This window comes from Chionomys nivalis, chromosome 4, assembly GCF_950005125.1.
Source record: "Chionomys nivalis chromosome 4, mChiNiv1.1, whole genome shotgun sequence".
Classification (NCBI taxonomy): Eukaryota; Metazoa; Chordata; class Mammalia; order Rodentia; family Cricetidae; genus Chionomys; species Chionomys nivalis.
This window is the reverse complement of record NC_080089.1, coordinates 86263969-86544194: the sequence shown is the minus strand read 5'-3', so window position 1 is coordinate 86544194 and position 280226 is coordinate 86263969. Positions and strand designations below refer to the sequence as shown.

The following is a 280226-nucleotide window of genomic DNA, read 5'->3' as shown; positions in this document are numbered from 1 at the left end:
ATCCGGCTGGCGACTACCCTGAGGGTTCAGAATCCCAGTGATACCCCGAGTCTTCCTCGGGGTGAGATTTAAGCACAAAAACCATGTCCTGAGTTACTTCAGTTAACAAGAATAGTTACCCAGAAGAACTACAGAAGCCAAAAACAAAGGTTAGTACATTTAAAGACTTTCCCATAACTATGGGCTTTGATAAATTAGGCCTTTGTTTTAGGTTTGTCAGGCGGTGTCGTCTACGTGCTGAGTTTAACAGCCTGAATGGCACCCCCATCATGGAGTCAGCTGTACTATGGTCTCAGGGCCTACTAACGTCTGGGGCCCTGTTACAAAAGCTTATGATGGCTGCCCAGAGCTCCGCAGGAAGCTAAATGCTTAGTGATCTCCAAAGCCTGTGAACTACTTCCAACATCATCAGTCAACTGTCAAATTCAGAATTCTGCTTATACCACACAGTAATTTTCCACCATTGTGGACCTTTTAATAGAAGGAAATAACAAGAAACTATGTAAACAGGAAAGAGACAAAAGTCAAGATATTTCCTGTATAGGAATAATTGAAATCTGAAATGAAAAAAGAAAACTCACTTCCTGCCAGGCAGTAGTGGTGCATGACTTTAATCCTAGCACTCAGAGGACAGAGGCAGGCAGATCTCTGAGTTCAAAGTCAGACTGGTCTACAGAGAGAGTTCCAAGACAGCCTGGGCTACACAAAGAAACCTTACTTCAAAAAAAAATCACTTCCTAAAATTTAAATCATTTTCAAAAATCTTCAAAAGTGAACTAATTGAAGCTGGGAGTGGTGGACACATCTTTAAACCCAACAAAGGGATTAAGGGAGGAGGGATGTAGGTGGATCTCTGAGTTCTAGTCTATCCTGGTCTACAGAGCAAGTTCCACAACAACCAGGACTAGCAGAGAAAACCTGTCTCAAAAAAGAAGAGGAGGAGGAAGAAGAAAAGAAAAAAGAACTCAGAAACCAGACAAACATGAAATGAGTCAAACACAATCTAAAGAAATGTAGACATTCCTTGCTCAGAGTTGAGATGATAGATTCCACATTGTTAAGATGAATTTTTCAACATAATTTAAACATTCACTATATAATCTTAATAAAGTTCTCATGAAAGTATTTCTGTCTGTAAAGTGAAAGACATATACCTCAAACTTATAGGGGTCCACCTGTCTCTGTCTCCCGAGAATTGGGATTAAAGGCCCTTAATAACTTATTCTTTTTTATTTTTTATTTTTTTTTTTTTTTTATTTTTTTTTTGGTTTTTCGAGACAGGGTTTCGCTGTGGTTTTGGAGCCTGTCCTGGAACTAGCTCTTGTAGACCAGGCTGGTCTCGAACTCACAGAGATCCGCCTGTCTCTGCCTCCCAAGTGCTGGGATTAAAGGCGTGCGCCACCACCGCCCGGCATAACTTATTCTTTTTTATATATTTATTTATTATGTATACAATATTCTGTCTGTGTGTATGCCTGCAGGCCAGAAGAGGGCACCAGACTTCATTACAGATGGTTGTAAGCCACCATGTGGTTGCCGGGAATTGAACTCAGGACCTTTGGAAGAGCAGGCAATGCTCTTAACCTCTGAGCCATCTCTCCAGCCCTCCTTAATAACTTATTCTTAACAAAGTAATCAAGTATCATCCTGAGGATTGTCTTATAAAGAAATTGTAGCCTCCATTTGCACATTCTTTCTTCCTCTTACACCGTTTGGTCTGAAGGAAGCCAAATGCCACTTGCCGGGCTGTGCTGTAGAGCGGTCCATGTGAGTGATCTTAGAAGCCAATTATACAAAGGGCGTTTGCGATGACTGAACCCTGGATAAGAACTTGACTTAGAGCCAAAAGCACCTTAAAAATTCATAGTTTCTGGATCCCAGAAATTAAAATAAATTACTGAGATTTTACACCACTAAACTTTAGAAATTTGTTAAGCAACAACAATAGATAATACACTGCCAACCATCATTCAAGCCTTTAACCCAGTAGTTGGAAGGCAGAGGCAGATGGATTTCTGTGAGTTCAAGGTCAGCATAATCTCGTGATCATGTTCCAGGCCAGCTAAGGCTACATAGTAAAATCCTGTCTCAAAAACAACAACGACAGGGCTGGAGAGATGGCTCAGCAGTTAAGAGCATTGCCTGCTCTTCCAAAGGTCCTGAGTTCAATTCCCAGCAACCACATGGTGGCTCACAACCATCTGTAATGAAGTCTGGTGCCCTCTTCCGGCCTGCAGACAGAATATTGTATACATAATAAATAAATATTTAAAAAAAAAAACAACGACAAAAGCTGTTGATATATAACATCAAGACTTATTAAAGTCACCATCTGGGCCTTGAGGAGAGAAAGGTTCATGGGTGAAGTCCTTACCATACAAGAGTGTAGCTCCCCAGAACCTACATAAAAACAGGCAGATGGCCACTGTTTTTTGTTTCATTTTGTTTTGTTTGGAGGGATTTGTTTGTTTTTAGAGACAGGGTTTCTCTGTATAGCCCTGGCTGCCCAGAAACTCTCTCTGTGTAGACCTGTTGGCCTCAAACTCAAAGATCCGCCTGCATCTGCCTCCTGGGTGCTGGGATTAAAGGTGTGTGCCACTACCAGTCGGCTCATGATAGCCACCCTTAATCCCAACACTCAAGAGATTGAGACTGGGGATCCACAATGGGCCAGGTTCAGCAAGAGACCCTGCCTCAAATAGAGAGTGTAAGCGAGGCGCAGGGAAACCACCGAACTGAACCACTCCACGGGTAGAAAAGAAAAAGTTGACTGGGGATCAAACTGCCACAGCTACTGAAGAGAAAAATGGAGGAAAAGCAAGTGGATCTAATATGACAGTCAGCAGAGTGAAATTTTTGAGCTAGTGCTGGCTGGTTGGACTAGCTGGGAATTAGTTATTGTTGCTAAAGGTAGTAGATCTTTGAGGACAGGATTAAGGGAAGTTCCTAGGTAAAGAGAAACTGGTTCTTTAGGCCTGTTTATCCAACAACAATCCTCTGTTTACCTGTCCAAAGTCTTTCTTTTTAGGATATTGTCACTAGCACTGCCATTTTTAGGGGCCGCTTCTGACCTAACAGAGAGCAATCAAGGAAGACACCTGACGTCAATGTCTGGCCTCCACACACATATGTATGAGCATGAGCACTACATGTGAACACATACACCCACAAATATACACACACACCACACACACATCAAAAAAAACATTATTTTAAGTGGATACACTATGTAAAACAGCTAAATTCTCTTGTCCAAAGAATTGTCCACCTCCCGGCAAGAATTTGTATTTTGTATCATTTTTAAAAATCCTTTTATAGCCGGGCAGTGGTGGTGCATGCCTTTAATCCCTGTACTCTGTCAGTTCGGGGCCAGCCTGGTCTACAAGAGCTAGTTCCAGGACAGGCTCCAAAGCTACAGAGAAACCCAGTCTCGAAAAACCAAAACAAAACAAAAATCCTTTCATAGCCAGGAAGTGGTGGCTCAAGCCTTTAATCCCAGCACTCAGGGAGGCAGAGGCAGGCGGATCTCTGTGAATTTGAGGCCAACCTGGTCTACAGAGTGAGTTTCAGGACAGCCAGAGATACACAAAGAAACCCTGTCTCGGAAAAACAAAAAACAAAAAATCTTTTTATAGCAGGCCGTGGCAGGCAGCCTGGTCTACAAAGTAAGTTCCAGGACTACACAGGGCTACACAGTGAAACCCTGTATCCAAGAGTTTAAATAAATAGATATTCTTTTTTTTCCACTGGGTCCTGAGATGGGGATAAATAGATATTCTTTTATGAAATTAATAAATTTGCATGAGCAGAACTCCCGGTGCTATCGGATAATAGCTGTCTGAACTCCAAATTCATTCTGTGGGTCCAAACTGCGTTTCTTTGATCATTTCTCTGGATTCATTATTCCTGTCAAGTTTCAAACCCTGGACAAACAAATGGTTGAGGTGCCTACTTAACATATCAAAGCAGACCTGGCCACCAGGTTCTCCCAGTATCCCTCATGTCCCCACCTCTCACAGGTTATTACTGGCATACTCCACCCCCTACTCTCCAGTCCAGGGACTGGGCTGCCCATCCCCCCAGAGGATCTTCCCTGTGTAATCCAGACATTTTGGTTACCCACCCTTTTTGTACCTTTGGCTTCCTGACTGCTGTGACCTGGTTTCTCTTTCCCTTCTCCTAACCTCACACACACACACACACACACACACACACACACCATGGCCCAGCTCAGTCTCGTCATGTCCACTCTGGATGTCTCTGTCCCTGCCTCTACCTGCGCTCTCCCTTTTATCTACAATAAACTTTCTCCTCCACCACACCTAGGAGAGTCCTTTCCTTTTCATTTTTTTTCCCTTTCACTACCCAGAGCAACATTCACTTTAAAGAATGGGGCAAGAGTGCCCTCTTGTGACAGGCTAAGGTGTATACATTTGTCTGTACATAGTTTTCAGTAGCATATGAAACAGTTTGAAATCAAATCATTTCACAAACATAAAACATCCTGCACTACTAAACCAATTTGTACCAGTACTTTAAGTAAATGAAGGTCACAGTCCCAGAAGACTTGATAATGTTAACAGCCTGTATAAATAATTCACACTAAAATGTTCTTCCTTAAATTATTCTCATAGGGGCTGGAGAGATGCCTCAGAGGTTAAGAGTACTGACTGCTCTTCCAGAGGTCCTGAGTTCAATTCCCACCAACAACATGGTTGCTCACAACCATCTATGAGACCTGGTGCCCTCTTCTGGTGGGCAGGCATACATGCAGACAGAACATTGTATATATAATAAATAAATAATTTTAAAAAAATTGGAGGCTGGAGAGATGGCTCAGAGGTTAAGAGCACTGCCTGCTCTTCCAGAGGTCCTGAGTTCAATTCCCAGCAACCACATGGTGTCTCATAACCATCTGTAATGAGATCTGGTGCCCTCTTCTGGCCTCCAAGTATACGTGCAAGCAGAACACTGTATATGTAATAAATAAATCTTTAAAGAAAAATTATTCTGATAGCTCAAACAAAATCTTAGTAGAATGGAGGTTGATCACGACTTAACTGGATAGCAAAGGTTCCCCCTTCTGATTTTGTTTTTTTTTAATTTTTTTAATTGATATTTATTGAGCTCTACATTTTTTTCTGCTCCCCTCCCTGTCTCTCCCCTTCCCCCTTCAATCTTCCCCCAAGGTCCCCATGCTCCCAATTTACTCAGGAGATCTTGTCCTTTTATACTTTCTACTTTCCATGTAGATTAGATCTATGTGAGTCTCTCTTGTCTAAGTTCTCTGGGATTGTGGTTTGTAGGCTGGCTTTCTTTGCTTTATGTTTAAAAACCACCTATGAGTGAGTACATATGATAATTGTCTTTCTGTGTCTGGGTTACCTCACTTAAAATAATGTTTTCTAGCTCCATCCATTTTCCTGCAAATTTCAAGCTGTCGTTATTTTTTCTGCTGTTTAGTACTCCATAGTGTAAATGTACCATATTTTCCTTATCCATTCTTCAGTCGAGGGGCATTTAGGTTGTTTCCAGGTTCTGGTTATGACAAACAAAGCTGCTATGAACATAGTTGAGCATATTTCCTTGTGGCACGATTGAGCATCCTTTGGATATATACCCAAAAGTGGTATTACTGGGCCTTGAGGAAGGTTGTTTCCTAATTTTCTGAGAAATCGCCACACTGACATCCAAAGGGGTTGTACCAGCTTGCATTCCCACCAACAATGCAGAAGTGTTCCCTTTTCCCCACAACCTGTCCAGCATAAGTTGTCATCAGTGTTTTTGATTTTGGCTATTCTTTTTTATTATTATTATTAAAATTTTCCACCTCATCCCATTTCCCTTCTCCTCCCCTTACTCCCCCTCCCGCTTCCTCTCCAGTCCTAAGAGAAGTCAGGATGCCCTATCCTGCGGGAAGTCCAAGGCCCTCCGCCTCCATCCAGATCTAGGAATGTGTGCATCCAAACAGACTAGGCTCCCAAAAAGCCAGTACATGCAGTAAAATCAAAACCCAATGCCATTATCATTGGCTTCTCAGTCCGCACTCATTGTCAGCCACATTCAGAGAGTCCGGTTTGATCACATGCTTGTTCAGTCCCAGTCCAGCTGGCCTTGGTGAGCTCCCATGAGATCAGTCCCACAGTCTCAGTGGATGGACACACTCCTCGCGGTCCTGACTTCCTTGCTCATCTTCTCCCTCCTTCTGCTCTTCATCTGGACCTTGGGAGCTCAGTCCAGTGCTCCAATGTGGGTCTCTGTCTCTATCTCCATCCATCCCTGAATGAAGGGTCTATGGTGATATGCAAGATATTCATCAGTGTGGCTATGGGAGAAGGCCAGTTCAGGCACCCTCTCCTCTGCTGCCCAAGTACCTAGCTGGGGACATCTCCTTGAACACCTGGGAACCCCTCTAGAGCCAAGTCTCTTAAAATGGCTCCCTTAATTAAGATATCTTCTTCCCTGCTCCCATATCCACCCTTCCTCCATCTCCATTATCCCACTCCCCCAAGCTCTCCCCAATCCTCCCCTTCTCCCTTCTATTCTTACAGGTGTAAGATGGAATCTCAGAGTTGTTTTGATTTGCATTTCTCTGATGACTAAGGATGTTGAACATTTCCTTAAGTGTCTTTCAGCCATTTTAGATTTCTCTGTTGAGAATTCTCTGTTTTTTATTGGATTGTGTGATCTTTTTGGTGTCCAATTCCTTGAGTTCTTTGTATATTTTAGAGATCAGACCTCTGTCTGATGTGGGGTTAGTGAAGACCTTTTCCCATTCTGTAGGCTGTCGTTTTGTCTTTTTGACCATGTCCTTTGCTTTACAGAAACTTTTCAGTTTCAGGAGGTCCCATTTATTAATTGTTTCTCTCAGTATCTGTGATGCTGGGGTTATATTGAGGAAGTGATTCCTTGTGCCAATGCGTTCAAGTGTACTTCCCACTTTCGGTTTAGTGTGGCTGGCTTTATGTTGAGGTCTTTGATCCATTTGGACTTGAGCTTTATGCATGGGTCTATTTTCATTCTTTTTTTTTTTTTTAATGTATACAATATTCTGTCTGTGTACGCCTGAAGGCCAGAAGAGGGCGCCAGACCTCTTTACAGATGGTTGTGATCCACCATGTGGTGGCTGGGAATTGAACTCAGGACCTTTGGAAGAGCAGGCAATGCTCTTAACCACTGAGCCATCTCTCCAGCCCCCTATTTTCATTCTTCTATGTGTTGATATCCAATTGTGCCAGTACCACTTGTTAAATATGCTTTCTTTTTTCCATTTGATATTTTTTGCACATAGTACACAAATATGCAGACAGGCAAAACACTTACACACCTAAAATTATATTAACTTAAATAAATAGAATAAACACATCTAAGCATTTTTAAATAAAGCCAGGCAGGTGGTGCTCACCTTTAAGCCCAGCACTTGGAAGGCAGACGCAGGCAAATCTCTGAGTTTGAGGTCACCCTGGTATAAAGAAGGAGTTCCAGGACAGCCAGAGCTACACAGAGAAGCCCTGTCATGAAAAACAAAACTAAAAAATTAAATAATTAATAATATGTAAAACAATTTTTACTAAAAGAGAAAAAATAATTAGTATTTAGGTAGAAGAGGACTAGGCTAGACACATTAAAATGCCTTCTGAAAATATACCTGGCAGGGAATAAACTTTTTTGAAACTGAACATGTACAAGATGTGGCAAAATAGAAAACTTTTCAGGTGTGTCGGTGTATACCTGTAATCTCAACATTTGAAAGCTAAGGCAAAAGAACTGTGTGCATGAAGTCATCCTGGGCTGAGTAACAAGATCTTGAGAAAGGAGAGAAGGAAGAGAAGAAGGGAGGGAGGGAAAGGGAGGAAAAAGCCGTAGAAGAGCTCTAAATTTAAAAGATAACTTCAGCTTACTTAGAATTTTAATAAAAGCATTCACCAAATTGAAATTCACAAAATATTCAGATATATGTTACATATTATATGTATTGTGTGTATATATATATATATTATGCTAAGATGAAATCATTTAAACATGTTATGTTTTGATTTTCTTCTCCAACCAACTTTTTGATTCACTAACACTGAAAGGTTTTTTTCTCAGCTGTTCCTAATATATATACATATATATATATGAAAGAGATTAAAATATGAATAGATTGTGGCTATGTCCAGATTCTAAAATTAGGTCCCTCAACAACCAGCTCACTGGCCCTGTGTGAACCTTTGATACCTAAAAGTGCAATATTCTTTTTTTCTGCCACTTCTGGGAACTTGACCTAGGGCCATGCATTCAAGTCAAGCACTCTACCCCAGACCTACACCCCCCAACTGTACTGCTCTGATGAGGTTGCTGATCTCAATACAACATTCTTGAAGATTACCTCTAGAGTCCTCACCAAAAGAGGGCACTCCACGACAATTTTAAATAAACCCAAATATCTGAGCTACAAGAGTGGAGTGAGCATTGATCTTCATGTCAACAAGGTAAGGGATCTCCTACCCCAGTTTTGGTATAGTTTTTTTTAGCTATTACTGGGGAATGAGGACTATAATGAGTCCAAATGAATGTAAATGGCCAATGTTTCTCTGAATTACAGCTTTTCAAATTTTGAGGCTCTTTTTTTTTTTTTTTTTTTTTTTTTTTTTTTTTTTTTTTGAGGGGGTGCATTTGGTTTTTTGGTTTTGGCTTTTTGGTTTTCTTGAGACAGGGTTTCTCTGGTAACAGCCCTTGCTCTCCTGGAATTTCTTTCTTTTTCTTTTGTCTATTTATTTTACAAACCAATCCCAGTTCCCCCTCCCTCCTCTCCGTTCCTCTCATCTTCCTTCCACCCATCCCCATCCTCTCCTTGGAGAAGGTAAGGCTTCCCCTGGGAAGTCAACTAAGTCTGTCCCATCATCTTGTTAAGGCAGAACCAGCTCTCCTGGAATTTGATTTGTAGACTGACCTCGAACTCACAGAGATCTGCCTGCCTCTGCCTCCTGAGTGCTGGGAATAAAGGCATGCGCCACCACGCCCAGCTACATTTCAAGTTTTGAACACTTACACTGTTCTTTTCTGGTTTCCCCTCAAAACTTATACAGGAGCCTCAGAAATCATCACACTAATCAGCAGATTTTTATATGTAACTATCCTTTGTGTTCCATGAGACATTGTAAATTACTAAATTACAAAATACATGTATCCAGACATCATTTGATAATTATTAGGCATCTCCTGCTAGCCAGACCATAAATAAAACAAGGATAGGTTCCTGGCCTCAGGGGACCTATGTTTCACTAAGGGAAATGAATTTAAAAAAAAAAAAAATCCACAAATAGAAAACGAGAGAGGTGAGTGGGAACTCTTGGATCAGAACTGTAGTTTTAAGTAAGCTGATCAAAGAAATCCACATTGAGAAGGTGATGGTTAGGTGAGAACATACAGGAGGTGAAGTAAGCCAGGAAGAAGAGGGAGGAAAAGGCCATCTTGACCAGGTATGGAAACTGGGTTTTTGATCCTACTGCACGTACTGGCTTTGTGGGAGCCTAGGCAGTTTGGATGCTCACCTTACTTGACCTGGATGGAGGTGGGAGGTCCTTGGACTTCCCAAAGGGCAGGGAACCCTGATTGCTCTTAGGACTGACGAGGGAGCGAGACTTGATTGGGGGAGGGGGAGGGAACTGGGAGGCGGTGGCGGGGAGGAGACAGAAATCTATAATAAATAAATAAATAAATAAAAGAAAAAAATAAATAAATGTCTAACAAAAAGTAAAAAAAAAAAAAACAAATTCTAATCAGAAAATGGCCTCTGGCCAGGCGGTGGTGGCGCACGCCTTTAATCCCAGCACTTGGGAGGCAGAGGCAGGTGAATCTCTGTGAGTTCGAGACCAGCCTGGTCTACAAGAGCTAGTTCCAGGACAGGCACCAAAGCTACAGAGAGACCTTGTCTCGAAAAACCGAAGAAAAAAAAAAAAAAGAAAATGGCCTCTGCCCCACCCCACCCCATCAGCTGAAACACTTGGGAGAGCAGGCCCTTTACCTTACCTGGGTAACACAGTAGAGCCAACCTTGTGGATGAGCAAGCCCAGAAGTTGTAAGCATGAGAGAGCTGTCCCCACTACATGCCTGTCATGTGTCGATGTGGGTGGGTGAGAAATGTCCCCCTTTATCCCTTGCCTCTTATTGCCTGCAACAGACAAGAGAGCTGCAGGCAATTAGCAACTGCTAAGAGAGAGAATTAGTCTTCTCCAGGAATGAGCCCCTTACTTGGTTATCTAACAGGTCTGTCATGAAAACATAGATACGGACTTTAAACAGACTCACTAGATTGTGTGTGTGTGTGTGTGTAACAATAATAAAAAGAGGCAATGAATTTGAGAGAGATCAAGAGGGGAGATAGAAGGAGTTGGAGGGAGAAGAGGAAGTAGGAAATGATATAATTGTATTATAATTTTTAAAATCCAAATAAAATAGTATTTTTTTAAATCCATGTGTAGGAGCCTGGAAGATGGCTAAGTGGATAAAGCCTTGGCTGTGCAAGCATGGGATTGGAGTTCAGATTCCCAGAACTCATATAGTGCTGAGTGGGTGTGGCAGTCTATAATTCTTCATTCATAAGCAGAGACAGCTGGTTCACTGGTAAAAGAATAGTCAAGGAGACTCCCAATGTCAGTCTTGAACCTGCATAGGCATACATGTATGCACACACACGGAAACATGCAATACGCATACATACACACGACACACATAGACATGCAAAAAGGTTTACATGAAATGGGTTATGAAATGTATCTCAGTTAGTAAAATGCTTGCCTACATTCAAAAAGTCCTGGGTTCAATTTTCAGCATGGGTATGGTGGTGTATACCTTTAATCCCAGCATTTCCAGTGGAATAAAGTGATCAAAAGTTCAAAGTCAGTCTCAGCTAGAATAGCCAGCCCAAGGCTAGCTTGGAACATATGAGACTGTCTCAAAATAATTGCGGGATTATCTGTGCTAAGTCAGATGATTGGGAGAGCTGAGAAAGAGCAGTGAGGGCCAGTGAAAATGACACAGAATCCTAAGTCAATAACATATACTCATGTTTCTTCTTCCAGTCTCGAGTGTGTGCAACAAGTCTTTCTCTGCCCCACCAGCCAGCTCCCAAATAATGACACAGAGACTTCTTACTAATTATGAAAGCTTAGCCTATAGCTTGGGCTTGTTCTTAACTAGCTCTTATATCTTAAATTAACCCATAGTTTTCATCTATATTCTACCATGTGCCATTTTATGATTCTTTCATTCTGTACCTCTGACTTGTTCTGTGCCTGCTGGCATCTCCTCTGTACACCTAGAGTCATCCCAGCTCCTCTACTGGCCCAGAAGTCCCACCTATTCTCCTTGCTTAGCTATTGGCTGTTTAGCCTTTTATTAAACCAGGCACAGTCACACATTTTTGCAATGTGCCATCAAATATCTTGCAACAAGTGTGAGTTCTTATTGTTAAGTCCATTAGTTAAGGGAGCAGGTAGGAAGACTGTACCAGCAGGTAGGCCAAGGTCAGCAAACAGTCATTTTCTGAATGGAAATGAGAAATGAAATTGCCACTGAAAAGAATTGTTTCCCATAGATGTGACTGAGATTCTTGAAATGTTGGCTCTCTGTTTTAAAGTGTCCAATCAAGATACAAAATTCTGAGAACACCTTAATAAACTTAATTCTTTCACTTTATTATTATTGTGAGAATGTGTGTGTGCACAATATGCATATGCATATTACTGACACATACATGTCATGGCTCATGTAGGGAAGTCAGAGGACAGCTTTGTGGAGTAGGCCTTCCTTTCCACCTTTATGGGGGCCCTGGTGATTGAACTCAGGTCGTCAAGCTTGCACAGCAAGTGCTTTTACCTACTGAGCCAACTTTGATGGGCCCCATCTTGGGAACTTTAATAGAAAGAAAAGCTGCTAGGTAGACCACTATTAACTACTTGTACTGTAAAAGATTAATTATAGCCACTTAATTTCTACACAAATATGGAATATGCTTCCTTCTGCATTTTGTTTTTATAAAAAGTATATATGTAAGCTAGGCATGGTGGCTGTCATATATAATTTCAGTATTCTAGAGGCTAAGGCAGGAGGATCATGAGTCACAGGCTAGCTTATGTTATATAGTAAGTTTCAAGCCAGCCTGGGCAACACAGTGAGACCCCATCTCACAAATCTAAAATATATAAGGTAACACACTTCTGCCCTAAAATCATTAATCAATGTAATTTTCTTACGTAAATTCCAACATCTTGTATTTTAAAAATTGGGGATTCCATATATGTAACACCAACTACAATTTCCACCTAGCTGTAAATATTATATTAATAAAATTATAAAGTATTTAACAAGCATGGAAAAGAGAAACAGAGGGTCCCAAATAAAATATTTCTCCACTTTTATCTGTCATATTTCTAAATAAATTAATAACTACCATTTATCAAGTTCAAATTCAGCTAGTTCAAGTTCAACTACATATCTTTAAATCTCATTTTGTGACATTTTTTTCCTGGAAACTATCTGTCCATTGTATTACCCCTCTGCATAGACATGTAATAGATTTACCAAGGCAAAGTTGTTGAATTCACAACTTTACATAAATGAATGATAAATCCTTTTAAAACAGTTTTGAGAATACTTCTGGAGGAACTTGAAAACTCTGTTCCACTGCTAACTTCTTAGGTAAATAAACCTCTTACTTCTGTGTTCCTTCTTGCATTTTTTAAAAATGGAAATATCATGTGCCTTACTGATTACACAGGATCAATGTTAGATAATTATATTAAAAGATTTTGACCTCTTCATGTAAGGTAGAACATATCATCATCAACATTCAATATTTATTTATTTATTACCTACCATGATTAAAGCAGTATGACATTTGTTTGTGAGGAGTTAAGAGCCAATATATCAAAATAAAACAGAACAAAGGAAATAAAACAAAACAACAGATGTGACGAAACACTCCACTAATCCTCAGCTAGGACATAGGACAATGAGGACTTTAAGATCAGCCTGTGCCACGTTGTAGGATCTTATCTCAGAAATGGGGGAAAAGGCTTCTCTGGTCAAATGGCAGAGTAGAAGCTGCCTCTGTGCGGCCTGGGGAAAAGTGTTAACATTAGAAAAACTAACTCGACTCCCAAAAGAGAGAGGAAGTGCTTCAGAAATTCACAAAAGGAGTGACAGAACAGCTGAAAAGTTTGGAGATAGAGGATCAAGGCAAAAAGAAGAAAGTCAAACCCTCAGCTCCAGCCATGTAGTTCCTAGGATGAGAAGGTAGACTAGATGGTCCCAGTAAAAGACTAGACGTATCACTTTCAGGAAAACCCTTCACAAGTTTAAATCCAGTTTTTAGGTTTTGGTGAATCAGTAATTCCTTCAACAAGATGGCTCATTAGTAAAGAGGATTCTCAGTCACTCTATATAACATAGAGAACAGTGACCAGGTGCCATCCTCTCAAGCAGTTTATTCTTTAAAACTGACTTACTTGAAGGCCTGAAAAGAGAATAATCAGCAGTCAGGACACCTAAATTAAACTGCCACAGCCCCCTGGATGAGAGACATCCTGGGAGACATGTACGGAGAGCAGGAAAGCTAGACATTGCCAAGAACAAACTGCATGCAGCAGGAGGCCCCGCTCTGGCAGCAAAGCCCATCAGGAAAGACAGACCTACCCTCAATGGCCAGGAACTGACCTCATCAACAGAATAACTCCAAAGAATGAAGTCAGTGGGTGTATTAATTGTTGGAGCCAGCATTCTGCCTGAGGTTCGCTGTTAAGGAGTCCAGGGATTCTGAAGCTCCACAATACCTAAGAGCCGAAGGAAGCTAGTCAATGCTTCAACAAGGTGACTGATGCTTAGTGGGTTCCAAAAGCATCAACAGAGGTGCACCTGGTCAGATCTCAGTGGTGGGGTTGCCTTCTTCCCTCCCAGTGCATTCAGGAGACACCTCTCAACTTCACAAGCACACTGTTAGCCACCCTGAGGGCAGGAACTGTGGCAACTCTAAAGGGTGGAAGAATCTGTTCGACTCATAGATGTAAACCTAAGAGCATTCAGCAGAGAACCCTGGTATTCAAAGAAGGAGAATTATGAAGGGAAGGCAGTTTAGGCAGCTATCACATGCTTGTCCTGTACAGGCTTAGACCCACAGAGACCAAAATAAACAGATTCAGCCCACTCTCCTCAGCTCCCACGTTTCACATTTCATTTTTTTCTGTTTTTGTTTTGTTTTGTTTTCTGTTTTTCTTTTTCCCCACCTTGTATATTCCCTTTGTTCATCTTTTTGTTTTGTTTTGTTTTTGTTTAATATTTATTTATTATGTATACAATATTCTGTCTGTGTGTATGCCTGCAGGCCAGAAGAGGGCACCAGACCCCATTACAGATGGTTGTGATCCACCATGTGGTTGCTGAGAATTGAACTCAGGACCTTTGGAAGAGCAGGCAATGCTCTTAACCTCTGAGCCATCTCTCCAGCCCTGTTCATCATTTTACTATAAATTTAGTGGTATTCTTACTTTATTATCTTTTTTAAACTTCCATAGTTTTTTCCCCTTCATACATTAATCTCAGGTAGCTTTTTCTTTTGCTTGTTATTTTATTTTCTTCTGATCTCCTGTTTTTCTTCCCAGTTTTTAAGGGGAAGGTGGTTTACTTTGACTGATAATTTTGAAGATACAGCCCACTTGTGATAGGGAAAACATGGAGACGAGAGAAATTTTGAACATACCAATAGGAGCAAACAGCTGCTTGCTAACATCTGGGCAGACCAGGAAGCATAAAAAAGAAAAGTCAATGCTCTTCTGGTTTTCTCTTTATCCCATCTTACTCAGTCTGGACCGTCAGACCATAAAGTGTTGCCACCCGCATTCAGGGTGTGTCATCAAACATCGGTGTGAAATCCTTACAGACATGTCTAGAAGACTAAAAACCCATTGACAATGACAGGACAGATTTACCATCACATGTCTACCCCTTGTCAATCTGGTGCCCAAATGTACCTCTTTTAAATCATGTATTGAATGAACATAAGCACCATATGGTATGAGTGCACAATGCTGCTGTCAGAAGACACATTGAAAATTTCTGGGGCCAGAGAGATGGATTAGCAATTAAGAATACTGACTCCTCTTTCAAAGAATTCACATTCAATTCCCATCACCTGTAGTATAGCTCATAGCTACCTGTAATCCCAGTTCAAGGAGATCCAACACCCTCTTCTGACCTCCACAGGCACCAGGCATATATGTGGTGCACAGATCATGCAGGCAAAACACTCATTCACATAAAACAAAAATGAAATACATCTTTAAAAGGGATTCTTTACAATTTTACATATATATGTAAAATCTGAAAATAGAAAGTCAACCCTGATAGGAGAAGTCTAAAGAAATGGGGGAGAGGGGAACAAGGGAGGCTGTAGTGGGGAGCTGCGGGCCTGCTTTTCGTCCTGCCCGGCTCCTGCACAGCTAGCTTTACACCAGAAATAATTACACGGAAACTGTATTCTTTTAAACATTGCTTGACCCATTTCTGTTCATGTGTGTAGCACCCCAAGGTGCGCTTACCGGGAAGATTCTAGCCTACGTCCATCCTGGGTCAGAGCTTCATTGCATCTGCTCTGGAGAGGAGAGCATGGCGTCTGTCTCTCAGAGGAGCTGCCCTGCATCTGAGCTCACTTCCTCTTCTTCCCAGCATTCTATTCTGTCTACTCCACCCACCTAAGGGGTGGCCTATCAAATGGGCCAAGGCAGTTTGTTTATTGACAAATGACCTTCCTCCATCATTTCCCCTTTTTCTGTTTAAACAAAAAAAAGGAAGGCTTTAACTTTAACATAGCAAAATTACATATAACAAAACAGTTATCAAGTAAAAATTACAATATTTACATCTATTTTATCTTTATCATAACTAAGGAAAACTATAACTATAACTATCTATCTATTATTCAACTCCATCAAAGACTCCAGAAGAATACAATATTACCTAAGCAAACAAAAAGTAAGCAATTTTAAAAACTCTAGAAATGACAGAGACATCTCGCTGCCTGTACAGTCACCCAAAGTTCCTCTGCACCATTGGGGTATCAATCTTCAGCCTTTAGGCCCATAGTATCCAGAGACGTTTCCATGAAGCAGGAAATTTCAAAGGCAGTTCAGTCACTATCTGCTGTGTCCTGCAGAATGTCTCGCAGACTCTTTCATAAATCAGGAACCCCGAAAGATCATCTCACTTTTAGGCAAGTTCAGCAGTCCTCTCTCTCTGCGGGTTCTTTGTGTCCAGTTTATGCAACAGTCCAGGCAAGAGCAGTTTCTTGCCCAAATGGCTATCAAACTCCATAAGGAGTCTCTTCGATGCCCATCTTCCTCTTGAAGTAGATTGGTCCTGCCAGGAGCAGACGTGTCTCATTGTCATGAAAAACCCTAAGTTATTAAAACATTTAAAATGCCATATTCTATAATCTTTGAAAGATATGAAGAATGTCTATCTAAAATATATCTATGTACATCTAGAAAATCTAACTAACATGACTACAAGCTTGACTATTATTTTTTTTTTTTAAAGTTTATTATATATACAACATTCCTTCCATGTATGCTCACATGCCAGAAGAGGGCACCAGATCTCATTGCAGATGGCTGTGAGCCACCATGTGGTTGCTGGGAATTGAACTCGGGACCTTTGGAAGAGCAGGCAGTGCTCTTAACCTCTGAGCCATCTCTCCAGCCCCGAGCTTGACTATTATTGATAATTATCCATTAACAACCTATATACATTACATTTTTAAGTGAACTACACAATCACAATACCTTAATCAATATCAGAAATACATATACATATAATAAAATTGACCTTAAATTAATATCAGTAAACCAAGATTCATATCAATGCAAATTATTCACATCTATATCATCTCCCCCTTTAAATGTAAAAGAACATTTATAAACAATATATGGGAACATGGGCGCAGTTTTTTCTCTCCAAACTGCTTTCTGCTGAATGGGGGCGCTGTTATTCGGGTCTTTTATGTGATAACCTGTCTGCTAGGTTCATCTCAGTTGGCAGCGAAGCAATTTTTTAAGGGTGTTCACAGCAACCCTTCAGGAGGGCGTGGTCTATCATACCATATTGTGATCGAAGAAGCAATCCATAGAGTCTCATTCTCTGTGAAAACAAAAGAAGAATCTCTTTTCCAAAGTATCATATCCTTAGATTCAAATTCTGAAGTCAAGGTATTTTGAAAATATCTATCTTGGGTTAGTTCAGCAACATTTATAAACAAATATCTTTTAGCAGCTGTTGCTCTTTTCTCAGCATTCAAACAATTCAAAGAGAGCATAATAGCATACAGTATCAAGATTTTCTGTGTATTTTCCATCTTTGTGCAGCTTTATTTTAACCTCTATTTCATTTATTTTTACTTTTATTTTATATTTTCTGTATATCTTCGTCCTGGAATAACTCTTTAGACCAGGCTGTCCTTGAACTCTCAGAGACCCATCTGTCTCTGCCTCCCAGGCATTGGGATTAAAGGTGTATGCTACCACACCTTGAAGTCACAGAGGTCAATCTCCCTCTGCCTCCAAAGTGTTGGGATTAAAGGTGTGTACTACCACACCCAACTACTCTCTTTCTTCCTTATTTTTTTAAGAACTTTAACATTTAGCCTGCATATATTTTTAAGTACACTGTAAATCATTTAAACGTTTTCTTCAACTTTGAAAATTTCTTTTACTGAATATCTCTCTTTTTTTGACCACATGAGTCTTTAATTTACCAAGCAATATCAGTAGGACGAAAGCCGTGACTTTGCCGGCTAGATCCAGCCCATTCCTTAGCTTTCTGCCATTCCAACCTTGTGGCTGAGGTACAGGCTGTAGCCATGTTTATCACCACAACTCTGTGGCGTTTCAAAGTCCTTGCCGGCAAACAAGCTACAACACTCAAATGCTCTCTCTGTAGCTGACCTCCTGCCTCAGAGTCAGAGTTTGCCCTGGGAGGACGGCCCAGAAAGCCGGCATTTTTAAATGGCGAAGCTTTTTTCCTGCTATGGCTGAAAACAAACAATCATGCAGTCAGTTTTTCATCAACACCGGTTAAGTGTTTTGTGGCAGGGCCTCTTAAAAGAGATGCAAGGTTTTGCAGCTAAAGCTGAGTCAGGAAGCCTCTCTTAGATGAGAGCGCTTACTTGCCTCTAGCAAGCAGAGCAGAACCAAGAAATTGCTGCTACCAAGAAAACATGCTTTACTCTATTCTTTTCCAAGCTTTCTCAGGCTTTCTGTAGATTCAGTGCCCCACGTTGGGCGCCATCTGTAGTGGGGAGCTGCGGGCCTGCTTTTCGTCCTGCCCGGCTCCTGCACGGCTAGCTTTTTTTTTGAGACAGGGTTTCTTTGTGGCTTTGGAGCCTGTCCTGGAACTAGCTCTGTAGACCAGGCTGGTCTTGAACTCACAGAGATCCACCTGCCTCTGCCTCCCGAGTGCTGGGATTAAAGGCGTGCGCCACCACCGCCCGGCTCACAGCTAGCTTTACACCAGAAATAATTACACGGAAACTGTATTCTTTTAAACATTGCTTGGCCCATTTCTGTTCATGTGTGTAGCACCCCAATGTGCGCTTACCGGGAAGATTCTAGCCTACGTCCATCCTGGGTCAGAGCTTCATTGCATCTGCTCTGGAGAGGAGAGCATGGCATCTGTCTCTCAGAGGAGCTGCCCTGCATCTGAGCTCACTTCCTCTTCCTCCCAGCATTCTATTCTATCTACTCCACCCACCTAAGGGGTGGCCTATCAAATGGGCCAAGGCAGTTTGTTTATTGACAAATGACCTTCCTCCATCAGGAGGCTATATGGAATATGTATAACATGAAAGTTGAATGGGGGACTTTATATTTTGTGTGTGTGCAAATGTACTTGCTCCATGGCACATGTGTGGAGACCAGAACGCAGCTTTCAGATTTGGTTCTTGCCTTCCACCTTGTTGAAGTAAGGTGTCTTGCTTCTGATGCAGTCTAGCTCTAGGCTAGCTAGCCTTTCTCCGTCTCCACTTACCAATCTCAGCAGAAGGGCAGGGGATTATTGGTGCATGGCACTGTTTAAAAGTGTTCCAGAGCTAGAAGTCAGGCTGTCAGCCTGATCAGCACTTTTCCCTGCTGAGCCATGTCCCTAACCCCAGAATGGTGGACTAGATGAGAAAGGGAAAGGCCGACAAGAGAAGAGAGGGAACAAGAAGAGGGACAACGGGGCTGCAAGTAAGAACAGAGCGTAACAACATGTAGGCGTGGGAATAATGGCAATGAAACACATTTTTGTATGTCAACCAAAAGCACAGTTTAAAATAATAGCAAAGAGGGATCCAAAACCAAAAATCATAAAACCTGGAGATGGTCTCCACTACCCATGCAACAAGATTAAGACTGAACAAATAAGGCTCGTTGTTGTGTGGGCTCCTGAGCCTGTGCCTTAGGCTGCCTAGTACCTCTGCCCTGCTCTGGTCATAAATTGAGTATTGTCACCCTGCTTACAAGTGAGAGCACTTTATCCTTCTTAGTATTAGAGCTTGTCAACACTGTTCTCAAGTAAAGCCAAGATCTTGCTAAGATAATACATGAAGTAAAATCACTAGATACTGCAGAGTTTTTGTCATTTGGGGCAGGTCTTTGGATTTTTCGTTTTTGTTTTGGTTCTTTTGTTGTTCGGATTTTTGTATTTGGTTGATTGGTTGGTTGGTTGGTTGGTTGGTTGGTTGGTTGGTTGGTTAGTTTTTGAGACAAGATCTTGCTAAACATTCCAAGTTGACCTGTAATTCACCTTGTAGCTGCCCTTGAACTAGTTCTCAGTGGGTCCTATTCCACTCTCTCAACCCTCACCTCAGTACTGAGTTTACAAGTGTGAGCCACCACGCATTGCTGATAGTGCAAATGTTTTGGAGATTGCCTAAAACATAAAAAGTTTGTCAGGAACATCCGTTGGAAAGTGTCATAATAAGAAAAGACAAGATGGATTTCTTCCTTTGGGACCCTTCCTACACTCGGGAGTCATTCCTCACTTTTACTTAATAAGCCTACATTCGCTCTGCTCAGAAAAAAAAAAGAGGCAGAAAGGAGAGAAGAAAAAGAGAAAATAAAAGATAACCTAGTAAGTAGGCAGGAGAAAACCAGGAGGGAAATTAGAAAACTAATGAGGGAAAGAATAAAGTTAGTTTAAAGGCCACGCTAGGGCAATAACTAAAACAGGATTTTGAAATAGTGGAAATTCCACCATTTTATGTTGAAAGAGAAAAATTGAGTCTTTGCAGCTTAGTTCAGCTTGACCGAGTAGCTTCAGGACTATAAATCACCCATTGCTACAGTTTGATTTCAGAAACCAAATCCTCGGAGTCACATTATTGCAAAAGCAAGATCCACAGAGCTACTCAGCAGAAAGCATCTATGTTGTAAAAGGACTAATCTTTTTTAAAATTTTTCTTCAGGTGCATTTGAATAAAAGTAAGATTAAGATTATTTGGGATTTTTTATTATTCAAATAACTTTTTTATTTATTTTACATACCAACCAGTTTCCCCTCCCCATTTTTTAAATTTAAATAACATATTTTTCCAAATTGTTTGTTTTTTGAGGCGAGCTTCACTGTGCATCCCAGGTGGCCTTGAAGGTAGTCCTCCTGCTTCAGCTTTCCTAGTGTGGGGTTTGCAGATGTGTACCGCCATATCCAGCTAAAATTGTCTTTCAGATTCTAAGAGTGGGTCAGAGTGTCAGAACGTCTGCTATAAGACAGACTGCCTCTCCTAGAAATGGCTGCATAAACAAGACCTGAACAATGACGATATCAATAGACATTGTAGTGGTTTGAATGAGGTTGATACCCATAGGCTCATATACTTGCAAGCCTAGTCCCCCAGTTGATGAGCTGTAAGGGAAGGACCTGGAGATGTGACTTTGCTGGAGGATGTGTGTTGCTAAGGGTGGGCTTTGACGTTTCAAAAGCCCATGCCAGGCCTTCCCTACTTGCTGCCTGTGAATCAGGGTGTAAAGCTCTCAACTATTGCCCTAATACTGCGCATGTTGCCACGACAGCGAATTACCTCTCTGTAACTGTATACAAAGCCCCCAATTAAATGCTTTTCTTTTTTCTTTTTTTTAACAAGAGTTGCCTCGGTCCTGGTGTGTCTTCACAGCAATAGAACAATGAATACGATAGACATATTCATACCAAAGAAAGGAAATCTACCTCCGAGGGTCCCACCCCTAGGCAAACAGACACTGACAAGTACTGAGAGAGGGAGATAAGTCTGTCCGAGGAGTGAAGCCCTGACAGTGTGGTCAGCCCTGAAACCATGCACACACAACAAAAGCGGTAGACCGCGTTTACATATTGCGCATCTATATAAATATGTGAGTGACAATAATAAACAAAGAAAAAGAGGCTATCGTTTTCAGAGTAAGATGCCTCTCGTGGGAGAGGTTGTAGAGCAGGAATGTGAGTGGGGCTGGAGGGAAGAAAGGGAAGGCAGAAAATGATTTAATTACATTTGAATTTAAAATGTACTAAAGAATAAAAAGAGCTGTTTGAAAAAATAAGACTTAAATAAATAAAATAATCTTCCAGTTACGACTCAAAAGAAGACTATTCAGAATTGTGCTCGCTTTCCAGGTCTCTACGCTTCTCCTGGGGCTGCAAAGGTTCAGTTGTATTTCACCGTGGTCCTTCCCACTCACTGTCCGTTCTTCCTTCTGGGCTCCATCCCACCAGGCCATAGTCTTCTTTTCCAGATGTCTGTTTTGGCTTTCAGTCATTATTTCTTTTGTTTTGACCCATTCCATCCCTCGATTTTTAAAATCAGCTGCCTTGGCAAAATAATTTTTTTCCAAGCCTGGTCCAGGATGGAATTACTGTCTTGAAAGAAAAAAAAAATGAGCCCCTGTTGGAATTGCTGTTTATAGGATGCCATGACCAGTTCAGGTTGCTAGAGTTCTGTGCCCTGACACAGAAGGTCAAAGGTCACTCACTGCAGGATGCTGGGGTCTCCTGGCCTGGGATGCAGATTACAGCCTTAGGTGCACCTGGGGCCCCTGTTAGGCACTCAGACCTGGTGGGAAAAAGACGCAGAGAGGCCTCTTGAGCCAAGTCAGCCAACTGAACAGGGGTCACTTTTGTTTGTGATTTCACTTTTGAAGTCTCAATTTGTGATCCATAAATGGTTTAATCAGAGCAACTACACAAGGCTGTTAAGAGGCTTGAATAACATCATGCTTGCAAAGTTTTTTACAGGAAGGAGCCATGGAGACAAGGCCTGGTAGCAAAGAACACCCACTGTCACCCACAGGCAGACCACTGGCAGCATGAAAACCCAGAGACACTAGCAGTCTTCAGCACCATTGCCCCAGCAGCTACAAGGCCAATGCGAGAGAGTCCTACCTGGTGAGACCCTATTTGGCAGCCTTGCAGGCACCAGGCTCACCCACCAGACTTTAACCCTCCCTGGGCCCTGGGTGAAGAATTCTGACAGCACTAGATGAGAGGGCACCAAAGCATCAATGATCTCTCTGACCACTGAAGACTGTGAGGCCTTCAGGAGTAGTACAGGCACCGTTAGGCTACAGAGGAAGAACAAGTACAGTTTGATCAGCCACACCTGGTCTTACAGTGAGGCGAGGCTGTTTGACAGAGTGTGACAAGCAGGAGAGTCGCTTGGCTAGTCACGGGATGCTGTTAAGCTCCACCGCCTTTCTGGACACCAGCTAGCTACCCTTAGGGGTGGTTACTTCCCCAGCCCCAGGGGAACCCTGCAGCCAAACCATTCACCCAGCCAAGCCTTCCAGACAGATCCCGGGGCTTGGCAGTTTCCCGGAAGTTGTTTATCCTGGTTAGTTGTTGTTTGTTTGTTTGTTTTGTTTTTTGTTTTTTTGTTTTTTGTTTTTTTTTTTTGGTTTTTCGAGACAGGGTTTCTCTGTAGCTTTGGAGCCTATCCTGGAACTCCCTCTGTAGACCAGGCTGGCCTCGAACTCACAGAGATCCGCCTGCCTCTGCCTCCCGAGTGTTTGTTTTGTTTTTATCAACTTGACGACACAACCTAAAGTCATCTGGGAAGAGAAGCCTTGATTGAGAAAATACTTCCCTCAGATAGGCCCGTAGGCAAGCCTGTTTGGTTTTCTTGATTGCTGATTAATGTAGAAGGGCCCAGCCCACTGTGGGCCTTAGGCATGTTGGCCTGGCAGCTATTTTTCCATGGTCTCTGTGTCAGCTCCTGCCTCCAGGTTCTGCCTTGAGCTCCTGTCCTAACTTCCCTTCACGGTGGACTAAAAATCTTTAAGTTCACAGCAATAGAAAGCAAACTAAGACATTGTCCAAGGATGTGTTAGAAACTCCCTGCCCTCAGAAAAGGTGGGGTATCAAAGTGCCCAACTAAAGACATTTTCTCCTTCCCTTGAATCTTAGCATGAGCATTTGCTTGGTTAAGTTACAGCAAGAGTTATTTAAGTACAGCTTTTGGAGCAGGATTTCAGGGAAAAACTCTTAAAAGAGAAGTATTGACCTTTATGTCCGCTTCAGCTTCACCATGCTCCTGCTGTCTGGAATACGGATGGACGCAATGATCAGGAACTCACAGACCCATAATGCAACACAGGTTGTGCAAGCCACACACCAGGATGGTCCAGCAGAAAGACAGACGTTTGCATTTCTAATGACAGACGGTCCCACCGCAGCAATCCTGGAAGACAAAACAATGGGTTTCTGTGGCGTGTGAGACAGGTTTTTGTAAGGGACTACCTTTCAGAAGTTTCCTTACTGAGCAACAAAGGCTGGGGCTAAAGGGAAACCATACTAATAAGATGCAAAGATTTCAAACATATAAACCATAAAGATAAGAGTTGGGAAATCTTCTTGAGCAAATGCAGACTCTGCACTGAAAAGGTCAAGAACAACCTTTTCTGTGTCTGTTGTGATTCTTTAGTGGTCCAGGGAAGTCGGATGGAAGCCAACCTGATGCCGATGTTCCTCAGAGCGTTTTACGTGTGGTGAGGGCTGCAGGGCTGGCTCAGTGGGTAAGAGCACTGACTGCTCTTCCAGAGAACACGGGTTCAATTCTCAGCACCTGCACAGTGGCTCGCAACACTCTGTTACTCCAGTTCCAGGGAATCTGACGCCCTCTGCTGGTCTCTGAAAGCATCAGGCATGCCATGGTGCATGCATACATGCAGTCAAAACACCCATACGCATTTTGATAGATAGGCAAGCCTGACCTGAACTTCAGAACTTTCTTCCTCCTGAGTATTGGGATTTCAGGGTTGCACCACCATGCCAGATTTTATGCGGTGCTGGGGATCAAACCCAGGGCTTCATGCATGCTGAATAAGCACTCGATCAACTATAGCCTATTTAGTTTCGCTTGAGATGCTTTTGTTGTTGTTGTTGTTTGTTGTTCGTTTGAAAAACATAGCTGAAGACTTCAACTCACTACATACCGAAGACTGGTCTTGAATTGCTGATGTTCTGCCTCTACCTTCAAGGTGCTGGGAATTACAGCGATATGCTCCCATGCTTAGCTGGCATAGTACTTTTTCAGTATGACAAAATTTTGCTGAGAACTCAGCTGAGATTGCTCTGCTAAGTGTGCAGAAGGGAATCTCAGTGGGCACCTCTGAAGTATCATTAGAGGCCGTCTTGGTGAAGTAAGCTGCTCCATTTCCTCTGGGTCAGTTTTTAGATAGTGTGACGGTTAGTTAGTTTTAATTGTCAGCTTGCCTAGAATGACCCGGGAAGAGAGTTTCAGTGAGGAATTGATCAGCTAGAGCAGGTGAGTCTATGGGTTGTAAATGAAAGCGGGGTTGGCAGTGGTGGGACACAGCTTTAATCCCAGCACTTGCAGGTCAGTGGCAGGCAGATCTCTGAGCTTAAAGCCAATCTGGTCTACAGACTAAGTTCCAGAACATCCAGAGGGCTGCACAGAGAAACGCTATCTCAAAAAAAAAAAAAAAAAAATAGAGAGAGAAACAGAGAGAGGCAGGAGTGTTGAGCACAAGCCAGGGAGCAAGCAAGCAGTATTCTTTCATAGTTCCTGCTTGAGATTCTGCCCTGACCTCCACCAGTGATGGATTTTTACTTGGAAGTGTGAGACAAAGTCTTTCTTTCCAAACTTCTTTAGGCTGTGGTGCTCATTTCAGCAACAGAAAGCAAAACGGAATATCATCTAATGCACCAAGAACATGCTATAGAGCTGGGCAGTGGTGGCACACGCCTTTAATCTCAGCACTTGGGAGACAGAGGCAGGCGGATCTCTGTGAGTTCAAAGCCAACCTGGTCTACAGAGTGATTTCCAGAACAGGTTCCAAAGCTACACAGAGAAACCCCCTGTCTCCTGGAGAGAGAGACAGAGAGAGAGAGAGAGAGAGAGAGAGAGAGAGAGAGAGATACCTATAGCTATGTAACCTGAGAAGAACATGCAAGTCTTGACTGGAATTCTTCTATGTATTTGAATGCGAGACAGAAGTAATTTTTGATGCAATCCTAGAGGCTCCATATCAACATGGTGCCCTGGAATGACAGTTCCATATCTGGAATGCATGTGCTTGTCTGAGAAGCACCACTGAAATCTTTGGCTGTAACTTATCAGTCAGGCTCTGGGTTCATTGCCACATTCACATAAAGCCTATGTCCCAGTTATTACTCCTGGAATTTTTTTTTTAATATATCACATGCCAGAGACTTACTGATAAGAATCTTATGACTGTTGTATCTCATTAAGTTCTCATGATTTTGTCCACTTTTGTGCATGGGGTGGATTTTTATGTCATATGCTTTGAAAAACTGGACCAAAAATTGTGACCATCCTCTGAGCACTGGCTAGCTCAGGTTGTGAGTTTCATTTTATGATTCCTATTGAATGGTCCTTTGTCCTGGGCTGCAACACGATGGACAAATGGATATATTTTTAGTTTTCAAGGTGCTACTACAGGTTTCGGTTCATGGTCTGTTTATTAATCTTATCATCAACCACATGATTAGCTCATATGTGAGCTACAAAATATCTACCAGTGAGTTGCTGTTAAAACTAGCCTACATACACATCATTGTTATATAGCGTTTGGCCCTTGAGGCAGAATGTACTAGACTGGTTTCAGTCAGAAGCTGGCCGTGCTTAGTGTCTTAGGGTTGGTGCTGCTGTGACAGAAGCAACTTGGAGAGGAGAGGGTGCATTTGGCCTACATCACTGGTTACCACTGATGGAAATCAGGGCAGGAACTCAAACAGGAAAGAATGTGGAGGGTGCTGCTGACTGACCTCCTCATGACCCGCTCAGCCTGCTTTCTTTTAGAACCCAGGAGCGGCTCCACCCACAATGAGCTGGACTCTCCTCATCAATCACTAATTAAGAAATGCATTATGGGGCTAGAGAGATGGCTCAGCAGTTAAGCGAATTGGCTGTTCTTCCAGAGGTCCTGGGATCAATTCCATTCAATCATTTCAAGTCAACCATCTGCAATGAGATCTGGTGCCCTCTTCTGGCCTGCAGGTGTATATGCAGACAGAACACTGCATACATAATTGTAAGAGGAGGGCCCACTTGTTCATCCTGGCCGCCCAGAACCAAAATAATCACACAGAATTTGTGTTCATTAAAACACTGCTTGGCCCATTAGCTCTAGCTTCTTATTGGCTAACTCTTATATTAATTTAACCCATTTCTATTAATTTGTATATCGCCACGTGGCAGAGACTTACCAGGAAAGATTCTAACCAGCATCTGTCTCAGGCGGAGGATCCATGGCTTCTCCCTCCACCTGTTCTTTCCAGCATTCCATTTAGTTTTCTCTGCCTAGCTCTGTTCCCCTATAGCTCTGCTATTGCCCAAAACAGTTTGTTTATTAACCAATGAAAGCAACACACAGACAGAAAAATCTTCTACACCACATAATAAATAAATGAACCTTTTTAAAAAAGAAAATGTCTTACACAATTGCCTACAAGCCAATATTGTGGATGCATTTTCTCAGTTAGGGTTCCCTCCTCCCAGATGACTATAGCTTGGGTCAAGTTGATATAAAACTAGCCAGCTCGCTTAGGGAAGATAGATCTTTAAACTCCACTACCCTTGAGATTTGAAGATCTATCTGTGAACCAAGCCATACCATCGGCTAAAACTTCTTTGAATAATGACTTCCATTTAGCTAAAGGAAAATTAGTCTCCCTTATAGGTTATTAGTCCCTTCAGCAAGACAACTATTTGTTAATGGAATTGTGAACTTCTTGGGGTCCCAGCTGGGCTTTGTCTTGAAAGTAGAATTTTATTTAGTGAGGGCTTTTTGCTAAGATTGCTTTAGTAATAGGATGAATGAGTGCCCATATGCTAATTGGCAGCTCTGGATTCCAGGTCATATAAATATTTAAAGTTGCAATGGTTGAGTGCTATATTTCCATAAATGCCCAATAACAAGCAAAGTTTCCATTTGAAGGTTATATATCTAGTAGCCATCTCAGGTCATTTATGTATTAATTTGGGGAGGGGTTGTTTTTGAGACAGGGTTGCTCTGTATGGCCCTGGCTGTCCTAGAGCTCACTTTGTGGACCAGGCCAACCTCGAACTCACAGAGATCTGCCTGCCTCTGCCTCCTGGGTGCTGGGATTAAAGGCGTGTGCCACCACCGCCCAGTTTATTCGTGTATTATGCACAGATGTATTGATATAGTAGTCTCTGGTTATCAGCTCAGATTTATTGGAGTAAAAGTTGCTGTGGTAACAATATAACCAAGAAAGCCAACTTAACAGGAGGAAAGATCTATTTGGGCTCATAGTTAAAGATGAGCTGGTCCAAGGTCACTTGGATTGATTGCCTTGGGCCTAAACTGAACAGTATCTAAACAGTGGAGCATGTGGTAGAAGAGGCTACTCACCTCTGGGCAGCCAGGAAGCAGAGAGAGACAGAAAATGTTTGCAGGGACAGGCTATATCTATCCTTCAAAGGTACACTGCCAGAGGCCTCCTTTCTATAACCAGTTTTCTCCTCCTTAAAGTCCATTCAGCTCTAAGTGGGATAACCCATTGGTGAGGTTAGTGCTTCCTTCTCTCAATAGCACCAACAGCTACTGAGAGGCCAGTGCTGAGGCCAGAACCACGACATATGAAACCGTAGACAGGCATTGCATATCTAAACCCTAACAGACCCTCATTATGTACAGTAAGCTAACATGCAATCCTCTTTCTTTCTTTCTTTCTTTCTTTCTTTCTTTCTTTCTTCCTTCCTTTCTTTCTTTCTTTTGTTTTTGTTTGTTTGTTTGTTTGTTTTTGAGACAGGTTTCTCTGTAGCTTTGGAGACTCTCTTGAAACTCACTCTATAGACCAGGTGGCCTCAGAGAGATCCACCAGTCTCTGCCTCCCAAGTGCTGAGATTAAAGGCATGCGCCACCACTACCCATCACAATCTTCCTTTTGTTGTTGTTGTTGTTTGTTCATTTATTTGTTTTGTTTTGTTTTTCAGGGTCTTGTTGAAGGGGGCTGCTTGTTCGTCCCAGCTGCCCAGAACTGAAATAATCACACAGAAACCATATTACTTAAATCACTGCTTGGCCCATTAGCTCTAGTTTTTTATTGGCTAACTCTTACATATTAATTTAACCCATTTCTATTAATCTGTATATTGCCACGTGACTGTGGCTTACCAGCTAAAGTTCTGGCATCCGTCTCCAGCAGGGCTACATGGCTTCTCTCTGACTCTGCCCGTCTTTCTCCCAGCATTCAGTTTAGTTTTCCCCACCTACCTAAATTCTGCCCTGCTATAGGTCCAAAGCAGTTTCTTTATTCATTAATGGTAATCACAGCACACAGAGGGGACTCCCACACCAGGGTCTCTCTATGCAGCCTGGCTGTCCTAGACCTTGATATGTAGACTGGGCTGAGCTGTAATTCTCGCAAAGATCCTCCTGTCTCTGCCTTCTGAGTGCTGGAATTAAAGCTGTGTGCCACCATGCCCTGCACTTGCAATTCTCTGGTCCTAGCATCCCAAGGGTATCCCACTTGGCCCTGATCTGCATTCTCCGTTAGCAGAGCCTGTTTAGTTCCATATTTTATGACTTTGGCACTTACAAAGGTGGTCATGTTTTGGGCAATATTGAATAATGGAGTCAAAAGAATACCCAGATAAAATACATGCTATCTGCTCTATGCAAACTGGCTCATTAACCAGGGATCTTCTTTTTTATTTATAGATATTTCCAAGGACAATGATTTTTGTTTCATTTTTATCAATATTCCTCTGACTACTGGCCTAGATTTCTTCCCAAAAAAATGCATTTGTTAAATGGATCCCTGGATCTTACCAGGGTTGAGAGCCCGGCTACATTTATCATAACTGTATTTGGAGTGTTTATTGTTTTGATTTTGAGACAGATTTTCCTCACTACGCAGACCTGGCTGGCCTGGAACTCTCTATATAGACCAGGCTGGCTTTAAACTCTCAGAAATCTACTTGCCTCTGCTTCCCAAGAGCTGAGATTAAAGACATGCACCAACAGACCCAGGCCACCTCTTGTATTTTCATTCTCATCCCTTGTGCTGGTCTATCCTTATTGACAGAGAGGTGGTCTATATCCCATTTCCCCAAAGCAACCAGATGGAAGCACCATGGCCAGCCTAACACCTCCTCAGGCAACTGGTACCAGCCTGAAATTGCTAGACTGATGAGACCTGTGGGTCCTCTGTGCTGTGGCAATTCTGTTTCTGTGCCCAACTGTTCATCAAGTAATACCAGGAGTAATAGACCAAGTATGTGATCCATTCTAAGAAGTATAGATGTCAAAGTCACCAAGAAAGTGATGGCTCACATGAAACATTGCTTTCCCCACATGAGGGAGATAAAGATTAGTTAACAGCAAGTATTGTCCCCTCATGGCCAGCAGGTGTTACCATATAGCAGCCTCAGAGTGATAAGTGATAGTCTATGCTCTTGTGTCAGGGCTAAATGAGCTCGTTTCTCCTGACCAGGGACAGATACCGCAGTGAGATTGACCAAGTGCTGGAGGATGCACATCCTTTTTTATTATTATCATTCTCTCATACATTGCAGCCCAACTGCAGTTATCCCTCCCTCTAGTCCTCCCAGTTCCACACACACACACATACACATCTGTCCTCTGCCCCAGATCCACTCCTCCTCTGTTCAGAAAAAAAAGCAAGCCTCCAAGGGATATCAACCAAACACAGCAGAAGTTACTGGAAGACTATACACAAACCCTCATATCAAAGCTGGATGGAACAATCCAATAGGAGAAAAAAGGTTCCAAAAGCAGACAAAAGAGTCAGAGACACTCCCACTCCAATGTTAGGAATTCCACAAGAACTCCTAACCCAAGCTACAGAATACATACCATATATGCAGAGGACCTAGCGCAGACCCACACGGGCTTTGTGATGGCTGCTTCAGTCTCTCTGAGCCCCTAGGAGCCCTACTTAGTTGATTCTGTGGGCTGTGTTCTCCTGGTGTCCTTGACCCCTCTGGTTCTTAATTCTTCCTCCCCCTCTTCCTTGGGGTTCCTGGAGCTCCACCTGATGTTTAACTGTGAGTCTCTGGAGGATATGCATTCTTGAAGCAGAATAGAGAAGCTCACATAAACCCTGGAGCAAGGAAAGTTATTGCCAAACAGTGATATTCTCAGCACAGGCTGTGAGGACTTCATGACTCCATGCAAAAAAGAAAATGTTCTATGCTAGGCCAAAGCACACTCTTACATAGCCATGGGATGGTGGACAGGCTGCACATGACTGCCTCTGCCAAACGCCTGATTTCTGTTCTGTTTTAACAGATGAAGTATTCTTGTTCCGATCAAAGACTTCACTTTTATTCTGGGAAGGAGTTCTTGCTGTTTCAAAAGATTAGTCTCCTGAAATCTTAACGCTTCCTTGCGTCATAAGGCCACATAATGTCCATGTCTAGTGTCACCCACTTATAAAAGCAGTCCTTTCGCCTTCCATTCCTCTCTGCCTGCTAATCCACATCTGCCTTCTCACCTTCATCTCACCTCAGCCTGCTGTGCCACTGAGACCATGGGATGTCACCAATCCCAATGACTGTCTCTATCCTCAAACTTAACGTTTTAGAAGCATTCGATCCAGTTGACCTAGATCTCACTGAAACTCTTCATTTCCGTTCTGGAAAATCACATTGTCCAGTCCCCCTCCCTCCAGGGGTCTGCTTGGCTAGCTCTTCATCCTCTGCTGGAACTCTCAAGTTTCCAATGTTCCAGGGCCCCCGAACTGGGCTTTCTCATGTTCTCTATTTATATTCTTTCCCTGATGATCTCACTCCTGTCATGCTTTAAATTACTTTCTTATGCCAGCAACACTCAAGCCCTAACCTTGCCTCTGAACTTCAGACTCATGTAGCAAATGTCTAATGTTTCCACATTATGAGATTCTTGCCTTGAGTTTCACTGACTTGACTGTTTTTTTAGTTTGTTTGTTTTTAATTTTCATAAGATTGCCAGGTGTCTGTCTTGCCATGAAACCTAGCGCTTGCTAGGTAGTTCAGACCAGAGGTGGAGAGGATCACTACACTGAAAAAAAAAAAAGGTTCTTGAAATTTTAAGATTTTTTTTTTCTTTTCTTTTCTTTTTGGTTTTTCGAGACTGGGTTTCTCTGTGGTTTTGGAGCCTGTCCTGGAACTAGCTCTTGTAGACCAGGCTGGTCTCGAACTCACAGAGATCCACCTGCCTCCCGAGTGCTGGGATTAAAGGCGTGCGCCACCACCGCCCGGCTAAGATTATTTTTCTGCTTTGAAATAAACGAATTGTGCTTATCATACATAGCTTGGTGTACATATTTTTTCCTGATTTAACTGAAAGCTGCAATAGTGCCATTTATCCGTTATTACATAACAGTCTTCTTTTAGGCGCTATGTTCCCCAGGCTGCTGTAAGATGTCTGCACGCACTGCGGTGCTCATCCCAGGCCACTGCTGTTGTATCAGCTCTTACCCAGAGACCCTAATTGGCATTTGTCCGCTAGCCTTTCTGTGATCCCAACTCTTCGAGTTCAGTTTTACAATTCTGATGGCCCATTGGACAAAGATAGTAAAATGTTACATCTAAAATTTAATTTTCAAAAAGACCTGGGAAGGTTGCTGGCTGCTCTTTCAGAGAATCTGGACTCAATTTCCAGCACCCAAGTGGTGGCTCGCAATCACCTGTAACTCCAATGCCAGAGGATCTGACACCTTCTTCTGGCCTCTGCAGGCACTGAGAACACATGGCACACAGGCATGAAAGTGATCAAACACCCATACACATCCAAATAAATGAGTTTTTAAAATTTAACAAAAGCAAAATTATGTCATCCTCTTGTTCTTGATCTCAAACTCCCATGAGTCACTGGGGCTGCCATTCTCTTCACCAGTAGGTTCACTCTGCCTCCTTTCTGCTCCCACAATTCATCATCTTCTCCTCCCATTTCCTCGGCGATAGCATGCTTGGCTGACATGAATTATGAGTCTGGAGTCACAATCATTTGGAAATATTGGTTAATTCAGATCTCCATGCATCTTTTTCCTCATTTTTAAAGCACAGTACAATAGTTTGGATCTTAAGTGTCTTCCAAAACCCGTATGTTAGAGGCTTGGTGCCCACATTGGCAATACAGGATAGTGGCTGTGCTTTTCCGTTACTATGACAAAGTACCTGAGAAAAGCAACTTCAGCAAACATTTACTTTGGCTCATGTATAATCCACTATTTAGGAGAAAGAATGATGGCAAAAATGGTTCAAGTTGTGGCAGCATGAATGTGAAGCAACTGGTCACATTGCCTCCACAGTCAGGAGTGAATGCTGGTACCCAGCTCACTTTCTCCTTTTTCAGGTTTTATTCTATCTGCCCTCCCCACCCCCACCCCACCACTCCAAAGGATGATGCCATCCATATTCAGAGTGATCTTCTTTCCTCAGCTCAATTTCAATTCCTTACAAAAGCATCCAAAGGTCATTCTAAATCCTATCAAGTTGATCACAACCCTTACCCAGCATTTAAGAAGCAACCCAGCAGGTCTTTGGGTCAGCAGAAGTGCACTCTTGGGGCTCTGGTATCTTTCTCTTCTCTTTCATCTCCTGGCCATGGGGGAGCGGTTTTGCTCTGTTATGTACTTTTCCAGCCTTGTCATAGGCCCTAAGCAATGGACCAAGCAGTCATGGGCAAGAACCTCCAAACCATGAAACAAAACCTCTCTCTTTACAAAAGTTCATTATCTAAAACACTGGTTCTCAGCCTTCCTAGTACAGCTCCTAATACAGCTCCTTGTGTTGTAGTAACCCCCAACCATAAGGTCATTTCATTGCTACTTAATCACTGTAATTTTGCTATTGTTATGAATCATAATGTAAAGATTTTTGGAGAAAGAGGATTGCCAAAGAATCGAGACCCACAAGTTGAGAACCACTGATCTAAAGTCTTTGTCACTGTGACGAAAGTTAGCATATAAAGTTAAAAATACACACTAGAGGTGGGTGATGGCAGTGCACACCTTTAATCTCAGCACTTGGATCTCTGTGAGTTCATGGATAGCTTGGTCTACAAATCGAGTTCCAGGACAGACAGGCCTGTTACACAGAAAAAAAAAAAAAAAAAAAAAAAAAACCCTGTCTTGAAAAACCAAACAAACAAAAATATACTAAAATCATTTTGAAGATTACATCGATCTGATGATCTTAAGAACCTAATAGCAAAGCTGCAGAGATAGTTCAATAGGTAGAACATTTGCTTTGTAAGCCTAAGACCTGAATTTGATCCCCAGAACCACATAAAAATGATGCTAGTTGTAGCACATGCTCATAATTTCAGCACTGAGAGGTGGAAACAGGAGGACCCCTAGGCTCATATATCAGTCAATCTAGACTTATTGTGAGCTCCAGACAAATAAGAGACCCCTATTTAAAAATATATATATTTATTTATTATATGTACAGTATTCTACCTGCATGTATGCCTGCGGGCCAGAAGAGGGCACCAAATCTCATTATGAGCCACAACGTGGTTGCTTGGAATTGAACTCAGGATCTTTAAAAGAACAGCCAGTGCTGTTAAGCATTGAGCCATCTCTCCAGTCAAGACCATACTCAAAAAGAAATGGATAGTGTTCACGAAGTTAACACCAAGGGCTTCCATCTGCACATGCATACCTGAGCACATATATTTAAAGACACAGGCTGGAAATGAAGCCCAGAGACAAGGCACTTAACTTGAAGCTAACAAGACACTATAACAAGTTCTTTCCTATGTGAATCTATTTCCTACCTTATTTCAATGGCTAACATTATTGTGATGTTCCACATAATCTTTTATCTAAATGATTACATTATTTATTCATATCATTACTATAGCATGTGTGCATATGTGGGTGGGCATACATACCACAATGCATGGTCAAAGGACAACTTTTTGGAGTTTGTTCTCGTCTTCCATGCCTCCATGCATTTCAGGGATCGAACTGAAATCACCAGGCTTTCCTGGCAAGGTTTTTATTCACTAAGCAATCTCAGCAGCCCTGGTTGCACTAATCCTTAAATTCTATTTGTTCAAAGTTGAATAGGAACTTCTAATTAAACCGTTCCTTTGGGGAGGTCAAAGACTCTGGTATTTTCTCTTTACATTTATTTTTAATTTTGATTGTTGTATGTGCTATGAGTGTGTCAGTGCCCTCAAAGGCCACAAGAGGATGTTTGATCCACTGGAGCTAGAATCCCGACAAGGGTGCTAGAACGGAATTTGGGTAGTAGCTGTTAATCAAAGTGCCATTTCTCCAGCCTGACTTTAGGGCTTTCACATCAGGTTTGAAGCACACTGAACACACCAGAACTTAATATTTATTGAAATGATTATCACAACAAAGATCTTATCTGAAAGTTTACTACAGGAAATGAGCTTTTCAGCATAATGAACTCTTCAACACTTCAGTTATTATGAAATCACTTCAAATACTTGGGAGCAAATTACTACCATTGCTATTTTAAGTACAAGGACAACGGTTTCCCTCGGTTTATTTTTCTAGATTTCCTTCTATTTTTAAATTGAATCAATATTTATTTATTTATTTATTTATTGGGACAGGGTTTCTCTGTGTAACCACCCTGGCTGTCCTGGAACTCACTCCATAAACCAAGCTGGCCTCCTACTCACAGAGATCTCTGTCTCTGCCTCCTGAGTACTGGGTTTAAAGGCAGGCATGCGCCACCATTGCCCAGATGAATTTTAATTTTATTATTATTGTGTGCTGTTGTCAATAGTGAAAAACTGGAAATTGCTTAAAATACACTGATACATCCTACTGAACACTGAATATCATGCTGGCTACATATGTAGATTGCACACCTACGTGAAATTTGTATAAGTATTCGTATATGCATTAATATTTCAAAAAATTGTTAATGGTGATTACTACTTGAGAGTGGTAGCAGGGAGAAAATGCCAGAGATGTGGAGACATTTACTTACCTATATCCTTACTTACTGAAATAAGTTTGTTGTTTTTAGAGTGATTTATTTATTCTGTATTCTGTATAGTGTTCTGTCTGCATGCATGCCTTGGAGAAGAGGGCGCCAGATCGCATTACAAATGGTTGTGAGCTACCATGTGGCTGCTGGGAACTGAACTCGGGACCCCTGGAACAGCAGCCAGTGTTCTTAACCGCTGAGCCATCTCTCCAGCCGCCTGAAGGTGTTTTAAAAGCAATGTGAAGAATGCATGAGTTTACATTGTACATTAGGCAACATTGTGAAGAAGAAAAAAAAACAAAGTTAGTAATTATTTGTCACCTAGGAGAAATTTCATCTTTGCTATTACCTTTTGCTGGAGTTCAATCATTCGAGTTTTCTGAGACGCCACGCTTACCCCTTCACTCACTTAACAATTGCTGACACAGCCGGGCGGTGGTGGCGCACGCCTTTAATCCCAGCACTCGGGAGGCAGAGGCAGGCGGATCTCTGTGAGTTCGAGACCAGCCTGGTCTACAAGAGCTAGTTCCAGGACAGGCTCCAAAACCACAGAGAAACCCTGTCTCGAAAAACCAAAAAAAAAAAAAAAAAAAAAACAAACCAATTGCTGACACTTACTTCGCCATAGGGTCTGCTCTTAGCCAAATAAAAGAGGAATGCCCAAAACCAGAGGAGCTCCTCACACACTGTAACGGAAGCTGAGGACAAATGCACACATAATTTTATCAGTGCAAAATGCTACCAAATAAAGACCCAAGTTTCCAAACGCTGAAAAGTCAAGTGCAGTTTGTGCATCCACACATTCACCCATATACCAACTACTGGAGCATTATTTTTCAGCTTCAAGTTTGATGTATGAATTAGTCCCTCTTATTTTTACATTTATAATTTAATAGCAAGAAACTTAAAAATCGCGAAGGACAGCTGTGTGACCTTAGGCCAACCGGCGGCTTTTGACCTGCTTCCTCCTTTGTGAAATGGAGTGTTAAACTTCTCAGGATTGTCACAGAATAACTGTCACTAGTGCCTTGTAACCGGGACGGGGAGGGGCTGAACCGGGCTGGGGGCCTAAGCTGGCTCTGGGCGGCACGCACGCGACGGCGTGGCCTTCTGCAGACCTGCGGGATCGCAGGGTGCACGAAGGATAAGCGCAAGGCTGTCGGGTTTTCACCCGCGTAGTTCTGTCCGCCACGGTCCATTGCGCTGCGCCGCTGGGGAACAAGCGCAGCACCGGGTCACCGGGCCAGCCACGCTGCTCCGCCAGCCGCGCGCAAAGGCCGCCTGCGCGGCGATCGCAAGGCCGCTCCCAGCCGCCGACCGTCCTAGCCGACTTGGCTCGAAGCAGGCGGCTGTTCGTTTGAATTCTGGCGCCACTCCCACGCCACGTAGAGCCGAGCGGCCCGGCAGACTCGGAAGAGACGGGTGGCAGGGTGCCGGCGGGAGCGCGCGCAGGGATGGACGCGCACGCGGGCCGGCGGCCGGCGCGCACCACGCCCCAGAACGGCCCGGAAGAAAAGAGCGGCGGCGCGCGCTCCCACGCGGTGCCTCAGGGAAAGACCACGCCCCTGCACTGCACCGAGTCCAATCGGTGCGAGAGGGAGGGGCAGCCTCGGGCTCACGCCACGGAGGCTATAAAGGGAGCTGCAGGCGCCGCGGCTGGTCCTTTCACGTCGGCGAGCTGAGAGTCTGGTGTCTTCTGTAGGTGAGTTCGCGGTGTGAACGGATGGGACCGCGAAATAACGTGGCGCGGGGTGAAGTTGGAGCTTTTGTTTTGGGGGGCAGCCTTGGAGCTTAGCATGTCGTTAAAAGCTTGCTCAGGGAAATGCGCATCTGCAGCGAGAGACTGAAGGATTGGAGTGTAGGCCCAAGGAGGTTGGGGCCGGGAGGCCTGGCTGGTCCCTGGGGTCTGGTTCCTCAGCCCCAGCACGGGTGGGTTCTGACACATGAGGACATGCGGAGGAAGGGTCCAGGACTTAGGAGCTGTTCGGAATGTATTGATGTTGCCCAAGAGTCGACTGATTAAAAAATCAATCCTTTCATAGGAGCGATGACGCCATCTTTTTCTGGGTCTTCAGAGCGGTTGCAGAGAGATGCCCAGGTAAGGGTTATGCAGCTTGGGATTCTAATTGAACGGATAGACCGATTGTGTCGTGCTTAAAATTTTGCTTTTTTTCTTTTTAAATAGATGGAGAGAGGCCCGAATCCAAGAGAATTAATAACAAGTAATTTGTTTAAGACCTGACTCTTTGAAAAGGTGTGTATGGAGCCTGGATCTTAATTTTTGTCAGTATAAAAAAAAGCTTCTTATTAAGAGATTCTCAATGATTTGGGGTGGCTATAGTATTGATGGACCACCGTAAGGCGATTGATTTTAAACAGTCGTGGGTTAGATTTCAAAGATGGTTACCCGGAGGAAGAAACAGATGTGCAAAAATAGTTTTAGCTGCATGGGCCTTTGTAGATAAGTGGGTCATGGTGCGTTTTTTTTTCTGCCAGCAGTGAAAGCACAGATGCCGGCTGCCTATAAAGTAACTGGAGCTCCTCGGAGAACCGAGTGTGAGTGGACGGTTTTTTGCTTTGTTTTCTGAACATGTTTCTGGTCTAATCTATGATGATCCTATCCCGAACCTGAAATTCCTGTTGAAAAAATCAAAATTACGGATCTGGCTTCTGAGATAGACCGTTATAAAGGCACCTTTAGTTTTTTTAGTGTTGGTAGTATTGTAATCACTGTGTTTCTTTTTCCAGGGCCAGAGACAACAAGCCTTTGCTGACGAATGAGAATTGGAGGTGGTGAAAAGGCAGACAAGAAGATACGCAGTGTTAACTAGCATGTTTAGAGTTGAGGTCTTTGCACGGCCCTCGCTGTCCTCATTCCTCCATCTTCCTAAACACTGGGGACTGTGCCTGCGGAGCCACCTGTGATACTAGTTTCTATTGAGTAGAACGTGGGATCATGTTTACAGAAAGTTGTGGGTTGTGTGCAATCAGTGGATGGGAGTGTTTAGTCATTGGTCCTGTTGGGTTTAAATATGGATGGAATTTAAGCTGGGTGAAAATTTTCAGTGGTTTCATGAGGATCTTTACTGGGATTATGGCACTTTAGTGAACAGAATTCAGTGTAAACAGGACAGCATATGATGTGGCCTGTAAGATTTGTTATGTCATATTTTCTTACGCAGTAGGACTTAACTGCAAATGCTGCAATAAATGTTAAGTTGCAACAACTATTTCTTCAGTTACTTGTGTCAGTGGTGAGTTAACATAGCCTTGCTGCATGGCAAATGAGATGGGCTGTCTTTGGGTGTCATCTCCAAAAAGCACTGTTGTGGAGGGGGGGTAGTCTTTGCCAGGAGGGTTTCTCTGTAGGCCAGGCTGGACTTAAAGCAGTTCTACCTGCCTCTAGTGCTTTGGTTAAAAGGAATGGCCTAGCTTGCCGTTCTATCTTGCTAACTTCGATTATCCATTTGTAGTTGCCAGGGAATTTTTGAGGCAGGGTCTCCCACTCTCCTGATAAAGTAGACAGTTGATGCAGATCTAGCTGCCTTTGCTAGATCTAGTGTTATTGTGTCCAGTTTTAGTTCAACATCCTGTGCTTTGTGGACTCTAATCCAAAGTGCCTCAGCAGCCCAGCTTACAGTTTAAGGTGGTTTAAGGTGAGAACAGAATCTAGTTTTCTCCACTATAAACATCCAATTCCTTCTGGTACCTTGCTGCCTTTGGAAAAGGAGATGGCTATTAATGCCCATTCTTTGGGTTCTCCTGAGGCCTATGCTTAAAGCCAGCATCATGCTGTTTGTGTGTAGTGGAAGCAACTTTTGGGGTCAGATCAGATATTCTCTAGCTTGTTATTTTTTAGCTGATTGTTTCTGTTGATTTTTATTTCTAACTTAACTGCTACTTTTTATAAACCTTTTGGTTTTTCAGGACTACTTTTATCAATGACTGGAGAGGGCATTCCTATTTAGAACCAGCTCCTTTTTTGTTTCTTGGTCTTTGAATTGTCTTTTCTGTGGATTGCATCCTCCACTAACTGGCTTATTTTTCTATTAATATTTAATATTTAGAACATTAAAGCTCTTGATACTCTGCTTATTATTGGATTTGGTGGGTTTTTTAGTTTTTCAAAACTGTTTCTCAGATCACTTGCCTCTTGCTGGAACTACAGCTACAGATGTATGCCACCACTACCTGGCATTTTGGATTTGAGATGGTCCTGGCAATTGGTGGAACTCTTAAAACCAGGCTGCCCACTACCTGCCTCCCAAATGCTGCGACTAAGGGACATAGTTCAAGGTTGCAGCCTGGTCTACAAGAGCTAGTTCAGGACTGGCTCCAAAACTACAGACAAAACCCTGTCTCGAAAAACCAAAAAAAGTGTCCCATGTGTCTTTTAATCCCGGTAGAGTCACGTGGGTCTTAGTCAGAAGGCCGTTCTGTCTACAGAGCTCCATGACAGCCAGGTCTATCCAGAGAAACCCTATCAGGGAGTGGGTGGGGACTCCTTGCCCTTTTATCCAAGCTGGCAAACAGTTAAAAACAAGGCAGGGTTGTGAAATGGTTTGTTTTGAAGCCCTCTGACCTCTTTTTGCATTTTATTCTGTTTGTTCCCTTGCCTTGTAATGAGTCTTTTACTATATCATATTCAGTTGATCAAAATTATTGTGCATGCTAGTAGTGGTCTGCCAAGGAGCCCAAAGATAAAATTTCTCTATTCCGTTTACCAATGGTGGTACAAAATGTAAAGAAAAATCAAAAGCAAGCCAGGAAGTGGTGATTCCACACAATTTTTAATCCCAACAGGCAGCGGATCCCTGAATTGTCCGCCTTTAATCCCAGCACCCAGAGGCAGAGGCAGGTGGATCTCTGTGAGTTCGAGGCCAGCCTGGTCTACAGAGCTAGTTCCAGGACAGGCTCCAAAGCCACAGAGAAACCCTGTCTCGAAAAACCAGCCTTGTCTACAGGACAACAAAGGCTACACAAAAAAAAAACCTGTCTTAAAAAGGAATGAAAAAGACAAAAGAAACCTTAATAGAAATCGAAAACTGTTCTTTTATTGATTAGTTTGGAAGAGGGTGTCAATATGTAGACCTGGCTGACTTGGAACTCACTCAGACCAATCTGGCCTTGAACTTAAGACAGTCTTCTTGCTCTCAAGGGTAGGAATATAACAAGCATGTGCCACCATTCACAGCAAGAGAGATTTTTTTTTCTACTAAAGGATAAAAATAGATTTGAGTCAAAACCAGTTCAAGTATAGGGAAAATACAGTTAGGCCTAAGGAACACTGCATGCATAAAGTATAGTATAGTTTAGAACCTACTTGTAAGAAATGAGTGTTGGCATAAAAATGGAATAAAAAAAATAAGGCCAAGTGCTCAGCACATTACCAGAACTTTTGAGCAATGGGGTTCAAATTATAAAAAGGTTGTATCTTGACATTTTCAGTAAGAAGACATGATAAGAAGTCGACATATTGATCCATCATTAACTTGAGGGATGTGTGTGTGTCTATGGCGTGGGGTAGTGTGTGCACATGGATGCAATTGCCCTTTTAGGCTAGAAGCGAGTGCAGATCTACAGCTGGGACTAGAGACGTGATTTTGCTATGTGGATGCTAGGAACCGAGCGTGGGTACTCTGAAACACAAGTACTTCAACCCTTGGGCCATCTCCATCCTCATCATTGACTGAGGGATTTATACCTGAACAAGAAAGTCCAAAAAGACATCATTTTAGTGGAACTCTATTTGAAAGTGCTAATTTTATAGTTAAAATTAGTTTTCATTAAGCTTGTTAATTTAAACCTTTTAATATACACTGGATGGCTTTTTCTCACAAGCATGAAAGACTAGCTTTCTAATTTACAGGTATTAACTGGGTAATTCTTTTTGTTAATAAAAAGCTAATACTAGTCATTATTAGGAACCTAGAGTTGTTAGTTTGTTAACGAACTACCTAAGAGTTCACTAAAGACTCAAGTCTTTAAAAACCTTAATGGAACTTCACTACAATAATATGAAATGTATTTGTTTCAGACTGATTTTTGCAGGTTGAGAGCAAAATTTACATATTTGGCTTCAGTAACTTTAGCCCAATTGGAATTCAGTTGCCCCTGCCTCGTGTCAGGCTTCCAGATAAAATATAGTAAGTACAAATCTACCATTTGTGCTTTCTAAAATTAGTTCTGTTGCCAGAAACCTAATCTGCACAGCACTTGGTCAAGTGTCCTCCAAACTAATACCTTAAGTTTGCTGCTTGTAGTATATATTTGAGCTTCTGGCTGTTTTTGTGGCTTTTTTCTCCAGTTGCCCAGTGGGGATTAGAGCCCTTTCCTGGTTTTTCTTTCAGTTTTTTTAAGATGGTCTCACTGTGTAGTTCAAGTTGGCTTCAAACCTAACTCAAGTTTCTAAAGTATTAGGATTTTATAAGCATGAGCCACCAATTTGGTTTTAAAGGAAATTTTAACTGAGAAAATGTCTCCATAGGATTGACTTATAGGTAAGTCTCAGTGGTTGACATAGGAGGGTCCAGCTCATTGGAACAGTACCACCAATGGTGAGAAGGGTTGGTTAGTATAAGAAAACAAGCAGGACTGGGTGATGGTGGTAGAGGAGCATGCTTTTAATACTCGGGAGTCAGAGGCAGGCTGATCTCAGAGTCCGAGGCCAGAAAGTCAAGCAAGTCAGTAGGCAGCATTCCTCCATGGATTCCGCTTCAGTTTCTGCCTTGATTTCTGCACTGACTTCCCTGTGATGGGGTATGGCTTTTAAGTTTTAAACTGAAAACTCCTCCCCAAATTGCTTTTTGTCATGATGTTTTATCACAGCCATAGAAACCTTAACCAAGACAGAAGCCGTTAGCTAAAATAAACTTCTCCCTTGAAAAAAATTTTTATTTATTTATTTTTTATTTTTTTTGGTTTTTTGAGACAGAGTTTCTCTGTGGTTTTGGAGCCTGTCCTGGAACTAGCTCTTGTAGACCAGGCTGGTCTCGAACTCACAGAGATCCGCCTGCCTCTGCCTCCTGAGTGCTGGGATTAAAGGCGTGCGCCACCACCGCCCGGCAAAAAATTTTTTTAAAAAAGTAAAAAATGCTTATTTGAAACTCTTAGCATTAAAACTATATGTTCAGGGTCTGGCAAGATGGCTCAATAGGAAAAGGCACTTGCCACCAAAGACCTGAATTTGGTCCTGAGAACCCATTTCCCCAACCCAAGTTGCTCTCTGAATTCAAACCATGACATTCATACATGTGCACACACAAATAAATATAAAAATACAAAAAGGGGGCTGGAGAGATGGCTGAGAGGTTAAGAGCATTCGCTATTCTTCCAAAGGTCATGAGTTCAATTCCCAGCAACCATATGGTGCCTCCCAGGTACCTATAATGAGATCTGGTGCCCTCTTGTGACATACAGGCATGCAGAACACTGTATACATAGTAAATAAATAAAATACAAAAAGAAAGACTTTGCGTGGGTACTATCTCTGTAATCACTGGAGGAATTTTCCTGATCCTGCAGAGTACATAATGATCGTAAGGAAATGGGGTATTGCCTCATGGTATAAGGATGGTTCAATATATAAGACGAAATTCAAAATAGATCGCATCAACAGAATGAAGAGTAAACACTTTGATTATATCAATAGGTATAGAAAAAATCCTGGATTAACTCAGCACCACTTCATGAAAAAATATAGAAATGAATATATTGCTGGGCGGTGGTGCATGCCTTTAATCCCAGCACTGGGGAGACAGGCAGGCAGATCTCTGTGAGTTCAAGGCCTGTGTGGTCTGCAGAAGGAGTTCCCAGAACAGGCTCCAAAGCTACACTGAAAAACCTTGTCTCAACTCAACGCCCACCTCCAAAAAGAAAAAAAAAGAAAAATCAACCTTGTTAAAATGTTCACACTTACCAAGCAGTGGTGACAGAGGCAGGAGAATCTCTTAGTTCTAGGACAGCCAGAGCTACACACAAACCCTTTCTTGAAAGACAAAATTAAATGTTTGAAATTCTTGCAAAAACACCAGAGACATTATTCACAGAACTAGAAAAACACTCCTCAAATTTGTGAGGAACCATAAGAGACCATGAATAATCAGACATCATTAGCAAAAAGAACAAGACTGGGCTGGGCAATGGTAGCATATGCCTTTAATCTCAGCACTCAGGAAGCAGAGGCAGGAGAATCTCTGAGTTCGAGGCCAGTTTTGTCTACAAGAGCTAGTTCCAGGACAGGCTCCAAAGCTACAGAGAAACCTGTCTCGAAAAAAATTAAAAATTAAAAAAAAAATCCCAAAAGACTGGATGCTTTAAAATACCTGACTTGAAAAGACACTTAAAAGCTATCCAACCAAATGTCATACATAGTACTGGCATGAAACAAACTCGTGACAAACAGGACAGGACAGAATAAAAAGCCCAAAACTAACTTGTGTATTTATAGCTACCTGATTTTCAACAAACACAGCAAGAAGGTACACTGAAGAAAGTAAGCACCTTTACTGAGCCCCCAATGCACACAGTAACTACTACTACGCCCCCATTTTCCATGAAGTAAGCTTTTTAAGTTCCCCATGTCAATGAGAGACAGGGACTTGACATTTAACTCAGTGATGGAGTGTGTGTACCTACCATGTACGAAGTGCTGACGGAAAAAAGATCCCTGTCTCTCAGGTTGAATAATGCAAAATTAATCAAAGGCTTAAGTGTAAGATTTGCAAATATGTGCCAGGCAGTGGTGGCACACATCGTTAATCCTAGCACTGGGGAGGCAGAGGCAGGCAGATCTCTGTGAGTTCGAGGCCAGCCTAGTCTACAGAGTAAGTCCCAGGACAGGCTCCAAAAACTACAGAGAAACCCTGTCTCAAAAAAACCAAAATAAATAAATAAATCAAACACGCTGAAGTGCAGACAGGGTAACTTAACAACTGTCTCAAAATAGGAAGGAGTTCAGCCGACAGAGGCACTGGCTGTCCAGTCAAGGAAACTGAGTCACACTGTGAAGGAGAAGAATAACTTCTTCTTTGACCCCCACATGCATGGCACACCTCAACATACACAAATAAACGTAACGATAGAGAACAGAGCTGGGCAGTTGTGGCGCACGCCTTTAATCCCAGAGACAAAGGCAGGCAGATCTCTGTGAGTTTGAGGTCAGCCTGGTCTACAGAGTGAGTTCCAGGATAGTCAGGACTGTTTCACAGAGAAACCCTGTCTCAAAAAACCAAAAAGAAAAGAAAAAAGAGAAAAAAAAAACAGACTTTCTTTTCAAATTAAGAAAAAAAGAGCAATAGAAGGGGAAAGAGAAAGAGTGAGGAGGGCTGAGGATAGAGCTGAGAGGTCGTGAGCCCATGTGTAAAGTCCTGGCTTGAATCCTCAATACCACGAAAAGGGAGGAGGAAACCCCTTATAATTGGGAAAATATATTTGCTAATTGTACATCTGACAATATACAGAGTACGTAAGCAACTCTAACAAGTCAGTAGCAAACCCCCACATGATCTAATTTCTTTCTTTCTTTTCTTTTTGTCTTTTGTTTTTTCAAGACAGAGTTTCTCTGTATAGCCCTGGCTGTCCTGGAACTCACCCTGTAGACCACGCTGCTCTTGAACTCACAAAAATCCTCCTGTCTCTGCCTCTCGAGTGCTGGGATTAAACACGTGTATCACCACCACCCAGCATGATCTAATTTCTTGAAATGGAAAATAATAAAGGCACTTACCACACAAATGTGACCACCTGAGTTTGAGCCTCAGATGCCACAGAAAGAACAACTCCTGAAAGTTGTCCTCAAGCCTTTATATTCACGCCCCACTCAGGTATTCATCATGCACACGTGAACAGTAAAAATAAATTTTGAAAATTTAGGGCCAGCCGGGCGATGGTGGCGCACGCCTTTAATCCCAACACTCGGGAGGCAGAGGTAGGCGGATCTCTGTGAGTTCGAGACCAGCCTGGTCTACAAGAGCTAGTTCCAGGACAGGCTCCAAAACCACAGAGAAACCCTGTCTCGAAAAACCAAAAAAAAAAAAAAAAAAAAAAAGAGGGGCTTAAGAGATGGCTCAGAGCATTCTTCCAGGACAGGCTCCAAAAAGCTACAGGGAAACTCTGTCTCAAAAAAAGTTGTCTGGAAGAGTCCAGAGCAGAGAGAAAGAAAAGTAAATGAGGACATGGCCAGGGGCTAGGGAAGAGAGAGAGAGAATGAATAATGGTGATAGCAAGAGATGGGGGTTGCCTTTATATACAACAAAAAAAATTGGTATCTGAGAGGAGGGAAGCCTGGGGAGGTGAAAAGGCCCAGGATGCTAGTGTAGGGTCTTTGGACGGTGTAACAGGTACTTGTGAAAAGGAGCCTAGGGCCAATATGGGGTTTGAAATGCTATAGCATAGGTACATGGCAATGCAAAGCCATAGTCCCTCTGCCAGAGGTAAGAGAAATGACTCCTTTTTCCTGTTTCGCAAGTTCCTGTGGAATGCAGACTTTTATCTAACTGCCAGAACTCCAGCTTCAGCTCATTTCCAGATGTATGGACTGCCCGAGACCTCATAGTTCCTAAAGCCCAAAGAGGACAGCAAAGGGAGAAAGAGCAAAAGGATACAGGTTAAGCAGTGTAGTGAGTGGGAGGAATAGCGTCTAATGTTCTGTGTACCACAGTGGGATAACCATACTTGACAGCAATTAACTGCTTCAGAAGAGAAATAGATTAAGCATGCTCCCAGCACAAAGAAATGATTTTCCAAGGTGACAGTTACACTAATCACTCTGATTGCTTTTGTTAGGGTTTCTATTGCTCTGATAAACACCACAGTCATGAGCAACTCCAGGTAGAAGGTTTCTGTCTTCTTACAGCTCCACAGCATAGTCTGTCATCTAAAGTAATAGGCTTTCTGCCCCCACCCTCATAGGTTTCTCTGCCTATGAAGTAAGCCAGATCAAGCTGAACTGAAAAACGATAACAACAGGTTTATTTGAGCAATCCAACTTCCAGACAAGTTCTCCAGTCCCAGAGATTAAGCCCAAAGAAGTCACACCCCGAACTAAAGCAGGGAGACTTCATAGGTTGTACACATGGGGTGATGACATTGTGTCTGCCAAAAGCTGGGTTTGTGCCCAAGTATTGTCAAAAGCTGAGTGGTTGGGTGGGGATTTGGTCTGCTGGCAGCAACAGGGGAGGACATAGTCACTAAGAAGGTGGAATTGGGCTTTTAGTACCTTTTCTTTGTTCAAAGATTCAGTTGAAGATAAAGAGATGGGACTGAGGCTTTCCAGATCATGCAGGGTGAGCTGGAGAGTCCAGCTGAACAGAAGGTAGTCAGGGCAAGAACTCAAGGCAGGGTAAGAACCTGGAGGCAGGAAGCAGGGGCCATGGAGAAGTCGTTACTGACTTGCTCCCCATATCTTGCTCAGTTTGCTTTTTTTATTGATATTTATTGAGCTCTACATTTTTTTCTGCTCCCCTCCCTGTCTCTCCCCTTCCCCCTTCAACCCTCCCACAAGGTCCCCATGCTCCCAATTTACTCAGGAGATCTTGTCTTTTTATACTTTCTACTTCCCATGTAGATTAGATCTATGTGAGTCACTCTTAGTGTCTGCATTGTTGTCTAAATTCTCTGCGATTGTGGTTTGTAGGCTGGCTTTCTTTGCTTTATGTTTAAAAACCAACTATGAGTGAGTACACGTGATAATTGTTTTTTTGTGTCTGGGTTACCTCACTCAAAATAATGTTTTCTAACTCCATCCATTTTCCTGCAAAATTCAAGCTGTTGTTATTTTTTTCTGCTGTGTAGTACTCCATTGTGTAAATGTACCACATTTTCCTTATCCATTCTTCGGACGAGGGGCATTTAAGTTGTTTCCAGGTTCTGGTTATGACAAACAAAGCTGCTATGAACATAGTTGAGCACATGCCCTTGTGGCACAATTGAGCATCCTGTGGATATATACCCAAAAGTGGTATTACTGGGTCATGAGGAAGGTTGTTTCCTAATTTTCTGAGAAATTGCCACTCTGACATCCAAAGGAGTTGTACCAGCTTGCACTCCCACCAGCTATGCAGAAATGTTCCCTTTTCCCCACAACCTGTCCAGCATAAGTTGTCATTAGTGTTTTTGATCGTGGCCATTCTTACAGGTATAAGATGGATTCTCAGAGTTGTTTTGATTTGCATTTCTCTGATGACTAAGGATGTTGAACATTTCCTTAAGTGTCTTTCAGTCATTTTAGATTCCTCTGTTAAGAGTTCTCTGTTTAGGTCTGTACTCTATTTTTTTTTATTGGATTATGTAATCTTTTGGTGAACAATTTCTTGAGTTCTTCGTATATTTTGGAGATCAGACCTCTGTCTGATGTGGGGTTAGTGAAAATCTTTTCTCATTCTGTAGGCTGTCGTTTTGTCTTGTTGACCATGTCCTTTGTTTACAGAAGCTTTTCAGTTTTAGGAGGTCCCATTTATTAATTGTTTCTCTCAGTGTCTGTGCTGCTGGCGTTATATTTAGGAAGTGGTCTCCTGTGCCAATGCATTCAAGTGTACTTCCCACTTTCTCTTCTATAAGGTTCAGTGTGGCTTTACGTTGAGGTCTTTGATCCATTTGGACTTGAGTTTTGTGCATGGTGATAGATATGGGTCTATATTCATTCTTCTACATGTTGATATCCAATTATGCCAGCACCACTTGTTAAATATGCTTTCTTTCTTCCATTTGATATTTTTTCTTTCTTGTCAAAAATCAGGTATTTGAAGATGTGTAGATTGATATCTGGGTCTTCTATTCACTTCCATTGGTCCTTCTGTCTGTTCTTATGCCAATACCAGGCTGTTTTAAGTACTGTAGCTCTGTAGTAGAGTTTGAAGTCAGGGGTTGTGATGCCTCCAGAAGTTCTTTTATTGTTCAGGAGTGTTTTGGCTATCCTGGGTTTTTTTGCTTTTCCATACGAAGTTAAGTACTGTTCTTTCAAGGTCTTTGAAGAATTTTGCTGGGATTTTGATGCGCATTGCATTTAATCTGTCAGTTTGCTTTTTTATAGAACTCAGAGCTATTTGCCCAAGGTGGCACCATCCACAGTGAGTTGAGCCCTCCTACATCAATCATCAGTCAAGAAAATGCACCATAGGCTTGCCCACAGGCCAAACTGGTGTGGGAATGTTCTCATTTTAACATTCCCTCTTCCAAAATGATTCTAGTTTGGGTCAAACTGACATAAAACTAGCTAGTATTCTGATCTAATTTTTACACATTGTATACATGCATCGAAATGTCACACTGTGCTTACATAATTATGTACTATGACTAGGTATCATCCCCAAATAAAAATAACACACACATATATTGTGGTTAAGTACATATTTCTTCATATATATATATAATTTTAAAAGGGTTTTTTAGATTTATTATGTATATGGTGTTCTGTCTGCATGTACACCAGGTCTCATTATAGATAGTTATGAACCACCATGTGGTTTCTGGGATTTGAATCAGGACCTTTGGAAGAGCAGGCAGTGTCTTAACTACTGAGCCATCTCTCCAGTCCCTATGCGTATATACAAATGTATGAGGTGAGGTCAGAAATCTTTGCCTTCTAACTTATCAAATATAAAATATAATCAATATACATTAAGTCATACATTTAAAAATATATAGCTTTCATTATTCCCACAGGTATATACCCATGATACTATTATTACATTCAGGATAATGAGTACATTCATCATGTCCAAAAGTGTAGGGGCATTATTTTGAGTAAAGGATGGCGTGTATATACAAATCAAGATTTTGAATAGGCAGTCTCTCTCTAGATTTCTGTGGAGATATCTAAGATGTAAAAATAAAATTTGGAGTCATTGGTATACAGAGGGAATATTTAGAGCTACAGGATTATGCTGGGTGGTGGTGGTGCACATCTTTAATCCAAGCACTTGGGAGGCAGAAGCAGAAGAATCTCTGTGAGTTTGAGTCCAGCCTGGTGGTCTACAGAGTGAGTTCCAGGATGGTCGGAGCTGTTGTACAGAGAAACCCTATCTTGAAAAACAAAACCAGAAAAAAGGTACAAGATTATGTTATTTTTGATACTATCAAGGATGAGCCCAGATACACGCTGGTCAAATGCTCTACTAACTGTTGAATGATGTTTTATTCTTTTGGCTTTTTGAAGGGCCCACCACCCAGCTCCCAAATAAATCACACACAGAGGCTTACTCTTGGTTATGAATTGTTGGACACCAGCCAACCTGTTCGAATGTGCCTGAAAGGGGGAGTGAGGATTGAGAAAAGAAATAGACAAGAGACAGAAGATAGAGTCGAGAGGGCACCCAGTGAATATTGGATCCGCTCAAATTTATTTCTCATAACCTCTGTATTCCCCAAGCAAAAGAGGAGGACAAAAGACTTCCCTTCTACGATGCAAGGAATGAAGGAGTGTAATTTCTTCCTTAATTCTCAAAGCATCCAGTAACCATGCCTTAGATCAAGCATCCTGTTATCTAGCCTTGGGGATCGTCTGACCATAAGTCAAGAAGGAACAGAGTCAAATCTGTGAGCTCCCACAATGAATGCTCAGCCTTTGCTTGGCTTGTTTCTTGTCAGCTTTTCTTAAATTATTCCAACTACCTTTTGCCTCTGGGCTTTTATCTTTCTCTGTTTCTGTATACCTTTCTTTCCTTCTTTTTCCCTGGCTTGCTGTGTAGCTGAGTGGCTGACCCCTGAGGTCCTCCTCTCCTTGTTCTCTTGCTCCTCCTACAAAAAAAAAACCCCTTCTTCATCTGGCTCCTACCTACAACTTCCTGTCAGTTAGTTGTTGACCTAACCTCCTGACTGCAGGTGAATTTTATTTACTCAGATACATCTTTTTTGTTGTTGTTGTTTTTCGAGACAGGGTTTCTCTGTGGTTTTGGAGCCTGTCCTGGAACTAGCTCTTGTAGACCAGGCTGGTCTCGAACTCACAGAGATCTGCCTGCCTCTGCCTCCCAAGTGCTGGGATTAAAGGTGTGCGCCACCACCGCCCAGCCTCAGATACATCTTTGCATCATTAAACAAATGTTCCAGAGCATAAACAAAAATGATACACCTTAAAATAATATTCAACAACAGCTAACTGAACCCACAGGGATTTTTGTTTTGTTTTATTTATTTATTTATTTATTTATTTATTTGGTTTTGTTTTTTTCGAGACAGGATTTCTCTGTGTAGCAGTCCTGACTGTCCTGGCATTTACTTTGTAGACCAAGTTGGCCTAGAACTCACAGAGATCCACCTGCCTCTGCCTCCCAACGCCTGGCTTGTTTTACTTATTTATTTATTTATTTTTTAGTTGGCCTAGAACTCACAGAGATCCACCTGCCTCTGCCTCCCAACGCCTGGCTTGTTTTACTTATTTATTTATTTATTTTTTAGGTGTTTCTCATAGGCCCACATGCTAATTCCAAATTCATGGGCTCAAGAGAATCTCCCACATCACTAAAGTAGTTAGGACTAGAAGAACTCACTACATCACGTACCAAGCCACAAAGCCAAATAGGAGAACCAGGGGAGTGATGGGAAAGAGAAGTCATCTATAAATTGAGCTCTGTAGCATTCCACAATTAGGACATTTCAGATTTGTTTAGTTCAAATTCCAGACGTTGCTTTGCTGTCAGGTTCAGGTCCGGCACAGGGAACAGGAACAATGAAAGAGACCGAGAATGAAAGAGACTGAGAGCAAAAGGAGCAGAAAAACAAGCAAACAACAAAAGCCAGGGACCAGAGCTACAGAAACAACCACACAGTGGTGGGGCTGAAAACTGCCTTGGAATTTTATACAGAGCGCTGCAGGGGAAGAAAGTGGAAGGAGTGACTATTTGATGAGAGATTTGCAATGTCACAAAGTAACCTTCAGGAAAGAACGAGATGAGGAATTTAACGAGCATAATAAGGGTTTTCATCAGACTTTGTGGAGCTTGGGAAACAGAGTTGACCTTGAACAAGTTATAGGTTGTCCTACAGCGTTAAGATGTCAGTGGAGGCTGGAAACTCCTGATTTGAATGAGGTTAACTGAATATTTCTTCATTATTCTCCTACTGTGCTTATCGGCTGGGGAGCGGGAAACAGATACCAGTTTAATCAAATTTAAGAATAAATCACCCCGGAGGATCAGAGCTAGGGCTGTCAAGGGTACTGAGGACACAGGAAAAGTGTTAAAATTATTGGCCTTAAGATCCAGGCTAGTAGATCTAGGACTGACAGTAAGGATTCTGCTGGAAAGCTAGCCCAAGTAAGAGTGAACATTAGGTGTCCATAGGAGCCGGGCGGTGGTGGCGCACGCCTTTAATCCCAGCACTTGGGAGGCAGAGGCAGGCAGATCTCTGTGAGTTCGAGACCAGCCTGGTCTACAGAGCTAGTTCCAGGACAGGCTCCAAAGCCACAGAGAAACCCTGTCTCAAAAAACCAAAAAAAAAAAAAAAAAAAAAAAAAAAAAACTGAGAAAACATTAAAGAAATAAAATTTGGAAGCTGTTGGGGACGATTGATGTATATTCCCTGCCAAATTCATATTATCATGCCCTAAAAGAAATGCATTATAAGCCAGGCGGTAGTGGTGCACACCTTTAATCCCAGCACTCGGGAGGCAAAGGCAGGCAGATCTCTGAGTTCGAAGCCAGCCTGGACTATAGAGGGAGTTCCAGGACAGGCTCCAAAACCACACAGAGAAACCCTGCCTCAAAAAAAAAAATTGTACAGAAAAGACTGCTCAAGAGGTTTCAAATGAGAAAGAGGACTCTATTGGGAAAAATGTGGACAAGGATTTTGTTTGTTTGTCTGTTTTTTTGCCACAATGTAACATTTTGTGTGTGTTCTTGACCTAAGATTTTGTGGTTGGTTGTGTGTGACAGATTTAGTGAAGAAAATGTGATAACTTCAAGCATTCTGACCTTCACTTGGCTATTATTGGCTGCCTTTAGCTCCTAATTGCACAGGGCCTCCTAGGAAAGTATTTCTCCATTTTTAGCCATCTAGTCACGCAAAGGCCACTGCAGCTGTTATCCAAGGGTGGCCGTCTACTGCTCTAACTATCAGCTGACCTTGGCATTGTAGGCATTGCAAGCACACAGAAGAGTTGAAGGGTCAGCCCGACATAGTGGCACACATGTGTAATACCATCACTTAGGGATGCGGAGGCAGAAGGATGGAGAACGGAAAGTCAGCTACACAGCAACTTTGAGACTAACACTGGCTACGTGAACCTTGGTCCTCCTCAAAATGAATGAATGAAACAAAGTTATAGGGTCATCGAGGCTTCCTCTTAGATTCCCTAGGAAGACCCAAGAAGCCAGATGATGAATTGCATAGTAAAGATGCCTGTAGGCTTCCCGTGGAAAGACGATACGTGAAGCTCTGAGGATAAAGCTAATACTGCAGTAGGTACCAAGTTACAGATGCCAAGAGCGTGAAATGTCTGCCTAGGACGCAGGCACCAAGCAGTACCAGCCCAAGAGCCGCCTGAAAATGGCAAGAACATACAGGGGCGGCACTTCCTAAACCCTTTAGGATGCGTATCATACCATGTGCCCTAGATGCTCTGCATGGAGCTATAGGGTTTACTGTTTGTCCTTCTGGGTTCCAGTCCTGATTTCTATGCCTCTGCTCCTCTCTTTTGGGCCAAGAATACTTACTCTGTGTCATTATATTTTAGGGGCATGTAACTTTTTTAATTTCGTGAGAGTTCACAGCAAGTATCTGCCTTGAGTCTCAGAGGACATGCTGGATTTAAACTTGGTTGAATTTTTTTGTTTTGTTTTATTTTGTTTTTTCCAAAACAGGGTTTCTTCATGTAACAGCCTGGCTGTCCTGGAACTCGCTTTGTAGACCAGGCTAGCCTTAAATTCAGGAAAGATGCATCTGTCTCTACTTTCCAGTGTTGGAATTAAAGACATGGGTGGGCCACCAAGCCTTGCTGGATTTGAACTTTCTTTTTTTTTTTTTTTTTTTTTTTTGGTTTCCAAGACAGGGTTTCTCTGTGGTTTTGGAGCCTATCCTGGAACTAGCTCTTGTAGACCAGGCTGGTTTCGAACTCACAGAGATCCACCTGCCTCTGCCTCCCAAGTGCTGGGATTAAAGGCATGCGCCACCATCGCCCGGCGGCTTTGAGACTCTTGAAGAGAGACTAAGTCACATGATGGGAAGTACATGAGCCTCTAGATTTGACTTGAGGCCCACTTAATGAGAAAAATTCCTTGAACTCTCTGGAGTCTTCCTCCCCTTCTTCTGCAGGGTTCCCTAAGCTCCACCTAATTTTTGGCTGTAGGTCTCTGTATTTGCTCCCATCAGCTGCCAGAGGAAACCTCTCTGATGATGATTGGGTTAGCCAATCTGTTTTTTGTTTTGTTTTGTTTTTTTGTTTGGTTTTTGAAAACAGGGTTTCTTTGTAGCTTTGAAGCCTGTCCTGGAACTTGCTCTGTAGACCAAGTTGGCCTCGAACTCACTGAGATCTGCTTGTCTCTGCCTTCTAAGTGCTGGAATTAAACATGTGCTCTACCACTGCCTGGCAAAATGTTTCTCTCTCTTTCTTTCTTTCTTTCTTTCTTTCTTTCTTTCTTTCTTTCTTTCTTTCTTTCTTAAGATTTATTCATTTATTATATATATGCAGTATTCTGGTCTGCATGTATGCCTGCAGGCCAGAGGAGGGCGCCAGATCTCACTATAGATGGTTGTAAGCCACTATGTAGTTGCTGGGAATTGAACTTGGTACCTCTGGAAGAGCAGCCTGTGCTCTTAACCTCTGAGTCATCTCTCCAGCCCCGTTTTTGCTTTCTGAGACCAGGTTTCTCTATGTAACAGCCATGCTGTCCTGGAACTCACTTTGTAGACCAGGCTGGCAGGCCTTGAACTCACAGAGACCTGTCAGCCTTTACTGGGATTAAAGACATGAGCCATGCCTGGCTGAAAAAAAATTATTTTCAATATATAAAAAAATAACTGCCTAGGAAATCAGCATGGAATACCTCTGGGTGTGTCTATGAGGGCCTTTTAGAGAGTCAGAGGGAAGAGCCATTAATGTGAGCATCCATCCAAAATTGGGTTTCTGAGAGGAGTAAAAGAAAGCCCACGAGTGAGCAAAGGTATTCTGCCTGTGCTTTGTGACTGCTAAAGCGAGGAATTTGGCTCTATCGTACCTCTTTGGTCATGATGGACAGAAACCTCAGGCTATGAGTAAGTGCCAATCATCCCTCCTCTAAATTTTTTCCTAGGTATTTTATCACAGTGACGAGAAAACTAAATATAATGCTCCAATTTGGTTTAAAATACAATCCTGATAAACCAGCTTATTCATAGCACAACTGTAAAGAAAAGGTCTTTGGGGACTGGAGAGATGGCTCAGTGGTTAAGAACATTGACTGCTCTACCAAAGGTCCTGAGTTCAATTCTCGGCAACCACATGGTGGCTCACAACCATCTGCAATTATGTCTGGTGCCCTCTTCTGGTGTGCAGACATACACACATACAGAATATTGTATACATAATAAATCAATAAATATTTTTTAAGAAAAAAAAAAGAAAAGGTCTTTGAAGCACTAAGTATGCCCATGAATAACCAGATAAAAGGTGAGAATAGGTTTCTTTTTATTGATTTATTGCAGTAAATAATTAAAATATACTGACATAATCATAATATCATCACTTTTCTCCTCCTCCTCTTTCCTGTATATGGGTGGGGTTTTTTGCTTGCATGTGCGCCCTATGAATGCCTGGCGCCCACAGAGACTAGAAGAGAATGGTACTAAAATTATAGAGAGTTGTGAACCACCATGTTGCTGTTGGTGAAACTGAGTCCTGGTCCTCTGGAAGAACAGTCAGTGCTTTTAGCCACTCCTTAAAAATATCTCCTTAGGCCGGGCTATGGTGGCGCACGCCTTTAATCCCAGCATTCGGGAGGCAGAAGCAGGCGGATCTCTGTGAGTTCGAGACCAGCTTGGTCTACAAGAACTAGTTCCAGGACAGGCTCCAAAACCACAGAGAAACCCTGTCTCAAAAAACCAAAAAAAAAAAAAAAAAAAAATCTCCTTAGCTGCCCTACCACCACTTTTTATTTTATTTTGTTTTGTTTTTGTTTTTTTGTTTTTTTTTTGTTTTTTTTTTTTTTTTTTTTGGATTTTTCAAGACAGGGTTTCTCTGTAGCTTTTGGGGCCTGTCCTGGAACTAGCTCTTGTAGACCAGGCTGGCCTCGAACTCACAGAGATCCGCCTGCCTCTGCCTCCCGAGTGCTGGGATTAAAGGCGTGCGCCACCACCACCCGGCTTGTTTTTGTTTTTGAGACAAGAGTTTCTTTGTGTAGCCTTGGCTGTCCCAGAAATAGCTCTGTAGATCAGACTGGCCTCAAACTCAGAGATCTGCCTGCATCTTCCTCCAAAATGCTGGAACTGAAGGTGTGACACCATCACCCAGCTTAATATCACCACTTTTCAAGGTCTATTAACCTGTGTAGGAACTGATCTGAAGACATCAAACAGGAGGAGCAAGCAGACAGAACATGTTCCTGACAACAAGGTAATATTGCCGATGAAGAACTCATGCCTGGAAGGAACAAAGATTGAATATGAATTTAATAAAGCGTCTGGATATAACTGCTAATTTAGAGAACACACAGGACTATAATAAAAATACAAACGACGGGAAAGTAAATGTTTTAGTTAACATATGTATCACAAGTTTAAAAAAATCAACAACTTAAAAAAAAAAAAAAAAAACCTACCCTCCCATACAGGCAGTGGTGCTGGCACACGCCTTTCACCCCACCACTCAGGATGCAGAGGCAGGTGGATCACTGTGTCACTGTGAGATCAAGGCCAACCTCATCTACAGAGTGATTTCCAGGACAGCCAGAGCTATACAGAAAAACCCCATCTTGAAAAACTAAAACCAAAACAAAACCACAAAAACCTACAAAGATTCTTTGTTTCCTCACCATTTCATTCTATTGCATTCAAAATACCAGGATGACAGCATTTCCTGCTCTCACCGGCCTTTGTTCTCGTTCGCATATTTGATGATTCATTTTAGAATATACAGCTCAGAGTAGAGGCACAAGATCCCCGCCCCCCTGCTCTGTGGACCAGAGCTGGCCTTAAACTCATAGAGATCCACCTGTCTCTGCCTCCCGAGTGCTGGGTTTAAAGGGTGTGTGGGGCCACCACTGCCCGGTTGAGGCACTAGACATTTATTTTTTTTTAAAGATTTTATTTATTTATTATGTATACAACATTCTGCCTCCGTGTATGCCCACATGCCAGAAGAGGGCGCCAGATCTCATTACAGATGGTTGTGAGCCACCATGTGGTTGCTGGGAACTGAACTAAGGACCTTTGGAAAAGTAGCCAGTGCCCTTAGCGGCTGAGCCATCTCTCCAGCCTAAGGCACTAGATTCTTACCCATGCTGTGTTAGTTACTTCTCTTGTGACCAAGTATCTGACAAAAGCAATGTAAGAAAAGGAAGGTTTCCTTTGACACACAGTTCCAGAGAACAGTCTCTCATGACGTGGAAGCCACTGTGGCTGGAGCTTGAGGAAACCTGTTAGTTTGTGTCTGCCCACAGTCAGGAAGAAGACTTTGAAGAATGCTAGTGCTCAACTAAATATTTCCATTATGTTGTCTGGATCCCAGCCCTTGGAATGGTAGATGCTACACAAATTTAGAGTAGGTTTCCCAATTTAATTAACCTAATGTAGATAATCCTCAACAGGCATGCCCAGAGACTTGCCTCTTTTGTGATTCCATAACTCAACTTGACAGTATTAACCATCCCACATGTATTAAGTGAAACAATACATATAAAATGTCTAATGTAGTGTTCTGTACATTAGTTATAACTGTTAACAAAATTGAATAATTCTATGCATATTAATAAATATATAGTATTTGAGACACTATAGTTGAATAAATTTATTAGATTCTTTCAATTGGAAACATATATGGCTAGCCTGGAAGTATCTTTTAGTGCACTTGACAGCATGTATGAAGACCCTGGGCAGAACCCCAGTACTAATGTGCGTGTGTATATGCATGTGTGTGTATGATCTCTCACACACCTTTACAAACAACTAAAGACAGCTCCTTACCTGTTTCTTTTTTTCTCCTTCCTCTTTCCCTCTTCAACAGCCTCCCACACATAAATGGAAAGGTGACCTTGAACTTCTGATCCTTCTACTTCCGCCTCCTGAATTACAGGCATAGTCCTATGATGTCTAGTTTCATGTTGTGCTAGGGATCAAAGTCATGGCTTTGTTTGTGCATGCTGAAAAAGCACCCTACCAACTCTGAGTGTAGCTCCATCCCCTCACCAGTGTCTTGCAGCTTAAAAACACACATCACCATATTAGAATAAATTTATTTTCCATGCTCTGCCTCAGCTTCTTTATTTACCTTCCACGATCCATTTGAAGGGGATTTACAAAGTGATGATACTACTCCTGGGAAGTGGTGAACAAGTGTATATTCACCATAGATCAGAAATTGAGGACAGATTAAAGTAAGGATACCGCCAAAGTTCAAACTTGATGAAGCAATGAATATATTGGAGTTATTTACAGGAGCAGAAATTCCTCAGGTAACTGAGTCACCAAACTCTCACCCCAGCATGGGTGACATCTCAGGCAAGCTGCAAACATGGAGTACCCTGCATAACTTACAGGAGGTCAGAATGTGTCTCTTCCAGGCAGCTTAGCTGGTCTCTCATTCCTCCAGGCAGCTCAGGTGGTCTGAGAACATCATTCAGCAGTCCTTACAACTTCCATGTGCCAGTGAAGAGAGAGTGTTTCTGGTCAGTTTCAGGGACTTCCTGAAGCCTTTGCAATATGGAATGGTTCACCTCCCTGAGAATGTCCTTTTTCTTAATAGCTTCCCCCAAGACAGGTTTTATCTCAGATTGCAACACAACACATGTTGATTTTTCACTTCTGCATTGCTGGTGGGAATGCAAGCTGTTACAACTCCTTTGCATGTCAGTGTAGCGATTTCTCAGAAAATTAGGAAACAACCTTCCTCAAGACCCAATAATACCACTTTTGGGTATATATCCACAGGATGCTCAATCGTGTCACAAGGACATGTGCTCAACCATGTTCATAGCAGCTTTGTTTGTCATAGCCAGAACCTGGAAACAACCTAAATGTCCTTCTATCGTAGAGTGGATTAGAAAAATGTGGTACATTTACACAATGGAGTACTACACAGCAGAAAAAAATAATGACATCTTGAATTTTGCAGGAAAATGAATGGAGCTAGAAAACATTATTTTGAGTGAGGTAACCCAGACACAGAAAGACAATTATCACATGTATCACTCATAGGTTGTTTTTTAAACATAAAGCAAAGAAAGCCAGCCTACAAACCACAATCCCAGAGAACTTAGACAACAATGAGGACACTAAGAGAGACTTACATAGATATAATCTACATGGGATGTAGAAAGTATAAAAGGACAAGATCTCCTGAGTAAATTGGAAGCATGGGGACCTTGGGGAGGGTTAAAGTGGGGAGGGGAGAGGCAGGGAGGGGAGCAGAGAAAAATGTAGAGCTCAATAAATATCAATAAAAAAAATAAAAACAAAAACAAACAAATGAAACAACATTGTTTGAGTCTAAACTCTCTTCTGAGACTCGAGGCAATCTTTTTCTTTAAGGTTGTTTATGTTTATTTTATGTGTATTGGTGTTTTGCCTGTATTTATGTCTGTGAAGGTGTCAGAGCCCTGGAACTGGAGTTAGAGACACTTGTGAGCTGCCATGTGGGTGCTGGGAATTGAACCCAGGTCCTCTAAAAGAACAGTCAGTGCTCTTAATCTCTGAGCCATCTCTCTAGCCCCAGGACAATCTTTTTGTTTGTTTGTTTGTTTGTTTTGGAGTCGGTGAAATGATCTGTTCTGTCTCTTTAAGAGACAAGCCACACCCACTCCCCCCTGTCTGCCGAGGCAGGCAGATCTTTTCTGCTTGTAGCCTGAGTCTCTCTTCCTTTTCCATCTCCCTCTCGAAGAAGCAGCTTCTGCCTCTCCCCGCTTCTCCCCTTACCCCTTCTCTCTCTCCTTTCTCTCTCTGTCTCTGTCTCTCTCTCTGTCTCTGTCTCTCTCTCTCTCTCTTCCCCTCCTCTCTCTGTCTCTCTCTTAGCACACCAATTCCCAGGCCTGTATGCACCCCCTCTAATAAATTCCTAAGCAGATTTGTTGCATGTTCCGTGTTTCCTTCTCACTCGCGCCCAGGTAATTTCACAGGGTATCTCTGTGTTTCCGTGACTGTCCTGGAACTCACTCTGTAGACCAGGCTGGCCTTGAACTCAGAGATTGGCCTGCCTCTGCCTCCTCGCACTGAGATTAAAGGCATGCACCCCCCTAGCCTGGTTCAAGGTAATTTCTTAACTATAACCCATGTAAACTCAAAGAGCAAATTACATACTTCCAAAACATGTCACATAATATACATTACCATTCCAAAAGGGAGAAATGATTGCATTGTGGGAAAAAAAAACTGGACCAAAGCAAGACCTGAACTCATTAGGGCAAAAATCAAATCCTAGAGTTTCATGTGCAGGTTTTGCCCTCCAGCTCTGCTGCTGCAAAGACACTTCCTCTTGGTCTCTTTCTACTCCCTGTCTTCACCTCTCCTTGGCAGATATACCACGGCTCTGGCATCTCCAACATCTTGCAGTCTCCACTAAAACTCAGGCTTGACTTGCCCAGCTTCACAGATGGCCTCTCACGGTCTCCTGCTCCCTCTTCATTTGTGTTGCCTGGCCTCACTGGCTTTCTAAAACCACAGATGAAGGATGCACAACCCTGTCAGTCTTGCATCCTCCATGCCTCTAAAGTCAGCATCTCATGGACAACTTGGTTATTATGTTCAGCTCCGACAGGGCTGAACCCTGTCCCTATGAAATCACACTAGCAGTAGCTTTTCTAGAAGCCGTGATTTCCTTAGCCTCTCTTCCACAAACTAGAAGCACCATTTAATCAGCCAGGTAACTGAAAGAACAAACGAACAAGAAGGGAGAATCTTTTTTTTAATATTTATTTATTTATTTATTTATTATGTATACAATATTCTGTCTGTGTGTATGTCTACAGGCCAGAAGAGGGCGCCAGACATCATTACAGATGGTTGTGAGCCACCATGTGGTTGCCAGGAATTGAACTCAGGACCTTTGGAAGAGCAGGCAATGAATGCTCTTAACCACTGAGCCATCTCTCCAGTCCCAAGAATGGAGAATCTTGCTAATAAAGTCTCACTCATGGCAGGTGGATCTCTGTGAGTTTGAGACCAGCCTGGTCTACAGTGCTAGTTCCAGGATAGGCTCCAAAGCCACAGAGAAACCCTGTCTCGAAAAACCAAAAAGAAAAAAAAAAAGTCTCACTCACAAGTATCCCTTCCTCCTCTTTACTATGAGGTTATTTAGCTCTATCACATGGTCCCCCTCATGATGTCCTCCCTGACCAAACATGGGCCTAAAAGCCATGAAAAAAAGACCATGGACTGAAGTCTCTGTAACCACAAGTCAAAATAAATCCTCCCTCCTTTTCTTGTTGCTCCTATCAAGTACTTTGTCATAGTAAGAAAATAGTGACCTACACAGAAAATTGTACTAGCAGAGAAACCATTGCTGTGACTGTTCCTGATGTATTTAGGCTCACAGAGGTGGTGAGAAAAGACTATACTATTAGGTTTTCTATTTCTTTTGATTTTGTTCCATCTGGGCCACTAGCCTCATGGCACAAACACCAACATTCAACATTTGTGTCTCCCAGTTAATTTCTGTCTCAAATGCCAATCATCTATGAAAATTCTCTCATAGACTCATCCAGAATTATTATTATTATTGTTTGGTTTTTTTGAGACAGTTTCTCTGTGCAGCCCTGATTGTCCTGGAACTCACTCTGTAGAACAGGCTAGGCTCGAACTCACAGAGATCTGACTGCCTCTGCCTCCTGAGTACTGGGATTAAAGGCAAGCACCAACTTGGGAGGCAGAGGCAGGTGAATCTCTGTGAGTTCGAGACCAGCCTTGTCTACAAGAGCTAGTTCCAGGACAGACTCCAAAGCCACAGAGAAACCCTGTCTCGAAAAACCAAAATAAATAAATAAATAAATAAATAAATAAATAAATAAATAAAAGCACCATTACCCGACCCTCACCCAGAATTATAATTTACAAATCTCTGATGAATTTTTCTTCACTCCAAGTTTACATTCAAGATTAGCCATCATGAGTTCTTCTTTTGATATGCAAACACATTTCCTTTAAACATATCTAAAAATGCTCCAAAATAAAGATAACAACAAATTCATAATGGCACCTAACATATATAAGTATTTGGTGTATTTCAAATTCAAATGAAATTTCAAATTCCTTCACTCTTAAGTTCAGATGGGTGGTGGTGGTATGTGCCTTTAATTCCAGCACTAAGGAGGCTGAGGCAGGCAGATCTCTGAGTTCAAAGCCAACCTGGTTTACACAGTGAGTTCCAGGACAGCCAGGGTTACACAGAGAAACTCTGTCTCAAAAAACAAAAAAAGTATAAGTTCAAACTCTCCCCAGAGACTCCCCAGCAGGAAGATCTCTGTGAACTCCAGGGTAGTCTGATCTAAAAAATGAACAAGCTGGGCCATGGTGGTGCATGCTTTTAATCCCAGCACTTGGGAGGCAGAGGTGTGGTCTTAAATTTGAGGCCAGCCTGGTCTACAGAGTTCCAGGAGAGCCAGGACTGTTACATAGAGAAACTCAGTGCCAGAAAAATCAAAACAAACAAAAAACTAACCAGTTTATAATACATAGGGAAACAATTCCCCAAATGACTTAGTGAGAATATGAAGCCCTAGAGCATACTTCTCAAAGACTTTACACCTTAGTGTCTATGGTGAGTGGAACTTTGTTGAGTTCTGAAATGTTCTTTCAAAGTCTCTCCAATGTAAATTGTTTCGCTTCTGTTAGTGGTATCAACAGCTTTAACCACCATATTCTCCTTGTTTTCCGCTTTATTATTATCTTTTAAAAAGAGTCTCACTATGTCACCCTGGCTGCTCTGAGCTCTCTGCATAGGTCAGGTTAGTCTCAAACTCATAGATAACAGCCTGACTCTGCCTCTGGAATTAAAGGAATGCACCACCATGCCCAGCTTGTTTTCAATTTTAAATGCATTCCATTCTTGGTGAATCCACAAGTCTTTCTAATCTTTCTACTCTGGCTTGATTTCACAATTATCGTTCTAAGCACAGCTATAAGCATCCAGCAATAGTCATGTCAAAGAACAAATGTGGGCTACCTTGAAATTTCCTCTGTCAGTCTAATTAGCCTGTCACAAGTAAGCTCAGCCTCCCACGAAGTCTCAGGGCATGAAGGAAGTGTCAACAAGTGATTTGTCAAGGTGATTTCCAGTAGAGTCTTTGTTTCCATCTGGAACCCTATGAGCAAGCTCTTTTCTGTCCGCCTTTCTGTTAGCACTCTGGTCTTCTGAACTCACAACAAAATTACCCATCAAGTTCTGCTAACAGTATTCCAAGATTTTTCTTAGCCAGCAACTCCAAAGTTTTTCAAATACCTTCCACAAACTTGTTCTCAGTCTTCTTAACGTCATGGTCAGCTTAAAAGGCAGAAAGATTTATTTAACTAATTGTTTGAGAACTTTGTGGTAAGGTTGTACTTTTAAGGCAGCATAGGACACGGATAACTGCTCATAGCGTGAAGACCAAGAAGTAGGAGAAAGGAAAGGAGAAGGACCCAATGTCTCCTCCAATGTGTGACCTCAACGACATTATTTCCTCCAGCTACATCTCACACCCTAAAGTTTCCATCATCTCTGAACAACACCACTATATGGGAAGTCAAACCTCTGATGTATGAGGTTCAGGGGACATTAAAGCTGTGAAGTATAGCAAATGGAATGGTGTCCTACCTCTAATGTAGTCAGGTCTTCCCCGAGTGCTTTGTAGCACATCCATCCTCTCATTCAGTGATAGTTCAGGATTTACTCTATTTACTAGGGGCTGAATTATGCCTCCCTCCATAATGATGTTCAAATCTTGATTTCCAGTATCACAGGATGTGTCTTCATTTGGAAATAGGAATGTTGCAAGTAAAATTAGTCAAGATGAGGTCATACTAGAGTAATGCAAGTTCCTAATCCAACATGACTATTATGTTTATAGGCAAAAAACAAAGAAAACCATGTGACAATGAAAGTCTGAAGTTATGTAGCCACAAGCTAAGGAATGCCAAAGATTATCCAAACGCCTTCAGGAACAAAGAGTCCAAGACGGTTCCCAAGGAAACAGGAATCTACCAACCTTGACTCTTGACATCCTACCTTCAAAACTATGAGACAATACATTTAAGTTATTTTGAGGCATTCAACTTAAGGTATTTAATGTGGTATTCCTATGAAAAGAATGCACTGTTGTTGACACAAAAGAAGAGCAAGGCAAAGGTCTGTTCTGGTTTGTGGAGTGTCACTGGTTTGTACAAACCTGGATATTACACAGACAATAAATAAGACCTTCTTTCGCCTCTGTCTTCAATTTCTCCCTCTCTTCTAGCTCTTCTCAACTTTACCACTTTATATAAGCACTGAAATATTCCATGATTTGGATTTCATTCGAGGTAATTGCTCGTTCGTTTTTTTCTTATAACTACCGTCCTTAAAGTTTGTTCGTGTATTGATATGTACCTATCAGTGCCAGAGAGTGTCAGATTCCTTGGAGCTGGAGTTACAGGAGATGGTAAGCTGCCGGACATTAGTGATAGCAACCAAACTTGGGTCCTCTGGAAAAGTAACAAATGCTCTTAACCACTGACTTCTATCTGTCTCTCTCTCCCCCACCTCCCTTTAAAAGATTTATTTAAGTTAATACATACTAGTGTTTTGCCTGCATGTTTGTATGTACATCTGTTGTGTGACAAAACTTTCCCTGGGGAGATGCTGTTAGCATTGAGGCACACCTTGCCCCTGCCCCTTGAGAAACTGACACAGCGTGTCAAGCCCTGCATACATGGTAGACAGTACCTTGTCCTTTTAAGAGACAAGCCCTGCCTGCTCCTGTTCCTCCCACTGTTCTTCTGAAAAGAAAAGCCGGGTCTCTCTCTCTCTCACACACTCTCTTTCCCTCTTTGCCTTTCCCATTCCCTTTATCTCAATAAACTCCACACTCACACTCTGTCTGCTTGGCATATTTCTCTTTCACCTGCTGTGGGACCCACCAAAAGTCCTACCTTGTGCCATAGCACACACATCTACTCACTCCAGGTAGAGACCTTATGATAGATCAAAGTATGGATACCACCAAAAGTCCAACTTGGTGAACCAATGACCTTTTTTGGGGTTACTTACAGGAGCAGAAATGACTCAGAGACAGTTACATCACCAAGACCCATCAGAGCTGGGAAACTTGGAACATAATGCAGAGCCTACAGGCAGCTCAAGGGCATGGAGATTGTCCTTTCAAAGAGACTGCCTTAAACCTCTCCAGGCAGCTGGTCTGGTCTCAGAATCTTCTCTGTAGCCCAGCATGTCAGCAAGTTTTCTTGGCAGCTTATCTTTACTCTTCTGAGAGGGACTCTGAGCACTTATTCACAAAGAGAGGCCTTTGTGAATCTGATTAATTTCAGGGACTTCCTGGAGCTATCTGGAGTATTCACCTTCTTGCTTAAGGAGGAGTTTCACTGCAGGAGCAACTCTTACAGTCTTGAAGGAAGCTACTATGCAAGAGCAGCATGTATGTACCTGGTGCCTGCAGAGGCCAGAAGATATTATTGGAGCCTCTGGAATTGGTGCTATGGTGGTTGTGAGCCTTCATGAGGGTAACAAATTAGGGTCCTCTGCAAGATCAGGAAGAGCTCTTCACTGCTGAGCCAGCTCTCTGGCCCCAAAGCTCCATGTCTTGAAAGAGCTGTCTGCACTTGTCTTTTTATGCTCGCCTTTCAATTTCTTTTTTTCTTTTCTTTTTTTTTTTTTTTTTTGGAGCCTGTCCTGGAACTAGCTCTTTTTTTTTTTTTTTTTTTTTTTGGTTTTTCGAGACAGGGTTTCTCTGTGGCTTTGGAGCCTGTCCTGGAACTAGCTCTTGTAGACCAGGCTGGTCTCGAACTCACAGAGATTCACCTGCCTCTGCCTTCCAAGTGCTGGGATTAAAGGCGTGCGCCACCATCGCCCGGCTTGGAACTAGCTCTTGTAGACCAGACTGGTCTCGAACTCACAGAGATCCGCCTGCCTCTGCCTCCCAAGTGCTGGGATTAAAGGTGTGCGCCACCAACGCCCGGCCTTTCAATTTCTTATAGCCTACTGCGTTCTCATGCCTATGCCTACCTACCTGCACTACTCCACTCACTCTTGTCACTTTAAATAGTTAACCTCTTTGTCCTCAAATCCAATGGAATCTTTTTTTTTTTTTTTTTTGGTTTTTCGAGACAGGGTTTCTCTGTGGCTTTGGAGCCTGTCCTGGAACTAGCTCTGTAGACCAGGCTGGTCTCGAACTCACAGAGATCCGCCTGCCTCTGCCTCCCGAGTGTTGGGATTAAAGATGTGCCCCACCACCGCCCGGCAAGCAGCTAGTGCTCTTAAACTCTGAGCCGTCTCTCCATCCCGAGAGGTCTTTTATTAATTGGGAAGGAAAGTTAAAGTAGCTGCTTTCTGACTCAGGCAGAAAAACAACAGCAAATGATCTTGCAGATTGTCTATAGTTAGACTTCTATTACTAATACTTGTTAGGGTCCAAGAGACTCCCCTAAGAAAAGACCATATATGCAATAAACAAGAGCACTTTATAAATATTAAAAAACTGCCAGCATGTTAGGGTGGCAAATGATGACCCTAAAAGATGGTCACAAACTCTTTTTTTTTTTTTTTTTTTTTTTTTTTTGGTTTTTCGAGACAGGGTTTCTCTGTGGTTTTGGAGCCTGTCCTGGAACTAGCTCTTGTAGACCGGACTGGTCTCGAACTCACAGAGATCCACCTGCCTCTGCCTCCCAAGTGCTGGGAGGTCACAAACTCTTTTAAGTGGAGTTAGTGGAATTCCAGGGAGGCAGGATTAATCTGGGGCTATTTGGTGGAGGAGAGATTAGTTCGGAGGCTGCTGGTGGGGTCTGATTGTTCGGAGGCCCTAGTGATTAGGAACTTTCCAACAGCAAGGTAGGTAAAGCTATCTTTAGTTATCAGGAGACTGTGGTTTTCTGCTGAGCTAGAAGGCAGCCAAGGGGGCACCTGTTGATTGGTTGCCTCTGAGGTGTGGTTTTTCCCCAAGAACAGTTTGCTCAGCTCTAGCCACCTCCAGTAAATTAAAACTAAGGCTTGGTCCCTGGCAGGGGCTACTAGAACTCTGTTATGGCTCTGGTCTGGCTCACCAGGCCTCTCACATCAAGACCATGGCAATTCTTTTTTTTTTTTAAAAATAATTTAGCCGGGCGGTGGTGGCACACGCCTTTAATCCCAGCACTTGGGAGGCAGAGGCAGGTGGATCTCTGTGAGTTCGAGACCAGCCTGGTCTACAAGAGCTAGTTCCAGGACAGGCTCCAAAACCACAGAGAAACCCTGTCTCGAAAAACAAAAAAACAAAAACAACAAAAAAAAATTTATTATTATTTTATGTGCATTGGTGTTTTGCCTACAGGTATATCCTTGTGAGAGAGCTATATCCGCTATAACTGGAGTTACAGACAGTTGTGAGCTGCTATGTGGGTGCTGGGAATTGAACCTAGGTCCTCTGGAAGGGTAGCCGGTGCTCTTAACCGCTAAGCCATCTCTCCACCCCCAACCACGGCAAGTCTTATAAAGAAAAACATTTAATTGGGGTCGTGTGGTAGTTTGAATGTAATTGGCCTCCATAATCTCATAGGGAGTGCCACTATTAGGAGGTGTGACTTTGTTGGAGTGGGTATGATCTTGCTGGAGGAAGTGTGTCACTGTTGGGACAGACTTTGATGTTTCCTATGCTCAAGATAGGACAAGATATGCCCAGTGTCTTAGTTGACTTCTTGTTGTCTGTAAAATGTAGGAATCTCTTTCCAGGGAATAGGGACAATAAAAAACAAAACAAAACAAAAACACACAAGAAAAAAGTGGGCTGGAGAGATGGCTCAGAAGTTAATAGCCCTGACTGTTCTTCCAGAGGACCTGAGTTCAATTCCCAGCAACCACATGGTGGCTCACAACCATCTGTAATGAAATCTGGTGCCTTCTTCTGGCATGTAGGCATACATGTCAGCAGCAATACATTGTATGCATAATAAACAAATTTAAAAAGGGGTGGGGGTTGGAGAGATGGCTCAGTGGTTAAGAGTATTGACTGTTCTTCCAGAGGACCCAGGTTCAATTCCTCTGGTGTCTCTAACCTCATCTGCTTCTGTGTTTTTTGTTTTTTTTTTTTTTTTTTTTTTTTTAAACTGTCTTCCTATTCCTTCTCAGATTCTTTTCAAGATCCATCTTCTACTTGGTGTCACTTCATGTTCTGGACCAGCTCTTCCTGTTTTTCTGTTCCTAACTAATCTAGCATTCCTAGGCAGTTTCTTTCTTTCTGAGACAATGTTTCTGTTTAATTCTTGCTAGTCTCGAACTCCTCATATAATAAAGAAGGGCCTTCAACTTTTAAACTTGTCTTAGCCTCTTTGAGTGTTGAACTTACAGGTACACATTATTATAATCACTATAATTTTATCTTAAACTTGTACTTTGAGCCCAGTGAGCGGAGCATACCTGTAATCGCTGTCCGTGAGCAGGAGGAGGCAGGAAATGATTCTCCTCAGCTACAGAGGGAGTTCAAAACCAGCCAAGGCTTTATGAGACCAGGTCTCCAATAAACAAACAACAAAGAAACTCGGCTTGTATAATAGAATATGTGTGTGAACAGGGAGATAGACACAACATATGTGCCTCTCAAGTCACCCATTTCATTAACGCAGCCATGGCTCGACACAGCACAGAGTTCCTGTGGGTTCACCACACATCTGAGTGCAGTGAAGGTGAAAATGAGCACAAGGCAGGCGTTCTCCATCTAAGTCCACACAGAGACGTCTGGCTCTCCACAGAGGGCCCAGAACTTGCTTTGAAGACATTAAAAAAAAAAGCAATGGAATTTTAGGAAATATCTATAAGTACAGACCTTAATGCTCTGTCATTATACTAAAAATAATGACATAGAAAGAAAGAGAAAGAGGAGGCAACCCCTAATTTCCATTCGGACATTCCTTATTCATAATTAGGCAAGACACGGAGCATGTGTCCTAGGCTAAGTGTGCTATAATAACAGTGTGACAGCTGTAGTGGCTTCCTTAGCAGGGGTGTGTGTGTGTGTGTGTGTGTGTGTGTGTGTGTGTGTAGAGGTGGTGTTTATATAAAGTCACCTTTGAAGAGAGCTTTGAGATATCCTGTCGGGGGCATGTTCAGGGAATGAAGGATTGCTGTGCTTTCTCTTTTCCCGTAATAAATCATCTTGAAAATCAGAACAACCGAAGGTTGCTCATATCCTGAACTCCAGTAAGAGAGTTGGGAACGCATTGATAAACCAATTTTGTTGTTGTTGTTTTGCTTTTTAAGACAGGGTTTTTCTGTGTAGCTTTGGAGTCTGTTCTGGAACTTGCTCTGTTGATAGACCAAGCTGGCCTCAAACTCACAGAGATCCGCCGGCCTCTGCCTCTGAGTGCTGGGATTAAAGGTGTGCGCCACCACCACCCGACTGATAAAGCAATTTTGAGGGGAGTTATGTTTGCATAGTCCTGTTTTCTTTGTGTCATTATTTCTAAAAACTCCCTTTCTTTTCTTTTTTTGGGGGTGGGTGGGTTTTAAAATAGGTTTCTCTATTTAGCAGCCTGGAACTTACTCTGTAGATTTAACCTTACAGAGATCTGCCTGTCTTTTCCTCTCAAGTAATGGGATCAAAGGCAGGTGCCACAACACCACATGCATGATTGCTTATAATTTAAATCTACTTTTCCATTACCAACGTTACAACCAAGGAGCTAGAATGAGACTGAGCTATGGATCTTATATAGGGAGATAAAAAAAGCTATAACCATGCCAGCTGGTCAGATGGCTCAGTGGGGAAAGGCACTGGCTGACAGACTTCATCATCTAAGCCATATCTCCAGAAGGAGGGAATTGACTCCCCAACATTGTCTTCTAACTTCCACACATGCCCAGTGGTGTGTATGCACCCACCCACCCATACACAAATAAATGTAATTTAAATTTTTAAAAAGAAAAAAGGCTATAATCAAAATAGAGTTCTAATTTTTTTCTTTTTTCTTTTGGTTTTTCGAGACAGGGTTTCTATGTGGTTTTGGAGCCTGTTCTGAAACTAGCTCTTGTAGACCAGGCTGGTCTCGAACTCACAAATATCCGCCTGCCTCTGCCTCCCGAGTGCTGGGATTAAAGGCGTGTGCCACCACTGCCCGGCTCTAATTTTTTTTTTTCATGTTGAGGAAATCACCTTTAAAATTTGAATAAACTTCATTTTTAGAGACCTGCTGGTTAGTTTTTGTCAATGTAACGCAAATAAGTGTCATCGGGGAAAGAGGTGAGAGTCCATTAAGGAATTGGTCCATCAGAGTGGCCAATGAGCATATCATTTTTTTGATAAATGATTGATGTGGGAGGGCCCAGACTACTATAAGTGGTTCCATCCCTGGATAGGAGGGCTTGGTTTGTAAAAGAGAGCAAGCCATGGATGCAAGTCAGTAAGCAGCATTCCTCATGCTCTCTGCTTCAGTTCCTGCTCTGAGTTCCTTTCTCAGCTTCCTAGTGATGGGTTCTTACTTGGAAGCCAAATAAACCATTTCCTCCCCCTGTTTTCAGTTTGGGTGTCTTATGGCAGCAACAGAGTCCTTTTAGCTTTACAGAAAACAAACGTGTGGGCTTTCTACTTACCACCTCACCAAACCTTTCTCCTATTATCAACATAGTATATTAGTTGGCACATTTGTTACATTTGGCAAACTGATACTGATACATTTTACTAAAGTCTATAGTTCATATTAGAGTTCACTCTGGCTGTGTTATACCTTGTATGTTTAGGTAAAATATATAATGACATCCATCTGTACTGCACAATTTTACCACTTATTTTAGTTAGGGTTATTATTGCTATAATGAATAATAATAATTTGTCATGACCCAAGACAAATCCAGGAGGAAAGGGTTTATTTCATCACCAAAGGCAGTCCGGGCAGGAACTCTTAACAGGGCAGGAACATGGAGGCAGGAACTGATGTAGAGACCACAGAGGAGTGCTTCTTACTGGCTTGCCCCTCAAGGTTTACTCAGTGCTCAAGACCACCAGCCTAGGGATGGCACAGCCCACAATGGGATGGCCTCTTGTCCATCAATAACTAATTAAGAAAATGCCCCTTGTTGGGTGTGGTGGTGGCACAAACCTTTAATCCCAGCACCCAAGAGGCAGAGACAGGTGGATCTCTGTGAGTTTGAGAGCTAGTTCCAGGACAGGCAAGAAAGCTACAGAGAAATCCTGTTTCAAAGAACCAAAAAAAGGTGCTGGAAAGATGGTTCAGTGGTTAAGAGCACTGACTGCTCTCCCAGAGGACCTGAGTTCAATTCCCAGCACCCACATGGCAGCTCACAACTGTCTGTAAATCCAGGGGATATGGCGTATTCACACATACATGCAAGCAAAATACCAATGCACACAAAATAAAAATAAATAGCCAGCCAGTGATGGGGCGTGCCTTTAATCCCAGCACTAGAGAGGCAGAGGCAGGTAGATCTCTGTAAGTTCAAGTCCAGCCTGGTCTACAGAGTGAGTTCCAGGACAGGCTCCAAAGCTACAGAGAAACCCTGTCTTGAAAAACAAAAAGAAGGGTTGAAGAGATAGCTCAGAGGTTGGGAGTACTGACTGCTCTTCCAGAGGTCCTGAGTTCAATTCCCAGCGACCACATGGTGGCTCACAGCCATCTGTGGTGAGATCTGGTGCCCTCTTCTGGCATGTAAGCATACATGGAAGGAATGATGTGTACATAATAAATGGATAAATCTTTGAAAAAAAGAAAAACAAAAAGAACAAATAAATAATGTTTAAAAAAATAAAAGAAAAACAAAAAAAGAAAATGCCCCTCTAGGCCTGCTCTACAAGCAGATCATTTGGAAGGAATTTCTCAGTTGAGGCTCCCTCCTCTGAGATGACTTTAGCTTATGGCTAGTTGGCATAAAACTAGTGAGCACAGAACCCTAAAATTCCGGGCGTAACTCATTTAGATCTCATTTGTCCTTCCTTCTCCCATGTTGAGCTTTCAGTCACTTTTTAATTAAAATATGTTCTATAGAAATATATATAATTTTATGTACATGAATATTTTGCCTGCATGTACATATGTGCACAATGTATGTGACTACTTCCCACAGAGACTAGAAGGGAATATTGGACATCCTGGAACTGGAGTTACAGATGGTCATGAGCCACCAAGGGGGTGCTAGAAGTGGAGTTTGAATCCTCTGCAAGAGCAACAAGTGTGTGTGTGTGTGTTGTTTTGTTTTTTTCTCTTTCTTTCTTTCTTTCTTTCTTTCTTTCTTTCTTTCTTTCTTTCTTTCTTTCTTTCTTTTTTTCTTTCTCTTTTTCTTTTTTTGGTTTTCCGAGACAGGGTTTCTCTGTAGTTTTGGTGCCCGTCCCGGAACTAGCTCTTGTAGACCAGGCTGGCCTCAAACTCCCAGAGATCCGCCTGCCTCTGCCTCCCGAGTGCTGGGATTAAAGGCCTGCGCCACCACTGCCCGCTTTGTTTTTGTTTTTTCAAGACAGGGTTTCTCTGTAGCTTTGAAGCCTGTCCTAGAACTCACTCCGTAGACCAGGTTGACCTTGGCCTCGAACTCACAAAGAATCACCTGCCTTTGCCTCCTGAGTCCTGGGATTAAAGGTGTGTGCCACTACCATCGGGGTGTGACAAGTGCTCTCAACTGCTGAGCTGTCCTTCCACCCGTCTCTAGTTTCAGAACATCACATAGTTGGAAGCACACAGTATAGAAATTTTTCTAATTAGCTTTTTTTTTCATCAAGTAACATGCACTTGGAATTTCTCTATGTCTTGTTGTTTTACAACATTTTTGTTTGAGATAGGCTCTCATAATGTAACTCACTATGTAACCCAGGCTGGCTCCAACCTCCCAGTGCTGAAATTACAGGCACCAGTCACCTTACCCAGCTTTCTAGCTAATTTTTTTAATAGCACTAAATAATAGACTAAAATATACATTTCACAGTTTGTTTATTTGTTCATCTATGAAAGGTCATCACCTAGTGTACTTCTAGTTTATTCTAGTTTGGGGCAACTGCAGACAGGCTACCATGAAGATCCACAGTCAGGTTCTTTGGTAGATATATGTTTCAAAATCCTTTCAGTGAAAATACCAAAGACTACAACTCATAGATTAAATGACAAGGCTCTGTCTAACTGCAATAAGCTGCTCAAACCATCATATAAAGGGCCTGTACCATTTTGCATCACCAGGAGCAATGGCAGTTCCTGATTTTTACATCTTTTCCGACACCTAGTGATGTTAGTGTTCTGGACTTTGGCCATCCTAATATAAATATAGTATCTCCCTATTGTTTGACTTTGTTATCTCTTAGTCTTTATATTAGTTAATTTTCTATTGTGCTAAAACACCACGAGCAAAGCAGTTTATAGAAGGAAGAGTTTGTTTGGACTTAGGGTTCCTAAGAGATAAGAGGCCATTACATCAAGAGATCATGGCAGCAGACAGCATTCATGGTAGCAGTAATAACTGAGAGCTCACCTGGAACTGCAAGCAAGAAGCAGAGAATGCAAACTCAACATTGCTTGACATTTTAAACTTTCAAAACCTGTTTTTAGCCGGGCAGTGGTGGTGCACGCCTTTAATCCCAGCACTCGGGAGGCAGAGGCAGGCGGATCTCTGGGAGTTCGAGGCCAGCCTGGTCTACAAGAGCTAGTGCCAGGACAGGCTCCAAAGCTACAGAGAAACCCTGTCTCGAAAAACTAAAAAAAAAAAAAAAAAAAAAAAAACCCAAAACCTGTTTTTAGTGACATACTTCCGATGGGTAAGACCACACCTCTTAGGTCTCCCTAACCACACAATAAATTGGGGACCATGTTGTAGTGGCATTTCAATTGTATTTTAATAAATAAAGCTTGCCTGGGGATCAGGAGAGTAAAACAGCCACGCTGGTCAGCCTTACAGACCAGATGGTGGTCACACACACCTTTAATCTCAGAAGCCACACTAGTTGCCATAGAAACCGAGTGGTTCTTGCCTTTAATCCCAGAACTAGAGAGGATTATAAAATGGGAGGAAACAGCTCTCTTCAGATTTTAATTTTTGTGTTTCTGAGACAGTGTCTTTTTTTTTTTTTTTTTTTTTTTTTGGTTTTTTGAGACAGGGTTTCTCTGTGGTTTTGGAGCCTGTCCTGGAACTAGCTCTTGTAGACCAGGCTGGTCTCGAACTCCCAGAGATCCGCCTGCCTCTGCCTCCCGAGTGCTGGGATTAAAGGCGTGCGCCACCACCGCCCGGCCGCCCCTAATGATTTTGAAACAAGAAAGAAACAGCTCTAAGATGAGAAAGTACCCAGTTTATTCAGTAGCAGATCTGGGTCGTCAGCCTGTTAACCGCCTCTGGCTTAAGGCATCCTCAAGTCTTGTCTATAATACAGACGATTCACACACACACAAGACCCATCTATTGGGCACTCTCAGGCCAGAACTTTCATATTTTTCTTTATCTTAAAAATACCACAAAAGAGCCGGGTGGAGCCGGGCGGTGGTGCCGTGTGCCTCTAACCCCAGCACTCAGAAGGCAAAGGCAGGTGGATCTCTTTGAGCTTGGTTTACAAGAGCTAGTTCCAGGACATGCTCCAAAGCTACAGAGAAACCCTGCCTTGAGAAAAACAAACAAAATAAATAAACAAACAAACAAATAAATAAAAAGTTTGGCGTTGGTGGCACATGCCTTTAATCCCAGCATTCCATTCAGGAGGCAGAGGCGAATGAGTGAGTGTCTTGAGTTCGAGGCCAGCTTGGTCTACAGAGAGAGTTCCAGGATGGCCAGAGGTACACAGAGAAACCCTGTGTCATAAACAAACACAAAAATACCATAAAACTAAATAAAACCAAAATAATCTGCTTAGCTTTTTAAATACATTTTTAATTTTTATTGTTTTGAAACTGTCTATGTAGCTCTGCCTGACCTGAAACTTGCTATGTAGACAAGGTTGACATCAAATTCACAGAGATCCTGTCTACCTCTGCCTCCCAAGTACTGGGATTAAAGGTGTGCACTACCATGCCTGACCCTGTTCAGCTTTTAGCTTACTGGTATTTCCTAATATTTTAGTAATAGTACTTCTAGATCACGCCTGGAACCAGAATGCTTGAGTGCTGGGAGGACGATTACATTATTGTTTCATCTTTCATTTGGAAGATGTCAAACGAGCTGGGTATGGTGTTTATTTGCTTGTAGTCCCTGCTATCTGGGAGACTGAGGCATGAGGGTAGCTTGAGCCTAGGAGTTTGAGATCAGTCTAGGAAAGTAATGAGAGCGAGAGAGCGAGAGAGCGAGAGAGCGAGAGAGCGAGAGAGAGAGAGAGAGAGACAGAGACAGAGACAGAGAGAGAGGGGAAAAGTGTTTAGTAGAGAGCATAGTCTTTTAGAGATCCGCCGGCCTCTGTCTCCTGAGTGCTGGGATTAAAGGCGTGCACCACCACTTCTCTGTTTAGGATTTTCTCTTAGGTGTAATGTTTTGCTTGGGAGGTACGGGAGGATGTTGGAGATCAAGCAGGATGGACCACTAAACTCCAAGCGTTTCATAGGATCTTTTAAGTACAGGTGTGGGCCGGGGGTTCAGAGTGCATACAAACAAGCAGACTTGGGCTAGCCTTGAATGGATCAGAACTTCAAGAGTGGATGAATCAGAACAAGCCCCCCCACCATCACTTTTTTCCTCTCTTTTTTTTTCGTTTTTCGAGACAGTGTTTCCCAGCAACTCATTCTGTACACCAGGCTTACCTTGAACTCACAGAGATCTGCCCTTCTCTGCCTCCCAAGTGCTGGAATTAAAGGCGTGTGCCACCCATGATCTATTTTTAGAACACATGGTAGAGGGTGCTGGTTATGCACTGTTGCAAGACAGATATGGAACTTTGGGAGAAGAGATAATTGAGATTTGACTAACTGATGTCTCAGCAGGAGAATCTGGTGTCCTACATGACTTCTTTTCCAACTCATTCTGCTGGATGCTGATGGATGACTGGCCTGGCAATGGTAATTCTGGGGATGTTACTGTTTTGTTTTTCAGACAGCATCTCAAAGTGCCAGGCTGGCCTTGAACTTCATATTTAGCCCCTTCCTTTGGGATTATTGAAATGATTGAAGGAAGGAACTGATGTTCACTATCTTTTGAAACATCAGAGAGCCTTAAAAAGTATCAGAGAGCCTTAAAAAAAGAAAAGGTACAGCAGCTGGAGAGATGGCTCAGTAGTTAAGGGTGCTTGTTATGGTTTAAATAAAAACGCTGCGCTATCACCGAGTGGCGGCAGCATGCAGCAGGCCATGCCGCAAGGTAGGTGAGAGACTGAGATGGGTAGGCATGCAGAGGAAGTGGGTATTTATTTAGTGGGTTATCGAGGGGTAAGGGAAAAGGGGAGATGGAGGAAGGGGAGAGGGAGAGAGAGAGAGAGAGAGAGAGAGAGAGAGAGAGAGAGAGAGAGAGAGAGAGAGAAGGGAGAGAGAGTAAAAGGAAGAGACTCTAGCTGCAAGCATCAAGGAAGATCTGCCTGCCTCAGCTGAGGGGTGGGGGAGTAGGCGGGTCTTATCTCTTAAAGGGACAGGACAGACCATTCTAGTGCTTACTGCCGCTCTTGTAGAGGACCCAAGTTTTAGTTCCTAATGCCTAAGCCCAGAAGTTCATGACTGCTTGTAACTCTAGTTCCGTTGGGATCCAATGCACCTGCATTCACAAGTGCACACTCACATGCTGATACATGCATACAGATAATTAAAATAGATCTTTACAGATGTGCAAGGAAAAATAATATCTGAGACACAAAAGGAATTTAGGTCAGAGATCGAGAGGTTTCCATCTGAGAGTTCTTGACATAGCCCTAGGGAGCAGCACTTTTTAAGCAGGCTCTTGTATTCAGGAATCCTTAAATAAAAGTTTAGGTTTCAAACTTTGTCCACCTTATTTAATCCATAGGCTTTTTTATTACCACTATTAACATTTTGGTTGTTTTTCATTGGTACCATTATCCAGACCTTAGGGGTATGAACTAAAATGTCTTGTTAAATTAATCAAATACCATAGCAGGAATATGTTTGATAGTAAGAGATTTAGGCAAGGATTACCAGAGCCTTATTAAGCAGGTTTTGGTTAGATAGTACTTCAAAAGTATTTCCCATTTTGTCCACCTGCCAACGGAAAAAAAAGCTCCATTTTATGTGCCTAGGCACTTTGAGGAGTGTTTGTCTAACTTTCTTTGGACTCCTGGCTTGTTATCTTAGCATAAAGCTCATTTGGGAGGAACCAATAGCTTTCCAAAAATAAGCTTTTATTTTTTTTGCATAAAGTGTTATTTTTCATTACAGTTGGTCTGGATAAAATTAGTATCCATATCGTCTGAGACACAAACGCCTTTGTCTTGTCTTTCTTGTACCTAGTAAACGGTTACAAAGGAAATGTCACTTCACATAACATCTAGTTGCCAAGATGTTTGAAAAGAAACACAGACATTTTCCTCACAGTTGTCCTAGTCACGAAGATTTGTGCTGCTTCAAGTTGTTCAAAGTGTGCCAGGAGGAGCATTCAACTGCTTAAAAGGCCAGGGATAGAAACGGAATATTGCACAACCCAACACCATCGGGCCGGTTAAGCTTCCAAATCTGGCCTCCGTGTCATCCCCGGGCGGGAGGCACTGGGATTTCCTCGCGAACCCGCGGCGCGGCGCGGGGCCCCTCCCTCCGCCCAGGGGATTCGTGGAAGCGGAGCCCGGCGCGCGCCGGGCCGCGGGATGCCCTATTGTCCAGCGGTGGAACCCGGGACTCCCCGGGGTGACTCCCGAACTCCAGCCCCGCCACCCGGTCGCCCCGAACTCTGCCATCCCCCACGCGCGGTTCCCCTCCCCCGCAGCCCCATTGTCTGCCTCGCCTCGCCCCGCCCCGGGGGACACGTGCGCCTGCAGCTTCCCGAGCGTCCAGGGCGCGGTGCGGCGGGAGGCCCCGGCGGAGCGGGCGACTGGTGCCGGGCACCCTCGGAGCCCAGGGCCGGTGCTGGGGCGGTGGGGGGCGGGGAGGGCGGGGTGGGGAGATGCCCGTCTCCTGACAAAGAACGAGTGGGACACGCCGAGCAGGCCGCCCCGCCCGCGGAGCGCGAGGGAGTGTCCGCACAGAGGGCGGGTCTCTCATTCACTTGGCCCCTCACCGCCGCCGCGGCGGAAGGGCGGGGTCTCGTCCCCCCCACCCCACCAGGAGCTAGGGGCGGGGCGAGAGGCGGGGCCCGCGGGCGCGCGTCCCGAGGCGTCGGCTGCGTCGTCACGTCAGCGCGGGAGAGAGAAAGAGCGACTCGGCAGGGACTGGGGACGGGCCGAGAGAGCTAGCGAGGGAGGGCGTGAGCCAGAGTGCCAGCGAGGAGGAGCAGGGCGGCCACTCGTGTCCGAGCGGCCGCGGACGGGAGTGGGGACGCTGGGGGAGGAGGTGCGGCGAGGGAAGCAGGAAGGCCGAGGGGCCAGGGCGGCCGGCGGCCGGCGGAGGTGGCAGGGGGAGAAGGAGGAGCTGTAGGAGGGCAGGGGCTGAGGGAGTGAGTGAGAGAAGCGGACGCGCCGGGGAGGGGAGGGAAGGGGGGTCACGCGGGGGCGCGCGCGCGCACTGGGAGCGCGCTCGGAGGCGAGTGGAACTGGATCGGGTTTGCTGCCAGCGGCGTGAGCTTCGGCCGCCATTTTACAACAGCTCCACTCGCGCCGGACACAGGGAGCAGCGAGCACGCGTTCCCCGCCAGCCGACCCGGTCGGACAGGATTCCTCGGCCGCAGCCCCGCGGGAAGGTAACGACCGCCGGCACCCGGGTTCCGGGAGGGGAGCTCCATGACATTGTGGAGGGAGCTTGGGGGAGGGCGGCGCGGGGAGAAACCGGCTTTTCTGGAAAATGGATTCCAAGGGGGAGAGGAGCACGTTGGCCGGGGCTGCCAGGGAGTAGGCCGCGGCCGCGCCGCCACTTCCTCCTCTCCATGTGCTGCCGCGGCTGGGCTTTGTCTGCGGCGCTCCGGGAGGAGGCGCCTCGGTAGCCCCGTGGCCCGCGCGGACCCGCGAGCGGCGGGCGGACTTGGTGCTGTCGTGGCCGGCGGCGCGGGAGTGGGCGGAGAGGCGCGGGTGCTGTCCCGCGGCTGGCCGGCGGGCTTGGGCGGTGCTCGGCTCCCGCGGGCGTGCGCCTGGTGGCGGAACGCCCTCCCGGCGCGGGCTGTCGGCCTCGGCGCCGCAGCCGCTGCGCCGAGGGGTGCGGGAGGCCGGGGGTCGCGGGCGCCTGGGGAGCGCCCGGGGCGGAGAGCCATGTGTCACGGCGGAGACGGCGGCGCTGGGGGGCGGGGAGAGCCCGTGGTCTGGCGCCGCCGCGGCCTCGGTGTTGAGGGGCGAGATTGTGCGGCTGCACCGTTCGGGGGGCTCGGACCGCGACTGCGGGGTGATGTGGGGAGGCGGTGACGACCGCCTTGGCCCGGTGCTTCGGTGGGTTTCCGTTGAAGGAAGTTGTAGGACATTTGAAGGCGCAGAGCACGTGTTTCGAATGGGCTCCTGGCGGCCGCAGTGGTGAGGCTGCCGCTCCGGGTGCGGAGTCGGGGGCGGGCTTTGGGGTGTGGGGGTGAAGGGTGGAGGAATTGGGTGGTGGGAAGGTGGCTTGTGTGAGCGCTTTGTTCTTCGCTGGCTGTTGTTACTGATCTATAAGCGGCAGGCGGGAAAAGCGCACTTTCTGGTTTACCTTGGAGAGAGACAAGCCCAGCGTTGCTTTCTTCACACACACCTTATTCTCCGTTGTGGAACTGCTGCATGTGGCAGGCTGGGCTGGTCCCTGTGCTGATTGGGCTTCATTTGTAATAAGGTTCTTCCTAGCTAGTGTTCGCAGGTGAAGTCAGGGGTGGTGCTCAGGAAGAATGTAGTGAATCGGTCCTTCAGTAACCCGGGCTCCAAATCTGGCTTGTCAGGTGACGGTGACTTTAAGGTTTCTTTCAAGGGAGGCTCTGGCTGGCTGGTTGTAGTTATTGGTAGAGAAAGTAAAGATTGGGACTGTCATTGTCCTATATTCTTTTTGAAGATCCTAGTTTAATTTTGCTTATTGCGTTTGAACAGATCTCTGGAAACATGGCTACAGAACATGTTAATGGAAATGGTACTGAAGAGCCCATGGATACTACTTCTGCAGTTATCCATTCAGAAAATTTTCAGACATTGCTTGATGCTGGTTTACCACAGAAAGTTGCTGAAAAACTAGATGAAATTTACGTTGCAGGTAAGAACTAACACTTGCAAAATTACATTATGAAATTTTTCTATTGGATTTCTGGCTTTGAGCTAAAATAGCAACTTTTTGTGGTTTCCAATAAATGTGGGAACTGGAGCTTTGCCTTGTTCTGATAGTTGGTTAATTTAGGTTTGATCTAGAGTTTAAAGTGTAAAGGGAGGGATGAAGTGGGGAAAAGACCTCCCCAGGGAAAGGCTGTCTGGCCTGATGGTTAAGTATATGATAGTAGCAACAGCTGCTAAATGTTGAGAGCAGCCCATGTGACTTTTTGGGGTATTTTTAAAGCAGGATTCTTGTTTAATAACTTGGTAACTGTAGGCTAGTTCTCTTGTCTTTTTTGGAGTGGTGGTTCCTTTTTCTAGTGGCACTTGACATTGAGTAGATGTTCAGTTGTTATGCTTGGTGTTTTGTTGGCTGACTTAGGATTTGTAGGCCTATCTATTTACTGTAGAAATACTGCAGTGTTCAGGACTACTTGGACACAAAACGGGATGTAAAATATGTTGACTCCTTTTGTGTGGTTGAGAGGACTTAGTTCAGAATGGCTAGAGTATGTTTGTTCTTTATGTAGGGGAATAGAATCGTTGTCACATGTGTACCTGTATTGGCCAATACAGGACTTGATGAAGAAATAACTTGAAAATTTCAAAAGGTGATAACTAACTAAATTTTCTCTTCTCCAGGGCTAGTTGCACATAGTGATTTAGATGAAAGAGCTATCGAAGCTTTAAAAGAGTTCAATGAAGACGGCGCATTGGCAGTACTTCAGCAATTTAAAGACAGTGATCTCTCTCATGTTCAGGTAATGTTTTAATGTCAGTGTAGAAAGAATAAAAAAGTACTTTTGATCTGCTCATTTAAATTTAATTAGATACAGACATAATAGTAATGTTAATATGAATGGAAAATTTCTTTACAGAACAAAAGTGCCTTTTTATGTGGAGTCATGAAGACTTACAGGCAGAGAGAGAAACAAGGGACCAAAGTAGCGGACTCTAGTAAAGGACCAGATGAGGCAAAGATTAAGGTATGTTTTTAAAAACTTTCTGTAGCTTAAGCTTGTTTTTTTGTTTTTATTTATTTTATTTATTTATTTTTAATTTTTCTAGCTTTGGTAACTATTCCCGGGGTGTGGCATGAGTATATTTCTAAGGTTATTGTTTTCTAGTGACTAGATTTTGAAAAGTAACTTACCAAATTCTTTATTTTGGTTTTCATAATAATTTGTTTTTATTTTGTCTGGCCACTAATGTTCCAAATTGTACTATCACTCTAAATTAAAAAGAGAAAGATTCATGGTTAAGTCTAAATTCATACTTAACAGGTTATTGACAAATAAAACTGGGGGCAGATGGATGATTGTTTTTCTTGGGAGGCTTGGGTCCTGATAAATTTGAAATTTTTTTTTTGTTGTTTTGTTTGTTTGTTTGTTTGTTTTTCTCTTCTTCGAGACAGGGTTTCTCTGTGGCTTTGGAGCCTGTCCTGGAACTAGCTCTTTTAGACCAGGCTGGTCTCGAACTCACAGAGATCCGCCTGCCTCTGCCTCCCGAGCGCTGGGTATTAAAGGCGTGCGCCACCATCGCCCGGCCTAAATTTGAAATTTTAATATTGCTTCTTAAATTGGGTTAGTAAGGATAGTTATTTCTCTCTTTTTTTGTATTGATTTATTTTATGTGCTTTTGGTATGAAGGTGTCAGGTTCTCTGGAACTGGAGTTAAAGACAGTTGTTAGCTGCCAAGTGAGTGCTGGGAATTAAACCTGGGTCCTCTGGGAGAGCAGCCAGTGCCCTCAACCATTGAGCCATCTCTCCAGGCCCAAGGATAACTCCCCCCCCCCCCCAAAAAAAAAAAAAGTGTTTCTCTGTAGCTTTGGAGCCTGTCCTGGAGCTAGTTCTTGTAGACCAGGCTGGCCTGGAACTCACAGAGATCCAACTGCCTCTACCTCCCGAGTGCTGGGATTAAAGATGTGTACCACCACTGCCTGGCTGATATTCTAAAAACAACTTTTGACAATAGTACTGTTCATTGTGGTAAGGGAAGACATTAGGTTAGGGGTGAAAGTTTGGGTTTTTTTTTTTTTAATTCTGGTTGGTTGATTTTTAAGGTCATAAAGGAGATTAAATGGTCTCATTTAGCTAGATTTTTAATGTTTGTCTTGGTGAGTATAGTTGAATATGGTTTGTTAGTTTTAAGTTGGTGTTCTTTAATATTGTTCCACTTTTCTTGAGGCAAAGGTTATGGTTTAAGAAAACCAGTTACTAAGAAGGGCATAAATGTGATATTTTGCCTGTATTAGAAAAGGAAGCCTGATTTGTGAACACGATTGAAATATGAAGTTGTTATCAGAAATCATGAGTTTTCACATGTCTAGCTGTGAGTGCATTGAGTTTGGATTATAATTTAGATTTTTTTGTTAAAAGTTGGGTTTAGTTGTTTACATTGCAATCATTCCAGTGATTGAGGAATTATTAAAATATTTTGAAAGTCTGGAAGGAGGAGGGTTGAATAAACTTTAATGGGACTTAAATTTGGCATTTTTTTTAAAATTATAATGTATACAGTATTCTGTCTGCATGCCAGAAGAGGGAACCTGATCCCATTACAGATGGCTGTGAGCCACCATGTGGTGCTGGGACTTGAACTCAGGCCCTCTGGAGGAGCAGCCAGTGCTCTTAACCTCTGAGCCATCTCTCCAGCCCCCATATTATGGCATTTTTATAAGAATGTTTGATGGAGAGTGATAAATTAGTTTTTACCTAGATTGACAGTGTTATTTGGGACATACGAATATTACGCTTAAAAAATCTTTTGTAGCATAAAGATTTTCTATGAACAAAAGGAATGGTAGCCTATTTGGTTGTATTGTCAAACCTTTAAAGGAGTAAAATTTGAGTAATGAAAAAGCTTAGAACATACAGCTGTTTAAGAAACTTGGTTAAAAAGTTTGTGAATACTTTTTAAATTGATATATTTTCATAAATCAGTGATTAATTTTTTTTTTTTTTTTTTACACTTTGTTTCTGAACAGGTTATGTTAAGCAAACACCCTACCTCTGGGCTATAGTACCCACAATTTCATTTGTGATTCTATTTGAGTGGAAAGGATGAAATTTGGGGGGACTGAGGTGACTCAGTGTCTAGTCATTCAATGAGATTTTGATAAGTTTTGTCACGTCTTTTTATTTTGAATTGTCAGCTAGGTAACTCAGTAGTTTCCTTACTTAGAATAGGACTTTGGGGGTTTTATTACTTAATGGAGTATATATGTCCTTTTGTTACTTAAAATAAAGGATGAAGAGAAGCTCTTAATTATGTTTTAACAGTTGAGGGAACTAAATGTAGAAGTTTCATTGCTGTAGTTTCATGCAATTTTCAAAGTCATTTTGGCTATTTTTTTCTGAATGAGCCATGCTGTGTGGTATATAGTACTTCAGCACCAGATAATAAAGAAGCTTTTCACATAACTTCCAACTGTATAGGCCTGGTTTAAGGAGTGGAGTGGTATCTTTAGCGGTCACAAAATGCCCGTAAATGGCACTGTGTGTCTGGGGATTGGGTACAAGAATTTATTGGGTAACAAATGCAGAGTTGGCTGGGCGGTGGTGGCGCACGCCTTTAATCCCAGCACTCGGGAGGCAGGGGCAGGCGGATCTCTGTGAGTTCGAGACCAGCCTGGTCTACAAGAGCTAGTTCCAGGATAGGCTCCAAAACCACAGAGAAACCCTGTCTCGAAAAACCAAAAAAAAAAATAAATAAAAAAATAAAAAAATAAAATAAATGCAGAGTTGGGAAGTAATCAAATTGTCAGTTATTTTTAATTAAATTTTTGTTAAGAGTGGATATATTTTAAGTTATTGATGGATTTTAGTTTTTTTTATTGCTCAGTAAATAATTGGACACTAAAAACTAATATTACAGAGTCCTGAAATTTTGATAAGTATACATAAAAGGGAAGAGTTCTAACACAGACCATACACATTATATGGAAGAATGTTGCTAAGATTTGAACAGCATTGACCTAACTGTATGTGTGTGAACATGTGAATCAAGCATTAATAATATTCGAACTTTTCAAGGCACTCTTGGAAAGAACAGGCTACACACTTGATGTGACTACTGGACAGAGGAAGTATGGGGGACCACCTCCTGATTCCGTTTATTCAGGTCAGCAGCCTTCTGTTGGCACTGAGGTAAAGAAACTTAAAAACTTGTACCATTTGTAGTAAAAGTTAGAGGCATCTAATTTCCTAAAGAATTCTCCATGATTGTAAATTCGTATTAATTTACAGATATTCGTAGGGAAGATCCCCAGAGATCTATTTGAGGATGAACTTGTTCCATTATTTGAGAAAGCTGGGCCTATATGGGATCTTCGTTTAATGATGGATCCACTCACTGGTCTCAACAGAGGTTATGCGTTTGTCACTTTTTGTACAAAAGAAGCAGCACAAGAAGCTGTTAAACTGGTAAGTTGCCCCCCCTTTTGTCTTTACAATTTCTATCTTTAATGTCAGGTTTTTCTTATGTGCCATATCAGGCAGTTTTTGAAGTGCTGATGAGGCAATGTGCCTATTACATTTCCTCTGATGATATTGTATAACAGGGATAGTGGATAAGATTCAAGATGGTCATATAGAATTCCTAGTTGATTACCGAAACATCTGTCTTTGGATATATCTTTAAGTTTAAGGGACTGTGAAAAGGTTTATGATGTGGCTCCCAAAGGTTTTTTTCTCATACCTGGATATTTTTCCCTTCACAAATTCACAAAAGAGAAGTGAAGAAATGGCTCAGCTGTTAGAAGCACTGGCTACTCTTCCAGAGACCCCAGGTTCAACTCTGAGCATCCAGAGAGCAACTCAAAACCATTTGTAACTCTAGTTCTTGGATCTGTTGCCCTTTTCTGGTGCCACCAGGCTTGCATTTGCTATACATATAGGCCAAACATCCACACACTTATATAAAACAAAATCAAAAAATAAATACTCAACTGGGTGGTGGTGCATGCCTTTAATCTTAGTACTCAGACTAAGGGATCTCTGAGTTCAAGGTCAGCCTGGTCTACAGAGTGAGTTCCAGGACAGCCAGGGCTGCACTGAGAATCCTGTCTCAACCAACCAACCAACCAACCAACCAACCAACCAACCAACCAACCAACCAACCAACCAACCAACCAACACTCAGAGACATCAGGATGATAGCAACATAAAGGATTTTATTGTGGGCGGGAATATTTGATTTAACAACATCAGATAATCACAGCACTTGGGAGGCAGAGGCAAACAGATCCGCTGTGAGTTTGATGCCAGCCTGGTCTATAGAGCAAGTTTCAGGACTGGCTCCAGAGCTATAGAGAAACCCTGTCTTGGAAAAAACAAAGAACAAACAACAACAACAACCAAAAACACCATGTATTAGGTGAGAACCTAATTTTTTCTTCTAATTCTAAAAATGTTAAGAATTCATGGCTTCTAAAACATGAAGTTATACGGATCAGAAAGGTTGAGAAAGCTCATGCCTGAATGCACCTGAGACACAAGGATTACCATGACTGAGGCCAGCCTGGTAGGGTGACGAGAAACCCAATAGTGTACGCGCACGTGCATGTGCTCACCCCCACCCCCCACCCCATACACCATCACGATAATTAAGGCCATTAACTTGAGAGCAAGGGAGTGTATGTATATGAGGAGTTGCAGGGATGAAGGGAAGTAGGAAATGATGTAATTATATTTTAATTTTTAAATTACAAAAATGTTTTTATAAGAGCCAGGGTGCCTGTCCTGGAACTAGCTCTTGTAGACCAGGCTGGCCACGAACTCCCAGAGATCCGCCTGCCTCTGCCTCCCGAGTGCTGGGATTAAAGGCCTGCGCCACCAATGCCCGGCCTATTTTCTACTATGTAGTGTTAGCTTACTTATAACTTGAAATTGTAACCACGCTGGCTTCAAACTTCCAGAAATCTTCCTTTTCCACATGCCTGTAATTTTTGTAAACAACTCACTATGTTAGGTACTTGTTAAATTTTGTGGAATCTAAACATATTTAAAACCTTAAGGCTAATTTCTCCTGAATACTTTTTTTAAAGACTTACCTATTTTTTATGTATACAGGGTTCTGTCTGCATGTATGACTGCAGGCCAGAAGAGGGCACCAGATATCCTAACTGATAGTTGTGAGCAATCATATGGTTGCTGGGAACTGAACTTAGGACCTTTGGAAGAACAGCCTTAACCTGAGCCATCTCTCCAGTCCCACCCTGAAAATTCTTAAAGAGGATAAGCAGGATATTTGAATTAGAAGTCCTCAGATTTCTGAGGCTTTATTTGTTCGTTCATTTATTTTTGAGACTGGGTCTCACTACAGCTCTGGAATTCAGATATTTGCCTGCTTTTGCCTCTGTAGTGCTGTGATTAAAGGCATGCACCACCATGCACTTTTTTTTTTTAAAAAAATTTGGGTTATTTACTGTTATTTTTTAGTTCTGACAATTTCATGCCTGTATATAAGATAACATATTTATGTCCTCGGTCATTACCTTCTCATACCCTTACCCCTCTTGCTGACAACCTGTTTTTCCCAACTAGTCTGAGAATGAGCAGGAGGCTGTTTCCTGGACAGTTTGTAGTGGTTACACCACTGAAGAAATTAACGTCCCCCACCATTGCTATGAACGTCCAACTGTTCCACAGGGAAGGGTGGGACCTCCTGAGACCCTCTCTAATCCTTGAGTTAAAGGCAGCTCAACTCCTCCTCTGTATCTGTGATTGCAAAGATATGTCATATCCAGAAGTTCATGCTTTATAGTACTCCTCCCCATTTTCTAACTCTGACAGTCTTTCTACTCTCAATTCAGTGCTGCCCCTGAGCCTTGGAGAGAAAAATATAATTGACTCATTTAGACCAAGCAATCAATAGTCCCTTATTCTCAGTACTTTGACTAATTATGAGTCTCTGCATCATTCTTTGCAATAAGTGTTTCTATGCCCAAGGCTGAGAGCATCACTAGTGTATGAATATAAATTTAAATGTTTAGGGGGCCTGGAGAGATGGCTCAGCAATGAAGAACACATATTCTTGTGGAGGACCCCAGTTTAGTTTATAGTACTCACATGGGGTGGCTTATAGACTTGTAAATCTAGCTTCAGGGTATCCAGCACCATCTTCTGGCCTCCTTGGATACCTGCAGCCAACATAGTCAAATTTTTTTTTTTTTTTAAAAAAGGAATCCATAAATGTTTAGAAGACAGTTTAACTAAATGTCTAGTTAACAAAACAGCACATGGCCAACCTCTTTCGCCTGCCTGTGACCTCCCCAGCCTTAGACTTTCACCAGGTTTTACAGTAGTGGACCTGTATTCTCTTTAAGAAGGTGGTCTTAGGAGGATCTTTGTGAGTTCGAGGCCAGCCTGTCTACAGGAGCTAGTTCCAGGACAGGCGCCAAAGATACAGAGAAACCCTGTTTCGAAAAACAACAACAAAAAAGGTGATCTTATCCAAGCTAGTGGTTGGTTATGCCACTACTGCACTTACTGTGTAGTCTTTAATTTGCTGGCATAATAGCATAGCATATATAACCAAATATTCTGAAATGCTCTAAAATTGATCACCTTTTTTTAAAGTGTCTTTTGTAGCCAAAGGATGGCTTCCAACTTGCGTGTAGCCATGGAAAACATGTATTTGGGATTCTTCTGAATCTTAACTTCTTAAGCACCACAACTGGCTTGAAAATCAAAAACTTCTGTATACTGTATCTTTCTGACTTTCAGATTTGGTATGGTTACCATCATTTTAAGAAAAGAGTATATTTTGCAGTTTTCTGTTGCTTGAATCTCTACTGATGAGTAGAATTGAATATGTAGTCTTAACATTAGAAAAGTATGTTTCTTTTTTTTTTTGGATTTTCGAGACAGGGTTTCTCCGTAGCTTTTTGGTTCCTATCCTGGAACTAGCTCTTCTAGACCAGGCTGGCCTCGAACTCCCAGAGGTCCGCCTGCCTCTGCCTCCCGAGTACTGGGATTAAAGGCGTGTGCCACCACCGCCCGGCGAAAAGTATGTTTCTTGATTTCTTTAAAGAAAATTCAGGAAATTTAGTTTTTTTTCTTTTTTAAATAATAGCCAACTTTGTTCTTTTTTTAAAAATTAATTTATTTATTATAGATTTCTGCCTCCTCCCCGCCACCGCCTCCCATCTCCCTCCCCCTCCCCCAACTAACTCCCCCTCCCTCAGCAGCCCGAAGAGCAGTCAGGGTTCCCTGTCTTGTGGGAAGTCCAAGGATCTTCCACCTCCTTCCAGGTCTAGTGCCAACTTTGTTCTTGAATGCTTCTCGGGGCTGGAGAGATGGCTCAGAGGTTAAGAGCACTGATTGTTCTTCCAGAGGTCCTGAGTTCAATTCCCAGCAACCACATGGTGGCTCACAACCACCTGCAATGAAATCTGATGCCTTCTTCTGGTCTGCAGGCACACAAGCAGAAAGAACACTGTAAACAAAATAAATAAATAAATCTTAAAAAAAAAAAAAGAATGCTTCTCTTAGCCGGGTGGTGTGGTGGTGCACAATTTAATCCCAGCACTCGGGAGGCAGAGGCAGGCGGATCTCTGTGAGTTTGAGATCATCTTGGTCTACAAGAGCTAGGTCCAGGAAAGACTCCAAAGCTACAGTGAAACCTTGTCTTGAAAAACAAAGAATGCTTCTGTTTTAGAGGGAATATGATATAGCTCTTCAGGGAGCCATTCTCTCTAGTCTGGTAACCTTTGAGGTATCAAAAGTTAGTTGAGGTGAAGTGAAGGCATTCTTGAAGCTGTAGAAAGAAGTGCCTTAGAAATCATCTCCTCGGGGTTAGGGAGATGACTCAGTGACCTAATGCCTGCTATGCCATCTTGAGATACAAGTTGAGATCCTCAGCACTCATGTAAAAGACAGGCTTGGTGATAAACTTGTGTAATCCAAGTACTGGGGGATGGGAACAAAGAATCCCTTTAACTCATTTGCTGTTCTTACCTGTAAACTCTATCCAGATTCACTGAGAGACCCAGTCTTAAAAATAAGATGAGAATTGATAAAAGAAGACACCTAGTGTCAAATAGCTCGATTTCTACTGTATACATGTGTACATGACACATTAAAAAATCATTTGCTTGGGATGTAAAATACCATTTTTGCTCGGTAGCAATAAAGTAGCTTAAAAAGTGTTTTTTTTTTACATGTATGGGTGTTTTTCCTGCATGTAAATCTGTACCACTTTGTGTGCCTGGTGCCTGTCGAGTCCAGAAGAGGGTGTTGGATCCCTGAAACTGGAGTTAACAGAGGACTGAGAGCTGCCAGGTGGGTGCTGGGAATCGAACCTTGGGTCATCTGGAAGAGCATGTTGGTGCTCTTAATGACTGAGCCATTTCCCTAAGCCCTTAAAAAACAAAATCCAGAAGCCTTTTAAAGTTGGAGTAGTAACGTGAATGAAGACAACCATTTTATTAAATTAAAACTGATAGAGAATTTTTGCTGTTGATACCAGACTCAACTTCTTGGAGGGTGGGAGGTGGGGAAGAAAGGATTAAGTTGGCATTAACGTGGAATTTTTTTAAAAGATCACTTTATATGTCTGAATGATTTGCTTACATGTATATATGTGGGTTGTGTGTTTGCCTGGTGCTAGAGGTGGTTGGAAGAGGGCATCTTGTGAAACTGGAGCTACAGATAGTTGTGAAACACCATGTGGTTGCTGGGAATCGAACCTTGGTCATTTGCAAAAGCAGCAGTGCTCTTAACTGCCAGATCAGCTTTCTGTTCCTGTAGTCTACATTTTTCCTATCAGATTCTCATTTCTAGATGAGCTCCAGAAGCTTTAAATAGTGACAACATATATTTCACTATTAACATGATTTTTGAGTACCAGTAAATAGACTAAGATGTTTTAGAACACTCCCATGGTTTAATAAATAGAATCCAAATTTGTATTGTTACGGTTTGAATATATATTATGTATTAATAATAGTATATTTTAACTCTAATACAGAAACTTGACATAGATGACCATGTAGCCTTTTTGATTGGTCTGTAAACTCATCTTTAACCTTTCCATTTTTTTTCCTGCTTTTGATACAGGTACTTATATAGGGTCATAACGTTTTAATTGTGCATAAATAGGAGACTTTGTAATTTGGTGCCTTTTTAAAAGATATTCTTTTTTTTTTTTTTTTTTTTTTTTTTTGGTTTTTTGAGACAGGGTTTCTCTGTGGTTTTGGAGCCTGTCCTGGAACTAGCTCTTGTAGACCAGGCTGGTCTCGAACTCACTGAGATCCGCCTGCCTCTGCCTCCCGAGTGCTGGGATTAAAGGCGTGTGCCACCATCGCCCGGCTAAAAGATATTCTTAGTGGCAATTAGATCCATTGGAATCACTTGGATGTATCTTCCTTTATATTTAAGATTTTTGTTTTTTGAGACAGGGTTTCTGTGTAGCTTTGGATCCTGTCCTTGAACTCACTCTGTAGACCAGTCTGGCCTCAAACTCAGAGATCCTCCACCTGCGTCTGCCTCCTGACTACTGGGATGAAAGACATGTACCACCAAGGTTTTTCTTTTTTTCTTTTTAAAATTTTTATTATTTATTTATTTATTTTTTTGAGATGGTTTCTCTGTGGCTTTGGCGCCTGTCCTGGAACTAGCTCTTGTAGACCAGGCTGGCCTTGAACTCACAGAGGTCCTCCTGCCTCTGCCTCCCAAGTGCTGCGAATTAAAGGCATGGGTTTTTCTTTTTTGAAGTTAGCTCTGTATATAAATAAGTGTTATGTATGCATGTGCACCATGTATGTTCCTGGTGTGGTGGAGGCAAGAAGTGTAGGTATCAGATCCCCAAGAACTGGAGCTACAGATGGTTGTGAGTCACCCTGTGGGTGCTGGGAATTGAATATGGGTTTTCCGGCAGAATAGCTAGTACTCTTAACCCGTCTATTTTTCCAGCCCCTTTAAAAACTTAAAATTTCTTAGGATATTTTTGTCTGCATGTTTTTCTGTGCAACATATGCATGCAGTGCCCTTGGAGGTCAGAAGATTAGCTGGATTATGGATGCTGGGAATTAAACCTGTAGTCCTGAAAGAGCAGCTATTCTTAACTGGAGCCATTTCCCTAGCCCCTTAAAAAGGGATTCATTATTGTGCATGGAATTTTACGAGATTTACTTTAAGATGAAAATAACTAGATTTTGGAGAGAATGAAGTGATTGAAACATATGAAAATACGAAATTGGCCAGGTGGCGCACGCCTTTATTCCCAGTACTTGGGTTGCAGAGGAAGATGGATCTCAGTAAGTTCAAGGCCAGCCTGGTATACCAAGCAAAAGCGAGTTCTAGGATAGCCAGGGCTGTTACACAGAGAAACCCTGTCTCAAAACACCATAAAAATCAAAACAAAGCCGAAATTGACTTAAATATTTTCTGCTACTTTGTGTCTGTGGAAATGAGCATGCTTTTCCTAAATAATTTTTCAGTAGAACATACTTTAGAAATTATCCTGATGTGGGTATAATTTGAGGTTCTATTTGAGTTATAACTCTGACCAATGTTAATATTTATGTAATTGAAGTATCATTCTAGTTATACAGAACCAAACATTGGAAAAAATTCTTCTTAGTGCGTCATAGATAAAATGAGGCACTTTTTTGTTTTATGTTGTATTTTGAGAAATATTCTAGGTTAAGATGTTTGGATATTAAATTTTTTATAGTGGTTTGTTTCTTTAGGATAAAAACTTTTTAAGTCAGGCATGGGGGCGCACACTTTTAATCATAGTGCTTGGGAGGAGAGGCTACAGAGCTCTGTAGTGAGACCATGTCTCAAAAAAAAAAAAACTAAAACAAAAATCCAAAAGACACTGAAAAAACAAAACAAAAAAATCAAACTATTACAGATTATAAATTTGCATTTTCTTGTAGGTTATCTGTAAAACTAGGTTTATTGTTGAGAACTAAAGAAAAGTCATGAAGTTAAAACAACTTCAGGATTCTTTTAAAATTATTTTTGTTGGGCACTTTGGCATATACCTTTAATCCAAACATTTGGTAGGAAGAGACAGGAGTGTTTCTGAGTTCTACGACAGACAGGGCTACACAGAGAAACCCTGTCTTTTTTTTTAAAATATATTTTTTATTAAGTATACAATATTCTGTCTGTGTGTATGCCTAAAGGCCAGAAGAGGGCACCAGACCTCATTACAGATGGTTGTGAGCCACCATGTGGTTGCTGGGAATTGAACTCAGGACCTTTGAAAGAGCAGGCAATGCTCTTAACCGCTGAGCCCTCTCTCCAGCCCCCGGAAAACCCTGTCTTGAAAGCCAATATATATATGTATTGTCTGTTTAAAAAAATTCACACAAATGTATTTTGATCATATTTACATTCCTCCCCTAACTCCTTCCAGTTCCATTCCCACCTCTCTATCCTTCTCTACAATGTCGTTCTTTTCTTTTAAAGGACAAAGTCTTATTAAGTAGTTCTGACTGGCCTTGGAATTCATAGATCTATCTGCCTCTGAGTATTTGAATTAAAGGCAGGTCATCCTTTAAAAAAATAAACCATTGAGTCCAGTTTGTGCTGCCCATATGCTTCTGTGTATGGTCAACTTACCAGGGGCCATAACCTTAAATAAAACTTGATTCCCTTTACCTCAGAAGCAATTAAGTGCCCATATGTACTCAGTTAGGAATGGGGGCTAGTGAACTTCTTGCTTCTCCGTGTTAAAGTGCTGACTAGCTTGTGTATTTATCGGTGCAATGATCCTGTCAAGTCTTAGAAGACACTTTGTTCTAGCCCTCCCCGACTTTCTGTCCTTTCTTGATAAAGGTCTCAGTTGTAATTGAGTACTCAATTGACATTTATTCCTACTCTTGGTCGAGTTGTGAGTTTCTGCCCGAACTACCTTCCATTGCACAAAGAAACTTTTTTCATGAAGTCTGAGAATGAATATAGAGGAATGAATTTAGAGGGCAGTTTGTCTGAATCTGTAAAGAGGCAGAGTGAGTGACTTGTGAGGCAATATAGCTTACTAGCATCACTTAAGTGTGGTACTAGGTTTCTTTATCTGGACTGCCTACCGTAAACTAGACATAGCAATTTAAGTAGTAGTATGTTAATGTACCAAGTAGCCTAGGTGTTTGAATTACATAGTTAGGTAGTGTAGAAGATCTCAAAGTAAACAGTATCTTTTTGGAACAAGAAAAATTTACTTTTATGTGTAAGACCATTTGATGGATATGTATGCAGCACCTGGCGTGGCATGTGTGCTTATAAAGATTTATTTTTCTATTTTTCTGAGATGATATCTACTTGTATATTGACAGTGAAATTTTTATTAGCGTTGATTTTTGGAAAAGGGGCTTACCTCAGCCTCCCAATTCTGGGGGTTTAGACACTCAGATGACATACTTTCACCTTGTGTTGTGTCTGGTGGTGTATAACTGCAGCATTCAAGAGGCTAAGGTCTTTGCCATGAATTTGAAGCCAATTTGGGCTATGTTATGGGACCCTTGTTAAAATATATACAAATATTCACATAGATGTGTGTACTACCATCATGTATGTATAATCATTTTAGTCAATAGAGCTGGTGAAGTAAATCCATGAACTATTTTACCAGCAATTTAGAAAATACTTGTGTTTAACATATGAATTTAATGAATTCTTTTGAGTCTTATTTAATTTTCATTATTAAATCTTAACATATATTGCATAGTAAGTACATTGTTCATTGTTACTGCCTCCCCTTCTCTCTCCTATTTCTCTCCCTTGCTAATATACTTTCTTCAGATATCCCCTTCTGCCCTCTTGTTACATGTTTATAAATACTGTAGTCTGTATATGAGAGAAATGTTAGCATGACAGTTTTTATTACAGGTGCATAAGTGTTGGTTTGGAGAGTTTATATAGACGGGAGACATTATTTACAATTAAATTGCAAGCAGATGGGGCAAAAGATGAAGGGAGGGTAAAAGGATTTACTAGGGTTGGGGTTGGTAGAGAAGGCTTAACAGAATTTAGTAGCACAGTGAAGAAAATATGGCTAGTTTTAACAGTATTTTATGGAAATAAGTAGGAGATAAGTCTTCTGTAACACATGCCAGAATGTAGTTGTTTAAAACTGCAATGATTTCTTTCATTGTATAAAGTTTTGAACTTTAGAGTGGGTGTCATGATACAAAAAAATGCTTGAATTATGGAAAATGTTTGAATGAAAAAATAAAAACTAAAAGAGAGATTACAACAATAAGGAAGATAAGGATAATCTTTTTGAAGAAAAAGGTTGTACTTTGGATGAGAAAATTAGTATCTAAAACATTTGATAGCCTAGGGAAAAAAGTTCACAAGTTATAGTCAAATCCTTGTATAACTAATGTGATGTGACTGTTAAATAAGCTAGACTGTGTAGTAGAGGTGTATGTATCTGTGGGTGAAATGATTAGTAGTCTCCTCAATCTCAGTCTGTATTTACCAATATTATATTGTAGATGACACTTTGAAGTGATACTTGAGAGTGCTGGCTTCTTGGAGGTAGGTAGTTTTGCTTCCATTATTGGAATAGAATTAGTCAAACATAAGGAACAGCTTAAGTCTTGAGCATTATATGTAGGCATAGGAAGAGTTGTCTTTCGAGTAAGGAAACAGATTTCACTAGAACTTTTTTCTTTTTTTTCTTTTTCTTTTTTTCAAGACAGGGTTTCTTTGTGTAACAGCACTGGTTGTCCTGGAACTCATATTTATACCAGGCTGGCATAACTCAGAGATCCACCTGCCTCTACCTCCCCAGTGCTGGGATTAAAGGTATGTGTGCCACCACCACCTGACTCACTAGAATATGTAAGAATAGTTTTTTGTCTCAGTATAGAGAAAACTTTTTTCTTTTTAAAGATTTATTATGTATACAGTGTTCTGTCTGCATTATGCCTGCAGGCCAGAAGAAAACGACAGATCTCAGTACAAATGGGTGTGAACCACCATGTGGTTGCTGGGAATTGAACCTAGGGCCTCTAGAAGAGCCCCCAGTGCTTTTAATCACTGAGTCATCTCTCTAGCCCCTAGAGATAACTTTCTAATAAATGTTTTAAAGTAAAACAGGCTTATATTATGTAGTGGCTTTGGGAAGAGTTATGACTGAGAGTAATCACAATTCAAATCTGATACATTAAGACAAAACACTCTAATAACCACCTGCACATACTCTCACTCATACACAAGATAAAACACACACACACAAATTTAGCAATATCAGATTTGAATTATGTGAGAGAGATTGTGTACAGGGCTCATTAGAGAATAAGAGAATGTAAATGCATCTATATGTACACACAGGTGCTTATGTACCACAGTGCTCATAAAGTGGTCAGAGCACAACCTTAGGTGTTGGTCAGACCTTTTCTACTTTGTTTGAGACCAGGTAATCTTTGTTTGCTGCTGTGTATGCCAGACTGCCTGGTCAGTAATTTTCCAGGGATTCTCCTGTCTCTGCCTTCCATCTTTGTAAGATATGCTGGTATTACAGTGTTACTGTATTAACTCTACATGGGTTCTGGGTATGGGAGTTCTGGGCCTTATGCTTGGATGTCAAGCACTTTACCCTGAGTCATCTCCTCACACTCTGATTAGTGTCAGAAGTAGCACGACTAATAAAAAAAATTCAGAGATAGATATTGGGGTTCAACCTGAAGGTCAGAAAAGCAAAACAGCCAGCCACTGACTCTTAACTCTTCCTTAGTCCAAAATGGCGATCCTGCTTCCAGGAATCCTAAGAATGAGACTGTGTCTGAAACCTGTTATTTATGTCTTATATTCCTCTCTAGTTCTGGGCTTAAAAAGCATCCTCCTCTACTGCTTGTTTTCTGTGGGAAACTAGTATGGCTACTGGGATTAAAGGTGTGTGTCAACACTGCCTGGTCTGTAAGATCTCTTTTACTATGATCTTCAGGCAAGCCTTATTTATTAAAATACAAATGAAATGTCACTACAGACAGAATTTAACTTTTATTCTTTGTCATCTCACTGACATTGGGCTTTCTCAGAAAGCTGGATTTTTCAAACCGTTTTGAGAACCCATTTTACTAAATATGAAAGACTTCACATTTTGTTCATCCTTCATACCATCATGCTGTGCTGAAAAACCTTAACTGCCTAAGTGTCAGTGTCTTAAAAGTTAGGGCATATCATATTTAATTAGAAATTGTCATAAAAAAATCAGGTTGTTTCTATTCTTTCCCTTAGCCTCAGAGTTCAGCAGTAAATGAGGTGGGTATTCTCTCACCTTTCCCCTTGTCTTGTCCCCTCCCTTCTTTCCTTTGTAGTATATATACAGCACACGCTGGTCTCCTGCCTTAGACTTCCAAGGGCTAGCTAGGATTACAGGTGTGCATCACTGCACTCAGCTTTTTGTTTAGTTAAATATGGGTGAAAAAGTTAGTTTTATTTAATAAATTACTCTAAATTTGTCATTCTTCAATCCTTTTATTTTTATCCTGTATTGATGCAGGATATGATGGTGGTTTAGAAGGGAGGACTAGTAGACATATTCATTACTTAGAAGTAGCTTTCTAGGGCTGGAGAAATGGCTCAGAGGTTAGGAGCATTATCTGCTCTTCCAAAGGTCCTGAGTTCAATTCCCAGCAACCACATGGTGGCTCACAGCCCTCTGTAATGGGGTCTGGTGCCCTCTTCTGGCCTGCAGGCATACACACAGACAGAATATTGTATACATAATAAATAAATAAACATTAAAAAAAAAAGAAGTAGCTTTCTAATGTTGGTGACTAAAGAAGTGTTTGTTACTTTACAGATAGGCAGCTTCCCTTAAAGTTTTTTTCCCTGTTTTTCTTTAGAAGACAGGGTAACTCTTCATAGCCTCGGCTGTCCTGGAACTCTATTATGTAGACCAGGTTGACCTACAAATCAGAGATCTAACTGTTCTGCTTCTCGAGTGCTAGATTTAAAGGCTTGCGCCACAATGCCCAGCCCTTAGAATTTCTAATTACTGTTACCTTGATGGAATTTTTATTTTGTCTTACCTTTCCTAGGTTTATTCTATGGATTTTGATTGCTTTCAATAATAATTTGTTGGTGGAAACTTTGGAAATTTTTTAAAAAGATATTTTTAAAAGTTAGTTCTTGCCGGGCGGTCGTGGCACACGCTTTTAATCCCAGCACTCGGGAGGCAGAGGCAGGCGGATCTCTGTGAGTTCGAGACCAGCCTGGTCTACAAGAGCTAGTTCCAGGACAGGCTCCAAAACCACAGAGAAACCCTGTCTCGAAAAACCAAAAAGAAAAAAAAAAGTTTTTTTTTTCTCTCTTTTGTGCTTTGTTTTTGATACTGGCTGGGTCTCACTATGTAGTCCTGGCTGCCTGGAGCTCACTGTGTAAACCCCGTTGACCTAAAAAGAAAATTAGTAAAAAATTAGTATAGTTTGCCTGCCTTGCCTCTGGAGTGCTAGAAGTAAAGGCATGTCACCACACTTTGCCTAAGTTAGTATTTTAAGTAAATAGCTTTTGTTTAGAACATTTGGAGAAAAACAGTAACAATGAGAATATGAATCAAAAGCTTCTGTTACCCTTACTGTAATTTGTATCTGTGTATATTAAAGCTTTTTTTTCCCAAATATTTATTTATTATGTATACAACATACAATATTCTGTCTGTGTGTATGTCTGCAGGCCAGAAGAGGGTGGTTATGGGCCACCATGTGGTTGCTGGGAATTGAACTCAGGACCTCTGGAAGAGCAGGCAAACTCTTAACCACTGAGCCATCTCTCCAGCCCTATTAAAGCATTTTGTATTTCCCATCTTAATCTTGCTATTTTGTTTCGACAGCTCTTTTTTTCCCCCAAAATTTTATTTATTATAGATAAGGTGTCTTGTCTGTCTGTATGCCTGCACACCAGAAGAGGGCACCAGATCTTATTGCAGATGGTGGTGAGCCACCATGTGGTTGCTGGGACTTGAACTCATGATCCCTGGAAGAACAGTCAGTGTTCTTAACCCCTGAGCCATCTCTCCATCCCCGTTTTGATAAGTTCTTAAGAGTTACTAACTAGATGACCAAATTAAAAGGGTAGTTAATATTACTAATGATGCTAGATTATGTAAATATTAGCTAGGAGGCTCCATACTAAAATACAATTTAGATTATTTTAGCTATTTGGAAAATAAGATGTTGTAATCTACTACTTACTCATAGTCCTTTGCAATAATAGATTCAACCGTCGCATTATTTTTATTTTTATTTTTTAGTTTATAGGAGGCTTTTGTACAGAGTGAGTTCCAGAACAGTCAGAGCTGCACAGAGAAGCCCTGTCTCAAACAAAACAACAACAACAACAACAAAAAGAGGTTTTTGGTCTAAAGGATAAGATATAAATAAGAATGCAAATGCTATGTGAGGAAATAAAGTGTATGGCAAGATTTGTTAGCCATGCTGTTAACTGACAATTTTGGTGTACTGTGCCAGAGTGTACAGAAGCAGTCCTTCTGCCTCTTAATTGTCCCCTTCAGTCTATGACAACCAATACCATCAGATGTTTCCTGGGCACAAAATTACTCTACTGGATACGGTAGGGTGATGTCAACCTGAAAGGAGGGTGCCTTTGTTGATCGTTGTAGGTTTTGGGGATCACAGAGTGTTTGTGTGAGCTCGGTTTATTGGTTGAGCTTGACTGGAAATTTCAGGGAAACAGCTTTTTTTTTTTTTTTTTTTTCCCCTCTCTAGTGACAGGCTTTTTCTATGTAGCTCTGGCTGTCCTGGAATTCCTGTAGATTAGACCTGTTTCTGCCTTTTGAGTGCTGTGATTAAAAGCATGCATCACTACCATTACTACTGCCTGGCAAAACTTTTTTGTTTGTTCTTTTGCTTTATTTTGAGACAGGTTTCTCTGTAGCTTTTGGAGCCTGTCCTGGATCCTGGAACTAGCTCTTGTAGACCAGGCTGGCCTCGAACTCACAGAGACCCATCTGCCTCTGACTCCCGAGTGCTAGGATTAAAGGCTTGCACCACCACTGCCCGGCTTGGCAAAACTTTTTTGAGACTGAGAGGTTAAAAAATTTTTTTAGAAATTGTATATAGGTATTGTGGAAAGAAATGAAAATTAGCTAGGAGTTTTAGTATATATTTGATGTTTGGTATATAAACTGAGATTTTCTTTTTTTATATTTCAACACTACTTTTCAAGTGTGTACTCTATGTATATGAACATGTGTATCTGCCATGTATGTTAACTGGCACCTGCAAATTCCAGAAGAAGGCACTGGAGCCCCTGGAACTGGAGTTCCAAATGATATGAGGCTTGTGTGGTTGCTGGGAATCTAACTTGAGAGCATTGGAAGAGTAACAAGTATTCTTAATTGCTGATTCAGCTCTCCAACTCTGAGATGAAAATAGGCAAAAATTGCAACTTAAAAGTTTTGTGTTGGGTATGAATGTTGAGAATTAGATGTAAACATGTAATTTGCTTGATCAAAAATGAAGGCCTGAAGCTGTTGTGAATTGCAGATACAGTGTGTGAACTTGTTATCTAGAGATAAACAAGGTGATGCAGAGTCAACTCCCTGAGTTAAATGTAATACCAGATAATGCCTGGCTTGCTTGGCAAGACTAGATCTCATATTGGTGTTTTATATGTCATTTGTGAACAAAGTGGATCTTGAGGTCAAGTATGTGTAGAATTGGTTAATCAAGAATTCTTCCTGCCTTTATCATTCTTATTAACATAATAGTTTGAGTTTTTTATTTTAAATTTAGAAACTACATTCCATAAAATCCATTGTTTTCAGACAAGTTCAAAACTTTAAGACTTAAATTCGGCTCCTTTGATGATGCAAGTCTTTAATCCCAGTACTCAGGAGGTAGGGACAGACAGATCTCTGAGTTTGAGGCCAGTCTGTTCTACAGAGCGCATTCCAGGATAGTCAGGTTAACACACAGACCCTGTCCTGGGGAAAACACCCCCCCCCCCCCCGGCCAAAAAAAAGTTTGTAAATAGTAAGATTGCATTTTGAAGTCCTCTTCCATATCTTACCACTGTATAGAATATGGTTACTTGAATATCACATTTACTTTTTTTGTAGTTTTATACTGGGCAGTGTGCCATATACAAAGGTATATATATGTATGTATATATATATACACAAACGCACACACATCACTAGTCTTTTTTCTTTCGGTTTTTATTGTATATTTAGTGAAGATGAAATTTTAGGGGGATAAGAATCAGGCTAGGGGCTGGAGAGATGGCTCAGTGGTTAAGAGCATTTTTTGCCTGCTCTTCCAAAGGTCCTGAGTTCAATTCCCAGCAACCACATGGTGGCTCACAACCATCTGTAATGAGGTCTGGTGCCCTCTTCTGGCCTGCAGGCATACACACAGACAGAACATTGTATACATAATAAATAAATAAATATTAAAAAAAATAAAAATAATAATAAAAAAAAGAATCAGGCTAAATTTAGAATTAAAAAAATTTTAATCTTTAGACTTAAGTTTTTTTTTAATTATCTTTATATTCTTTTTTGAAACTTGTTACAAGAGGACTTGGGAATGAGAAAATGTATTTATGTACTTTGTGGTTACCTTGGAAGCAGGAAACTTCATCATGAATGAGATTTCCATGATTTTGGATACCTGGATGGAAAAATGATTTTAGTGATTAAGATGCTGTAGAATCAGCAGTTATGAATAAAAATGCTACAAAACAGTGCCTAATATCAAGATTCCTATACTAAAATAATGAAAAAACAAATAGACATTAAAATCATGAGCTTGTTTGGCCTTTTTTTAAAATCTTATTTTAAATTGTCATTCTTTCTAAAATGGGAATTATGCTAAACTTTTTATATTATTGGATATTAATTGAAAAAAATATAATGGAATTTCCATGTATTCATATAATGTAATTTAATCATGTCGACTCCTGTTTCTTTTGATGCCACCTTGTGTCTTTTTGTCTTCACAATCCTAATAGTTGACATTCTATATTGAATATATAATAAAAATAATTTTAAAATGTGATACTTTTTTCTTCTTTCAGTATAATAATCATGAAATTCGTTCCGGAAAGCACATTGGTGTCTGCATCTCAGTTGCCAACAATAGGCTTTTCGTGGGCTCTATTCCTAAGAGTAAAACCAAGGAACAGATTCTTGAAGAATTTAGTAAAGTGACAGGTAAGGTTATATTTAATGGGCAGGAGGTACAACCTTATCAGTAATGAAGGGAATATTTTGTGCCAAGTGTTCTAAATACTATAAACTCTATATTTGTTGAGTAAGAATTTTTACTTATTTTTATGAGGTAAATTGTGTTCTTAAGCAAGGCGGATGGTGAGGGTGCACACCTTTAATGCCAGCACTCCCTTCCCAGTGCAATTTTAATGTAGTGAATTAAGTTAACCATGTTTGACAATGTGATGGCATTTTTCTAAAATAATTTTTTTTTTATTTGCCTCATAGATTTAGTGGAATCAAAACAGTTCTTGGGGCTAGTTAAAAAAATATTTTGCTCTTGTTGTATTTTCTGGGCTTAGAATACTAGGATATGATTTATTTTGAAAATTATTTGGATCTTTGGGAATATTTTTCTTTTTTGTTGTTATTGTTTTTTAGAAACAGGGTTTAACAGCCCTGGTTGTACTGGAACTCTATAGTTCAGGGTAGACTTGAACTACAGAGATCTGCCTACCTCTACCTCCCAGGTGCTAAGATTAAAGGTGTGTGCCACCACCACACCTGGCTTTTGGTCCTTTTCAAAATAGTTATTAATCTTTGTAAAAGTGTCTAGGTTAGGAAATAAGATTATTTCTCGTTTTTTTATTTAAATAGTGTCTTAGTAAAACAAAGCTTTGGCTGTTATATGTTTTTGCTACTTAACTTATTTTTCTGGAATGTTTGCTTAATTCAGAGGGTCTCACAGATGTCATTTTATATCACCAACCGGATGATAAGAAAAAAAACAGAGGCTTTTGCTTTCTGGAATATGAAGATCACAAAACAGCTGCCCAGGCAAGGCGTAGGTTAATGAGTGGTAAAGTCAAAGTCTGGGGAAATGTTGGAACTGTTGAATGGGCTGATCCCATAGAAGATCCTGATCCTGAAGTTATGGCAAAGGTAAGTATTGTTAAGTAAAACAATTTTTATTGCGTTAATAGGAGGATGAGAGAAGACTTACTACTAAATGAATTGTATGCATTGTTTTAAATGATGTTTTTGAAGCTAAGAGTAAGAAATGTGAATGCATGGAAAATGAAAACAAGTCTTTAGGCATTTATTGCATTTTTCTAAAAATTTATTTTTTTCTGTGTAGTGTTCTGCTGATGTATGTGCCCACACATCAGAAGAGCATACCAGATCTCATAGAGGTTGAGAACTACCTTTTTGGTTGTTGGGTATTGAAATGAGGATCTCTGGCCAGTGCTCTGAACATCTCTCTAGCCCTCATCGTGTTAATTTGTATTTATAGAGATGGTTTGTTTGTTTGTTTGTTTGTTTGTTTATTTATGGTTTTCCTAGACACTGTTTTCGTCCTGGAACTTGCTCTGTACCTCAGGCTGCCCATGAACTCAAGAGTTTTGCCTTCTGAGTGCTGGGATTAAAGGCATGCACCACAACAATTTATTGTGTAGATTCTAGAGCACTTTCCTTTGAGTATTTGAGGGTGGTGTCATTAATTTACATGTTGTTTTGCCCCCCATTTATTAAGTAGTATCCCTTAAAAAATAAAAGTGAACTATACTAACTTAGCAATGTTTGAATATTGTTAAGTACTCTGCTTCTACAAACAGTTAAGACTAATTCTTGAGATAACAAAAGTGCAGTTTGGCAGATTGTCTTGTAGGAATCCCTTTAACAGAATAGTTAAAAGGTTCTGTTAAATACAACTAGCTTATTTAAATCTATAGAGGGCAGTGTCTCTAAAAATCTTTCTGAGGATACAACCTTAGAGTAACAGTTTTAAATACTATACATATATTAAGAAGGACTAATACTTTATTTTTCAAGACAGGATTTCTCTGTAGCTTTGGATCCTGTCTTGGAAGTTGCTGTGTAGACCAGGCTGGACTCGAACTCACCTGCCTCTGCCTCCCGAGTGCTGGGATTAAAGGTGTGTACCACCACCACTCGGCAGACTAATACTTCATAACCCCCAAATTACATTTTATAATAATTGTATTTTGAGAAGTTTTCAGGATGACGCATATTAGGAGGAAGTCCGATCTTTCTAGAAATTGAACACATGGTCTCACATGTATGGCAAGTGTACCAAGCTTAAACTCTTAGCATCTTACTAATAGTTTAAGCACTTTCTCCAGTGATTCAAAAGTAGGCTTAATTTTGATCACCTGTGTTGTGTTGAACATGGTACGGGCTATCCTAGAGAACATGGGATTCATATTTTAGGAATTAACTGTTCAGGGTCTGGAGAGATGGCTAAGCCAGTTAAGAACACTGATTGTTCTTTTAGAGGACCTGTGTTGAATTCCCAGCACCCACATGGCAGCTCACAGCTGTCCTTAACTCCAGTTCCAGGAGTTCTGACACTGTTACACCAGTGCACATGAAACAAAAATTAAAAAAAAAACAACAAAAATACCACCTCTTATTTGTTGGAAGTTGCTATTATAGATCAGACTGGCCAGAACTCAGAGATCTGTTTGACTCTCACTGCTATGATTAAATGTGGGCACCATCACTCCCCACAGAACTGACCCATTTTTATTTTGAAATCATGAAAATATCAAAGCTAAACATATAATGTATATAATTTTACCCTTTAAGTTAGGTTTTCTATCTAGAAATTTCCCTATAATTCCAACTACGTCCTATCCTTCTGGACTACCAGTAGGCTATATTTGTTAAAATGAACCTATATTGGACATTTTAGAATTACATAGCTTGGGCCTGAAGGGATGGCTCAGCAATTAAGAGCACTCTGGTCTTCTGAGTACCTTGGTTTGACTCCCCCATCTACAGCCCATCTGTTCTGGGGTGCCCTCTTCTGGCATCCAAAGGCAATGCATGCAAATGGTGTACAGATACACATGCAACACATTTTATTACATAAAAATAAAAAATAAATACACAGCTTTCGTTGGAGTTCATATTTTGTATAGTTTATGGGTTTTTGACAACTGCAAATCGATGAGTGTTAGAACATTTTAATAAAGTAATTGAGTGAACTTTCAAGAAGGAAAAGTTGGAGTTTATAATTTCCCAGAGATTTTAATCCACTGTTGCTTGGTCATCATGTTTTCTGGTCTTGTAACAATGTATAATAAATAGTATCATATGCTATGGAAATAACATGATAAAAGAAGCTTGTTGGGCAGGTAGCAAGCAAAAAAGGAAAAAGAGAGTCTTGGGCCCTACGGTACTTCAAGGACACACCTAATTTTCATTAGGCCTAGTTCTACAATCTTCCTAAAATACCACAGCCTTTAGACAAAAATATGGGTTTTTGGGAGGGAGGTAAGATTTAAATTACAATATGTAGTCTCTATTATATAGTATCATGGAAATTGTATTACTGCCCTGAATAATCTTGTGCTTTGTCCGGTTATCTCTCAGATCTTTTTTTTTTTTTTTTTTTTTTTTGGTTTTTCGAGACAGGGTTTCTCTGTGGCTTTGGAGCCTGTCCTGGAACTAGCTCTTGTAGACCAGGCTGGCCTCGAACTCACAGAGATCCGCCTGCCTCCCGAGCGCTGGGATTAAAGGCGTGTGCCACCACTGCCCGGCTGTCTCTCAGATCTTGATAGCAACTCATCTCTTAACATTTTAAAATGTCACATGAATGGAATCATGCAACATGCAGATTTCTCTGGGTGGTGATAACATTTTAAGTGCCCTCTTTGTAGTATTATGACTAGCAAAAAAAGAATACATGCGCCCTCCCCTTCCCCTTTCCTCCATGTTTCTTTGAACAGAACTGGCTATTCTGAAACGCCTGTGGATTCCTCTGCCTCCTGAGTGAATGGAGTGGTGGGGTTGATCAAAGATGTGCACCACCACTGTCTTGGCTTATAACTATACATTTTGTTCTCTTTGTCCATTCACATTCTGAGGGATATCTTGATTCTTTCTAATTTGGGGGAGTTTTAAATAAGGGTATTAAAAGCATCTGGATGCAGGTTTTTATATGAACGTAAAATATCACCTCTCTGGTAAATAACAGGAAACAATAACAGGATAAAACTATATTTAGTTTGTAAGTAGCTGTCTTCTATAGGGTCTGTATCATTTTTCATCCCTTAAACTGCAAATGAAAGTGTCTCTTGTTCTACATCCTCACTAACATTTCAAGCATTAACATTTTGTAACTCACAGATCCTCCTGCCTCTGCCTTCTGAGTTTTGGGATTAAAAGTGTGTTGTTTACTTTAGCTTTAGTTTGCTTATTTGCTAATGACTGGTCAGCACATTTTTCATGGTAGAAATTGTTTTGTAATAGCTTACTTTTTAAACTTGACCAGCATATTTCTTCCTTGATACTTACCCAGAGGAATTAAAATATATATAACTAAAATATATATAACTGGTTTTAATTCAAGGTGACTCTAGGGTGGGGTGGTTGGTTTTTGGAACTTGAACTTTTTGGAAATATTTAGAGAATTTGTTTTTTTATTTTAGGTAAAAGTGCTGTTTGTACGCAACCTTGCCAATACTGTAACAGAAGAAATTTTAGAAAAGTCATTTAGTCAGTTTGGGAAACTGGAACGAGTGAAGAAGCTAAAAGATTATGCTTTTATTCATTTTGATGAGCGAGATGGTGCTGTCAAGGTAAACAAGTGGTAGAAATTTCCTAGGCATCTAAATTAAATCAACATTTTTAGTCATAAAATCAGCATGCTTTATAAATTGAAGGCAAAGTTCAAGTTATGAAATTCATCCAAGCAAAACTTTATTATTGGTTTTACTCAATTTCTTAAGTAAAAATTGTGAAGACAAGGATCTTTAAAGCCCATCCTTGTTTTATTTAATTGTCTGAAGCTTTCAGAGCTAATGTTAAGTATTTTTTTTAAGTTTTAATGTTTGAAAGGCCTTTGTTCATATTGATTTTTTTTTTTTTAAGGCTATGGAAGAAATGAATGGTAAAGACTTGGAGGGAGAAAATATTGAAATTGTTTTTGCTAAGCCACCAGATCAGAAGAGAAAAGAAAGGAAAGCTCAGAGGCAAGCAGCAAAGAATCAAATGTGAGTAAAATTTGTATAATTTAAAGAAAATTGTAAACATATAATTTTGGTATATTTTGTATCACTGAAACATTAAGTACCTTTCGAAAACAACTTGAATTGAGAACTTTGGGTAATAGAGAAATGGCAAGGATCTAAATAAATATTTACAAAGGTATTGATGTTGACCATATTTGTGGTAATTCCTAGTAGCTGATATTTGAGCAAAGGGAAGCAGAGTCTTTAATGTTACTGTATAATGCATATTAGTGATCTATACGGCAATATTGTTGGCAAAAGATGGGGATTCCTCATCCCGATTTTTTTATCTTTATTTTTTAAATTGTGCTCACTGTGTAACATTCTCTAGTCAGACTAGCCTTGAAATCAGAGAGTGCTATCTGCTTCTCCAAGTGCTGGGATTAAAGGTGTGTGCCACCATGTCTCCATGAGAATTTCTTCTCAGAGTTATAGAATATTCTGTCTTTTATTAGGTTGTTACCTTTACACTGAAGAGATACAGAGATTCATTTAACATATACCTCATTACTCAGATTTCATATGATGATGAATAGACATTGTGAAATGGGGATAGATAGTAAAATAAAATATTAAACAAGTTAGAGTCGTTGAAGAGATAGCTTAGCATCAGTTAAGGGTGTTTGCTGCTCTTCTAGAGGGCCAGAATTGAGTCTCTAACATAAACATCTGGAATCTTAGAACCTCCTATAACTCTATCTTTAGGTTAATTCTGATTCTCTTCTGGGCAGTTTTATTTATATACACTTGTGCATACATAAACATATACAATAAACTATTGGAAATAGATGTGTGATGAATTACATTAATTGGAGACACTTTTATAGAGTATCTACAAGGAGGTGTGTGTGTGTGTGTTTAGGTAATAGAGGGATCCTCAAGATTCCTTGGGGGAGCTGGGCAGTAGTGACGCACGCCTTTAATCCCAGCACTCGGGAGGCAGAGGCAGGCGGATCTCTGTGAGTTCGAGGCCAGCCTGGTCTACAAGAGCTAGTTCCAGGACAGGCTTCAAAACCACAGAGAAACCCTGTCTCGAAAAAACAAAAACAAAAAAATAAATAAAAATAAATAAAAATTGCTTGGAGGTAAGAAAGCCTGATGATTTGAGATCTGTTCCTTATCCCTTCACACAAGAAGCATAATGCCTGTTCATGCACAAACAAAATAAAAAAAATCTTTTAGTAAAAAGAAAAAAAAAGTAGGTACTAGAGAGGAGATGACTCAGTGTCATCTTGCGAAACTTGATTCAATTTCCAGGGTACTGGAAATTGTAGGACATCAGCAGAAATTGGCCTTTGGCTTTGTTCAGTGTGCTGGACCATGCCTTCTTATGATGTACACAAAACCACGTGTCTTTATAAAAAGTAAAGGGAAACTTTTTGAGTCTAAGAAATGAAGATAGCACTTTACAAATTGTTAGGGATAAAGACGGTAATTGCTGTGTAACATAAAATGAGTATTCACTCACTCACTAACTCATTCATGACAGAGTTCCTTTGTGTAGTAACCGTAAATGTCCTAGAACTTGGTCTGTAGGCCAGGCTGGCCCTGAACTCTTGGTCCCCCCGCATCTGTCTCCTGAGTGCTGGGATTAAAGGTGTGGTCCACCATATTAGTTATTAGTATTTAATTAAGGACAGTTTTCTGTGAGTAAAGGAAGATCCTTTTTACATATGCTTGTCATTTCATAATCAAAGAAGTGACCACATTCTTGCTTACATAGTTAAATATCTAGTGGATGGATGGTAAATTCAGAGCCTTAATATCAAATGCTAACTAAGTAATTTGGTAACAAATATACTTTTTCAGTTATCTTATGAAACAGTTATCATTGTGATCTTTATTTTTGTCTAAGAGCTGTATTGTTTTGGTGGTTGGCGCCTAAAAGAAGAATATAGTTTTTTTATAGTCTTAATACTCAAATTTTTGAATATTTTAGTCTGTATGCAATAAAAGTAATATTTTGATACTTCCCTTTAGAAAACAATTAGAGATTATTAAAGTAATATCAGATATAAGTATCAGTAATTATTCCAGATTGGGATTAGAGAAATTACATTTCTGACTTGATAAAACCTATAATGTATTTGAAAGTTCACATTGCATCTTAGTTTTTTACTCAGTTTTAGATGAGGAAATTCTCGATGCACAGATTTCAACTTGTCTAAGATCAGTTATTGAAGAAATGGCATTGAACTAAGGCAGTAGTGGTTCTGGCCCTCTGTTTTTCTGTTACAGAGATTTTAGGTTTTTAATTCTTTTGATTATAAGACACTATCAACATCTCCCAGATTTTTCAAGGTAGCAATAGCACCCACTTATATTTCTAGACGTGGTAGGAGTTGGAATGGAACCATTATTCTTGGTGAGAATTATTGCATAGATTAGCTGCTTGGTTTGTGTTCCTTAAGTCAGAAAAAGATAATTTACTACTCATTATGCCAGAATAAAAAAATTATACTCCATCAAGTCAGGTGGTGGTTGTACACACCTTTAATCCCAGCATGTGGGAGGCAGAGGCAGGTGGATCTCTGAGTTTGAGGCTAACATGGTCTACAGAGTGAAATCTGGATCAGCTAGGGGGTACACAGAGAAGAAATCCAATCTTGAAAGAAAAAAACCAATAAAAAATAGCAACAAAAAATATAAACCATCAAAAAAGGTAGGTCTGAACACCTTTTGTGTCAGAATAGTGTTTTGTTTTGTTTTTTTGTTTTTTTTTTTTTTTTTTTTAAGATTTATTTATGTATACAGTGTTCAACCTCCGTATATGCCTTCGTGCCGGAAGAGGGCACCAGATCTCATTACAGATGGTTGTGAGCCACCATGTGGATTGCTGGGAATTGAATCAGGACCTCTGGAAGAGCAGTCAGTCCTCTTAACCTCTGAGCCATCTCTCCAGCCCCTACAATAGTGTTTTTTATGTGTTTATGTTGGAATAGGAAAATGCTTTTATGAATTGAGTGTTATAAAAAGGGAAATGACTTCTGGAGTTGGTGAGGTAACCAAGCAAGTAAGTTGCTAGCTGTCAAGTTCTGTCCCAGGACTCCATCCACTGGTGGAAGGAGAGAATCAACCATCTCCCAGAAATTGCTTTCTGACTTGGTAGAAGTTTGATTCATGGCATATTCGTGTTTCCCCTTCTCCCAAAATAAATAAATAAATATGAAAGTAAATTATTTTACAAGGAAAAATTGTTTTATATGTTTTTTGGTATTGTCGAGCTCAGGTCATGCATCAAACATGCATAAAACATGCATCAAAGTTTTAAGTAAATATGCTCTGGTGTTAGAATGAATTAGACTATTAAAGAGTTTTAACTTCAGTTTCTTTTTTTAAGGGTTTTACTTTTTATTTATGGTATTAATGAGTGTATGTACATTACATAACAAAGGCCTATGGAGGTCCAAAAGAGGGTGCTGGATCCTCTGGGAGTGTGAGTTGCCATGTCTGTCCTGAGAACCCACCCAGGTCCTCTGCAAGAGCAGCAAATACCCTTAACCTCTGACCCGTCTCTCCAGACCCAACATGAGTTACTTTTGTGATTGCTTTTTATCATTCTTTTGAAGCTGTAATTTTATGCTTTTGTTGTTAAGAGGTATCTTTTTCTCATGAAATGTCTGCTTCTCTTGTTTGGTTAAAACAATAAGCAATACTAGTGATTTTGGAAGGGCATCATATCCTTTTGAATAGGATATTTACTCTTAATAGTATGAATAGCTGGTTTTTCTAAAGTTGAATGTTGTGTTTATGTGTGCAATGAAAAATGTTAGGAAATAATGAAGAGGTTTTTTTTTTCCTTTATTACTTTCTTAAGGATGTATCTCTGTTACACATTGATACTTTCTTGTTTGTCATACCACTTTTATTCTACAGTGATATAAGCACTGTGTTTCTTGTTAAGGTTAACGGAGCAAATTTTGCTTTCTTTTTGTTTTTCAAAACAGGGTTTCTCTGGGTTTGGATCCTGTCCTGGAACTAGGTCTGTAGACCATGCTGGTCTCCAACTCACAGAGATCCGCCTGCCTCTGCCTCCTGAGTGCTGGGATTAAAGGTGTGCCCCACCACTGCCTGGCCCCAAATTTTGCTTTCTAAGTTTACTGAAGTTCAAATGATTTGTTTTAAGAACAGAAAAATTGGGGCTCAGAGGTTAAGATCACTGCCTGCTCTTCCAGAGGTCCTAAGTTCAATGACAGCAACCAAATGGTGACTCACAACCACCTAACCATCTATAATGAGATCTGATCCCCTTTTTCTGGCATGCAGGCAGAACACTGTGTACATAATAAATCTTTATGATTTGAAATGTCCATTTTGCTGACGAAAAATTTGGTCATTTGCTTATCTTAACTTGACATTTCCATTTTATTTGATAATAAGTGGAGTAATAGACATGTAATTGAGAGTGACATATTTGAAAGCCTAAGCAGTTTGTAAAATTTTTGTTAGAGGAATTTATATCCTTGTAAAATCATGAAGGTTAAACTAGATAATAACTAGATATCTCTAGATAACTAGAGAGTTGTGATATTGGGATGACTGCTTTTATCTTGGTCTTGATCATTACTGCTAAAAACTTAGCATAGTGCAAATAATTCTGTATTAAAGTCTTAAAATAAACTTTGTTACAAAGAAATGCCTGCATGCTAACTCACTAATTTGATTTATGCTCTAATTTTTGTCTTTTTCTTAATAGGTATGATGATTACTACTATTATGGTCCACCTCATATGCCCCCCCCAACAAGAGGTCGAGGGCGTGGAGGTAGAGGTGGCTATGGATATCCTCCAGATTATTATGGATATGAAGATTATTATGATTATTATGGTTATGATTACCATAACTATCGTGGTGGATATGAAGATCCATACTATGGTTATGAAGATTTTCAAGTTGGAGCTAGAGGAAGGGGTGGTAGAGGAGCAAGGGGTGCTGCTCCATCCAGAGGTCGTGGGGCTGCTCCTCCCCGTGGTAGAGCCGGTTATTCACAGAGAGGAGGCCCTGGATCAGCAAGAGGCGTACGTGGTGCGAGAGGAGGTGCCCAACAACAAAGAGGCCGCGGGGTACGTGGTGCAAGGGGTGGCCGCGGTGGAAATGTAGGAGGAAAGCGCAAAGCTGATGGGTACAACCAGCCAGATTCCAAGCGGCGCCAGACCAATAATCAGAACTGGGGCTCCCAACCCATTGCTCAGCAACCGCTCCAAGGTGGTGATCATTCTGGTAACTATGGTTACAAATCTGAAAACCAGGAGTTTTATCAGGATACTTTTGGGCAGCAGTGGAAGTAGAAACAGGAGGGCATCTGTAAAATTGGAGACTGATAGGTTGACCAGAAACTGGCCCTAAATCTGGACAGGTGCCGTTTATAATTTGAGACATCTGGCAAGATTTTTCTTTTATGTATATATTTTAACATTCCGCTTGGACACGAACAAAGCCACACTTCTAACTGCTTCTGGCGAACTGATTTTATTTTTACTTTTAATTTTTTCCAATAAAGGTATTCTTAGATAAGAGGAAAATAGTTAATGAGTTTTCATTCCAGCTTGAGAATTTGGCTCATTTGGCTATAGTATATACAATGTTTCTGGGTAGTGTCTAGATTTGATGTTTTGAAAAGGTGATTAAAAACCGAGTATGTCTTGTATCAGAGCAACTATTTGTATGTTACCAACTTAAATTGCTAGGATAAGGTAAATTGGTACACAACTGCTATTTTTAATTTATAACTTTGACCTAATTGGGTTTTCAAAAACCATTTGGCTACTTGTATTTTTTCTGCTGTTGTTAATTTCAATAAAAATTCACACCTACATGTATACTTACTAAAACTGTGTTTACAATTCGTTTTTCACAAAATTTCCTGCAAATTTGGTTCAAATTGTATATAGCATGTCAAGGCCAATTAAAGGGTTTTGTGCCTTGTTAATTCTTGTGTGGAATATGTCTGCACATAACACAGCACTGATTTGTTGAAGTTTTCTGCATTTGGTTTAAACAGACTTCATGTTCTCAACCAAAATTTTAATTAGAATATGTAGAAAGTTTAAGTTGGTAAGTATTTTTATAGCTTTTAATTTTATGATAAACTTTAACAAGGACAATTACAGGCATTCTCAAAGTGTTGTAGGATACACTTAACACTTTAGTTGTTTGAAGTTTGTCCTAACTTAATCTAAAACTTAATTGAGTATATTGCCCTCTATTATTTTGTGCAGCATGGGACAGCAAAGAAACACTAATGTGATATTGGGAATAATGTGAGTGATTAATTTATCAGTTGAATTTTCTTTTAAGACATTGTGTTTCCCTCTAAAAGGAAAAGAAAAAGAACATTTTTAATTAGTAAATATTGAAAGTTTAAGTTTACAGATTGATATCCAAAAATCTCATAGTGTGGCTGTTGCCATTCGTATTCAAAATTTATTTTGGTTATGTGGTGTATAATAGTAATGCTGTGAAAATCAAGATTTTTTTCTTCTTTTTTTTGTGCAGAGGTGGGGATAGGTAGGTTAAAGGTCAAATGTGGACCTGCAGTTCTCCCTAAATTTAGAAATATATATTTGACAGGGTAAGTGAGACAGATATATAAGAGTATGCTTTAAAAAATGTAAACCAATGAATTCTAGGTAAACAAATCTGAAATGTTTGCTTTAAATATATATTCATTCCATGTCTCAAATAGGAATTCTTATAAATTTATTGGATAAATCCCTTAAGGTATAACTTTTTTTTTAGTGCTTTAAAAATTAGTTTTAAAATCAGTTTGTGAAAAAAGTGGGGTTCTCAAACCTTAGTCAAATACCCCCCACAAAAAATATCAAACCAAAGATTGAACTGAAAGCAACGAGAAAACCACGTAAAAGGAAATTTAGTTATTCTAAAGGCAACTAACTTTTTGGATAGATTTTATATAAGACTTAGGGTATTTAAAGCTTTCTTACTTTTAATGTTATCATTAATGTATATACACATAATTACTTTAAAATGATTTATCTAACTGATTCCTTTTGTTACCTGGCTAGCAGGGAAAAGGGGTCGAGGCCGGTCCTGACCTGTTACAATGAAGACTGACTTGCTATGTTGGATTACACCAGAAGCTTGCAGTGGAGTAATGGTAAGGAAAATCAAGCAACCTTAAATATCTCGGCTGTATAGGAGCATATTCTATTGCAGAAGACCTTCCTATGAAGATCATGGAATCAAATACGGGACATTGAACTAATACTTGGACTTTGATATGAATTTCTTTAACAATTTTCTCTGCAGTGCAAGTTATTAAACTAAAGCTACTCTATTTTCCAAATGTGTTCCAACAAAAATCCTTCATAACTTCTAGCATGGTATCTTAATAAAGAATAAAGTTCTTCTCTTTAAAAAATCTGCTCTAAGTAGATTTTTCCCCTCTTTTTAATTAAGGATCTCAGCAGTGGTATTCTGAAATATTCTCTTGAATTTGTGCATTTAAATTTTATTGCAGTGATATAGATGAATGCCACTGTTGGTACCCTTAAATTTTATTTCTGCTCACCAAGGTTAATCATGATTGTCTATATCTTTTTTATAGTAATCACTTTTGAATTGTGTTCAGATGCAGTTTCAGGTGTAATCATCAGAGCTGGTTAGTCAGGCATTCCAGATAGTGGTTCTTTTCAGAACCTTTTTTAAAGGGTTGGTTAACTACCTCAGTAGCAGAGGATTGAACTATACCCTGTCTGTACTGTACATAGAAAAATCTTTGTAGATAAAAGCAAGGCTTGTTAAATATGATATGAGGGTAAGATTTTAATAAACCAAATGTAACATTCTTAGTTGCCTTTAGTTTCAGAGGCTTGTAAGACTTCCTCATGACCATCATAACAGGCCTTGCTTTTGTCGTATTTTGTGGCTGAAAAAGCAGCCTTGCTTCTTCAGATATGTAGTTATTTGGATGTATAATAGTTTAGCAAGATGTTACTTTTGTAAGACATCAGATGTTCAAAAAAGTGCATCCGAACTTGTACTAAATACTGCAGTGTCCCTTTATAAAAAGTCAGACTAAAACTGACAGTTGTACAGCAAAGCCTGACATTTGGATATTTTGAAGTTTTTTCATAAATCATAGAAATTAGTATATGGCTGTAGTTTAGCTTTTTAGGTAAAAGGTATGTTTCATTAGTGCATTTGTTACTGCTGATCACTATAAAAATGTGAATCAGCTTTCCATTTCTTATGCAGGTCATGATAACTTGTAGAGTAGAGTACAATCATTTGTGCTATGTTTTTAATTTTCTAAAGCACCTTGATGACAGTGAGTGTTCAGTGGTGAAGCATCCTCTATTGAATCACCCTCAAAAGTTTTTTGCCAAGTCCTAAGTTGATAGCTTAAAGTCGAAAGTGAAATTATAGTTTAAGTAGGACTTGGTGTAAAGAAATACCTTCCCCTTCCCCAAAGGGATACTGCAGTTATATCACATAACCAATAGGCACCACGATGAAGATCAGAGCTTATACCTAAATAAGGTTTTATACACACCAGTTTCCCAGTAAATGCAAATTTAACAAGAAAATTAGACATGTCATATGTTCAAAATGCTCATGGCAAACAATCATTTTGCATTCCTGCAAATAAAATTGTTTTATACTGTAAGCTGGAGGCGAGTGTAACTTATTTTTGTAATAAAGTTTTTATTTTTTTTATGTGTCATTAATATAAATGTGTGTTAGTATAGAAAATCTTCTGGTTTAAAAACTTAGAATTGCACACATTTCAGTATGTTCATTTGTACTTAACATAATTTTAGAATAGTGGTTGCCAATAGCCTGTATGTTTCCCATTAATTGGTTTTATTTTCCTTTCTTTTTTTGTTACCTTAATAAACCATTTTAGTATGTTGTATGTCAGTTACTGGGATAGCTGGGGCATAGAGTGTAATTTAAAATTTGTCAATAAGTATTCATTGGAATATATGTAAATGTGCCTTGCCGGTTGTTGAAACTTACCTACAAAATGAGTATGGGGTGACAAAAATTTGTTCCTGGTGCTTAATGAAACTTTCTTCCACTGATTTTATATATTACCCTGTGCTTTTTAAAAGTACATCTCTCAAATCTTAGTGTAAGTTTGAGGGCTACACAAAACATGTACATTTCATACATAGTAAGTATACAAGGTTATGGAAAGTGGGTCAATTAAATGTAGCCTTCAGCAAAATCAAATCTCAGTGTAATCCTTGGTGCTGGCAATTCCCAGGTCCAAGGAGTAAAATGATCCCATTTAAGAGGTCATTGCCATGCCTATTGGCACTTAACTGTCATACCATTTTTAACGGACACTGTCAAGGTCTTTTAGTTAATTCGTGAATTTATTTGTTGGGAAGCTAGAACAGGTTTGTTTGACTTAACTGCGTTGTCAAAGTTGAAAGATGAACACTTTTGTGAGCTCACAAATGTGTTCTTTAAGAAAACATTGAAGTGTGGAGCTCTGTGGGTTTCTAAGACTTGGCTTTTTTTAGTTTGGGGACACGGGAGGGAAAACTGATTAAAAACAAATTGTGAAGAATTGATGGTTATACTTAAGGGTAATGTAAACATTGGTGATAAAATATAGACTCAAGTGAAAATACTTGACAGTGTTCATTTTAATGACTTTGAATTTAAGCCATTATAATTACTTTTAAAAATTAAATATCATTTGCACTGTTCTGATAATGGGTGCAGTTTTTGAGCAATATAATCAGAGCTAAATATGCATGTAGTGATTAGTGATGTGAACAATTAAGTTCTGAGAAGAAATACTAACCGTGGTATTTTCAAACTTAAATTTCTGTAGTAAAATCAGTACAAACTCTTAAAAGAAACAAGAAAAACAGGCAATGCATATAAACATAATTTTGAATGTTGTGTGGCCTATAAAGCAATAATGCAATTTCTATGGAATGTCATGGGATATGAGAAATGGAAATGCGAAAATAACTAATCCTTTAGTAAAAATGTCAACATGTTAAAAGGGGGAATGTTAACTAATGTAGGTTATTGCGTTTGTGATTTGTTTCTGGGTTCTTGGCTTTGACAGCTTCAAAGAATGAAGAGATGACAAGTTAAATTTTGTATATATTGTCAAGGAAAGGGTCTTTAATAGTCAAGTCCTTTCCTTGAGATAAAAAATATTATCCTTAAATAATTTTGATTGTTGAAAAGTTACCTAACCAAAACAGACGCAAGATTTTGTTTCTGCAGACTACTTGGCAATCAAAAGTGTTCATAAATTTAGTTTATCAGTTTTTAGGAAGTTACTTTGTGAGAAAGTTGTGTTAATTATAATCTTCCCAAGCATGCCTTTTTGTGCAAGATTTTTAGTCATTACAATTGAATCACATGTTAAAAATTGAGAATTGAATTGCATAAAAGGAATCATGTTCACTATGGCACATAACAGCATCATGAAAATCTTTTACTGATTATTGCAGAACTTTTACTATTTGATGCAAATCTGATTAGACAAAAGTATAAGCATTTTTCATAATAGATTAGGAATGTTACAAATGGATTGATGGGGTGATATGGGCTATATGCTTGTATATAAGATATTTGAAAAGATGTATTTAGTATTAGGATAAACATCAAACCACATGGGAAAATTAGCTTTTAGTACAGCTTGTTTGGAATTACTTGGTCAGAAACAGCAAATACATATTTGATGTAGTTACTGTTTGATGGGAGAAATTAATATATAGAAGGGCTTCATGCATTAAAAAAGATAGTCAATCCTAGAGTAAATGGTTACTCAGGTTCCTAACACTCCAATAATACCATCCAAGACTGTTTTCTCCCCAGTTATACATAGCAAGAACAGGAATTCAGTAGTGGGTATAAAGTTCACAAATAAACAACTTACTTTAACAATACATGCAACAGACTTCTTGGGATGATTTTTATGGTGTAGTATTTACTTAGTAATCTTACCACTCTATAGGGCATGCCACTAAAGATGCTAATTATGAACCAAGGCTCACACAGGCATTTTTTTTAAAAACTGAGCCATGTATTGATGGACTTTTGGAGTCTGTCACTTTTTAAAAGTTCTTAAAACATAGACCATATTAGCACCACAGTCTGCCTTCAATAATATACCTAAAATGTTTTTCAGGACCAGAAGCATTCAGTTGGACAACAATTTTTGCAAATGCAAATCAGTATTACTCTGGGTCAAAGGTTAAGTTTTTAATATTAACAGTAGTCTGGTAAACATTTAGAAATCTGACATTGAGAAACAAAAGCTTGTACCTGAGTATTTTAATTAAATTAGATTTTAGCTTATTTAAATTCTTTTACATTTATTTATCCATAGAATTTATATTTATTTCATTCCTTTTGTCTCACAGAAAGCTGTCTGCAGGCTTTTTGATTTGGATTAGATTTGTGAAGTACTGTCTTTCGCCAAAAACCTCAAATTACTTGTTTTTTTCCCAACGTAGTGGGTTTGTGCTTGTTTGGAGATCAGTTCAAAAACTATCTGTACTATCTGTACTGCCTCTGATGTTAAGATTTTATGTATAGCATAAGGAAGCTAGCTCTGACTATATTTTCCTAAGAATAAAGACCTATTTTTGTAGCATGTCTTAGGATCTCCAGGAGTCCAAGAATTATTGTGGGTGTCCTCTACTTCATCATTTTTCACTCAACACCTTTTTAATAGACACTTGGAATCTTTAGTGCTTTGTCGCGTTTTGATCATGATACATTCAAATAACTAGGAAATGGTAAAAACAAATTCCCCACATACCTCTAATTGCAAGTTACATGACTGGGAGATGTATAGAATAAATGTTTTTGCGCTGGTCTTCATTTAATTTTAAGTTATGGAACTATATGGTCACATATATGCCAAAAGATTTATGAACTCCATAATTTGTTTTGGGAACATGCTTCACCATGTAGTGTTCTTCTATTCTCCAGTTTTATTTCTGGCAAATAAAATTTCTTTGAAGATTGGAAAATGAGATTGAAGTACCAAGTAATTCAGGAGAGGGGATGAAGAAAATGATCTCTTGATAAAATTTGCATTTAGATTACTACAAATGAGTTTATGTGAATGAACTCTGCTCCATTGCATATAAAGTCAGTGACCACGTACAGGACTTGTAAGTATATTCTGGCTCCTGGTTCCAGGCTAGAGTTGGAGGTGGGGCTAGGAAGGAGATGGGGTGGTGTGAAATACTTTAGGGACCCTCACTACTTGATTGAAATAGTTTCTGTTGTATCTGCTCAAGTTGATATTTATTAGTATCATTTCAAGACTTAGAAGTAGGGAAGGCCTGGTAAATCACTTTGGAAGCCATTTAAAGATTAGTGTCTTCAAATGTAAGAAACATTCTGAAATGTATTTCTCACACAATAAGTTTAGTTGTGATAAAAATAGGGTCACTATAGAAGTTGCTTTTTACAAGCTTAAATGATGTGGTTTGTGTTACAGTTTAAACCCAATTTCTGATTAGAGAATTACAAAAGTCATAATAATTTCATGTCTTCTCATTCCTTAAACTATTCCTAAAGGATGGTTATGATGAAATTTCAACTTTGAGAGAAGTTATGTCAGTTTTTTTAGCCTTTCCGGGGAAAGGGGTCAAAAGGATTGGGTAGACGAGCTATTTCTGTAGATTACTGGGTAAAATAAAAATAAGACTTGATAATAGTAATGCAAGATTTATGGAAAAGTTCCGGATTCTGCATGACACCCCACTGAAGTCCTGACATTCCTCTTGTGTCGGGGATCGTTTAATGGTGCTAACTTCAAAATGAGATGAAATTTGAGTAGTCATGGCATTTATGAAATATAGGTACTATACTATTTGAAGGGCAAATTCCCCAAACCTGGATGCATATACATCATTAATTAAAACCGAAAGAGAACATCAATATTGATACTTGTTATAGAAGAGCCAGTTGTACCTGATAGTGCATTTTATAATCACAGGAGATTGAGGCAGAAGCTTGAAGAGGTAGGAATTTCATTTGTAATTGCTCAACTTATTTAATATGCCATGACGAATTAGAAAAGTATATGAATTACTTGTTCTCATTTAGTTTGAATGTCCCTCGGGACAGAAACAAAAGAGAACAAAAATAAGCAATACAGTAAAGTTCATGTTTATATCTGCACATTAAACTTTTTAACTTCTGTTCTACAGTTAACGTGTATGTAGTATATTAATGTTTTGGGGAAAAGAATTCACTTTGCTGTTTTCATCTTGAAGGTATAAAGGAAGTTTTTGGGAATGTTTCAGAATTAAGGACAAATTCAATTCCTTTAGACTTTTACATTTCATGTTCCTTTTAAAAAAATTATACAAACTCTAGGGGACCTTGGGTTCGTGAAAATCCATTTAGCATTTAGGAGTGTCAAGTAAAGGAGACAGAATATACTATAATCATTCAGTTTGTATGGCATACTGCTTTTTTGATCAGTTTGCTTGAGTTACCTAGTTATGATCATGTTTATTTTTTATCTTTTAGAATGGAAGCTCCTTGAGGGCAGGACATGTGAGTAATAGTGTTATGCAGGCAGCTCAAAAACAATCTTGAACAGTTTTCAGTTCGTAGATGCTCAGGTAATTGGCTGTATTGTTTAATTTATTTAGAATCTTTTTATATGCTAACTGCTGCCATTCTAGTAAATTAAGGTTGTGAAGTTCCATGATTAAATTTTTAATACATTTTTTAAAAAATAAAAAATAGTATTGCCATTTTCAGGGTCATAGGCAGTAATGATTTAAATGCTTTCTGTGTTTTATAAATACTTGTGTGAAAGTCACTATTTACATTTTCCTAATTTGAAATTGGAAGACGAAAGAATGCTTTTAAGTCATCATTAGCAGTGATCCTCCCGAAATTCAGCCTATCAATTTTCCTTTGATAATGTTCAATTTAAGTGTATGGTGCTAAGGAAAACCCTTTGTTTATAAATAGTGTTACTTAAAGATTGAGTTGAAAGCTTTTAGTTAGGATATCTATAAAGTCCTTTACATAGCAGTTTGAATGAGAGGGTAATTAAAGTTTTGAAATCATTGATTTTTAACAGTATCTACAGTACTAGACTTTTAAATATGACTTGGTAAAAAATTCTACATGAAAAGTCTTTTTTAATCTACGAGTTGGCAGTTAGATCAGGAAATAAAAGTTTTTAGTTTTGAGTCAAGATGGTATTCATGTTTATTTTATTTTATTTTGTACTTGACAGTTTAACATTTTGGTACTGAAGATGTCATTCAAGACCTTACATATATGAAGCCTGCACTAGTATATACACCAATGCTGATAATAACGTAAATCTTTTTGGAAAACTCTAAAATACATAGGCTATGAAATACAGAAGTCTTCCATGTATTCCAGCACACTCCCATCTCTCGCAGTTCTAGTAGTAACATTTAACCTCTTTGTTTTTTTCTTTAGGACAAGGTTTCTCTGTAGCTCTGGTTTCCTTAGAACTGACTGGCCTTAAAATCAAATCCACGTGCTTCTGTCTTCTAGGTGTTGGGATCAGAGGTGTGCATCGTACCTGTTTTTTTTTTTTTTTAAACCTTTTAATGTGTCTAAGCAGTGTTTCCTTTTTTCAAGAACTTGACTTGTGTTATCTAAACCTTTTATCTTTATTGCTAGAACAACATGAGTCAAGCTTAAAAGCACACATCTGTATTATCAGCGCTTAGGCTGATACAGGATTGAATTAACACCACTCTGGATGATACATTTAAACACAACAAACAACTGTAAAACAGCATAGAATACTTTGGCTTCATCTCCTAATTATTGTTAATTTTTCTGTCGGTTGTTGGCACTGATATATTTACTTTGTAGACTGAAGATAGCTAAAACAGTATAGTACATAATGTACATTTCTGCTATGCCAAAATGGGCCCTTTGGAGGGCAAAACTCTTAAGACAAAATCAATTCCCTTAATATGCATTATCATTTGTTTAGGTAGATGTCATAACTAACCAACTATGACTTACATTTTTTACCCCTAATTACCTTTGTTAAGATAATTTTACTACTTTTTCACTTCTTATTTGCTTAATGCTTTGTGAGGTTTTTTTTTTTACTGTTCTGCTGAGTTCCATAGCTTGTTCTTGAGTTCCATTTGAATTTGTTTTCAAGTAGTTATTTTGTGAAAAGTTTTATGATCTATAAACACTCATGGTACCCTTGCTCTTGTTTGATACGTGGAGGTAATTTTTTTCTTCAGAACTTCGGAGTTACTTAGTTTAATTTTTTGTAAGCAGTTTTCCTCAGATTCCCCAACCTTCAGAATTCATGTATAGGTCATAAGTCCTCTCCTACCCTCTTTTTGAAACAGTCTTGACTCCTGTTGACTTATTTTGCTTTCAACATCAAGTGTTGAGTGTGGTACTGAGAGTTTTCATATACATACCCTACCCACACAACCACATCCACCCACTCTGTTTTTGTTTGAGATAGGCTGCTGGTCAAGAACTCAAGATCTCTCTGCCTTTCCCCCCCATGATTGCTGGTATTAAAGGTGAGTGCCACCATGCCTGGCCTGTACCTTTGTTTTTATTTCTATTTTTTTTTTGGTAGAGTCAAGTTTATTAAAATGATTCAGCTTCTAAGCATGAACATTAAGACACAGGTGCTCTGAAAGTAAGATAATGTAGACCGCAGGTGAGATTTCAAAGGGAACCACTTGTAATTTTCTGGTTCTTTTAATTGAACTTAGTCTTAACGGACTTAGATTTGTGTTTTAACCTTCCCTATTACACAGTGACATTTTGTATTTAATTAAATAACTTGTCCTTTTCTGTGCAAGTTTTGATGTTAAATTTGTTTTCAGTCGCATTGTCCTTTTACTTTAAATTATACTTTTGTCCTTTTACTTTAAATTATAAGAGGTGCCTCATTGTTTAAATCGGACCATAGTAATCAAGACTTAAGATCTGCGGTGGGTCCCTTCTCTTGAACTTTTTTTTTTTTTTTTTTTTTTTTTTTGGTTTTTTGAGACAGGGTTTCTCTGTGGTTTTGGAGCCTGTCCTGGAACTAGCTCTTGTAGACCAGGCTGGTCTCGAACTCACATAGATCCGCCTGCCTCTGCCTCCCAAGTGCTGGGATTAAAGGCGTGCGCCACCACCGCCCGGCATTCTCTTGAACTTTTTACAGATATGTAATTAACATAGCACACTCAGCTGTGGACTTCTGGACTGAAGCATTGATTAATCTTTTTTTTTTTTTAATTTTTTTGTTTAATTTATTTTCGAGAGGGTTTCTCTGTAACTATTTTTGGTTTTTGTCCTGGAACTAGCTCTTCTAGACCAGGCTGGCCTCGAACTCAGAGTTTCGCCTGCCTCTGCCTCCCGAGTGCTGGGATTAAAGGCATGCGCCACCACCGCCCCCACCACCGCCTGGTTTGATTAATCTTAAATGGGGAGAATTTTGACTTGATAATATCCATCCAGTAAGTTGAAAAAGTCCACATGTGCTTGCCCTTCCTTCCTTCCTTCCTTCCTTCCTTCCTTCCTTCCTTCCTTCCTTCCTTCCTTCCTTCCTTCCTTCCTTCCTTCCTTCCTTCCTTCCTTCCTTCCTTCCTTCCTTCCTTCCTTCCTTCCTCCCTCCCTCCCTCCCTCCCTCCCTCCCTCCCTCCCTCCCTCCCTCCCTCCCTCCCTCCCTCCCTCCCTCCCTCCCTCCCTCCCTCCCTCCCCCCCCCCCCCTCCCTCCCTCCCTCCCTCCCCCCCCCCCCCTCCCTCCCTCCCTCCTTTTTTCCTTTTGTTTGTTTTTGGTCTTTTGAGACTGGATTTTTCTATATCTTTGCAACCTTACTGTAGCTTGTTCTGATAACAGTCTGGCATCAAACTAACAGATGTCTTTGCCTCCCAAGCGCTGGGATTAAAGGCGTGCGCCACCACCACCTGACCTACATGTTTATTTTATTCTTTTCTTTTGTTTGATGTTTCTTTATTTGTATTTATGAAAGACATTGATAACATCTGTTATCTATCCACTGAGATAGCCAGCTTTAAGTCCTTTGAGAGATAAAATGACTTTTATTTTCCAATTAGGAGCAGAGAAAGTAAGAAAACATATAAGGAGTCATGAATACTTATGCAGTATTCACTTTGAAATAGGACATAAATAGACCTTGAAAGTGGTATTAAATCTGTCACACCAATTTTGTCTCTTGTCCCTTTTGCAAACCAAGAGGTCTTGCCCATTGGTTCGCTTGGGAAATGCACATATTTATAGTTCAGTAAGTACAGAGTTTGTGGGAGCTTCTGTTCATCAGCTTTTGCAGAAAGAAATACTTAACTTTTTTTTCTGAGAAGCTTACTTTCAATGCTGAATATTAAAGTAGAAATGACTAGTAAGTACATTATGGGGAACATGACTAGATTTATTAAGATAATGGCATCTTACTAGCAATTTATAGTTATGATTTAAAGTACTAGGGAGAGTCGCATGATGACAAATGTAGAGGCTGGTGGATCAGGTGACCAGCCTAATTTGCTGAGCAAGTTTCAGGACAGCTATTACCATACAGAGAATCTGTCTTGAAACCAAAAATAAAGTACTCGGGAGAAATCTTGGTGCACTCCTATAATCCTAATACCTGGGAGGTAGAGGTTAACCTGGGCTGCATTGAAAAGAATATGTAGTTAAGACCAGCACCTAGAATGTTTAAATATATCCTAAAGAACATTTTGCTACACAAATTGACACTTCACTGGGCAAAGCATTTTGAAGTGTCTAGATTTAAGATCAATGGTTCAGGACTGCATTTTATTAGCACAGGGTTTTTGAATGTTTAGGAACCACTGAGAGGTGTTTTTTCCTTTACATTTTGTAGCTTTCATATTTTAGGTAAGGAGGCTTCAGTTTTTTACTTCTGCAGGTAGCTTTTTGATTTGATATTTTGGGATTTGATGTGCTGTTCGTTTTCTGTGGATTGTATTTGTTATTACTGCTCTTAAGTGATTAAAAGAGTCTAATCTCTTAAACTTTTTTTTAATGAACATTTTTAGGTTATTGGAGCTTCCAGATCATTAAATTAGGTAGGCTTAAATTATTTAGCGTTATGATTTTAAATACTGATTTTTCTTTTTCTGAATTAAGATCTTTACTAAAAATCTGTTTAGTTTTTAATGCTAATTACTCACACTTCCACATAATTCACTTAGTTCAGTCTGTATGTGTACATGTACCAGGAAACTTGTGAGGAAACTCACACTTGGTAGACCTAGGTGTTTGAGTTAAAATTGTTGGATACTTGACACTTAACCTTATATTCATAAGAATTAACATTCTGGCAGCTGATTTCTCACACATACTGACAAAGTATAGGTTGTTAAAGCAAAAATACTGGGCTGCTTCTAAATAGAGTTTCAATGAGTTAAGTAATTCCTAACAACTTCAGTAAAAACAGTAAAACCTTGTAGTCCATTGGGACAGTTAAAAACATCAATGTATAGTTACATACTTAATTCCCGAGCTTGAGTTTTCATGCCTGCTGAAGATAATGTTCTATGAAATCAGTAGTGCAGTGTTCCATATTTTATGACATGAAGCTTGCATTTTCATCAAAATTTGCCTGCCCAATCTTCCTTTGTGCTGTTTTTTTTTTTTTTTTAAGTCTGTTCATTCTGTAGTTTACCAGCATGAACATTTCAGCTACATTATTTTGCTGTTTATTAGTTGCTCTTTGGGGAAAGAGTTTTTCAGTAAGGAAGCTAATGCTGAGGTTTTTTTTTTTTTTTTTTTTTATTACAAACCACAGCATTAACATAACTCCTAAAATTTTTTATTATTTTTTTTTTATTTTTTTTCATTTTTCGAGACAGGGTTTCTCTGAAGTTTTTGGTGCCTGTTCCAGGCTGGCCTCGAACTCACAGATATCTGCCTGCCTCTGCCTCCCCTAGTGCTGGAATTAAAGGCGTGTGCCACCACCGCCCGGCAACTCCTAAATTTCTTAACCTCCTATGTTAATATTAGAGTGGAGTCGACTTGAGTCATGTAAATGCCAACTAAATTTTTTTTTCAAGTTGTGTATTTGAATTTCTTGTTTATTTCAAGTATCATAAGATTGTAGACAAGTTTCATGAAATACTAAGGCTGAACCTTAATTCAATTTCTTTTTGTCTTTGAGGCAGAGTCTCACTATATAGCCCTGCTTGTTCTGGATCCCTCTGTTTAGACCAGGCTGTGCTGGAAATAAGAGATTTACCTTCCTTTGTTTTGTGAGTGCTGGGATTAAGTATGTATCCTAGCACACCCTGCCCAACATCCTTTACTTATTGGTAATTTGGATGTTCCTTAACAAATACAATTTAAACAAAACTTCCAAATTAACATGCCCTGGTTTCTCCCAAAGTATCAGTAACTGTACATCCTCACACAGAATAAATAATGTCTATTGAAACAATTTTAGTTGTAACTTTTTACTGGGTTTTCTATTATTAGAACAATGTACATTCAAGTATGTTTTTTTTCCCTCATTGTTTTTATGAGTTTTTAACAGATACATATAACAGATACATCCTAATACAAAACTGGCTATTTGCAAAGAATTTTTTTTAACCTATGTAGTGTTTCCTTGTTATGTCTTGAGAAATCCCTGCCCCCCTCAGCACTTCATAGTTCTCCACTCTCTTCTCACAGCTGTCTTTGTCTTTATCTTTTTCCAATTTTAGTTCCCTAATCATGTCTGTAATACAGCTTCACATCATTTTTTAATTTCGAGGCTTGTTTGATCTGCATATGTGAATCTGCTAGTAGTTGTTTCTACATATTAGAGTACTTTTTTATATTATCATAGCCTGTCATGATATTCTTAGTGACAAATCTGTTAAGTGGATTCCTAAAGAAGAAAATACAAAAGAAATATCTAGTTTCAGACAACAACACTTTATAATGTAAAATGCAGACCATTAATGGTGACTGCAAGTTTTGTAAGTTGACTGCAGCTTACTAGTTAGTACTTTTACCAGTGTATCAACTTCCTTGTCTGCTTTTGGTTAATATTTGAATTAAAATTACATTTATAGTTTTTTCTACTTATATATTTTCCCAGCATGTGCATCCTCTATCTGTGGAGGTAAGAAGAGGTGACATGCCTTTTGCCCTCGAACTGGAGTTGATGATTTTTAGTTTCTATCTCTATGCTGGGAATCTAAGCCTTGTTCTCTGGAAGAGCAGCCAGTGCTCTTAACTGCTGCTGAGCTGTCTCCAGCTATTTACATTAATGTTTTTCATGTCTCAAGAGTTGTGCCACACTTTAAACTACCTTCTTCAGACAAAATTTGCAGACAGATCAAAACGATCAATATAAGTCTGAAAATCTGACATTGCTTTTTTGGGCAATTAAATGGGTTTTTCTTGTGTGCTGTATATACTGTCTTAACTATTTTTGATCGGAAAAGCACTTTGTAAACCTCAAGGTATCTCAGAGGAAAGCCACAGGTTTTTTGTTTTTGTTTTTAAGGCAGGGTTTCTCTGTGCAGCTTTGGAGTCTGTTCTGAAACTGACACTTTAGACCAGGGTGACCTCGAACTCACAGAGATACACTTGTCTCTGCTCTCCTGCTGAGTTCTGGGATTAAAGGCATGTGTCACTACCACCTGCCAGGAAAGCCATAGTTTTAGAAACGTGGGAGCATTTTACTTGAGTCTTGTGAACCACTTAAATTATTACTGATACCTGTTAAATTCACTTTCTAATTCATGTATTAATTACATTACTACTTTTTAATGATTTCTTTACATAGGGGAAGTAAAGCAAAAACAAAACAGGAACCCGACAACTGGAATTTGTCTAAGACCATGCATGTAATTTTAAATGTTTACATAGGTTGTGTTTCCAACATCTTGAGGACTTAGTATTTGAAAAAGTCTGTTGTGGAGCATTGTCATACATGTCTCAGGTACTGAATCCCCACAGAATTGCTCCATCACTGACTGCTACCATCAGTGATTCTGTAGGTGTTGTTAAGTAAGCCTAGCTATTTAGCCTCCAGAAATAGAAGTAAATGAACTGTTCTTCAAGCACCTGGAAATCAGTTGCAGCCCTTATTGTCTTTTGAGTGTAGGGCATGAGACTTTGATTCACTAATATTTGTATTTTTCACAGTCTTTATGTTCATTTTAAAGAAGCCCAAATCTAAATGGTAACTGTTTTACGTTTTCCAGTAGATTTTTTTTTCTTCGAGACAGGGTCTCTCTGTAGCTTTGGTGCCTGTCCCGGAACTAGCTCTTGTAGATCAGGCTGGCCTCGAACTCACAGAGATCCGCCTGCCTCTGCCTCCCGAGGGCTGGGATTAAAGGCGTGTGCCACCACCGCCTGGCTTCCAGTAGATATTTTAATGAGTTTTTTTTAATCAAAAGTAAATTCATTAGATTATTTAGTTAAAGCCTTTTTCTGTAGACCTACAATTCAAACACTAATTTTAGAAGAATCTACTATCTTTTTGTTTATGTGTGTCAAGGACTTGCTGTCTCCCAGTCTAGTCTGGAGCTCATGTAACCAGGATGTTTCTCAAACTCGTGGCAAAGCTTTTTCTCCTTCCAAGTTTCGGGGTTAATGGTGTGAACTGCCACACTTGGTGTATTGTACACTGAAAGCCTAATTGCATGATGCTCTATCAGTGCCACGTCAAATTGCTTTGCTGCCTGCGCTGCGCCCTCCCCCTCTCCCCAGTAGGTTTTCCCCTTTGTCCTAGCTGGTGTAATAAAGCACCATTAGACCACAATGTCCTCAAATTTGTGGCAGTCCTTTGCCTTCTTAGTACTGGGATTACAGACTATTTTTGCACTTTGGCTCAAAGTGCTTTAAGTTCCGTGGAATACTGAGATAGTAAAAAATGTAAAAGTTTCTAAATGTTTTTGTGTTAAATATTTAAACTGCGAAGATAAGTAGATATCTAAGCATCTGAAGTACAGTTAACATTTCTTTTTCATGGGAAGTAGCTATGTTAAATGAATAATACACATTGTTAATCTTGTCACAAGTTTGTGATAATAGGTTATAAGTGCCTTTTCTAACGTAGTCTTTTTTTAATAGGTGAGTTGATGTATTTTCCATTGCCAGGCAGTTACATTTTCTGAAATTGTGAATCACACCCAATTCCGTAACATTTTTAGAGGCTAGCTTGTATATCATAAGTTAGAAATAAATCAATAAATGTGACATATTTAAGCTCTCTGGTGCTAACACTAGATGGCATAGACTTTGGTGGTGCAGCTTGGATTTTACCCAGGGAGTATCTATACTTGAGCCACTGATTCTATTAAGGTTGTAGTTCTTTGTTTCTTCCTGATGGAGGTTTACTTCAAGATCACAAAAATGTTAAATAGGAAAGTAACAATTTTGGTGTTGGTGGGGTTTGAAATGGACTTTTACTTTGTAGCTGGCTATCCTGGAACTCTTGCTCTGTAGATCAGGGTGTCCTCAAATTCAGGTCCAGCTACCTGCCTATTCCTCCTAAGTGCATGCATCACCACCACCTGGTTGAACTTTTAAACATCTTAGAACTCTAACAATTACTGCACTTCTCATGAGCATATTAATCGACACTAGGTTTTTTAGGACTTGAAGTAAAGTAAATCACCTTTTTTATGTAAATTTTTGTATTCAGAACTTGATATATAGTGGTAAGTGGCTGGGAGAAAGACGGTAAGAATAAAATTGTAAAAAATCAATAAAAATACTTTAATGAATTGAGACTGAGGAGGGAGGGAGCTGAAAGGAGAGACTAACTTATAGGGATATCTTCCTCATATGTCCAATGTGTGCACGTGGCGGAACAAACTTGTTAAAGTGTTTTTCATTTAGCATCAGAATTGAGTAAACATGAGCTAGGCATTGTGTTTTTTTTTTGCCTGTAATCCCAGTCCTAGAAGGCTGAGGCAGGAAGATTGCCAGGTGTTCAAGTGTGGGTGCTGTCTTTAAGAAAGTATATGTAATGTAAACTGGGACTTAATACTACCTCAAATTCCTGTATACTTTAGGATATACTGGGAGAGAGAAAAATCAGGCTTCAATTAAGTGGAAACATTAGGTATTTTATTTAGCTTTGCCTAGTGCTTCATTACTTCTGAAATTTAACTGAAAATAAAAACTGCTGTTTGTGCAAGTATCTTCCCAGAGGCTTTCCTAGTTCTTGACCCATTAAAAATTGCCCCCATTACTTGTTCTTTAGGGAAACAACAACAAACTATTATAGCTTTTAAATCTTCCCTGTATTATTTATACATTACATCTTTGTGTGACTTGTCTCCCTCACTAGATTGTAAGCCTTTGGAGGTCAGAAACTCAACTAAACTCATTGTATCTTCCACCACATCTAGCACAGTGCCTTACACTTAACTTGCTATTCAATAAATATTCATTAAAATAATGGACATACTATTGAAGTTTGATGTCTATGGGCCTTTAGATGGATAATTATACTTCCTAAGCACACCTAGTTGCATCATTTATCAAAAATATGTACAATCGCTGAGTGTCGTGCCTCATGCATGTAATCCTAGCACTTGAGGCTGAGGCAGGGCGATTGACCAGCCGGGGCTAGGGCTACAATGTGACACCATGTTTCAAAAATGTTAATATTGTAGTGGGCTTTCACAGCTTATTGTAATAGTCCAGGCCATTATACTAAGATTCAGGCTGCAGTTGTTTTGAGTTATCTAACAATAAAAAGACATTGTTGGGACTAGCGTTATGGGTCTCTGGTTAAGACCACTGAATACTCTTGAGAGGTCCTGAGTTTAATTGCCAGCAACCGTTTGGTAGCTCACAACCATCCGTATTGAGTTATGGTGCCTCCTGGCTTGCAGGAATTCATGCAGGCAGAACACTATACATAATCTTTAAAAAATTTGTGCTTTAAAACAGTCTGGTTTTGTTTTGTATTTTACACTTAGAGTACACATTTCATGTGTTCTCATGTATGTGGTCAGATACCACCAAAATAGACTGCTTAGAATTGGGGAGGGGGGACATAAGCCATTTTAGAGATTTCATGTTTTCATCTAGACCAGTGGTACAAATTTTCATGTTCTGAAGTCCAAAACAAACTTACTGTATTAATGTACAAACTCTTCACCCAGTTTAAACTTTACACATTAAATCCATTATAGAGATGAGATGCAGGTGCTGAAGTACATCAGTTAACTGTTAAGTAACAGATGCAAGACATTTCTGTAGCTGCACTAGGGAGCTTAACATTTAATAGAGGATTGCAATGATATTCCATGGACATGAGTGTAAGGTGAATAGTAGTAGACTTAAGATTGAAGACATTTAATAAAGGTTAATTTTCTTAGGTGTGTACTTTAAAGAATCTTTTCAGGCAAAAGTATTTAGCTCAGTTGTGTACTGATTACCATGTTTGAGACAAAGTTTTTATGGAAAGTTTTCACTCTTCTATTTTAAAGCTAATATAGAAAATTACCTAGTTCATTCTAATTGCTCCTGCAGAGTTATTAGAAAAACAAATGTTGGGAAGGTGTCTAATTTGCACAGAACTGAAAATATTTTGTTTAAAGTACATGCTGGGTCATGGTAAAAAATTAATTTCAGAATAAGCTTTGGAAGCAAACATTTAAAACACACTACATCTTGCCAGATAAGTTATTAACCAGTTCGAATTAGATTCACATTAATCACTTATGAGCTGTTTCTGTTTTGGTATTATCCCTAGTGTGGCTCAAGAAAAACAGATTAATTTGCAGTGCTGGATATTAAACCCTCTACGTATTTAACCCTGGCCCTTGTCTTTTGGTTTGAGACAGGGTCTTTGCTATGTGGTCTAGGCTGACCTCAATTAAGTGATATTCTTGCCTTAAGTGCTAAAATTGCAATGATCTACCACCCCATGCCTTCCTAAGGAGTTACAGTGTAAAGTTACAAACGTGAAATTAAGTTAAATATTACCTCGAGACAAGTTTTAAGCTTTACATAAGTTTCTAATAATTTAAAAAATAATGGTGACAGTGAGACTTCTTTTCCACTGGAAATGTTAACAAATATTTTCGGCCCCAAAATTGTATCAGTTTATTTGGAATGTCCGGAAGACATTAGGAATACGTGTAAACTTAAGGACAAGGGTATCAATGAAATTTTAATGATTAGCAGTAATGGGAAGAAAGGATGGCACATTCTGAAAAGGAAAGTCACTAAGGATGACCCACCCTTTCAGAATATTTAGAAAATACTGATGAAGCTGCACACTTTAAAAGCATATAAGGAGTTTGTTTCCTTGCCTGGAATGATTAACATTCTAGGGAAGAGAAGTGACAGTTTGCATGATGGCACGTGCCAGCAGCGTTAGGCTAGCATAGAATCTTGGTTTCATCAGAATGATCCCAAGCAGCATCTTTGTCACAGCAATGTGACTACACCGTAGTTGAAGCTAGAATACCTACGCTATGAGAATAATGTGTGTAAGTTAAATTTAAGTGCTTCTCACGCTGCTTGAAATTTTGGCTACAACAAAATACGAACATTAAAATTTAGAGTGATATTCTAAAAGGAAATATCTAGTTTGTCAACCTGCTTTCTCAAACGGGGGTTTGTGACTAAGCCCGCCAGGCGAGGTTACTCGGGCTCCACCTTGTTAGTGACATGGCTAAGACATTGGTTTTCTGGAGTGGGTGGCAGCCAGGTGGGATGTTTCTCTCTCCACTTGGTAATCCCCATCTTGATCCCGCTATAAAAAGCCAACTCGAAGGCGTCCACTCCTTTTTCTTAGGTGGTGCTCCGAGAATCTGAAAGGGTGGGGCGGCAGGATACGATACACAGACTACACTTCCCAGGGCGTTTTGGAGCCGCACTTGGGTATGGTGCATAGGTAACTTTCCTCCACTCTTCCGTAATCCTGCCAGTCTCGACGTTCTAGGTTTCCCTGAACTTCCGGATAAGGCCAGTGGGTGACCGGGCCACAATGTCTCGGTTCGAGCATTTCCCGGGTCCTCCCGCAGGGTGGCGGCGGTGAACCTACTGCGGTCCTGCGTGCGAGGGGGGGCGGAGGTTGCGCATGCGCGGCGAGCGCCACGGGGGCGGGGCCTGTTGCGGCTGCTGCTCGCTGCGGAGCTGGGTGGTGGGGGGGCTATGTGGATCCGCCGCCGGGCGGTGGGGGTGTCCTCCGCCTCGGTCTCTGAGGGCAGCAAGTCCTCCGCTGCATGGACCGAGATGGGGTCTTGGATGCGGATGATTGGAGGGAGGCTGAAGCAGCGGCTGCGGCTGGACGTGGGTCGCGAAATATGCCGCCAGTACCCGCTGTTCTGCTTCCTGCTGCTCTGCCTCAGCGTCGCCTCGCTGCTCCTCAACAGGTACCTGCGTTCGGCCCCGCGGAGGCCGCTGGGGAGCCCGCGGGCTGTGCTGGCAGCGAGCGAGAGCAAACTCCTCACAGTCGCCTCGGGAGGGACGACCGAGGTCGCGGCCGGATATACGGGCGGGGGACGGGCACGGGCCGGCTGCTCGTGGGCCGGGCATCCTCCGAGGTTACCTACCTCTGAACCTTTATTTTCTTACCATTTCTCAAAATTTGGGCCTTTGTCGTCTATTTTTCACAACCGAAATATGTATATCCACTTCAGTTCGAGACGGTAAAGGCGATTCAGTCACTGGAGGGAGGACGGTTTAAGGTCCTGTCGCTGTCTCAGGCGGAACCCTTCTCTCTCACACTAGTAGTATATACACACTCGCGGGCACACACCTTGGTGGTTTCGTCTGTTTCAAAGATTGTTTGACCCGAAATCAAAAAGCAGAATAGTATCCTATCATATTTCTACAAAATTCCTGTTTCTCTATTTTTTTAAGAGTTGAAATATTCTGAAAAACTAAAATGATTAATCTGAAATTTTGATGTCAGAAGGTCCCGCCCCTGAATCTTGTAGATTTCCTTAGTTTTGCCATTTTCAAAAGTAGTATCGGTGCAGTGGATGGTAGAAAAGACGTGTACTAAAAACATGTTTCCTTTGAGACTTTTTATTTCGAAGTAGTTCATCTGTAAGCATAACAGTGGAAAACATACACAAGAGATTTAACTTAGTATTTCCACTAAGGCTAACCATTTCCCGTAACTGTGTTAATAGTTTTTTTTTTTTTAAGTAAATAGATTTAACTAGTTAATACTATCTTAAAAAAATGCCTGGGTTGTGATGCTGAGGTATTTGTTGGACTGAGGAAGAAGCGGGATCCTTTAATTGTAAATATTGTTAATTACTACCACTGTGTCCTCTGAAAGGAGTTCCAAACTAACAGGTTCAGTTGAACAAAATGCAAGCTACGTGATTTAAGTTTTGTCCTCAATTTTATTCAACAGGAATTGAGTTAAGTGTAATTCTTCTTTAAGGTAGAACAGGTAGTACAGCCATGAATTGAAAGCATGTTGAACTAACATTCTGTGGTCATCAACTTAGGAAGTCATAGCAGCTAATGCTATATGTTGCTCAGTCATAAGATGCCTTCTGATTTTTGACATGGGATCTGTACCATGAATTTGTTTTATGCAAAGAAGGGAGAAAATACACATTTTTTTAAAAGATTTATTTATTTATTATGTATACAACTTTCTGCCTCCATTTATACCCACACGCCAGAGGAGGGCGCCAGATCTCTTTACAGATGGTTTGGAGCCACCATGTGGTTGCTGGGAATGAACTCAGGACCTCTGGAAGACCAGACAGTGCTCTTAACCACTGAGCCATCTCTCCAGCCCCATATTTTTTTTTTTTTAAATCTCTGAGTGGTGGTGTTTATGAGTGAAATTGTTTTTGCATACTTTTTTCCCATTGGTTGTTCTTGAATCAGCTAAAACGACTTTAAATATCAGTGCTGTCTTTGTTTTTTATTATTTTATGTGAATGGGTGTTTTGCCTGCAAAATATGTCTGCACTATGTTCATGCAGTGCTAATGGAGGCCAGAAAAGGGAGGGGCCTGGATCCCCTGGAGCTGGAGTTAGAGAATGTGGGTATGGGAGTAGACCCTTCATCCTTTGGAAGAGCAGCCTGTGTACTTAATCGTTGAGTTCTCTCTCCAGCCCCCGCCGTACTGTTCAAACGCATGGCTAGAGAGCCTCTTTTTTTTTTTTTTTTTTTTTTTTGGTTTTGTTTTTTCGAAACAGGGTTTCTCTGTAGCTTTGGTGCCTGTCCTGGAACTAGCTCTTGTAGACCAGGTTGGCCTCAAACTCACAAAGATCCGCCTGCCTCTTCCTCCCGAGTGCTGGGATTAAAGGCGTGGGCCACCACCGCCCGGCTTTTTGTCTTTATTTTTTTTTTAAATTATATATTTTATATGTATATGAGTGCTTTATCTGCACGCACACCTTTATGTCAGAAGAGGGCATTAGATCTCACTAGAGATGGTTGTGAGCCACCATGTGGTTGCTGGGAATTGAACTCAGGACCTCTGGAAGACCAGACAGTGCTCTTAACCACTGAGCCATCTCTCTAGTCCTTGTGTAATTTTCTTTAAGATGTGTACTACTGAGTGTGTGTGTGTCTGTGTGTGTATGTATGTATGAGAGACAGAGAGAGACCTTGTGTAATTTTCTTTAAGATGTGTACTACTGAGTGTGTGTGTGTGTGTCTGTGTGTGTATGTATGTATGAGAGACAGAAAGAGAGAGACACACAGAAACAGAGAAATAAGCACATGCTGTGTATGCATGTGGAATGAATGTCATATGAGAAAACCTGGTTCCTTCTGCCAATGGGAACTAATAGGTTCATATATTTATTTATTTTGGTTTTTCAAGACAGGGTTTCTCTGTGTTAATAAGCCTGCCTGTCTTGGAACACACACTGTAGACCAGGGTGGCTTCAAGCTCACAGAAATCTGATGACCTTTGCCTCCTGAGTGCTAAGATTAAAGGCGTGCACCACTATTGCCTGGCTTTACTTCTAGCTTTTTGAGACTTCTCTACACTGGTTTCCGTATTGGCTGCACCAGTTTGTAATCCCAACAGTGGATGAAGGTCTCCTCTTCCCCCACAGCTCTTCCAGCACTTGTTGTCAGCTGTTAGTTTTTGGCCATTCTGACTGGGGTAAGATGAAATCTCAAAGTGGTTTTGATTTACATTTTCCTAGTTGCTAAGAATGATGAACATGTTTTTAAAAGATATTTCTTAGCAATTTTCATTTATTCTTTTGAGAATTCTCTGTTCAGGTCCATTTTTAGATGTTTTTTGTTTTTTTGGGAGTTCTTTATCTATTTTGGATATCAATCCCCAGTTAGATGTATAGCCAGCAAAGATTCTCTCCTATTCTGGGGGCTTCTTCTTTACCCAGTTGATTGTGTTCTTAGCTGCGTAGAAGCTTTTTTTTTTTTTTTTTTTTTTTTGGTTTTTTGAGACAGGGTTTCTCTGTGGTTTTGGAGCCTGTCCTGGAACTAGCTCTTGTAGACCAGGCTGGTCTCGAACTCACAGAGATCCGCCTGTCTCTGCCTCCCGAGTGCTGGGATTAAAGGCGTGCGCCACCACCGCCCGGCTTAAGCTTTTTAGTTTTTAAGTTCTAATTTAGGTGAAGTTGGCCTTCACTTCTTGGGCGAATGGAGACTTATTCAGAAAGTTCTTTTCTGCCCTACACCATGTGGACTCCTGCTTCTGTTTTCTGCCCTACACCATGTGGACTCCTGCTTCTGTTTTCTGCCCTACACCATGTGGACTCCTGCTTCTGTTTTCTGACCTACACCATGTGGACTCCTGCTTCTGTTTCTTCTAGCACTTTCAGGTTTCAAATTTAAGTCTTTTAACCTTGGAGATTAGTTTTTGTGGAAGGTGATAGATACAGGTCTAATTTCATTCGTCTGCACCTGGACATCCAGTGTTTCCAGCAGCATTTGTTGAAAATGCCTTCTTTTCTCCAGTTTATTTTTGGTATCTTTGTCAAATATTAAATGGCTGAATTCCATGTACTCAGGTTTGGGTCTTTGACTTGTTCTCTGTGTGCATGCTTGTCTTTGTACCGCTTCATATTATTTTTATTATTAGACTCTGTAGTACATCTCACGATCTGGTACTGTAATTTCTCCCATATTCTTCTTTTTGCTCAGGATAGTTTTGGTTTTCCAGGAACTTTTGCGGTTTTGTAAGAATTTTGGGATTTTTTTTTTCTACATCTGTGAAGAATGACATAGGGATTTTGACTGAACTTGCGTTTGATCTGTAAATAAGTTTTGGTAGAATGGCCATTTTCACAGTATTAGCTTTATCAATTTATGACGTGGGATGTCTTTCCATTTTCTAATGTCTTTCTAATGTCCTGTAGTCTTTTTTTTCTGTCTTTACATGGTTTGGGTATTAGAGTAATAATGCCTTTGTAAAAGGAGTTTGGGAGCGCTCCTTCTGTTTCTGTTTTTGAATAATTTAAGAAGGATTGCTTGTAGATATTGGAAAATCTGGTAGAATTCTGCTGTGGATCCGTCTGGTCCTGAACTTTTTTTTTTTTTTTTCTTTTTCTGGAAGACTTTTTCTACTATTTTAATTGCCTCATTTGTTATGGGTCTTTTTAGGTTTGTTGACTTCTTGGTTTAATTTTGGTGATTTGGCCAAATTTAGAAATTCATCAGTTTCTTTTAGATTTTCCAGCTTAGCAGAATACATATTTTGAAAATATTCTTTTATAACATTCTGAATTTCTTTGGTGTCTTTTTCTGTGTTTTACTGTTTTATTTCCGATTCTGTCAGCTTGTGTCCTCTCATTTTTTCTTTTGGTCAATCTGTTAATCTTGTTTATTTTCTTAAAGAATCAGCTCTTATATTCATTGACTCTTTATATTGTTTTCTTTGCTTCTATTTCATTGATTTCTGCTCTGTTTTGGAGTACTGTTGTCTCTCCTTTTACTGTATGAGATGTTTATTATTGAAGCTAAAATGTATTTCTTGTAGACAATAGATAGATGTTGTTTCTTGATCCATTCAATCCGCCAGTGTCTTTTTATTGGGAAGCCATTGATATTTGAAGTTATTATGGAAAAGTACTTGTTTTTTGTGCTCATCTGTTAGTTTGGTGGTGTTGCTTGTGTCCTTAGTGATACAAAATGATACAGAGTATTTTAATATTTATGCCTTTGTGTTTTGTATTTTACAGTTTTACAGTTCCTCTCTTTAGCTCACAATGTTTTGTTGTCAAGCCCATAATGGTGACCAGACAAGGTCAGGAGACTGGATTATGATCAGGGCTAGATTTGGCAGGTTGGGGATGCATGGATTAGCAGAGCCAGCAGATACACAGATGTAGACCCCAGAGAAAGTTCAGGAGATCTGACTGGGTGGAGAGGTTGGATGAGGTGCGGTAAGAACCAGGCTAGAGCCTGGAGAAGGGTGTGGAAGAACCGACTGCAGGGAGAGGTTGGATGACATGCAGTAAGAATCAGGCTAGACCTTGGGGAAAGATGTGGAAGAACTGATTGGGGGAGAGGGTGGATGAGGCACAGGAAGGACCTGTGAGTAGTGGCAGGTAAGGTAATCCTTTAAACCTTAGAGGGAACACTGGCTTTGCTCTTAGATGGCTCTGCTATTAAATAGCACTTGCTGCTCTGTTGTGAGGACCAGAGTTTGGATACCAGCACCAAAAATTGGATGGCTCACAATCTCCTGGAATTCTAGTTTCAAGAACTCTGCCATCTTTTTCTGGCTTCTATGGGCACTTGTACTTACATGTGTGCATATCCTAATTCGCATCGTCATGCACATGCATGCACATACTTAAATCTTTAAAAAGTCTCTGATTTAAAAAATGCAGTAGCTCAGTGATTGAGTGCTTATGTATACATGGGGACCATCTGTTCAGACCCTAACTATCCTTTCTCTTCTAACAAGCCAGGCTTAGTCCCATGCCAGTAACCCCAGCACTGAGGTAAACAGACACAAGGATGTCTAGGGCTTTCTGCCTGCTAACCTGGCCAAAAAGAACCAACAAACAAAAACTCCCAAATGGAGAGCTTCAGGTTCATGAGGAGTCCCTATCTCAAAGTAATAAGGTAGGACGTGATAAAGGAGGACACTTGACACCTTGCCCTGGCATCCTTGTACGCGTATGTGTGTGTGCACTACACTCACATGCATACTCCACAAATAAACATTCCAGCCTAGGAACTACATTAGAAACAAGGCCACCGTGACTCTGTGTTGGTGCGTCTCGTCCCTGCCCCCAGAGACACTGGCATCGTGTCTGCTCCTGTGCCCAAGAAGCTGCTGCTAATGGCTGGCATTGATGACTGCTGCACATCAGCCAGGGGCTGCACTGCCACCCTGGGCAACTTTGCCCAGGCCACCTTTGATGCCATCTCTAAGACCTACAGCTACCTGACCCCTGACCTCTGGAAAGAGACTGTGTTCACCAAGTCACCCTATCAGGAATTCACTAAGCATTTTGTGAAAACTCACACCAGAGTCTCTGTTCAGAGGACCCAGGCTCCAGCTGTGGCCACCCTGAAAGGGTTCTTATTACAAGAAAAATAAAAGTGAATTATGTCTGAAAAAGAAAAACTGATTTTCCAAACCGGTGGTGGCGTGTGCCTAGTCCCAGCACTTGGGAGGCAGAGGCAGGTGGATCTCTGAGTTTGAGGCCAGCTTGGGCTACATACAGAGTGAGTTCCAGGACAGCCAAGGCTACACAGAAGAACCCTGTCTCAAAAACAACAACAACAATGAACACCCCTTCAAAAAAAAAAAAAAAAAAAAACAAAAACCAGTAAAACGGATTTTGATTTTCTAGTAATTGTCAATAAAATCCTTTAGAGGCTGATTTATTTTATTATTTTTTCTACAAATCAGTTATATTTTGTTAAATTTGCTGTTTTGTTTTTTCTACTCTTTTATTTTTATTTATGTGCATTGGTGTTTTGCCTGCATGAGGGTGTTGGGTATCTTGGAATTGGGGTTACAGATAATTGTGATCTGCCATCTGGCTGCTAGAAATTGAACCTGGGTTTTCTTGAAGAACAGCCAGTGCTCTTAACTGCTGAGCCACCTCTCCAGCCCTCAAAAGCATTCTAAAAAAAAATACTTTTCTCCTAAATTATGTACCAAATTACATTTGATGACTTGAACAGACATGAGGCTATTAATGGTTTTATTTCGTTCATTTATTGTGTACACAAACACATACACACACCACATCACACATGTGGAGGATAGCTTTTGGGAGACAGTTCTCTCCTTCACTGTGTTGGTTCCAGGGATCTAACTCAAGTTGTCAGCCTTGGCAGTAGACTCCTTTTACCACTGGGCAAGCACATTTCTAGTAATAGGCACCCAGTGGATGTTTCTCAGGTGTAGAATTCAGAGCATGGCAATCAGGTGGTTTCACTGGCTGGGTAGCCTGACCTTTTGACTTACTTGGTCACTGTCTATAAATAAGATATTAGCATTTCCCTGTTTCTCCCCTTCTTAGCTGCTGCACCCCTACCTTCTAAGTTTTAGGTCTCACAGTTTCTTTTGCAAGTAGAAAGATAATTGGGAAGAATCTGGGATGCACATGAAGCCCACCAGGATGCTTTCCTTCTCTCATGGCCCAGCCCTGCAGTGCTGTCTGCCTTACTGAGAAGTAGTTGCCACATATCCTTTATCCACTTGATGGTGAGAAGGCAAGTCTGGTACTGCTTACTCTATCAAGGAAGCAGAGGTTTCTTACTCCCTTGAGCGACATGCCATCCATTTGCTTGTCGAGGCATTCTACAAGTCAGCTGTACTCGTTTATATAGGACTGGCTCCTGGCTTATAGGCCTGTTTTAAATTCTGCTGTCAATCTAGGTGACCTCAGTGCTTGAAGGAGCAACTATCTGATAATTTGGTCTATAGCAAGGTGACTCTTCAGCCTCCCATTTGTATGACTATACAGTGGACCTTGCTGTCACTAGAAAGTACTCCCAAGACTCAAATATCTTGTGATGGTAGCGCTCAGGAGACTGAGGCTGGAGGACCACAGGTTCAAGGCCAGCCTAGGCTCTGAGTTCTTTAGCGAGACTTTTTTATTTTTCTTTTTTCTTTTGGTTTTTCAAGTCAGGGTTTCTCTGTGTAACCCTGACTGTCCTGGAACTTGTTCTGTAGACCAGACTGACCTCAAACTCATAGAGATTTGCCTACTTCTGTCTCCCAAGTTCTGGGATTAAAGGTGTGTACCACCCACCACTCCTGGACTAAGACCCTGTTTTTAAATAAAGAAGTGAAATGAAAAACTGTGCTGTTGTCTAGTGTGCATTTCTCATTCAATCAGTCCTAATGTCCTTACTCCTCTACTTTCCTCCTATCCACTGCCCTCTTCTGTTGCCATGTACAGTTTGAAGTTTAGAGTCTTGCTAATGTAGATCTCATAGCCTGCTACTTCAGCTGTCCAACTTTAGCATCTTTCCTTCTACCCAGCTGACACAGTCCAAATCTTGAGTCAGTGAGGCTGTGCTGGTTTCCTGACTGCTGTAATAAAATAGATCCAGAGCAAACTCGGGTGAGGAAAGGGCTTACTTCAGCTTACAGGCCACAGCCCAGCACGGAGGGAGGTCAGGAGAGGAACTCAAGCAGGACCTTGAAGCAGTTTTCTATTTTTAATTAAAAATTAAGAAATAGTGTGTGTGTGCCTGTGTGAGTTTATTTATATCACATGCATCACAGCTTAGGAGGCCAGAATAGGGTGTTGGATCCCCTGGAGCTGATGTTTTAGACAGTTTAGAGCCGGGTAGTGAGCCGCTGGGAATGGAACTCAGGTCTCTACAAAGATGGTATGCGCTTAACTCCTGAGACCATTCTCTAGCCTCCTCTGTACTTTCTAAAGTCTCCCTTTTCTTCCTGGGTTATGTCATTTATTCCTGTGACTTTATGAGCTTTTTTTTTTTCTAATTTCTAATCTATGTTCAACTAATGCTCTCTGTAAAGAGTTACCATACATTGCAGTTTGTGGTCCATTTTTCTGTGGCGCATGTTAGGTGAGACCCCTGAGACGTGGCAGTCTAAAGACTGGTTTGTTTCTTGACGGCTTTTCTTTTTGCTCATTCCTAACCAGCTACTTCAGGCTTTTTTATTTTTTCTTCTGTTTGTTAAAAGACTCAGCTCCTTTTCTCTGTTTTCTGGTGAGGGTCCTTAGCTCCTCTCCTACATTATTGCAACAGCCTTCCATCAGCCAGTGTGTTCCTAGACAGTGCCAAGCTCTGTACTGCAGCCAGAGTGGATTCAGTGTAATGCTGTCACATTCTGTCCTTAGAACTTTCATAAGATTTTATATTATTTCCTTAGCATTACTTGGGACTTGTTTTGTACTCTCTTTTAATATTTTCTTTTCTCTTGTATGTGTTTTCAGTTCTTCATCATTTTGTATCTTTAATTTATTAATTGTATGTATGTGTATGTGTAAGATATGTAGGTGTGTGTGGAAACTCAGCACTTGTGTGAAATTGTTTCTCTCTTTTCACCTTTGTGTGGTTTCTGGGGATCAGATTAGGTCATCATGCTTACATCATCCAGAGTCAAGCACCTTTGCCTACTGAGCAATCTGCCATCCCTCCTAGATAACAGCTAACAGAAACTCAGTTTATACTAGGTTTGGCTGAGAGAATACTGAATAACAGAGCACTGTTAACTGGGCCTCAGAGAAACACGGAATAGTATTGAGAGTACCAACACCGTCTTGTGTTAGGCGTGGTGGGGCATACCTTTAATTTCAGCACTTGGGAGGTGAGCCCCTGGATCTCTGAGAGTTTGAGGCTAGTTTAGTCTAGACAATAATTTCTAGGTCAAGTCAGAGCTACAGAGTGAGACCCTACACGCAAGCCAAACTAAATAATAACACATCTCTTTGTCTACTCCCCTGTGTTCTCCCTGCATTGTGACTTCATTCTCTTCTCACTGCCAATAAGACTGATTGCACCATAGTTTCTAGTTTACATAGTTCTCTCTCTTTTATATTTCTTTGCAAAAGTGTATAATAGTAATTTGAATTTAGTATATGGAATATCTTCTCTGTGTCTAATGGCTAAGCTTCTAAATGTGGATTTTCAATTTTTCACTCACCATCATAAAATATTTCCAAAACTTCCATAAATGTAAAGATTTTTGCCAAAATCACTTTGAGATGTTTTCATCTTGGTTGATAATATCCCTGTCACCATTTGAGCCCAGACTGGCTAAGGATGACTTCCACCTCCCAAATGCTAGGGTCAGAGGCATGTCTGGTTTACGAACTATTAGAGAGCAAGCACAGGGTTTTCTGATGCCAGGCAAGCACTCGATCAGCTGACCTACATCCTCAGGCCTGTGTATCTAGCGTCTTCAACAATAGCAGTGTCCAAATTTCTTTTTTCTTTTTCTTTTTTTTTATTTTTCCATTCAATTATTTACATCTCCTTCCCTCCTCCCAATCCCCTCCCACTCCCCCACACCCCCTCCTCCCTCTCCTACCCTGCTTGAGAGAGGGCAGGGAACCCTGTCCTGTGGGAAGTCCAAGACCCTCCCTCCTACATCCAGGCCCAAGGAGCCGTGCATCCTTATAGACTAGGGTCCCAAAAAGCCAGAACATGCTGTAAAAACAAGTCCCACTGCCTCCATCAATGGCTTCTCAGTCAGCCCCCATTGTCAGCCACAATCAGAGAGTCCGGTTCTATTACATGCTCATTCAGATCCAGTCCAGCTGGATTTGGTGAACTCCCATCAGAACAGGCACACTGCCTCAGTTGGTGGACCAACCCCTCACGGTCCTGACTTCTCCCTCCTTCTGCCTTTCACTGGACCCTGGGAGCTCAGTCCGTCCCTCTGATGAGGGTCTCTGTCTCTATCTCCATTCGTTGCCGGATGAAGACTCTATGGTGACATTCGAGGTAATCATCAGCGTGATAGTGGGGCAAGGACCGTTCAGGTACCTTCTCCTCTGCTGTCCAAGGACCCAGCCGGGGACATCCCTGTAGGCAGTGTCCAAATTTCAACAAGGACCGATTTCATTTGTAATTGCATTTTCTTTGATCTGAATTTCACTTCTAGTGTTATTTATTATGGCCCATTTCCTTGTTCCACTTTCATGCTTGTGAGTCCATTTCCTTTTGAAAATGGATACTTTTATAAAACGTCACACAAAGTTATTGGGAATAAAGAGGTAACGCAGCTCCATGTTTTGCTGTTGTATGTGAATGGTCAGTTACTAACAAAAGTGATGTGATTGGTCACCTATATGTCTGTTATTTATGTTACAGTTTTTAGACTGAAGAGTTAACAGCAGAGCTTATGTTTTATGCAGTTATTTACAATTAATAAACACAGCAGCCATTGATGTTTGAACTGTGTGAAGGGGTTGGTTTCTGCAAGATCATGCTGAGCATGCCTGTTTTGAGACATCTCAATAACCTGGCATATTATATGGCACAATCACTAGTCTGGCTTCTTGCTTCTTCAGATTCATCTTAGGACCATTTTTTAAAAAATATTTTAGGCTTATTCATTTTACTTTGCATATATGAGTATTTGGCCTGCATGTCTGGTGCCTTTGGAGGACAGAAGAGGGCATCAGATCCCCTGGAACTGGAGTTACAAATTGTTGTAAGCCACTATGTGGGTGCTGGGAATCAAACATGGTTCCTCTGATGAAAAGGCAGCAGGTGTCCTAAACCTCTACCTTGTGGAGACTGAGCAGATCATAGCCATGCAGTGCTCTCAAGTTTGAATCCCCTTATCTTTCCCAGTCCTGCTTTCCCCTACCTTCTTTTGTTGCTTTTTCCCTACATTAAATTTTTCTGCAGCTATCGAGTTCTGTTTTATAATACCAAACATGTGGGCTGGAGAGATGGCTCAGTGGTTAGGAGAACTGATTGTTCTTCCAAAGGATCTGGGTCCACATGGAGCTCACAACTGTCTGTAACTCCAAGATCTGACACTCTCACACAGACATACATGCGGGCAAAAGAGCAATCACATAAAACAAAATAAATAAATTAAAAAGAAAAAAGTGTGTGTGTGCTATCCCTGCCCAAAATACAAAACGTGTTCACATTGTATTATGTTCATTTATTCAACTTTCACTGCCAGACAGATATCTGTGTTACTGGAGACCACGATAGTGATGTACTGTGGTATATACCCAGAGCCTAACACTGTCTAACACAAAGTAGGCATTTGGAAAAATTAATTTTAATGATTATCATAATTTTGGTGGAATGTGATAATAGGTATTTTGGAAAAATGAATTTCAGACTACTTAAACATAACAGCATAGAAATGAAACTATGAAATGTTGAACTTAATTTTCTCCTATACTTAGATAAAATTATATATTTGGTAATATACATTGCATTATTTACTTATATCTAACAAATATTATTAAAAGTTAATTGGAAAACTTAAAATTGATTTTCATTAATAGGTGCTTAATAAATATATGGTAGATCAATAAAGGAATAACTTTTAATGCTATATATTTCTTTAGTTCTGATCATTTTCATTTGTTTCTAAGGTATCTTCATGTCTTAATGATCTTCTGGTCATTTGTTGCTGGAGTTGTGACATTCTACTGTTCATTAGGACCCGATTCTCTGTTACCAAATATATTCTTCACAATAAAATACAAACCTAAGGTAAATTGTGTTTTTTAAGTTTTTAAGTTAAATTCTTTTTATTCATGTGTGTATGTGGTATGTTTGTGTGAGCATCCACCACAAGTGTGTAGTACCCTGGAGGCCAGAAGTGAACATTAGTCAGCAGTTGTGAGCTATCCAGTGTGGCTGCTGAGAACTGAATTCAGGTCTTCACGAAGTGCAGCAGGCACACTGAGCCCTTTCTCTGGCCCTGTGATCTTTAATTTTTTTTTTTTTTGTGATTCCACTAGTTTGTTTGTTTGTTTGTTTGTTTATTTATTTATTTATTTATTTATTTAAGATTTCTGCCTCCTCCCCGCCACCGCCTCCCATTTCCCTCCCCCGATTAAGTCCCCCTCCCTCGTCAGCCCAAAGAGCAATCAGGGTTCCCTGCCCTGTGTGAAGACCAAGGACCACCCACCTCCATCCAGGTCTAGTAAGGTGAGCATCCAAACTGCCTAGGCTCCCACAAAGCTGTGATCTTTAATTTTAAAAGTCAGCTTATGTGACTCTATGCTGATGAGTCTTTTTACTAAAAGTATTTTAAAGCGATGATTTTTTTTAAATATTTATTTATTATGTATATAATATTCTGTCTGTGTATATGCCTGCTGGCCAGAAGAGGGCACCAGACCCCATTACAGATGGTTGTGAGCCACCATGTGGTTGCTGGGAATTGAACTCAGGACCTTTGGTAGAGCAGGCAATGCTCTTAACCTCTGAGCCATCTCTCCTGCCCCCTAAAGCGATGATTTTTAAAATATACTTATTATTTTATAACAATGAATACATGGAGTCTATAGAAAAAGTTTAAAATGAGCATTTTGTGTGTGTGTGTGTATGTATGTATAAATGTTTAGATACTTATTTTAAGTTGACTTTATTATTATTATTATTATTATTTTTTTTTTTTTTTTGGTTTTTCGAGACAGGGTTTCTCTGTGGTTTTGGAGCCTGTCCTGGAACTAGCTCTTGTAGACCAGGCTGGTCTCGAACTCACAGAGATCCGCCTGCCTCTGCCTCCCAAGTGCTGGGATTAAAGGCGTGCGCCACCACCACCCGGCTTATTTTTTTTTTTTTTTTTTTGGTGCTGACGATTGAACCTAGGCTCATGCATGTAATTCCCCACTGAGCAGCATCTTCAGTCCTAGCTTATTTATTTATTTATTTGTTTATTTTGGTTTTCCGAGACAGGGTTTCTCTGTGTAGCTTTGGAACTTAATCCTGGAACTAGCTCTGTAGACCAGATTGGCCTTGAAATCACAGAGATCCTCCTGCCTCTGCTGCCTGAGTGCTGGGATTAAAGGCGTGCGTCACCGCCCAGCCAGTCCTAGTTTTAAGGTTTACAGTTCTAATAGCAACTGTGAAAGGAAAATACAGCTTTCTCAGAAAGTTGCAGTTCACAATGTCAGCCTGTCCCCTGGGTACATGTTAACCGCAAGGACAGTTAGTTTAGGACAGAGGTTTTCTAACCTGTTTGTAAACGAGACCCTCCTTGGGCATCATCAACAATCTGATTTTGCTTAAAAAGTTCTAGGCTACTGTTCTGTAAATAGTATTGTTAAAAACTTTTTAGGTAATTCTGAAGCATGGACAGTTAAGGAATTCTGGGATAAATAATAGTCCAGCCCTGTTAATTCTCATTCTGTGTATATGTGTTTGTGTATGTGCATGTGAGTTCACAGCTTGAGGATTGGACTCAGAGCCTTGTGCCTAAGCAAGATGTTAAGCATTGAACTAACCCCAACACTCCAACCCTGTAAATCTCTTAAATGCATATGTGCACAAGAGAAAAAAAATAGTGAATTTCCTTAGCCAAAATAGTTTGTATTTCTGAAGTTCAATAGTGACAGTAGTATATTAACTCTGTACTCTATAAGGCAAAATTCTGACTTTTAAGATTCTGTCCACAAGTCAGGATCGAGTGAGATATCTTTTTTCTCCTTAGATGAAGAAAAAGCATGGGACCTTGTACTTCATATTCAAGTGCTGTCCTTCAGAGCTGTGCTCTGAGCCCCTTGTGGGCTGTCTTTGAATCAGATTCTTTAATCATAGATTCAATTGTTTAAATTGATACAGTTCCTCATTTTAGGTTTTTCTATGTGAGAAAGCATAGAAGTCTGGGCTATATTTGGTCATGGCCCTCGGGATTTATCACGTCTTCCCCCTCATTGAAGCTAAGCTTTAAGAGAAATGGAGAATTTTTTTCCCTAATATTTTCTCAGTAGAAGACACAGTCGAAGGTAGATTGATTGATTATTTAGTCTTCAGAGAGTTGAAATTATAGACATGTACTGCCATACCTGCTAAGAGAACCTTTGTTTACGGTTCCCACTCTTATCTTCTGATGATAGGCATTGAACCTGTGCCATTCTTCGTGCTAGAGAACTCTCTACTACTGAACCACTGAGTTACACCCCAGGCCTGGCTTATTGTAAAGTAGTTCAGAAGGTATTTTGTGTCTACTGGCAGTTAATTTAGCAGGTACTTTACAAACAAGAGTTCTAGTTTGGAAGCACCAAACAGAAAGTTCTCTGAGTGCTCTCCTGGAGGGTAACAAAGCTCTTGAAAGCTTCGTAGTAGAGACATTATGGAAACTAAGGACTCACTCTGTTTTCTTTCCTTTTTTAGCAGTTAGGACTTCAAGAGTTATTTCCCCAAGGTCACAGCTGTGCTGTTTGTGGTAAAGTGAAATGTAAGCGCCACAGGTAAGTTAACCTCTTTTTAAAGTTGTGCTTGGGGGCGGTGTGCGGCCATGCTGTCTGTCTGGAGGTCGGAGGACAACTTGTGGGGTTCGTTCTCTCATTCTACCTTTATCTGGGTTCTGGGACTCAAGTGATTGAGCTTCTAAGGCCAGTGTTTTTACCTCCTGATGAGCCACCTTGCTGGCCCCCAAGTTAAATGTTATTATTTGTTCATCTTTTCTTACATTTTACTACAAGTTATTTTATTACAAGTGACTTTGTTGTTTGATTGACTTTAGGCCTTCCTTGCTACTTGAAAACTACCAGCCCTGGCTAGACCTGAAAGTTTCTTCCAAAGTCGATGCATCTCTCTCAGAGGTAAGTAATTTAACTAATATTCCCAAATATGAGCACGTGTTATTTAAGGTTGGGACTGTGTTCTGAAAATTATAGACAGTTTTGTCCCTGTCATAACATCACAAAATGTGCTTGTACAAGCCTTGGTGGTAACTTCAGTCATTGCCCAGGGCTTCTGGGTGCAGTCGAGGGTTGTACAAATTTGAGTTATTTGAAGCCGCTCCTGGCCTAACATGGCATATTTATTGTTTTATAGAAAATTCTTTTTTTATTTTAATAAATAGGAGTAAAGTCTAAAAAGTACAGTATTGTTCTAATTTAATTTCTGTTGCTGTGATAAAATATCACGACAGAAACAGCTTAGGGGAAGAAAGATTTTATTTGGCTTACAGTGTCATGATCTTGTTCCTTGCTGTGAGAAAGTCAGGGCAGGATATAAACATGTGGATCCTTGCTTGCTTGCTTCTAGCTAGCTATTTCCTCTGTTACATTCTTCAGGAACCCCTGACTAGGGAATGGTGCTGTCTAAAGTGGCCTGGGTCTTCCTATACCAGTTAGCCATTGAGACATTTACTATATATATACCAATAGGCCAACCTGATCTAAATAATTCCTATTTGAGTCTTTCCAGTGGTTGTAGGTTATGTGAAATGGACAATTAAAACTAACTAGCTCAGATATAAACATATACTATAAAGCATAGTATGCCATAGATAAAAAAGTATGAATGACATTGTAAATTCAACAACCAGTAATATACTTATTATCAAGTGTTATATGCTGTGCATAATTGTATGTACCATAGATTGTTATAAATGGCAGCTCAGTAGTTTTGTTTGTACCTGAATTGCCATGAACATACTATGGATATACTTATTGTACACTAGGCTCTTTGTTCAAAATACACATTTTTCATATGTGTAAACTACACTAGCTTATGAAATAGGCACTATTGATATTTCAAGGTCAATTAGAAGTTTAGAAATTAACATCTTTGGTTACTAATGCTAGGGAAGGGAAATAGGAAATCTTTTTTTCCTTCTTTTTAAAATTTATTTATTATATACATAATGTTCTGTTTGTCTGTATGCCTGCATGACAGAAGAGGGCATCAGATCTCATAATAGATGGTTGTGAGCCACCATGTGGTTGGTAGGAATTGAACTAAGGACCTCAGGAAGAGTTCTTAATCTCTGAGCCATCTCTTCAGCCTAATTATTTTTCCTTCCTTTGAGGTAGGGTTTCTCTGTGAAGCCTTGGCTGTCCAGAAACACACTCTGTAGACCAGGCTATCCTTGAATTCATAGAGACCTGCTTGCCTCTGCCTTCTGGGCGTTGGAATTAAAGGTATAAGCTACCACCTCCTGGCTGGCAAATAACTTTTAAAAGATACATTGTGTCTTAGTCAGGGTTACTATTGCTGTGATGAAACAATATGACCAAAAGCAAGTTGGGGAGAAAGGGGCTAATTTGGCTTATATTCCATATCACTATTCATCATCAAAAGAAGTCAGGGCAGGAACCTGGAGGCAGGAGCTTGTGCTGAGACCATGAAGTGGTGCTACTTTCTGACTTGCTCCCCATAGCTTGTTCAGCCTGCTTTCTTATAGAACCCAGGCCCACCCACCCAGGGATGGCACTGCCCATAGTGGGCTGGGCCCTCCCTGTCAATTACTAATTAAGAAAATGCTCTACAGGCTTGCCTGCAATCTGATCTTATGGAAGCATTTTCTCAGTTGAGAAATTGAGATGTGGGATTTTCTTCTGTATGCTGTGAATGTTTTATTACCTTTGATTAATAGAGAAGCTGCTTTGGCTTATGGCAGAACAGAACAGAGCTAGGTGGGAAAACTAAACTGAATGTAGGCAGAAGGAAGGTGGAGTCAGGGAGACACCATGTAGCTGCTGAAAGAGAAAGACACTGGAACCTTACCAGTAGGTAATATCCTGTTGGTGATATATAGATTAATAGAAATGGGTTAATTTAAGATACAAGAGCTAACTAGAAAGATGCTTGGGCTGTTGGCTAAACAGTGTTATAATTTAGTTTCTGTGTCTGGGCAGCCAGGAAATGAATGAACAGTCTTTATTTATACCCATCTCTCTCTCGTTCTTTCCTTCCTCCCTCCCACCTTCCCTCCCTCTTTTTTTTTTTAATTTTTTTAAATTTTTAAAATTCTTTTAAATTTTTTTCCCTCTTTTGTTTTTTTCGAGACTTTTTTTTTTTTTTTCCTCTGTGTAGCCCAGGATGCCCTGGAACTCACTATGTAGACTAGACTGGCCTCAAATTCACAGAGATCCACCTGCCTCTGCCTCCCAAGTGCTGGGATTAAAGGCCCTCATAACTGTCTGAAGTTGATATGGCATATTGTCATGAGGTTTTGTCAGCTGGGCAGTAGTGATGCACACCTTTACTTCTAGCACTTGGGAGGAAGAGGTAGATGGGTACCTGCATTCAAGGCTAGCCTAGTATATAGAACTAGATCCAGGACAGCCAAGGCTATACAAAGAAACCCTGTCTTGAATTCTCCTCCTCAAAGATATTGTCAATATTTGGCATAATAAAATTGGTTGTTGCTAATATCTATCACTTAGTACAGTTTGTTTCCTTATAGTTAATTATTTTTCTTAAATTTTTTTGTACAGGTTCTTGAATTAGTGTTGGAAAACTTTGTTTATCCTTGGTACAGGTATGTGTTTTTCTTCCATAAGAGCTCCATCCTACCCTACCCCCGCCCTTAATATGGCCAATAGCATTAAAGTAAGCAAATTAATGATGTATTTTCAGTGTAAGCCAGGATTTTTCAGTACAGTTAAGGCCAAATTTTTTTTGTGTAGGTATTTAGCTGTCCCTGACCTATTCTTGGCCTATTTCCCACTAAATGCCAGTAGTACTCTCTTTCTTTCAATCTCACTACCATAAAGAGCCTCAGAAATGACCCAGCAATACCTGGAAGATTTAATTGGCTCCAATTAAGAATCATTATTGAGCTGGGCATAGTGAAGCAAGCCTTTAATCACAGCACTTGGGAAGCAGGAGAATTACAAGTTTGAGGCCACCTGGCCTACATAAGCAAATCCTCTCTGCAGCAAACAAGAACAAGATTTTCTTACACAGTTTTTACAGGGGCTAGGGAGATAACTTAGTTGGTAAATACTGAAATTCTGACAATTTTTATCAAATTCTGATGAGACTCATGGATTTTTTTTTTGTGTGTGTGTGTGTGACAGGGTTTCTCAACATAGCCCTGGCTGTCCTGGAACTCATTATGTAGACCAGGTTGACCTCGAACTCAGAGATCTGCCTACCTCTGCTTTCTGAGTGCTGAAATTAAAGGCTTGCACCACTACCCCCAGCTAATTTTCCTGAAATTTTAATGTACTTACGGGCAGTACAGAATATTTATTTTTTTTATCAAAGACAAGAAATGTGAGTAATGAACGCATCCTCAACTTGATGATGGAGCTGTTACATCTCTAAGCAGAATACTCCATATTTAAGACATAATCAAATGAAAAAAAAGAAATGAAAGTACAGAGCTGGTGAGGTGGTGGGGTCACTCAGTGGGTCACTGCCAGGCTGCCCTCTGGCCTCTGCTATGTGTCCTCCACACTGAAGTGTGGCAATACACGGATAAGCAGGAAACAATTGCACACATTTTCAGAAAAATAAAGCATATAAACTGTTGTTAAATTAGTCTTAACACACTATGGACAAACTCAAATAGGATGTTTTTAATTAGAAATTATAAAACATAACTGAATCAATACAAAAGTGAGGTATATCATTAGACATTATACTGTCAGATTGAAATGTTCAAATGTAATAAACACAATGCTTACATTTATCAATTGAAATAATTTGGATGTCTGACTCTAAATTAAAATCCCATTTTCTTTTTATAGAACTAGAGTGGTTTTTTTTGTCCTGCAAGAGACAACATTTATATACCCTGCATGCACTAAAAATAAAGTTTCTTTTGCGGGGGTGGGAGGGTGGACACATTGCTTTTCAGAGAATCTGTTGAAATGATCTTTCAATTTCTTTCTCTCTCTCTCTCTCTCTCTCTCTCTCTCTCTCTCTCTCTCTCTCTCTCTCTCTCTCTCTGTGTGTGTGTGTGTGTATTGCACCTGTTTATGTGTGCAGCTAGGTATGCAGGCATGTGTGCACACATGTACATGGAGACCAGAGGTCAGCCTTGGCCATTCCTCAGGCATCATCCACCTACGCTAAGTTGCCTGACAACCAGGTTCTAGTGATCCTCTGGTCGGCCTGCTCAGTACTGGAGTTACAAGCAGGCATTCACGAACCACACCCAGGCTACGGATGTAGCTTAGTGGTAGAGTTTTTGCCTAAAAGTGAATTTTCAGTTTATTTTTCTTTGAATGCACACTCCCTTTGAGAATTATACTACTTTATAAATATTTTAAACTAACTTAAATTTTTGTATCTTATTCTCCATCATTGATGGTTTTGTTTTCTTTGAAGCTTATTTGGTGATGCTTAGAAAATGGTTTTAGTTCTTTGAAAAAGGCTCTTGTATGTATATGCTACAAGAAAATAGTTAGTAGTGATTATGATTTGGAGCTAAAATCATGAGTAATTTGTTTCGTTTTTATCCATTTTCTCTATTCTGAAACAAAATATAATATTTGTAAGTGAAAAGAGAAAATAGCATGATTATTTTTAAAAAAAGGAAATTTTTCTTGGTTTCAATAAAGTGAAGCTGCATTTCTCACAACTTGTGAACTTTTGCTTTCTCTCAAATTGAAGGGATGTGACAGATGATGAGTCCTTTGTTGATGAACTGAGAATCACCTTACGGTTTTTTGCATCTGTCTTAGTACGAAGAATTCACAAGGTATATATGTTTATAATGAGAAATTTGGAACATTATTATTATGACAATCTTATTTTTTCTCCTATAATATGTGTATTTATTCTTCATTTTTCATTTCTTAGATTAAAAGTTGATGAATCATTATTGGTCCCTTGATCAGTTTTGCTTCCTTTAATACTTGGTTTTTTTGATTTGTGGAATTTAAAAATGAAAAGACAACTATAGAAAACAGTGTCATGTTTTACTTAAATGGATTTATGTAAATTGTGGTGATTATGATCTATCTTCTAAAATACTTTTGGGTGATATTTTGTCTATTTAGGTTTTGCATATATGTGCATATGTAGTTTCCTGGTTATAAACAGTATTTCTCTACTACTTTGGCAACTTAATAGGACTAAACATATAAACAACGTATACATTGTAAATATATAGCATTAACAAAATAAAGTTTAATCATGTTAAATATTTCTATATCCACTTGATTCAGTGAGTTCACAAAAAATATAAAATGGCTAGCAAACAATTGGAACTGTGTTGTTGAGCATCACATATAAATTGCAGTGAGGTGCTGTACTATTTTTTACCTGTCAGACTGCAAAGATTAAAAAAGATTAATATCCACTTATTCTGATTTGGGGGAAATAGGCAGAGCATAGGGAAAGTTCAAATTAGTGTGCCTTCCAATTGACATGCCACCATGGATGGAGGACATTCACAAGGTCCTAGAAAAAGAGGTATACATAGTTAGGGGCTGCTGAGGTGGGAAGAAGAACCAGTTTCTTCTTTTCCTCCTCCGTTCTTTTTTTTTTTTTTGGCTTTGGTTTTGTTTTTGTTTTTCTCAGTGTCTAGACATCAATCCTAAGGGATCATCCCTAAACCCATGCAAATAAGGGACAACACTAATTAGACTCCATAGGTTGTATATAGTTGTGTGTATGTGCACACACACACACACACACACACACACTCAGAAATAAATACAGAAGAGGGTCACGAATGCAAGGGAGTAGTTGGGGACGACCAAGAGTTAGAAGAGGGAGACAGGGATACAAGTATAATGTGTGTGTGTATGTATTATGAAATTAGCCACCAAAGGCCATGTATCAGATGATATCATTGATGTCAAATATCCATGGAGATATAGAGACAGGGAGCAAAATGATTGCTGGCTAGATGAGCAGACGGGAGATTTTGGCGAACAGGTACACAGTCTCTTTAGATAACATGATTATGTTCGGAAAATGAGTGATGTATGCAGAACTCTGAACAGGCTGTGAAAAGCCACTGATTTCTATGCTTTAAATGGATGAATTATGTGTGGGATATGTTAATAAAACTGATATAAAAAGAGTGCAGTGATTAGTGTACGTCTATAATTCCAGCACTACAGAGGCTGAGGCAGGAGGACTGCGAGGCCATCTTGGGCTATATAATAAGACCATGTTTCAAAACAAAGTGAAAAAAAAAAAGAGGGGAAAAAAAGAACATACATGATTTTGCATGTGCATATAAATTCTATACTCCAAGTGCAAGGTGCTGCTGTTTCAGAATCCACAAGGCTAGTTCAAGCCTAACACATCAGTTCTACTAGCTAATGATTATTAATTAGCTCATCTGAAGAACTTATTTAAAATGATGTATCATCAACCATCTGATCTCTCTACCTCTCTACTTTCCTCCCTCTGCAAGTGTGTGTGTGTGTGTGTGTGTACATGTGGAAACAAGAGGCTCCACCATTTTTGGCTAGGCTGGCTGGCCAACAAACCCCGGGGATTTCCTGCCCCCTATCCCCCACCCCCCACACTGGCCTTACAGGCACATGCAGTGCCAACTAGTTTCTGTGTGGGTATGAGAAATCTGAATTCAGGTCCTCTGGTCATGTAGCAAAAATTTTACTTACTGAACCTCCTCCTCAGCCCAATCATCTTTTTTTTTTTTAAATTAACAGTTTTCCACACTTAGTCTATTATGAAACAGTTGCCACAGAACTATTTTTCATAACAGCATGATTAATATCTATTAACTTTGTTTTAATCATGAATATGTTCACCAAAATCTTCAGTCTGCTCATCTAGCCAGCAATCATTTTGCTCCCTGTCTTTCTATCTGTGGACATATTATGTCAGTGGAATCATTTGATACATGGCTTTGGTGGCTGATTTCATTTTCTGGGCATAATGTTTTCTAGATTCATTTATATTGTCATATTGTAACATATATCTGCAATTAAGTTTTTGATGGCTGAATATACCATAATTTATTCATCATTTTCAGTTGATGGATATTGGGTTATTTTCAACTTAAAATCATGAAAATTTATCTTAGTAGTTATATTATCATTTGTCTTGAGTCTGTGTTTAAGAGTATAATTAATTACTCGGTGAGATAGTAGCTCTATGTTTCATATATTGGTTTCCAAAGTGGCTGCAGTATTTGCATTGCCCTGCCTGTGTGTGAACATGCTCCTTTTACTTCCTTGTCAGAATTGGTTATCCTCACTCTCTTTTGAGGCAGGTTCTCCTTAGATATTCCAATTGGCCTTTGACTTGTAGGTTTTAGCCTGTCCCTGCTAGGATAACTGGCATGCCCATTACACCCTCTTTATCATGGCTTCTGCTTATCTGGCTGGGGTGGGTGAATGATGCTTTGTGACTGGTTTGCGTGTCCCTGGTGCCAGGGATGCTGGGTAGCCTTCCAGTTGCTTATCTACTGTTGCATCTCTTCTTTGAAGAAATGTCCACTCAAATCTTGTGCCTCCTAGTGTTTAAATGTTTACTTTAAATAGTTTAAAATATGTGTATTTTGTGATACAAAGGATGTTTTGGTACATCAGTACAGTTTGGAATAAGTAAGACAAGCTAGTTAACATGTCCACAATCTCAGATACTTAACTTTTTTCTTTTTTTTTTTTTTTTGTGGTGAGAGCAGTTTTGAAATGTATAATCTCCTATTAATTATACCGCATTTTACTCTTCAGCTTTGTTCTACTATTGTAAATAAAGTGTTCTTGCCATTTCAACTTAATAATTATTTTTTACACTTTATTTTTGTTAATTTTCTAGGTGGATATTCCATCTATTATAACCAAGAAACTTTTAAAAGCGGCAATGAAACATATAGAAGTGATTGTTAAAGCAAGACAGAAAGGTAATACAGTTCTATGGTAGTTGAGTAATTTTGTTCATACGTTAGCTTTCACTTAAAACTATATGAGTACTGGGGCTGGAGAGATGGTTCAGAGGCTGGGAGCACTGGCTGCTTTTCCAGAGGTCCTGAGTTCAATTCCCAGCAACCACGTGGTGACTTACAGCCATCCATAATGAGATTTGGTGCCCTCTTCTGGTGTGCAAGCAGAACATTGTGTACATAATAAATAAATAATAAATCTTAAAAAATAAATGTGAGTACTGACACCCGTTTTAATGATCTTCATAGATACTTTAAGAATGGCATTAAAAAATTCAGTTTTTCTTCGAATGATGGTCTGCTCTTATTGTTTATATCTCTTTTATGGTTCTGTGATTTCAGACTCTTCTAGTTCATCCTACATATCACCACCATGTATTAAGTATTACGTTTGTTTCTCCATATCACAGTTCTTCTGTTAATTCCCTGCTTCTCCTTTTAAAGCAACTCTACTCTGGCACCAGTAGGCCTTTTGATGATGTAATTTACACAAGCTTGTGTTAAGTTAGTGTTTTCTGATTGAATGAAGGAAATCTTGGCATTTTCTTGCTCTAAAATCACTAGCACCAGTAGGCCCTTTGCTGATGTAATTTACACAAGCTTGTGTTAAGTTAGTGTTTTCTGATTGAATGAGGGAAATCTTGGCTTTTATTAAAGTACTTTTTAAAAATTTTTATTGCTGGGCTGGAGAGATGGCTCAGAGGTTAAGAGCATTGCCTGCTCTTCCAAAGGTTCAATTCCCAGCAACCACATGGTGGCTCACAACCATCTGTAACGGAGTCTGGTGCCCTCTTCTGGCCTGCAGGCATATACACAGAATATTGTATACATAATAAATAAATATTTAAAAAAAATTTTTATTGCTTTATAAATAATACCATTAGAAATTTCCATTTCCTTCCCGCTCCCCCACTGACACTCCCACTCCCCCTCCAGTCCTAAGAGAGGGCAGGGTACCCTGCCCTGTCGAAATCCAAGGCCCTCCCCCCTCCATTCAGGATCTTGGCATTTTCTTGCTCTAAAATCTAGCTAAAAATGTTTCCTTTGTCTGTTCTGTGCTTGTACTTGATGCTGTGTGAGACTGATATTCTCTCTATTTGGTACTCTTCCTCAGTGCTTTCTGAAATGCATTGTGTAGAGTAGAATACCGTTCTGCATAGGAGACTGTGTAGAAACAGATACTGTGGTCATATTTTTTGGTATTGCTATTTGTATTTCCCTACTAAAAATTCCCTGTAAGCAAAAGCAATGAGTAATCCTGCAGTGGAGAAACAGCTTTAAGTGTGACCTCATTTGAATATGGAGCCATTGTTTTTCATCCCTCATAATCTCAGTTAATAGAACTAGTTCACATTTTGCGAAATTGTGCTGCAATTAGATTTGAGATTAAATTAGGTAAAACTGTTAGTTTAGCATCTAGTCTTTTTTACATCAGGTAAGAAGTTTAGCCTTGGGAGCTGAGTGTGGTAGTGAACACTTTTAGTTCCAGCACCCAGAAAGTAGCGGCAGCGATAGTCTGTTTGAGTTTGAGGCCAGTCTGGTCTGCATTGGCAGCCAAGGCTACATGATGGGATACTGTCTCAAAACAACAACAAAAAATTTAACTTTGGACTAGAGAAGTGGCTGAGTAATTAAGAGCACATGTCTTTTTTGTAGAGGACCCGAGTTAAGTTCTCAGTACCCATGTCAGGTGGCTTACCAACTGTAATCTAGTTTCCAGGGACTCCAAAGTCCTCTTCTGGACTCTGCAGGCACCTACACTCATGTGTACACAGTCACACACAAACACATATATATGCATATAATTAAAAAATAATAGCCAGGCCAGGCGGTGGTGGCGCACGCCTTTAATCCCAGCACTCGGGAGGCAGAGGCAGGCGGATCTCTGAGTTCGAGGCCAGCCTGGTCTACAAGAGCTAGTTCCAGGACAGGAACCAAAAGCTACAGAGAAACCCTGTCTCGAAAATCAAAAAAAAAGATAAATAAATAAATAAAAAATAAGAATAGCCAGGTGTGGTAGTACATGTTTTTAATCCCAGCACTTAGGAGTCAGAGGCAGGTGAATCGCTGTGAGTTCAAGGCCAACTTGGTCTACAAAGCCAGTTCCGGAACAGTCAAAGCTCTTAACACAGAGAAACCCTGTCTCAAACGAAAACAAAAATAATAAAAATAATTTTTTTTTTTTAATTTACTGGGAGAGATGGCTCAGAGGTTAAGAACATTGGCTGCTCTTCCAGAGAAATCAAGTTCAGTCCCAGCACTCACATGGTGGCACTTGACCATCTGTCACTTCAGTCCCAGGGTACCCAGTGCCCTCTTCTGGCCTCTTTGGGCTCCAGGCACATAAGTAAAAATAATTTTAATTTTAAAACCTTCTTAAAATTAACAAGTTACATCTATATAAGCTACTAATTTATTTATTTAGTTGGTTTATTTTGAGGCAAGGTTTCCTATAGCTCAGGCTGTAACCAAGGCTGTTGACTTGTGATTCTCTTGCTTTACTTTCCATGCACTGTGGATACACCATGCCTGACTAAAAAAATACATCCAAACCTTTGTCTTGACACTGGCAAGAATATACAAGAGGCAGCATCTTTGTAGCAGTTTTGTAAAGACCACTTGACTTACTGTCAGAGGAAAAGTAGGAAAAATACCAATAGGCTTGACTTTTCCATAGTGTCATAGACTTGAATCACACAGCTCTTTTGGACTGATTTCTTAATTAGCAATATGTAGTTAAGGTTCCTTTGTTCTTTCAAAGGTGTAATAACTCATTTTTTTTTTTTTTTTTTTGGCTATTCAATTACACCTTTTGTGATCAGGCTAAAAGTGCAAAACTTCCCGAAGAAGCCATTTTCTCCCATATTCTTAGTGACTGTCTTGGTGATATTGATATAAGAACAACAAAGAATTTTGAATTTGGTAATTTTCCTTGTCATAGAAAATGAATAAGATAGTTGATAATTAAATGCTTGTAGTGAGGAGCTGCGGGCCTCTTCCCACAGCCCGGCTCATGGCTGCCTGGCTAGCTTATGCCCCAAAATAACGACACACAAACTGTATTCTTTTAAACACTGCTTGGCCCATTAGCTCTAGCCCTTACTGGCTAATTCTCATATCCCGATCAACCCATCTCTAATAATCTGTGTAGCATCAGTCTTACCAGGAAAGATTCAGCATGTCTGACCTGGCGGCTTGCTTCATCGCTTCTGCTCTGGAGAGGAAAGCATGGTGTCTGTCTCTTAGAGGAGCTGCCCTCCATCTGAGCTCACTTCCTCTTCCTCCCAGCATTCTATTCTGTCTACTCCACCCACCTAAGGGATGGCCTATCAAATGGGCCAAGGCAGTTTGTTTATTGACAAATGACCTTCCTCCATCAAATGCTCATGCATACTAGAACACATTGTTTATACTTTTCTCCCACTTAAGTCATTGCTAGTATATTGTGTAGAAATCATGAGTTTAAATTCTTATTTGCTCAGGGAAATAGACTCAGAAAATGAACTTATTGCAAAGTACGTGTTTTAGTTAGTGTTCTGTTGCTGTGAAGAGTCACCAGGATCACTGCAATTCTTATAAAGGAAAGCATTTAATTGGGGCCAGCTTACAGTTCCATTGTTGTCAAGGCAAGACGTGTGGTGGCACATAGACAGCATGGAGAAAAGAGAGACACTGGGCCTGGCTTTAGCTTCTGGACCGCCAAGGCCCACCCCTACTTCCTCCAACAGGGCCACACCTACTCCAAACAAGGCCACAGGTCCTAACCCCTGTCAAGTAGCCATTCCCTAATGACCAAGCATTCAAAACTGTGAGCCTATTGGGGGCATTCTTGTTCCAAACACCACAGTAAGTAATTTCACAGCAAAGGAGTAATTTTCCCTTTATGTTCTATTTCTGAAAAATTTCCCCTTTCTACTCAGAGAGCAAGTGCTAGGAGAGGAATGAGGTTAGATGTTCTGTATGGTAATAGAAATGAAGTAATTTAATATATCCTAACTCATTCAATAGTTTTTATTGTTATTTGCAGTAAAAAACTCGGAGTATTTGCAACAAGCTGCATTAGAAGAATATGGTCCAGAGCTTCATGTGGCTTTGAGAAGTCGAAGAGATGAATTACAGTATTTAAGGAAACTTACTGAATTACTTTTTCCTTATATTTTGCCTCCTAAAGCAACAGATTGCAGGTATAAATGTACTAGAAAATACCATAGTAGTATTTGTGTACGTATAGCAATATATATATATAAGTATATACATATAACACGTTATATGTATATTACTATGTTTTATTATAAGACTTATGAATAGTTTTTCACTTGAGAATAATTTGTTAGATTTTAAAATGCCAATTTAGGTGCTGAGTATTTAAAGTATATTATATGGCCTTAGAATTTGTTTAAAAACTGATTTTAGAAATCAAAGATAAGGCCGGGCGGTGGTGGCGCACGCCTTTAATCCCAGCACTCGGGAGGCAGAGGCAGGCGGATCTCTGTGAGTTTGAGGCCAGCCTGGTCTACAAGAGCTAGTTCCAGGACAGGCCCCAAAAGCTACAGAGAAACCCTGTCTCGAAAAATCCAAAAAAAAAAAAAAAGAAATCAAAGATAAGTATGAGTAAAATTTATTTTATTTGAAATCCTCCTGCTTTATTTTCTTGGTGTTCCTTTTGAAAGATGTGTACACAGGCTGGAGAGATGCTCAGCGGTTAAGAGCATTCCTGCTCTTCCCAAGGTCCTTGAGTTCAATTCCCAGCAGCCACATGGTGGCTCACAACCATCTGTAATGAGGTCTGGTGCCCTCTTCTGCCATGCAGGCATACACACAAACAGACTACTGTATACATAATAAATAAATTAATTAAAAAATAAATAAAAGATGTATATACTATGATTCTTACAGTCAGAAGCACTTTGAGCAGATTCTGCAGCTAAGTTTGGGTTTTAACTGGGTCCAACTGGAAAGAATAACTAGGTGCTCTCTCCTCTGTTCTCTCTTCTTCTGGTAAAAGTATATGTAGATTTTTCCATAAGTTACCTCATTTCCCTTACCCTGATTTTTTTTTTTTGAAACGGGTTCTCTGTGTAGCCATGGCTGACCTGGAACTTGCTCTGTATACCAGACTGGCCTTGAACTCACAGAGATCACCTGCCTTTTCCTCCCAAGTGCTTTCTGATAGTTCTTAGAGGGAAAAATTGTGACTTATTCTTTTGTTCCTTCCTTTCCTTTTATTCTACTCCACCCCTTTTGTATCTCTTTTATTTATTGATACAGAACCACACTATGTAGTGTTCCCTACCCGCTTTGCCTCCCAGTGTTAGGATTGTAGGTATGTGCCACCATGCGCAGCTCTGTGATATTCTTGAAAAGAATTATTTATTAAATGATGTATAAGTACACGTTGGTAGAATATTGTAATATTTTGACTAAGCTGTCTTTAGCTGAATGTGCCCTGTAATCCCAGCACTGTAGGTGCCTGAAGCAGGAGAGGAGTACAAACTTGAAAATCCATTCTGGGCATCATGGAGCATCCAAGCTCCGCCATCTTAAAGAAATTTGTAGTCTAATTTGTATTACTAATTCAAATATTCTCAGTCCTAGGGAATGTACTATTGAACATACTGCTCATAAACAATTTTTTGGTGTGTTTGTTAGAGATTAAATCCAGAACCTTATATATGTTAGTCAGTCTCTCAACTACATCTCTAGCCTGCAAACATGAATTTATAAATATACTAAAGATTGTAGAAGGAACAGTGTTCTGATGTCTCCTTAGTCTTTCTTTCTTTTAGACATTAGTCACTTTTAGCAAGCTAAGAACCTAAGCGCAAGTTTGTGATTCTGCACCTTAAGTGTCACCTGGCACTTGCTGAAAATGCAGAATCTGATGATCTGTCCTTATCCTATTGAATTTTAATCTGATGGTTTTGGTTGGTTGGATGGGTGGGTAGGGGAGGAACCTTAGGAATCCTGTAAGAGAAGCTCCCTTCCTCTGAACTACATTCTCAGCCCTGTAATTTTGTTTGAGGCAGGGTTTTATGCTGTAGCCCTGTAACTAGCCTGGAAGTCACTATGTAGACCACGCTACTTTGATCTAATTGCCTCTGCTTCTCCAGTGCTGGGATGAAAGGCATGGCCCACCGTGTCCAGCCCCATAATTTCACTTTAATAGGATCTTTAGTTAGTTCAGAGGTGTTTGAAAGATGAGGAACTAATGACAATCACTAAATACAGAATTATTATTTCTATTTCCAGATCCCTGACATTACTTATAAGAGAGATTCTATCTGGTTCTGTGTTTCTTCCTTCTTTGGATTTCCTAGCTGATCCAGTAAGATGAAAAAATTTTTATTTTAATTATAAAATATACTTGAGTTACTTTTTAAAAACTATTTTATGTGTATAGTACAGTGTTATGAAATGTGTGCTTATTTGAGCATCCATCATCATCACCTTCCAAAACTTTGGTCTTAATACCAAAACCCTATAAATTCAACAACCACAAACAATAATTCCTTATTCCCACTTGAGTTTTTGGTAATTACATACCATGTTTTAGAATTCCTTTTCTTTTCAATAATCCATTAAATGTCTGTGTCACATTTTACTCATTTATCCATTGATGAATGAATATTTTGACAATTCTGACTTTGGCTCAGTTGGATTTTTGAAGGAACAGGTTTAATTTAAATGGCGAAGAGAATTGCCCTTTGCTCATGCTTTGGGAGTTAAGAACCTCTGATTGTAGTTCTTCGGAGTCCCTCTACAATACACATGTGCAAAACTTTAGTCTGTCACTTATGCTGTTCATTTTTGTAGTGAGCTTGATAATGTGAAAGTTTTGAGAATTCTTGGCAGAGCATGACAGTGGAATTATTTTGACTTGTGTTTATTGCTTTTCATTAGGATACTGTCAATCATTTGCTTATCATCTTCATAGATGACAGTCCTGTGAGTATTGAACATATTACAACACTTGTAAGTGCATTAAATTTTGACTGTGTATACCAACTCGAGTGTGAATTTTACTGAGCTGATAATTCTGTTTCTTCAAAGCCTGAAAAAGCGACTGAACCAGCTTCTGCTTTGGTTCCATTCTTGCAGAAATTTGCAGAACCTAGAAATAAAAAACCATCTGTGAGTATTTTCAGCACTAATGTTTTTAAGATAACAGTTTTAAAATACATCTGTGTATCTTTAACTTACTCTTCTTCTCATATTGTGACAAGGTGCTGAAGTTAGAATTGAAGCAAATCAGAGAACAACAAGATCTTTTATTTCGATTTATGAACTTTCTGAAACAGGAGGGAGCTGTACATGTCCTGCAGTTTTGTCTGACTGTTGGTGAGGCTTCATTTGCATCTCACTAGTATCTTTTTTATACTTGTTAATGCTTTGGTTATTTAGAGCAGATCTGATGTCCCCAGGCAAAATTTTGTCTGCTAGATATTCTAAAAGTGACTGAGTTTCTCTCAGGTGGGGCATGATTTTATCTTTGGCTGCAGTCAAATCCTGGTAGCAGAAAAGAATTATTAAAATCTAACATAACGATACTGTGTGAAATATCTCACTAACAGTCCAAACCAGTACCACTTTGTCTCCATTTTGTTCAGAATATCAAACTGTAATATCACAGGTCATTGGATTTGTGAGAAACTTTATGAGCTGTCATAGATGGATTTTTCTTGGGGCCGCCACCTCACAAAAAATGACACAGAGACTTATTATTATTTATGAAAGCTCAGCCTATAGTTGAGACTTGTCCCACTACCTCTCATAATTTAAATTAGCCCATTTATATTAATCTACATTTGCCTCATGGCTTTTTAACTTTTCTTTGAAGCATCTTTCTTTCTTTTCTGTTTCTTCTCCATGTCCTATGGCATCTCTCCTGCACCTCAATTTATCTCCTTTTCTTCTCTCTCTGCCTGGAAGTCCACTTAATCTCTTCCTGCCTGGCTATTGGTCATTCAGCTCTTTATTAAACCAATCAGAAGATGCCTTGGCAAAGATACATCTTCACAGTGTACCAAAAGATTATTCACCAAAATTGTTTAAATAAAATAAAAAGAAAGGTATTAATTCTAACACAATAAATTTATATACAGCCGGGCGGTGGTGGCGCACGCCTTTAATCCCAGCACTCGGGAGGCAGAGGCAGGCGGATCTCTGTGAGTTCGAGACCAGCCTGGTCTACAAGAGCTAGTTCCAGGACAGGCTCCAAAACCACAGAGAAACCCTGTCTCGAAAAACCAAAAAAAAAAAAAATAAATAAATAAATAAATAAATAAATAAATTTATATACAATAAGAACAATTACCAGGTATTGTCTAAATAAAAAGGGAAAGGTTTAACTCTAACATAGTAAAAGTAATTGCAATAGGAACAATTATCAGGTAACAATTATTTTTACAATGTCCAATCTATTTGCATTTGGCAAATTCTGAGAAAATACTACATTATTTATCTTATCCTGGGGAGTCCAAAGTTTTGTACCTAATTCATTTTCTATCCTAACTTGTATTTCCAACCCAAAACTATCTTTTTAGACCTCAAAACATTTTTTTTTTTTTGGTAAACAGTTTAAGCTTTTATGCCTTTCTGTAGCACCATTAATAAAAACTCAGAGATAGATATTAGTGTTCAACCTGAAGGTCAGAAAAGCAAAACAGCCAGCCACTGGCTCTTAATTCTACCTCAGTCTGAAATGGTGATCCTGCCTCCAGGAATCCACAGAATGAGACTGTGTGTGAGAGCTGTCTCTTTCTGTCTTGTAATTTTCTCTAGTGCTGGAATTAAAGGTGTGTGTCACCACTGCCTGGTTTGTAAGGCTGACCAGGGTGGCTGTTTTACTCTCTAATCTTCAGGCAAGCTTTATTTATTAAAATACAAATGAAATATCATTACATCTCTCAACCTTGTACACTTTACAATTTTTTGTGAGTTTCCTTTTTTAATTTGTTAATAAGGAAAACTGCAACTGTAACTGTCTAGTTTTCAATCTATCAGAGACCTGAGAAGGATTGAGTAAACAGGAAGTACAGAGCCAAACAACTTCCAAAACTATAGAAATGGCAGAAACAGCTGTCTGTTTGATTGTTATAGATGACTATTTACCTGTCTTTCTTTATTATCCTAAATAGCTTTCAAGGACTAGAACTTTACATTAGATTTTTAAATGAGCTGCATAGGTACAATAGCTTAAACATATATACAGTATACAAAAATAACCTTAACTTTGTATCAGTATATAAAAATCTATATCAATGTAAAAAATTTGAGACTAGTACTTGTTCAAAAATAGACTCAACAATCCACCCTTTTCTCCCATCATTCTATACTATATCCCTCTTTTTCCCTTCAGAAAAAGACCCATGGATCTAATCTTCTTTGTTTAGCTTTCTCCCTGATCTTGAGCAGTAACAATTTGTAATTAACCCCCCTACAAGATGACCAGCATCCATAACCCATGGAACAACTAAAAACCTCCCATCCTGCCTCTTGGGAATATGGGTGTTGTGTTCTCTAGACTGCTTCCCGTTGTCTGTGAACAACAGCATCCTTTAGGGAACCTGAGGAAATTGAGATAGTGGTTAAGTCCTGGGAAAACTGGCCATTACATGTGTTGACCAGTCTCTGTGAATGGAAACGTGCAAGACTTATCTGCAGTCCTGGCTGGAATAGTCTGTGAGGCTGAACCATCTCACTCAGCAGCCTTGAAGCTGTTCTGGATGTAGAACTTTGAGGAAACTGAAACAGAGGCTTTCTGAAAGGTTGGATCACTGGGACCACCCATTTTCATTGGTTCCCTTGTTCCGAAAATACACAAACTTTCAAAGGTAACATACAAATCTACGTTAACACAAGTATGGACTGTGTGTTGTACCCAAGTCATCCAAAGATGATTTTTTGTTTTATGTTCCTCATGTCTAGCCGAAATCCTCAGGAGGTCTCCCTTGGTTGATCATAATTAACTTTGAAAGAATCCATAGCTTTTCATTTCCTGTGGAAACAAAAGTGCAGCCTCTCCCCAAACAGAACTCATTGTCTGACTTCCATTTTGAAGCCAAGATATCCCTAAAGTATCTAGGCTGGTTTAATTTAGCAGTTCTTTCCATGAGCCAGTGTCTCTCAGGAGCTGTTGTTCGCTGTTCATTAGCATTCAGAAAATTCAAAGTAAATAAAGCCCCCTACATGATCCAGATGTCCTTTGTAGTTCTCATCTTTAAGTGGCTTTTTTTTTTTTAAAAAAAAATATTACTTCACTTTCTCTTTAAATACTATTATTTTTAAACTTTTTTTCTATGACTGTCTATACCTGTTTTCTTTCTTCACTAAGCACATTTTAAAACGTATTATACCTTTTTAAAAGTTTTCTGTGTCTGGATCTGGCTACTAAGCACTTGCAGTGTTTTCTGACCATGTGAGACACTGCACAGCTCAACGTAGCACACGGTGCTGATGGGTAGTGCTGGCAGCTGGCTCCAGTCTGTAGGCAGCAGCTGGTAGCCACACTGGTTCCGAGCACTAACCTGCCTGAGAGCCTGCAGGAGTCGGGAGCTACATCTGGCCCCTGGTCCAGAATTTTTTAAAAGCTTTTTTAGGCCCTGTGTTTGGATATTTGAGCGCCCATGTTGGATACAATATGTAGACGGAGTTTTCTTTGGACCACTACCTTACAAATAACAGTTTTGAAAGCTCAGCCTATAGCTTCGGCTTGTCTCATAGCTCTTATAACTTAGATTACTCCATTTATATTAATCTATGTTTTGCCTTGTTTTTTTTATGTCTCTTCCATCTTGCACCTTCTGTTTCTTCTCTGTGTTTTGTGGTATCTTTCCCATGCCTTGATTTATCATCTCCTTTTCTTCTCTCTCTGCCTGGAAGCTCTGTCTAACCTCTTCCTGCATAGTAGCTATTGGCCCTTTAGCTCTTTATTAAACCAATCAGAAGGCACCTTGGCAAGGACACATCTTCACAGTGTACAAAAAGATTATTCCACAACAAGCTGTATTTTCATTATTATGTAGTGAGTCACTGGATTTTAAAATAGTGAAAGACCTTTGGTATAAGAACTGATCCAATCTGTTGTTTACAGAAAAATTTACAAATATACTATTTTGTTGTTGCAAATTTATATTGATATTTATACATTTATATATTTTCTATTAAGATAAAAATCTTGTTGACTTTGTCTTTCATCTGAGTTTTCTACTCTCAAGTGTTTTTTAAAAGCTTAAAATAATTAATTCGATTGTATTTGTTGCTTTTAGTTAGAATAAGAATATGAAGTTTCATGATAGTGTTTATATTAAAGTAATTTTTTCCATAATCTTTCTTTGATTTGTTAGAGGAATTTAATGATAGAATTTTGCGACCAGAGTTATCAAATGATGAAATGCTCTCTCTACATGAGGAATTGCAGAAGATTTATAAAACATACTGCTTGGATGAAAGTATTGACAAAATCAGATTTGATCCCTTCATTGTAGAAGAGATTCAGAGAAGTAAGTCAAAGATGACAAAGAGAATGGATATTCTACATCTTTCCAGTTTCCAAGTTTTCTTCATATTTTTTTTTCTATTTTTAAAAAAGATTTAGACATAACTTATTTGTGGGGAGGTTCTCTCATTATGTAGCCCTGGCTATCCTGGAATTCACTTTACAGACCAAGCTGGCCTCAAACTCAGTGATTTGTCTGCCTCTGCTTCCCTGGTGCTGGGATTAAAAGCCTGGGTCACCACACCTGGTACTTTATTACTTTCAAGCATGTGCACACACACACCCACACATGAGCATAGGTGTGCTTGGAAGGCAGAGGTTTCAGTTCCCGCTTGCGCTAGAGTTACAGGTGTTTGTGAGCTGCCCAACAAGGTTCTGGGAACTGAACTACAGTCCTTTGCAAGAGCAATATGCACTCTTGATTGCTTTCTGTATTCTTTACTTATTCTACCAGCTGTGGAAGCTACATGGGCAGCTTAAGTTGCCATTTTCTTCAAATACTTAGAGATCTTTTGTTAATTTTCTTAGTTTAAAGAATTTTTTTTACATGCTTATTTTACTAACAAGATGAAAGCTTTGAGGAAGCGGAGTGTGTGATATTTGCATAACTGAGGCAGGCACGGACGGACTTGCATATCTGTAATCCTAGAACTTGGAGAAGGAGGCAGGAAGACCACAGTTTCAAGGACAGCCTGTACAAGTTCCAGTACATTCTGGCTGCCAGTAAGATCTTGTCATTTAAAAACTCCATAAAACAAAAGACTCATGTAACTAATGTTTGTCAGAACTAGAGGTAGGTTATTCTCAGTTCTCATTCTAGTAAGATTTCTTGTGGTGGTGTTTCTATAAAACATAATTTGTATGTTTGTTTCACATAATGAATTTTAAATGACTGTGTTTTATTTCTGTTATTCAGAAATAATTTGTACAATCGATTGTTTTTAAACAGTTGCTGAAGGCCCATACATAGATGTTGTGAAACTGCAAACCATGAGATGTCTTTTTGAAGCATATGAGCATGTTCTTTCCCTCTTGGAGAATGTGTTTACCCCTATGTTCTGCCACAGTGATGAGGTAAGTTAGGCTTTCAACACAGGACTTTATATACTTCATAGTGGCTCTGATAGCTTTAGGTTAAGCAGCAAAATAAGTTAAAAAAAACCCAAAAAACCCAAAACAAGATGAAGTAAGATAAAGTAGTATATTTCAATGTCAAATACTGGTTTAGTTAATCCTAATTTGTATTTATTGTTTTGAAGTATTTCAGGCAACTTTTAAGAGGTGCAGAATCGCCAACACGTAATTCCAAATTCAACAGGTAGGCATATTTAACTGTGGTGTGTACTTGTTTTGACTTGCTGTCACTGATCATTCTGTGATAGCATTATAGTCTTTATCAACTGTTTGTCTGAATGAAGTCAACCTGCTAGAGATATGTAAGTCAAAGGTTTCAGCTTTAGTGGTGGAAGTTTTCTTTGGCTTTTATGAGCACCCATTATCTTTAGCACACCTCTTTCTAGTTTTAAAATATAAAAAAGAAAGGCAGGACGGAAGTACAGATACCATTTTAAGTATGTTCTTCCAGCAGAGGCAGAGGGGCTGCCATGAGTTCTGTGAGACCCTGCCTTAACACACACACACACACACATACACACACACACACATGCACACACATGCACGCACACACGGACATTCGCACACATACACTATCTATCACTAATAAATCTACAGTCAGCCTTTTAGTGATAATACTATCTCAGCACCCTGATGGCACAGAGTAAGTATGTGCTTATAAAGCTGGTTTTCTAGACAAACAGACTATGGCCATGTCAGTGGTTTTCTTAACATGATAGCAATATTGGATTTAAGTTTAATTATTTCCAGTAAACATTGTTAATTAATTTTTTAATACTAAAAAAGTAAAATATGTTTTTTTATATCTGAGTTTAATGTTGACTGTCACACTTAAGAGAACTCTGCTTCTCTGATACTTCAGGATTCATTTATCTAAATAGAATCAGTAGAAGAATTTGCTAGCATTCTTTAGCTAAAAATTTAGAGTAACCTTGATAATTTGCTGTTAAATGACTTAGAGGATATAAAATAGTCTCCTTTTTTTTGGTTTGTTTCTTGTAGTTTAAAAGTGAAATTTTAGTGCATATAGCTAATTCTGACCTACTTTATTGTATGTTCAAAGCATAACTCTTGAGGAATGTTTTGCTTACTTTATAACTTAAAGTATTCTTTAAAAAGTTGTGGATTTTTGTTTATTTGTTTGGGATCGAATCCAGGGCATCATACTAGGCAGCAATATTACTGCTGACATCCTTAGCCCCCATACATTTTGTTGTTTGTATGAAATAGGAGCTCACTGTATAGTCTAGGTTAGCCTCAGACTTGCACAGTGCTAGGATTATAGGCATAGACACGAGACACCATCCCTGTATAGTCTAGGGTAGCCTCAGGCTTGCACAGTGCTAGGATTATAGGCATAGGCACGAGACACCATCCCTGTATAGTCTAGGGTAGCCTCAGGCTTGCACAGTGCTAGGATTATAGGAATAGGCACGAGACACCATCCCTGGAAAAACACTCATTTTTACTTCAAGCCAAAAATACGTTAAGAAGCACATATGAGTACATCTAACATGGACACAATTCTGTATTGAAAAACCTGAGCTGCTGTTTGTTAGCTTAGTCTTTACATAGTTTCTGCTGTATCAAATGGTACACATAAGGAGAAGAAAATGCTGAATTATTTGCTGACATACTGTTTTCAAGAACGCTAGTAATCTAGATTGCATATACACAGCCATGTACTAGTCTTTCTTCCCTGTATGGTGTGATTTATAGGATTTCTTCCTCTTGCAAAGGTGAAGGCTATCCACTTGTATGACTTTTAAGCTTTTTAAATTTGATGTTATATTCTAAAGTGAAACCTATTTAATATCTGGGCTTTCTCTCTCTCCTCCTCATATAATCTCACATATCTGATATTGCAGAGGTAGCCTAAGTTTGGATGATTTCCGGTAAGTCTTGAGCATGTGATTTTTTTTTTTCCCAGTATAAATTGTCTGTTTTAATCTAGAAAGTTTACCCCAAGAAACCTAGGTGCAACTAAAAAGGAAAAATAAGAATCACTGTGCTGCCCCTGTTCTTATATAAATTATTTAGAATAAGTTTTTAAAGTGGATCTCTACTTTGATTCTAGAAATATTTTCAAAATAACATATAATTATGAAATAAAATATCCTAATACTATTAAGATAGTTTTATTATTATTTACCAGTATTTTATTTTTCAAAGTTGTTGACTCCTTTTGGGGATAAGGAGGGTTACTCATTCTACGGAACAATTTTTATAATTATTTGTGTTTAAAGAATTGTGGATTTTATTTTTTATTTTCTTGCCCCAGGTAAATATAATGACGTTTCTATGAGTATAGGCATAGTCACAAATGAGACTTAAAAATACGTCATAGTTCAAAACCTGCTTTGTTTTTAATCTCTAAATCCTGGAACAGCCTGTCTAGGCTCTAGAAATTTTGTAATTTTAATATTTTAATAAAACCTGGTATGTTTGAAATTTGATCAGTATTGTTTTATATCTCTAATTGTTGAATTATTTCAGTTTTGCCTATAGGAGTAATAGCTTCCGTTGAGCTAAGTAGTCTAAACAAGTGGTCAGATTTTACACTGGTCACTGTAGTGGGGTCTCTGGTGGTAGTCCGCAAGTTTTAGGTTGGATAAAGTTAGAGTTTGGTTTACCGAGACCTAGAACATCTGGCCCCAGTAGATCATTTCCTGATGCTTTTAGACTTTCTCTCCTTTTTTCTTTCTAGCAATTTCTGCTTTTGGAAATTCACTTTTGAAAAAAATTGTAGAACTAGTATTTAATGTTTATGGCAGAGCGAGCTGCTTTCTTAGAGCAATGCCTGCTTTTATTCTTCCATCATTGCTAACCTTTCTCTCTGGCATCTTTTGTTTGTATTACTTTGAAGTTAACTACATTTGTTTTATACCTGATTCCTTTTGGAATATAAGATTATAAAACTGATTCCTGCCGGGCGGTGGTGGCGCACGCCTTTAATCCCAGCACTCGGGAGGCAGAGGCAGGCGGATCTCTGTGAGTTCGAGACCAGCCTGGTCTACAAGAGCTAGTTCCAGGACAGGCTCCAAAACCACAGAGAAACCCTGTCTCGAAAAACCAAAAAAAAAAAAAAAAAAAAAAAAATAGATTATAAAACTGAATTTACTTGAGCATTTGTCATAGAGGTGAATTATTTTTCATCAAGTTTTGTTTAAAAAATGTAATGGGAAGATCATAGTTTTATATTTTTGTGTTGCATTCTTATTTTAGTGATTCAGTTCTTCTAAATCAGTGGTTCTCAACCTTCCTCATGCTGCGACCCTTTAATACAGTTCTCATGTGGTGACCCCATCCATAAAAATATTTTGTTGCTACTTCATAACTGTAATTTTGCTACTGCTATGAATCATAATGTAAACCTCTGATATGCAATCCCAAAGGGGTCACGACCTAGAGTTGAGAATCACTATTCTAAATGGATGTACAGTTTTTAAAAAATTGTTTGACAGATCCATACATGTGTATGTTTTGACAAAATTCTTGTGGCAATGAGAACTATATACCAGTAGGGGGCTGTCATTCTCTCAAAACTTTTAGTTCAGTTAATGTTTTGAAGTTAGCATTAGCTACATTTCAAATGTTTGTTAGTAAATTTTGTCTCATTTATTCATACAAAGAGTTAATATGTTCTGACAATTTTGGCTCCTGGATGCTGAAACTTATTCTGAGGCTGAAAACTTCAAACATTGTTAATTTTCCTTTAATTTGCTATTTCAAAGCTAGTTTACTTTTTTTTTGCTATTGTGTATAGTACAGTAGATTCCAATAATTTTCTATGTACCTGATACATTTTTGTTTAATATTTAGAAGCACACAGAAAAGAGGAGAATCATTTGGAATCAGCAGAATAGGTAGCAAAATTAAAGGAGTATTCAAGAGTACTACAATGGAGGGAGCTGTGCTGCCCAATTATGGTCTGGCTGAAGGTGACGATGACTTTGTAAGTGGAAATTGTTCAATTAAAAAAATTCAATTTGATATTTCTACAATTTTGTGCTTCAATATAGCATTAAGTGTGAGGTATGGTAACTTATTTTCCCTATTCTTTATTTTCTTCCTTTAGACTTTATATATTAATGTTTATCCTTTCACTAGTTTTGTAGTTTCATTGTACTTATCCCATTGAAATTCTTTTCTTAGACCCGAGTTATTGATTATTAAAGAAAATAAGCCCAGGAATTTCCAGTAGTCAGTTCACGACCTTTGATATGTGCTTGTGTGGGTATGCTTGTATGTGTGCAGGTGCATGTATGTGTACACCAGAGGATGAAGTAAAGTGCTGTTCATCTGGCAAGTGCACCTCTTTTATTTTTCTTTTCTGAGAGAGAGAGTGTGTGTGTGGTACATGTGAAATTGAGAGGACAACTTGGGAGGAGTCGGTTCTCTTTTTCCACAGTGTAAGGCTTGAGAATTGAGCTCAGGTCACCATGCGCTTATTTATTTATTTATTTATTTATTTATTTATTTATTTATTTATTTATTGAGATCGAGTCTCTCACTGGCTTGGAGTATTCCATTGAGACCCAAGGATCTGCCAATGTTTGCCTCCCTAGTGTGCGGACTATAAGCCTGCACTATTGTTTGTATACTACTGTTTTTTATTTTTTGTTTTTTTAAACAGGATCTATTACCTGGAAATAGTGGTATATACCTTTAATCCCAGTATTTGCAAGGCAGAGGCAGGCAGATTTCTGAGTTTGAGTCTATATAGTAAGTCCCAGAACAGCCAGAGCTACATAGTGAGAGCCTGCCTCAAAACAAAACCAAAAACAAACAAGTAGATAAATAAGTCAGGGTCTGTTTAAGTGTAGCCCTGGCTGGTGTGGTGCACTGTATAAAGCCAGGCTGGTATTGCCTCATCTCCTGGGGTTAAGAGCATACGCTTCTACACCCAACTCACAGCTTTCTTTCTGTCCTGGGGATTTAACTCAGGTCTTTTTTGTTGGCAAGACAGGCACTTTATGGAATGAGTCATCTTCCTAGCCCCTTATCATCTCTTCACTGGGCTTCCACTTCAGTCCTGATGTTATCTCTTTCCACCCATATGCTTCAGGAGTGTTTGCGTTATTAGAAGCCTTAATTTCCCATTGTTTAGACTGTGGCACTTATACATGTCAGTTCTCAGGCCTCATCCGAGACTTGTTTGTGTGTATTTTGCTTGCCATGCTGTTGTACCTTTCTGACTTTTGCACGTGCAGTCCTGCATGATGGGCCTTTCCTTCTGTTCTTTATACAGAAAACTTTACCTTTACAATTCGCCTGATGTGTATTAGCCTTTACCTGAGCTACCAACAGAACTTAGCATTTTCTCATGTTGTGACCTTACTACTGTCACTGTTACTATTTTGAATATATTATTTAATTAATACATGGCGATTTTACTTATTTATGATATAGGATATAATAAATAAATATGTAAATATAATCCATATATGCAATGAATAATGATCAGATCAAGGTAATTGATAGATCTAACTCCTGATAATTCCCATTTTTAATTTTGGAAGCATTCACTGTGCTCTCCATTAGTTATGTTGAAGTCATTGTTAGTAGGCATAGTCATAGTATTACTTCTGAAGCCAACACAGGTGCTAAGGATGATGCCACTTAGAGTTTAGAAGACACTGAACAGGTTGTACTGCTGATCTTATCACAGGCCACATGTAATACTGTCCTAGTTAGGACCTTGAAAATTGTTTTCATTGCTAATCTCCCTGGCGTGTAATTTGAAAAGTTGAAATGATATTTGGCAGTGGTACCTACTTGCTAAAATCCAATTTTATTGTGATTTGAAATCAGGACCGTCATATCTGTTGTACATGGGGTATAATTAGTAGAGTTAAACAGGCAATCTGCCTGAAGTACTTAAGAACGATGCTTGGAGTATAGTCAGCGCTTGCACACTGTATAGCACAGTATCAGGGCTTTTAGCTCTGTGGATACAAGAGACATTGTGGTAACTGGCTCAGGGATGAAAACCTGGCATATGGGATTATGACTGTCTGAGTCAGTAGAATCATGTGTTCAAGACTAGCCAGAGCTGAGTGAGACCTTGTCTCACTTCAAAACAATTGGAACTATCTGAAAATATGCTTCTTTCCAAGTTCAGAACTAATTTACAAATAAATTTCTGGAATCTAATATGCCCATTAATAAGTTGACAGTTAAGCACATATAGGAAAGCTAAACATAGGAAACATTACTCTTTCTTAAGTAGAGCACCTCAGCTAGTCTTTTATCTTCTTCTTTCTTATTCCCCACACTCTTCTTAGAGGGAATCTTTTTGAAAATAAAACAAGGGCTGGAGAGATGGCTCAGAGGTTAAGAGCACTGGCTGCTCTTTCAGAGGTCCTGAGTTCAATTCCCAGCAACCACATGGTGGCTCACAACCATCTGTACTGAGATCTGGCGCCCTGCTCTGGCGTGTGGGCATACATTGAGACAAAATGTTGTAATAATAAATAAATAAATAGAGAAAGAAAGAAAGAAAATAAAACAAAATGGAAATTACTTAGTTTACTTTGTTGACATTTTGCCTGGAATGTGGTGGTATCTACCAGTAATATCAGTGTTTATGAAAGTGAAGCAGGAGGATGCTCAGTTCAAAGCCAACCTGGGCTGTGTAGCAAGCTACCTGTTTCAAAAAGCAAACACATAAATAAGGTAAACATTAACATGACTAAGAGATGTGTAGGTGACCATAGACTCAGAAGGATTTAAAAGAACTATGCTTATCGATGATCTTTTTTTTTAAAATATTTATTTATTTATTATGTATACAGTGTTCTGCTTGTGTGCATACCTGCACCCCAGAAGAGGGCACCAGATCTCATTACAGATGGTTGTGAGCCACCCTGTGGTTGCTGGGAATTGAACTCAGGACCTCTGGAAGAACAGTCAATGTTCTTAACCGCTGAGCCATCTCTACAGCCCCTATCGATGATGTTTTTAAAAGGAATTATTTTGTTTTTAGATATTAAATGAAATAATAGATATTTATGACTTTAGAAGCAAAGAGGTAAGAAATCTAAATATACAAGGTATGGTAGCACTTATCTTTAATCCCAGCACTTAGGAGACAGAGTCAGGTGCATCTATGTGAGTTCAAGGTCATTCTTGTCTACATGCCAGTTCCAGGACAGGAGGGTCTCTCTACACAGAAAAGCCCAATCTCAAAACAAACAACAATCTAATTCTGTAGAAGTAGATCCTTTTTAGATCTGCATTTGAATTGTACATTCTTTTTGTTGCTGTGAATATATTGAGTTGAAGTAAATACTTTCGTAAGAACATTTTCAGGAGTGGAGTTACTTATTCACAAGTGTTTATGGTTCATTGTAGAAATATGTTGCCCAGTTACATACAGATTATGCTGACATACATCAGGCATGTATCACAGATCCATCTTCTCTGTGTCACCTATATCAATGGCTTGATGCCATTTATTAAATTTTGTACTCTGAAATGGAAGATAGGAGTATATTAATTTTTATTAAGCATCAAGGTTGAACTTTTTATATTTAATCTTTTATGTTGTCCATAATGTAAAATGTCTCTTCTCTATTTTCTTTTATACTTTGATCTATATTGGTATCATGAAACATGGAGTTGATGCTAGTCACCTGTTAAGTTTAACTTTTTCCCGGGTGGTGGTGCACATCTTTGATTCCAGCACTTGGAAGGCAGAGGCAGGTGGATCTCTGAATTTGAGGCCAGCCTGGATTTCAGAGTGAGTTCCAGAACAGCCAAGACTGTTAACATAGAGAAACCCTGTCTTCAAAAACAAAAACAAATAAAAAAGCTTAACTTTTTGTCTTGACTTTCTCAGAAAATTCTGTATATCCAGTTTTCTAAGTTAAGAAAATGAACGTATTAGAAACATTAAGTTCACCGATCTTTTTTTCCAGATTGAAGAAGGTATTGTGGTAATGGAGGATGATTCTCCAGTAGAAGCTGTGAGCACACCTAACACTCCTCGAAACCTTGCTGCGTGGAAAATTAGTATTCCATATGTAGACTTTTTTGAGGATCCCTCCTCTGAAAGGAAGGAGAAAAAAGAGAGAATACCTGTGTTTTGTATCGATGTTGAAAGAAATGATAGACGAGCAGGTAAGATTTCTTGAGTTCCTAAGATGCTCTGTATCTGTCTTTACTGAGTGCAAACTTGTTGCTATTTGTAACTGTTGAATGAGATTACAGGTAAGTGTCCAGAGCACAAATGAGGTGAAAGGGTAGTGTTTCCTAGGTTACGTGCTATCAGTTGGCTGATTTGTTCAGCCAACACTGAGTGGTTCTTGATTCAAGACTCAGAGCCCAAGGAAGCTTATGTAATATTCTTTTGCTGTTTTTTTTTTTTTTTTCTTTTAAACACTGCTTGGCCCATTTCTGTTCATGTATGTAGCACCCCAAGGAGCGCTTACCGGGAAGATTCTAGCCTACGTCCATCCTGGGTCGGAGCTTCATCGCATCTGCTCTGGAGAGGAGAGCATGGCGTCTGTCTCTCAGAGGAGCTGCCTTGCATCTGAGCTCACTTCCTCTTCCTCCCAGCATTCTGTTCTGTTTACTCCACCTATCTAAATTCTGCCCTATCAGATGGGCCAAGGCAGTTTCTTTATTAGCCAATGACCTTCCTCCATCATTTCCCCTTTTTCTGTTTAAACAAAAAGGAAAGGCTCTAACATAGCGAAATTACATATAGCAAAACAGTTATCAAGTAAGAATTACAGTTACAATATTTACATCTATTTTATCTTTATCATAACTAAGGAAAACTATAACTATAACTATCTATCTATTATTCAACTCCATCAAAGACTCCAGAAGAATACAATATTACCTAAGCAAACAAAAAGTAAGCAATTTTAAAAACTCTAGAAATGACAGAGACATCTCGCTGCCTGTACAGTCACCCAAAGTTCCTCTGCACCATTGGGGTATCAATCTTCAGCCTTTAGGCCCATAGTATCCAGAGACGTTTCCATGAAGCAGGAAATTTCAAAGGCAGTTCAGTCACTATCTGCTGTGTCCTGCAGAATGTCTCGCAGACTCCTTCATGAATCAGGAACCCCGAAAGATCATCTCACCTTTAGGCAAGTTCAGCAGTCCTCTCTCTGCAGGTTCTTTGTGTCCAGTTTATGCAACAGTCCAGGCAAGAGCAGTTTCTTGCCCAAATGGCTATCAAACTCCATAAGGAGCCTCTTCGATGCCCATCTTCCTCTTGAAGTAGATTGGTGCTGCCAGGAGCAGACGTGTCTCATTGTCATGAAAAACCCTAAGTTATTAAAACATTTAAAATACCATATTCTCTAGCCTTTGAAAGATATGATGAATGCCTATCTGAAATATATGCATGCACATCTAGAAAATCTAACATGACTACAAACTTGACTATTATTGATAATTATCCATTAACAACCTATATACATTACATTTTTAAGTAAACTACACAATCACAATACCTTAATCAATATCAGAAATACATATACATATAATAAAATTGACCTCAAATTAATATCAGTAAACCAAGATTCATATCAATGCAAATTATTCACATCTATATCATCTCCCCCTTTAAATGTAAAAGAACATTTATAAACAATATATGGGAACATGGGCGCAGTTCTTTCTCTCCAAACTGCTTCCTGCTGAATGGGGGCGTTGTTATTCGGGTCTTTTATGGGATAACCTGTCTGCTAGGTTCATCTCAGTTGGCAGTTGAGCGAAGCAATTTTTTAAGGGTGTTCACAGCAACCCTTCAGGAGGACGTGGTCCATCATACCATATTGAAATAGAAGCAATCCAAAGAGTCTCATCCTCTGTGAAAACAAAAGAAGAAACTCTTTTCCAAAGTATCATATCCTTAGGTCCAAATTCTGAAGTCAAGGTATTTTGAAAATATCTATCTTGGATTAGTTCAGCAGCATTTATAAACAAATATCTTTTAGCATCTGTTGCTCCTTCCTCAGCATTCAAACAATTCAAAGAGAGCATAATAGCATACAGTATCAAGATTCTTTGTGTATTTTCCATCTTTGTGCAGCTTTATTTTAACTCTATTTTGTTTATTTTTACTTTTGCTTTATATTCTCTGTATATATTTGTCCTGGAATAACTCTGTAGACCAGACTGTCCTTGAACTCTCAGAGATCCTTCTGTCTCTGCCTTCCAGGCATGGGATTAAAGGTGTGTGCTACCACACCTTGAAGTCACAGAGGTAAATTTCCCTCTGCCTCCCAAGTGTTGGGATTAAAGGTGTGTACTACCACACCCAATTACTCTCTTTCTTCCTTATTTTACTTTTAAGAACTTTAATTTTCAGCCTGTATATATTTTTAAACACACTGTAAATCATTTAAAGTTTTCTTTGTCTTTGAATCTCTCTTTACTGTATATCTCTCTTTTTCTGACCACATGAGTCTTTAATTTACCAAGCAATATCAGTAGGATGAAAGCCGTGGCTTTGACGGCTGGATCCAGCCATTCCTTAGCTTTCCAGCCTCATGGCTGAGGTACCGGCTGTAGCCATGTTTATCACCACAACTCTGTGGCGTTTCAAGGTCTTTGCCAACAAGCAAACTGCAGCATTACGTCCACAGACAACAATCAAGTCCTCTCTCTGTAGTCGGCCCTCCTGCCTCAAACAGTCAGAGTTTGCCCTGGCAGGACGGCCCAGAAAGCCGGCATTTTAAAACAGCACAACTTTTTTCCTGCTACTGCTGAAAACCGAAAAGCATGCCTTCAGCTTTTCACCAACACTGTTTTAAGTATTTTGTGGCAGGACCTCTTAAATGAGCTGCACGGTTTCACAGCTGAAGCTGAGTCAGGAAGCCTCTCTTAGATGAGAGCACTTGCTTGCCTCTAGCAAGCAGAGCAGACCCGAGAAATTGTTGCTACCAAGAAAACATGCTTTACTCTATTCTTTCCCAAGCTTTCTCAGGCTTTCTGTGGATATAGTCGTCCACACGTTGGGGGCCATCTGTAGTGGGGGCTGTGGGCCTCTTCCCACAGCCCGGCTCATGGTTGCCTGGCTAGCTTATGCCCCAAAATAACGACACACAAACTCTATTCTTTTAAACACTGCTTGGCCCATTTCTGTTCATGTATGTAGCACCCCAAGGAGCGCTTACCGGGAAGATTCTAGCCTACGTCCATCCTGGGTCGGAGCTTCATCGCATCTGCTCTGGAGAGGAGAGCATGGCGTCTGTCTCTCAGAGGAGCTGCCTTGCATCTGCTGTTTTGTTTTTTAAGATTTATTTTTATCTTATGTGTGAGAGTTTGGCTGTATGTATGTATGTGCCTGGTTTCTGGAGGTCTAGAACTGGAACTACAGGTTGTGGTGAACCACCCTGTGAGTGCTGGGAACCAAACCTGGATCCTCTGAAAGAGCGGCCAATGCTCTTAGCCACCAAGCCGTTTCTCTGATCCCTCTTTTTACGGGTTTTGTTGCTGTCATCATTAGCCATCGTGCTTAGCTAGCTATTATTAATGCATTTGCCACTGTATTAAGTATTATGCCAACTTATTTACTATATTAATTTTATATGAGTGGGTGGCACACATATAGAGGTCTCTTCTGAACATTGGTTTTCTTTCTACCATGTGGCTCCGAGCTTGATAAGCTCAGCTGTACTGAGCTATCTCTCCACCTTGTATTATACAAGTTTGAACAGCATCCCCTTTCCCCATTTTTTCTTTTCATGCTAAACATTTTTTAATAATTTTTTTCATGCAATATATTTTGATCGTATTTTCCCTTTCCCACATCTTTCCTCCCACCCTCCTCCTTCCCCCTTTGTTTGTTAATGGCAAAGTAGAATTGGATGAACTATGACCAAACACAACTTTACCAAATGTCTTCATATTTTGCTGTCTTTTCTCCTTTGGCTGTCTCAGGTGTGGATTGTAATTGAGAACTGAACAGCACTGACAGCAGACTTTGTTGAGCAGGTGGGGCGTTCAGTATAAAGGAGTACGGAGTCTTGCACATTTTGGGACTGACGAACAGGAACGTCAAGGAAAGCTCAGGAAGGGGGGAAAGGGTGAGGAGAGACTAGTTAACTGAGGAGCAGTGAAGGCCAGTGCTCCTTGTTTCTCTTACTGGATTTTCCATAGATATTTTCAGAAACTAATCCTAGTTCAGGAACACAGAACATAAAATCAGATTATTCTGAGTAATAATTCTGGAACTCACTCTGTAGACCAGGCTGGCCTCGAACTCAGAGATACACCCGCCTCTGCCTCCTGAGTGCTAGGATTCAAGGTGTACACCACTACCACCTGGTGGTCAAATACTTTTGTTATTGACTTTTTGAACAAACATTTAAAATTTTTGTGCTCTATTTCTGAGAGTTTGACTTAATAATTAAAATTTAAAATATAAACATATTCTAAAAATAGCTATAGTCATCAGCATGACAGAGCCTTACCATCCACGCCCAGGAAGCATGACCTCCAGAGGAGGAAAATGTGTGTCATTTTCATCACTTGCTACACTGATGTTTACTGCGCAGGAAAATACAATTCTCAATTTTATGGGCTGATGAAATGACTCAGGATAAAAGAAGGTGCTCACCCACCAAGCCTGGCAACCTGATTTACTGCTCTGGGACCCATATGGTGGAAGAGAGAACTGTGTTGTCCTCTGACTTTCACATATGTGCCATGGCACGGCATCATGTGTATGCGACAAACATACATAAATAATTTTGTAAATTTTAAAAATAGTAATTGCATACTTTTAAAAGTTCCTACTAGCTTTGTGATTCTGTTATCAAAAACCATCTGTTTGCTTGTAATATCATAAAAATGAAATTTATCAATTCCTTCTAGATAATTTAGAATTAAAATATGAAATGAAATATGATAATATGATAACTAAAATAAAGATTGTAATGTAATACCTCCATTTTAGTAGTATTGTTTCACTTTTTGTAGTGGGTTATAAAATTGCTTATTTTTAACTTACAGTTGGGCATGAACCTGAACATTGGTCTGTCTATAGAAGATACCTTGAATTCTATGTACTTGAATCAAAATTAACAGAATTTCATGGTACGTTGTTTTCTTAATATAAAACATAATAATTCAGTGATTGGCCTTCTTGAAATGTCTTGTATCAGATTTTTTTACTTTAATTAAGAGTACCAATTGATGTTGACAGCTGTATGTAGGTCTGTTGAAAAGATGAATGTTGGTTTTTTGCCTTTTTTATATCTATATTTTAAGTTTTTACAATGTATATTGACTTTTTTAAGTAATAAAAGTTTAAAGCAGCTCTTTGTACATAAAAAGTTGCTATCCACCTCTCTGTGTGAAGATTGTTTAAAACATAGTCATATCACTACAAGACAGTATTGTGAATCTGAATTTTCATAGTAGTTTCAAATAGTGTTTAAAGTAGCCAAAACAGTAAGAACTTTATGCACCAATTTCAGGCACATTTCCCGATGCTCAGCTTCCATCCAAAAGGATCATTGGTCCCAAAAACTACGAGTTCTTAAAGTCAAAGAGAGAGGAGTTTCAGGAGTATCTGCAGGTACAGCTCCAGCTCGCATGCTCAAATTGAGACATCAGTAACTCCAGTTTGTTTCTATTCTCTTTATGCTTTTTCCTGTTTTCCTCTATTATTTCTTCTCTTTTTAATTGCATGTATATATTGTACAAAGTAATGTTTTTATTATGCCATTACCATATGCATGGATGATGTATTTTGAACATACTTACTTCACTCATAATCCTTAATTCTCTTTTCCTCCTTCCCCGCCTCCTGCTGGTTGCTTTCTTCTTCCTAAATAGCCCTCTTCCATTTTCATGTCTTTTTTTAAATTTACAATCTTTTTTAAAGATTTATTTATTTATTATGTGTACAATGTTCTGCCTTCATGTATGTCTGTATGCCAGAAGAGGGCACCAGATCTCATTAAGGATGGTTGTGAGCCACCATGTGGTTGCTGGGAATTAAACTGAGGAACCTCTGGAAGAGCAGCCAGTGCTCTTATGTGCTGAGCCATCTCTCCAGCTCCTTAATCTACAGTCTTATGAGGGAAAATGTATAGTGTTTATCTTTCTGAGACTTGCTTATTTGCTTGACATGATGAGTCCAGTTCCATTCATTTTCTGGTAAATTACATCACTTTGTTCTTTGTGACTGAATGAATCAACAGTGTGCATACATAATACATTTGCTTATCCATTATCTGTTGTTGATGCATGCATAGTTTTGCTCTGATTTTGTAACTTGGCTGTTGCGAGTAGTACCACCGTAAACATGGATATGCAAATGTCTCTTGTTCATGCATGCTTTGCTCTGTAATACCTGCCCACAGAATTAAAACATACTTTTTTTTTTCCAACTCACTTATTATGTATCACTGTTCTGCCTACACACCAGAAGAGGGCACCATATCATTTTAGTGGTTATGAGCCACTATGTAGTTGCTGGGAATTGAATTCAGGACCTCTGGAAGAGCAGCCAGTGCTCTTAACCTCTGAACCATGTCTCTAGCCCAACATATCTTTTTCTATGTAGATTTTAAAATGAACTTTTGGCTGGTCATGGCGGCACACACCTTTAATGCTATTTAGCACTTGGGAGGCAGAGGCAGTTGGATCTTGGTGAGTTTGAGGCTAGCCTGGTCTATATAGTAGGTTCCAGGACAGATAGAGCTACATAGTGAGAACCTGTCTTGGGGAAAATATCATATGTATACTGTTTGTATTGTATTTTTGTGATACTGGGGATCAAACTCAAGGTTTTGCATATGCCAGCTCAGCATTCTAACACTGAGGTATATCTCAGTGTTTTTTTTTCAAATTAACAACCAATAAAATATTAGCTATTTATTGAGAGGGTTTTAATTAGTTTTATGTTAATTAAAATCTTGACTTAGGAGAAAACCTTTTGGTATAAAAAAATTAAATGTATTCTAAGAATGTTGGACTGTGTTGGATTTTATGCTTAACTTTCTCAGCTTGGGAATTATCCTTTTCACTTTATTACTTAGTCCTTTTTATTATACAGTTTGTAAGTTGTTTTTTATTTATTTATTTATTTATTTATTTATTTATTTATTTTTTCTGGGATCAGCTCTCAGAATTGACTTCCCATTTTTCTCAGTATATGTACATTGTGTTACATAAACACTGCAGTCATATATATATATATATATATATATATATATATATATATATATATACTACATGTGTGTGTATTATTTCAGGGAATAGAATAGGAAATACATTTTGATGACTTAAAGTTTCTTGCTTTTTCTTTATTTACAGTCGTTATAGATCAGTTTTTATTACCCTGCCATAGTTCTAATTTGTTTCCCTCCTCTGTTCTGTTCATTGAAGAAACTTCTGCAGCATCCGGAACTGAGTAACAGTCAACTTCTGGCTGACTTTCTCTCCCCAAATGGTGGGGAAACACAGTTTCTTGATAAGATACTTCCGGATGTAAATCTTGGTAAGTCATCTGGAAAAAACATATATAAGAACAATGTTTTCAGACTAGTTTGGAAAAATGGTTTTGATAGTATGGTACATAATGAATTCCAAAGGATTTCTTTTGAAGTTAGAGATATGTTTTCCTTGTTATTTTACCAGTCACTTCTAACCTCTTGTTCTATCACAAAAAACTATTAATATTCCTGCATTTATGTGTATATTTACATAAAGTCATGTAGCACAACAGTGCTTTATTTAATGAGAGAGAGATTGCTTGCATGACAGTGGTCCTTTAAATTATGTCTCCTCGTGACTTATAGCTGTTGTAAGTTTATGTATGTGCACTCTTTGAAGTTCGTGCAACAGAATCATCAAGCAGATTTCTGAGGATGTATCTTCAAGAGCTTGAGTTAAAGACAGCTGTGCGCTGCTCAGCATGGACTGAGAACCAAACTCAGGTCCTCTGAAGAGCATCAAGTTCTCCTACAGCTAAAACATCTCTCCTGTCCTGTTGAAACATTGTTATAAAATTTTTCTGGGCAAAGCATGAAGATAATGGTAGACCATTTGCTTAACATGTGAAGACCTGAGGTTTGATTCTGGCACCAAATACACAAAAGGAAGGCAGTGAGGAGGGAAGGAATAAATAAATGAGTAATTGAACAAACAAATGGACATTAGGTCAAATAGACATCAAAATAGAGAATTCGTTGTCATCTCATTATTGTATACTAACATTTACCAGCAGTAAGCTTCTTATATCTCTGCTACAAACTCACGACTTAGTTTTACAATAAATCCCAGTGTATCTGCGAATTAGTTTGGGGTATCACCTTTATTAGGAATTTCTGTTGAAGAGTGAAATTATGGATTATAAATACTCTATACAGCTTTGACTTTTTATTTGACTATTTACTGTTTAAAACTACCTAGGGAAATATTCATGTAAACAATTAAACAGTTATGTTATACTTTCACAAAATTGATATTTTATTTTTAATTACAGGGAAAATTATAAAGTCTGTTCCTGGAAAACTAATGAAAGAGGTGAATTACTGATTTATGTATATTTATAAATGATGGTGATGTACCTAGTTACTGATGAATTGTATGGCTTCTGTGATATTAAAAGTGCTTATCTCCTCTGTCTCTGCAGAAAGGTCAGCATTTGGAACCTTTCATCATGAGTTTCATTAATTCTTGTGAATCTCCAAAACCTAAACCGAGTAGACCAGAATTGACTATTCTCAGCCCCACTTCTGAAAACAACAAGAAGGTATTTACTACATATTGTTAAAGAGGCAGTAAGTGATGCACAGTGCAGTGTAGGGAAGGGTGTGCAGGAGAGGCTGCACGGGATGGCCATAGACTGTGGTGTTGCAGCCTTGGTTTTCTTACTGGTTTTAAAAATTTGTCCACTGTTCTGTCTGCAGCCCGAGCCTTTTCCCATTCCTTGTCTTCTTTCAGCACTGATGCAGTTCTCTCATTCTGTTTCCAGCATAGTCTAACTCTCTCCCTCGCTCTTCTACCTCCCTCCTTCCCGCTATTTCTGTCTCTCTTTATTTATCCTGATCTGTCTCCAGCCATGCCTATTTAGTTTTTTTTATCTTTCTGTTATTTAAACCCATTCGGACTCTTAAGAGTTGTGTTACTTACTTTTATAATTAAAAAAACAGTTCCCCTCCAAGTCTCCTAATGTTTTCTATAATGGCGCACTGTTTTCTACAGACAATTTGAGACCTGTCTTCTCCTGTGTTGAACACAGAAATCCCATTAAAGGCCATATAGAAAAGCATGCTCAAGAGGAGAAATTAAAACGTGAGTGTAGTAGGAGGTAACGGGCTGGTCCCTCCGCCCGGCTAGCCTATACCCGAAATAACCATACAGAAATTGTATTTATTAAATTACTGCCTGGCCCATTAGCTCTAGCCTATTATTGGCTAACTCTCACATCTTGATTCAACCCATTTCTAATAATCTGTATGACACCACGAGGTCGTGGCTTACCAGGAAAGATTCTAACCAGTGTCAGTCTCAGGCAGGAGCTTTATGGCATGTGCCACACTGCCCTTCTCCCCAGAATTCTGTTCTGTCTTCTCCACCCACCTGAGTTCCGCCCTATCATCTAGGCTGAGGCAGTTTCTTTAGTAACCAATGAAAACAACACAAATACAGAAGGACCTCCTACACTACATGAGCCTCAAATTTTTCCTCTCCTCAGTCATTATCGTAAGCTGTTCTCAGCCCTAGAGACAGAAACAGACAGATACAAGTGTACACCACCTGACTGGTAATATCCACTCTCTCCTGGATTGAGAATTAACCTTCATGTTGAAACTAAGAAACAGTTTGAAGTTTTCGGAGGCTCTCCTTTAGGTGTCCTCCACTCTATGCTTATGCTCATACTCATGAACAGTGGAATATTAGCTCCCTGATGAGCAGCATCACAGAACTTTGTCCAGGGGGAAAGGAAAGGAACGAGGAAGTAAACTGGAGTGTGAATTTCATACATAGGGGGTACATTTGTAAAGTTAAGGCAGGTAGTCAAACTGGAAATTTATTTTGCTGATGTCTTGTGAATGGGCTCATTCTTTTTTTTTTTTTCTTTTCTTTCTTTTTTTTGGATTTTCGAGACAGGGTTTCTCTGTGGTTTTGGAGCCTGTTTGGAATTAGCTCTTGTAGTCCAGGCTGGCCTCAAACTCACAGAGATCCGCCTGCCTCTGCCTCCCGAGTGCTGGGATTAAAGGCGTGCGCCACCACTGCCCGGCTGGGCTCATTCTTTAGGATAAGAAATTTTGGCGTTATATAACAATAGGGTCATCATGTGTTTATACTCATGTGTTTATAGAAGAAAGTAAATTAACAGAACAGCCTATAATTTGTAGAACTATTTACTAAAATATTTTCATAAAAGGGAAACTTAGAAATGAACTCTAACATTACAGGCCTGATTAATTATCTTTTTTTTTTTTTTTTTGGTTTTTCGAGACAGGGTTTCTCTGTGGTTTTGGAGCCTGTCCTGGAACTAGCTCTTGTAGAACAGGCTGGTCTCGAACTCACAGAGATCCGCCTGCCTCTGCCTCCCAGTGCTGGGATTAAAGGCATGTGCTACCACTGCCCGGCTGATTAATTATCTTAAAGAATGTTATCAATACATAAATTATATTAATGCAGATATACAAAGCACTATATAAATACTTAATTCAGTGAAGAAAGTAGAAAAACATTTTTTGATCTTTTTGTTATTTTTTTCTTTTTCTAAACTAGAGACCAAAGTCACAGCATTTACTTACTTGGAAAGCACTCTACCACTGAGCTAAGTACACAGCTCCAAGAAATGTTCTCTTGAACCTGAATGATTACAGATATATTCAGACACTAGACAGGGCTATACAGCAAGTATAGTAGTTAGGATTTTAGGGGGTTGGTTTTCTCCCTCTCTTGTTCAGACTTACTGTATTTTCTTTCTTTTTTGTTCTGTATTTTCTAATGAAAAATTAAACTTAAAATGTAGGTAGGTGGTGGTGGGGAGAATCATCTTCAGATACACTTTCCTCTGTGGTAGCCACTGTTCTATTTCCCTTATCTTCATCATCTGTTCACCCCCCAACCCCCACTCCAGTGGGGTTCACTGGGTCATCCTGCTGGTCTCTAACACTCAAGAGATCTGACTACCTCTCGTTTCCAAGTACTGGTATTAAAGGTATGTGTGCCACCAGGTCTGACTTTAGTTTATGTATGTCTTGTTTTGTTTCTATTAGATGTTAAATTTCTACTCTGTTTTACACTGCCCTTTGTATGATCTCTGGCACACAGAACTCAATGGTTTTTGGATTTGCTTACTAGGAAAGCAAATGAATGAATGAATGAAACATAAATGAATAAAACAATGACTTTGTTAAAATGAATTACCTAACATATATTAGATTGTTATTGACCAAGGAGTCCTTGCTTGTCATAATTTTTGATTAGTAGGGCTGCTTTTTCTTTTTTGGGATTGGATCTAATGTAGTGTAGGCTGTCATGAATGCACTGTATAGCCAGCAGGTGACCTTGAACGGCTCCTTCTGCATTTACTGCTGAGTGCTGGGATTCTAGGCACGTACCACACAGTGTTGTGTGGTGCTGAGGATAGAACGCGAAGCTTCATGCATGCTTGTCAAGTACTTTTCCAACTAAGCCAGTCCCCAGAACAGTTTTTCCCTGTACTGATTAAGTTGTTTTGGGCTTGAATAATAGTGCACAAATGAATTTTGTATAAAGGTGAAATTTTTATATCTCCACACTAGTGAGTAATTTGTGATTTTTAAATCATACTTGATAGAGGAGGGTCATCTTTTTATCTGTTGCTTTCATTGGTTAATTAATAAAGAAACTGCTTGGTCTCTAATAGGGTAGAATTTAGATAGGCGGAGTAAACATAACAAAATGCTCGGAGAAAAAAGTCGAGTCAGTGAGTCGCCATGATTCTCCCACTCCAGATAGATGCAGGTTAAGATCTTTCCTGGTAAGCCAGCTCGTGGTACTACACAAAATATTAGAAATGGGTTAGATCAATATGTAAGAGCTAGCCAATAAGAGGCTGGAACTAATGGGCCAGGCAGCGTTTAAAAGAATACAGTTTCCGTGTAATTATTTCGGGTAAAGCCATGCGGGTGGCCGGGTGCCGGGGACGCAGCCCCGCCGCTTGTATTACAACACATACTAGTTTAAAATTAGCTATTGGTAATAATATTTACACAGTGTTAACAAATTACTTTGTTTCTTTGGGTTTATGTAAACAAAGGAGAGCATCTTAGCTGACTTAGGCAGGAGAACTGCCAAGAGTTGAGGTCAGCTGGGTGGTGGTGCACACCTTTTATCCCAGCACTCGGGAGACAGAGAAACGCGGATATCTGTGAGTTCGAGGCCAGCCTGGTCTACAGAGTGAGTTCCGGGACAGCCAGGGATACACAGAGAAACCCTGTATTGAGAAACAAAAAACCAACCAAACAAAAAAGTTTGAGATCAGACTGAGTTACCTACTGGATTCCTGGCCAGTTAGGGCTAAGAGCGGCAACCGCAAAGCCCTGAGAGCAGAAGGAAGGGGAGTGAGCGCTGTGCTGCATTCCTGTGAAGTTTAGTGCTGGGAGGTCGAGGGCGGAACCGGTCTGGGGGTGCATAGCTTTGCCTTGTCTCTGCATCTCTCTGAAAAATTAACAATAAAAATTAGGGAACAGCGACATTGCTTAGTGTAGAGCACTTGCCTTGCTTGCTTGAAGCTCTAGGTTTAGAATGTACAAGCTCTGCAAAGCAAATAACCAAAAAAAAAAAAAAAAAAGGCGGGGACACACACAGAGAGACACAGAAAAAAAGTTCTTTTATAAATAGTGAATTAACTCATATCAAAATTGAATATATTCTTTATGTAATAGTTTGAGAGGAGTATATGTTTTTACTGTAGCTTTGGTCTCAAATGTGAAACTTTGAAAACAGATTTTAAGGTTTCTTAATGCCATTTTTGCTGTGTATTCTTTTACCGTTAATATAGGCGCAATAAGCTATATGTCTCTTTATTGTTTCAATTTTTACTTTAGCTTTTCAATGATCTGTTTAAGAATAATGCGAACCGTGCTGAGAATACAGAGCGAAAGCAAAATCAGAATTACTTCATGGAGGTGATGACTGTGGACGGAGTCTATGATTACCTGATGTATGTAGGTAAGGTCTAAATGGTCTGTGTTATTCGTCATTAATCTGCCTCATGATGCAAATACAGCCCTACCTCAGCTTTGTGAAAGACAGATTTACTACACTGGCCTTGAACATGTGGAAGTGATTAGTGACTGTAAATGAACTGACCCTTGCTACCTGTATCACTTATCACCTTGAGCAACTGCAGCTCTCAGCTGTTTCTCGATTGGTTTTCCTCAGGACGAGTAGTTTTCCAAATCCCAGACTGGCTTCATCATCTTTTAATGGGAACACGAATCCTCTTTAAAAACACGCTGGAAATGTACACCGATTACTATCTTCAGTGCAAGCTGGAGCAGCTCTTTCAGGAGCACCGGCTGGTTTCTCTGATCACACTTCTCAGAGGTTTGTATCTATCGAGTCTTTGTTTTGTGTTTTGTGCTTGTGATTTTAGTTAGGTCTAAGAAAGTAAGGGGTGGTTTTTGTTTTTTAAAAACTAGCATTTCTACTATTAGAAAATACTTGTGTATGAACTGGAGAATAATTGTATAAATTTCTTGTACTCATTTTTAGATGCTATATTTTGTGAAAATACTGAACCTCGCTCCCTCCAAGATAAGCAAAAAGGAGCAAAACAGACTTTTGAAGAGATGATGAATTACATTCCGGGTATGAATAACTCAATTTTATATAGATCAGTACCCTCTGAAGCTGCAATGTAACTACTGAAACTAGTAGTTATTATGAGGGTTTTTTTTTTTTTTTTTTTTTTTTTTTTTTTGTATTTTCGAGACAGGGTTTCTCCGAAGCTTTTGGTTCCTGTCCTGGAACTAGCTCTTGTAGACCAGGCTGGCCTCGAACTCACAGAGATCCACCTGCCTCTGCCTCCCGAGTGCTGGGATTAAAGGCGTGCGCCACCACCGCCTGGCTTATTATGAATTTTTACTTTAGAAATAATACTAAGGACTTATATTAAATTAACCCATTCACAAATGCAATTCATTCTTTTGTTGATACCATTAACATTTTGTTTGTTTGAGACAGAGTCTCAAGTTGTAGCCCAGGCTGGCTTTGAACTTGCAATGGTTCTCTTGTTTCAGTCATTTGAGTGTTTGAATTTACATGTGTAGCCACCATATTTGGTTCATCCTTAACATTTATTACAAGGTTACTTTTACTCACACAATAATCAGGGGTTTTTTGTTTGTTTGATTTTTTTGTTTTTGTTTTTTTTTTGAAACAGCGGCTGTCTTCCTAGTTGACTTGAAATTTGTACTGATCCTCCTACCTTTGCTCCAAATGACGAGGTTACAGGTGTCCACCACATTTGGTTATAAACATTTTCTGTACATTTCTATACATGTGTACAAAAATTCACAAACATCATTGGAATTTAAATTCTTTTGCTTGGGGGCTGGCAAGATGGCTCAATAGTTAAGAGTATAGTTTAGTGTAGATCAGTGGCAGTGCACGTCTTTAACCCCAGCACTTGGGGGCAGAAGCAGGTGGATCTCTAAGTTTGAGGTCAGCTTGGTCCACAGAGTAGGTTCCGGGGCAACCAGTGCTGTTACATAGAGAAACCCTGTCTTGATGTGTATGTGTGTTACATTCTGTCCTAGCGGAGAACATCACATTAGGTGGCTTGTAACTGCCTTTAACTCCAGCTCCAGAAACTAATGTCCTCTTCTGGCCTCTGTGGGCACTGCACTCATGCGCACATCTCTCCTCACAAACACAAACCATATACATTATTAAAAATAAATATTAAATTGATTTTGCTTTATCATAATGTTTAATAATATATTATATATCAATGTATATTATACATATATCCTTTTTTTAATCACTTAGTTGTAGTTGATTTATATGCTGCAGTATGCCCTGTGCATTGCAAACTTTCAAAAGGATTAGTGACAACTACATTCTTTTGATTTGATCATAAAACTTGTTTCTAGGAGCTTCTTGCGAACACTGGTTTGAGAAGTACTGGCTTACAACTTTTACGGGGTGTCTGTGAGCAGAGAGGAGGCATTTCTTCTAAGAGGCAGTTAGTGATGAGTTGATATGAATTGTTTCACATGTGGCTTTCTTGTTTAGATCTGTTAGTCAAGTGTATTGGTGAAGAAACCAAGTATGAAAGCATCAGACTTCTGTTTGATGGCTTGCAGCAGCCAGTGCTCAACAAGCAGGTAAGTAGGCTAGCATTGGTGTGATTTTCTGAGCAACACGGTGTCTGGTTTATACAAAATCAAATCCATATAATCTAAAAATCCAGACAGGAAAATCTATATATACAGTTTTTGCTGGTTATCTTTCTTTACAGCATGCAGTGTTAAAGTTAATATATCTTCCTAGTAGAAAATTTTGAACTTATAGAAGATTTATGACATGAGGTAAACATTTAAATTTTGGTAATTCAAGTCATAGAATAACCAGTTAACATTTTTATCTATATAATGTCTGTATATTTTGTTGAGATTTTATTATAATTTCAATGTTCTGCTTATTTATTTAAAATTTGTACAAAACAATTTACATAAAAATGGGTGAAGTATAATATTTTTATTCACAAAGGTCTTTATCATGCATTTAAGGGTATAGCGTTGTTAGTGGGTGTTAGATATATTGTTTTATGTTGTCATTGCATTTCCTACTTTCTCACTTAGCGAGTACCACAGTCCTGGATTTTGTGTCTGTCATTTTTACTGTCTAGTATTTTACATTTTATTACGTGTTTTTGTACTGCAGCTGACCTATGTCTTATTGGACATTGTGATACAGGAACTGTTTCCAGAGCTAAATAAGGTAATTGGAAAACAGTAATTTATTTGTTCTTTTCTGAGTGGTGTCTGGACATTTAGTTAGAATTTAAGGAAACCATTATGACTGCAACCATTTGAAAGCTGAACAACCTGAGCCAAGTGTCTTTTTGTATTGTCCGTATCTGGATTTGGGGCAGCAGACGCTGAGAAGTCTCTGCCTTGACATCTTCTTTTCCTAGTTACAAGCAGGCAGGAGCCATTGCTGTGCTCTCGGTTGAAGACATCACTAATCTTAGCATTAAAATAGACCTAGCTGTTCAGATGATCATCTGCAACATTGTCTGCTGTATAAATCAGACACTCGAATGTTTTTTGAACATGGATCTATGAATCCAAGAATACAAAATGAATTGGAGTTAGCCTGTGGTGTTACTACTATATATAATCTTGAGGATGTTGAGCTTTTAAAAATATAATCTAAACATTTATTCTTTTAACATTTCATACATGTATATCATGTATTTACCTGTCTACTCTTGAATCCCGTAACTTCTTCTGGGCCGCCTCTCAACACATCTTCCTCCCAATTTCATTTTTTTTTAAAATACCCCGCTGGGTCCAGTTAGTGCTGCTCACATGTGTATGGAGATGGGGCATCCAGCAGAGCGTGAGTACCCTCCCAGTGGTCACTCTTCAGAAGGATGGCTCCTCTTAACAGCCATCATCTGCCATTAGTTACCCAGGAGAGGCCCTTCACCCCCTCCTGTATGACTGTTTTTCTAAGTGTTGACATATTGATTAATTGATGTGTGTGTGTTGGGAGGAGTACATTCATGTGTACACATGTATACACACACACAGTGCAAGTTCACAGGACAACTTGCAGGGGTGCTTTTGTCTTTCCACTGTGTGGGTATCAGGGATTGAACTCAGGTTGTTAGGTTTGGAAGCAATGCTCTTACTACTGAGTCATCTTGTTCTAGTGTATCTCCCCCCCCCCCCCCCACTTTTACTTTTTGAGATGCTGGGGGTTGAACCTGGGCCTGATGTCTGACTGTCCTAACTTGTATGGGTACCCAGGTTACTGTGAGTTCGTTAGTGTGAGAGCATTTCACAGCACTGCTCCCCATCTCGGTTTAGGGCTCTTCCCCCTCCCCTTCTTCCTAGATGTTTCCTTAGCCTTGGGATGTGGGGTTGATGTAAGGGCCCCATTGAGAACTGAGCACTCACAGTCACTTATTCCCAGCACTTTGACCAGTTAGAAGTCTGCACAAAGTGCTCTGCCTACGGCTGAGAGCAGCACTAGTCTGTGGGTGTAATACTGTGAGGATAACACCTTCTCAGCAAGACGTTTTAGCAGGGATACTAGGCTCCGTCCTACGGCCCATGACTTCTCCAGCCATTGCTTATTGATCAGATTTACAGTATTGGGCATGAATTCCCTGCTGTGGAGCAGGCATTAAATCAATTAGAAAAGGTTCTTTAGCCCCACAACAGTCACGCTGCTATTGTACTCAGGGCATGTCTTGCCTGGCAAGTTCATATTGTAGTATGCAGGATCCAGCACTTGTTGGCTGGTCCACTTTTGATTACTTTTTTTCCCTAGTAGCCTGTAAACGACTCTTTGGAACTTTGAAGCCTAGCCAGCAGGGAGGAAGTTTCCCAGTCAATTTCAGATGTATGGTGCCAAAGTGTGTGGCATCCTTATAAGTAGGGTCTTATAATCTGATTATGTTGGACAACCATTACTTATTCTTTAATATTATTTATTTTCATCATTATTATTAATTATTAATTATTTATTGTGTTTTTATTTCTTTGAGACAGAGTGTCTCTGTGAAACAGTCCTGGCTATCCTGGAACTCACTCTGTAGACCAGGCTGGCCTCTAACTCACAGAGATCCTCCTGCCTCTGCCTCCCAAGTGCTGGGATTAAAGGTGTGTGCCCCCATTACCTGGCCTCTTATATTTTTTTTAAGGTGTACTTATTTATGTGTATACGTAAGTTTGTGTGTGCATAGGGGGTTGTATGTATGTGTCTGTGTGAGTGCTTGCACATTTGGAAGTCAGAAAATCAAAGCAATTCTCTTCTCTGTCTTCTTAGGAGCTATACTTACAAGTACAGTGCTTGGCTGCATGGCTGATGGGGCCATAATTGCAGTTGCTGTACTTGCACAGCAGGAGCTGTGAACTGCTGAACCATCCTCCCAGCTCCTTGCTTTTTGACTGATCCCTGTGGTTAGATTAGAACAAGCAGACTGTTGTCAAGGTTGTGGCATGGTAGTGAAAATCCACTTCCGTAGAGTAGGGAAACCAGACTTGGGCTGTTCTTCTGTTGATTGTAAGTTTTCAAATTTTAGTAATATTAAATGTATTTTTAAAAGGTGGTAATGTTAGATATTTTATGTTAAATTACATTGGAATTAATGTCAGAAAACTTTTAGCTCTGAGATTTTTATCAGGTCTATGACCTCATAAGTGCATTGCTATTATCTGTTGCACGTGCCTTAAGTATTTTGTTCTCTCTCTGTCTCTGTCTGTCTCTGTCTCTCTGTCTCTCTCTCTCTCTCACTTTGTGTGTGTGTGTGTGTGAGTGTGTGTACACTTTCTTATAATATTACTGTAGTAGAGCTGTTAGGTAATTAAAAAATGAACCCTATCCTATTGTCTTATATTAAGTGGACTTTATTTTTACTTTAGGTACAAAAGGAAGCTACCTCCATGACATCCTGGATGTAAACACTTGGTATAGAATATCATACCAGTGTAATAGAAATGTACTTTTTCTTTCTTTCACTTTGTATATTTTTATAAATATCATGTACTTTAGTGTTTGAAATATATTTTTTGTTTTAATAAAAACTAACAAATTTAATAGCAATAAAAAGTGATTAGTTATTATAGCTTTCTCTTTTATATTTACTGTCTTGATTCTACGAGAACATAAGTCACTTATCTCTAGCGTCTTTTTGAGTCTGTGTATATGTATGAGCGTACACTGTGCATATGTGTTCATGTGTGTTCAGTACAGGTGTGTTGCTGCTCATGCTCGTGTGTCCACCTGTGTGTGGAGGCTTGAGGTTAATACTGGGTATCTTTCTCCATCATCGTCTACCTTGTTTACAGAGGCAGACTTTCTTACTGCCCCTGGAGCTTTGCAGATTTGGCTACTGTAGCCAGCCAGCTTGCTCCTGCCCTCTCAAGTCTCTGCCTCCTGAGTGCTGGGATTATAGGCATGCCCACGTGCTTGCTGATTTTATGTGGGCACTGGGGATTCAGACTGTGGTCCCCAATTTTGCATCGCAAGCACTTTCCTCACTGAGTTATCTCCCCAACCCCAAGGTGCTGCTTTGGAAAGAGGGCAAACAGGTAAGGCCAACAATCTTTGCATTCTTTGAATGTAGCTGCATTTAGTGTGAAGACAGAAGCAAATGGGCCGAAGTTCAAGTCTCTTCTTGTGTATTTAGCAGGACTAGTTCATGTATACATAACACAGCAACTAGCAAGACACAATCACTCATTTATTCTAATGCTGCCTGCATCTGAAATAATAAATACATAGTCTGTTAATAATACTGGACATATTAGACTTCTGTTTTTATTTTATATTGTAAAATTGAATATTTTTATCAAGTCAATAAAGATTAAATGCTTGCTTTCAACAATTTGAAGATCTACCTGTATCTAAATTAGAACACTTCAAAGACAATCTTAAAATGTGCTTTATAATTTTCAGAGGGTTTTCCAGCTAGGATTGACTTTACTATAGTCTTCTAACCATATACCTCCTTTTGGTAATTCTGTTTGTAGCAACTTATTTAAAATATGTTCTTCATGCAGTTCATACATTAAAGCACACATCAAAATAGATGGGAAAGAATGGGCACAGTAAAGCATTTAAAATACACTAGGGCACCAGCCTTCTGAAAGGGGCCAAGACTAACTACTTTTGGAGTATCAAGTATTTCTTGATACTCCAACAATAACAAGGACACGAAGATTAGAGAGATCCAAATGTGACTTCTACCTTCATAGTTCTCTGTGGTCTAACATTGTCATCTACAAGACAATATTCACAGTTACCATGAAAATGCTGCATACAAAATGCCTTGAGGATAATAGGAACTGTATTGTCTTTTCTTTTTCCTTTTATAATATGAATGACTAACTTAACTTTGTCTGAGTGTCACATTTTCTGTAAGTAGTGCTCGCTCCTTGTTATGGTCTGAATTATATCTTTCCCAAATTCCTAGTGTTGAAACCACAAATCCCGCAGTGACTTTATTTGGAGACAGAGCCTTTCAGAAGGCAATTTAGGTTAAAAGAGTCATTTGGGTAGGGCCCTACTGCAACAGGATTGATGCTTTCATGAGAAGTAAAGGAGGGCCTGAGAGGAGTACTCTGTGAGTAAAGTCACTTGCTGATAAGCCTGGCGACTTGAGGCGTTGGAAGAAGAGAATAGATTCCTCCTGCATGTCCTCTGACTTCAACATAAATGTTACAGCACAATTCAGCTTGCAGAAATGTACGTCAGCTTGGACATGGAGGCAAGTCCCAACAGCTCACCAACAAGGCAGAGGCTGCCAGGCTACTTTATTCAGATATTTTATGTTTTGGGTTTTGAGACAGAGTTTCATTATGTAGTCTAGGCTAGACTAGAACCTGCTACATAGCCCAAGATTGGCCTTGAATTCTTGATCTTCCTCCCTCAACCTCCTGAATGCTGGGATTAATAGGCATATGCCATCATATTTTAAAGGATTTAATTTAAAAAGTTGTTTAAGTAAACTGTAAAAATTATTTAAAAATGGTATAAATAAACACACACTGGAATTAACCAAATCCCAAAACTGTACAGCTCAGTGAACTTGTATACAGTTAGAATAGACATTGGGAGCAGCAGCTGTGGAGCTTCATATTGGATCTTAGACTTTCACTATCGAATATATCTTCATGCACTTACCACCAGATATGAAAATTTTTTATCCTCATCCATTACTCATTTCCATTACCTGCATACAATCTGTTGTCATTCCCTAACACCTAGCCTTTCCTCCTTTCCACATGTTATTCTGTACTCACATATATATTTGTGTGCATATATTATAGCTAGAGTCCACACTTGGAAAGATTTAATTAATGTTTTTAGATATTTTATTTTGTGTGTATGTACACCTTGTACATAACTGGTGCCTGGGAAGCTTAGAGGGGACATCAGACCTCTTGGGACTGGAATTCCAGACACTTGTGAGCTACCATATGGGTGCTGGGAATTGAACCCCAGTCCTCTGCAAGAGCAGCCATTGCTTTGAACCACTGAGCCAACTCTCCAGCCCAAGATTTAAAGCCTGGCAAAATGAGAGACATTGAAGTTTCATCTGTAAGGGAATGAGCTCTAAGCACTGTGTGACCAATTTAGTTCATTGTCTAGCTTTTCTGGTCCATTTTAGTAGTATAAGAATGAAATGTGTTATTTTCCTTGAGGGATTTGACAGTTTTTACTTAACATAGAATGTGCTTGTTTGACTCCTCCTCCTCCACCTACTTCTGCGTGTCTTCAGGGAAGCTTTCTGAAGGTCTCTCCTAATTGGAGCCAGTTTCTGTTTTTGGTGGCAATGACAGAAATTGACAGTTTTGTTTAGAGAGAATACAAAGTGTATCTTTATGAAATTCAGCCACAGAGGGGTAGTGGTAAAGCTGACCTATGTTTAAGTTTGCCAGTTCTTAATTCATATGGGGTCACCGCATGGTTTTTGTCTTATCTTCAGTCCTGTTGACTGTTTATTGTTCAGATACCTTCATTTGGTGGAAGACAGTTCCAAACAACTGTGAAATCACTGTATGGACGGCAGAAAAAGCTTTTTTTGAATTTCCATACATACATGTAAAAAAACGTCTGACTGGAGAGATGGCTAAGAGGTCTTAAGTTCAATTCCCAGCAACCACATGGTGGCTCACAACCATCCATAATGAGATCTGGTACCTCTTATGGCATACAGGCATATATGCAGGCAGAGTACTAGATACATAATAGAAGAATAAATCTTAAAAAAATGCCACTACAGGTCTCTTACTGCCTTGATTTCGGTAGCAGTATCACTGGATCAATAACTTGAATCAAGATGAATGGCACTATCATTGTCAGACATAGGTTGGATGTTTGCTTCTGTGCCTAGGGGGTTGTAATTAGCTGTCCTACCTATTAGTAAGTGGGCCAGGAGAGGCATAGTATCTACCAAAGTAAGGGTGGGAATGCCTCCTAGGACAATAGAAGGTTGAATTTCTGTTTTTAGAATTGATGTAGTTTTCTGTCGTTACTCAGTGATGGACAGCCTAAGCACAGAGTTGTGCCCTGTTTACCCTCTGCTTCTTGTTTATACCCCAGCAGTAACATCCTTTGTGCCTGGTACTGCTGGGGTACAAGATTTGTTATGGGGATGGGGGTGGGGGTTGGTTCTGCCTCAATTTGGTATGCCAGACCTTACCCCCTCTGAGGAGTGGACAGGGAATGGGAAGGAGGGGAGATGGGGGACAGGAGAAAGGGAGGAACAGAGGGAGGAGGAACTGGAGTTGGTATGTAAAATGGAAAGTAAACTTTTTTTAATTAAAAAAGATAAATTGACTAGTGGTCTTTTGCAAATTTTGTGGGCTCATGGTAATTTTATAGTTACTAATATTTCATGTAATACCATTTGCCTGTGTGATGTGTGCCATAGTGTGTACATGAATGTCAGGAGCCAGTCTTCTTCTACCATAGAATTTGGAGACTGAACTTGGTTAGTTAGGCTTGCTCATGCTCAGCAAAGGTGAAGGCAACCTGAGTGTGTATCCTCGTTAGCTTTGTTAACTTGATAACAGCCTACAGTCATCTGATACATGAGCCTCAGCTGAGGAATTATGTAGGTTAGATTGGCCTATGGGCATGTGTGTTGTGGGTTGACTTGACTATTAATTTGATATGAGGGGGACTCAGCCCACTGTGGGCAGTGCTATTCCCTGGGCTGTACAAGAAAGCAAACTAAACGTGACTCTGAGAGGGAACAGCAAGCAGTGTCCCTCTGGTTTCTGCTCCAGTTTCTGCCCTGACTTTCCTCGATGATGGACTTACCTGGGCATGTAAAGCCAAATAAACCCTCTCTTCCCTTGAGTTGCTTTCGGTCAGAGTGCTATCACAGAAACAGAAAAGAAACTATAGAACAAGATGGAAGATAAGAACAAACTCCATAAGGTTGCCTCTGACCTCCATCTTCACTGTGGTATTCTCCAGTTCTCCACACACACGCAATAGTTAATAATTTTAAAAACTGAGTTTGGAAGCTGAGTGTGGTGGCAGTGCATGCCTTTAATTTCAGCACTCAGGAGATGGAGGCAGTCGGAGCTCTGTGAGTTTGAGACCGGCCTGGTCTACAAAGTGAATTCCAGAACAGCCAGGAATGTTACACAGAGAAACCTTGTCTTGGAAACCCAAGGTGGGGGAGAGGGGAATTGAGTTTGGGAATTTTTGTTTTGTGTGTTTGTGTGTGTGTTGGGGGGATGTTTTGAGTCAAGATCTCATTTTGTAACTGGTTGGTTTGGAACTTGATATGTAGACCAGTCTACCCCCTCAATTTCTTTTATTATGAATTTTTAAATTTATTTTACATACCAACCACAGTTTCCCCTCCCTCCTCTCTTACCGATCTCTCCTCCCCACTCTCTTTCTACCACCCCATCCACTCCTCAGAAAGGGTAAGGCCGCCCATGGGAGTCAACAAAGCATGTGCTCTCAAACGTACAGAAGAGATCTGCTTGTCTTTGTTTCTCCAGTGTTGGGATTAAAGGTATGGCTCACCACACCCAGCTGTGGTTTGCTTTTCCAACTACAATTCAGACTATATTCCTGACTTTATGTATGACCGTATTACGGAAGCTCTGGAATGCTGGTCTCACTTTCTAGCACTGGTGCTGATCTTCCTGACCAGGACAGAGACAGACTTGAGTAGAATCAGCTGCTTCTGTTACCTAGGCTGTCACTCCAGGGAGCACTGGTGACTGATGAGGTCACCTTACTACCTTGCTTGTTGTGACTTGCAGTCATGTCTGGAATCTCAGTTTGTATGACCTCATCTCTAGTATTTTATGCAGAGGTTGGTAGATTTTCACTGAGGAGTGAAGCAAAGTCGAGATGAAGAAAAGTCGAGAGACTTCCTCTCCTGCTTAAAAATTTTATACATTCTTCTTCTCGATTTTGAAGTGACAGAGGAGGACTTCCAGATGACAAAGTGTCTTTTTACCAAAAGAAGCAATCCTGGTGAAAAATTGTCTTTGCTATATTGTGTTGGGGGTTTGAGAAAAGTAAGACTAAAGACAGAGGAGTATATCTGCAGTTTTATTGTTTGGAGTTTATAATAAGTAGTTCAAGTCGTTTCTCAACACTGTGGCACAAAACATATACACACACATTCAGAAAAATTACAAAATATTACTTAAAAATTATGCTGTAATAAGATTTTTCCTCATTTACTGGCCAAGCATAAACATATACCTCAAATGCACCTTTATTTTTTACATACTTTTTGACATTTCTGTTTATAACTAGTCTGTACATTCACAGAGCTGAAGGCAATGTTTTACTGCAACAGACTTCATAAAAGGATTGAAATTTTAAAATGTTTCGTGTCAAAAGTACTTATTTGTAAACACTAGGAAACATTTCCTGTCCAAACATCTAGCTGTTGTTTCGTGGTTAAGCGAAGGCTCCCGTTTCTTGATTACTGATGTGGTGCTGGCCATACTCACTTGGTCACAGGACCATCTTAGTCAGGTGTTCTGTGGGCATAGATTATTTCTTCAGTCTGGGTATCTCTTCGGCATCCCTTAGGGCTCATTGTTGGTACTCTTGTATCTGGACTTGAGTGTGCCTTATAGTGGTTGCTTGGGGTTTGGGTCTCCGTGACTTCAAATGTTTGTACCACTTCTTAAAATCACTGTTGCCTTCCAGAATGCTGGAGTTTTCCATGATGTACTTGGTATGACTGGAATGAGAGCTGTATTGGCATCTTGGGCAAGATGGGTACAGATTTAAAATTACAGTTTGTTTTAGAAAGTTACAGTTTGTTTTAGAAAGTTCCAAGTGAGGAAGAAGGAAGGAGAGAGAGGCGGGGCTTCTACAATCTCACAATGTTCTGCTCCGTTGTCAGTGTTTATGAAGCACATCTAAATGCCCATCCTCTCTTCTGTAATGCACTGGTCCTTCTCATGTCCTCCCCTCCCTTTCTCTCCTACCCCTTGACTGACTGCCTCTTACAGTCCCTGAACTAATCTGTTATTTGCTTTATACAGTGACTTGTCAAAGGCACATCGGTGTTGTGAGACAGGATCCTGTCCAGTGTCCAGTCTTTCAAAATTCGTAGACAATAGGAACCAGAAAGAAAGGATAGTGTGGCCGGGCGATGGTGGCGCACGCCTTTAATCCCAGCACTCGGGAGGCAGAGGCAGGCGGATCTCTGTAAGTTCGAGACCAGCCTGGTCTGCAGAGCTAGTTCCGGGACAGGCTCCAAAGCCACAGAGAAACCCTGTCTCGAAAAACCAAAAAAAAAAGAAAGGATAGTGTGGCGGGCAGAAATAAACCAGAGATTTGTCATCTGGGGCCATTGCCAGGAAGTGAGGAATCTTGATGTAAGAGAGAGTATTGACTTTTAGGTCAAAAGACCAGGTACAGGTTTTATTTATTTATTTTAATGATTATTTATTTATTTATTTATTTATTTATTTATTTATTTATTATGTATACAATATTCTGTCTGTGTGTATGCCTGCAGGCCAGAAGAGGGCACCAGACCCCATTACAGATGGTTGTGAGCCACCATGTGGTTGCTGGGAATTGAACTCAGGACCTTTGGAAGAGCAGGCAATGCTCTTAACCTCTGAGCCATCTCTAGCCCTAGGTACAGGTTTTAGATGCATCCTTTGGGGGATATATAGCCTTGAATGAGCCAACCCTTTCTGCTTACATAGCAAAGGAAACAACATTTGCTTATCTACAAAAATCTCCATGTAAATTATAATGTTTTTTGTTTGTGAGAGCCTTGCCGCCTAACTGACTGGCCTGAAACTCTGTGTAGGTCAGGCTGGCCTGGAACTTGGCAGCCGTCCTCTTCTTCCTCCCAAGTGCTGTGACTACAGGCATGGGCCACCACAGCTGGCAATGATGAAGTTCTGTGTAAACATCAGTTGTTTGATGGATTATAAATAAATAGAAAGTGAAGAATTATTTTTGTGGTTCAAAGATAACAAAACGTGTTATGTGGGTATGTAAATTACATCCAGTTGTTTTCTTCCCCCACTCCCCAAGGACCCAGTTGCTTCCCTTTGACTTTCTATCTGCTCACTGAGTTGCTCGCCTTGACAGATGATGCCATGCTTATAGTCTCTTCCTAGCAAAGTGCTGAGGATCAGCGAGGAGCCTTGAGGATGGTAAGATCCAGATTTGAATATAACTGGAAGAAAAATGTAGTTTGATATCAAGGACAAGGAGCTTTCCATCATTGGTACAAAACGAGGATCGCTGCGCAGAACGAAAGAAGCACTAAAGGAAAGCTTCCCTGGTAATGGCTTCCTGCAGAGAACTTGATCCGCCCTTCAACTGCCGGGTAAACTACTTTCATTTTTGAGATATATTCAGAAACCACGCTGATATCTTGGTCACCTGGGGAAAAAAAGCACATACGTTATTTTAACTCTAGAAAAATGACCTGTTAGCAGCAAGAAGAAAAATAGTCTCTGAAGCCCTTGAAATTGAAAAGAGAAGACACCTTTTTATTTCAGGATAAAGCACCTCAGAAGACTTTGGTCTTCTGGTAATTCTAAGTGAAAAGAATCTGATTGCTCTTTCGTGTTACAAATGAGAACTTCAGCACTGGGCAATTGGAGGAATGCAGTTGTCTCAGCTCCAAGGTTTCTAAGAGGTTGTTGGCATCACCACTACAATCCGCTCTAGAGCCAAAGGCAATGGGGACCTGGGCCAAGAGTTATCTGAGGAAATAAAAGTGGCTTTCTCCTGCTGTCTGCTCGACACCGTCTCCACATACTTGATGATGGGACACTGGAGGTTTCTTTCCCAGAAGAAGATAGAGAAGTAAGACTTGCTTAGACAAACCCATGACAATTTCAATTCTCCATGTGGATGTATTCATTGAAGCTATTTAATACCTGGCAATGCTAACACACGGTAGTTTACTGTAAAGAAAAAAAATACTGGGCCATTGTGATGGCACGTGACTTTAATCTCATCCCTTGGGCAGGAGGATCTGTGAGTACCAGGCCAGCCTGGTCTGCATAGCAAGCTCCAGGCCAGCCATGACTACATGCCGTGTATGTCTCTATGTCTCCATGTGCCTTCCCTTGGGTCAGATAGATGTGAACGTGTGTGTTGGGGAAGGGAGAACAGAACACTCCTCAGTGTTGTACTGTTGTTAGCAACCTCCAAAGCAGGAGGGAGCAACAACAAAGGTATAGGGTCCCTTTTCTTGCCCCATCTGCCCAGTTCTGTTGTGCTAAACAGAGGAGAGGAAGAGGTGCTCATGCTTACCAGAGTCATGTTTTAATAATTCATCTTTTATCATCTGGAATCCATCTCCACCATTGACCAGGTAGCTCGGGAGGATCACTTTATACACTTGATCCATTTTCAGAGGCTCATAACTGGGCACTCGACACATGGTGCAAAGAACATCTAATTGTACCACTCTGTTCCAGGGTTTTCGGGTAAGATCATACACCACGTGGATTCCTAGAAGAGAAATGAGTCCATTTTTTCTTCCTGAATCCAAAGAGACTTTTTGCCTATGAAAGGGATTTTGACCAAGATCTAGACTTAGGATATTAGGCTTGTGCTACTGTAGTTCCTGTGCGAGTGAAATTTAATCGGCAATATCAGCAGTGGTGTAGCTACCCTTAGTTACTTTCATCCTCGAGGCCTCCAGTAGATGGGAGAACCACCAAAGGAGAACTGACCTCAGAAAGGCAAGGGTGATTTTGCTGGGAGAAACCCCAGTATTTTTCCTCTTTATAATCCTGAGTTCACTGGTCCAGACATGACTCACTGGGTTTGGAAAGCGAGGTGTGCATCATTGGGAAATGCAACAGAGCATCTGTAACAGCTTTAAGACTGAATATCGTAATTCTGATTTGGAGATTTTTCACAAATATTTATTCTTAGCACTTTGCTAGAGCATCAGAATGGCATAGGTCCTTGGCTCTGCCCTGGGAAAATGTTCTGTGTCAGGGCTACCCCACAGACAGCAGGCCAGGGTCTCCTGCCAGATAGCAGCACTCATTAAGCAATTCCAGGAATAAAATGAAAATGAAGCTGGGTGTGGACGTACATTCTTGGAACTCCCAGCCTGTGGAGGGCCCGAAACAGGAGAGTCACTACCACACATTTGAAGTCAGGAAGTCAGGCTGAGCTAAGTAGTTTGAGTCTATCTTAGAGAACATATTGAGACTCTGTCAAAAATAAAAAATAAACAAAACAAACAAAGAAGGCAGCCAACATGAAGCCAGGCACAGTGGGACATAACTAATCCCACCATTACCGGAGGATCAGGATTTAAATACCAACTTTGGCAATATACTTTAAAGTCATTCTGTGCTACATAAGATCCTGTCTCAACATGAACAAAGCAAGATGAATAAAAGTGAGAAAATAAGGCCAGAAAATTATTTTAGAGTAAAATAAGATTACTACTTTAAGAATTAACTCTGGATTGTGGAATTGGTTACTAAAAAAAGCATTTTATTTATTTATTTATTAATTATGTATACAACATTCTGCCTCCATATATGCCCACACGCCAAAAGAGGGCGCCAGATCTCATTACAGATGGTTGTGAGCCATCACGTGGTTGCTGGGAATTGAACTCAGGACCTCTGGAAGAGCAGCCAGTGCTCTTAACCACTGAGCCATCTCTCCAGCCCCAGAAAAGCATTTCAGAATCCTTTAGGAGCTGGGACATAGCAGTGCATTTTCCCAGCATGCATGAGGCCTCAGGTTCAATTCCCAACAGCACAAAATAAAATAAACTAGAAAATGTTTGCCTTGCATGTGTTTAATCTCCAGCACTCCCCACACCCACCGTCAATGAAGAAAGAAGCCATTAGCAGTATGAGGAACATTCATTTCCATTCTTCCCTGCAGTCAAAGAGAAAGCAGGTCTGGGGTTGGTGACATGCCTCTCCCTGCCCCCTCCCCCAAGCAGGATTAGAGTAGGCTGTGTCTTTGCTCTACCTTTGTTCCTTTGAACCCTAATATGGTCCTGGACAGCTAACAATAATGGAGAGCTTTTGTTTTTGCTTAAGAATGTTACCTGCACCTACAAGTAAGAGTCCAACAGAAAGACCTCATGCCAGCTGATCTTCTAGTGCTCAGGAGGTCAGCTCCCATGGATGCCTTTCCAAAGTGCAAATCATGGTTGGCAAATACTACTCATTGCCAAGGGCTTGGACCCTTGGCCTTCACCTCACCTCAATGGCTCCAGGAGTCCATAGTCATTGAAAGATGGGGTTGGCTGTGAGAAAACCCTAGTAAGCCCAGTCACAGAGGTAGGGAGCTGAACCAACCAGGAAAACCCACCTCACTGGACAACATGTTCCGCAGGATGTGCCACTTACCGCCCACTTGCAGGAACTCCCCAGTGGACTGGCCATAGCGATGCACACTGTGTTCAAAAGCCTTCTTCAGGGTGGAACCTTTTATTTGAACCAGGTCAAATGTCCCTCCAAAGGGCAGCACAGCAGCCAGGTTCTCCCAGGTGATTGTGCCTTAGGCAGTTGTAGACGCATCAGGAAAGAAAAAGAGCTTAAGAAACTGTTTCCCCAGAGACCACCTCCCTTGAGTTGAGCAAATCAAGGGAGGGGGGTGTCACAGCCACTGTGTTTAACTTTGGGAGGGAGCACACTGGAAGGTTCTGCTCTGTTGTCCACCATCGGGCAAGGTGGTTGAGTTTGCAAAGGACCAAGTCCACTGTTCTCAGCCTTGGATCTCCTGGCTTGGGCTGGATCTTCTTCAGTAGCTGGTTAAACATTGTTCAGTTCTACACAGGCAGTGTGTTCTAGCCACCTGCCCTATTGTCTGAAATGAGCTTGGGGCCTTCTAGTGATGGGGTTTGACAGCACATCCGTGAGGACTGCAACAAAGCCTTAAGCACTGTCTAGTGGGTTTGTTTTAATGTATGATAGGACCTGGGTATCTGTAAATATGGGAAGTGTGTCTTTGAAATGGCTTTTCTAGCATAGAAGGTTAATGAGTTGGTCTTTCTGTTTCCAAATGTAAAAAATGTTCAATACTTTGTATAAAACAACAGCAGTTATTAGATTTAGACCAGCCTTAGATTTAGCATTTATGTGAAGACATTTGAGAAAGCATGTGTGTCCTTTTTGATGGAGGAAGGTCATTGGTTAAATAATAAAGAAACTGCTTGGCCCTCATAGGTTAGAACATAGGTGGGTGGAGTAAACAGAACAGAATGCGGGGAGGAAGAGGAAGTGAGCTCAGAGCCATTTCCTCTCCTCTCTGGGGCAGACGCGATGCCGCTCCTTTCCAGGGCAGACGCAATGAAGCAAGTCGCCAGGTCAGACATGCTGAATCTTTCCTGGTAAGACTGATGCTACACAGATTATTAGAGATGGGTTGATCGGGATATGAGAATTAGCCAGTAAGGGCTAGAGCTAATGGGCCAAGCAGTGTTTAAAAGAATACAGCTTGTGTGTTGTTATTTTGGGGCATAAACTAGCCAGGCTGGGAGCTGGGGCAGCAGGAACACAGCCCGCAGCTCCCCCCAACACCTTTTGTCGAAGCACTGGGCTTAAATGGCAGCTAACACAAACTTAAAGGACCGGCAGAACGAAGGGACAACATGGACAGCTAAGGAAATTGGACCTAGGTGCATACCATTGTTCTTCTCTTCAATGGGGGACCGGATGCCACCTCCATTTAAAATGCACATGGACACATGGTTCCAGAACATTTCATCCGGGTGTCTGAGGTTGTTGTTAATCTGCAAGAGTAGCGGAAATTTAGTTACTTTGGGTCTTCTTTCTTGGTATCAGTTCAGGAATCCAGTTATCTCTACTGAGAAAGCAAAGTATTCATCCCTCGCTCCCGTTTGCCCAGAAGTTTCCCAACTGTAAGTAAAACAAATTGTATACATTATTAACCAGAAACAATTATTAGTCTATCTTCTATTAGTCTCCAATCAGTTGGAAGCAAAAGTATATTGTGACCAGTCCTGTGTCACACTCTCAGGACAGGGGGCTCTTTACTTACTCCTCAAACCTATCCCCTAGGCTAGCTAGGGGGCATAGCTGGTGTCGACTGCTCTAGGATGGACTGGTCTGTGGAGCTGCTCTTCCAGGGCAGTAGGACCTTCCAGCCTGCCCATCACCTACCTTATGCCATACAGTTCCCCCATATTGGCAATCTTGGAGGCACAGGAATGGACTCCTGAAGCTGGGGAAAATCTGGTTCATTCTTACTTTACTTTTACAAAACACACATTCAGTTAAGCAAGTAAATGCGTGCTTTTGTCTATTTGTTTTGAGGCAGGGTCTCTTTATGTAGTTCTTACTATTCTAGGACTTGCTATATAAACCAGGCTGGCCTCAAACTTGGAGAAATCCGCCTGTTTCTGCCTCCCAAATGTTGGGATTAAAAGCATACACCACCATATATGGCCTTAAACCATTTATTTTTATAATATTTTATTTATTTTATATTTTAAGTGTATAAGTGTTTTACCTGCATGTATGTTATGTGTACCACATGTGTGCCTATGGAGGTCAGAAGAGGACATCAGATCCCCTGGGACTGAGGTTATAGATGGTTGTGAGCAACTGTGTGTGTGCTTGGAACTGAACCCAGGTCCAAGTAATGTCAAGCTCTGAACCAACTCTCTTGTCTCAAAATGCATGCTTTCTAATTTTAAAACAAGCACAAAAGTAAAGTTAGATTTACCCCAGCCTCTTTGACAGAAAGGTTAAGTGCTGGTAGCACCCTGGGGTGTTTCTTTGAAGATGTTTCTCTAGATGCTTCTGTCTGTTTGTTTTCCATACTTATTTCATGGTGCTCAGTAACCAGCCTGAACCTCTCTTGGAGGGCGTTCGTGCTGTCACTCACTCGGCCAGAGTCTGTGGAGTGTGGTTATGTCACAGAAAGCGACACCAGCAGGCACTGACCCTGGCAGTCCCCCCCCCCCCCGTGGGTGAGCCCGTGGGAGCAACAGTCCAGCATAGAGACCTTTGCTCAGCACAGCCCCACAAAGCCATGTTGGCCAATTGACTCCAGAAAAAAATGTTCTTCATGAATGACCTTGTTCTAGCTTGAGATTTATTATAATTATGTATGTCATTCTGTGCTTGGGAAAGACATGCAAGTTATATGAGGCCCATGTTCTTTAGAGCCAAGAAGACAAATCAGGGAAAATTGTCCTGCCAAGTCAGGTCCAAGCAGATGTGCTTGATCTACTATGTAACATCTGGCAGTGTCAGAAGGATGGGGTTGGTTCCTGTCATGATCTGTAAGATCATCTTACAGAAAGAAATACCCCAAATTTAGACATCTAGGAAAGACATGCTTTTAAAGGTTTTAGTTCTTGTAAAGCAATAATGAGATGGTCTCCTAATCTCTCTGAGCCTCCTTGTCAAGGTAATCAGTATGAAACCAGTCATGCTTCAAACTTCCGTCTGGGTAGTAAGTGTATCAGAATCCTTAATTCTGCCACCATCACTTTGTCCCTTGTTGCCCCTACTCTCCATCTTACTTTCTTCCCTCCCCTGCAGACAGCTCACCCACCATAGCATCACAGATCAGGTTGCCCATGTTGCATTCTCTGAACCGGCATGCCTGAGTGGAGCCATCCAGGTAGACGATTGTTCGCCCTAGTTCTTGGGTAGAATAATTATCTAACTTTATCCTCCATTGGTTAATGTCAGCTTTGATGACTGGATCTAAAAGGACAGAAAGGAAGGACCATCAGAAAGGTGCAAACGAAAGGAAAGGGCTGCCATTAAAGCAGATCTTCTAGTGGGTAAATTCTAGAGAAATCAAGCATTGTCAGGCTTCCCTGCTGAGAGTATGCATTAGTACATTTGTACATTTTGGTTTGGACTATGAAATTCCTTAGGGAATTTCATTTTCTGACATTAATACCTGGATATTTCTTACCTCAAGGATGCCTTTGAGCATCTCAGCATCCACTCAACATCTGGGTGAGCACTGTCAGCCTACCTAGGATGACACCATGGTAGTGTCATGGGTTGAAATGTTGGGCAAGTACAGAGGATCTGCTGAGGGTATGGTTCCTAGTTTGCTTCCTTGCTAGCTGCTTATGTTGTGACGGACCACAGACTCTGCTGGGTACAGTGGAACCTCCTTGCCCATCCTTCTGAGCTGATGATAGCGAACATAAAAGGGCTGGTAGAATCACAACATCATGCTCACACAGACCATGTATGTGAAAATGGATGGCAAAATGATGCTTTTATTCTGAGTCTCAAAGCCAGACATGCTGCTGTACAATATAACCCCAGCCCAGGCTATATATGGAGAAGCTCTTCTCAAAACAACAACAACAAAAAGTGGTATTTCCTTGTCTCATGAATGAAGAAGAAGCTGAGGCCCACACCACAGTCACTGCCTCTTGTGAGCTACTCTGTCCTATTTGAACTGCTTTTTTCGCTCTCCTACTCCTCTCTAGACAGGAGCTGGCAGTGACTTTTGTCTCGCCAGATGAAGCTTTTGAAAAGCAGGACAAGTTCCAAAACCACAGAGAAACCCTGTCTTGAAAAAGCAAAAAAAAAAAAAAAAAAACCAAAAACAAAGAAAAAAGAAAATGCCTTACAGTCCGATATTATGGACACATTTGCCGGGCGGTGGTGGCGCACGCCTTTAATCCCAGCACTCGGGAGGCAGAGGCAGGCAGATCTCTGTGAGTTCAAGGCCAGCCTGGTCTACAGAGAGAACAGTGGTACACAGAGCAGACTTGGAAAAGCAAGTGAGGATTTGGACGCTGGGAATTTGAAATTTCCTTATGAATAAAGAGAGGAAACACAATGAAGAAGCTAAACTCTTCACAAGTATTACAGGCGTTTCCTGAAACAAAGCAAGAGGAAGAAGGGAATTGAAGATCTAGCCACATAAATTGCCGTTTGGTAGACTCTCCCCAGATCTCACCTTCAGGGATGCTGCTGTTCAGAAGAATGGGGTTTCCATGTGAACTGACGACATTTCCTTTGTTATCAAACTCCACCTTCAGATAGCCTAGGTATTTGCCAAAAGCATAGGCCTGGACCACGGGAACCTTCCGGCCATCATCGGAGGTAACTATGAATGGGTACTTCCCAGCAGGAGTTTCTTTGGAAGGTGGAGTTCCTGAAATAAAAGAGGCAAATTTGATCAGGTCAGCCTTCACACATGGCAGGCCACTTGCTAGATGACAGCGACTTTTAACTTGATGATTCGCCATGTGTTGTTCTGCGTGGTTGGTCTTTCAGAGCCCTGTGGGACATTTGTCACTAGTTCCAAATGTCCTTTTTGGCGTGCAAATCCTGCCATTCTCCACTCAGTGGGCATTTACTAAGCTGTTTCTAAGTCTGGGGTATTGTGCCTGGTGATCTGATGTGGGTCATACAAAAATAGAATACTGCTAAGATTATCCCTCTACCATGCAGACTCCATCTCTGTTCCCCCTGGCTGGATGAATTAATCAAACCATTCGGACAGTGTTCGGAAGAACCTGCGAGCCACTCATCACCCAGAGGCCTCCTTGCTTGCTTGAGGGTCAGAGTGGCCACAGGGAGGCACGATGCCCAGTGTGTCTTCACTTGCCATGTTGAGTTTATTCTTAAGCATTTATTTGTGTGGGAGGAGGTCATGTGTGTGGGTCCCAGGAATCAAACTCAGGTCCTCAGGCTTGGCAGCAGACTCCTTACCCTGCTGAGCCATCTCACTGACCTATATGTTTAAGTTAACTTCACCCCTCTTTGGTGTTCAGTGTGCTTCGTTTGCTTTGATTTGCTTTTGAGACATCTTCTGAAAAGCACTGTGTAGTTCTAATCTGACTTGACTTTATAATCCTACTGTTTCAGCCTCGTGCATAAATGATGGGGTTACAGGTACACCCCAGCATACGATTCATGATTCATATCAAATTTCTGTGGAAGTGACATAGTTTGGGCTGCTTAGAATCAGATTTTGAAATTAATACACTTGGCCCACAACACATGTGACTGGTCTCACTTACTGGATGTCTCCAGAAGGTCCAGAGAACTTCAGGACGTGATTCATTTCACATATGAATCAATTCTGAGAGATGTCTGTGATATAATAATTTAGTTCTCTAAGCTTCCCACAGGGCAGGTCACGTTATTAACTGCACTTTGCAGACAAGAAGACTGACTACCGTGCAGATACCCAAGGGCACATGCTGCAATGTGATGCGGAGTTGACTGGGAACCGAAGCTCTGAGAAGCTATAAGCTGGTTGGCGCAGACCTCGTAGAAAATGACATGCAAAGCCAGGTTTGTACCTTTGTGTCCCAAGCTTTCAGGGTCTTTCTGTTTACCTAAGAAAAGCTAAAGTGGCATGGTATGAAGAATTTACTCTGCCCTGTCAACTTCAAGGGCAGAAGCATTGTAAATACCAGCATTACGCAAGCTGGGCTAGCTGCTTCCCAAGTTAACGCTTCGCTTCATGCAGGTGACCTAAGACATGGTAGAGTAACAGGGAAGAGGGACACTTCTAATCTAATCCTTTTCTGCCTCTTCTGTGCTTCTCTGCTAGGATAGACCCTGCCCTTCACTGCAGGGGATTAGGTATATTTAGGGCAGCCTCTCCCTAGCCTTGCCAGGGCTTCCTCTTCTGGGCAATGTTTGGAAAGCTGCAATTTCCCTGAATGTCCACAGCGTGGCAGAGAATGTCCCATCCAAGTGGAAAAGAGATTAACAAATTGCAGAAACCAGGCATCTCGCAGTTTCTTGGAAATGAAAGAGAATGGCAAGCCAGACTTTTTGCCTTGTTCTTCCCCACCCCCTTCCATGGAAATAGCTTAAACAGATTGTTAAAAGTCAGAGACCTGACAGTCCTGTCAAATGCTTCATTACACAGCAGCACCCATCTGGTAGGGAACACCTACTTTCTAATGCAGAAAAGTCTTTATGTTCCTTTTCTGAGAACAAAAGACATGTGAAGGTTATCTCACAAGTCAGGAAAGGCGAGGCACTTCCCTTGTGGTTGAGGTAATATCGGGTCTGGTAGCTAATCCCTGCCTCCACCAAGGATGAGCCCTTTTTACTCCTCCATGCATTTAGCAACTCCAGGAAACCACTGGTAGGGAAAACAATCTAGGGCTTCAAGTTTCCCACACTGTTTCATGCTAGTCAGCCAAAGGCCTAAAAAGTTTGTTACTTTCGCAGTGCTGGAGGTCAAATCCAGGGCTTGTGTGCTGGAGAAACACTACCACTGTTCTACACCCCCAGTCCTTCAGCCAAAGGTTCTCACACCTAAAATATTGTCTCCACATGAAGCCACACTTTGTCTTTAGGTATGTGGCTTATCATCTTGGCATGAGAAGAAGTGTGTATAGACTGTGTTCCAGTAACCGAGATGGGACTCAACCCGTGTGGCTGTGGTACAGTGGATGCACATGTGGACGTGATGAACTTTCCATTTCCCAGCACTGTCTAAGTGTCCAAAGAGACTTCAGCAGGGGGCTGCCCTCAGTCAAGGAATGCATGATTCCAATAAGGGTCTGGACAACTATTAGATACCTTTGGAGAATTTTTAAAATAAAATTATATTTAAAAATAATATCATAGTTCAAGCTTAAGATTAATGGTTAGGTTTATAGAGTCCTGTTTAAGGGTTTGTTGTACAAATAGAAGCAGTGTTTTAGAATATTTGGAAAAAGAAGAACAAAATTATTGATTCTCCATCTTTAAAATTCTGAAAATTTAAAGAAAATATATTTATGAGTAGCAGTGAGGGGAGAAATTGGTGGCAGCCTATGTATTAGGAAGGAACCACCTTGTTTAGTAAAAATTCAGTGTTCTCCAGAGAAACAGGACTATGTCCATGAATATAAGGAAGGTAGGGGACAGAGTCTCAGAACATAAAACTGGGGTATTTGTCTTAGATGTACATTTCCAAGCCCATTTCTGCCCTATCTTACCTTGATCCATCCCTATGGCAATTTGGGGAGAAGGGGAGTTATACCACTATCATTATTTCTTTTTGTTAAGGAAAGCTTGGGCTCAAAGAGATGATGTAAATTGTCAGTATTGACTGAACTGGGGAGCAAACTGAGCCTGTAAGAGTATCGAGCCCTTTCCACCACCCCAAGCCACATTCCAGTGAAAGAGAAAAATGAAATCCTGCACATAAGACCACCAAGCAGCAGAGCTAAGGGGGCGCAAGCTTCCATCTTGTGCAGTTGGCAGTGCTCAGGGTACCTGACCTGGGAGTTCACAGGAGTTGATCAACTCTCCTCAGATAACAGACCTACTTGCCCAGGGATCATGACCGCATTTATTTACAGTCATTCTCTTCTGAACCTGGTTTTCAAAAGACTCATCTCGGAAAGCAGCCTCACAAGGAGTGAGACCACTGACCACTGCTGTGTGCTTGCAAAATGATGTGGCTTTGTTCGAAAGGAAGCGGGTGCTGAAGCTGGGTCAGGCAGAGGCTATCTAAAGGACAGGAGTGAGTGACCACTGGAATGAGGAAGGCCCCTGCGCTGACCTAAGAAACACCCAGGGAGATCACTGAGGCCACTGGTCAGACTGCTGCCCTTTGAGTCTCAGCAGTTCTTATCAAGGGCCTGGAAACAGTTACTTGGAGACTGTTTCTCTGTCCTGTGCACGTAACAAATATTAAGGTCGCTCTGGAAAGGCAAGATTATCTAAAGCCCAGCTTTTTTTTCTTTCTTTATTTTTAATGCATGTGTGTGTGTGTGTGTGTGTGTGTGTATGTGTGTGTGTGTCAGCAGGGGATGGGATGGGGGTGTTTCACTGTATATTCCTAGCTCCCCTCAACTCACTATGTAGACCAGGCTGGCCTCAAACTCACAGAGATCTGCCTGCTTCTGCTTTCCAAGTGCTGGGATTAAAAGTGTGCATCTCTAACTAGACTTGCCCTGCTTTTTGTTTTTTTGTTTTTGACACATGGTCTCGTGTAGCCCAGGCTGGTCTAGAACATTTTATGTAGGGGAAGATGACCTCAGACTTCTAATCTTCCTGCCTCTACCTCTCAAGTGCTTGAATTACAGGCCTGTTGTTAACACATCTGGCTTAAGACCCAGCTTCTTGAACTGTGGGTCACGAGCCCCTATGAGGTGGTGTAACTGAAGGAAGGGTCATGGAAAATTTGGCAACAGTAAAAGGTTTCTGAACATACAATGATCAAAAATGAATTAAAAATCAAACATATGATGGATCTGCATCTCGGACTTCACTGTTGCCTTGATCCATCACACATGGTCACACCGGGCAGGGCCAGTGAGTGGTAGCTGAGGCTCAGACTCGAGACTACTATATATTGTGAACTGCATTGTTGCTACTGTACATACAAAGTTGTTTTTGCTCTTATAAAAACATGATTTTGTTATTGAAAACAAAGGTTTGTCATATATTCCTGCCACCATTCCTTGGTACATAAGTAACAAGCTAGTCTGATTTTGGAGTTTATTGTATCAGAGTGTGTTTGATTACAAAAAAGTTGCTGTTTGAATTGCTGGCTTGAGTTTCATAGAAAACATTAAGTTAACCTTGGTTAGGACAGAAAGTCCAACAATTTCTGAAGTGGTTCTAAACGTAATTCTGCCATTCTGTACTACGGATTTATACCAAGCGGCATTTTCAGGATTAAAGATTATCAAATTAAAATATTGATCAACTCTGAAAAAACACTGAAGATGCTGAAATATCAAATATTCAGCCCAGATTTAAATCTTCACATAAAAGTAAGCAGATCCACCTCCTTAGTATTTAAATTTGCTTTGTCTTTAAAAAAATTGGTAAAATTATATGTATGCCAAAGAATTCTTTCAAATAAGTTTCTTATTTGGTGAGATGTTCAGTGGTAAAAATGCTTGTACTACGAGCCTGAATTCTATCCCAGGAACACACAGTAGAAATAGAGAACCAACTCCCCAGGGTTGTTCTCCGACCTCCACACATATGCTCTGGCGTGTCCATGTTCATACCCACAAGTGCACATGCCATATATGTGCACACAATAATGAATTTTAAAAAGAAAGTCATTTTCTTTCTGATTTATTATCAGGAAATTTGAAAAATGTTTGACTGATTTTATATATTCATATACCCGGGCCACATGAAAATATCCTGAGTACGCAACGGAGAGATGAACAGTGGCTACCAGGATGGGACGTGGCACAGTTGGTACAGGATCTGCTGAACATGCACAAAGCCCTGGACTTGATTTCAGGCACTGCGTAACACTGGGTATGGTGGCTCATGCCCGTAACCCCAGCATTCAGGAGGGGGAAGCATGAGGACCGCAAGTTCAGGGTCATCCTTGGCCAGGTACGGAAGGGTTGGGGACACAGCACACTGACAGGGACTGTCGGCAGTTGTCTCTTCTTCTCCCTCCTCACTCTAACCCCTGCCCAAGGTCAGGAGCACGGCAGTTCTAGTCCAGCTACTCTGTGATTATTTTGTGAACTCCATTTGTTTTAATTCTGTAGTCTTAACATAAATGCTCTTCCTTAAATATATGAAAAAGGTAAATTTCATATTCAGTAAATGTGTGCCTAAATCCAGAGTCTGTCGTACTAAAAATGAGTTTTTATTTGTTTTTAAAGGCTGAACAATCGAATCTTTTGAAAGAGCTGTAACTGGCATGGTGGTATACGCCTTTCGTGATAGCACGTGGGAGGAAGAGGCAGGTGAATCTCTATGAGTTTGAGGCCAGCCTGGTCTATATAGTGAGACACTGTCTCAAAAAACAATAAAACAACACAACAACAACAATAAAAAAAAACCTCCAAAAAAAACCCCAAACAAAAAAACCACAACCAAAACCGAAGGATAGAAAAGAATCCACTCAAACAACACTGGACACCTGCCTCTCACATGTCAGCTAACCAGGCTATCAGGAGAAAAAAATGGGATATGAGCCAGATTGGTGAGAAGACCCAAGGCTTCTGAACCTCTGAAGCCTGGCAGAAAAGGAGTGAGAGAGCTTGGGTGGGACACCAGGGTCCTAGAGTGGAGTTCTGAAGCTGTCTGCAAGTGACCAAGTCTCAGCCTGTCTGAGAAGTGAAGATGTTGAGCTGGAGTGGAGGTGACAATCATTCAGGGCACAGGAACAAGAGGCCGTGAGCCTTGTTCATACAGACACTTCCTCACAGGATGAAGGCAGGGGCTGGTGTGAAGAAGGAGACAGGAAATTGGTGCTAACCACTCAGTGATATGGGAGGATGCTGGGAAGCCATTGGTACAGTGATAAGAAGGGGCAGGTTGTATGAGCCACACAGTTTACCATAGTAGCTTGCAGACATTGTTAAGTTTTACAAAAAAAAAAAAAGATTTCCTAAAATCTTGAACAGTAAATAGTTAGCCACTGCATGTTTGCATTTTTAGGGACAGTATGTCAGAAAAGAAGGGGGTCACACATTCCCAGTGCTGAGTCCTTTGCTGAACTGCAGATAGGACGTGATGTCTGCACTTGTCCAAGACCACACAGACTTGAAGAACCAAATGTCCGGTGCATTGGGAGGCAGACAGGAAGCAGCTCGTTAGGAGTCTTTCCAAGAATCATAAAGACACTGGGCAGTGGTGGCACACACCAACACTCAGTGGAAGAGGCAAGTGGATTTCTGTGAGTTCTAGGACAGCCTGGTCTACAGAGTGAGTTCCAGGATAGCCAAGGCTATACAGAAGAACCTTGCCTTAAAAAACAAATATCAAAAAACAAAACAAAACAAAAAAACCCAAGAAGACAAGACAGCCTTCTGCATGCCTGCTGCAGATTCCAACTTGAACTCACTTTCTTACCGTTTTCATGGACCACTTTGTGACTCCAGGATGTACCGCCTTCCGAGACAGCATTTGCCTCTCAGGCCTCATTCCCCTATCACTTTGCAAGCCTGGCCTGGAAGCTCCCTCCTCTTCATTGGAGGGGGTAACTTTTGCACTGTGAGCCATTTAACTCATTTACATGCGAGGGTGGGAGTTGAGGAGGGAAGGAAGCTAATTTAGTGGGCAGTAACAAGCACAAAAGGTTAAATAACATAAAATATCAGGGTGCTATTCAGATGCTTTGGGGGATGTTATCCTTTGGGTTTGTGTATGTGTCCTATGCTGAGATGTTTCTTTTATTTCAAATTTTGAGCTGGGAATGGTGGTTCATGCCTGTAATCCCACTTGGGAGGCTAATGTAGAAGAATTTCCATGAGTTTGAGTCTAGCCTGGATTACAACATAAATTCCAGACCAGCCTGGACTACAGTGAGTTCTGGTCTCCAAACACAAAAGGATCTATTCATAGGCTGTTTTTTTATTTAATAAGTAATATTTAAAGAGTATTATTTTAGCTTCATAAAATAGTGTGGTGGAAATCACTTAAGCTGTGTGTGTGTGTGTGTGTGTGTGTGTAAGAGAGAGAGGGAGGAAGGGAGAGGGTGCCATGGCACATATGAGGTCACAGGACAACTTTTGAGAGCAGTTTCTTTCCTTCCACCATTGACTGCATGGGCTCTGAGGACAGAACCCAGGTCTCCAGACTTGTGCAGCAAGTACCTTTATCTGCTGGTTCATCTTGTCAGCCTAAATTTTTTTTAAGATTGCAAAAAAAATTTTTGTTTAAATATGTAAGTAGGTCTCTTCTATTATTATGCTGTTTAATTGATAAGTTAGATCCTCAAAAGAGAACCAAAAATACATTTTCATGAAAACAAGCTTAATCTTTGAAATCTATTACAAAATGTGGAATAAACAACTGAGATTCAGGTCAGTGTCTAAGAGACTGGAACAATCTACTCAGGAGTTACAGATAAGTCAGCTACAGCTTGTCCTTAGATCTGTTATCCTAAGTTGCAGGACTTCGTTTTCTGGGGCAATAGTTATAAGAACAAAACGATAACAGGTACCCCCCCCCAGCTTTTTGGGTTAGCAGGGTACCCCAGTAAATAGTCATACAGATACCATAAGATAGCATAGATCAAGATGGTGTAAGGGCACACCAAAGTGGCATGGTATGCCTGTAGCAGCAGTGCTTGGTGTTAAGCTATTGGAAGGGGCAAAGCAGGGGATGGGTGGGGGTCTTAAATCAAGGTTAGCCTAATCAACACATGTTCCATGTCAGCCAGTACTGCATAGTGAGTCTCATGAGTGAGACTCTCAATAGAAGCAAAACAGAACTATGAAGTGGGGGAGAGAGGGAAAGGAAGAGGTGGAGAAGGAAGGGGAGAGGGGAAGAAGATGAGGGAAGGACAAGAGAAGACAAGAACCGGGGATGGTGGGACATGCCTGTATCTTATAATTTTAGTACTTGGGAGCTAGAGGTGGGAGCATTAGGAGTTGAAGACCAGCCTCAGTTACACAGGGCTGACTTGGGATCCCATCCAGATAAAAAGAAACAAAACGACAATAAAAGAAGCAGTAGAACACCAACCAAGCAGGATATCCTGGATGTTTGGGGAAATTTCACTTTACTTTATACATATCTGTATGAGAGTGCACACACATATTTGAACACACATTTTTATTAGAGCCTCCTGTAAAATGTCATGCTTACTATGGATCACAGCCAAACCTGTAAAGACGGTGTGACGGGAGAGCCAACTTGTTCCTGCCGTGAGTTACAGACTTCTGATACTGCTTTGGGGGAAAGCTACGAAAACGCCCAGGTTTTGAAAGAGTCTTATCCATAGGGGTGGCATAGAATTAAAATTAGGGCAGGTAAATATGAGGACCTACCTGAGTCTGTTGTGACTTGGATGTGGCTTGTCCTCTTTGTTTTCATGTGTGAGGAGCTTAGTCCTCATAGGTGACACTGAGGGACAGTGTCTCATGTGAGGTGATGAGGCCATTAGGGCCACCACCCTCAGAAAAGATCAATGTGGTTCTCTTGAGACCACAGTTAGTTCTAAGAGCAGGAGTGGTTGTAAAGGGAGGCCACCACACGCGTGTTTTTTCTGCACTGCCCATTTCCCTTCCTGATTCTCTGCCATGTTGTAATGCAGCCAAGGGGATGTTCACCCAAGGCCAAACTAGTGAAGTCAACTGCTCTGAGTTTTTAATCTCCAGAGTTGTGCTAGACTCCTCATTAGGAAACCAGAGGGGGTCGGTGACCTGTCTGTTCAAGGTCACTCAAGTGAGTTAGGACTTTCCACCCAATATTAGGTTTCTTTTCTTTTAATAATTTGTACTGTATCTCATTTTCTGATTCCAAATATAACATTCAGCATTTAAAAATACTAATAGCAATAATGGTAATAATAATAGCAATAATAATACCTTCCGAACCAGATACAGCAGTGCATGCTTATAATCCTATCACTCTCTCAAGAGGCAGAGACAGGAGAATCACAAGATTGGAGCTAATCCGAGATAGATAGTGACATTCTGTCTTTGAAAACCAAAGACTGGGCATATAGATGCTTAAAATACAGAAAGCCCTGAGTTCAGATCTAAGAATTACTACAATTTTAAAATCTTTTAAAAAGCCTATCATAAACTGACCTTTGGCTCAATATCAGTACTCTTTTCATTTTATTATGTGTGCTATACACTTATAGCATTGACTTTTAATCATGAAATGAATGAATTCTTGGAATGTCTCCCAATAAGACCATCTGTCATTATTTAATGCAAATTACATTTATATGGCATATTACAGTTTATACAATATATATTACACACTAAATAATAGTAACAATTTAAAAAGGTAAAGAGAGAGAAAATAACTGACCCAAACATCCTAGCTTGAAGAATGCATTTGAAACAATTACCTGTGTAAAGAAAGGTGTTGGAGTGTCCTCCCACCACGACGTCCACGCCCTTCACTTTCTGAGCAATGAGTTTATCCATTTCAAAACCAGAGTGGCCAAGTGCGATGATTTTGCTCACATTTAGAGTTTTTAATTTATCTACTTCAGGTTGCAATGCAGTGATTTCATCTTCAAAGACTAAATTTGTCCCTAAGGAAGAAAATTAATAAAATGGATATTAAAATAGTTTCACTGTACTGTTTGTACACCAACACACTAAGCATATTATATTTCTTATTAAAGCTCTCTAGTTATAGAGAGTACATGTATGAGTACATGTAGTACAAAAGGCCTGGCAAACAAGGAAAACTTAAATCAATGTCACTGGTTGCATTACCTAATATTAGGTTAAAGTTAATATTAATATTAGTTAAATATTAAATATTGGTTTAAATATTTATATTAAATTAAATATTGGGTTAAAGTTATAGATTATATATATATATATATATATATATATATATACTTTTAAAACATTTATTTCTGTGTGCTCATATATGTCACAGACTGTGCACGGAGGTCAGAGGACAATTTTTAGATTTGATTCTCTTCGCTCACTACATGGTTCAAGGGATCAAACTGAGAACATCAGGTTAGGTAGGGATCACCTACATCTATTGAACCCTCTTACTGAGCCATATCTGATACATTTGCGTAAACTCAGTCTCACACTAGGAGTATACTTCAGGTATGGTTTGCTTCCTTGTCTTGTATATCTAGACCATCACAATAACCATGTTAAAAAATGTGCCAGCACAAAAGCATGGTGTCCACAGCTTCTCTTAACTCCATTGCTTTGTCTGGAAACTTGGGGCATTCTGTCTTCACACCTAAGATGTCAACAAGAAATGGCAATTTTAAACAGTGGGTTTCAGACCTATTTATTTGGGGACATTAGTGGACAACCTGTAGGAGTCAGTTGTCTCTTTCTACCTTGTGGGTTCTCGGGATTGAGCATCAGATGTGGTGGCAAGTGCCCTTACTCACGGAGCTATCTCGCTGGCCCTTGAAAACTAACTTTAGCGTGGTAGATGACTGCTCACTTGCAGGCAGCATTAGAATAGACTGGAGTGCCGTGTTGCAGAGAGGCCTCATCTAAACATTGCTGGCCCTGGGAGGGAGTACATACTTCATGGAACTTGCTCCGCTACTCAGTGCTAATGTATGCCACCGGCTCTGGCTAGCACAGACTGGGTATTCCTATGCTGAGACATGAACAGGACCTCCCAGTCTGTAGCCAAAATTTAGCAAGTCCTTAGGTCTTACAGCTTCAGTGGTCATGAAGGGATCGCAAAGATGCTGTTCTGAAGTCACATCCAATACTCTGCAGCAAGGCAGTCCTCCAGTGGATCTAGACGTCCTCGTGCTAATTTTTAAGAAACCAGCCCTAAAATGAAGATGCCCCAAATGCAAAAATCTCATAAAGAATGTTCAAAATGTTATGAGAACATTCCAAACATCAGCAGACTACTAAAGAGGCATCCCTTGTCCATTGCCATGTTCAAGGACTCTACTTCCTGATGCCACTCTTGAGTCCCGGCCACATGCTGACTCCACACGCACAAATATGGAAGACGAATCAGCACTGTGTCCACAGAGGCTCCAGACGGATAGCTGAGAAGTTGGCAGCTCCCAGACAGAACGGCCTGACAGAGCTGAAGTAGCTCAGGGCAACACCAAAAACCGCAGGAGAGGTGATGCTCTGCCTCATTTGCCTACTGTGGAAACGTCAAGGATTATCTGATTCTCCTCCATAAACCCAAGCCTCCTTGGGGCTTCCCCAGACAGCCCTCGCTGCTGAGGCTCTGTGGAGTTTCTCTTCCTGTGGCCGTGATAAAATATCCTGACACAAACAACTTATGTCAGCTCCCGCTTTGAGGACATGTGCTGTCATCTTGGGGAAGTCCTGGTGGCAGAAGCTTGAGGCAGCTGGTCACATGCCATCCACAGTCAGAAAGCAGGGACGGACGAATGCTGGGGCTCAGCTAGGATCTTCCTTTTCTTTTTAGCAGCCCAGGACCAAACCCTAGGGAATGGTGCCATCTTTCTTTATGGTGGATCTTCCCACCGCAATTAAGACAGTACCCCACGAGTGTGCCTGGTGATGCCCGAGAAGCTGACCATTAACACTGACTGTCACAGCCCCGCTATCTGTCTGCCTTCTCTGGGCATTCTTCTGAAATAGTAAGGTGTACCCCTCCTCCTGCCACGTAGGCCCTCCCCTCTGGTCTCATTTTCCTTCACCTCACTACTTCCTGACACATCCTCGTTCAGTTATCCTCTCGCTGAATGTGTGAGCACAGGGGATACAGACTTCTTGGCTGGTGTTCCTAGAACAGTGTGAGGAGCACAGGTTCCCAGCGGGAGGAAGCAGGGAGGAATGCTGTGGAAAGAATACTGCCTCCCTCTCCTTTGGCTAGTCCAACTGAATAGTTTCAAGAAACGCCTCAGGTCTGGGCACTACATATATAGAATGCATGGCATGTGTTTTAGAATGCCAGGAGAAGAATTATGCATAAACACACACAGACACACACAGACACACACAGACACACACACACACACATATTCCTGTTATATAGAAAAAAATTAGTTTTCAAATGAGAATGTTAAAATATCAATGAACCATGCTTAAGGCTTGCTCTTGTTCTTCCTTTTTTCTTTTTTCCTTTTTGGAACTATTACAACCAGCATTTTTAATTAAAGAACAATATTATAAATTGTATAAAAGTATTTAATTTTTCTTTTTTTATTAGCATTTTTTCTTTAGGTTGCAATCCAACCACAGTTTCATCACCTAGCTAAAATAAATTAAATGTGCTAGGAATCATTGTGCATGCTCCAACCACTAGAACTGGAAAAACGTACTCGGGGCTAGAGATCTATGGGATCTTCTTGTTCCAGGATTCACTGACAATTTTGAATACATGGAATTAAGGAAAGACACTGTTTAGTCAACACAGTCAACAGATAAGTTCACTGAGCAGAGACAGTGACACCCTTCGGAGGTAACTTAGAACACAGACTCTGTCAGCCTGGTTTGCTAGCCACCATTCTCTGTATACCACTGTTCATAAAGGCGTGGCCAAGCTCTGCTTTACCACATCTGTTTCCAAGTATGAATGCCATGAAAGTAGAAGATACCTGGATTTGAGAGGAAGGGGGTTTCCTTAGAAGTATAGCCAACAATCCCCACTTTCTCACCACCGACAGGAAGAATTCGATATGGCAAATACAATCCGGCTATCTGGGTTTTTAGTGATCCCTTTGCTTTAATGTTTGCGCTCAGAATTGGAAATTTGGCCCTTTTGAGGAGGGGATCAATCAGTCCTTCCACACCGTTATCAAATTCATGGTTTCCCAGTGCCTAAGTAAAATGGAAAAGAAAAAAGGATTAAGTACCCTGAATTTGCTAATGGAAGTGTATTTTTAAACAGATTGTGTTTAGCCCAGCAGCTTCTGAAATGGGCTGGGCTCTCCGAGACTTGACCCCTTACCTCCAGAAATGGACTTGGCGCCCTGGGGCGAGGCCCAAGGACACTGAGATCACAGGTAGGTGCACCGCTGTTGCCCAGGGCTTGGCATCTAGGGAGCTGCCGTGAATGTGCATATTCACAGCACCCCCAGCAAACACTGTCCAGCCACCCTCCAGTCACACAGCTTCACAGATCACCGTTACCAGGGCCTACCCGGCTTGTTCCTGGTGCTCTCTGCAATTAGCCCATGCCTCAGACCTAATCGTTCAACCTACCAGCATTTTGGTAGAATGCTGACATCCCCAGAATCTCTTTCCACATCGCTTCCCTTGGGTTATTACCCAAGTTTTCAGTTTCTCCTCTTAAGGACTTCTCCAATTCTCCTGGGGGAAATGACAGGGAGGAGCCTGCTTCCTGCTCTACTATATCCTGGGGCACTTTGCCCTCTGAGCATGTTAGAAAGCGTGGAAACATTACAGGTAAGTGGAAAGACAAAGAAATCCCTTACTCTGGAGCATGGTAGAGCCTCCTTCCAGCTGAGAATCAAGAATTCCAGCACCATTAACATTGGCCATGAAGGTTACTGACTGAGGGACAATATTCCTGTTATATAGAAAAAAATTAGTTTTCAAATGAGAATGTTAAAATATCAATGAACCATGCTTAAGGCTTGCTCTTGTTCTTCCTTTTTTCTTTTTTCCTTTTTGGAACTATTACAACCAGCATTTTAAATTAAAGAACAATGTTATAAATTGTATAAAAGTATTTAATTTTTCTTTTTTTATTAGCATTTTTTCTTTAGGTTGCAATCCAACCACAGTTTTCCCTCCCCCCTCTGCTCGCACCCTCCCCCCTACTCCTATCTACCCACTCCCCATCTACCCACTCCTCCTCCTGTCTCAATTCAGAAAGGGCCAGGCCTCCCATGGGATTGAGCCTATGCTCACTGGGCTGCGCTCTGGGCAGTCCTCCCGAAGAAAGGGAGGACGGACACTCTGAGCCAGGGGTCAAGGTCATGATGGAGGAACCCACAGAGACAGTTGACCTGAGCTCCTGGAAGCTCACAGATTCTGGACCAACAGTTAGGGAGCTTGCAAGGGACCGGCCTAGGCCCTCTGCACGTGACACTTGTGTAGCTTGTTCTACACCTGTCCCTGACTTTTAGCTGGCTTTTGGAAAGCTGTTCCCATTACCCTGCCCAGCCTTTATACAGGGGAGGAGCTCGGTCCTACCTCCACTTGATGGGTCATGCTATGCTCTTTTACCCTTTCTTAAGCATTTTCTGGCAGTCTCTCAAATAAGACTAAAATGTTGTTTACAGTAAAAAACAGTTTCAATGTTCCCTATTCTCTTGTGACCTAGAGTTTTACCTTGTCAGCTGTAATCCTATCCAATACATAGAAGAACCACCCTGTGATCTCATTTACCCCAAAAGAAAAGTTTCCTAAGCTACCTTTGAGGTGCAATTTCAGAAGTCACCAAAACCAGAACGTGTGGCTATTATAATAAGGACATCTCTGTCTTGAGCAGCCCACACCCAAGGGTGTGTGCCCTTTTCCTAAGCACCTCTGTTAATGCCCATGATTACACCTATTTGGAATTTTCTTCCTCCTATAGTAATCTGCGACAGCCCTCTTTCACACTGGTTTGCCTTGAAGTTCTTTTCCATCCTTGAGTAAAGTTCTATAAAAGGGACCTCTCAGACAGACACAGGCAACTGCCACTGACGGCCTTGTTTTATGCATAAGTGCTTGAGTGGCGAGGCCCCACCCCTGAGGACCTCTACCTGCCAGGCTCCGCCCATAGAGCACTCTAATGGCCATAACGGTTGGACCCATGCAGGTGGTTAAGCTTCTCCCTACAGAGTAAAAAGCCCAAGCTCAGCTGGAAAACCCACCAATCTCCTAGAAATTTGTTGTGGAATATTTGTTTAACTAGCCAAAGGTGCGTAACATTTGTTTATGCTGTAGAATAGTACTTTAATATGTGAAAGTGTTACAATTGTTTCTGCTGCCTTTGTTAATGATATAAAGAAGTGTTACATTTGTGCTACATTTAGGTATGTAAAGAAGTGTTGCATTTATTTCACCTTGCCTGTCTAAGGCACCTGATTGGTCTAATTAAAAAGCCAAATGGCCAATAGCTAGGCAGGAGAGGGACAGGCAGAGATTAGGAGAAGAAATCTAGGCTCGAGGGGGGGGGGAGGGAAGGGACACGACTGCCTGCCAGAAGCCAGGCAGCTGCCAACCAGGCAGGAAAATAGGACATACAGAAAGAAAGGTAAAAAGCCCCAAGGAAAAATGTAGATAAAGTCAAGCAGATTACAATAAGAGCTAAGCTAAGGCTGAGCATTCATAACTAATAATAAGTCTCTGTGTCATGATTTGGGAGCTGGTTAGTGGCTCAAAAGAAAGCCCACTACAGAAATCTCTACCCTGGAAATCTCTATACCTCCACCCAGAAACCCCATATAAACTTTGTCTTCTGCTCAGTTCTCTGCTGCTTCTCCCCTGAGCAGAGGCAGCCACCCTCCTGGATTTCTCCCTCCCAAAAAATCTCTTGCATGAGATTGTTGTGCTGTGTGACTTTGTAGTATTCCTTGGCTTCCAATTGCCAGGCTACCTTTCCCTTCAGAACTGTAACACTTATCCTGGGGAAACCTTCTCTGCTGGAGTAGATCTGTTAACACTTCCTTTGGGGAAGCCTTTCCCCTCAGCACTGCGACACTTCCTTCGGGGAAGCTTTCCCCCTTGTTCCCAGAAGCTTATGTTGAGGAAGAACCTCCTGGTGAGGTACCTATGAGACCATCAGTGGGTTCTGGATCCGCTCTGGGTACGGGGCTTCAGGTGGAGCAGGGATAGTGTCAAGCATCACTTGCCCACTTCTGGAGTCGCAGCAGCTTGCCCAGAAAGCCCTCTACCACTTCCTCACTTGGCCTCCTGGATAAAGCCAGCTCTGAGCAGCCACACACTTGGTTTGACTGCTAAGGCCATTTTACTATTGTACCACTTAAATTTACGAAGATTTTTAGAACCACCTTGATCTGTGGGTCGTCTGAGAAAAAGGCCTGGAAGCATTGGCTGGAGCAGTGGCGCTCAACCTTCCTAATGCTGTGAGCCCTTTAATGCAGCTCCTCATGCTGTGCTGACCCACCCACCACCACAAAGTTAATCTCATTGCTCCTTCATCACTGTAATTTCGCTACTGTTATGAATAGTAATGTATTTTTGGAGATGGATGTTTACCAAAGGGTCATGACTCACAGGTTGAGAGCCACTGGGCTAATGATCCTTGAAGCTAACAAGGACCACAGCACATTCTCTTTTGCCACACTCTCTCATCCCAGTAGGGCGGGGAAGCACGGCAAATAGTTTAGTAAGATGAGATTCCACTTGGCTTGTGCTATGCCCCACCCCTCTTCTAACACTGCTCTTGGCAGCCTGCCATTCCACAAGCTCTGTGCACGTACCCATCGCTAAACAATGCACCTAGTAACCTGTTAGCAACCCAGGACCCTGCCTTCATTGAGCTGTACATGCTCCCCTCTCCAGACAATAGAATTAAGTTCCTTCTCCCCTTAACAACCATCAAACCCAGGCAATTTCTATTAAATCATAATTTATGTATGAGGAGGGTATCTAGGTATGAGGGTTAGGGACGTGATCTGGCCTGAGCAAGTTTAAGATGCATGCTGGGTAAAGCAAACTGTGTCCTGTAAGTGAACTTTGAATGATATTTCCTTGTTATTTTTGCAATTCATGTGTGCCTTTATTACAATGCTTTTAACAAGAAGACAAAAACCTAGAAAACTTGGGCTAGACATGACTACCAGTCATGTGATACCAGTGTACTCCATGACTATACTGTGGGGTCATCTGTTGTCTGTCCTCTGGCTCGACTGAGTGCTCCAAAGCTACCTTGCCCTTTTTGTCCTGCTCAGCATGCTGTTTCTTCACGTGGCACACTATCTCACTGGGCACCTGTCACTCAAAGGGCTGTGTATGCATCCTCAAGGAAGCATTAAGGTCTGCCAGGTTTGTTCATAATTTCCGAACGTGAACTTTTCTCCACCTCTGATGCTTTCGCATTTTCACCCCTTCCTCTGACTGAGTTAAACGGCTCTAAAAGCTGATAAAGTCCTAAAGGCTCTCTCAGGCTCGGGAAAATGCTTTTCTTTCTGCTAGTCTTAAAACATCATTTTCTTTCTATGGCAAAATAAATACCCTTTGTTATATAATAATCTTAAGTATAGAGTTTTGTTTTTAGTGACTGTTTCTACAGCTGAAAAACTTTAGCTGAACAGTGGCGGCACAAGTCTTTATTCCCAGCACTTGGGGGGCAGAGGCAGGCAGATCTCTGTGAGTTCGGGGCCAGCCTGGTCTATAAGAGTGAGTTCCAGGAGAGGCACCAAAGCTACAGAGAAACCCCATCTCAAAAAAACGAAAAAAAACAAAAACCTTTGCTGTTGATTGGTTTGGGGTTTATTTGAGTCTTACTGTGTTCCTCAGGATGACCTCGAACTCACAGTCTTGCATTAGCCTCCAGAATGCTGGATTATGGTCCTACATGATGGCATGTGGTTCCACAGTTCTCTGTGGAAGATCGACCATCCCATCAGTGCTGCTCTGTCCCTAGAGTACGGCAACAGTTCAAGTTCTCATTTGTTGCTTCTTCAATGACTCGAGGACAGTCCCTGAGAGTAGTGACTGTGGCTGTCGTTTTGTGTCCTTTGGGGAGAGCAACTCCATTCATAGCTGCCGGCACTCTGGATAGAGGACCAAACAGCCCTGTTCACACTCACCTTCAGCTCCGAATTTAAAATCTCTGTTGACTATTCTGACATCTAGGTCTGCAAGTCAGCGGTCACATGCCCACTTTCCCTTGGTGTTTCAGCACAACCCCAGCTTTCCATACCCAAAGAACCATCTCTGGGACTTGCCATGTGGGCCTGTGGGCCCAAGTGTCAGGTCCCAAGACTCCCTTCCCCCAAATGGCAGTGCTGGTGACATTGTCCTGCAGAGAAGCACAGCCTTGCCCTTCTTCTAGCTACCCTAGCTCTCCCCTCCCACGAGATAGCTGTTGAGGGCCCCACCACTTGAGTGCCTTGTAATACACTAATTTTGAGGAAGAGAAACGATGACAAATCCTTATAGTCTGAAATACCATATCAAAGGAAGGGAGGGGAAATTGTCACAGTTGCCACACAAAAGGCCGGAGGGTGGAGATAGCCATGAGTTGATGAAGTTCATTCTGGGAAGGCTGTTTCCTCTCGGTAAAACACGGCTATTGTCCTGGTTTTCTTTTGGTTACTGTAATAAACACAATGACCACAAACAACTTGAACAGGAAAGGATTTAGTTTTACATACAGTTGACAGTGCATTACCGAGCAAAGAGAGGGCAGAAACTCAAGACAGAAGTCTGATGCAGAGGCCATGGAGGAGTGCTGCTTGCTCTGCCTGCGTACTCACACAACCCAGGCCCACCTGCTCAAGGTAACACTGCCCACAGCAGGCTGGGCCTCTCCCATCACTCACAAATGCTCCACATACATGTTCACAGACCAGTCTGATGGAGACAATTCCTCAATCGAGGTCCCCCCCTTAGTTTGTGCCAAATTCTTCCTTCCTTCTTTCTTTCTTTCTTTCTTTCTTTCTTTCTTTCTTTCTTTCTTTCTTTCTTTCTTGCTTACTTTCTCTCTCTTTCCTTCCTTCCTTCCTTCCTTCCTTCCTTCCTTCCTTCCTTCCTTCCTTCCTTCCTTCCTTTCTTCATTTATGTGACAGGATCTTTCTATGCACTTCTAGCTGGTCTAGGAGTCTCTATGTAGGCAACCTTGATCACAGAGACTCTGTCTTTGTCTCCTCAGTATATTTCTTTTTCTTTTCCTTTTTTTAAATTCTTTTGAATCGATCCTATTACATGATTTTTAGTCAAAAGAATGGCATTGAGTTGTACCTTTGGCCCTGGCTGGGAACATGACATTGCAAACTGCTCAAAAGGTTAAAAGATCATAGATTTTCTATTGTTTCTTCTCTTAAATCAACCAAAATGGGCCCGCCAATCACCTGAACAGAAAAAATGCCCCTCCAACAGTCCTAACTTTAAGAAACGTGATATACCTGGAGACATGTTTAAAAAGATGAGAAGGATAGTTACCCCTTAGTGAGGCATATAGTTTAGCACCCCCAGAAGACCCTTTCTCCATGCAATTGCTTACAGATCTTCCTTGCTAAGCCTGCGGGCTTTCTGACTCAGAAAGTGTAGCTTTTCCCTTCTTCCCTCCTCCCTTCTCCCCTCCTCCCACTCAGCTGTGTTGATGAGGATGTGTGTGTGTTGGGTGTGGGGATGTGGTGTGTGCTTGTGACCAAGGGGACGTGTATCCGTGCACATGCATGGAAGACCAGAGCAGGGTGAGGTCAGGTGCTTTCCTCTATGACTCTCCTGCTTACTTCCTTGAGAGATAGACTCTCACTGAGCCAGGAACTCAGTGTTTTGGCTAGGCTGGTTGGCATGGAGCTCAGTATCTGCCTATCTCTGGCTTCAGTACTGAGGAAACAGACCTACACAACCATACCTGGCCAGTCCTCCTGCTTACAGAGCAAGGATTTGCGTCAAGGGTTTACCCACTAAGCTGTCTTCCCATCTTTCCTCCTCTTTGCATCTCCCTTTTTTGGACATCAGTCAAAATCCTAAAGCCAGTTGCCATGAAACCGGGCATTCTCACAATCTCTGAAGACAGCACGCACCTAGCTACCCCTCCCCTGCCCTGTGCAGCTGCCTGGCCGTCTTCCACTGCTAAGCCCGTATGCTTTCCTAGCATCTGACTCGGAAGGCGCAGTTCTTCCCCTCTTCTCTAGCTTCCACCAGCAACCCCTGAGATCTCTAGTTTGTCTTGCCTGCTATGTTGTTTTTTCTCTCAAATTCCAATAAAATTGTCCTCATGTCTTCCTGAGTCTGTTTTAAAAGGGACCCCATGTTCCCTGGTAACGTGTCCCATAGCCTCCTGGCCCCGAGTGCTCCATTTCCCTTTAGCCCATCACTATTGTCTCAGCGCAGCCCTTGTCCTCTCTGGACTGGACCGTGACTTCCTAACCAGGCTTTTGGCATTGCCATTCTCTTCCCTAAACCATCCTTTGTGTTGCTGCCAGAGTGAACTTTCTGAGCTGCAGATTAGGTGTTACCACTGTGCCCCACGGAAGCACGGGCTCCCTTAGGATTGCACCCCAACCTTCTAGGCTCCGCAAAGCTCTTCTTTGTGAACTGGCATCATCTCTTTCGGTCTCACTTCTGGCACTACCCCTGACCCCAACAGCCCTACACTCTGTGAAAGGAAGTAGGATTGGCTCTGCCACTTATGACCAGGCATGTGGAAACACATTTCTAAGTGATAACATCCTCTGAAAGGGCAATAAATGGGTAAAATGAAAGCGGTAACTAATACATGCCAGCCCTTGTCAAGCACCTGCGGTACGACACATGAGGACTTAAAAAACAAACTGAAAAAAAAAAAACAAGAAAAAACATTGCTGTTTGCTGTGATATTTACTATTACTATGCTTATTTTACGCATGAACGGAACTGAGATGCGGTGAAGTGAGAGAACTTGGAGGTCACACATTCTGTAAGTGGCAGAGCCAGGTCTAGAACCACTTCCACACGACTCCAAGCTCCTAACTTTTGTGTCCTCGACCAACCATAGGACAACAGCAAACCTTCAGAAAGTAGAGGAGAGAGAGAGAGGAAAAGGCAATATGAATCTTAACTGTCTGTAGTTTCCCAGGCTCTTGCCTGTCCTTGTTGCTTTGTGTTTGGTGACAGATGAATGACATTAGGAGCACACTCAGATCCAGCAGCATCTTGCTGCTCCTTGTAGCGTCTTTATCACTTTATACACCTAAGGATCCTCCCAGGAGGGATGCTCTGAGAATCCCTCTCGGAGGAAATGGCCATCTTCAGGAGCCATTTCCCCTGCCCTCTGGGAGGTCAGTCTCTGAACTACAGCAGGATACTCTGCTGGGAGAGCGGATGAACAGGAGAATCACTCACAAGTGCCTCTTTTTCTCCCCTTACAGTTAACTTTTCCTACGAATGTTCATGCAGAAAATTCCATGTATAAATATTTCATATTTCCTTTTCCCCACTTGGGATTTCTCCTGCTGCCTTACCCCTCTTGCAGTAAGGAGAACTTTATAATCTATCAGCTCTTCAGGAAGGCCACACTTAGCACCAGATTCCCCACACTACTGGCTCGCAGCAGCAGGCACTCCAGGACTGAGCTAAATGGATGGCTCTTATTTACCCATCATTAACTTTTATAGTAATGACGTGAAAATGCCCGAGAAAGGGCTGTCCAGGAGAAGAACACTGAGCAATAATGATGGAGAGACAGCCATCCCCCAATATACATGGGGAAATGTTTCCAGGTCCCTTGAAAAACCACAGCCCCTCATTGGTAGCAAATGGCATGACATTTGCCTTTGGCTTATACGAATGTTCCCATGAGTTTTGAGTCACCCTTCACCTGTTTAAGTTGCCTTGCACAACACAACTGCTATGTGCACATGGTTAGATCATAGTGCTTGGGGAATACTAATAAGAAGATTATCTGTGCATATTCAATATGGACATTTCCTCCAGTTACCTTGGAACTGCTTTTAGTATCCACCAAAATTATGAATTTGAGACTGCCCTTTTTTGAGGGGGGCGGGTAACTTTCTGGCAGTTCTCATCTACAAACTGAAGCTCTCTGAAGCCCCATCTACACTGAAGGGCCCATGGAATGCTTGACCTTGGCTGACTAGAACATTGTGATTGTGGGGTGGTGGAATGTTGTGGGTCACAAACCAAGGTCCCCTTGAGCTATTTTTAGTCTCTTTTAATAGCTACTGGCTGTCAACCTCTATATCTGACCTCATATCCTCTTGGTTAAAAACTCCTGGAATTTATCATCCTGCTAAACTTGACAGTTCTAATCTTAATAATGGGATAATTTTTTTTTTTGAGACAGGGTTTCATCTCACAGACTGACCTTGAACTTGCTATCTGATTCCCCCTTGTCTACCTTTGAACTACTAGGATTACAGGTCATGCCCAGTTTAAGGGTTCTGGTGAGATAACTCAGAACTTCATTTGGTTAGATAAATACTCTACCGGCTGAGCCACGTCTCTAGCTCCATTGCTATTGACTGTTTAACCATCATCGTAGGCAAGAACCTGCTATGATCTGGAATCACCTTCTTTTTTTGCTTTGTGAAAAGACTTGCAGACAGACAAATTCCAGGACTTATATCTAGTAGTCAAAAGGATGTGAGGTCAAATAGAAAGGTTGATAGTAAGTGGTTATTGAGTGAGACCAAAGATAGCCCGAGATGATCTTGGCTCTTGATCCGCAACATTCCATCACCCCACAGTTACAATGTTCTAGTCAGCTGAGGTCAAAGAGTCCACAGGCTTCTGTACAAATTGAGCTTCATTTATTTATTCATCTTATTCATTAATTAATCTGAGTCTTTTGACACTTTGGATATTCGCCAAATGCACTTTTCTGTAACTTATGAGAGATGAACTTAGCAAAATAACCCCCTGTATTTCCAACAGAAAAATCACTGATTGCGATCTCAGCAACTGGTCCAGTCCTGGCTCCTCTTTCTTCCTCTTTTGAGGAAAACACACAAAAAGAAAAGAACTGATGATTTTAAAGAAAGACGTTTTGCGCCGGGCGGTGGTGGCGCACGCCTTTAATCCCAGCACTCGGGAGGCAGAGGCAGGCGGATCTCTGTGAGTTCGAGACCAGCCTGGTCTACAAGAGCTAGTTCCAGGACAGGCTCCAAAGCCACAGAAAAACCCTGTCTCGAAAAACCAAAAAAAAAAAAAAAAAAAGAAAGATGTTTTGCATACTATCCATTTAGCCTGGTGTGGTGGTTTGAGTAGGAATGGTCCCCATTGGCTCATATATTGGTCATCAGGTAGTGGCACTATTTAATAGGGCTCAGGAGGTGAGGTGTGACCTTGTTGGAGTAGGTGTGGTCTCTTGTGGGAGGAAGAATGTCACTGTGTGTGTGTGTTGGAGGGGAGAACTTTTAAGGTTTCAAGAGCCCAGCTGAGCCAAGCAGCTCTTTTTTCTTCCTGCTGTCTAAGGGTCTGAATATAGAATTGTTGGCTCCTTCTCCAGCAGCAGGTCTGCTTGCATGCAGCCATACTCCCTGCATGAAAATGGAGTAAATCTCTGAAACGGTAAGCTAGATCAGTTAAAAGCTTTCCTTTATAAGAGTTGCCATGGTCACGTTTTTTTTTTTTTGTTTTGTTTTGTTTTTTCACAGCAGTAGAACACTGACTAAGACACCTGGAATGTCTGACTTCCCAACACCCAAAAACTCTACTTGCCACTTAAAGTCACAAATAAATGAAAACGAGGGCTCAGTTCCTTTGTGACTCAGGGCTCTATGGCCCCTAAATGGACTCTGAGGACCACTGATGTTTCTCCTGCCTTCTGTAGGTATAAAGTATTTACACAGGCTGTGGGTGGCTTGCAAAAGCCCTTTAACCTTGCAGGAAACTTCTGTTGACTGTAGGTAGGACTCAGAGAGTCCTGTGAATTAGCAACAGAGGAGTGAAGCTATTTGAAGGCTTCTGGTGCCAAGGTTCTTGTTTTGATTATTAAAAACACATTGTAATTAGGAGAGATGGAAAACTTGTGCCTAAAGTTTGGCTTGGAATTCTCATGCATTCTGTTGCAAGCCAACGGTCCTTTCCCTCTGAGGAAAAGCAATGAGCATATGCAGAGGAAACTGTAGATAGTTGTGAAATTATCGCATCTGTATTCACTTAATTTCTAACATACTATATGTTGAAAGAATCCCAAGCAATATTCAATTATTAACTTTTGGATACCAATGAAATGGGAGGTAGCTTGGACCCACTCAAGTTGAAGTATAAACAAATAGCAGAAAACACAAGGTGCCGCACCCTTTTCCTTGTCTGTGGCAGATGCCCATTAATGGATTGAATTGCTCTTTTCTGAAGAATTTAGATCCAGCCTCTGACTCTCCCTTAACCCAGTAATAAAGGGAACAACTGTCAACCAACCAGCGAGGTCATTTTTCACGCCTTCGCTAAGATAGTAATTATGAGCACGGAATCTATTTGTAACTAGTAAAATGTACTTTTAAGCAGCAACAGAGGTTAGAGGCATAATTTTAAACAAGGACAGACTGAGTCTGACTTTTCTCTCTGAACCACACTTGGCGGCAACTCTCAGCTGCTGCTGCGGAGCTCACACTGGCTCACAGTGCTCACACTGGCTCTGAGGCGATGCACCAGTGCCTACAGGAGGTGCGTCAGGCAAGGATTCACTCAGATGCAAACGCTCTAGTTGGTGCTGAATGAATGGATGTGTGGAGCAGATAATGAGAGTGTTCCTCAGGGAGCCTGCTAAGCTCCGCAGTGCTCTGCAGTTTGAAGGAGACACAGAGGTCAGTGTCTACCTGATTATCCACCGAAGGACTCTCGGTACTCTGAAATAGTCTAGCAAAATCTCCCATTTTCTGAATCTCCAAGTTGCAGCCGATGGGTCAACACAATCTCTCTCCTCATTCTTCAGTAGTTAAGCCATGTACATTGATTTGTTCCCACAGCCCATGAAAAGTGTCTAACAGAGAGGAGTACTTAGCTGCATAATCCATTTTGCTTAACTTCCAGGTACCCTCAGCTCTGGGAAACTTAAATCCCCCAGGTGCACTGAGATGCTGAAGATGCCTCAGTGACATGTTCCCTGCAGACCCCTCTCTTCTAGTGTGCCCACAAGACCTCACGCCCTTCTTTCATGCCGCTTGCCCTCACTGTGACTGTGTGTTCACACATCAGCTGTCTTTGTACCCTCAGGGATACCAGATGAGTCATGTCAGTGTCTACTGAATGAGAATCAAGCCACTCGCTCTGTCTTCTGCTTTTAAATGGGCTCCATTTTTCTCTGTTAGGATGTGTGAGCCATTAAAACTTCTCAGAAGGCTGGATATGAAATGAACTCGGTAAATAGTAGGTACGTGATGCCTCAGTTTTCTAGTGAGAGAAACCAGGTTGCTAGGCAACTGGTGAGATATCTAGCTAACTGCTTTCTTACCTCCAGCTCCTCTCTAGACAACTGTCAGGGTCTTGTGTTTTCAATTCCTATGTTTTAATTTACAAGTTACCTTCGTGTGTTTGTTAACATCTTTGTGGCACTTGTCGGTGAATGGAACACACTTTTTTAAAAAACATAAATCAGGGCATGGTGGTACGTGCGGGTAAATCCAGCCCACACTGGGTACGCAGCTCAAAACAACAACAGCAAAGTGTTGAGTTGTTCTCTGTGTGCCCGGGGTGTGAGGGCATAAACTATTTGGGTTTCACAATGGGAATATGAAAGAAGATAGAACCTTGTAAAAAAATCTATTTTTATTGGAAATCTAAGGTAACTGTTTGGTCTATCAAAGGTCACCTTTATATGAATTAGATAATGAGTATCTTTTTTTTTTTTTTTTTTTTTTTTTGGTTTTTTGAGACAGGGTTTCTCTGTAGCTTTGGAGCCTGTCCTGGAACTAGCTCTGTAGACCAGGCTGGTCTCGAACTCACAGAGATCCGCCTGCCTCTGCCTTCCAAGTGCTGGGATTAAAGGCGTGCGCCACCACCGCCCGGCCAATGAGTATCTTTTAGCTTTGTTTTGTTCATAGAAGAATACAAAAGTATCAATAAATTTAAAATATGGGGTATTAAAGAAAGGAAAAAACAAGACAAAGTTTGACACAAGGAAGTTCATGTTTTTGTGTTGTCCACTAGCCTGTCGTCACATAGGCCATTTTATCTTAATAGTGCCATGAAACTGGTGCTATTATTTTCCATTTTCATAGGTGGGGAAACCAAAGCATTGATTCCTACAACTAGCAAGTGGCAGAGCTGAGACCTGAGAAACAGTAGTGAGCCTTTACTATGCCTAACTGCTGCCAATCTGCATGAATGGTAGAGGTAAGCATCATTCAGCTCCTTGCTAGTTTTTCCAAGGCTCTGGAATGCCAAGTAACAATATCATAATCTTTGTCCTATGGATGCTTGAAGGGCAGACTGGAGGCAAGGATAGAACCAGCATGCATATCCATCCACCCTTCATCCATCCACCCAAGCACCACCCATCCATACATCCATCCACCCAAGCACCACCCATCCATGCATCCATCCACCTATGCATCATCTAGCCATCTACCTACTGTCCACTCACTCAAACACCATCTAATTATCCATCCATACATCCCTACATCATCTATCCATCTGCCTGTCTTTCCACCTACCTAAGTATCTTCCATCCATCTATCTATGAACCATCCATCCATGCATGCATTCACCCATGTACCAAACACATGGGAAACACATGTGTGAAGATACAGGTACATGTTGCATCTTAGGAACTGCAGAATATCAGGGGACATGCTTTATGGAAAGGAGCAAAGGCTCACTAACAAATAGTCTCAATGTATATAAACAAATAGAAAATTGAAAACAAGAGGAAGAGAGTTAGTGAAGAAATGTTCCAAGTGAAGAAGAGAGGCTTAAGCATACCAGAGGAAAATAAGGAAAGAAGAGCTGATTTAAGAGCAGTAGGATATGTTTGATGTCAAAGAAAAGAAGCTCTTTTGCAATCTATTGTAGCCACGTGAAAGAGCTCTTTACCAGAGATTAGAGGCATATTTATTTAGTGAGTGACACAATAATTCATCAGCAAGCCCGACAGTGTAAGACTTAGAGAGACATATTATTCTATTACACAATGAAGCTTGGTTGTCAATCACTTAGGGACCCTCAACCACAGCCTTCCAAAGCACGTTTGGTGATCCATATCTGATTCCATGGATCATGTCTATATTGGGCTACCCTCCATTCCCACAGCTATGATCAAGGGAATATTGGCCCTGGTAGGTGAGTGTAACATCCCACTGAATGGCGGAAAGGATCCTGGGGTCTGGTCAGCTTACCTGTAGTGTCAACATCAGCTGAAAGGATCAATGGGTGAAAAAGTGCAGAACAAACAGCATGCAATACTGTCTGTATCATCTGGAAAATGTATAGTCTTTACACAGGCAAAATATGCATGCCACAGTCACGCTAAGAATTAATAGGTCTAGGCAGGGTTATCTCTCTGGAGCTAGAGAACACTAGCTGGTGTGCACATTATATATAGAAGCAATTGTTTATGTGAAGGGAAAAGAAGTACCTAAAAAAACTGTAGTTAATTAACTAATGGATTTTATTTTATGCATTTGAGTGTTTTGCTGTCATGTCTTAATGCCCCTCACACGTGTGTCTGGAACCAGCTTCGGATTCCCCAGAACTGGGGAGCCCAGGACTGAACCAAGATCCTCTGCAGGAGCAACAAATGCTCTTGACTGCTCAACTGTCTCTCCAGGTCATCTAGAGAATTTTGAAATCTACTTACAGGGCTAAACAAGTGCGAAAGGAACACGAATAGCACTCAGCTGTATTCGTGGGGGAAGTACAGGAGGCTGACAAAGAGATGCATGGTGGGTTCTTTTCAGTTCTCAGTTAGTAAATCTAGATGCCAAGACACGGCAAGACGAACAAAGAGGCTGCCTCTGTTCTGTCCTCCAGGCATCCAGAGCCAGCGTCACCTGGTCCCACTCTAACCCAGAACTGTGACAAGGAAGTAGAGGCCCCACAGCGGAGGCTCCGGCTCATGCCTGAGGCTTAAGAACCAATTCTCTACTTCAAGAGAGTGGTGTATCGAGGCCAGCCTGGTCTACAAGAGCTAGTTCCAGGACAGGAACCAAAAGCTACGGAGAAACCTTGTCTCGAAAAATCCAAAAAAAAAGAGGGTGGTGTAAGCCTTTAACCCTGGAACTCTGGAGGTGGAGGCAGGTGGATCTCTGCAAGTTCAAAGCCAGCCTGGTGTATAAGGTAAGGAGTTCCAGGCCAGCCAGGACTACACAGAGAGGCCCTGTTTCAAAAACACAAGATGAATAAATAATAAAATGATAATAATAATAATAAAGGCGTATTAATTTTTAAATCATTATGCTTGTAATATACACGTGGGAACATGTGTTAGAGTCAGAGGGTCACTGTGGGGGTCAGTTCTATCCTTTCACCATTTGGGTTCCAGGGATCAAACTCAGGCCATTAGACTTGGGAGCAAGCACCTCTACCTCCTGAGCCATCTTACAGCCCACCTTTTGTTTTTCTTATGACAAAATAAGACAATTATCTGGGTTTCGTTCCTAGCATAGGGTGGGAGTTGCCGGGAGATCACATTGTCATCTAGAACTCTTTCAAGCTTCTTAAACTAACACTGCTAATTTGCACTCCCCCCAAACATTTTGGGAATGCCCTTAAAAAGAGAGACCTAGTAAGCAACTGAATATAAATGCTCTCTCTCTCTCTCTCTCTCTCTCTCTCTCTCTCTCTCTCTCTCTCTCTCTCTCTCTCTCTTTCTCTCAGCATTATGTGTGTGTATTATGTGTGTGTATTATGTGTGTGTATGTGGACACATGTGTGGAGGTCAAAGGACCACTCTGGGGAATCAGTTTTCTTCATCTTCTTGGGGCTTGAACTCGGATTCTTAGGCTTGCTTGGCAAGGGCTCCTACCAGTGGAGTCATCTTGCTGGCCCTTTACTCTCTCTTTACGATCTCTAAGCCTGTCCTGCTCTGTGGTTAAAAGGAGCCTGAATGGGCACTGCTCACAGGAATGCATTCTAAGCATCAGGCATCACCCTCGAGCCTGTATATTATCCTCAGCACTTGGCACAGAGCTGGCGCCCAGTGGCACTCCATGAAGATCTGTGGGCTGATTAAATAACTCCAAAGCAACAACCTGGAAGTATGCTCCTGCCTCTCCAGTTCCCCAGGGCATCATTTCTACTACTCAGAGAACAAGTCTCCAGAGCACTCTGGTTGCCTTTTCCCCTTGAAGACAGTGACCAAAAAAGAGCACCTGGGAGGAGGCTCAAGCTATCTCTCCCCCAGGAAACGGTTGCCTCATCCCCAAGTATCTGTGAGATCTGTTAGGCAGAAGTGAGACTCACCAAGCAAACTTGACTTTGAGTGTAAAATTAAGTTCAAAGACATACTGAGTAGGCGGCAGATCAGGAGCAGACAGAGGACTGGGCAGGAGCTGAGGTGCCCAGAACTCAAATGCAAGAGACCTCTCTTTTTAACCCTAGTTTTTAGACGGAGAAACCACTTCTATTTTTATTTATTTATTTATTTATTTTTGGTTTTTCGAGACAGAAACCACTTCTAAACTCACACAGGTGACATAAAACCTGGCTGTGGGTTGAAGCTGTGGCTTAGTGGGAGGGTACTTGCCTAGCATGCTCAACATCTCAGGACTTAAAATAGCAGGCTTCCGTTGACAAGAGTGTCTGTGGCTTGATTGTTCCCACCCAAACTCACACTGACATTTCATCTTTATTGGCAGGTGTTAAGAAGTAGGACCTTTAGGAGGTGTTGGGTGGTGGCTGGATTACTGGGTTATACTAAGAGTGGCTTTGTTGTAAAAACCATTTTGGCTGTGCAGCTTTCATTTTCCTTCTCTCCAGGAAGCTTAGCATTGTCTCAGGACCCTGTAGTGAGTACCTACCAGCAAGGAGGGTGGAACGGCCTGATCTTGAATTTCCCAGAGGTCAGAAACCCGAGTGACGATGTCTTCTCTTTTCCTTATAGAGCCTTCAATCTTAGATATTTTATAAGTAACAGAGAACCCAAGAATGTAGGGAGGAACTTAAATAGATGAACCGATGGCCCTGTGTAGTAGTATCAAAAGCTGCCCACTACCCTGATGCCCCTGACTCGAGCATTCTTAGGCATCTTTGCCTTACATCTGCCCTACTTGGGTGGTATTGTTTCTGTTTGTTTTTGGTCAGCTTGGACAGAAGCTCAAGTTATCTGGGAAGAGGAACCTCTGTTGAGAAAATGCCTCTATTCAGGTTGCCTGTAGGCAAGTCTGAGTAAGCCAGGACTAGGGAGCCAGTAAGGATCATTACTCCAAGGTTTATGCTTCATTTCTTGCCTCCAGGTTCCTGTCCTTCTTGCATTCCTGCCTCTTTGATGCCCCTCAGGGGTGGACTGTTACCAGGAAGTGTAAAGTGAAATAAACGTTTTCTTTCCTAAATTTCTTTTCTTTGGTCATGGTATTCTGTCATAGCAACAGAAGCCATTACTGAGACAAGACCCTCTTCTCAACCATCCCCACCCACAGCATAAGAGCAAAGACCCCTCTCTGTGGATGAGCATTGCCAAATGCTGCTAGTCATCAGCTCTTCACCTATGCACCTGTGGGATGAATCCCTTCTTCTTTTTAACCCAACTCTAGGGGCTCAGACTCAGGTTATCAGGCTTGCACACCGAGTACTTTTTCGGGCTGAGTCAGCTCACAGGCCCAATAGCTGAAGCTTTTGTTTATTTTGCTTTCTTTCTTTTCTTTTTGCCACAACCAGTTCCCCAGTTTTCTGAAAACACGACTAGGTGTCCAACAATTCCATCCTGACACTGGCCTGCCTTGGCTTGGTGCCATTTCCCATGAGTCACAGGGCTCTGCTGCACAAAACTGTGCTCCTTCTAGCACCCAGTCCAGAGGTTTGAGCCACCTGTACTTCTAACAGACCAGTTACAAATCGGGGTTCCCATGACCTCATCCCCACATTTGATAGCTACCTAGAGGAATTTATGGAACTTCAAAGATCATTATTACTGGTTTATTATGAAGGATACACTTAGGAATAGTCAAATGGGAAAAAAGCTGTCCAGCTCAAGGCACAGGACACAGGACAAACAGAGCCCCAATGCCCTTTCAGGCACCCTACCCTCCAGAAACTCCAGGTGCTCAGCAACTCCAGAGCTCACCAAATTCAGTGTTTAAGGAAGAGCCTCCTGTCAGAATTTAATCTCCAGCCCCACCCCCCTGCAGGTGGGTGGCGAGGTTAGAGATTCCCACTAACCCCTAATCTAAGCGTTAGACGCTCCTCAGGGCTCCACCCTGAGGCTATCAAGAGTTCCAGGTCAAAACAAACTCATTAGCTTAAACTGTTAGCCTCAGCGATTATCAAAGGGGCTCATTATGAATAACAAAAGACACTTCCTGCCACTTTGGAAACTCTTGTTTAAGCAGCAGGGGACCACAGTCACCTTCCGGAGAAGCTGCAGGCTTCTCTGATCTCTGAGACAAAGGAGCTCATCTCAGGGGTCTGTAAACCTCTGTCTCAGTCTGGCCACACTTTCCCGCATTGGTCCAGGCCTCCACACCTGTGCCCTTCACGGAACAGAAGCATCTCACAGCTGATTAAACCATTCCTCAGGACTCCTATTTTTAGACGTGAGCCTCTGGGATGTGCTGCGTCAGTCCTCTCATTAAAATGTTGCCTGAGGTGGAAGTGGCAGTCAATTTTCACAGGCTGACGTCTTCGAAGGCAGGGAAGACAGCAGCAATTGCATTCCCAGTAAGAGTCTTGGTGATTGGAGCTTAAATGAACAAACTGTTAGAGAAGCTTTCAAGAACTTAGAAGCAGGTCAGACAAACAAAAGAATTTTTGATTATTAAATATATCAAATAAGGGATTTCTGTTTTAAGAGGTACAGAGTTGAGCAACACTGACAGGCACAGTAGCATCATCACATCACATTTATGTCTAAAATTAACCATAGATCAATACTTAGAGTGCTTCAAAACATAGCAAATCCAATGGAAAAGAAACGAAAAAAAAAACCTGTAAACATGCCATCTGAGAAGAGGAAATCCAAAAGATTCACAATCTTATCAAAAGATGCTGAAAATTCCTAATTATTAGAAAAATACAAGCTACTGACAATCTGGACAGAGGTAAGAACAGGCAAAGTTGGGGGTTGAAAAGATGGTTTAGTGGTTAAGAGCACCTGCTACTCTTACAGAGGAAAGGAATTTGGCGTCCAGCACTCACATCAGATGGCTAACAACTTCCAGTGACTTCATCTCTCCAGAGGATCTGATGCCCTCTCTGGCCTCCACAGGCACCAACACACGTGATTGTACACACACAAATACATGAAAATAAAAACATCTTTTTTAAAGAAGAAGAAGAGGTAAAGATACAGAGATTAATCCTCTGCCTGGATATTGTCTGAGGGGCAAAGTAGTAGGCTTTAAGCCTTCAGGAAGACAGCTGGCAATCCTTTGCCAAAGGAAGAACCAAGCACACACATGGTGACCAGTAACTTTGCACTGGGGTGTGGAAATCCTCACAGTGGAATCTGCTGAATTTGTGAGGCAGGAGATTGGTTAGAGCATCTCCAAATCTACCAGAGTCTGATGTGAGAAGAGGTCACCATGCACCATGACACACAGGGACACTGCACATACAGAGTGAGGTGGGAAAATCATAAGTGAAAGGTTACTGTGGTGGTTTGAACGAGAATAGGCTCTTATGCTCGAATTCTTGGTCCCCAGCTGGTGGAACTGTTTGGGAAGGATTAGAAGGTGTGGCCTTATTGGAGATGTATTATTGGGGGAGGGCTTTAGGGCTTCAAAAGACACACCATTCTCAGCATGCTCCTGTCTGTCTGTCTCCCATTTGTAGATGGAGATGTGAGCTCTCAGTTGTTACTGATACCATGCCTTTGCTCTGCCATTATGGACTCTAACCCTCTGAAACTGTAAGTCCAATTAAATGCTTTCCTTAGTGAGTAGCCTTGGTCAAGGTATTTTGTCAAAGCAATAGAAAAGTAACTAAGACAGGAATCAGCGTTTGTGAGGTGGAGGCAGGAGGACCAGAGGTTCAAGGGACATCCTGGACCACACAGTAAGTTAGAGGCCAGTTAAGGCTATGTGAGACCTTAAAAAGAAAATTATGCTAAAAGGAACAGTCTAGACAATAGTACTCAGAAAAGATGGTGGAGGGGCAGCTGGCGGTAGTATGTGCTAGGCTGTCAGACCCACCTAGCCTGGCAGATGCCATGTTCTCTTCTTTCCAAACCCCAAGGTATAGGAACTAAACTTTAGTGAGCATTCACTGCGCAAGGGGTTAGGAGTTCCTCATAGTACGATGTGCTGTTTACAGGCTGGGGGTTAGCACCCCTCTTCTCCAGTTAAGGAACATGAGGCTCAGAAATAACCAGGGCAAAAGGAAGAAAAGAAGAATATTCCCAAGCAACTGAGCCTCCTTGTAATCTTTTTCTGCCTTCCTTCTTCTCGTTTCTAAAGATTTAAAAAAAGAAATCAGTACTGTGCTTTCCTGACTGCTGAGCTACTTTATGCAATAGCTTGGTGTGTCTTCCCCTTATACCTCAGGGGACACTTGTCTGTCCACGAGGATAGACAGCTACACCACCTGGTTGCTTCTGTCATCCCCTCCCAGTTTCTGCCTAGCAGCAGGGCCCAAGGGGGGGTCTTCAAGCTCCTCCTGGTCCTCTGCAGCCATCAGAGCAATTCTCTTGGGAGTGTGGCAGGTCTCGAGAATACAAACTATCTCCAAGGCTCCTACTCTAATTTCCGAGGCTTTAGGGAATTGGAGCTAACCCTTTACAGCTGTTAGAGCATCTCCAAATCTACCAGAGTCTGATGGGGTCTCCAAGTATCCCAGAATCAAGACATAGCAGGTGGCTGGGGGATTTTACAACAGAAGAGGAATAAACTCCTCAGGCTTTAGTATTAATATATGTGCAAATGCTCTGTAAGATTGGAAGACTGCAGAACCCAGCCACGTGCTTCATGCTACGATAGCTCGCGTTCATGCAGGCCAATCCGTGCATTTTAAACGCACCCACAACTCATCCCACAGATAAATTCTGACGGCAGCTATGGAAAGCTATGGACTTTGTCTTTCCCTTTCCTCCCACTCTTGACACGGGTCAGTGTAGCTTCCTCTTCCCAGTCCAATTATTTTGAGGGAAATTTGTAAGAAGATGAGCTCCAACTTACAGCACATTGTAGTGGCCTCACGTAGCAGCAGAGTGAGTTTGTGAGGTCTTAGAGAGGGACCCATGTTTACTAAGGAGTATTTACACAACGGAGGGGAAGAGTGTTAGAAAGAGGAAATGCTGCAAAGTGGCGGTTTATACACGAAATCAAAACAAACTCCTACAGTGTTTATTCTACCCTTCTGGGGGAAGGAGAGACATGAGCTAGTTAACAATCCAATTATGTAAACGTTTGTACTGCCATACTGCTTACAGAGCTTCAAGCAGACCTAGCGGTGGAAAAAAAAAGAGGGCTGAGAGACCACAGAGCTCTTGAGACCTGCGATTCTTCTTCTGTCAAGCTGCTGCTGAACAGGGCCTTCCTCCAACAGCTCTGGAGGCTTGGAGGCCTAGAACGCCCTTGCTTTAGAACCTCTAAAGCAGCCTTCTCTGGGAGGGAGCACTCCCCTTCTCTGACCTCTGAGCTGTTCCTGTGCACAGCAGGTAGTCTGCCTTGGGAACCTTCCTTTCCCTTCCACGCCCTCTGATTTCACAGAGTTCTGGGTACCCACCCTGTTATTTCTCTTGCAAAGCTCTTATGTTTTTGTGGTGATTGTTCTCATCCCCGTCCCCCCCCCCCCCAACCTCGCAGAATCGTTTACTCTAGGAATTCACACCAGGTTGATCTTGATCGTGAGTGGTGGATCGATTAGTTTTTACATCTCGGTTACATTTGATTGTTTTTCGCCCCTTCTCAACAAGCAATGCACATTTCCGACAGAGTATTGGGAAGTGAGGACTAAATATGATTTTTTTTCCCCTCAGACGGCGGTTTCGTTTCAGCTATCAAGCCTGTCCTGGAACTAGCTCTTGTAGATCAGGCTGGCCTCGAAATCACAGGGATCCGCCTGCTGGGATTAAAGGCGCGCGCCACCACCGCCCCGCATTAAATTATTTAGAACATTTTAAGATCTCTCGCTTCCTCCTTCCCTTTGAGACAGAATCTCCCGTTCCCTAGTCTGGCTGTCTAGTCAGCACACCTGGCCCTTCGGCCTCTCCTAGGCTTGGCCCGCAGATCTAGTTTGCGCAATGCTATGGATTGCACAGGGCTTATGGAATTCTAAGGAAGCACTCTAAAAATCCAGCTGCACCCCCAGATCCCTTATCCCTCAAGCTGGGCTCTTCTAGAATCTCTACAGTCAAGAGGGTTTTATTGAACCCTTGAAATCCAGATTCTCCGCATTTGTGTTCTCTTTGATATTTCTTTTTCCTCGAACCCGCGTGGCAGTGTCTGGGAGCAGCAAGAACAAACGTGGAGATCATATTGTGTGCACACAGTACTTTGAGGTAAATATTTTTCTTTCCATTTTATAGAAGATTCGACCACTGAGGCCTAATAAATAACTTACATAGGGTTACACTGGAAATCTACCTAAGAAGGTGAGTTTGTAGCGCTCAGACGTCAAGGCCAATTGGGTGTGGTGTCTATCTGCCCTCTCCCCCTTGGGGCCCTGGTAACCTGAATAAATTTTGTTTTTTTTACCCGATTTCCCTTTCAGTAAAGTGGGGGTGAGACGTTCTTTGAATGATCAAGCAGATGGAGATGTAGAGGAGACATATCCGTCTCCAGCCCTCAACTTCCAGTGTCCCTACCTACACCCTGCCCTCCCCCTGCTAAATCACTCCGTAGGCAGGATCCCTCTTTTAATGCTCAGTTCACTGTGGGTCCCCAAAAACACCAGTTTAAGACTATCATATAAGGGACGCGGTCTGCATCGACGCGGCACACTGGCCTGAGTGGAATTCCACTTGCTCATCTGTGAATCCTTTCTCTGCCAGGGTACTAGGGAGTTCTCCAGCCTCTCCCTCTGGGCCTGGGCTCCTACCCCGGTAACCTTCTTCTTACCATGGCATCATAGCGCAGTGTGTTCATGAAGTGTGACACTTCAAGACCTTTGTAAACGGTGAACCAGATGGTGCCTTGGTACTGGTCGCCGGCATCCAGTAGCAGCACGTTGGGTTCCTCCTTGCGGATCTGCTGCACCTTGGTGTAGAGCCTCGCCACGCCGCCCACGCACTGGCTGGCGTTGAGGCACTTGGTGGAATCCTCGCTGGTCTGCTCCAGCCGGCTGTGCACGTCGTTGGTGTGTAGGATCGTGAGCTCCCAGGCTCTGGCTGCCGGCCACAGCAACAGCAGCGCGCTTAGCGCGATGAGTAGCCACCTGGGCGGCGGAGCGGCCGACGGAGCAGCCGCCGGACGCATGGCTGTCTAGAACGCCTTGAGTTGGTGGACTGGCCTGGAGCCCGACGAGCTCCGGCTACCCCGGCCTCCCCTAAGCTGCGGGGAGGAATAGGGAGAGGCGGGGCCGGACGCGCCTCCTCCAGCCCAACGCCCTCCTGCTCGCAGGCGCACTCCGGGAGTCACCCGATCCGACCCTGGCACCCCAGGCACCCGGCAGCGGCTGGCCTGGCACACGCAGCCGGCAGGAACAGAGAGGAGGTTGTTTGCGCGGTGAGCGGGCACCTCCGAGAGCTGGGGTTCCCGTAGACCCCGGCGGCGTTAGCAGCTGCAGGAGCTGCCTCACCGATCTTCACCTCTTTGTACACCGATTTGTCTAAAAGAGTGTACTGCTTGTGTGGCGCTGTGGCTTGTTGCCGAAAGAGAAGAGAGTTGGGGTGGGAGAGAGAGGAGTCCAGAGCTCACCCGGGAGGAGCGCTCCGCAGTTACGGCGGTGGGACCAGGACACAGCGAGGGCCGAGATGCTAAGTAGGTTTGAGGAGGCAACTGCTCCACGTTGCTCAGATCTGGAATCTCAGAAGTCAAGCAAGCTTTTACCCACGGTGAAAACCTTAGCGATAAAACCCCTGCGGTGGCGGTTTATGGTCAGCTCTGAAAGCTAACGTGGATCTTAGGGTCTAAACCCTTGACAGTTAAGCGCGTTGCTGCCCCATGCTTTTCCAGTCTTTTTTCCTCTCTGTCCTAACTTTTGAGATTTTGCGTATGTGCTGTGGTGTGTGTGTGTGTGTGTGTTTGTGTGTGTGTGATTGCAAAGCTTTTTAGCAGTAATAGTGGCAATCCATATTTGTTATTAATAAATCGTCATCATTAAATGTAAATCACTACACGATTTCCACATCTAACGGATTAACTCTTGCGTTTGAATGAAGTAAAATCAATAAACTAGCAGCTTTGGGAAAGGAAAGAGAATTAGTTTGGTTCTCATGTGTTCTGCACATTATGTAGACGCTATCTAATTTCCACACATCTCTAGAATGCACCAGGCCAGTCTTGTTTTGCACACACACATACATACACACACACACATACACACACAGAGACAGAGAGACAGAGAGAGAGACACACAAAGAGAGACAGAGAGAGAGAGACAGAGAGAGAAACTGGGGCATGCCCCTAATCCTAGGACTCAGGAGGCCGAGTCAGGAGAGCTGAAAGTCCATGAACAGTCTGGGCTGCAAAGCAAGATCCTTTCTCACCCACCACTAAGTTGTTTTTCAATTGCAGTAAGATATACATCATATGAATACACACGACATGCATTATCATTTACTATCTTAAGCATACAGTTTAGTGGCATTAAGGATATTCACCCCCATTCATTTCCCAGAGCTTTTTTATCTTCCTGAGATGGCATTCTAAAGTCATTAAAGGGTGACTTCCACCTTGCATGGCAGTCAACACCTGTAATCACAGTACTTGGGAGTCCCAAGTAGGAAACCATCTGGGCCACACATAGTGAGTTCTTGGGCTGTTAGTGAAGCCCTGTCTCAGAAAAACCCAAACATACAAACAAACAAACAAACAAACAAACAAACAAACAGAAATAACCACTCTCCATTTCCTTCCTTTCCAACTCCTCCCCCACAACCAGCGTTCTATTACCAGTTTGTATGGATTCGATCATTCTAAGCACCTTCTATTTGTCCTTTTTTTCTTCTGACTGGTTTGCTTCAGTTGGCCTAATGTCTTCAAGACTCAGCGCGTCAGCATTTCCTTCCTTTCAGAAGCCAAGTAGCATTTCACTCTAGGTGTGTATGTGAACACTCACATTCATAGCAACTTACTCGTAAGAGGTGAAAGCAGAGACAGTCGAGGGTCCATGGCTGATGAAACGGCCTTGAGGCCAGTCAACTAAAAAGCAACTAAGTTGGGAGACGAGATAGGGGCCTGCTATGTTGCCCATTCTCACATGCAATGGACAGATTCTCCAATCTTCACCAGTACCCTTTCCATTTTCTTTCGTTTGTTTTAAATGATAGTCACCTCGAGGCATGTGTAATATCTCATTGTGGTTTCTATTTGCATTCCCCATTGGTTAAAAATGTTAAACACGTTTTCACAAGCTTATTGACCATATGTATCATTTCTTGTTGACATTTCCTTAAAAAATTTTTTTTATTAGCCAGGCGGTGGTAGTGCACACTTTTAATCCTAGCACTTGGGAGGCAGAGGCAAGCAGATCTCTGTGAGTTCAGGGACAGTCTGGTCAACAGAGTGAGTTCCAGGACAGCTAGAGTTACACAGAACAACCCTATCTTGATAAAAAGATTTAAAATTACATTTATTTATTCATTTTGCATATATATGCATGTGCATGTGGCACATGTGCAGAGGTCAGAAGACAATTTAAGCTTGCAAGTATCTTTACCCACAGAGCTGTTTTTTTAAATATTTATTGATTTATTTATTATGTATACAATATTCTGTCTGTGTATATGCCTGCAGGCCAGAAGAGGGCACTAGACCCCATTACAGATGGTTGTGAGCCACCATGTGGTTGCTGGGAATTGAACTCAGGACCTTTGGAAGAGCAGGCAATGCTCTTAACCACTGAGCCATCTCTCCAGCCCCCCACAGAGCTGTTTTGATGGCCTTCTGTCCATGTCTTTTGTGTCTGTTTTAGTTGAATTGTAGGGATGTTTCTCCTCTTCTTTGACAAAGGTTCATGTAATTCAAGATGGCCTCCAGTTCATTATGTATCCGAGTATTGAACTCTAGTCCTCTTGTATCCATCTTCCTAGTACTGGAAATAAAAGCATGTGTCACTATACAGTGCTGGGGATTGAACCCAGGGCTTCCTGTATACCAGGCAATTACCCTACCAACTGAGCTCTGTCCTAAGCACTGTAGGAATTCAGTATATACAGATATGTAATTCGAAGATATTAGTGCCCACTCAGTGGTGTATCATCCTGCAGGAGAGGAGAGCCTCAGTATGTCCCTGAAACATCCTCCTTCATCCCACGACTCCCACCAAATCAAGGAAACAGTGAAGCAAGACTTAGACGAGGACATTTCAGTAAGGACCGTCTGGAGGACCACTGACTCCCTTCCATGACGAGGACATTTCAGTAAGGACCGTCTGGAGGACCACTGACTCCCTTCCACGAGCGCTAGGATCGGGGCAAACTGGCAAGAATGCGCTTTCTGCATTCTCTAAGTCAGCTAGGTTGAACTAATAAACATGCCACGTACACCTGGCATGCTGAACTGATGATGTCACTGCATGAGTAGTCTAATTTATAAAACACTTGTCTCTGTAGTAAGCAGGGTGGATCAAAGTGCTATGAAGATAAGGCTGGCTCTCTGTCACCAGACTGTGAGTGTGCCCTTAGTTCAGCTGTCCACTCTAGGACCTTTGCAGCCCATGGTCTGCTGGAAATCTAGGATAATTTTCTATCTGGTCCTTTGTCACAGGATGTTGCTTACCTGCTTTGTTCAGCCACAATTCATATAAAGTTTTAATAATCTTTATGTCTCAAATATGGCTTCCAGGCATTTTCTTCTCTCTCCACATCCTACATTGTGGATGCTACAAGTACCTTGCTTTTCCATTGCTGAAATACACCAGTGTTGATGTACAAATGCTTCTCTTTCTCTCTCTCTCTCTCTCTCTCTCTCTCTCTCTCTCTCTCTCTCTCTCTCATCTATCTGTTAGTGTTGACATTCTCAGGACCTTGTACGTTCTCAGCATATGCTCTACCACTGAGTTGCATTTCTATTCCAAGAGTTTCAGTTTAGAAGAAGTTTGATTTCTCCCCCCCCCCTTTTCCTGAATGTACTTTTGGTAACATATCCAAGAAATTATTGCCAAGGGCCTGGAGAGATGGCTTACAGTTAAGAGTATTTGCTGCTTTTCCACCTGAACTGGGTTCATTTCCTAGTGCCCACCTTGGGTTACTCACAACCACCTGGAATCCATTTCCAGGGGATATCATGATTTATTCTGGCCTCTTCAACTACCTGCACAAATGTGCTGTAAATACATACACAGGCACACATACAAATACTTGAAACTAATTAAACAAATAAATCTTAAAAAAATCCATTGCCAAATATAATCTCAGGAGGCCCCTCTGTTATGTTTTCTTCTGAATATTCTATTGTTTTGCATTTTACACTTAGACCTGAAACCCATTTCAAGTTAGTTTTTATTATAAAATAAGGCAAACATTCATGTTTTATTGTTTTTATATAGATGTCTAGCTTTCCAGTTTCTGTCTGCTGGAATGACATCCGTGGCAACTCTACTTTAAGACACTGGATTTGGCGCTCATACACAAAAGACCCTGCAGATCGGGAACAGTAAAGCTTGGGCCCAACAAAATGCTCAATTCTGTAACCCTCTGGGGTTTAGCCCTTGCAAGGTTTTGTTCCCTCCTTTCAGACTTTCTAGAAGCTGAGCTCTGTCATTTGTTTTGCTTTGTTTTATTGTTTTTTAAGTGTGTGTGTGGAACCAAATTAAAATTTGCACATTTTAACAGAAGAGTTGCCTTTCATCCTTCCTACAGTCATGTGCCTGTGTGTAAATTGTGTGTGTGTGTGTGTGTGCTCGCATAGGTACTTGGAGGTTGATGTCATACCCAGTTCTTTTATGGTCATTGAGGATTGAACTCTGGTCTTTGTATCTAAGCAGCAAGAACATTACCGATTAAGCTTCTCCCCAGCTCTCAACTTACAGAATATGAATGCAAAACTATTAACTATTCTTCTAACGTTTATTTGGAGTTCATAGTCATCCCTCCAACTTCCTTTTTCTGTTCCAGGATCCAATCCAAGATTGCATTCAGTTTGTTCATGTCCGTAATCTCCTCTGACCTGAGAATATTTTCTCAGCTTTCTCTAACTTGTATTACTTTGTCATTAAATGCTTCTTTTATTTATTATTATATGGAGGAAGATAACTTGTAGGAGCCAGTTCTTTACCGTAGAGCCCCAGATCATCAGACTTTGGTAGCAGGCACCTCTCCACGCTGAACCACACAGCCGGCTCTAAATCGTCATTTTTGAAAGGTACTGGTACTTTCCCTCAATTCGGGCTTTTCTGAGGTTACCTTTGGATTAGATTGAAGCAGGACAGTTTTAGCAAGAGTGCCACGAAGACAAAACACCTTCTCATTGCAGCAAGTCTTACGGTACAATACACCATTGTGACATCAGCGATCCCTCCATGTGTGTGCACATTCCTGTGTGTGTTGGGCAAAGACTGAGGTCAGATGTCTTCCTCAGTCACTCTCTGTGTCATTTTTTTGATAGAAGTTTCTTGCCAGACCTGAACCTTGCTGATCTGGTTGACCGACTGGCCAGGAAGCCCGGGGACCCTCCTGTCTCTAGCCCCCAGTACTGGGACTCCAGTGTACCGCTTTTAAAATGTGGGTGCTGGAGGTCTGCACTTAGGACTTGGTGCTTGCCTGGTCAGACTTTACTGATGGAGCCATTTCACCAGTCACCTATATTTTTAAAACTAGGCCACCATAATACTTTCTGAAATTCCTGCCCTGGGGCCATCAGCCTTCTGCATTCAAGTCATCCCTAAGTCATTTGATGGCACGCAGATCTAAAATGACCTTTGTTTATTTATTGGATCAAGTCCCAGCTTGCTGACCTGACCTTTAAAAGTGTCACCCTGTCCAGTGAGCTTTGTCTTTCATGGACCTTCCTGAAGTCCTTCCTTCTCTCCAACCTACTGTGCCTGCCTCCAGTCAAGCCCCAGGCTGCCTGATATTCTTCAAGTCAACAGGAAATTTCTGTACAGTCCCAGACAACAGTGACTGTCTCTTTTTTAAATTCCCAGACTTCACTTTAAATTCCCACAATTTCACTTTAATGTGGTCTTTTCTTTTGCCAAATATTTAAAATATCCTTGGTCTTCCCTCCAAGTCGTGTAGACAGATCTAGGACCACAACCACAGCCCCCACCTGTAGTGTCCCTGAGAGGCTGTGAGGGACCCTCGGGAAACAGATAGTGCTGCAGATAAGTAAAGCTATGTGTGTGCAAGACTGCAGGTCACAGATTTCCCAAGTCAAGTGAGCAAAATATTCTCGGCGTATTTCTCCATGACTCAACCTACAACTCATGGCTTGACTTATTGCTCATTGATTGGGATTGGTAGACATAACCAGCTAATGGACAGAATGTTATAAAGCAAATCATGAATTTACAGGTGTTTAGTGTCGACAACCATAACATTGGTAATAGCACAAAAATTTTAGCTCTGGTATTTTTTTTTTTTTTTTTTTGAGTCAAAGTCTTCTCTTAGTCCAGGCTGGTTTCATACTCAAGGTGTATCTGAGGATGATCTTGAACTCTTGAATCTTTTTTCCTCCCCTTCCCAGCTGCTATTATAGACATACCCTGGCTCTTAGCCCTGGGATTTCTTTCTTAGAGTTATATCATCATCATCATCATCATCATCATCATCATCATCATCATCATCATCCCTGGGGGATTGAACATAGGCCCTCATGCGTATTAGGCAAGCTTTCCACCACTGTCCTGCATTTTCCTGAGTTCTATTCTAGTGCTTGAAAACTATTACCGAATTCAGCAAAGTATCATTTGCATTCTAAGCAACAGCACATGTAAAGTTAAAACTTAAGGAGGTTTTAATTTAATGAGTACAGCTTTAATTTAATAGAGATGACATAATTTGAGTGTGTGCTTGTGAGTACTTGCCTGTGCATGCCTGTCTGGAAGCCAGGGGTCAATGTATATTATCTTCTTCTATTACCCTTCACCTTAGTTTTTGAGGCAGGGTCTCTCACTGAACCTGGAGCTAACTGTCTCGCCTACACGAGCTGACCAGTAAATCCTCATGATGCGCCTGTCACCCTAGATGGCTCTTGCATGGGTCCTGGTGATCAGACCTCAGGTTCTTGTGCTCAATCATTTTACCCACTAGGTAATCTCCCCAGTCCCAAAGATGACAAACTTAATAACAGATCACAGATTTCCACAAAAAGAAACCAACCTTAAAAAAAAAAAAAAAGGTGGGTTCTGTTCTGTTAGGAACACACACTAGAATGTAGGTAGATTCATGGCTTAGTTACAGATTAGGTCATTTGTATCGAAACAAGCAACAACAGGTAGCCTTCTGAATGCTGTGATGAGAAACTCAGAGTACGAACAAGCTTGTGAGCCTGAGCTGGAGGGCATATACAGCTGCTGTGGCCAAGGGCTCGGTTGCTCTAAGTGCCTTCTCGAGTAGACTGTGACTGTCAGACTATGCTGTCTTCCGCACCCACACCCCTTCCAGCTCAGAGGTTTGAAGGTTTTCCCTGTAGTGTTCCTTTTGGTGGTGTGAGGAAGCCTTTCAGAGTACTGTTTTAAATAATAAAGTAAAAGAAATCTGATTATAAAGGAAACTAGAGTAAAGCACCATTATCAAAACATTTTGAAAATTTACGATATACATTTATGACACGATTGCACACATATTTAATAGTGTAAATAGTAACACATTTATCTTATTGGCAAAGCGAGCTGATCTCATTTGGAAAAGGTTTGCGGGAATGCTGCAGTTGCTGGCTTTAGACTGTGAATTTAGACTATGGCCACCTACAGATCACATTGGATAGCCAATTACTTTTTGACATTTCTTTCCCAGTAAGGCCAGAAGTGTTGACAACTACAATCTGCACGATGTATTGTGGATGTATTGATTCACAGAGTTGGGTGTGGGCGGACTTTTCTCAAGGAATACCACATTTGGGCTGCGTGTGTAGCTCAGTAGTTGAGTACTCACCAAGCAGCTGTGATCCAGGGCTTAACAGACACCACCACTTTCTTTAAACTAAACTTCAACTCTAACCATATTTTGTCTGGTGATCAACGAACTGGTCTTTAGTGTGGTGGCATGAAGGTGTCCCTCAAGTCACGTGCTACCAATGCAACTGCTGATGCAACTGCATTGAGAGGGGAGGCCTTGGGGAACTGTCTGGGTCATGGGAACTCCACCATCATGAATGAATTAGCGTGATGAAGGATGTTTTGCCTTTCTTTTCCCTTTTAGTTCCTTCTTCCATATGACACACTTTCCCTCCCCTCTACACAGTAATCTTTTTTTTTCTTTTTTTTTCTTTTTTTTTTTTTTTTGGTTTTTCGAGACAGGGTTTCTCTGTGGTTTTGGAGCCTGTCCTGGAACTAGCTCTTGTAGACCAGGCTGGTCTCGAACTCACAGAGATCCACCTGCCTCTGCCTCCCAAGTGCTGGGATTAAAGGCGTGCGCCACCACCGCCCGGCTCTACACAGTAATCTTAGAAGCAGAGACTGCACCCTTATCCCACCCACAGTGAGGTGGGCCCTCTTCCACCAATCATTAATTTTAAAAAAAAAAAAAATGCCTTACAGCTGGCTCTTAATGCATCTTAGTTGAGGTTCCCTTCTTTCAGATAACTCTAGTTTGTGTGTCAAGTTGACATAAGACTAGCTAGCACACCCGTGCTTACGGACAGTAAGACAATATTTTCAAGGTGTCAGTTTTTCTCAACTTGTTCTACAGATTGAGTATAATTTTAGGCAAAATCCTCACATTATTTTTTGGCTATTGATAAACTGATTCTAAAGTCACAGAGAGGCAAAAGACCCCAGCAGACAGGTCAATGTTGAATTAGAACAACGACGTCAGCGGACTGATTCCTATGCACTTGCTATCTGAGCACTTACGAAGTTGAGGCAAGAGGGTCATGAGATCGGCTGGGGGACACACACGCATCAATAGTAATAACCCCAAGGAAACAAAACAACAAAACAAAAGCAAAAACTCCTGAAGCCCTATCCAAACTGTAATAGTTTAGTGGTGGAAGGCGACGTTGGAGCCAAGGGACACCACAAAGTCACACCTTGCAACAGAGCTCATTTGGGAGGTCTAGTGGAGGGAGGTGTAGAGGTGGCTTCTGATATGCTGATAGGAAATGGCCCTAACAGGGGGATGTGGGCTGCACTTTCAACCCTCCACTCGCCTTTGCCACGAGTCTAACATGGCTCTGAAAAGCCCCCTTTATAAAGTTTCAAAGAGGCAGAAGCCACCCGGGGTACAGCATGGCTGTGGCTATGAAACCTCAAGGAATTGGGAACCTGATATTTGTCCACCATCTGGAGTTGGCCTGGTGTGGGATTAAGTCTTGGAAGCCAGGCTTCTTCGGGACCGAGAAATGAGCAGGCACAGAGAGGGAACCAAGGAGGCTGAGACTGGCAAGATCTGAGGAAGAAAGTGTACCGGTGAAGTGTGGACAACAGTGTGTAAGATGAACCGTCACCCATGAAGATGAAGCCTTGAAGATGTGGGTGGATGCGGGACTGAGCCATGTAAATGAAAAGACACCAAGTGTGGAGTTTTCTGCCCTCTGTAGCATGTCTGTTGCTCTTCTTGTTCAGCCCATGTTCAGGCAGTCATGCTGGAGACTTTATGGGTTTCTGACATTTCTGGGACATACATCTCACAGCAAATTCCCCGATCCTCTACGTATACAGCAACAATTAATGAAAAAAGAGGCCATAAATTTGTCAGAGAGCAAAGAGGGGTGTTTGGGAGGGCTGGAGGTGGAGGACAGAGGGGAGAAGTGTAATTATAATCTCAAAAAAGAAAAGAAATAAATTTTTAGAAGATATAAAAAAGAGTGCCCACTCCCTGCCCCTCGTTTAATCTGAATATTACCAAGAGGGCATACTAGCTCTTCCTGGCACCTACATTGGCAATGAAAGAATTTTTAGTAAAGTTTATTTTGTGTATGCAATTTCCTTTTTTTTTACATTAAAATAATTTTAATTAGCTGAGGTTTTATCTTTGGACATACTTGGGTAACTTTCAAGGAACTGTCCTTAAGACATTGTTGGACTGACTTAGGTCTTGTTCATGTTCTTTCCCTTATTCCTGAATGTAATATGTTGATCAATGGTCCTTTGTTGGGAGAGATACCTGTTTGCCCCTTCCAGAGGACTGAAACCTAAATTCAGCTATGAAAATGGGAAAGTTTAAACCCTTCACCTGCCTCCTGCAGCGGATGATGAGCTGGTATGTATGAAATACTCCAGGGATTATCAGTGATAAAGTCCGCCAGTGATAAAAAGGTTAACAGACTCAGAGTGCCAAGAGACACTTGGACCCTTGATTGCAGAGGAATAACCAGGTTCCTTTACAGGACTGAAAAAGAAATTCTATGTTTGAGGATGTATACAGAGACAGAAGCAAGGGAAGGCAGAAGAGGGTCTCTGGCTTGGTATGGAGACAGACACAGACAGAGCTCTTGGAGCCAGACAGTGGAAAGAGGAGCGGGAAGGAGAGAACAAAGACCGTGTCTGGTCTAAAAGAACATCTGAAATTCATATTTAAATGTACAAACAAGATGGTAGAATTTTCAAAATGGATTTTCCAGAGTGGCAGATGCAATGGGGGATGGTAGTGGATATTGGCGATATTTGTAGTCGCCACGGTGTGCTGGAGGTGGTAATGGAATATGATGATCGTGTGGCAGAAATGGCCTTGACAGTCTCAGAGTGGTCGTGAAGGGATGGAACAGCTGGCTATGGCAGTAGAAACAGACATTTGTGTCCCAGTGCTAGGTGATACGAGGCTGGGGACACTGGCATTCATGGGGAGGTTGAGAGGCTGTCATTATCATCATCATTATCATCATCACCATGTGTTGGCAGTGGATTTTATAGCATGGGGACCTTGGGAGAGGGTTGAAGTGGGGGAGAGGCAGGGAGGGGAGCAGAGAAAAATGTAGAGCTCAATAAAAATTAAAAAAAGACTAAATTAGTTGGGTAGAATGGGCAGGAGAGTTTCTTGCAGAATAAGAGGCCAGGAAGAATGATAGAAACTTAGCTAAATCTAATCTCACATATGTGAAATTCACCTTATCACCACTACTTGCTTCCTTTTGTGCCCCCACGACTGTTGCTACATCATTCCATATGTATGCAGTTTCAAACTACTGGCAGGCAATCTGACTAAAGACCTCCTCTTTTAAAAGAAGTAAAATAAAGCTCCTTCAATTTTTACTTAGAAAAATGATTCCAAGCACTATTGGCCTTTAGGTCCTGAACCCCAGAGATGTGCTGGGGCTCTTGATTGCTACCAGTGGGTCAGAGATCTGCTTCTGATCAGCTGATGACCTCTGGCTGTGGAAAGACTTTCTCAGGGCACAGCTAGGAGTCGATGTGTGCTTGTCTGTGCTGCAAACAGGAGAGATAAGGATCAGTCTTTTACCAGACTGTGGGTGGGTACTCCACATGCTCAGCAGGGCCTCTCAGAGCCCCATCAGTGACTGTACCACAAAAGATTTCCAGTCTCTGTCTCTCTGTATTTCTCTCCTTCTCTCCCTCCCTCCCTCCCTCCCTCCCTCCCTCCCTCCCTCCCTCCCTCCCTCCCTCCCTCCCTCCCTCCCTTCTTCCCTCCCTCCCTCTTTTTCCTGTTTGTCTGTCTCCCTCCCTCCCTCCCTCCCTCCCTTCCACACCCCCCCTCTCTTTCTCGATCTCCCCCCATCTCTGTCTCTGTCTTTCTGTCTTTGCCCCTCCCCAACCTCCCCTTCTCTCTCCTCTCTCTTCTTCCTTCCTATGTTACCATTTCAAAAACATCGATACTATTTGTAATTTCTAAAAAATAAGGATTTTTCTTTGATGGCAAGATCTCCTAAAAAAAGACAAGAGGGCTGCTTTACAGAGATTGCCTGTCACTTCAGCCAGACGAAACCAAAGGCAAACCTTGACATCTCCAACTCTTCAGTGATATACTTCCAATCTATCAAGCAATTGGCGAAGAGATGTTTCTAGCCTGCTCTCCAGTAGAAATTAGGGACTTTTAAACCTCCCTTTGTTAGCCTGAGATATCTATCATCTGAGAGATGTAAAAGCCGGAGAACTACAGTGTACTTTACTATCCGTCCTAAGAATGCAGATGGGCCATGATACCAAGATTTTTATTTTTCCAAGACAGGATTTCAGTATAGCTCAGGCAAGTCTCAAACTTGCTATGCAACTGGGGATTGCCATTCTTGATCCTGCCTCTGCCTCCCGAGTGCTGGGACTACAGGAATGGGCCACAGTGCTCTAACATTAAATATACAATTCTTTTAAATAGATTCAACAATCATCAAAAAAGAAATGTGTAGGGTAGGCTGCCTCAAAACTGTGGTAGAAAAATGAAGCTTCCCCTTCTTTGGACACAGGTCAGGAGACCAGTGCTCTGGACACCATCTGGCTGCTCTTCCCACGGGCACTGTCTGCCTCTAGATTGCTCTTCATATGCAGGAGTTGCGAGTTGCCTTTACCTTTGGACCACTTCCTTGCTCTCTAAACTTTAGAGTTTAAAGGAAGAGTACCCTGGGGATAGATACTGTCAGGCTGTAGGTGTCTGCACAACGTCTCTGCTGTTTGTTCACATTCATTATATTAATAGTTATAGTTATCTTCTGTACACAGATATTGTAACACGTTTGTGTGTGTGTGTGTGTGTGTTAGTAAACATGTATGTGGGTGCACAAGGAAGAAGGTAACATCCATTCCCTTGGAGTTGGAGGCAATTGTGAGCCCTCTGACTTGTACTGGGTCCTGAATTAGGGCCTGAAGTCAGGTTCTCTGCAAGACCACTACTCACTCTTTTTTATTTTTATTTTTTATTTTTATTTATTTATTTTTTTTAGACAGGGTTTCCCTGTGTATCTTTGGAGCCTGTTCTGGAACTCGTTCCGTAGACCAGGACAGGCTGGGCTCGGGCTCACAGGGATCTGCCTGCCTTTGCCTCCCAACAAGAACTCACTCTTAACTGTTGAGCCATTTTGCAAACATCTGTATTTATGGTATACACACACACACACACGCGCACACACATATATAAATAAAATCTTTTTGTTTTTTTCCTTGAGGCAAGGCCTTATTGTGCAATCTAGATTGGTCTTAAAGTCAAGGTCTGAGGGCTGGGATTACAGGTGTATGTCAACACGTCTGGCAACATATTTTAAACCGTAGAAATAGGAGGTGAGGCAAGCCTTGTGGCACACTTCCCTCTCATTGTTTAATCCTCACAGTAGTCTTCTTGAGAGTATGGAGAGAAAACACTTTACCTAATGTGGCATACCTGTTCTGTGTGGCTTGCCAATCTCTGGCAACTCAAAATGGAAGACATTTTCGTCTCGTTTGATTGGGAGCCGGCATAGGTTGGAAGAGGCATGGTTTTGAGATCTTGAGCAAGACCCTTCCTTAGCTTGTGTGAGAAGAACTAGTGTAAAGAATTAACTCTTGAAAACTTGCAAATTAGGTTTGTGAAGCAATTATCTCCATGAAGAGCAGAACGCTGCCTTCCTTCAAAGACAGTGGAGAGCAGCAAAGGCTGACATCCTGGTCCTTAGCATGTTGACTGGGTAGGCACAGAAGGAGTGGTAGACAGCCAATGAGACCAAGAAACATTTCTGGGGGAAGGGAGCCAAGCATTCTCCTCACTTCCATCAGAAGATCAGGTACTAGTATGTCTGGGGTTCTCCCTGTCTTTTGCAGAATATCATATTCAGCTCTTCAAGGGCAGTCAACACCCATCAGCTCTTTGTATTTAAGACCTGTTACTATGTACTAGTTACATCTCACTTAATAATCTCAACACCCTATGAGCTCAGAGCTGTTATTTCTGCTTTGTAGAAGAGGGCCACTGAAGATGTGAGCTTCCATGTGCTGTTCAAGACCCCACAGTTGGTAGGCAAAGCAATCACTTCACTTAGTTTATTAAGCCTTTGGGATACCCTTCTAGGCTTCTGCTTGTTTCTACCGAGCTGAAGAGACCTGAACTTCCTGAGCTGAGAGGCATTCATGCTGGTAAGCTTTAAAATGGGTCAGATATAATCCCATTTTCATGAGAATTACTAATAGAAGATTAACCTGGTTTAACATCTCAGCTCTGCCCCAGCTCAGTCTCTAGAGAGCAATATGTTCATTTTGCCTAGCAACCCAGGCCTTAAAAGGACACAGGGGTGTCACCTAGCACTCGCTAGAAAATCTGCTCTTAAGTAACAACTAAACCGAGATGACATTCACAAGCCACGAAAATCCACCTTTTTAAACGTGTAGCCCACTTTTTAGTATAGCAACAAAACCACATAACCACCGCAAAACCAACTCCACAGCATTTTCACGATTCCAAACATTCCCAGAGTCCACCACTCCCCATTTGGATAATTTCTTCTGGGTTATTTCAAACAATGCTGCTAGGAACAAGTCAGGGGAGGTCTTTGTGTAGACATATGTTTTCAGTTCTGTAGGATTACTGGGTCATGCAACAATCTGTGCTTATCATGCTAAGGAATTGCCACATTATTTTTCAAATCTCTTTTGAGTATGAAGTGGTTTGCATGTAATGATTTGCACCCAGCGGCTTTTGATGCTGACCGAACTATTGCTCCTTGTGCTTATTGACCATGGAGACCATTCAGATTCCTCCCCTATTTTAAAATTGAGTTATTTCTTTATTTTTGAGTAGTTTGAGTTCTTTATGTATTCTGCATGTGAATACCCTCTCACACATGTGATTTGCAAATGTTTTCTCTTCTGTGGATTCTGTCTTTATTTGTTTGGTGTCTTTTGAGACAGAGTCTTTTGTGATATCCTCCGGGGCTAGCTTTAAACCCCTGATCATGGTTCCTCAGACTACCGAGTCTGGGGACTGTGGGAGTGTGATACCACACCTGGTTTATGTTCTTGATGGTATCTTCTGAGCAAAGCATTTTAAATATCCTAAGGTGATGTGGCTAAGAAACCATTTCCAGGACCGAAGTCATGAAGGTCTATTTTTATATTTTCTTCTGAGAATTTTACAGGTGTGGCTTCTATGTCTCTCAATAATTTTAAGATAATTTTTGTGTGTGGTATGAAGCAGGATCCAAATTGCCTGTGGGTAACTGGTTGTATTAGCATCATGCGGTGAAGAATCTTCCTTTCCCCATTGAGTTATCGTGAGACTTATTGAAATCAATTGACCTTAATTAAATATTTGGGTTTATTTCTAAACTCCCAATTCCAGTCAGTTGGTCAATGTCTAGTTGTAATGCCAGTATCAATGCTTTGATTGCTGCAGCTTTGTTTGAACAACTGACTTTTTTCTCTTAAGGGATTAGGATTTGCAAGACTGTCCATTTTTTGTGGCTTTTGGTTGTTGTTGGTTTTTGAATTTTAATTTTAAAATGTGTATATATGTATGTCTGTGTGAGTTTGTGTGCACCGGGTACGTGAAGGAACATATGGAAGTCAGAGGTGTTAGAGCCCCTGAAACTGGAGTTCCAGGTGTTTGTGAGCCACCCTGTGAGAACCATGGAAACTGAATTAGAGTGCTCCGTGGGAACAGGATGTGCTGTTAACCCTGGAGTCACCTCTGCAGCAGCTGGATGATGATGATGATGATGATGATGATGATGATACAGGGTCTTGCTATATCACCCTGACTGGCTTTAAACTCACTATCTTCTTGCTTTCATATCTCAAGTGCTGGGACAATCGATCCGTGTGCTCAGGACACTGGGCTTGACAGCCAGACTTTACAGATGCCTTTAAAAAGTTATCTACTGAGGGAGTGTACTTGTTTTCTCCTTTGCTCATGGAGTGTGATAATCTGTGGATATTAAACCAAAAGTAGATTCCAAGACTGGATTGTTTTTGTTATGGTCCCTTTTATTGACAAAGATTTATTAGTTTTATTTTATGGCTATGAGTGGTTTGCCTGCATATGTGTACCACATGTGTGTCTGGTGCCTAAAGAGGTTAAAAGAGAGGATCAGACCCCCCAGAACTGGAGGTATGAATGGCTATGAGCCATTATGTGGGTGCTGGGAACCAAACCTGTGTTGTTTCTAAGAGCAAGTGTGATGGAGGAGGGTCATACGTCTACTGGTTAATAAAGAAACTACCTTGGCCTTTAATAGGACAGAAAATTAGGTAGGCGGAGTAGACTGAACAGAATGCTGGGAGAAAGAAGTCAAGTCAGGTAGTTGCCAAGATTCTCCCACCCCACACAGACGCAGGTTAAGATCTTTCCTGGTAAGCCACACCTCGTGGGGCTACACGGATCATTAAAAATGGGTTAATCAAGATGTGAGAGGCTGGAACTAATGGGCCAGGCAGTGTTCAAAAGAATACAGTTTCCGTGTAATTATTTTGGGTAAAGCCAGCCGTGCGGAGCTGGGCGGAACGCAGCCCACCGCAGCTCCTACAGCACAAGCGCTCTTAACTGCTGAGCTCTTTCTCTAGTCCCCTTGTCACAGGTTTTAAAAATAACATTTTACTTATGATTCTATTATCAATGTTTAAAAGTAAAATTGAGACATAGCTTCTTATTGTTCCTACATTCATCTTCTGAGAAGTTTTGGAGTCAGAGTTATTAATGGTTTTGTGGAAATAACTGGAAATTTTTATTTCTTTTTTGGAAAGTTTAAGAAACATTTAAATATCTATTCTTTGAAGGTTCCAAACACCTCACCTGTAATACCATCTAGTCCTTGAGTTTGGGGGTATGTTTAGGGCTACACAATTTTAAACATAACTTTCAGAGTTACAGATTGTCTTTCCTATGTCTTAATTTAGTAGTTTATATCCTTTGTACAGTAGTAAATTTTGTCTGGATTTTTAAACTTATTTACAAAGAATTAAAATTATTTGGCTGTTGGTCAATATTTTTACTTTGCCATTTAAAATGTTATATATTTGTGACTTTATTTTATATTTGATCAACTTTATATTGATGAACAGATCATATTTATATCATTTTTATTTTTAGAATTTGTTGAACTCTTTAGTTGGAACCAACTGAGGACTGATTTCTGCCCCTCTCCCTAAGATTTCAGAAATGTGTGTTTAAAGCTTTTGTTGTTGCCTGTTCCTGTTTGGCACTAAGTCCACTGAACGCTTCCTGGAGTAGGCCATGTTCTTGCGAGTCTCAAGCCTTCATCAGTGCAGCTTAGGGTTTTCCTTAAAATGATAGCTTCGGGGACTGGAACAGTACGTTCAAGAATGCTTACCGTTCTCATAGAGGACCCAAGTTTGGTTCGCAAGCCCAAGTCACAGCTGCCTCTAACTCCAGTTCTAGGTCTGGGACCTAAAGTCCTCTTCTGTGTTCCATAGATGCTTGCCCTTGTGTTTAATGATAAGCACACAAGAGACACACATTTGTAAAGCAATACTAATACTAATGGTGAGAAAGTATGGTCTCAAACCAGCTCCACTCTCCTGTCCACGGAGCTGGTGTGAAATGCGGATTCTCAGGCTCCACCCAAGACTGAGTCACAATCTGCATATTCAAGACCCATTGGAGATCCCCAAACCCTAGAGAATCTCCTAGTTTAAAAACTAACTTTTCATTTAGTGGTGAGTGCCTGTCTTAGGGTTCCTAGTCCTGTGATGAAACACCACGAACAAAACAATCTGGGGAGAAGAGGGTTTATTTGGCTTGCACTTCCACATCACAGTCCGTCATTAAAGAAAATCTGGTCAGGACTTTAAACAGCAGGAAACTGGAGCTGATGCAGAGGCTGTGGCAGAATGTTTTAACTGGCTTGCCCTCCATGGCTTGCTCAGCCTGCTTTCTTATAGAACCCAGGACCACAATGGACTGGGCAGTCTCTCATCAGTCACTAATTAAGAAAATGCTCTACAGGATTGCCTACAACCCCATCTTAGGGGGGGTGGGCATTTTCTTAACTGAGGCTTCCACTTCTCAGATGACTTTAGCTTGTGTGAAGCTGACATAAAACTATCCATCCCAAGCGGGGAGGACCTTGGACTTCCCACAGGGCAGGGAACCCTGACTGCTCTTTGGACTGGAGAGGGAGGGGGAGGGGGAAAGGGGAAGGGGTGAGGGGAGGGAAGTGGGAGGAGGTGAAAATTTGTAATAATAATAATAATAATAATAATAATAATAATAATACTATCCATCCCAGTGCCCTTTAGAAACACATGTGTCTATTGACACTGTTTATCCTAAATGAGTTGATTCTTTTATTGGAATCTAACAGAGTAAGCTTGGGAAGGCACCAATGTCCATGCCAACTTGCCACTTTCCTGACCCATGCAGACATCTGGGGCTGTACTGGCCAGACTCTGATGTCATCTTCCTCCCTCCTATAGCTGGGGGCTCTGTGGACTCTATGGACATGGTCATACCCCCACAGAATGGCAGGATCATGTGGAATAACAATGTTTTTGTCTGTGTCTTTCTGCTGGGTTTAGGTTTGAATTCAGGTGAGAGTTCAGGTGAGCAGGAAGTGATGTCCGCTGCACATGAACAGAAAGAAACTGGAAGCATTCTCTCCTCACAGCCCAGCCATCCCAGAGGACCATGGCAAAGGCAGGATAAGAGAGAACAGCTGCCCTGTTGCCCTCCCTCCTCCCTTTCTCCTTCATCCCATTTATTTATTAATTTGGTGTATTTTGGTGTATGTGTGTGCGGCACTAACAGCTCTGGGGATTACGGGCAGCGGGAATTTCAGACCTAGAAAGGCATGAAGGGGTAAATGGACCACAGGCACACACTCTCTCTGTGTTTCAGGTTATTGCTCCCCGTCCGTTTAATCACGCTGAGGATTAGAAGCATGCTTAGCAAAGGCAAGAAACTCTAGTTTATCTTAGAACAAAATATTGATTTTGACAACCAGCACCCTGGTTGAGAGTGAACTCTTATACCAATGAAGTTTGATGGAGAAAGTTCTGGGTTAACACGTGTGAGGAATTGACTGTGCCTTGTCCACACATATTTGACGCATTCTGAAAGCAGGCTTTGATTCATTTAACTACCTAAAGTTTTTATTTGCTAGATGTTCTTTATGCTGTTTGATTTTAATTTTAATGAAAATGAATTAATCGAATTGTCTGCTTGCTGTATAACTCTAGCTGGTCTGCATGTCACTATGTAGCCCAAACTCTGTGATTACACATATGCAATTTAGGAATGACATCTTTGAAGTTCTTTGAATAAGGGACTTGCTTTGTTCTGTATTAGTCTCTTGTACTACAGACACCCTCAGTCAAATCCTTGGTCGGCATCTGAATCCAACCACATTCTGCCTCTCTCTGACTTCTCTATCTTTTTTCTCTCCGTGTCTTCCACCCTTCTTTCCAATTTCTCCCCCTCCCCCCCGGTCTATCTGGGAACCATGGTAGCTTTTAACACTCTATCATCCTATAGGTGCTTTGGAGAATGCGAAGAACAATTGTTTTCAGTCACTTTACCAAGCATAGAGAGGTGATGACTGCACACATGCAGACCTGGTGACTACACACATGTTTACCCGGTGACTGCACACATGTTTACCAGGTGAATGCACACATGTTTACCCGGTGACTGCACACATGCAGACCTGGTGACTGCACACATGCAGACCTGGTGACTACACACATGCAGACCCGGTGACTGCACACATGCTTACCCGGTGACTGCACACATGCAGACCCGGTGACTGCACACATGTTTACCTGGTGACTATACACATGCATACCCGGTGACTGCACACGTGCATACCTGTTACAGACAGAAAGTCCTATAGAAATTCAGGAAGCCATCACTGTAACTGTGGATGCTCAGAAAAGACTTTCCAGAGCAGGTGACCCATTAAGACCAGGAACCTGTAAATAAGACTTTGATGTTTCTTGAGACAAAACAAAAAAGCCTTGCCAAGCCTGGGACTAGCTCTTCCTGTGCTGACTCTTCAAACTCTTCCCAGTCAAGTGAGGCACTGAGTGTATCAAACAGATTTTGAAGACATTTAGAATTTTTCTCATTATATCGTCTATAGGTTCAGGGAGTGATTCTGTCTCAAGAGAATAACAGAGACCAACAACCTCCTCTGGCCTCAACATATGTGTGACTGTGTGATGACCCATGTACTCGCACACTTGCATATGACATACATACATATGAATGATAAATACTTGGGAAAATTATTTTTGTGAGTTTTACTAATTCTTCAAATTGCAAGTTGGCAGAGATATTGAATTTATGAATATTTTGCTATGTTAGAGTATTAGGAGAAGTAAGTGTGTATTAGCAGGACATCCTTATGTAAGAAAGAGGTGTAGGGAGTAGTCTCACCCTTTCTAGCATCCAAAGGTACATCAAGGAAGCGCTGTCTATTAAATGGAAGAGAAGCCACTCCCCCAAATACTGAATCTTCTGACACCTTGATCAGAGCCCCCTGAACAGTGACAACCGGTTTCTATTCAGACTGGATCTGAGGCACCTTGTGATAGAAGCCCAGATGGACCAATGTGACCATCCTGGTGGAAGAGAAGAGAGTCTGGAGACAATTGGGCCACTCCCTTTCCTATCAGAGTATTGAAACGACCACCCCTTAAGAACTGGAATTTCTTCAGGAATCTCGTGCCTTAGGAGGAAAAGGGTAGGGCTCAGGGGTTGGTCTCCCAGACAGAGAACTCCTCATTTTTGACAATTTACCAGATAGACCAGAGCTGAGGCAATGATTGGCCAATGATGAGCAGGACCCCACCTTGACCAGGGCTACTTAGTTATAACAGCTTTTTCCTTTCAAAATCCCTTCGTCAGTACCCTGGAGTCAGACTGGCCTCACAGTAGAATGCTTTACTTGTTCTTCTTTCTAATGTGGCCGCAGAGAATGAATCTCTAGTCATTTTGACTTGTCACTTTGCCCCACATATTGGGGACAGATGTCCCAGCTAAGTTGTTAAGGCTGTAGGAGCCCAAGATTTAGCCTTTTGGAAACTCCAATGATGCTATAACAGTTACAGAAGTTTTCACTCAGAGTTTCCAAGTTCTGTGCGTGTCTGGGATTGTGTTCTGTGGGGACTGGGTTTCTGAAAGTTTCTGGCGTTTGAAGCAGTATGTCCGTCTTAAGCCTACATACCTGGATCATCCTCTGTTTGGTTAAATTGCCCATGAATTACTCACCGGTAACACAATAAAGCTCTTCGTTAGTTCTAATTGGGAAACAAGACGAAGACTGTCTTTCAAAGTGGACACTCCTTTTCCTGTTGGTCACAGTGTGGGTTCTTGTTCTTGGCAGTGACTGAGTAAGGGGTCAAGTCGGTGGTGTTGGTCACATAGGCTCTGGTGACCTCAGACAGTACCACAGCTCAGGGACTTGGACTTTTCTGAATATCCTGGAATGGAAGCCCCAGGGAGAGTTCTGCTCAATAATATTATTGTTTGGCTTTGGTGCTCTCCTCCCCACTTTGGCCAGATGCCTCTCTGTTTGACAAATAATGCCTCATATTTTCCTGAGCTCAGCTCCTGCCAGCCCAGGCGGGAAGCTCACCAGTGGAAAACACCAAGGGAGCCTTTTTATTAAAAGTTCTTAAACACAGCTTAGGGGATAAAGTTGATTCTTGTTACTGTGAACTCGGGCTTCATCTGCTTTTCAGAGAAAGAGGGAGAGAAAGGAGAGAGAGAGAGAAAGAGAGGTAGAATGGCACAGGTAATCTAACTTTTACATTCTATTTGCATTCACTCATTCATTCCTTTTTATTCTCTCTCTAACATGGTTTCAAAGTATTTTAAAATCCACCATTCCTGAGATGAAAACACTACCGGAACTGTGAGTCTGGCAGTCTACAGTACAACTGTAATGATTGTCACTGTGAAATCCTTCTGGACCTAATGGCAGATGGCGCTGCCAATGCAGATGACAACGGCCACAAGCTCCATCTGAGAGCTCCTCTCCTGCCAAGGGATTCCCCAGGCTGCCCCAGAACCCACAGCAAATGGCATGTGTGGCATAACGAGAGGATGCCCTTTGTCTGTCTACACCCACTGTCTCTGCTTAGCTGCTGTCCTCTGTCCTGTGCCAGTTATTACAGATTTTGATGATCCCTTCTAAAAATTAATAATATTTAACCCAGAGTATAAAGTTATCCAGCCAATGGTTAGCTCTGGAATAAAACCATGATTTGAGAAGGTTGCACAAGAACCACCTGATCAGTGACAAGAGAGTGTCTGAAGTTCAAACATCATGACCACACACATTTCTCTCAAGGAAGGACTGTGGGGTCACAATACAGAGCCAACTATATTGCCAAGTTTATATTTATATTGTGAGTTTCCTGTCAGTAAATATAATATTGAACAAACTTCAAGGCTCCTTTCAACCAAATTATGTGTAAAAATCCAACATTGTAAATTCACACACAGTGTATATCTTGCATGTTTCATGTGGCACAGAGAGATAAATGAGCAAAGAACGAGGTGCTGCAACAGGGACTCTGCCTGTACTAGGGTTACACATGGGGTGGTTGCAGGAGCAGGAAACAGCGGAAACCCATCATTACGAATGCTTGCTTAGAAGAACGGCTCACACATGGCAACCAAACGGATGTGGGAATGAAACAAGCATGGGTGTGGATTATCAGGATGTTGAGGAGAGAAGTGGCTTGGTTTTGGAAATAAGGGAGAATTTCTTTTCTGTGACTTAACTGAAGTGGAAGGAATGTTTGGCATGGGGCAGCCATTGCTATGGGTTGTAACTTCTACACACTTGGGCTCACTCTCTTGAGTTTGGAGTCTGAGGGAAGTGTCTTCTGCAATCCTAGGTTAGCCCTCTGAAGAGGGTGGCAGGTCTCAGTAGAAGGTCATCTTGGGTCCTGTGCCTCTACAGGTTCCTGGTGAGTTAGCTAATAAGTGTGCTTAAGTTTTCTTCCATAGACGTGGGAGAAAATACTATCCTCCTGTGCCTTTTCTTAGCAATTAAGTTATGATTGGTCTTTATAAGTGTCAATAATAGATTTTGGTAGGAGAATTAGAAGAAGTAACTCTGGGTAAGGGAAACATCCACAGGGCCTCGGTTTGGAATGCACCAGCTGTTTGAGCAAGCTTGCTAGGTTATATACCTTTATTATATAAAACAAAATGACTCTAGGGAAATTGAAAAAGAAAACAAAATAGCAAGTCGGGAGAATAATTTACACCTATATACTGTCTTCCTAAATTTATCTACTCTTAGCATTGCCTGATCCTACCTCCAGTACGTACAGACACACATGCTACTCTTTCCAAAGTCATTTGAAAGTAGTGTGATAGACAACATTGTTGCCCATTTTCTGAGTTGGAATTCAGTTGCTTGCTTCAAGATCTCAAAGAATGCTGAGCAGGGACAACAGAAGAAGGGCACATGAGCAAGGCATTATTGGAAAGTAAAATGGTGGCTCCCAGCATCAGGGAAGGGTTTAGAAAGTGGGCTACCAAATAGTGTTTTGAAGCAGGGATTTTGATATCCTGGGAATGGACAAATTTGATCCCACTCATATGTAAAGTATGCATCTAGTAGGGATGAATCCGACTGGTTAATTTGATTGTATGTGCTGAATTCTGATTGGTTGATGAATCAGGTAAAGGGGAGGGGCTGCCAAAAAGTCCTTAAGGTTGGGAAGGAGCAGGAAGTTTAAGAAAACAAAGGCTGCTGGTTAGTCTATATCTTGAAGAGTCAGAAAATTTGGATTTTAATACCTTGTGTTGCAGCATCAACTTCCTTGTAAAATCTCTGGTGTTTTCAGAGCTGACTGCTGTGCATATAAATGTGTGTTTTCATTGGGAATTTTTGTTTTGTTTTGTTTTGTTTTTCGAGACAGGGTTTCTCTGTAGCTTTGGAGCCTATCCTGGAAGTAGCTCTTGTAGACCAGACTGGCCTCGAACTCACAGAGATCCGCCTGCCTCTGCCTCCCAAGTGCTGGGATTAAAGGCGTGCACCACCACCGCCCAACCTTTCCCTTGGGCTTTTAACACTGATTGTCTACTTGTTTTTAATTCTTATTGGCCTCATGGCACTGCACCCTATATGATCCCAAATAATGCATTTCTTCTCTACAAAGACATCATCACCGTCCTATTTAGCAAGCACAGTGTCATTTCTCCCTGTAGGAACATTAATGCAGCGATAGTCATTCAAGGACCAATGCTCTGAATGATGTAAGAAATGCCGATAAAGTCAAGCTGTTGCTCTTGCTGGTTGTACCCTTCAGCTCCTCTTCCCCTCTGTTCTTGCTCAGAGGACCCCTGAAGTATGCAGGTAGATGTATTACAAAGCTTGTCATGGATTTCTGCCACTGGGCTCTTGTCGGGTTGTGTTTCTGAGCCAGCACATCTGTCTCTGGTCTTGTGAGTCACGATGTTGGCTTGGATACTAGATGTTTGGAGTGAATACTTGCACACAATTGAAGACCAACATTACTACGTGTCTTGGGAGGACTCCACGCTCATCCAGTCCCTAGTCCCCACCACCTTACCCTATGGTTACTAGTCACTTTCTCAGAGTAATTTCTGAAATGCAAAGAAGGAAAACATTGGTGTGAGCTTCACTTTTCCTTTGTGTTGGTACTGTGGGCTCACTGTCAAGTCATCAGAAGTCAAAGAGGAGATTGATAGCAGATTTAGGAGAGGACCATTTGTTCGTTCTGTTTTGGGCATCTAAACCTCCACATTCTTCAGTTGCCCTATGACAGAGAGACATGGCTGGCTACAAATTGAGTTAGAATTCTGAGTTGTACAATGTTGGATGGGTGGGGTAGCTAAAAAATGAAGAATGAGTTATCATTGAGACAAGTCATCCCAGCACCCAGTGTGTAGAGGACTTCTTCCTTCTCTCTTCTTTCCCTCCCCTCCTATCTTTCTTTCTCTCCCCTCCTTTGACAATGTCTAGTCTAACCTAGCCTGGAACTGAACTCATGGCTCTTCTGCTCAGCTTCTCAAGTGCACGCACCATCACAATTGGCTAGCTACTAGCTATGTTCATTCCTCCAGTGGTCTATAATCATCAAGACTGGGGGATGAGACAGTGAAGGGCCCGAGAGAGAAGCGATTTTCACAACCACCCACCTTGCTGACTGGCACAGCTGGGATTAAGGCTTGCATCATGCTTCTGACCCTCTGTTTTGTCTCCTGTCATTGGCTATAAGAGAATTCTTGAATTTTGTGTTTGGATGCTCAAGGAAGCAGGTCTGAGATACCCAGATTCTGGGGAAAAAGCGAACATTGATACTCTGTGCAGACACAAGAGACACATAGTTACACACAGTGCAGTGTGTTCTGTGGTCTATTTGTCCTTCCTGAGATCTGGCTAATGTGCTCTTTTTATCTTTGAAAGAACAGAACTTACTATTTATTGAAAACTCTTTCCCATCTGACTTGAAGTCACACTTTTGTGACCTTCAAAATGTTCATTAAGATACAGGGTGTAAGGCTGGGAACTCAGTGGGAGTCACAGTGACCACCCTGGCCAGCAGAGTGATGATCCATAGGAGGCAAAAAGGCGGTTCAGTTCAACACAACTAAGTAGTATGTGTTGGTCCAAACTTCAGGAGTCTTACCCCGAGTAGTTTATTTTAGGCATGTTTAAGCACAGCACAATTTGCTGAAAACTTTCCTAGTGATAACTCAATCCTATCTATGCAATAAAGCTTAAAATTTCGAAGCTTTTGTCAAATACATGTAGTATCTCCCATAAAGATAGGTTTTATAGATCGACAGGCTCACGACAAAGGCCTGAGAGAGGATCTAATGCGGTCCTCCCCTCTCGGACAATGCAAAGATCACCAGGCTCTTAACCACATCTGTTTGCAGCCTTTGAAATGGATAATAGGTTGTGGATTCTTCTCTTTGAAGAGACAACACTGTGTGTTTAACATTCCTATCTGTGAGCACAAGAACTTCCATGCCTCCCACACAGGCTTTCTCGGGCTACAGGGGACTCTTTGTTCTTTACACTGTGCCCTGAATCACATTGGGAAACATGCTTCTGGTTGCAGGCATTTTCCTTTTCTGGCCATGTGGCAGACGTCTCTCTTCTTCCTCCAAAAGCATATAAATATCCTAGCAACCACACTGTCTGACTTTACCTGTCTATTACAGGGGTGTTTTCAGAAGTCCCAATTATATATCAAATCCATGAGAAACACTGTACTTTAATCTTAAAAATAGAATTTAAGGTAAATTTTCTCAGCCCAGTTGCAAACACTGATGTGGTCTTAGGTTTCTTTTGTAATCCTAATGTGTTTTTTTTTTTTTCAAATCTTCTCTTTTCTTTATTCTGTTATTTGCTCACTTTTGTTTCCTTCCTTCCCTCCCTCCCTCCCTCCCTTCCTTCCTTCTTTCTTTCTTTTTTTTTTCTTAAAGTGTCATTATTGGTCTAGAAAGATGGCTCAGAGGTTAAGAGCACTCTCTGCTCTTCCAGAGGACCTGGGTTCAATCCTCAGCACCCACATGGCAGCTAACAACTGTCTCTAACTCTGAGATCTGACACCCTCACACAAACATACATGCAGGCAAAATAGCAGTGCAAATGAAATAAAAGTAAATATATTATTATTATTATTTTTTTAAAATTATTTATTAAGTATACAGTATTCTGTCTGTGTGTATGCCTGCAGGCCAGAAGAGGGCACCAGACCTCATTACAGATGGTTGTGAGCCACCATGTGGTTGCTGGGAATTGAACTCAGGACCTTTGGAAGAGCAGACAGTGCTCTTAACCTCTGAGCCATCTTTCCAGCCCAAATATATTATTTTTTAAAAGTGTTATTATTATACATGAAAGAAAGAAGAAAAAAGAAAGGAAAAATGTTAGGAAGGATAAAGGTTTTCCATTAGCTGCATGCATTTACAATTCAGTTTTTGACCAATCATCTTGATTGTGAGCTACCTAAGCTTATAAAAAAGAAAATATAGAACCACCGTAGAGATGGTTCAGTGGTTAAGAACACTTGTTGCTCTGCAAAGGTCCTGGGTTCAGTTTCCAGCATTCACATGGTGCCTTATAAACATCACAACTCTAGGACAAGGGGATCTGAAGCCTTCTTCAAATGTGGTATATACACACACACACACACACACACACACACACATGCAAAACAGTCATGTATGAAATAAAAATAAAAATTCTAAGTCTCCCAAATTTATACACACACAAATATGCAAAACACTCATACATATGAAATAAAAATAAATTTAAGCCTCCCAAACTTATATACATATATACATATAGTTGTGTATATGTATATATATATATATATATACACACATGTAGACACACACACCTATCTATCATCATTCTATCCATCTATCATCTATCTATCTATCTATCTATCTATCTATCTATCTATCTATCTATCTATCTATCTATCTATCTATCTATCTATCTATCTCTGTGGGTCAGCTTATAGGAATCAGCTCTCTCCTTCTGCGAAGGTCCTAGGAGTCAGAATCAGGTTGTCAGGCTTTGTGGCAAGTGCTTCTTTACTCTCTCAGAGTCTCCCCAGCCCTCTCAAGCTCTTTTCAGTGTTTATGAGACCTTAGAAATGGTGGAGGAAAGGAAGGTCAGCTACATGTACATCCAAATCAACCGGGGTGACTAGAAGGAGCAAACAAGAAAGGAATCCTCAAGCTACTTTGAATAGCAAGAGAATGATTGGCTGCTAGAGGCAGAGTGTGACTTGGGTGAGCTGGTGGGGGAACTCAGTTGGTCAGGGCTTGAGATCTTTCCTTCTCATGTTTCTGCCAACCACAGAATAAAACTTGGTCTCAGGTTGATGTTCCTTAGCTTCAAAATAGATGTGTTGGCAACAATTGGAGTTACAGGAGTCCTTGTTTGGGATTAGTTTCAAAGAAACCTTCCTATCTGTGGTTCTTTCTATAGCTAGGAAAATTTCCCAGAAGACCCTAGAACAAATTTTCTCCAACCATATTAACCCAAATGAATGAGTCACCTGTCCATTACCTCTCATAACTAGTTTCTGTCACAAGAGGACACTACACTTAGACCTCAGAAGCAAACGCTACAAAAAGTCTGGTTCAAACCTTCACTGAGGGAGCTACTATATATGTCTGGGGGGTGGGTAGAACAGGTAGGAATGAGTCAAGGAAGGGTTAAACAGAAGACCAGGCCTGTTTCATGGGGATTCTGGAGCTGAGACAGCACCTCAGGATTGTCCTTACACTAATAACAGCTCCAGCTTTATAGACCCACTTTGCAATGATCTGCCACCAAGGAGTACTGACCCCAAACATTCATGTTGCCTTGAGCAAGATGGCTTCTCTGACTTGCCTCTCCAGGGTATCCCAGGGAACCACAAAGTCCTGGGAAAATAACACAGAAGGCAGAGCCTGGGAGACAGATCCATCATCTTTCTATGGCCGTTTAGGCATGCCTGGTTTGAGCTAGAACATGCGGTTGAGTGATCTGTTTCCCATCATATTTCAAAGATTATGACGGCTGAGATAATGTGGGTGTAGTGGCATCTATGATCTCAGTGCTTGGAAGGACGAGGTGGGAAAATCATGGATTCCAGGTTAACTCAGGCTACAGAGTGAATTGTTGTCAAAAGAATTTAAAATAAGCAAAAAAAAAAAAAATAACCAAACATGGATCAAAGCTTCCCAGAGAATAGATTGTTTTCTGAATGCGCTCCAGACCTACACAGAAATGTTCACAGACATACATGCAAGCAAACCACCCATATACATATACAAGACCAAACCAAAACCAAACCCAAAAAACCCTGATATTCATCCTCTCATAATATTTAACAAAAACCCATGATTTAATACACAAAATATCTGAGACATAGCCCAAAATTTCTCAACATATAGTTAACACGATGTTCTTAACTTGTGGCAAAAGACAGCCAGTGAAGCCAGTGACTAGATGATGCAGATGTCAGAGTTAGGCGCAGATGTCATAAACATGTTCAAAGGAGCAACCATCAGCACTTTTCAAAGCTAGAACATAAATAGAAGCTCTGAAGATGAATAAGTGGAAACGTCAGGACTGAAAAACAACAGCCAAAAGTTAAAAACATGCGGAAAGACTTGGCCACAGAATGGTGAGAACAGCCTATTGACTGAAATAAAAAAATATTACTCAGTCAGTTAACAAGGAGAAAATAGCAAAACCGAAACCAAAACAGAACTTTAGGTACCCGTGGAACAACGAAAAATGTGTGTTTTTGTCATGGGATGTTTCAGAAGGTGAGAAGGAAGAAAGCTGTGCTGGAGAACAATTTGGAGAAGGGGCAGCTGAAACGCCACACGTTTTGAGGGGCCCATGTACACGTTCAAGCAGAGCAAAGTCTAAGTAGGACAAAGTCAAAGAGATGCCCCTCAACCACAGCACATGCAAAGTTCTGGAACACTGGAGATAAGAGCTTTTAAACAGCTAGTGAGAAGCTGTCAGGAGGACATTGGTAACCGATTCTCTTGTAGTCACCACACAGGTAGACAGGTAAAACAGGTAAACAAGCAGGAACAATAAAGAGCTGTTGGGGTTCATAACGTTCTTTTCACCCAGATATGAGTGCCTGATTTTAATACATGGACAAAACCAGCTGGGGAGGCATGTGTGTATAATCCCAGCGATGGGGAAGCAAACCCAAGAGGATCCTTGCTCATCAGCCAGTCTAGCCTATTTGGTGAGGTCCAGGTACCAGTGAGAGACCCTGTCTCTAGAAAGGTGGTTGACTTCTGGTCTTTGCATGTACCCACAACCACATGCACTGCACACACTTGAACACACAAACTCATTCACACAAAGCTGTCAGTACAGAATTCCACACCTAAAATTGCTTTCAGTGATGACGGTAAAACATGACATCCTCAGTTCACCCCCCTCGACCTACTGTAACAGAATGTTGTCAGAGAATTTTCAGATAGAAGAGAATGCCAGAAAGAAATGTAGAGCTTCATGAATGGAGGAGGCAATGAAACTAGTGACTATTTGGGCTAACATTATAGTCTGTTACCCTATGGGCATCTTTAAAGTGTATGATGTTGGTGAAGTTTTGGACGTATATAGATGTATGGTTTAGCTAAAAAGAGGGGAGAAGAAAGGGAACTTTAGAGCTTCAGGATTTCTGATTCAAAATCGACTGTGAAGATGGCAGTATATATATATATTTAAATTCCTATGGTAACCACTAAAGAAGTTACTCAAAGGGATCCTGCCCAGATCATAGTAAGTAGGATAGAATACTAAAAGATGATCAAATGATCACAACTCCAAAGACAAGAAGGGGAAAATAGATAAAACAGCAATAATAACAACAACAAAACCAGGGAGGTCCAAAAGAAAACAATAATGAGTAAACATGTAAGCACATTGATAATTTCACTGTCGTGTAAAGACACCAGCAAATATTGTTAAAATAGATGAAACAGATGACAATACACTATTTGCAAGGAAGTTATTTCAAATATAGTGACATTATTAATAGGCTTCAAATTAGAATATTTGGAAAAGATATTCCAAGCAAAAACTAAGAGCTGGATAGGTTTATATTAATGGCAACACAGACCTCAGAAGAAAGAAAGTGACCAAGGTTTAAAAAGCACATTACATATCCACTAGATAAGGGTTAAGGAGATCAGTTCACCAGTGAGACATAACATTTCTAAATGTGTTCCTGCCTGATAGCACATTACAAAATGCACGAAAGCAGAATACACACCGTTAAGCAGACACAGAAAATTCTCCCAGAAAGACTATACTTTTGGATGCTAGGCTTAATCCTAGTACTCAGGAGGCAGAGGCAGGTGAATCTCTGTGAGTTAAAGGCCAGCCTGGTCTGCATAGTGAGCTGCATTCTTTGTCAAAGAGAACTGTGACAATTTAAAAAGAATTAAAGTAATACAAAAAACGTGCTCTTAAAAATAAAGTGAAGAGACACAATGTGTTCATGGATTGAAAGATCTGACAGAAATAATTTAAGTTCTCTATAAATTTATCTATGGACATTTAATCGAAGAGAATGTAAAGATAGAGATAAGCACATACAAGGGTTTTCAACCTCCTGAGTCTTTAGGAACTGCAAATCAAACCACGGTAGACTGTGTTACATACCTATGAGAAATGTTGACATTAGAAACATTGCTAAAACCTAAAAACAACAAGGGCGGGAGCAACTGGGCAATTTCTCATAAAGTTAAAAATTCCTGTCCTGTTTGTTTACACAAAAGAGAAGCTGTACACCAAGTGTGCATAGAAACTCCTGTTCATAATCGTCAAAGTCGGGAAACAACTCTGCTGTCCTTGAGTGGGCAGTGGATAAACTGTGGGTATGTGCACAATGGAAGAAAAGCAATAGACTGTTGACTTGGAAGGATTTCAACACATTAGCTAGTACAAGATGCTGTACCCAGAGTGTTATGCAGCAAAGGAGTCCATCTACGTGGCATTCCTCCCCCAGTCCCTGGCTTATCTAGATAAGGGCTCAAATAGCACAGGCTAGCCTACAACTCACTGTGAAGTGGAACATGATCTTGAAATCCTGATCCTCTTGAAATCCTGATCCAGGAAAAGAGTTGCGGGTTTGCTCACCACCCATTTTATGAGGTGATGGAAACAGAACATGCATGTTAAGCAAGCACTTTACCAACCAAGCTACACCCCAGCCTCAGAATCATTTTCTCTTAAAAAAGAGAGAGAGAGAGAGAGAGAGAGAGAGAGAGAGAGAGAGAGAGAGAGAGAAGAAAACCAGAATAGCCTCAGCATAGCTACAGGGAGACAACCCGAGGACCCTGCTATTGCTCTCTGGGTTGGGGATATTGTGGACCGCATTTTCTGCCCATTCTCAGCTTTCAGAAATCTATTTCCTGAAACAGCATGTCACCTGTCCTCCTGTGTGTGTTCCAGCAGAATCCAGTAATACTTATTAGATGTGCCAGAATTATTATGTTTTAATTTTTATTTGTTTATTGTTACTGTGTGTGTGTGTGTACTCTCACATACATATGTGGAGACCAGAGGACTTTGGGAGTTGGGTCTCATCTTCTACCATGTGGGTTCTGGAGGACCCACAGGCTTGTGTGTCTTATACCTGATGAACCATCTCCGCCCAGGACACTTTGAATAATCAGAGTCGTCCCAGTAATTTACTGTCTCCTCTGTGTTTTCCTTTGTTCGTCTGTTTCTTTCCAGTTTTCAAGAGTTTCACGATAAAATTTGCCTTCCAACTTGAAAAATCCTCAACAGTTAGAGAATTCATCTTTAGTTCTTTTCACGTTCCTGTCTTCATTTCATTTCCCTCCCTTACTGTAGCTTTTTAAATATGCTTTCTTATTTTCTTTAATTATTTTCTCCTTTTTTTCTTCAGATAGGGTCTTGCCATATAAGCTTGTTTGGCTTAGAACTCATCATACAGCCCAGGCTGGTCTCCTATTCACCTCCTTAGTCCCCTGAGACAAGGTCTTTCATTGTTGCTGGAGCTAGGCTGGCAGACAACAAGCCCCTGCCACCCTGCCAAGCCCCCGCCACTCTGTAGTCTCTGCTCACCACAGCATGAGGTCACAGTCACACATGGGGACATAACTGGCTTTTTACCCACTGGGGGTTCAAAATTTGGCCCATACTTGTGCATCAAATGCTCTTACACATCCAGCTCCTGGGAAATCCTTTTCTATTTTTCTTGTGTGCAGACTTGAGAGTGTCTTATCTTGTCTTCCATACTTAGTTACTGCAGAGTGGTACAGAGCAGGAAGCTGCTAGGCAAAGCACCATTGGAGGATAGGGAATCAGAGTGGTTCTCTTATATTTCAGAAGGACAATTGTCAAGAGGGAGGCATTACCGCTGGACAAGCCACAAAAGAGTGAGGTGGAACAGACTCCAGAGTGTCTAGACTGAAACCCTGTTTCCTGGTACTAGGTTATCATCATGGCCCTTGCTGGGGCCTGTGACTCACCAGACGTGGACCAGCTGGAGACATGAGTATGACAACATCATGCTATCCGTCCTCGGTTCTACCTATGGCTTCAATTCTGTACACACAGTGCTTTGATCACATTTTTAAAAATTACACAAAACAGAACTGTTATCATTGTTTTCCAGACTCTTTCATAACTCATGAGGTGATAAGTAAGGAAATAGAACTTTGCATTTTTATTGTCATGAGCACTCTGGACATATCTAGCAAGAATACTCTGCTATTGAGATTGACCTCCCTAAACTAGCCACACAGGTTTTATTGCTTGATTCATAATTGCTTGATTATTTCAGTTGCAAACATGTTAGTTTGTAAACAAATTTTTAAAAAATTTATTTATTTTTATATTATGTATACTGTTTGCTTGTATGTATATATGTATGTGGTATACATGTATGTATCATGTATGTATTATATGCATCATATATGTGTAGTGTCTGGGGATACCAGAAGAAGGTGTTGGATTCTTTAGGCCGGGAGTTCCAGACAGTTGTGAGCTGCCATGTTGGTGTCAGGAACCAAACTCGTG

At 41.0% G+C, this 280226-nt stretch overlaps 3 protein-coding genes, 1 long non-coding RNA gene and 1 other non-coding gene across 14 annotated transcripts; 4 read left to right on the top strand and 1 right to left on the bottom strand.

Annotated features, from left to right (window-relative positions):
• Window positions 1-37141: 37141 nt before the first annotated feature.
• Window positions 37142-38705, top strand: LOC130873622 (uncharacterized). Its single transcript, XR_009057027.1, has 5 exons — window positions 37142-37175; window positions 37516-37571; window positions 37659-37727; window positions 37973-38029; window positions 38222-38705. It is a non-coding gene; the product is annotated as an uncharacterized LOC130873622 (long non-coding RNA).
• On the top strand, window positions 38077-38150 carry LOC130874009 (small nucleolar RNA SNORD50). The gene has a single exon (XR_009057060.1). It is a non-coding gene; the product is annotated as a small nucleolar RNA SNORD50 (small nucleolar RNA).
• Window positions 38706-78270: 39565 nt separating the features above from the next.
• Syncrip (synaptotagmin binding cytoplasmic RNA interacting protein) lies at window positions 78271-114795 on the top strand. Of its 4 annotated transcripts, none has more exons than XM_057766584.1 (12): window positions 78347-78479; window positions 79774-79933; window positions 80629-80747; window positions 80865-80972; window positions 84021-84134; window positions 84234-84410; window positions 100995-101130; window positions 101864-102069; window positions 105585-105734; window positions 106027-106148; window positions 110863-111229; window positions 113195-114795. In XM_057766584.1, the coding sequence occupies exons 2-12, from the start codon at window positions 79786-79788 to the stop codon at window positions 113231-113233; spliced, it is 1686 nt and encodes a 561-aa protein (XP_057622567.1). In that variant the 5' UTR covers window positions 78347-78479; window positions 79774-79785; the 3' UTR covers window positions 113234-114795. The 4 variants fall into 4 exon arrangements, with proteins under 4 accessions (XP_057622564.1, XP_057622568.1, XP_057622567.1 ...); XM_057766582.1 differs by having other exon boundaries at window positions 113192-114795; XM_057766581.1 differs by lacking the exon at window positions 113195-114795 and having other exon boundaries at window positions 78271-78479; window positions 110863-111997.
• A 5873-nt stretch (window positions 114796-120668) lies between these two features.
• On the top strand, window positions 120669-195195 carry Snx14 (sorting nexin 14). 6 transcript variants are annotated; one of them, XM_057766610.1, is made up of 29 exons: window positions 120669-120689; window positions 144576-144696; window positions 147328-147404; window positions 147680-147758; window positions 150384-150427; window positions 152512-152599; window positions 155644-155728; window positions 159795-159951; window positions 162017-162092; window positions 162668-162712; window positions 162818-162898; window positions 162991-163105; window positions 167113-167268; window positions 168214-168338; window positions 168524-168582; window positions 170267-170293; window positions 172221-172353; window positions 176321-176522; window positions 181380-181463; window positions 181847-181947; window positions 183765-183876; window positions 184864-184904; window positions 185014-185133; window positions 189434-189557; window positions 189771-189935; window positions 190104-190199; window positions 191628-191719; window positions 192279-192335; window positions 194993-195195. In XM_057766610.1, exons 2-29 carry the CDS (start codon window positions 144592-144594, stop codon window positions 195029-195031), a joined length of 2685 nt encoding a protein of 894 aa, XP_057622593.1. In that variant the 5' UTR covers window positions 120669-120689; window positions 144576-144591; the 3' UTR covers window positions 195032-195195. The 6 variants fall into 6 exon arrangements, with proteins under 6 accessions (XP_057622593.1, XP_057622590.1, XP_057622589.1 ...); XM_057766607.1 differs by lacking the exon at window positions 120669-120689 and adding an exon at window positions 132232-132476 and having other exon boundaries at window positions 147331-147404; XM_057766606.1 differs by lacking the exon at window positions 120669-120689 and adding an exon at window positions 132232-132476.
• Window positions 195196-200653: 5458 nt separating this feature from the next.
• Nt5e (5'-nucleotidase ecto) lies at window positions 200654-247039 on the bottom strand. 2 transcript variants are annotated; one of them, XM_057768727.1, is made up of 10 exons: window positions 246627-246724; window positions 224322-224416; window positions 223482-223704; window positions 220299-220487; window positions 210501-210698; window positions 209121-209275; window positions 207222-207327; window positions 205943-206092; window positions 203862-204062; window positions 200654-202979 (listed from the first exon to the last, which is right to left on the bottom strand). In XM_057768727.1, exons 2-10 carry the CDS (start codon window positions 224379-224381, stop codon window positions 202816-202818), a joined length of 1446 nt encoding a protein of 481 aa, XP_057624710.1. In that variant the 5' UTR covers window positions 224382-224416; window positions 246627-246724; the 3' UTR covers window positions 200654-202815. The 2 variants fall into 2 exon arrangements, with proteins under 2 accessions (XP_057624710.1, XP_057624709.1); XM_057768726.1 differs by lacking the exon at window positions 224322-224416 and having other exon boundaries at window positions 246627-247039.
• Between the last annotated feature and the right edge of the window lie 33187 nt (window positions 247040-280226).

Excerpts from the sequence above, each read along its gene's own strand:
- Syncrip (XM_057766581.1), top strand. The coding sequence starts at position 79,786 with ATGGCTACAGAACATGTTAATGGAAATGGTACTGAAGAGCCCATGGAT. Across the intron at positions 80,973-84,020 it reads CAGATGAGGCAAAGATTAAG|GCACTCTTGGAAAGAACAGG; the intron begins GTATGTTTTTAA and ends GAACTTTTCAAG. Across the intron at positions 102,070-105,584 it reads ATCCTGAAGTTATGGCAAAG|GTAAAAGTGCTGTTTGTACG; the intron begins GTAAGTATTGTT and ends TTTTTATTTTAG.
- Snx14 (XM_057766606.1), top strand. The coding sequence starts at position 132,256 with ATGTGGATCCGCCGCCGGGCGGTGGGGGTGTCCTCCGCCTCGGTCTCT. Across the intron at positions 150,428-152,511 it reads TTTGTTTATCCTTGGTACAG|GGATGTGACAGATGATGAGT; the intron begins GTATGTGTTTTT and ends CTCAAATTGAAG. Across the intron at positions 168,583-170,266 it reads CGTAATTCCAAATTCAACAG|AGGTAGCCTAAGTTTGGATG; the intron begins GTAGGCATATTT and ends CTGATATTGCAG.
- Nt5e (XM_057768726.1), bottom strand. The coding sequence starts at position 246,983 with ATGCGTCCGGCGGCTGCTCCGTCGGCCGCTCCGCCGCCCAGGTGGCTA. Across the intron at positions 210,699-220,298 it reads CAACACCTTTCTTTACACAG|GAACTCCACCTTCCAAAGAA; the intron begins GTAATTGTTTCA and ends CTTTTATTTCAG. Across the intron at positions 206,093-207,221 it reads CATTGAAGAGAAGAACAATG|GCACAATCACCTGGGAGAAC; the intron begins GTATGCACCTAG and ends CAACTGCCTAAG.